The sequence below is a fragment of the Alligator mississippiensis genome, chromosome 5, assembly GCF_030867095.1.
Source record: "Alligator mississippiensis isolate rAllMis1 chromosome 5, rAllMis1, whole genome shotgun sequence".
NCBI classification, from domain to species: Eukaryota; Metazoa; Chordata; order Crocodylia; family Alligatoridae; genus Alligator; species Alligator mississippiensis.
In genome coordinates this window covers 189,195,965-189,437,121 of record NC_081828.1, presented here as the reverse complement: position 1 = coordinate 189,437,121, position 241,157 = coordinate 189,195,965, and the positions used below count along the sequence as shown (strand labels likewise).

Here is a 241,157-nt window from a genome sequence, read left to right as displayed (position 1 = left end):
GCACAGGCCGCGGGAGCAGCCTCTGCTTTGGCCCATCTCGCGTTTCTCTCCAGTTTCCTCCTGCCTTCTAGTGACTTGGTTTCACTTCCCGTTCCCTGGGGCCAAGCGCCATCCGCTCGTTCCCTCCCCTTGTGCAGGTAGGAGGACACTGCGGTGCAGCGAGAACCGCGTCCAGGACGGGCTGGCGGAGTGTTGGAGATGGAGTTGTTCAACGCTGCCAAGTGGCCCTCGTGGACGGGCAGCCCTGGACGCGGTTCTCGCTGCACCGCAACGTCCTTCTACCTGCACATGGGGTGGGAACGAGCAGAGTTAAATATAATATATATAACTCCACCTCAACACTGCCAAGGGGGCCTAAATATTTATACTTGTGGAAATAAATATTTTTGAAAAGCAAAAGGCTGCTGTCCACACATTGCTGCACTTCTCACTGTGCCTGAGACTGCTGATGGGCCAGTGTTGGCCAGGGCCCTGCACTCTCACACCCAGCCCTTACATGCAGGTGTGCGCTTGCTCTCTCACTCATGCGCACACACACACACTCTGACCCACACCTTCACACTCATTGGTTTCACCATTAATTTCCCACACACCAAAAGTGTCAGTGTGCACGCCTGTATTTTTGTGCTGGCTTCAGAAGCATTAAAGGGACATGTAAGTTAGAAGTCGAGCCAGGGTATCTTGAAGCAGGATCCCAATGTTAGGCTTCTTCATGCATTGTTAGATAAATTAATTAATTCAATAAAATGCCATTGGACCATTAGTAACTAAGTAACTGACTGCAGTATAGACTGCTTCAAAAGGTGCAGACCATCAGGCACTTAAAAATAAAAAGTATACTAAAGCCTTTTACTTTTCTGGTAAGAGAAATTCATCAGGCGAGTTTACAACCTTTTTGAATGGATTTGAGTACAGTATTAAAAACCTAAAAGTAAAAATCACAGAACAAAGGCCAGCTTGATTGATGTAACATCCCAGGGGTCTTGCTTGCCCATGACCAGAGGGGCTGGACTTAATGATCTGTAAGGTCCCTTGCAGTCCCTAACAACTATGAAACTTCAGTTTCCTGAGGCACCAGTCATCTTTAGGTAGTTGTCTGTTCACAAATTAGGCCCTCTGGTGGGCAGAATAAATTCCACAAAAAGGAATTCAAGTAGATCAGCCTTTGCCCCACTGAGCCAGTACATTCCATGGGCTCAGCAACCAGCTGAGCGGAGTAAAGCTTTGCTATGGAGAAGCTTACATTTTCAGAGCTAAGCAAATGCAGCCATTGATATTAGATAAATTAAAACGACACTATCAAGAATATCACCATCACTGCACCTCCACGACTCAATGCTGTAAATAGATTTACCTGAATTCATTATTTTTAGCGTCATGCTGTTAAATCTTTACTACATCTTATGCTAACATCTATATTTTTATGCTAACATCTATATTTTTTATTACACATACAGTTAAGAATGATAGGAATTCTGACCATGAGAAACTGTATGTTTACATGGTTATCACAATATGCTTAGGAATATATTATATGGACTCACTACATAAATATTTTGTAGTTAACTCTCTTTTTAAGTGCATCTTGTGATCCAGACCAATGTAAAAATTCTGTTTATATGGAAAATCTAAAGTTACTTTCATTTAACTGATTTGGAGGAAAGGCTACTTGATACTCCCGACATTTATATTCCTAGGCATTTTCTAGAGGCAAATAAAAAGTATAAATTACACCCTAGTCAATGTCTGTGTCTTATGACAGAGCTGTATGCAAAAAATCTCTGGATTCAGAAAAAGGAACTCAAAATTAAGTAACCTGAAAGTAACTAACACTATCATATCCTCAGACAAAGATGAAACAGAAAATAATTGGAAACCCTGCAAGGCATATGTCCAACATTGGTGTGGTTCATTGGGTAGTGGGCATGTGAAAGTATGTCATTAAATAATAATGTAAATGCTAACATTTAACATTATTCAATTCATTAATCAATCAATAAAACCTTGGAATTACTGTGCAGCATATTTATTGTTTATTCTTTTTAAATCTACTGGTAAATTACTTCTTAGTTATGAGAACAATTAGCAGATCTGGGGAGTCATATAAAGGTTATTTAAACATAAGGATTATTTCTCTCTCATCTTCCTCCCTGCTGTCATGACCCAATGATTGTGTGCGCGCTTCGGCACTGCAGAATTATTTCCTGCCACATGGAGCTTTCTTTGCACGGTGCAATTCTCAGCTGCAGAGAGAAAACCCCGGTGCAAAGGAGTTCCCGCCACCCGTATGTAAATTTGTTTCCCATTATTGGCTGTTTCTAAATTATTCCTATGTGGCGGCTAGCAATTGGCTTGCTAGTCCTATAAGAGGTTTGAGCAGTTTCCGCCCAAGTTGTAGAGGACTCCACAACCATCTCGTGGGGACTCTGAGCACGCGGCAGAGTAATAGAAACTTTGTATGTGTCTCAGAGGAGTTCGGCAGCCTGATCAACCGCCAACCTCTTCCTGTCTCGTTCGTTAAATTTTTAAGACGTATCTACTGTTTTGCGCGCTCATCAAGGGTATCCAGAGCTCTGTCACGTTTGTTTTTGTGGAGTCTAGCAAACTCCACTTGTGTTTGTCTGTAACTGCAACTCAAGAAAGTTTTTCCTGCCTGCACTGCGACCACCTACGGTGTAAGTAAAACAATCTTTAATTAACCACTACGAGTCCGTGCCTAATTCTAGTCCATCATGCAAAAGTACCCGCCCTACCATTGCGGGCCGCTGGCCACAGCCCGCCGCGCGCCCCCGAAAGCCTCGGACTGCTCCCGGCCCGCACATGGCGACGAGGATGGGATCCGGGGAAGGCATGATGGAACTAGAATTAGTTAAGAACTGCCCTTGGCGCAGTGGAAAACACCAAGTAGAAAACATCATGGAACTGGAGGTGCATATCGCTTTCCACCAGGCGGGCAGAACGGGTGAAAGGTTTATCAGCGGACATCTTTCACTGAAGGGAGAAGAGGGAGCTTCCGAAGACGGAGCCCCAAGAGAGAGGGAAGTGTATCTTCACCCAGCGGCATTCGGGTGTATAATGAATGATGAGCAGGTCCTGTTTAGGCCCCTTGAGACTGTGTCCCTCACCAGAGTCAACCCGGCAGGTGCAGTAAACCCGACCCTCACCCAGGAGTATGCCCGTTGCTCACGATGTGCTCGGGAGAGTGAAGAACCGGTGCCGATCGACCGGTTCGCCCCCTTTATGGTGGCGTCTAAATTGAGGGGTTGTGAGCGTCTATCCAAGCTCCACAAAGATCTGGAGACGGAGGAACGCGCCGAGGATGAGAGGGTGGCCCCGAGGTACAACAAAGGGAAAATGTTGGTTGCAACTTTCCGTACTGTAACTGATCTAATGCAGCAAAATGCAAGTTTGAAAGCCCAGCTGCGTATGGCCGTTCAAGCGGTCAAAGAGGCGGCTGTAAAAGAAGATCTTGAGACGCCACTCCAAGATGGCGCCGAGCAAGAGGGAGACCGCGTGGAAGAACCGGAAGAGAAGGGTGGAGCTTCGGAGGAACATGCGAGAGTTCGGCCAGCGACTCTGCCCACCGACACAGCGTCGCTTCCGGTGACCACGCCTTCTTGCCAATGGAAGGGAGAATCGAGTGGAGGAGTGCATCCGCCCCTCCTGCCTGAAACAATAACAGCACTGACTCCCGAAGTAACAGCTCGTCCTGTAGCCATGATCAACCCAGTGACTGATGCACAGTGTGCAGTTTGCGCTGCCACCTGTCGCACTCATGTTTGGGCGGAGCTACAAGAGCTTTACGGAAAATCTGGGATGAAATCCGACGAGGCTCTAGCCTCATGGCTAGGACTCATGTCCATGGAGTTTGAGTAATCTTCTTCGTCAGTTGTCACAAATGCGTATCCTGATGGAGCCAAGAATATCCAGCAATCGGGAACATCGATACCCGACCGAGGCTCAAAGCGCAAGACATCGCGAATCCGATCTCCCACCGTTGCCACAGAGAACACCAGAGGAGCAATTCATGTTTGGATTTCTCCTACAGCGTTCTGGACTCAATAAGCGGCAACTTCGGATTTTAGGGGACGCAGGCCAATGGCAACTGGCCTATGAGTTAGGTTTTCATTATTTAGAAGAACTGGATGACGAATCCTCAACGCTTTCATCTTGTTGAGTGTACAAGAGAGGGGTGTCCAGAGTAGAGTTGTGTTCAAACACCTGTATTATATGTTTGGGGAGTGATAGTGAGTTTAATTGACCGCCTTGTCGTGCGGTTCCATGTGAAATTTGTAATATTAGTGAAATAACTGTTTTAAGAGAATTCTTTTCACAGATCCGGAATTCAGAGTACGTGGCGGAGAGAAGCCCCAAGAAGGACAACATCATCGAAGAAGTGAGGGCTTGACGCGCGACTTCGCCATGACGCCCACTGAAGCCCTAATAGTTCAATTCTTTATTATGATTATAATTATGTGTGTATGTATTTGTGCCGGCTATTATTTGATTCGATCCCTGGAGGACGAATTTATTATGTTGTCTGATTTTGTGTTTACCCGTTTAATTCAATAACCCATTGTAAGAGATACTGGCGACCTGAGTGACGAGCATGTGGTATAATTCAGCTGTGCCTTCAGCAAGGGGGGATGTCATGACCCAATGATTGTGTGTGCGCTTCGGCACTGCAGAATTGTTTCCCGCCGCATGGAGCTTTCTTTGCACGGTGCAATTCTCAGCTGCAGAGAGAAAACCCCGGTGCAAAGGAGTTCCCACCACCCATATGTAAATTTGTTTCCCATTATTGGCTGTTTCTAAATTATTCCTACGTGGCGGCTAGCAATTGGCTTGCTAGTCCTATAAGAGGTTTGAGCAGTTTCCGCCCAAGTTGTAGAGGACTCCACAACCATCTCGTGGGGACTCTGAGCACGCGGCAGAGTAATAGAAACTTTGTGTGTGTCTCAGAGGAGTTCAGCAGCCTGATCAACCGCCAACCTCTTCCCGTCTCGTTCGTTAAATTCTTAAGACGTATCTACTGTTTTGCGCGCTCATCAAGGGTATCCAGAGCTCTGTCGTGTTTGTTTTTGTGGAGTCTAGCAAACTCCACTTGTGTTTGTCTGTAACTGCAACTCAAGAAAGTTTTTCCTGCCTGCACTGCGACCACCTACGGTGTAAGTAAAACAATCTTTAATTAACTGCTACGAGTCCGTGCCTAATTCTAGTCCGTCGTGCAAAAGTACCCGCCCTACAATTGCGGGCTCCTGGCCACAGCCCACCGCGCGCCCCCGAAAGCCTCGGACCGCTCCCGGCCCACACACCTGCTGTTACAGACACCCAAGGGCAGATCTTTATCCTGATTTCAAGTGAGCTATTGCAAATTTTCAGAAGTGGAGAATATGCCTTCCCCCTACTCTTTGCTTTTAGTGAACCACAGTATAAAACTTCATCCTGCAAACTTCTTAGCACCTCCTGTAAGTCCTAATGATGTGAAAAAATGTACCACCATGTAGTAGATTGCACACCAAGATTCAAGAGGAGGTGCAGTATCCAAAATGCTGGTGTTTGAGGCTATGTTGCAATCAATGTTTTGTGCACTACTTGAAGCTGGCACTGTCCTGGTTTTATAGAATCACAAAGAAGTAAGGCTCAAAGGGACCTCAAGAGGTCCTCTAGTCCAAACCCCTGCCCATGGGTAACTGCACTGCCTGGGGAGCAGCATGGCCGATCCCCTCATGGTCGATTGCTGTGGCTAGTCGCTACAGCCGTTTCTGGGACTGGCTGCCAGCACTTCTGGGAATGGCTGCAGCGATTGGCCAGCACTTGCAGGGGGGCCACTGGCTCTCCTGCCTGCCCATCACCTAAGTGGCAAGAGCAGCCAGTCAGGGGGTGCACCTGTACTCTCAGGGGGTGCATGTGCACCCTGTGCACCCATTAAGTGTCACCACTGCCCCTGCCTGAAGCAGGATCATCCCTATCTAAACATCCTATACAAATCCATTGTCTAACCTCTTAGTAAAACCACAGTCTACCCTGATGCAACACAATACCCTAACCTGCCACAGGCAAAGCAGAGAACTATGGTAGTCAACACCCTGTTTCTGCAGAAGTTGTCAATATACTGGAGAGATCCCAGGAAGGGGGCCCTGCCCACCCACTACAAATGAAGGCAAAACGCCCCACAGTCCAGACCAATCTGGCCATGGGATAAATTTCCTTCCTGACCCGAAACATGGCAGTCAGTCTGACCCTAAGCAGAGGGGTGAGACCAGGAGAAGGCAATTATTTGGGCCCATGGGCCACATAGGCAGTTTTGGGGAGCAGTCGCAAGCCAGGGCAGCACCTCCCCCACCCAACTGTGCACCAAACCACTCTGTTATGGGCACGGGCAGCAGCTTCAGCCTCCAGCCCACCCTGTTAGCCCAAGAAGGAGCTTGGGCAGATGCCCCAGTCCCCAGGAGGAAGCTGCCACCTGCGTCCACAACTGATGCTGGCACCCACCTGGTGCTGCTTCCAGCACATGGGCCAGGAGCTGGTGTAAGCTGCAGAGCTGTGCTGTAGATGCAGGATGGTTGGCGCGGGGGGGAGAGACAGGAAGGGGTGGCCCTGCCCATGATGAGTGGTAGCGGCCAGCGCTGGTTGCCAGGCAAAAGCAGGACCCAGCAGCAACTGCACTCACCACTTCTGGCTGTGGCTGCGCAGAGCTTGTGCTGGGGCTGGCCTGCGACCCCTCCTCACTGTCACCACTACCACCCTGCAGGCCCAGGCCAGCCTGGAGGTGGCACAGGATGGCAGCAGCAGCAAGGAGCCACAGGGCAGCTCCAGTGCAGGCTCTAGCCAGCCACAGCCAGAAGAGCCCCGGAAGGGGCAAGCATTCCCACTACTGGGTCCTGCTTTTGCCCAGTGCCCAGCAGTGGCCACTACCACTCATCATGGGAAGGGCCACCTCTCTCTGTCTTCCTCCTTCCCATCGGTCCCCCAACTGTCCCACACCTACAACATGGCCCCACAGCTTAGACCAGCTGCTGCCCCATGCATCAGGAATAGCACTGAGCAGGCACTGGCATCAGCTGCAGACGCAGGCAGCTGGTTCCTGCTAAGGATTTGGGCATCCTCCCAGGTCCACAGGTGATGCTGCTGCATCAGTGCATTAGCTGAGGTCCCAGGCAGTCACCCTGATTCATGATGGGAACCTGCAGGCAGTGTCCACAGATGATGCCAGCACGCACCCAGAGCCACTTCCAGCACGTGGGGCGGGAGCTGGTATAAGCTGTGGATGGGGCTAGGATGTGCCCACCCACCCAGCACTATGCAGCAATCAGAACCACCAACTCCCTATGGGTCAGATCCTATGATTTTGCAGCCACCAACCTGTGGGACAGATACAAATCAACTGGCAAGCCAAATCTGGCTCATGAGCCATATTTTGCCCACCCCTGGGTAAGACCCTTTAGTCAGGAACCTCTGGGCTTAAGTCCTGGCAGGAACCTTGGTTCACCCCAGTCAAAACCTCCAGCCTTGGCTGCAGCCAACACCCAATGTCTGAGAAAAGGTTTAAAAAAAACCCTAACATGTATAGCATGAGGGGGAGGTGTGGGGCCATTGAGAATCCCCTCTTAGCTTCATGTGGTAACCAGCAAAGCCCAGAAGCATGGGAAATACCCCTAGCAGAACATAGACAACGCTACATCTAGATCATTGCTGACCAGTGGCTCTCTAATCTCTTCTTGAATCCCTCCAGTGATGAAGAGTCCATAGCTTCCCTAGGCAGTCTATTCCACGGCCTCACTCTAACAGTGAAGTCTTTCCTGATATTTGATCTAAACCTACTTTGCTGTTTTCTTAATTCCCATCTTCATTTAATGTTCTAACAGATGGTGTTAGTGGCATACTACATCCAAGTCCAGCTAGAAGAGTCCCTTCACTTCACTTGTAGGATAGGACACCAAGTTAAATGATGCAAGTAAAAACAGGAACTGAAGCCTATGTGCTTACTTCTCCCTTAAAGGTCTAAAAAAATATCAGAATGTGTTGGAGAAATATGTAAAAATCTCTCTTAAACCTGAATCATAGCATCATGCACATTGTGAGCAAGTTTTATAAGCTATCATATCAAAAGCATGTCATTTTTAGCAAAGCTTACTTTAAAAAAATGAAATTCCACAGAGAGCGAGACTGAATTATTTAAAGCCTGGTAGTCATAATTATGACGAACCAAATCAGCCTCCAGGTCTCAAGTCAGATTTGCATACCGAAAAAGAGTTTCCCTAAGAAATACAGAGCTTTCAATGTGATCAGTTTTCCATACTATTCAGAGCAGAAAGGCTAATGTATCAGATTTGACATCTACTTCTCAATGTTAATTTTTTAAACTGTGAATTGTAAGGTAAATGAGCTACTGCAAGATGCCAGCTATGACAGCCCTGGAGAAAGAGTCCTCCGTGTACACAGTTAATACAGTTAAAAACTGTTAGAGCTTGCCCAGCTTCTCAACTGCCATTCCCTCTTCTGGAGGAAGCACCTTATGAAACAGCAAGCTAACAAATTGCCCTTGTGATGGTGATAGTCCTGTGAGGTTGATCATACCAATTGGATTGAAAGGACCAGTTCAGTTTCCATTTGGGTTCTGGGTGACATAATTATTCTTAATTATTACTATCCTGATCTGGTTTGTCCAAAGATTAGATGCCAGGGTATCTTGGGTTAAAGACATTGTATCCAATTGCAAATCCTGTTTCAACCTTCTGATTCAGATAGTCTTCAGACAGTCATTGTTCTGTTTTTCATTTAGTATTATAGATAATGGATCCAGTAACAAAATGCAAGACTCGAATTCACAGTTTTGAAAAAAAAAAGCTAATTTTGTACATAACAAGCAAACCTCAATGGATATTTAGGAGCATTTGACTTTGTATTGAATCCTATAGTACTTCTAGAAGCAATGCTATAGTTATGGAGGCGTTAGTCTGAAATAATTTCATTGACTTCCACAGATTTACAGTATTCTGGAGTTTTACCAGTGTAGTAGAGTACAATTTGGCCGTAGATGTATATTCCTGGGTTAAATTCATGTCACTGTTGATATTGGTATTTTATATCCCACTGTTGTTAGAGCTTTTAACAATATTTCATGCAGTTTTGCTTTCTGAGAGTAGCAACAGAAAAATGTTACGTCTGTAATTAAATGGTTTGCTTATGTAAATGCATATTTATGACCACAGACATCTTGTAATACTAATATTTCTTTCAATAATGCACTAAAAGGAAGGGGGCAAATGGGATAACCAGAATGGTTCTCCCCCCCCACTCCCATTCCTGGTCTACTGTAGTCAGCTTACTCGCACTGCCATCCATGCCCCCTACCCCTCACCCTTGGCACTCAGTGACCACCCTATACCACTGCATTTCTAAGTGGGCCATCCCAATTTCCAGCGTTACGTACCTCTTCTTACGTGGCTTAGATTACATGATTCCCTGTGGGACCCATTATATCTAGAATGGATTGTCAGTAGATTGGAACTCTTAAGTATCCTATGTGTTCTCCATATGTGTTAATCTATCAGACTATCTTGCAGAACAAACCTTATGCAAAGGAGAAGTGGAGTTAAGACATAGGTAGTTTGATCTCACCACAGACTATCACTCAGAGGTCAGAACTTGTGAATAACAACAATTAATTGGCAAAAGGCTGACTTTGCAAGTCTGTCCGAGTGTGGCCTTTAAACTGCTGCATCAAAGGATATTTTTAACAGTAAACATATTTTTGACAGATCCCTTCTATTAACCCACTGTAATACTTCTAGTGAGTTTTGTGGTATGGAAAGAACTCTTTCCTATGTACAGGAACTTTCAGATAAGAACTATTTACAGCAAGAGGTCACAGTTATACTACTGCCCTCATAAGGATCTCGTAGCTGGCCTGTTTCTGCTTTTCCACCTGGAAATTTTTGCTGGCCTCACTCAGACTGTCTCCTGGGATGTCATGCTTGGACACTCTGGGAGTCCAGGACTTACTCTATGTCACACCCATGCTCTGGACAGGTCTACGTTATATTTCTGTTAGCAAAGCTGTTAATCCCCAATTGACAGATTGAAAGATGTATGATCCACGACTGACAAAGACGTGCTACCAAAAGCTTTTTGTGGAGATGCAGTTATGCTGACAAAACTACACGTTTACTGGTAAATATGTTTATATTAATCTATTTTACTATGTTGGTATAAAGTGCAGCTTTACAGAACACAACATCATCCACTTGGAAGCACCATCAGTATAGCATGGTTGTATTCAGTGAAGCACTCCTCATGTAGTTATTACCACCATGCAGCCCTGTCCCCAGTTTTGGGCGTTTTCCCATAACTGCACAAGCAAACTCTTAACTCTGGCACTTTGATTTGAGTGCTTGACCTTACAACCTTAACGTTCTTTTAAAGTAGACTTTTCTATCTAATATGTATAATTAATTACAGAGAAGTGGCACTTAGAAGCCTGATGTGCCCCATGTTTACCTGAAGCAGAAAGATATAAATTCTTTTCCCTTCATTTTGAAAACCAACAGCTGTTTATTGCAACCCAGCTTGACCAACAGATGTTGCAATACATTTAGCAAAAATCAGATTCCATTCTTTTTTATTTTACAGATATCACATCCTTAAATAGGTGAGTAAGAAGGAATATAGTTAACTTTAACTCTTAAAACTAGAATCGATTAAAAACTTACATTAACTTAAATATTAAGAATTAAAATGTGACTTTTAAATGCCAAAAATAGGTGGAAAATGTCATCCATTTTTTGGGACCTGAAAAACCCCAGCATGTGCTTAAAAATCTGCATGATATTTTTGAGTCCTGAATTTAGCATTTTGGTCACTGATTTAGCTGAAAGAGGTTTAAAACTTTATGTGCCTAAATCTGTTTCTATTGGGTGACTGAGGAGGCTAAAGCATGTAAAGTAATTTTAGATAAGATTATCAACAGTCATAAAAGGTAGCTTAAGATGTGCCTGTTTCCACCAGTATTACAAAAAAAGTTGCTTTAAAAGAACAGTTTGGGGACACACTGTTTTGTTCTCTTTTCTTTTGATTTGTCCTCATAAGCACAGGAAAAAAAAAAAAAAAGGGTTGGATGGCCTCTTTTGGGGAAATTAGAGGAATAAGGGCTTGTTTGCACAAGAGTTTAGCATAAGCTAAAGTATGAAATTAAACTAATACAATTAGTTTAGCATAACCGTACAAGGGGAAACTTTTATTCCAATATAAGAGACTCTGTTTTGCTTGTGTTACTTGGGAAGGAGTAAAGCTAAACTGAAAACAGATGCAACTTTCATCTTGGAAGAACATTGGCACAGACAGCAGTTTATAATAGGATAACACATCAAACTGTTCTGTATAGACAAGGCCTAACAGTTGATTATAGAGGAACTGCAATAATTGCTGTGATAATGCTTTTTTTTGGAGGCTTGTAAATAAATATATTCCTCATCAGTAACACTAAACGTTTATTATGCAAACTTATCTACAAGTATGTGAAAATTCATATGCCAGTGTGACTCTTAGTGTTGCAGAGTCTTGCTGTTCACCCTTGTGTTGCACCATGGAATAGTTTGCCAATGGAAGTATTGGAAGCTCCAGACCATTTTCATAAAGAACTCTTAAAAATAGAATTGATTAAAAAACCCTCAAGTTGAATTGATGTTGTAGCCATGATGGTCCAGTAAATATGCAAGAGGCAAGGATTTTTGTGAGTGATATCTGCCTGTGGTCGGTCCTTCTAACAGGGAGACAGGGGCTCCTGTTACTGAGAGAAGCCACAGAAGGTAGGTCCAAAGACTGGGGGGGCAGAGGATTCTGGGCTAGCTGCAGGGTACTAGGCAGCAGGTGCTAAATGCAAGGCTAGCTGCCTAGCAATAGAACAACAGAGCAGTGCTCTGGCTAGGCAGCAATGGCACTACCACAGTTGGGTCAGAGAAATAGGAGTAAGTGGCTCTGAAGGCTGAATGGCAGGCTGACAACTGTGACCAGTCAGGAGAGCAACTGACCAGAAAGGGAGAAGTCCAGGGCTCCTAAGGCACAGAGGGTAGTACAGGTTTCCCCTCAGTTTATGCTGTATATGCGTTCCTGGAAAAAGGCACATAACTAAAATTTGCATAAAGGGAATCCACTCTACAATGTAACAAGTTCCAAGACCTCAGTTGTACTGACCCCCAGGACCATTTCTACCACGTTTACAAGACAATCTTGGTACTCACCAACAGCAGACCATACACACAAGCACAGGGCACTATCATACTGGGGATGGTAACTACAGAAACACGTGGCGCAGGCAACGACCAAGGAGCACAGATCCACAGAGGAGACTATATTTTGGTGTGCATCACTCCCACAGTGCGCAGCAAAAAGCAGCCGATTGCAGGCTTCCACCACACCAATCGCATAAGAGTGAATTTACCTCGTATATAATGAATTTTTGGCAATAAAAAGGGTCCGCATAAAGCGAGGGAAACCTGTACAGCCCTGAACTCTGCATGTTGAGAAGTTTCTGCCAGCTCATGCTGGTGAGGAGTGGGAGCAGAAAGCTGTGGCAGGTACTCCAGGGGCTGAGAGCCACAGAATAGGGTGATGGCTTGGCAGTGGTATGACGACCTGGGGGGTGGGTTTGAGAATTTGAGTTTAAAGCAGTGGCTTGTATTTTTTGTTTTAGTTTTAACTGGAGGACTATGTGTGGCTATAGGAGTGGAAAGGAGGCCACAGGAGTGCCCGAGGGGCACATCAGGTTGAGCCCTACCAGGGGCAGGGGCATGAGACAGAAGCAGCCAGAGGCTGAGGGGCCCAGAGCTGGAGCCCAGAGAGGAGCCAACACAGGCAGCTAGAGGCCAATGAGAGGCCGAGACTGAAAGCCCAGACCAGAGTCAGTGGGCCTAGGCTACCAGTCCACAGCCAGAGAAACCTGTAGGCTAAGGCCAAGAAGGCTAAAGTCTATCCAGGAAGGAAAAGGTCAGCTGGGTATAGGGAAGGGGTGACCAGCTGGCCAAAGCAAGCTAGGGCTTGCTCTGGGACCCTGGGGCAGTCTCCCTTCTACAATCAAAGTAATCCCATCATGGCGTTGCAGACAAGAGAAAAAGGGAGGGTACTCTGAGGAGCCAGAGTGGGACAAGAGCCACATAGCTACCACGGGGCATCACTGAGGCCTGGTCCTGTCACAGTCCTATAAAAGATCACACAACTCTTTGCTATACATCTATCTATATCACTTACTGTAGGGACTGTGTGCATGAGTGGGGAGGGAGGGAAGTGAGTAAGATGACCTATTGGCCATGCCCACACCGTCCATCCATCATGCCAGGTGTCACAACCCAAGGGTGTGATTTTGTTTGTGTGTGCTTCGGCACTGCTAAATTATTTCCCGCCACGAGGAGCTTTCTTTGCAAGGTGCGTTTCTTAGTTGCAAAGAGAAATGCACGGTGCAAAGGAGTTCCCACCACCCGCATGCAAATTTGTGTCCCACTATTGGCCAGTTCTAAATTATTCCCACGTGGCGGCTAGTGATTGCCTTGCTAGCCGTATAAGAGGCTTGAGCGGTTTCCGCCCAAGTTGGAGGACTCCACAACTATCAGGAGGAGGAGAACTTCACGTCTCGTGAAGATCTCTAAGCGCTGCGGAGCCTATTGGACCCAGCGTGTACCTTGAGAAGGCTATAGGGGTCTGATCAACCTCTGGCCTCTCCCCAGTGCCGAACGATCCCTCGACGAACCCCTTCCCTGCGCGCAAGTTCCATGGAGCCTAGCAAACTTCATGTGAGTGTATCCAGAGCTCTTCTCCGAGTTGTTTTCTTCGGTTGACACGACGGGCTTGCGTGTTTAGAGCCTTCAACCGGATTGGGCTAGAGGTTCACGTGGAAGGAACTCTTGTCCGCTTCTCTTCTTTTCTGTCTGTAACTGCAACTCAAGCAAGTTTTCCTGCCTGCACCGCGACCATCTTCGATGTAAGTAAAATAACCTTTAATCAACCGCTAAGCGTCCGTGCCTAATTCTAGTCCGCCGGCCTGCATTCCCCAACCCGTGTGCCAGGGCTGCTGGCCACAGCCCACCGCACGCCCCTGAGAACCTCGGACCGCTCCCAGCCCGCACACCAGGGAGTGCTGCAGTGAAGCAAAGTTGCTTACTTTGTCCATGCTGCACTTCAAAATAGACCCAATGTAGCAACCCTAGAGTAGGGCTGGACATATGCTGAAAAACTGTTTTGAGCATGGTTATTGGTGTATACCCAGTGCTGCTCCAGGGTAGCTCAACTACAACAGTTTGTAGTGTAGCATGCATGGAGCAGGCATGCCATACTTCACTATGGTGCTCCCTAGCAGGGCTTCAGAAGAAGGTGGTGTAGAGCTGCTCATTAGACTTTTTCCATTGGTCACATCTGAACTGTTAACAGTATTGTGTTAACTTCAACAAGTGTGGCAGAAGAAATAACATTCATGATATCTTGGTTCAGAACTATGCATCTCTGCCTTGTGTGCTAGAGTATAAGTGTTGGATATGGCCCATGGGCCAAATCCAGCTGACAGAGCCCTATCCTTCAGCCTGCAACACTAGTCCTGCATTAGTGTGCCCCATCTGGGCCCCACATGCTGCATGCAACATGTACAAGCCTTAGCTCCATGCAGCATGTGGCAGGCAGAGGTGGTCTGGCATATGCTGCATATAGTACACAGGGCTGGAGTTGGCACATGCACTGCATTCTTCACACAAGAGTGAAGCACATGAGGCTGGAGCCAGCATGTGCGCTGCATTTAGTGCGTATGGCTGGTCCAGAGTGTGCTGAATGTGGCACAAACCAGGCCCTGCACACTAGATCTGGTGTATGGGGCCTGTCTGTGGGCCTACTCAGACCTGCAGACAGGCCCCAAGAGGCCTGATGAGTTTCCCCTGAGCTAGAGAAATATTTATCATAGAAAATTAGGGTTGGAAGGGACCTCAGGACATCATCTAATCCAACCCCCTGCTTAAAGCAGGACCATCCCAGCCAAGGCTTTATCTACTCAGGTCTTAAAACCAGGAATGGAAACTCCATAACCTCTCTGGGTAACCTGTTCCAATGTTCTACTATCCTCTTAGTGAGAGTTTTTCCAAGTATCTAACCTAAACTTCCCTTGCTCCAACTTGAGACCACTGCTCCTTGTTCTGTCATCTGCCACCACTGAGAACAGTCCAGCTCCATCCTCTTTGGAACCCCCCTTCAGGTACTTGAAGCTTGTGATTAAATCCCCTCTGTCTTCTCTACTCCAGACTAAATAAGACCAGTTCCCTTAGCCTCTCCTCAGAAGTCATGTGCCCCAGCTCCCTAACTATTTTCATTGCCCACTGCTAGACTCTCTCCAATTTGTCCACATCTTTTCTGTAATGGGGGGCCCAAAACTTGACACAGTACTCCACATGTGGCTTCACAGTGCTGAATAGAGAGGAATAATCACTTCCCTTGATCTGCTGGCAACACTCCTACCAATGCAGTCCAGCATGCCATTAGCCTTCTTTGCAACAAGGACACATTGTTGTCTCATATTCAACTTACTATCCACTGTAACCCCCAGGTCCTTTTTTGGCTGGGATGATCTAGTTGGGCATGGTCCTGCTTTGATCAGGGGTTAGACTAGATTTTGAGGTCCCTTCCAACCCTCACATACTATGAGGTCCCCAGCCTGTACCGGTGCATAGGATTGTTCCATCGTCAGTGCAGGACTCTGCAGTTCTCTTTATTGAGCCTGGATGCATGGCTGTATCCAGATGAGTGCAGCATTGTGGCATGTGGCACTGCAAGCCAGTCTGTGGTATATACACCATACATTCAAGCGTTTCCCATGCTGCCACCTTGCAGCACAGGGTTTGTTGGGTTTTTTTTGTAACACCTGGAGATTCAGGGGTAAAATAAACAACACTCCACACAGAAAAAAAGCAGATGGTGCACATGGGGACAGCACGCATTGCCCAAAACCAGAGCCATGCTCTGGCTGCTGCTCAGGCTTCAAGCTGCCAGAATGACACAGCTGCAGTTTCCCTGGCCCCCAGGTAAGGCTGCTGGGGACAACACAGTTGCTGGCCCCAGCCTCCCCTACCCTACATGGGGTAACCTGCCATGTGCCAGAGGGCATGTGGTGCAGATACTCCCTGGGGACAATCAGCAAAGGCACAAGGTGTCCCACTGCTAGTTGTCCCTGGGGAACCAAATGTCTGCACTCATCTGGATGCAGCCCATGAGATTTCTTTTGGTCCAGTCCTCCAATTTGTCAAGGTCTCTCTGAATCCTAACCCTACCCTCCAGCATATCTACTCCTCCTCCCTGCCCCAGGTTGGTGTCATCTGAAAATTTGCTGAGGGTGCAGTCGATCCCATTCTCCATTTTATGCAATGCCTAGCAATTTTAAGGGGCTGACTCAGTTTAAAAAAAAAAGTGAGCTAGAGAGTGGCCCATGTAATACCTCCCCTAAGGCTGCAAGGCAGGCTCAGTTAAACACAAAAAAATCCAAGTGAACACACCCTTAACCTGGCCCCAGCAACACAAGTTTCAAGGACCTTGGTTAATCTGCACCACAAAACTACCCAAAATAAACACTCCCAGCATAGGTTAGGTCTCACCTTGTAATTTTCCTTCAAGGAGTCTTCCCTCTCTATGGAAGCCTCTGCCTCTGCCTGTCCTTTCATATCTGGTCATTCGGTCAACTTCCCTCTGTATTGACAATTGCTTGCCAGTTGAGGCCCCTTACATGGCTTGTTGCTGGCTAATTGACTCAGGCTGCCTGTTACAGGTAGTTTGAATAGGGATGATCCTGTCTTGAGTAGGGAGTTGGGTAGGTAACTTCTTAAGGTCCTTTTCAGCCCTACTTTTTCTATGATTCTATGAAGTATGTCTGATAAACTTTAAGTCCTTGTCCTATAAATTGGAGTGATATTATTAACACTCCAAATATTATTAACACTGCAGAATAGTTTTGGAATATAATAATATAATTTAATTATTATTTGTGTTTTACTTTATGATGGAAATATATTTCAGTGCAAAAGAGACATCTTGGTTAATCAGTACAAAATGATATGTTCTTTAAATCTGTGTTTAGAAAATTACGCTGTAGAAAAGTTTTTTTTTCCCCTGTAGGAACCAGGTAGAAGTGAACTTCTATGCAAGTTTACATTTTCTCAAATACAATTAAAAAGACAAAAGTGGAAGCATAATATTATATATATATAATAATATATATATTATATAAAAATAATATTTCTTGGCACAATCCTATTTGCAAACAGAAAAGCAAACATATTAGCCACAGAAAATACTGCTTGTTATGACTAATCCAAAACTTAATGGCTAAAGGCTAGAGTCAGCTTCTACTGAATCTAACACAAGGCTGCTGTCTTTACTTTACACACAGTTCTTCCTATCACAGGAATACTCTCAATCTGCTTTAGCTGACTTTGCAAACAAGCCAGTGGTGTCAGGGCGGATAACTTCCATTCTGGTTAACTAGAAGGTAGTCCTTGTTGTTTTATTATAGAAAGCAATGAATGATTGCTGAGATTGATCATGTCTCCCCTTTTGTTTAGATATTACTTAGTCTCAAATTAAAAGAGACATTATTCCTATTACACAACAACATGTAACATGAAATTAAAAAAAACCCTATACCTTCTGCATAACTAGAATTGTGCCAAATTGCTTCAAATGGCCTGAATGCTTTTTTTTTTTTTAAGTAAGTTCCCAGTTGAGAATATTTCTAGTGTATGACCAAGAGGTTTGTATCCCCATCTTCTTCAGATTTTTCAGGTTGGGCGCTTTTGATAAAGATATCAGTGACATCTTTTCTTCCTTTCTTTTGTTTTTTCTTAAGTTGACATTATTTTCTGATAATGCTAATGTGTACCCACAAATGGGAGAACACTGTGCATATTCCACGTTCTATTCCTGTTGGCTTCTGCTGGAATCCAGGACACTTCTGCCCAGAAAATTGTAAACTTACACCTGCTTCCATTGCAGTAAATGGCAGCTTTACCATTATATTAGCTGCAGGAACAGTCCCAATATCCTTACCATGTCTTTGGCTAATAAAACAATAGTACAGCATGAAATACTACATTGTGACTTTTTTACCATCCCAATATTGTGACAAGAAATATTATTAACACTGCAGAATAGTTTTGGAATATAAACTTCTGCTGGAAAGATACCACACTCCTTTCAGAGTAGCATGATGCTATCATTTAATTATTATTTGTGTTCTACTTTATGATGGAAATATATTTCAGTGCAAAAGAAGCATCTTGGTTAATCAGTACAAAATTATATGTTCTTTAAATCTGTGTTTAGAAAATTATGCTGTAGAAAAGATTTTTTTTCCTGTAGGAACCAGGTAGAAGTGAACTTCTATGCAAGTTTACATTTTCTCAAACACAATTAAAAAGACAAAATTGGAAGTATAATATCTCCCCATTACCTTTATAAAATTTGCATTTCTTTGCAGATTCCTTGATTTATTTTTGTTTAATACAGAAATAAAACCCATTTCTTGTTTAAAGAATCCACATTGATTACATTTTTTAGCTTTTGAAGGACTGATAATTGAAACAATTTTCCTTTCTTCTCCACACAGTTGATATATATTGCTAGGATGAAGATAGGGACTGGATTAGATTTAAGTTATCAATATTCTATGATAAGTTTCCAAATCAATTTTGAAGTGCATATAAGAGCTAGGTTGTAATAGTCTTTTAATTTGCATATTCATGTATCAAACATTCTCGTTCTGTATTGATGCAAAAACAAGACCTTTACAAGTTTTTCATATGAGACCTTACCACCCAGAAAAGTCAGATTACTCAAGTGGGATTGTGGGAGACACAATTTAAAGTCCCTGTTCAGTCCCATTCAGACTCAAATACAAGTATTTATTTATAAAGGTGGAACAGCTGTAAAATTAGATTGACAACATAGCCTAGTCATGTGGGTATTCAGTTGGAATATACTGGTTCAAAACATTGGGTTTGGTTTGGTTTCTGACACCCTACCTGAGGTATTCTAACTACTGAGATATTTGTTCTGAGGTAGGGCTCTTTGTTGTTGGTTTTGACCAGAATTTTAATTTGGGAGCTGTTTTTTTTTTCTAATGAACAAATTGCAGCATTCTTGTTAAAAACTACTGTTTTGGTGAACTGGCATTTTTGAATGAGAAACTATTTTTAAGAACTCCTAACCAACTCTGTAACTAATGGACTCATCAAGTCACTAAAATGTAGCTGGCCAGAAAACCATGACTAAAATATATTAGAAGAGAGCTATCCTCCCATGTTTCAACCCACAGGTTAAGAATTTTTAAAGCTGGCTCCCTGAGCATCCAAGAGACAGAGGTATGCGGGGCCAAAGGACAAGGCTAAGCTGAAGGGTGTGTGGTTCAGCGGGGTGGCTGCCCAACTGACTGAGTGGCAACCATAGATCCTTGTTCCCAGTGGGGCAGAAACTTCCCCATTCTCCATTTTATCCATTGCCTAGTGATTTGAAGGGTCTGTGACTCAGTTTTAAAAAATTGTGCTAGAGAGTAGCCTATGTAATGCCTTCCCTAAGGCTGCAAGGCAGGGCTTGCTTCTTGCAATTAGATGTATTCTTTTCACATTAAAGCTACCCACTCCAAAAAGGCATTAAAAGCCATTAGATAAGAGAGGAACTAATGGTGAGGCCTGGCCAGAATACATTAACATAATAAGGATCCCTGCCAGAAAATAATCTTTATGCTTTATTGTATCCCAAAGTTTTCATTACAGTATTGTTCAACCTCAGCTCTGTCAACGTATCATGTGGGTATGAGACTGACCAACTTGCCATTTAATTATACAAACACTCTTTATGCCTCCTGCCTTAGACCTGAGCAGGAAGGTCATGAGGCTGCTTCTGTCCATATTTGGGTGACTCAGCAGAATACTGACCCTTTTTTTCCCCTCACAACAAACCACCTGTCCCCTTTCTCAAGCACTATCTTCATCTTGTGATTTCGTCCTTCCTTGCAACTGGCATTTTGAAGGGCATTTTGGCAGTGAGTGCAAAACAGAAACCAAGAGGAGTGACCATGAGCTGGGAGAGGAAGGGATTTAAGAGCATCTATGATGTAAGAAAAATTATGGAGCTATTAGAGAAGAGGGGACCTCAGACTCAGCCAGGAAAGATGAAAGGTTGAGGGGAGGGAGGAACAAAGTGGCAAACAAGAGGCAGGGAGTCCCGCAGAACAAAGAAGAGGAGAGAACTGAAATTGAAAGGACAGAACAGGAGGGAGAGAAAGGAGAAGCTTGGTGGTTAGAGCATTTATAGGGAGGAAATGGGATAAAAGAAGATTGGAGCGTAGAGGGAGGGAGAGGGGAGAGAAATGGTGAAGTGGGGCGGAGAAAAGGATTGAGAGTGAAGGCATAAGCCATAGATGAAAATGCATTACGGGAGAAAGATCAAGTCAAAGTACCATAGAACTATTTATTTTTGTGCCTCTTCTATCTTTGTACATTCTCAAGATAGCAATGTTTTGTTTGATTATTTTGTGCTCTCCAATGGCTAATGCTGCCTAGCAGTGACTGGCTTGAGTGTGCTTCCTCTGCCATCACAAAACACTCCTGCTGCCTAGCAACAAACAGTTTGTGTGGAAGCCTTGTCCAGTATACAAGGCACCGGTTTTTAAGTCAGGCAGATCCCAGGAACAGCGGGTTCACAGGAGCATGGTGTGTGAGGGCACCTCTTGGAAAAAGATACTCGTATTCTCAAATCTTGGCACTCACGAAAAAACCCTCCAGCTCTTATAGTTGTGAAGAAAACCTCAAATATATATGTCTTGTAGGGCTCTCTGCATGAGCTGAGAGACGTGGGAATTGCCCCATTCAGTTCAGTGAGGTGTTAACTCAGGGATGATAAAAATAAGCATGATATCAACAAAATATTAATTACATTGGTAATTTCATTCCTTGTACAAGGCTATATTTACACGAGATAAACTGTACCCAACAAACCTAAGACAGAGGTAGGCAACCCCTGGCATGGGTGCAAGAGCTTGGCATGTGAAAGCATTTTACTTGGCACACAAAGTTTGGGGCAGGCAGTGGGGAAAGGGCTGGGGCTCCACTGTCACAACAATTGGGCCCCTTGTGGCTCCCCTACCATCTGCCCTAGCATGTGAACATTTTACAAGTTGAGGTTGTGGGTGCTTTTGGCACTCTGCCCAAAAAACATTGCTGATCCCTGGTTTAAAATGCAAGTATAAATGAAAATAATTCTACTGATATAATTTTCTGGTCAATCTTATTCAGGTATGAAAGTGCCTGAAGTGCCCTTTTTTGGTTGTACTAGTCTCCCCTGAGAAAGGGATAAATAATAATAATAATAAGCCACTCTTGTACCAGCATAAGAGTGTTCACTTTGGATACTGGGATAGAGGTTATATGTGTAATCGGTATGGTTGATAAAACTTTCCAGTACAGGATGATCCTAAGAAAGAAGACCAAGGGTTGTGGATCTACCCAAATTACTGAGTAAATGTTCACTTTGTTGCCATTTGTGAGGCTTCTTCTTAACCCAGGAGGAACCAAGCCCCAAAACAGGGGTGGCCAAACTGCAGCACACATGCCGCAAGTGGCACTGGCAGCCTTTTTGTGGCACATGGCAGACTGAGGAGGGGGTAGGCAGCAGCATGGGAGCAGATCAGTCAAGAAGCAGGAAGGAGAGTAGCAGATGGGACTGGGCAGGGGATTAGAGTAGTACTTAGGGAGGCTGCAAGGCTTAACTTGTGGTAGGTCTGTTAAAAAGGTTGGCCCCACTGCCTCAAAATGTGGCTGTGTTTATGGATGCCTTTAAATCCCAGCCAAAGGGAGCCCATGCATAAGAAGCCAAGTTAGAGTGATGCAGCAGCATATTTAAGCATCTACAAAATCTGCTGTGTGCAGGATGTCATCTCAACTTCTCCCTGGAATAGAACTTATTTTTGTAGGTAGATCTTGAATAGGACCACAGCTATTCTTCTCCTGCAGTCAAGAGAGGTGTGCTGTTTTCAAATCATCTGTTGCCTTGCTGTGCTTGACCAATGCTTGAACAATCATTTAACCTTTGCATGGATAGGGAAAACAAAAGTAAGCCGCTATTAACAGCAAGTATCAGCTAGGTGGCGCTGCTACATATGACCTTTCAAGTTCTGTTTCTTGTTCCAGTAAAGTTTTGATTCTTGTGCAGACACCAGGAGGAGGTTGCCTGTTTGGATTATACAAAGTATTTGGTGTAGAGGCAGTTTGTAGAGAAAGGGAACCATGAAAGCAGCAGGAGAATTTGCTGCCTACTACAGCTCTGATTAGTGTAAGATCCTGAGGCAGAGTTGTCCCCTTAAGAACTTTATCATTTTCAAAACAAGCACCATTCATAATACAGCAATTAATACAAAAACATAAAATGTGATAATTAAATCCTTGTGCTAGTGCATGTACACAAGAAGACATGTTCAGCAAGTTTAATTAATGCTTTAAAATGTGTTTCTTACATCAACCAAAGCTGGAGAACGCCATGTCTGCTCATCACATGTCCCTTAGTTGCATTATTCTGTAGAGGCTTCCTCTCTGGCTCTTGAGTATGCTCATCCAAGTCCACAGGTGTGACATTTCCAATGATAATTGCAAAGAAAAGAAAATCAGTTTCTGGACCTTCCTAGATCACTTGTTATGAACTTTCTGTGTTGGCTGACTCAGACCTTATAGCACCCCCTTTCTGGTGATGAACACAAAGTCAGGTAAGATGCAAATAAGACAGATGCCTATATGCCTGTTTGAGTTGAGCAGCAATCTGTGGATGTGTCCAGATTAGTGCGGCTGTGCGGAATGTGGCACCACAGACCCATCTGCAGTGCCACATGCTGCACATGCAGACGTTCTCCATGTTGCAATCTTGCAGTGCTACAGGGTTTTTTGACCCCAGGAAATCCTGGAGGTCAAAAACCCCTGTGCCGAAGAGAAGTGGGGTAGTGCATGTGGTGGCAGTGCACACCACCCAAAACCAGAGCCTGGCACAGGCCTGGGGCAAGTAGCAGTGGCACAAGGTGGCTGTTTCTTGTCCCCGGGGAACCAAACGTCTGTCCTCTTCTGGACGCAGCCCCTTATTCTAGTTTTGCCACTGCAGCTCCTGGCTGAGATGTGCACACAATTATAAGAAAGCCTGATGTCAGGGGCAATGCGTAGGGGGTGCATATGCACCCCCTGAGTGCTGGTGCACCCTGTCAGGCTGCGCTCCCTGTTTAGCCGACAGGCAGGGGGGCAGGCAGTCAGTGGGATTGGCTGCTGGGGGACTCCCTTCCCCTCCCAGTCACTGACTCAAGAGGCACCAGTCACCCGTGCCTGATGCTATCACACAACTCAGTAAAAGTGGCCTGAACCCATACTCTGCCCCAGAAAAGATACTGAAGAAGTGTCTCTCTTCAGCCTCCTCCTCTTCTGGTGGCCCGAGTGCTCTGGTTCATTCCCACAAGGACCACAGCCCCCACCAGGTTTTCCTCCTGGGTTTCTCACAGCACTTTGAATGGGGGAGCAGTGCTTGCTGGAAGAACCAAAGAGGATGGGATAAGAAAGACAAGGTTCTTTGAGTAGATGCAATATCTTTTATTAGACCAACTGAGTAGTTGGAAAAAAGTTCTTGCCAAGCTTTTGGGTGTTGTCACCCTTTGACTGAGCCCGAAAGCTTGCCAAGAACTTTTTTCCAACTACTCAGTTGGTCAAATAAAAGAGATCACATCTACCCAAATAACCTTGCTTACCTGTGTCCTTAGACCAACATGGCTACAACCAAAAACCCAGCAACAGGGATGAGAAAGAAGCATCCCGAAAACTGCTTGGGCTCGGGCAGCGCTCGCTGGGGAGCCGCCACCCAGGCACTCAGCGCGGTAGCAGCCGAGACGCGGCGCGGGCAGGGGAGTCTCCCATGCAGACCCGGTGGTAAAGACAAACGCAGGAGGCGGCGGAGGCAATCCTCCTCCTACGCATGCGCACAGAGGCGAGCGCCGAGGCCTACATTTCCCAGGCTGCCACACAGCGGGTGGGTGGGGCAGTCTCCCACAATGCCCTCTGGGCGGGTGGCCGAGGCGGCGGCGTTGCCGCTGCTGTCTCTTTAAGGCGGGGGAAGCGATGCGGAGCGGTGGAAAATGGCAGAGCTGCAGATGCTGTTAGAGGAGGAGATCCCGGTGGGCAAGCGCGCGCTGCTCGAGAGCTACCAGAACCTCACGCGCGTTGCCGACTACTGCGAGAACAACTACATCCAGGTGCGGCCGCCGGCGGGGCCGGGCCGGGCCGGGCCGGGGCGGGTGGCAGCCCGAGCCCAAGCCGCGCCGGGCAGGGCAGGAAGTGGGCGCCGCGGCGGCAGGAGCAGGGAGCGGTGCAGCCGGGCAGGGCCCCCGCCGCAGCCCGGGGCTTTTCTCCCCTGAGGTTTTCTGCTGAACTTCATCCCAGTCTCCCGGGCGGAGGGTGGGGGCGGGCGGGCCGCGGCGCCCGGAGGGTGTGTCCGCTTCCCCCGGGCTTGTTTGTTGTGAGTCACGTCGCGCCTCCCGCCCTGGGGCCTGCCTGCGTGTGCGTGTGTGTGTCGGGCGGCACATGCAGCTCAGGAAGGGAAGGGCGCGCCCAGCTGCCAGGCTCTGCTCTCCGCGGGACCCACACCCACACCCCGTCAGTCAGTCAGGCGCACACTGCCCCTGCTCCGCTGCCCCCCCACGCACACCCTGTCACAGTCGCACCCCACCTGCCCACTGTGAGGGACTTCCGCGAGGCAGGAGTGCCCGAGCCCCCCACACCTTGGCAGTGTGTGTGGAGGTGTGTAAGCATGTGCGCTCACAGACATGCTTTGGGGACCGCTGGGGCTGAAAGGACATGCTCGTCCCAGGTGTGCGTGCAGGGGCGTTGTGTGGCAGGGTGGGAGGCAGTGCTTGCTGCTGCTGTGGCGCCCCATCCGGAGGGCAATGGATGCTTGGGCCTGTCACTTCTGTGAGGTGCGGCCTGTTGTTCCCACTGCAGGGTGCTTGGGCCTCAGACTGCTCTGGTGTCCCCTGTTGCTGGGACAGCCCCAGGTTCCACAGCCTGCTACCGGTGGCTTCCTAGTGACCCAGTTCCCTGCGCCTCTGTCTGAGGCTCCTCTGTGGGTGCTGCTTTAAGGACACTTTAATTTAAACTGTTTGCAAAGCTTTCATTTGATCTCTTTGCTTCCGAATCCAGTCTTCCATCCACTGTGCCTCTTGTACATTCCCCAAAGAACTCAGCTGTTCTCCTCCTCCTCCCTCCCTCCCCCCCCCGGGAAAAATGATATAGAGAAAAGGAAGCTGAACTATATGCCATGAGTTGTCTTTCAGATAAGCCTTTCAAATGTAACGTGTCCCCAGTTGGGTGTGCTGTACCAAAGCTCAATACAGTTTTTAATACTTCCAAGTTATTTGGTATCCATCTGCAGCTAGCTGGTTATCCTTCTTTTCATGGAGCACCACACTTGAAAAGGAACCACAATGTTTCTTTAAGGAAATTGCTTCTGAAAATACAAAGTAATCATTTTGACACTTTAGATTGAAACTGCACTAGGAAATCAGAATTTGCATAGGGAAAGGTTGACATCTGTCTGAGTGGGTGGCAACACAGTTTAAACTTTTTGTTTTGTTCTTGGGAGTTACTTGCTCCACCCGAAAAAATCTGCTGATGCAAATGCTTTTAAAAGGTGAGGTTGCATTTGGTTTTACTCATGGGAAATATGACAAACACATGAACATAGTAATTGCAGCTCATGTTTTGACCTGTCTGACTCTTCTTTCTATTTGAGAAAAGTTGCAAAGAATCTGTTTGGCACTGTGTTCATTTAAAATGATCAGAATCATAAACCTTACTAATGTTTTTAAAAGAAATGAATCCCATTAGTCATTTGAAAGTCACATAACCAGCAACCACTTGAGAATCAAAACCTGCTGTGTACTTGACAGCCTGTCTGCAAGTGGCTGTATTTTCCTTTTTTGGAAAGAATCTGACATGCTAAAATGCAGAGTCAGGACTTACGCAGTAGTCTCATGGGGTTTATATCTAGTTTGCATTGTGTGTAGGTTTAATCAAATTTAGAAAAAGTGTATTGATGATGAGAGAGATATTATTTTTGGTAAGGTAAGGCTTGAATAAAGCCATCTGTTCTACTGTTACAGAGGATTGACTGTAGTAGTGGCAGTGTCCTAGATGGCACTGCCACAGGATTAGAGGATACAAGGCCAGTGTAGGGTGATGAGAATGAGTAGGTGGGATCAAAACGTGGTGTTTATACTGAGTATCTTTGATCGGACAAGTCAGTCAGTATTTTTAACATCTAGGTTGGCTATGGCACCCCATTTGTCTTTATCGTGGGAAGAGGCAGTCAAAGCAGAACAAGGCAAGAGAAGCTATAGACGAAGTACAGCATTAAATGTAGGATGTCATCATCTGGGTCCCTACTTAAGTGACTCAAACCAGGCTCTGTGAGGTCTCTGACAGAAATGTGACTACTGGTGCATACGCTCTGTCTTTCAGATCTAAACAGCAATATGCTGTTCTCATTGCAGGTGTTACTCTGTTGCCACCACCTGTGCTTTGTGAAGTTGAAACTAAATGGATTTTGTTTGACATTTTTGATCAAACCACACAAATGTTTGTTGTAAACACATCTGGTTACTGTTTTTTTGTATTTGGTATCTAGCTGTCTTTACCTGGGCAAGACTTAGTTTTATTAAAGATAAGACTTAAAAGCAATAATCTTAAAAGATTGATTTCCCTCCCCTGAGAGAACTTTAGAAGTATCTGTATTCAAAATATATGAAATATATATATATGAATATATATCAGTCTGAAAAGATGAAACTTAAATCATCTTTCTTGTCCTTTCTTTTCTTTGTTCCTACTCTGCCCCCAGCAACTGACTGATCTCTGGATGCCAGTGTTCAAAGGAACTGGGAAGCAGTTTACGGTTACCATGTACTGTGCAACAAACAATACCAAATCAGAATTCCAGGTAGTAGGGTATCTTGTCTGCCAAGCCATTCATGTTCTGAAAGTCTGTCTAATAAAAGGAAAAAGAAAGAAGATGCTAAATGGAGCCAATGAGATTAGAGGGAAGGCTGAGAGTACTGAAAGAAAATTTAAAGTGGTGACTGTTGAGGGAGAGAAGAAAAGGAAATGGAATGTAGAAGTAATAAATAACAAGAGGAAGTTGGCTCAAATGTTGGGGATTTTTTTTCGCATTTTTTTTTCTTTTAAGATTTGACTAATGGGAAACAGTTTTAAAATAACTAAATTACTGGATTTAATTTGTAATCAGATTTTCAGTCTGTCTGAAACTTCTGGCTATGGTTATAAGTTCTAGTGATGATTTTTTTTTTTTTTTGAAAGCAGCTAGAAATAAGGCATCTGATATTTTTGAACAGCCAAGTACCTTTCCTTCAGCACTTCTACAGGCCAGATTTTGAGTCCTCAGCTAGCAATCTGTTTTCATCTCCTTGTAAAAGGAGTTGTATTAATATGTAGGCAACTATGTAGAGGGTGAGTGGGACAAAACATAGTTTTTTCCTTAGTTAATTAAATTAGATCTGAGATTTATAAATGCTAATTAAATGGGCATTTATAAAGTACCATTGTATTTCTCAGGCTAATCTTAGTGCTAGGTGACAACCTAGAAAGCTGGACACTTACTTATGACTAAATGTGTCTTTAAAATGGCATGTTGGGAGGTAGGGTAACCCACCTGCGGTGGGCACTATAGTAGGTGCCATGCAAATATAAGCCATGGTTTCTGTGTATGAACCTTTCCCTCAATCCTTCTTGGCTCCTGGTAAAGTCTGTTGTTGCCCTTGTCGGGATGAAAGAAAACTGGGAGTCATTGCATAAAACTGGCAAGGTTGGTGATGAATTCCCCAGTGTGTTAAATTGCAATATGGGGATTGCGAAGGTGATGAACTTCCTTTGTCATTTCTCTCTTTGTGCTCCCAACATACAGAATCAAAGAATTTGCAGCTCAAGCTGCTGCTTTTAACCTCATCAGCTGACAAATATTAACTTACATGGATTTTTTTAAGAGTTTAGTTTTTAGGATAGACAGTTAATTCTTTTACAGAAGCGAGCATACCTGCAATAACTTGTTTAGTGCGTTTGACAGTGAAGACTATAAGTAACGTAGGAAAATGATGCCTTCAGAGTTATTATGCAAACTCTTTCCTTTGAGTTACTACTGTTGATTGTGAAGATTACAGAGGAAAGCTCATTTCTCTGTCAAAGTGTATAAAATAGTGCTTGTTAACCTCTGTCAATTAAAGTCAAGGGCTGCTTACAGAGGTGGAAAAAAAACAAAATGGTACTTTTACTTTAAGTTTGGTACACCCCTGTGCCAAGCGCAGTGCATGCACAAAAGAGGCATCGCATTAGTTGGACCTGGCTTGCCCAATATCTGTATAGATCAGGGTCTTTAGTGGGGCCTTTTTGGCACTTATAGCTGGTTGAATCGGCTTTTAGATAAAAGCACCAAGAAGCCCCACTGAAGCATCTGATCTACTTGGATGCTGTGGAGCCAGGTCAAACTAACGTGTTGCTTCTTCCGGTGAAGCTGTTGTTTGTTTGGATTTTTGTTCATTTGTTTGTTGTTTCTCCCCCCCCCCCCCCCCCCCCCCCCCCAACTGTCAGTGCCCAAGATGATGCCCTGTGTTTTTGTATCTGCTTAAAGCATCATTTTCTAGTCTTGTTTACTTCAATTTGTTTAACAACTAAATCACACATGACTTTAAATGTTGCATTCAGGTCCTGTAAACTAATAGTTTGGAATACTGTGCGACTCCCATAAATGATGGTCCTGAGATTTTAGTGAATGGATTCTGCAGCTTTTGAAGGTAAATTGCATAAATCATGAACAGGACATTTTGAGGAAGTAAGTGCTGAATTGCTTAATGTTGTTTCCTGCTGTAACTTCTAGCTGTTATGTGGAAACTGTATTTCATATGTAGCTGAATGTGTAGTTTTTCTGAAAGAAAGGCAGAAGCAAGGGTCTTTTAGCTTGACCTTTGGAATTTTACCCTAGTGAAGGGAATTGGAGGCTTCCTTCCTGTTTCGGGGGGGGGGGGGGGGGGGAGGAGGAATATACAGATTGCATGAGGGGGGGAAAAAGACTTTTTAAGCCAGAGTCTGGACTTTTGATAGGATGTGTTTATTAATTGGAGAGGCTTGTTCCATTTTTATCTCGGCGTTGTACAATTGAAAACAAATTACCACGGATGAATTCACTTTTAAATTGACACGTGCATCATAATAATATGTATTTGAGCCTTTTTAGTGTTTTTTTTCCTTTTTAGTTGGCAACTGATTTGGCACCAGATGCCTTTTGCCAGGAAGAATGGTAAAATGTGTCTCAGCTGCTTTCAGTACAGTGGCATTCACTTGAGCTGTTTGTTGGATTCAGGAAATAACCTTCTTAAACAGTCACTTATACTAGATTTTATGTGCTGTGCAAACTTAATTACTTTTGTTGTGTATAATTAATTATTTATATTTAGGCTTCCAAAATGGTTACAGTATTGACTTAAAGTTGGGGAACAGAATAGAAAAATTGTCTGCCCACAGTTTTCTTTTGTAAGTGGACACTGCAAGAACTGCCTTCTAAACGCATTTGATTTTAAAATATGAATGTTTTTGCCTAACAGACTTGATGATTGGTAGTCAGTGAGAGCTGTCAGTTTTGGAAAAACGGCTTATTTTTGTACATAGGTCTAAAATGGGTATCAGCTCCAAGGTCCTAGTTTGTTTGATTATTTTGCATGTACAGGAGGAACCAGTCTTCTAAATAAGGAAAACGCAAAGTGATCATACTCTTATATGCCGAAGGGCTGGTTTTCACAAATTGGAAATATTTATGCGCAAACCTTCTAAAATTATTTGAGGGAGATGGCAAAATTTCCATTACTCTTGCTCCTATTTCCCATTACTACTTCAGTAGAGGATTATGTTTGTATTGCTCTGATGTTACTAGGCAAGGCAGAGTGAATGGGACTAAGCTGTGCTGCAGAGGATGCCCTGGGGAAGAGATGGAACAGACATAGAGAAGAGGTGATATGGAATTATGGGGCCTGATAGTGGCTTTATGGCAGAGAATCAGAGATTTGATTCCTTATTCTCTGGACTGGAAGGAGCTGAGAGCATTTAGGTTAGTATGTTTGGCACTTGGGGTTTTTAGAGGAAGTGATGAATGAAAGAGAGAGTTGCATCTAATTTTCTTTTTACCCCAAAATCTGTAGTACAGGTCCCTGTAGATATGGGCCTGTAGGTTAAACTCTGTTCTTTCACACCTTGGATATGTGAATAAAAAAACAGCCTGAAGTGGTATAGTGAGGATATAGAAATCAACATCCACACCATTTCTCTACAGAGCAGTAGAAATAAAGGATGTGGGGAAACCAGGAAGAGTATGAGTCAGAGTAAGAGGTAAATGGCTTAGAAAGTATAACAGAATGTATGTGTATAGTGCCAGTTATCTAAAAATTTAACTTTCACAAACAACAAATTAAACCTGCCAGTAGCTCTGCTTTGTAAGCTGCATTTTAATTACTTTGCAGATAAGTTAAAAGGGTAACTGAAGAGCAAAAGGTCATATGGGGACTTACTGGCAGATTTGGGAACAGTGCCTAATTGTTCTGACTTGTTCCCTCCTTTCCCCCAGTTGCCACCATTAGTCGTGCCCCCCCCCCCCCCCCCCCCCAAATACTCTGTAAAAGGAATTTTTCAGAAATACAGCAAACAATGAAATGGAGTCCCCAGGAAAATAAATGTGCCTGAGACTTTTCTTTAATGTCTTGAGTAATTATAAAAAAGATTTAATTATCTGCTTCCAGGTGTAAGTTTTAAATGCCAGTTTTCAGCTTTTGAATTCTATAACCCCTGCAACACCATGTCTCAAATGCTGACAGATTCCTGTCAGTGCAGAAGTCCTCAAAATAACTACTGTATTGACTTGAAAATAAGATGATCCTGATTATAAAATGAGCCCCCAATAATTAGATTCTGTATATGTTAAATTTATAAACTTGTTCATAATTTTTCAAGTATAGACTCTAATTAATTATCAGAGACTTGTCTTGAGTTTGTCCCTTTCCCACTGCTACAGCAGGGAAAATATAGTGGCAGGAGGTCAGGTAGGCCCTTTTTTCCCCTCTCCCTCCCTACTATCAGGCCCTGCTTGGGGTCTGTTTTTTCTCTCAGCATCTGGAAGTGAGGGGCAATTTTGATATGTAAGGGAACAAAAACCACTGATTTCAAAATAAACAGATCTGTAGCAGTTTGCATATAGGCAAATTACTGTGGGTACCTACTTAATCCAGAATTGATGCTTTTTTTTTAAATTTATTTTATTTTTTCATATTTTTGCAAACTGTTGTAAGTTTTAGCACAGGTACTCAAAACACTTTTGAGCAGCACTTTTGTACCTACTAGTACATAGTACCAACTTTTTTTATATTTTTGAAATTTTTTTTGTGTTCCATGTCAGATTAGCCAGATCAATTCAGAATCCTTTGAATAGTTCAAGAACTGTGTGACCCTACTACTGGCAAGTATTCTTCATCCCAGACTTTTCAGCCTGGGGCTTCCGATACTTCCAAATCCTTTGGCAGGCATCCTATGTGCAGGCCCAAGCTTGGAGGCTTGGGGTTTAGATGTCCCCTAGTTTCACTTGTCCTCAGGCATATGACTGCAGAAGCAAGCAAGGGAGGAGTCCCCCATTTCCATAAAGTCAACGTGTAGCCAAGATCCTTCCAGTAGAAGCTGGCCAGTAGGAAGCTAACTATGAGGCTCTCATAGGGAATCCTGTCTGCACATGGGTAGTGGTGCATCCTCCACTGCACAGTGCCATTTAAATGCATTTCAGCTTGGGTATCTGACTAGTCAGTGCAGCAACTACACTTGATCTTAGCTCAGAAGAGTCTGAGAAGTGACAATATCAGTCCAAAGCCAAAAGGCTCATGATTTACTGTATGCAGGCAACCTCCACTTAATGCTGTTTTGCTTAGCGGTATTTCACTATAACGCTCATTTTAAATTGATACCTGATTTCAATTAGTGTTCAGCAAGTTTCTTTATAACACTCGCAGTTGCCACCTTGGGTCATTGCAGTCTCCAACTTGGGTCGTCAAATACTTTGTTTCACTTAACACTCATCTTTTTTTCAGGAACCAATTAAGAGCGTTAAGCGGAGGTTGTCTGTAGTTCATTGGGCTGGGCCCCAGCAGAGTTAACAGCATTTTAAGATATGGTGATCCCATAATTCACCTCTGTTCAGTGCGTGTGTGTACTCCAGATATATGGATACTAATACTTCAAGCAGTTGGTTTTCTCAATGAATTAGCATGTACTGTGTTGCCAGGAAAAGCAAAACTTTTAAGTCTAATTCCTTGGTTTTGGAAAGAATGTTTGCTCTGCTTTTCTCAGGCCAATCAATTAATGGAGGTGTTAAGATGAGAGTGCATAGTACCAGGCAGAAGTGGCACTTGCAAATACTGCATTTTATTGCTTAAGTAAATTCTTAGTTTTGTCAACAAGAGCCCTTGGGGAATAATTTCCTATCAACTGTGTGAGTTACAGCTGTAAAGTTGTTGCTACAGTGTAGAAAAGGTGTTTTTGTTTTTTTTGTTGTTTGGGGTTTTTTTCGGGGGGGGGGCGACTTCAAAATAGCTTTGGTATTTTTACCCAATACGTAAAAAAAAAAAATTAGCAAAATATTACTCAAGTTTATACAACTTTTGACTTTTGTCTATCAGAATATTGTAAATGATTTTAGTAGGAGATGTAAGTTATAATTGCTTATAACTACCTGGTAGCTACACTTCCAAAAACAGTTCATTTGTACTCTGTGAATTCTTTATACTTAAAGAAAAGAAAGCTTGGAGTAACATGTTGGGTCTCTGTGACTGTAGATTATATACTTATATGCTTAGTAAGTACAAGTAAAAAGGTAGACTTTTTGTCATAGTTAGCCCCCTGGCAGATATTACACTTGAGGCATGATTAACTTAATCACATTTTAAATAGTATTCAGTTATACATTCAGGCAATAAATGGTTCCACAAAATTTGTGTAATAATTTTGTGTCTGGTTTTTGTTGTGCCTTAAATTGAAGGTGTAGTTGCATGACAGATTAGTTGATAGCTCCCCTAGCTGTGGGACTGTGCTGGAGTCTCCAGTCAGCTCTGGTATGGTCCCAGGGCTAGGACCCACCATCAGCTGATTGTGGGACCCAGTCCTGGGACCACATTGGTTAACTGGGACACCTAGCTTTCAACTTGCCAGTACAGGGGAAGCTCACAATCATGATCCTGGGCTCCCATTATGCAAGTCATAGTGGTGCAGTTGTGATCTGATTCTGAACCCCACCCAAAAAAAAAAAAGGGGAATGTCGTCTTATGTGTGGCATGGCAGGAGGCATGATTGTTGGGATCATTCCATTAAATGTCCAGGGGCCTTTAGAATATTAGCCTGGAACATGAAAGAGAAATGAGGTTTCTCTTGATTGGCATGTTTTCAACAGTAAAGTTTATGCAAGTCAAATGAAGATATCCTGGAGAAGCTGGCCTTGAATGTCAGGTTTTGTTTTTTGTTTTTTTTTTTTTTGTTGTTGGCATAGTAGAGCTGTCTGTTGTAGCAAGTGTAAAGCTTGTCTTCCTGGGAGACTAACCTCATCCAGGCACAAAAGACCATCACAAGCCTTATCACCTTCCAGTCTGAGTGCAGGCCTTGTATTTCTGATTTTACCACCTTTCCTTATGCACTTTATCAAACCAATAAAGACCACTACCAAAGCAAGCTGCTCCACTGCACCTGCTGCTTCCCCTGGGAAGAGAATAAATGTGACTCTATATTGCTTAATGCACCCTTGGAAAATGTTTAGATACTGTAGAGATGAATGTAGTATAGAAACCAGTAGAGAGGAGACAAGATTTCACATGCTTTCCTTTTACAGCTGTCTTGGATACACGTACCAAATGGAAGTCAGAAGTAAGATGCTAAATTTACAAGGGGGATTTAAAAAATCAACACAGTATTCCTATTGGATGGTCTTAATCATGTAAATGGCTTCACAAAGATGCATGCAATGCAAATTGAGCTACACAGAATAAAATAAATATCTTATTAGTATCCCTGAACATGTGAGTTACAGATTGCTACTGAAACAGAGTAGTCGGAAAGCAACCAAATGGCAAAATGTTGCTTTAGGCGATGGGGTGTGGGGTGGCACGGGTGCTAAGGTGCTCAGTTGGTTGCAAGTTCAAAGCCGTAGCAGAAGCACTTGCAGCGTGGCCCTGCTAGATTCTAATGAATCTGCAAATTCTGCTAAATATCTTGTCACGCAAGGACATGAAAATGGACAGGAAAGGCTTTTAGGCAAGTGGAATATTCTTCAATTCAACTAACTCTACAAACCAATTGCCAGATGCATCTTCAGGTTCATCGTCTGCCAGGTCAGCAGATTCACTAAGTTGTACATGGTACCACTGTCTGTTTTCATTGCATTGACAGTTGTAGACCAAAGAGCAAAGCCCTTTTATGCTTGGCACTTTTGTAAGTGCTAGGGTGTGTGGTTGACAGCTGAGAGGTTGCAAGTTCGAGGCCATAACAGAAGTGTTCACGGCATGGTCCTGTTGGATTCCAAGAAATCTGTGAGTTCTGTTAAATACCTTGTCATGACAAGGACATGAGAAGGAAGGAAGGTTGTATCTGCACTAAATCTCATGATTTGAAACTTTATACATTGGATAGATAACACCAAATAGGTGAGGAGTACAAGGTTGCAGGGAGACTTTCAGCAGTTAAATGAAATGCCTTTCTGTGGCTTTCCGAGGCATTGTTCTCCAACCCAATTATTTTGAAGAATGTCATGATCTGTCTTTTTTGTGCTGTACAAAGAGGTATGACTCCACTCACCCTTGGAGACTGCTACAAGTCTGTGGTTCATATTGTTATCTGTCTTGGCTTTTGCTCTGCACTTTGTAGGCCATGTCTATCTTCTTTCTTTCACTTCAAGTGTTGCCAAACATCTCTTTGCACAGCTATGCAGTGTCACCGATATATTAATGTGAAAGTATTCTTATGCACAGCTCCTGCCATCTGGAACAGATTTCCTGTATCTCTTTATCTCTCTGACTCTTGATCTCATTCTGAGTCTCATGTGAAACTCTTCTCCCTTGCCTATTTCTCTTAATTACTCTCTCCCTCTGTTATTTAACTGCAAATCATACTAGGATGCAGTATAAATTGCACAACTATTTTTGCATGGCATCTTTCAGACAAATGGCCTCCATTACTGTGGGTTTGAATAATAGTTCATCATATGGGCCAGCAGTTTCTAAATTGATACGCATACCTTTACTTTTTAGGGAAAATATATGTCAGGTGGGCCAGAATTTTGCATGGGGCAGTGTGACAGGCTGAGATACTAAGGAACAGAGAGCAGATGAAAATGAGAATCATGTACAACGAAATCTCTATTTCTGTATTAGAAAATTTTCCCCAAATACCCCTGTAATGGAGTCCTGCTTCAGGGGTGGCGTAGATATCCCTGGCACCCTCAGTCCTTATCAACTGCACCCTCTCTGGGCAATCTCCTCTTCTCTTTTTCTGCCATGCCTTGATGTATTTATCTTTTAGAAAAAGAGAGGCTTCCCCAGGGCTTTCCAAACCTGGTCTCACTCATGAACTCTGGTTTCTGTGCTCGTTATCTTAAGGGTTAATTACATGGGCCCTGTCCTCCCCAATACCCATGCCTATATGTTGCACCCATGCCTTGCAGATGTCACACACAATAATCAAATCATAACCGCCCCTATGAGCTCCTAGTTCTGTTTGCCTTTATACCAGCCTCTCTCTAGGCTGCATGCACTCTGGCCCCAACTTGGTCTGCAGCTATGGTCCTCCTGGCCTTCAGTCCTTCTCCTGGCCCTGGCCCTGCTCCTTGGCTGGTTCAGACCCTTATACTCTGGCCCACTTCAAGATAAACTTGGGTGTATCCTGGCAAGTACCTTGGTAGGGGTATTTGCTATCTCTCTCTTTATCCAGCAAAAAAAAGGAAAAAAAAAAAGTGCCTTGTGTATCATTTTGTTACTTTTGTCACTTAAGTTGGCTTGGTATCCTTGTTGGAAGTGGCAGAGGGAACAAGCTTGAAGTGGGCAGGTAAGAAGGACCTAGAACAATGTACAGTTGAGGGTGGGGTCTGTCCTTTGGATTTGAGCTCTGAAGTGTTACCTTTTGAAAAAGGTCCTGCCCACTTCTCTTGGTGAATTTTCTAATGCAGAATGCCTTGTAATCCATGCTGGTCACTTCTAGAACTTGACTTATTTGGGACATTACAGCTGTATGTTCTCTTGGGCTGCAAGTCTTAAAGATGGCTTCCCTGTTTTTGGGGGGGGGTTGTTTTTTGTTGTTTTTTTTTAAGGAGTCAAGAGGCTATGAGCTTGAGTCATGGTAAAATGTTAAGGATATAGTTTCAGCTTGGGAGCACAGTATGGCTTTTGATATTTTAAGGAAACCATATTGCTTGATAAAACACAATCACTTTTCTAGATCTTGCTTCATTCTTCATTACTCTTGAATAGTGTGTCCTTAATCTTTTACTTTTTTCCATTGGTATAATCAGTGAAAGCTCCCTAACTGCTTCTATGTGTGTGGGAGTCTGTAACATGTGAACTAGTTTCTTTAGCTGCTTTCAATGCTTAGTGTCACACACTAATTGTTCAACATTCTTGGGTCTTTGCATTGTATTTGTTATTCCTGGTAGGAGGAAGAACAAATGCACAGGTATTTTGAGTTGGGGGGCTGAGCCAAACAAAATAAGAGCTGTCAAGTTTTGTGTAGCTTCATCTATAACATTTCTGCTCTGGAATAAGTTGTTTGTTTTCCTCCTAAGCATGGGACGATGGCATAGGGTTTACAGGAGTTCGACATGGATGAAGAAGAACATGGGAGGATTCAGTGGGGACCAAGACAGCTGCACAATTTACCACCTCGCTGGCAGGAAGTGGGATTATTTTGTTGAGTGGTACAGGGAGAAAGGGATAAGAGGGCCTGGAGCAGCGTGGCAGCATTTGTTGCTGGTGGTGCATAGTAAAAGGGTGAGAAGGAGAGGAGGATTTAGGACAGGGTCCTTGATTTCCTAGTCTTGCCTGGCTCTATTCACCTACCACTTTCAGTACCTCATTGGTATGATGGTATCTGGCTTCTGCTGTCACCTCTTTGCTACCAATTCCTCCATTCTGGCTAGGAGGAAACCAGAGTCAGCTTCAAGTGGATACCATGGCAGTCTTTAGTAATAGGGAGGGTGAATCAAAGGGAATCCCTACTGAAAAGGTGATATTCAAATAGGAACACAGGAATGCATGGATGGAATCATGTATCTGAGTTACATTCATCAGATGTCCTGTAAGACGGGCAACCTTCAAAGCCAGCTTTGGAGGGAGTGGGCAGAGGTGGATTAAGACTTTTTTGGGGCCCTGGGCAAGGAGAGGATTGGGGATCCCAGGACTCTAGCAGAGGGAGGAACCTCTTCCCCTCCTGGTGCCGATGCTGTGAAGGTGTGTGACCCAGTTCTCACTGACGAGTTATGGTAAGCAGTGTAAAGTAAATAATAATAGGACTTATTTGCATATTTCCTGATATGCCAATAAATATGCAAGTAAGTTATCTTCTTTGCTTTATTGTGCTCATTTACTCACTGACCAGTTAGGGTGAGAACTGGGTCAAAATTGAAGAACAATTATTGTATACCTGGCAACAATAAACCAAGGTACAACAGGTCTCCTAGGCATCTGGGGGCCCCTAGTTGTCAGGCCCCTGGGCCTGGGCCTCACTGGGCCATGTATTACCACCTAGGCAGGTGGGTGTGTGTATGCATTGGAAGACTGGGATCATCCGGAAGTAAGGAGTGGAAAGCATTAGATTCACTCATAACTAGAGTCAGGTGTAAATGGGGAATTAATTATATAAAAGTAGAGGAAAAGAAGGTGTATTATTATAAGGCTGAAGAGCACTGAATTTGGCCATGTGTAACAGTGAGAAAATATTTCCTGTGAAGTGGAGGCAGAATTGACGCTGCTGTGTGCAATAGAGAAGTATTTTTCCTCTTCACTTTTTGAAATTGACAAGATGGAAAGATTCTCTTGTGAGAGGTGTTCAGGGGAAGGAGTGGGAGGGAATCCTTAGCTGTCAACTTTGTTTTGCATATTTTTCAATGGTTAGGCCCTGTTTTATAAGACTGTCTCTCTTCCTTTTATATAGTACTTGATTTGCATATTAATACTATTAAATGTTTGTTTAGACTATGCCAAACTATAATTTTGCTTTGATGATAAAACTTCCTGTATAATTTATTTGGCTACTGATACAAACATTTATTTTTTGCTTGCAACAGAAGTTTTAACCAGTTCACTCTTTAGCCCTAGCCTGCATTGCATTTACTCATGTGAGAAACTCTGTGGTAGTTGACCTTTTGTCAGCAGCCTTAAGTGACATGCAGGTTGCTAGGAATGCTTAGAACTCCTCTTCTTCAATGTAGATCGGACCAACAGGCTTTTGGTCAGAAAGACATGCCAGAGTGTATTACTTGCATGCTGATCTGTGTGCATGTCCTTTGACCTTGCTGTATTCTACTGAGGGAATCAAGGACAGCTGCCTAGATTTTCCTGGAATGCACACATGTGATTAGACAGCATAGCAGGGATAGGGCATGGGCAGGGCTGACTTGATGTTTAAAAAGGAAGAAAACAAATTTGCTTAATCTAACATAGTTTTCTCACTTTTTGGAGCTGGGCTACATGAAATGTCAAACTGGTGTCAGTGTAGACAGGGCATTATGCTTTCTTGCCACTACTGGGGATACCTGAAGCTGATTGTCCTTTTGTTGTTGCTAGTATAGGTGGGAGAGCACTGTCCTATAATTGTAAGTCAAGTGCCAATTTAACTTTAACAGGGATTAGAAGACTTGGCAGGGCCTTTTTAATGGCTGTTGTTTGTAGATGGATGCCTAAGGAAACTATATAGTGGTGGTTACTGCTGCTGTAGTGATTTAAGGAATTCTAGCTTTTCCTGCAGTCCAGGCCTTTATAATGAGGCTATCAGACTTTTAAAGTTGTTTTCCTCAGAATCCATTTGTTTGAGAACTTAATTTATGGCTGTTCTGGTTTCTTTGAATATATTGTCTGTCATTGGGTTTGTATGCTTTTTGGGGATATGTTTGTAACTTGAGTGTTTTGTTTTGTTTTTTGTTTTCTTTAATTGAATTATTTTCACATTATGGACTAATGGCTGGCAGGCAAATTGTGAGTATAGAGGGAATGATGGCACACTCTACCTAGGCTGACGTCTTCCCAAACCTTTCTGTGGCCTCTGGAAAACCTGAGTATTACTCCTGGCTAGACTTAGTTAGATGGTGCTCAGTGTTGAGAAGTCTAATCTTTTGCATTTAAGGACTTGGAGTTCTGGTACTAACCATAGGATCAAATACTAACGCTTCCAAATTAATTCTTCAAATTTATTGCCTGAAGTTAAGTACATATTTGCAAGAGCTAGCAAGTAAGGTGGCCAAACCTGCCTTTACTTGTGAGCGTGCTAGCTGCTGTTAGCTAATTGGGTAGAAGGAAAGACCATGGTAGATTTCTTCCATCTAGCTATTTCTACATCTGAAAGCAGTGAGTCCTAATATAATCCAGGCCTTTATTGCCATGAGTACTGCACAGACCTGTGGCTTATATCCAGTTGGAAATTAAAGCTATTAAGTGGATCCATCATGATGTGAACTATTGCCGGATCAGTGCTCCAGGGTTTGCACTAATTGGTTTCTTGCTGGAATAGAACATGTTGGTTTTGTATTTAAACCTGTTAGTGTTTCCCAAACTACTGACTGCACTGGCCCACCTACCTCTTCTCAGTTTAAAGTTTTGAGGGGGTGTAGCAGTCTAGAAAATATTAAGGGTTTTCACTGTTTCATTGACTGAAAAGGTTTGGGAACCAGGGATCTAAATGGTGTCCAGCCCTTCCACTGCGGAGAGACTCTTGCTCACTATGACCACATCCACATGTGTCTGGATGTTTGTTTCCTCAGTGGTAAGAAGCAGTGGCACATCTTGTGCTGCTGCTGCTTGTACCCAGGGAATGCCTGTGCCACGCACCCTCTGGCGTGTGGCACAATTACTCTGGGTGGAGTAGGGGAGGCTGGGGCCAACACCGGGCTGGCCCCAGGACCTCTTACCTGGAGTCCTAGGGGCCTCCTGGGGCAGCAGCAGTGGTGAATCCTGCTTTTCAAAGCCTGGCCAGCAGCTGGAGCATGGCTCTGGCTGGCCAGGCTGTGGTTTGGGGTGGTATGTGCTGCTCCCATGTGCTCTGCTTTGCTTTTTTGCATGGGTTTTTCTGATCCCAGGAGATCCCCGGGTCCCAGGGTCAAAAAAACTCCCCACACTGCTACCTTGCAGCACAGGGAACAGCTGAATGTGTGGTATGTTGCACCGCAGATGTCTACAGCGCCTCATACTGCAGGGCCACACTCATCTAGATATGGTCTAAAGTGTGATCAACAAAGATGAATCAGATGGAGTTTTAAGGCTTAAAAGAAAGGGGGGAATGATCAAGGGACTCTTGGAAGGGCCCTTGATTTTGTTGGAATCTTTGGAATGGACAAACCCCTTTATTTCCATGGGGTGTGGGGAGAAAGTGTTTAGAGTCTGGGGAATGGACAATGTAGCAGGTTAATCCTGGCTGTAGGTGGGTAAAACACTTGAAATGCAGATATACACCACACAGCTTCTTTATTTGATCACATGGAAATTTTGAATTGGTGGTATTTATATAGTTACATAAGACTGCACAGATGTGAGAACAGAAGTTGACCCTTTAATGTTCCACAGAGTTTTTGACACTGGTATTCAGGAATTGCTTGTAAAACTTTATAATCCAGGCAATTTCTTTTATGGTTCTTGTGATTGACAGCTGTTTTTCCTTCATGCAGAAACAGTACTTGCATTGTAGCCATTTCGCTTGTCAACTGTTTCTTGACTTCAGAGAGCCTTTCTAGCTCTTGGCACACTGTCTGTGAAACTCTTCCTGTAGCGTGACAGCTCTCGTTGACTTGCTTTGGACTCCCTTCCCATAAGAATCTTGATGTCCATTACTGGCTCATGGATTGGAACAAGCATCCCAGGACATCTCTTTTTGCATGCAGTTGTTGTCATAAGGGGCCTGGTTTTCAGCCTAACTGCTTTCAACTGACTCCTTTTAAAAAGGCTGACATTCCATCCTCACTACGCTAGTTGTGACTAGTATGGCAGCTCCCCAGGGTGTAAGCTTCAGAACAAAATTAGCTGCAACACCTGAATGCCCCAGAGTAAAGTTAAAGTTGGAATATGATCCTTTGCTCTAAATCTTGTTGTTTCTCATCTTGCCTCTCAAAGTGTGTTTAAATTTAAAGTTTGTTAGGCCCCCAGTCATGTGTAGGGTATAGCCCAGTATACAGGGTGAGGGTTTGGAATTGAAGATGGCATTGAAAGCTTAGTTATGAAAACCTTATGGAAAGTTAGCATTTTCATCTGGAACACTATAGCTATTTTTGATTGGAAGGAGAAATAAAGCTCCAATCTCTGATCTAAAAAAAAAAAATAAGTAACTCAGCTGTGCTGAACATGTATGTTCATAGTAATCTTTGAGAGTGAACTGAAAGAGGCAGATAAATATACCTGTCGCTTCCAGTTGTGAATTTAAGTCCAGAAGGAACCATTTTGAACATCTTATAGCATAAAAGACCTTGGCCAGCGATTATTGGATCCAGCCTATAGCTCCTGTTTGATATATGGCATGTTTTTTTAAGAGCTTTAGTCTTGATTTTTTTTTTTACAGATTTACATAGTGAAGAACCCACCACTTCCCTAGATGTAAACTTTGGAATGGCAGTGACAGAAAGTCTGTTGAGATCAGAACTTGGGCAACCGTTACAAGTTTACCAAAAATGATTCACCATTCCCTATCCATTTGGAGTCGGTCAGGATAGGTTTGCATGTAGGAGTGTCTGTTAATGTATTCGCTAAAACAATACAGGATTGAGTGGCTGAGGTAATTTTAATTTTATGCAGCTGAATGTGGAGGTCCTCAGTCTGAAGTATCATGGTTCCAGTGCTGGACTGGGAGTTGTTAGCTAGCAGTCCTGCTCCTGGAAATGAGCTGAAGTTAAGGTAGGTGGTGGTGCATATGCAATGTAAACAGATTGCTGCTTGAATTTCAGGCCCTGTAAGAAACAGAAACCAAAGAAGCAATATTATATAAACAGCTTGTAGAAGAAACAAGTTGTTTCTAAGTTCTTGGAACATTAGAGACAATAGAGGATTAAAGTATTTTATCTCATTCCTGAAAATATCTTGTGCTCCAGTCCCTTCTGTATTTCTGCTAATCTTGTTGATAAAAGAAGCCTGCAGACATTTCTTGCTTATTGGCTGGTTCCTTCTGCCAGACTGTCAGATTGTGGCATTACTCATTTTCTGATCTATTGATAAAGATTTTGTGACATCAACACTATACTACAGTGGTATCACTGAGGAGATCTATCTGGAGAAGCAGGGCAAATAGCTTTCTGGAAGCTGGCAGTGAAGGCAAAAGGAAATTTTTGAACCTTCTGTATAGTGCCAAAGTTGTGAATGGTGCTTTTATTATAGTGGTCTCTACCTTGGGGCTTATGCTTTCTAAATCACATGAAATTAAAGTTAAAATACAGCAAATATGATGCAGGTGGAGAGAGAAGAGGAATTTATTGCATAGGCAGCTTTGCAATGCAAAAGGGAGGGGCACATAAAAATGGTGCAAAGGTTTGAATGGCAGAACAAATAGTTGTTGCTTTGAGCTGTGAGAGGAGGATTGCTAAGATAATTCTTGCCCAGTTGTACATATACACCATGCAACCCTATACAAACGTATTTGTATCTATATGGAGAAGTTTGCTGCAGAGCCAACATGAACACTATTCTCTGCGTTGGCTTAAAAGTTACCATTAACAGAGCATCTGGCACTTCTTTTTTTAATTTCATATGTTAGTCAGTCAGTCAGTCAGTCACTCTCTCTCCCATTGGATGGATTATTTTGCTTCTCTGACTACAACAGCCTATTTTAAAAATTTAATTGAGGCCTCTACATGTGCAGGTAAAGGTGCAGTTGGATCTAATGTGTGATCTACACAGTTGTGCCTCCTGCTATGCCACATGTGCATGGCAGCAAGTGCAATTGTGGGACCATGCATTGGATCCAATTGTGCCTTATTGCTAGTGAAGGGGGAGCTTGATCCTGAGTACCCTCTGCATCAGCAAGAAGCAGGCTCCCACAACCGGGAGCCCCCTGTGCTGATGATGAGGCTCCCAACCATGAGGGCCATGCAATTCTGGTCTCCCCCTGCATCAGCAAAAAGCAGGCTCTCATGGATGGGAGCCCCCTCCAAAGGGCTATGCATGAGGACTATGTGCAATTGGGACTGAGAGCCTTTGCATCTGACAGGGCTCTTGGTTCTGCCTGCACATGTGGGCTTGGCAGTTTCATGCACCCCCAAACCTTGAGGATCTCAGCTGCCCCAGTCACTCAGGCCCACAGGTTTCACGCTGGGTACAGTGCACCCTTGTGGCTGGGAGATCCTGCTATGTGTGCAAATTAAGCATGTGAACAACCAGCTATAAAGTTGGTACACATTTTCCAGGTCTTACTTTATAACTGCTTGGAGCATGTGTGTGATGATCAGTTACACAATTAACTGGTTAATTGTGCAATTACCTTAATTAGCCTGTGTAATACCTGTGTGGCAGGGCACTGTTGGTGCCTGCCACTTTAAGGACTCAGTCAAGCAGCCAGCAGGTGTTTGATTGCAGTGGCCATTTTGGATCCCTGGCTGCCTATATAAACAGAGCAGTTTGCTGCTGGGTGGCCAAGCAGTAACATCGCATGGCTGCAAGGCTGCTTGGAACATCCTGGAGATAAGGGAGGAGCTGTAGGAGATGGCTTGGAGGCTCCTGGTCCTGGGCATGACCTAAAACTGCGCCCTGCCAGGAGTGGGTGGCCTGGTGGGGCTCTGTGGTGCAGAAACCCTCAGGAAATGCCAGGCCAGTTACCACCCTGGTGAAAGGCAGGTTGGGGCACTTTAATAATCTTAGCTCTCACAACTGTGTGGGTTACCCCATAAAAGGGTCAGGAAGGCAGACCCAAGAGAGAGAGGGCTTTAGACTCATAAGCCTGACTTGGAATTCCTCAACTGATCAGTGCTGGGGCCAGGACCAGAAGGGTCGAAGGGCCGGGGGCCCACCACGACAGATGCTCAGAGCTGAGGGCTTGGGGTTCTGACTGGCCTGGAGGTGGGGCCGGAGCCTGTGTAGCCAAAGGTCCCAGGGGGACCACACCCATAAGGGGGAAACAGATCAGGGAGCTAGGCAGCCCCGAATGAAGGTGGAGTAGGCTGCCTGAATGGAGGGATCTTGGAGAGGTCCTGACTGGAGTATTCTGGGGCCCATGAGTGGGGCTGGTGATGTTAACAACTAGTGTATGCCATCTGTGAGCCTTGGGCTATGGTGTAGGGGAGGAACGGAACCGCAGAGAGTGCTCCTTGGCATCAGGACAAGAAGTGGGCAGCCTCCTGTTTAATTAACAACTTAATTAAATGTCATCAAGGCATGGTGGGCAAGAAGGTGGGCAGTTGGCCCAGAACAGGTGGGCGGGGCACTGGTAGATTGGCCCTGGAGAACGCCCCCTGTTACAACCTATAATCTGTAGAGGTGGCCTTAGTGTGTCGTCCCATCCCCTGCCCCGCCCCAGTAAAGATCAAAATATTTTTAAAACTTGTAAAGAAAAAATAGAATGGCTTCCTGACTGTTGGTAAGAGAAACTCTGCCTGTTCTCTCCCCCTCTTTATTATAAGTCTATTAAAGTTAGTAACAGAACACGATCACATTTCATGTATGTTTCTTTATGTGTAACGTATAACATGATGTCTTTTTACCTCAGTCAAGGTAGTTCAGGTAGAAAGATGTGTGAAACAATAGTGAATATGAAGGAAGACTTGTTTTGCAAGAAGCAGTATATTTGTGTAAAAATTTCTTTTAAAATGGCTTCTTTTGGAAGAAACTCTTACTTTTGTTCTCTTCAAAGACCAGAAATCTTCCATTGTCATTAAGGTCCCCTCCTCTATCAGCCTGAGCCTGGACATCTGGGTGTGCTTTAAGATCTTATTTGGGTAGGTTTTTAGAAGGTGTGCTTAAGTTTAAGGGTACTGTTTGGGGAATTATGTTGTTGCTACTTTTGTTTTAATAATTGTTCTTACTATAAGCTGCTCAGCCTTTTTTTGTGGAAGCCAACCTATAAATGAAATGAAATAAATAAAGAAAAGAAACCAACGAACCTCTCTCCTAATCAAAATAGAATTAAAACCTTGCCATCCAGCAAAGAAGAGAAAAGTATAACTTGTACAGGATGCAGACTGGCAAATGTAGTCTAACTACAAAAGCCCTGCTTTCCCATGTTGACAGCTCAGCACTGGTCAAAACAATAGTAACACACACAGAACTAGCTCTTCACTAGCTGTCTAGCATGTATTGGATTTTTTGGGGGGGTCCATATGAAACTGATCTTGTAAATTCCAAACTGTAGCTGTTAGACTGTCTTAAGTTTCCTTTAATTTTTTCCACCTTTTTGAGGAAAGCATGGCTGACCACTCTTCTCAGATTCTCTCTCTGAGGAAAGGGAGTTGGCTTCTAGCCTGTGAGCTCAAATATGATTGTAATTAGCCCTGAATCTTTCAGTAATTTATAATATGCAGCACTGGGGATCCTGTTCTAGTCTGGTGCCCAGTCAAAATAGACTTTATTATGCAAGTTACTTACCTGAAGGAAAGAGACTTGAGATGCATCAGTTGTTTTTTTTATTAAGTATATTGAAATAACATGTCTAATCCTCAATAAGTTTTCAGGATATTGGAATGCTAGATTTTTATTTCATGCCAGCATCTCTTTTAGGTGTTAGAAGGAAGTTCTGTATAATAGTACTATTGAATGTGTTGCTCTTACTGTCTTTAAAGACCCCCACCCCCTTAGTAACTAGATACTGATTTTTTCCTTAACTAATGTATACAGAGCTTTGTCATAGCTAATGTGCACATGAGAGAAATCTTTCTATATGATGTGTAGGTAGATGTGAAGCATAAAAAATTAGGGTTGGAAGGGACCTTAGGAAATCTAGTCCAAGCACCTGCTCAGAGCAGGACCATCCCCAACTAGATCATCCCAGCCAAAGCTTCATCTATCCAAGTCTTAAACCTCCAAGGATGGAGATTCCACAACCTCTCTGGTTAGCCTGATCTAGTGCTTTACTACCCTCCTAGTGAGAGGTTTTTTTCCTAATAGCTAACTTAAACGTCTGTTGCTGGAACCTGAGACCATTGCTACTTTTTCTGTCACCTGTCACCACTGAGAACAGTCGAGCTCCATTTTAGGTAGTTAAAGGCTGCTATTTAATCCCCCCTCAGTCTTCTCTTCTGCAGACTAAATAAGCCCAGTTCCCTCAGGCTCTCCTTAGAAGTCATGTGCCCCAGCCCCCTCACCACTTTTTTTGCCCTCCGCTGGACTCTCTCCAATTTGTTGGCATCCTTTCTGTAGCGGGGTCCTAAAACTGGACATGGTAGTCCAGATATGGCCTCACAAGTGCTGAATAGAGGAGAATAATTGCTTCCCTTGATCTGCTAGGAATGCTCCAATTAATGCAGCCCCATATGCCACTGGTCATCTTGGCAACAAGGACACTGGCTTGTATTTAACTTTTTGTCCACTGTAAACCCCAAGTCCTTTTTTGCAGATCTGCTGCTTAGCCATTCAGTCCCTATCCTGTACCAGTCATGGGATTTTTCTGTTCAAAGTGCAGGACTTTGCACTTCTCCTTATTAAATCTCATTACATTTATTTCGGTCCTGTCTTCCCATTTGTTGAGGTCTCTCTGAATCCTAGCCCTACCATCCAGCATATACTACTCCCTTCAGCTTAGTGTCATCTGCAGATTTGCTGAGGGTGCATTCCATTCCATCTTCCAGGTCACTGATGAAGATATTGAACAAAGATGGCCCCAGGACCAACCCCTGGGACACTCCACTTGATACTGGTTGCCAACTAGACATTAAGCCATTGATTACTATCCCTTAAGCCTGACAATCCAGCCAGTTTGGGGGTTTTTTTTATCCACTTTTCAGTCCATTCATCTAACCCAGACTTTCTTAGTTTTCTTCAAGAGTGTTGTGGGAGACGGTATCAAAAGCCTTGCTAAAGTCAAGGTATGTAATGTCCACTGCTCTCCCTGCATCCACAGAGCCAGTCATCACATCATAGAGCACAGCCAGGTTGACTTGCATGTGGTGAATCCATGCTGATTGTTCCTAATCATGTTTTCCAAGTGGTTAGAAATGGATTCCTTGAGCACCTGCTCCATGATTTTTCCAAGGACTGAGGTGAACTGACTGGACTTGTCTGTAGTTCCCTGGATCCCCCTTTTTCCCTTTCTTAAATATATGGGCATTATGTTTTCCCTCTTCAAATAATTCAGGGCATCTCCCAGTCGCCACAAGTTTTAGGAGATAATGGCCAGCAGCTCTGCAGTCATATCAGCCAACTCCTTCACCACTCTTGGGTGCATTGCGTCCAGCCCTATGGCCTCCAATGGGCCAGCTGATCTGGATGCGGCTGGTCCTCCAGTCTTGATGACTCTTACCCGTCACATAATCTCTGGTATCAGGCCTTCTTCTCCTTCTCCTAATCGACTATGGATCCGTTGGAATCATAGGCAGCCCCTCCACTGCCTCTTTTCCCCTCTTTTGTGGGTCCCTCTTGCTTTTGGCCAGATGTCTGCCGCTTCATGTGAGCTATCCTTGGTGTACGGCTGTTGTCTGGACCCCTCAATGAAGGGTAGCCAGCCAAATAAGAAATATAAAGAAACATTAAAACAGAAAACAACTGAGGAGTAGGCACTGGCTAATAGGAAACAAAAGGAAAGAACACGAAGGAAGGGGGTAAAAAAAGGCAGGTATGTGAGATAAATTTAAAGATCGGGCTGAACAGTCCTACTAAACTCGCTTTGCCCTAAAGCCTGTGCCTGGCTGCGTCCCTCAATACTGGTCCACTCTGCCCCTGTTGAGAGCTTCCTATGCCTCTCTCTTGGCTAATTCTCCTCCCCTGACCTGGTCGGTACGTGTCTGGTGTGGGTAGTGTCCCTTGCCTTCTGTGTGTCTCCTTGCTCTTCCTGGAGCGGGGTCTCTTTCCACATGCCAGTGCTGCCTGTGACCAGTGCGGGGTTCTTCTGCAGCTGTTGCTGCCTGGGTGTCCCTGCCCAATCAGCAATTCCTTTGCCGTGCCAGTGCGGGCTGCTGCTGGCGTGGAGAGCGTCTGCAGCCTCCACTGCCTCTCCCGCTCTCCTCGGCTCCCAGCTGGTGTCGGCTTTTACCCTGGCCGGCCGGTGATCGTCTGTGATGTCACCCGGCTGTGTGGGTTTTTCTTGTTGGTGTCACTCTTTTGGAGTCCAGAGCCCTAAAGTAGGTAAGTGATCTTTATTTTTGGGGTTTCCCCTCTGGGGGTGTGTGCCCCCATATTTGTGTCCCTGGGACAACTAGGTTGTCTCCCCTATTCAGGGCATGGTGGGCGTTTGACTCTGGATCTGTATGCGGGGCACAGGTGAGCTGCCACTGTGGGCTGGGGCCGGGGTGGTACTGTGCTATTCCTGGTGGGGACTAGGCCAGGCTGCACTCAGGGTAGGTGGTGGCAGTGTTGGGAAGGGGGCTACAGGAGGGAGCTGCAGCCTCGCCCAAATTCCTGGTTAATTGTGCAATTACCTTTAAGACAGCTGCTTAGCCTGTGTAATACCTATGTGGCAGGGCACTGTTGGTGCCTGCCACTTGAAGGACTCGGTCAAGCAGCCATCAGGTACTTGATTGCAGTGGCCATTTTGGATCCCTGGCTTGCCCAAATTAACTGATTCCCCCCTCTCCGCCCCCCCCCCCCCCCCACCTGGTGCTGCCCTGGTTCCAGCCCACCCTTGGCCCCCACCCATGCAGATCTGGAGGCATATGCCCCTCATGCCCTCCTGGGGTGTGTGAAGTGGCAGGAGATGCCCGCACCCCCACAGGCCCTGGACAAGCTGCTTGCAGCTTCGTCCTGAGTTTCGCTCCAGTTGAGTAGCGCCAGCCCCACTCCCTTTGCTACTGGGACTTTTGATCTAGTCCCCACCCCTGCTCCTTCCCTCACAACAGACTTACCAGCCAGACCCAACTGCTCTCCATGCTGCTGGGCTGCGCTCCTGGCCACCTACATAATGTGCTGTAGCTGCATGCATGCACGGGGCATTTATTGGCAACATTATGGTCACATCAGCCAAAAAAAGCTGTTTGCTGACACTGTCAGTGTTCCTTATATTGGCCCCTCTACTTGTTATCCTTTACTTCCCTCACTAGCTTCAACTCCAGTTGTGCTTTGGTGTTCCTGATTTCATCTCTGCGTGCCCAAGCAGTACTCTTATACTCCTCCCTAGTAGTTTTTCCAAATTTCTACTTTTTGTAAGCTTCCTTTTTTTTTTTTGTTAGCTCATTGAAGAGTTCCCTTTTAAGTCAAGCTGATCTGCTGCCATACTTGCTAGCCTTTCAGTGTGTTGGGATGGTTCGATTCCATGTCTTCAGTAAGGTGTTTTTTTGGGGGGGGTTGGGGGGTTGTTTATTTTCTTTTAAATACAACCAGCTGTTCTGGACTGCCTTCAGACTTGCCTCCCAAGAGATCCTGCCCATCAGTTCCCTAAGAGAGTCAAAGTCTCTGCTCTTCTGAAGTCCAGGATCCTGGCTGCTGCTCTCCTTCCTCTTTCCTCAGGATCCTGAACTGAATCATCTCATGATTGCTGCTGCCCAAGTTGCCTTCCACTTCTCCATGCCCCATCAAGTATTCCCTGCATGTGAGCAGCAAGCTGAGAAGAACACAGTCCCCAGTTGGCTTCTCCAATATTTGCACCAGGAAGTTGCCCCTAACACTCTTCAAAAACTTCCTGGATTGCCTGTGCACTGCTGTATTGTCCTTTCAGCAGATGTCAGGGTGATTTGAAGTCCCCTATGAGAACCAGGGCCTGTTATCGGGAAACTTCTGCTATCTGACTGTACTTTGGAAATGTAGTTATGGCATTCTCTTTCTTAAATTCCCTCTAACCTTTTTATTATTGGAATACGCAATCTCTGAGTGTTAAAGTTTTTGAGGCCTCACTGTAGGATTTGGAGAGAAAGGTGTACTTGGCAACATCTTTTTTTTTTTTTTCTCTTTCCCATGCCCATGTAAAAGCAAAGTATTTTTCCCTTGGGGAAAGAATGCCAGACAAGAAATATGTGCTACTGCGGTCACTGAGTTTAGGTAACTTAGTGCTAAAAATGTCTGGCTGGTTGATTAGTGGATTAATTTTGTAATAATATCTCAGGGTTTCAGTTCTTTTCTCTTTTTATGTTCCCCTAAGAAGCATAGAAAAATACAGGCACTGATCTTTTGTAGTTGGAGGATGGGGAGGGGCTTTGGTGAAATACCCAGGAAAAACTTCTAGAGCCAGTATAACACTCCAAACTGAATTGTTTAATTTGTTCAGGTTTGTTAAGTCTTTCTGTTTATAAAGTTCAAGTTGGTAATTAAAGGCTTGTCTGAGCTTGGCATGTAAATATTTATATCCTCTTAGAATGACACAGCAAATAGACCACAATGTTATCAGGCTCTGCCCACTAGGATTTTTTCTCCTAAGATTTCCCACCACTGCTAACACTGATGGTAATAACCGTGGGGATGCTAGGCAAAGACGCTACATGGAGTCAATAGCTAGGTTCCAGGCAAAATCATGACTATAAAATTCTGTATAAAATTTGCCTACTCTGTTTGCTGGGATTTTTTTTTTGTGGGTGCTTGGGGATGCTAATCAAGACAAGGGTTGAGATTGTGTAAAAAAGGATGAAGGTTGCCTAAGCCTGGAGTTTTTTTAAGTTTCCTCATTTGTTTTTCAAAAGTGCTCAGTACTTTTGAGCAGCTCTCTGCTCAGGACTGTAGTAGATAATGTTATGTATTAGGTACATAAAAGTGGATTTAGGCACTTAATTTCAGGGGCCCCTCTTCTTTAAACAAATAATGGCCTTGTCTGAGATGTAGTGCAATTCATACATCAGAATCTCAGCTTGATTTGCTAGGTAAGAACAGAACAGTAAATACTTTCCAGGAGCCATTTGATGCCTCTAACTCCCTTGTCTTCCTGTCGCTTACTCAGAGGGGACAGCAGCAGCGACACCCATTCATAAATTTTAAAATGTTTCCTAGTCAGTCTTTTGGATAATGAATGCCCTTTTCCCTCCCTCAGTTGGAGTGATGGGCGTACCTTAAGGCTGTACAGTACTCTCACCCATCCTGAGAGACTGGTGCTGACTGGTAAGCACTTTATTACTAACATCCTCAGTCAGCTATGCTGTTTAAATCTCTTTGAATAACTTACTGTTAGTCAGTGCCTGGAAGTTTCCTCTAGTGCAGAAAAGCTTTTGCTTGCTGCTGTTGTGATCTGACTTTCCTTTTTCCATTATTATAGATTGAGGTTATGATAAAATAACTTGCTGTCAGTAGCAGGTAAACATGACTTCTACAATGCAGCCTATATGCAGAGTATTTTAAAAAGCTGCATGAAGTATGACTAAAAGGAAGCCTTCTTCCATGGGCTACCTACCCAATTCAGCAGGTAGCTCCTCAATTATTTAAACTGACCTCTGGATTTACAGTTCCTAATATTCAGTTCAAATTAGACTTCTGGCTTGTAGTAGGTAAACATTATCTAGTATGAGTGGGGATAATTAAACCTCTGAGACACCGTTACTGAAACTCAGATGTAGAATGCTTAGACCAAGCTGAACATAAGCTGCAAAGCTCAGAAATTCCAAGGCCTACTGCCAACAATAATCAGAAGAATAAACCTTTTTAAAACTGTAGTCCAGCTTTCCATGTTCATAAAAGCCTCATCATTGAGATGAGGGAGCAGCTTGACAGAAACTTTTAAGCTCATCTTGGAGGCCTTAAAATGCCACATTGGCTAGGGACAGAAGTTGCACATAAACTGGTTTAAGTGATCAGAAACCAGTTTAAACCTCTAACAGAATAAAAGTTCAGTGCACATAAACGAGCTTCAAAATGGCCAGAACTGGTTTAAGATAAATCTGGTTGAATGTAGTATCAGACTTAACTGATTTAGGTCAAACCAGTTTATGAAACTTTTGTCCTTGACCCTTTCCTGGTTCAAGTTAAATCAGAGTCCCCCAGCATCTCATCATGCTTTGCAGACCTGACCTGACCTGTGCTGTGCTGTCTACTCCAGAGAGCAGGGCTGGTCATGGCCCTCTGCTCCCTAGCTGGAGCAGTGAGGGCTGGCTCACTGGCCCCCCAGGCAAACCCTGGTTGGAGTCTGGGGCTATGGTGGGAGGTTAAACTCCCCATCTCCCAAGTACGGAGCTGCCCAGCCCTGCTTGCTTACTGCTGGTTGCAACTGTGGACTACAAATTCCAGAGGCACCTGGAAATGGGAAGAAGAAATGATGAGCAACCCTGCAGAGTCCTGCTGCTGTGACTGGACTGCAAATCTCAGAAAACTTGGAGCAGCAGGAAGAGGAAGCAAACACACAGCCCATGCTAGCTACGTGCTAGAGAGCTGTCCTCTAGCACCCTCTGGTTCTGGCTTGAGCCACTGCAGGCATGTGGCTGCATTTCCTGAATCAAAAGTGAATGTCTTCATTTGTTTATTGGTGCAATCCTTGCAGCTTAAACTAACTTGCAAAGACTGAATCAATTCAGTCTTGGGCTTTTTGACTGTATGTACTTAGCCATTGTGTTAAAAGTGTTGGGTATTGGGGGCTGCTTAGTATGCTAACATCTCCATTTCCTGGATGGGGAGGGAATTTTGCTATTTATGCCCTGTGTGCATGCCAACATGTAGTTGCCAGGTTTCAGTACTGCTGAGATTCTCCAGGCCATTGGAGATGTACATATTTACCATTCATCTGAAATGGGAGAATTTTTCCAATTCCACTAAAAATAGGAATAATCAGAATATCAGTTATAGGTGAGTCTCCTTTTTTAACTTTCAGTGAGAACCTTAGTTCACATGACCAACCTTGTTAGCAGCTAGAACCTCTTTACTGTTCTCTGTGTGTCCCTTTGCCCCTTGCTTGTCTTCTCTCCTGTTAGTCCCCACTGTGTATTTGTTGTTCTATGAGTACGAATAGAGGATTTCTGGCTTGGAGAAAACTGGATTAGTTATCAATACCCAGCTATTGAAGCTGGGATAAGACTTGCTTGTGTGTTCTTCCAGGCCATAAATTCATGCCATGCTGACTCTTGTTTTGCTGAAGGAGGCCTCTTCTGTTCATGTTTTTCTTCTGGTTGTGTTTAGCTTGGGTCTCGTTGTTGGTCGTTCCTTGATTTGAGGGTGATCTGTCAGTGAGCCATGGTCTTGAGGTGACTAGAGTCTAGTCCTTGAGCTGCAGATCTCTCCACAGCTTAGGTTAATCTGAGTTAATTGGCAAAAACTCATGATTCTGCTGGGACCTGCCTTTTGTTTCTTAATATAGAATGGACAGACTCTCATGAAAAAAGGCAAAATTCTGAAGCACTAGCCTGATCACCAATTTTACTGGGAAGTATATTACATTCTAAGTTTCTAAAGAAACTAAATAATAAAGAGCAGTGAATAAAGGATGAAATAAGTCTGGCAGTCGGGCCAATCTGTTTGCTCCTGTTTAAAAGAAAATACAAGTTATAGTACCTGAAGTGCAGTGTTATAAGGGCAAGTTGTCACAGACTGATTAAAATAATATAATTTTCCTTGTAGTTGTTGATGCAAAGCTGAAAAAGAAGCTTTGTAAAAATCCAAAGATGCAAAACCACATATACTTTTCTTTTTTGCAGAAACAGATGTAGCATGTTGTTGAAGCCTTATGTTCATAGCATTTCTGTAGATCAGAACATAAAGAAGGGGTCTGGACCCTGGAGTAGAATGCCAAGCATCTGACAAGTTACTGGATACTGAATCATTAACTTCTCTGCTTAGCTTAATTATTATTGGCCAACTGATGTAGCATTGCCCTAAAGCAGTTGTGCATTTTTTTTTCTTTACGCAACTTTAATTACATTCCAGCAGATGAGGATTGGGGGGGGAAATGGGATAATATATGCTGCAGGACAGAGACAAATTCCCCTCAAAGAGCTCTAACTATCTCTTCCCCTCCCCACCTCCGGCCCGTGTCCTGTTGAACTGCTGATGTGTATCAAATAGATTGAACTCTTCTAGGGGCAGTGCTTCTTGTTCTTGCTGCATGCAATGCCTCCATTTTAATCATTACTTGTTTATGATGGGGAATTTATGTAAGACAAGTCAGAAGCCTCTCAGCTGGTTATTGTGTAAATTGGCAGCATAGTGAATGGGACTGAAAATGGGGAGAGGCGTGAGATTTGGAAGTTGGGGAGGATATATTGAAGGGCTGTTCTGCATTGAAGCACTGAGCAGATGGATTGAAATGCTGTGAAAGGTGGGCTGGCATTTGGAAAGGGACTGGATGTGTTGGAGGGAGTCTGACATTATCTCAAGGTTGTAAGCCAGAAAAGGTAGGTAGATGATGCCCGATACTGAGGGGACAGAGAATATGGAGGAAAGTTGATAAAAAGTACTGTGTAGTCCAGGGGTAGGCAACTCCTAGCACAGGTGCCAGACTGTGGCATGTGAAGGCATTTTGCTTGGCCTGGGTGAACAGGTGCGGAAGGGGCCAGGGTTGCACTGCCACAAAAAGGATTGGGCCCCTCTGCTGTCGGCTTCTGGCACACCAACATCTTAAGTTGAGGTTGGAGGTGTTTTTGGCCCTCTGCCCTAAAATGTTGCTGACTTTTGGAGTAATCATTGACATATAGATATACCTGTTGATATACAGGTGGTTCCTTTTTGTCTGCCACTTGGAAAGATCCAGAGAACAATGAGCAGATTCTATGGTATCTGACCCTAAAGGGTTGGCTGGGTTGGAATTGCTAGATGTCATCATCTTGTTTTATTTTGCCAATTCCTTAGGGTGGAGTGAACCAATCTAATGTAGTAACATTTCAACAATCCTGAAAGTAATTTGGGGAATATTCAGCCTTTTCAAATCTAGATTTGTGCCACATGAAGTGATAGGAAAGTCAGTGCTCATTTGAACACCAACTTCTAAAGTTTCAGGAGAGGTTTATATCCAGACTTTGAATTTCTGTGGAAGCAGAGAACTAAATTGGCATTTTGTTTTAGTTATATGTTTCTTAAGGAGAAATGGGCAAGGGACAGATCAATGGGCAAGGGACAGATCAGTAGTGGTGCAAGAAAAGGAGGTTTTCTGAAAAATCTTAAACTGAAAATTTTTTTTGTTGAAATTAGAAAGTTAAACAAGAAAATTGATCAGTGTCAGACTTTTTTTTATTTCCCTCAACCCCCTGTAGTTTTTGCTAGAGAAGAAGTGGATTATTTATGGTCCCGTGTTAAATCTTTAAGAAGTAATAGTCTGCTTACCAGGAAGAATCCTGATGTGTAGCTGAGTAGTTGTATCTTAATTATACTTGCACCGCTACTGAGTTCAAATTCCAGTTTGGGTACCCTGTAAATATCTTTGGTATGTTTGCCAAATCTGCCTCGGCTAGTTTGAGTTGAAAATGTGTTCCTGTACAATGTTTGGTAGGAGCCCACGGGATAAAATTGTGGTCCTGCTGAAGTCCATGGGAGACTTCCATTTGCATTTGGCTTTTATTTTGAAATACCTTCTTTTACAAGGCGAGTGCGTATGTTTGCACATGATTCTTCATTGAAAGAGAACTTGACAATATGAAAATGTCAGTGTCTAGTATCAAAGCACTCTAAAGGTAATTTTACTATTATCTAGTCCAAATTTTCTCTGAAGAGGATTGATGACCTAATGGTTGTAGAAGAGCAGGGTTCTGTTTCTCTTTGATTCACTGAGTGAACTTGAAGTCGCGCAGCTAGCCAATGTTTCAGTTTTGCCATACATATAATTGGGATAATATCTTCATGTTAAGGGAGTTGTCACTATTTTATTTCAATGTGTTAGATTTTTTTTTTTCAATCGCGTTGAAGTAGAAATTGCTACAAGCGCCAGGTAGTATCAAACCTACCCATTTTTGTAGTTTTATAAGGCTGTTATGTTTTTCAACTTCTTTCTTTTAAAATCTTTTGAAAAGGGAAATGGATGTGCTCTCTTTCTTTTTTTTTCTTCCCCTCTTTAAAAATGTAAATATAGGTTATAGAGTTCTAACTTTGTAATCATGGACATGAATAGTTCCCAGACAAGTTAGGGAAATGTCACTTGGCTGTTTGCCTTAAAGCCAAGATACCAGTGAAGTATGCACTAACCAATACTTCTCTATCTTCATCAAGAAAGACTGTGTACATATAATATTCATGCTGTCATTTGGACAAATTAATAAGTTCCAGGTGTTCAAACAACTGAAAGTAATAAGGGCCAGGCATTTGATTGACTGAAGCTGTCTGCTTGCTGAAATAAAGAGATGCCTTGGGTAATGTCAGATAAGAAGACTGCTATTATCCAGCTGGGCGATGCTGTAGCTTTGTATTGTATTCTTACTTGCTGTGACCCACCGCTTCTTAATTGGGAAAGAGCTCCCTGAGAAGGATCTGACTTGAGAGAGGACTGCTGAGTGAGACACATGGCTGAGTCACTGAGGTATGAGTGAGGCTGATGGGTTTACTGACATGGCCAAGCGGAAACCATTCTTTGTGGTTTTCAGTGACTCTCACTACAGTGGCATTTCCATCACTGCCCATAGTGATGGGAGCAGGGGTATTTCTCAAATTGTTATTTTGTTTTGTCTAGCCCTCCTTAGAGCAGGACAGGACATCTCAGTGATTGATTGATTTATTTAAAGTCTATGCTGCTGCCACTGATGCTTGCAGTAGTGAAAATGTTAAGGTAAAGGCTGGTGACAACAGGCACTTGTTAATTTTGTGGCTCTTAAGGTGTTAGCAGTTATTTTAACACTAGCAAAGGAAGCTACATGTTTGAGTTCATCCTATACCGCTTCAAGTTACCAGAAAACTTCTAGCATCACTGTTTAGGGAGCCAGTAGCATCGCTTGTTTAAAAGCAAATATTTCTTATATCACTCCCAATAACCACTTTGATTACATTCGGATTCTTTTTACTCCTCCCTGCAGAGGTGTTCTACTCTGTGCTTGTCCTCATGAAGAATGTCATGTTCCCAGCCTCTGTTTTGAGTGTCAGCTTCTAATATGATTTAAATATCCCAGCAAAAAAGTGTTGACGTGACCTCAGAATACCACTGACTTTCTGAGCAGTTGTGTAATCAAAGGGTTACAGCACTTGCATTGGGTTTTCTTGCCAACTAACCTGACTTGGACTAAATATTTAAACAAAGCTGTGACAGCAAACTAGTTAAGGATGCAATATTTAAGAATGGGAATTGAGCATGCTAGTGTTGAGTAATGCTAGTCTTGGGAGGAGTACAAACTGAAATTGGAACTTCTTGACCTTCCTATGCTTAATTTAGTCGATTTAATTGTTGTGTGGAATGTAACCTCTCCCTGTTTTATGTTCCTTTAAAAGTAAGTGGAAATTAGGAAGAAAAATATTAAGTGATTTGGAAGAGAGGATTTGGAATAGAAATCCGTTTTCAGCCCTGAGTATAGCTGCTATGGTGATAGGTACTCTAAATCAATAAAATACCCCAAAAAAGACCTTGTATTGGCAAAAGATTGACGTCTGGTGGGCCTTCCTCTGTCACACATTTTACCTTGTCAGAAAATTTCTCCTTTAGTAGTGTCATGGTATTTTACATATTGTTGCTCTGGAGGGAGATGGAGTAACTTTTGTTCAGTTTGGCTTGAAGCTGAAATTGTGCTGTATCTTGCAGGGGAACTATGAGTTTGCACCTCTGTCTCATTTCATCCAACTGACTTGTAAAAGCAGGCATCACTTTGTGTGCCTGTTCATTGTTTGTTCTCTCTCTCTCTCCTCCCCCTCTCCCCCCCCCCCATCAGTTAACAAGAGGCACTTGATTTTTCAGATGCAAGATGGTTGCAGAGGACATGTTCATAGGGGAAAAAAAAAAGTTGGGGGCTGCTTGTAGCAGGGAGAAGCTGCAAAGGTATAGCTAGAGTGGCCAGTAGGATACTTCACACTCCCTTCTTCTGGGGAAGTATCAACAGGGGAAAGATTGTATTATTACTTTATATACAATTTTACAATATTTATATAGTTTGTAGAAGCTTCTGGATGTCTGAGCCCTCTGTGGCTATGTACAGACATTCAAAAACCCTGAATTAATTCAGTTTTTGTAGGTTAGTCTAGCCTACATAAATTGAACCAATTTGCAAGTGAATAGACATTCACTTTTGATTCTGGAAATGCAAGCATGTGCCTGCAGTGGCTCAGGTTAGAAGCCGGGGTGGGGGGAGCACTAGAGCAGCCCTCTCTTCTCTTTGGCAGCAGTCACAAGCCTGGAGGGGGAGCATGGCCAGGCCCCGGCAGGCTGCTAAGTACGATTGGGGAGGGGTTTAAACCCCCAGCCTGGCCTGTGGGGACCCCAGCCAGGGTGTGCCTGGATGGGGAAGGGGAGAAGCAGCCCCTGCCAGATTTGTTCCTGAGGCAGGGACATGGCCAGACACCAGCCTGGGCAGCACCTCAGATGAGAGGGGGCTGGGAGGGGAACTAAACTGCCCTGTCTTCCCTCTGTGCTACCAGGACGGCAATCCCAGTTGGGGTCTGCTTGGCTTTCTGTCTTGCTGGCCTCTTGTGGTGGGGGACATGGCCAGAGTCAGCTGGCATGGCCCTGCCATTTGCCTGCCTTGCCCAGGGCTGAACCTGGGGGTCTGAGCCAGGCTGGCCAACGTGTGCTGCTGAGAGTGGGTGCGGAAGGGCTGGCCTGGGCTGGGCCATGGGGATAAGGCCCTTCTGAGCCACCTGGGGCTTAGGTTGGGGCTGTGGGACCTGTGCTCCTGGATTGCTCCCGGTTCCATGAGTCCAGGTTGGGCTGGGCTGTCATACAGCTGCAGGTGGCTGTGAAGGGCCCTGCCCCTGTAGCCTGGGCCAGGCTCACCCACAGCCAGCCCTGCTCAGCCCTGGGTGAGGCATGTGAATAGCGGGGCAGGGCCCTTCCTAGTAGCTGTGGCTCTGAGTCTGGTCTGGCCCACATGGGCAGTGGCTGGCTAGGCACCAGCATGGAGGCAATGCCACTGTAGCTGTAGGTGGGTGTCTTGGCATCTGGACTGGCTGTGCAGGATGAGTTCATTTGTACCTGCAGCTGCTTGGGCTGGCCCAGAGCCTAGCAGCCACCCACCACAGGGGCTTGTGTGCCCATAGCTGCAGCTGCAACTCCTGCACAGTGATGGACACGGGGCGTGGCGGTGGTGGCAGCCATGGGGATATGAGCTTCCCAGCAGAAGGCTGCCAGGCTCTGGGCCTGCTGGTGTCTCCAAGCTGGCCTGGGTAGCTGCAGGCATGAGGAACTCATCTTGTATGTTCAGTCCAACTGCCATGGTGCCCCTCCACAACCACAGCGGCATTGCCTCTGTGCCGCTACCTGGTCAGCTGCCTCCTGTGCATGCTGGACCAGGCTGTCATGGAGCCACAGCTGGCTGGGAAGGGCCCTGCTCCCATGGCCTGGCCTGGGCTGACCCTGTTATCTGCTTGTCTCATCCAGGCCTGAGTGGGGCTGGCTGCAGGTGCTGCTAATGGTGGTCACAGAAGGGATGTACTGGGCAGGGCCCTTCCCAGCCACCTGCGGCTCCATGACAGCCTGGCCTAGCCTGTGTGTGGGGAGCTGGGAGCAATCCGGGTACATGGCTCCTGCAGCCCTAGCCTGAGCCGCAGCCAGCTGGGAAGGGCCCTGCCCCCGTGGCCCAGCCTGGGCTGGCCCCTCCACACCTGCCTTCAGCAGTGCCTACAGACTGGTCAAGGTCAGTCCCCCAGCCTCAGCCCCAGGCAAGGCAGGCTGGCCACACCCATGCCTCTGATTTGGCTACAGAGCACAGGGGTGGGCCCAGCCATGCTCTATGGAACAGACAGCAAAGCCCATCTCAGAGCTGAAAAGCATGCTGGGATGCTGGCGTACTCTAATTTAATGTAAACCAGGAAGGGGTCTGGGACAGCAGTTCCATAAACCAGTTTGATCCAAATCGGTTAAGTCTGATATTATGTTCAGCCAGGTTTATCTTAAACCAGTTTCAGCCATTTTGAAACAGAAGTTGAGTGCACATAAACCAGTTCTCTTACAGATTTAAACCAATTTGTGTAACTTCTGTCCCTAGCCTAATATGCATGACCTCCTGATGCTGCTCTCCTGCCTCCCTTGCTGTGAGATGAAGAGCCAGCATAGCTGTGAGTTTGGTTTTGTGGAGAGCATGTGCTTTGGGGGACACCCAGCTGTGGGAAAATTATTTTTTTTCCCTTCCTATTGGCTTGGAATTTTATGATCTAAAAAGATAGGGAAAGCTTGATGATGATGATTATTATTATTATTATTATTATTATTATTATTATTATTATTATTTATTCTCTGTGCGCTTCCCCCCCCCCAGGAATTGGAGCCTTTTCTTTGGAAGTAGAGGGTAGGCAGGTCAAAAAGCTTTGCTCAAGAGAATTGGGGTAATTTCTGCGCTGAAAGAATCGCTTCTTGGCATGTGATATATCTATTTAACCAAAAACATGTTTTTTTAGCTATTTTCTCTGTTGTTATAAGTATCTGCTTGATGTACACTGTATTATCCAGCCAGATAAGATACTCTAGTCAGGTCTTTTGGGTGACCAGTTCTAAAAACAGTTTTTTCTGCTGGCTATACCAAAAAAACAAATCCCAAAAAACCTTGTGTCTTTTTTTTCATTTCTTTTTCCAGGCTCCAGATAAAAGGAAAGCACTAGAAGAGACCAAAGCATACACAACCCAATCTCTAGCCAGTGTTGCTTATCAAATCAATGCACTGGCCAACAATGTACTCCAACTGCTGGACATCCAAGCATCCCAGCTACGGAGAATGGAGTCTTCCATCAATCATATATCCCAGGTAACCTTTCATCTTAAATGGAGCTAAAACAAGAAAATAGCTTTGGGGAGCTAGCTGTCTACATTCCTTTCCTCCTCCCCTCCCTCTTGCACTTGATCAGTTCATCATGACAAAGATGTTATCTGTGCCTGAGTCATCAAATCTTTCATTATGGGGAGAAAAGTTACTTGGGTGGCTGTTTTCCTTGTTGGGAGTTGCATAGCTACCATGGATTTTCTTTATTACATTTTCTATGGAATCATTTAATCAGGTGTTAAAAGAACTGCTGTTACCTTATGAAAGGTGGTTTAATTTTTTTTTTTTTTTTTTTTTTTATGAAAGTGAAACTAAGCTCATTCTCTCTAAAATTATATTAACTCTTAAGTATTTAGTCTCTAAAGCAAATAGTTCACTCTCCAAAGCTTCTAACCTTTGGATTTTAAATGAGAAGTAGAAGGTGGATGCTTCTTGTTACAGCAAATCTAAAAGAGAGTACTTCATATGTTTATGGCATAGTCAGCTAATACTTTCTTGTGTTCCCATTAACATTTTGAACTTCTTGCACCTAGCTTTCTCATTTACCTGTTAATTTATTTAATAATGTAAACCAATCTTAACTTTGGATTGTGCCTTTTCTATGGCTTCTTCAGTTTGTTTCTGAAATATCAGCTGCTTCTGTGCCCACCTTATTTTTTACCTGAGGCCGGAGCAGTGGAGCCTGGCGCAGCTGTTTGCATGCAGCCTGCTTGCTGCAGCTGCCCAGAGCCCAGGCTGGCTACAAAACAGCTGTGTTGGGCTCCACAGCTCCGGCATCAGCTCCATGCACACGCAGTCATCACCAGCATGGAGCTGATGCTGGAGCTGTGGAGCCTGGCGCAACTGTTTTGCAGCCTGCCTGCTGCTTGCTGCAGCTGCCCAGAGCCCAGGCTGACTACAAACAGCTGTGCTGGGCTCTGGAGCCTAGTCACCAGCTCCCTGCTAGGAGCAGGGGAGAGACCGGGGTTGTGCTGCATCAGGCTCCTCCCCCACTGCCTGCTTCAAGGCACACACGCTGGTACAGAGCTAATGCTGGGGCTCTGGAGCCCGGCACAGCTATTTGCAGCCTCCTGGCTGTAGCCAGCTCTGGCTCTGTGTAACTACTGCCAGCTGGGAGCCCGAGCTGCTCCAAGCAGGCAGCTGGGATGCTGCAAAGCCCTGCCGGGGGCAGCCTGGGCTCCAGCAGCTACACATCTCTGCTGCTGACAGCCACAGAGCCCAGGCTGGGGGGCAGGGGCTTTGGGTGAGGGGCACAGGGCAGCAGGGCTAGGGGGCAGGGGCAGCAGGGCTGGGTGGTGGGCAAGGGGCACAAGCAGGGCATCCTGCCATGTTACCCCCTGCCCTCATCTTGTTTTTCTGGCATGCCGGCATCCCGGCATCTTCTAAGTTAGGCATTGTGATGTTCTTCAGCATTCCGGCCAAAAAAACATTGCCTACCCCTGCTTTATGCATATAGCTTTCAGCTGCTTCATAGCAGAATGTGCATAAGGGCTGTTCAGTCCGCTGAAAATATTTTCATTACTATTTTGACCCTTCAAGTGGTAGGTCAACATAGTTTACCTTCTTAGTAGGTAGAGGTTATCTGGGAAATGGGAGAAGACTTCCATGTCTGGCTAAGGCCTAGGCATTGTAGTAAAGAACCCCAGCACGGTAGTAGGATTTTGAAGAAGGGGTTGCTTTTTTTTTTTTTTTTTTTAGGGAGGACAGGGTAAAGAACAATGGTAAAAGAAGGCTATAGAAAGAACGTGAGACTTTCAAACTGATGTGGTTCATGGGATGGGTATAGGATTCTCACAAGTTCATTCTTTACTCCATATAGTTTGCCAAGCTCCGGTTAGCCAGTCACTTCATGTAGTATGCTTCTCTGTAATAGCTCAAATACCTGAAAAATTGTTAACCCACATACTACTTTGACTCTCCATCTTTGCCTTAATACTAAGACACAAAGCAGTAAGCAGGAGGCTGATGTCCCATCTACCTCCTGCATTACTGTCTTCCAGGAAGAGATGACCTGAGCAGGCTGTGGGGCCCAGGGCAAATCGGCCTGTGAGGGGCCCTGCCCCTGGACGTGAGGAAGCCAGTGGTGGATTCGGTGGCAAGGTTGGGGGTGCCAAGTGGCTGGATGTGAAGCCAGCGACAGTGCGGACTGGCTGCAGCCACTCCGCCCAACTCCGTGGGGCCCCCCAAAACGCAGGGTTGGGTGCAGTTGCCCCAATTTACCTCCCCATTTCCTAGGGACAGCCCTGCTTCCAGGGACTTGAGCAGCATAGAATAGGATCCTTAGACATCTGAATTCTAAATAGATGGAATAGGATCTGGCCAAAACAGCCAGGCCTGGTTGAAGCAATTCCTTTATTATAATATTTTATAAAGTAATGAGATGAAATTAATTTCAAAATGTCTCTGTTTTTTGTTTTGGGTTTTTTATAACTGCATTATTTCAGGATATATGATGGATTTGAAACCCTTAGGTGCCCAGCCATATCATGTTTGTGGTGTGCCTTACTGGCCAAGCATTGGCTATCAAACCCATTTCACATAGCCTCTGCCTCGTCTCTTTCTACTCAGTCCCTCACCCCCATCACACATGGACATACACACATCACGTTTATCAACCTATAGATCTACTGAGCATGCCAAATACTCTGGTAATTGTGGCTTTAGAATCTTCCTGCTGAACAGCAGCACAGTAGTTGAGCTGCATTTTGCACAGACAGGTAGGTGGGGAGGAGGAATTTCTGTACATGCAAACATACTTGGTAGTTCCCTTGGCTTCCTTTTAAAGCTGTTGAAAAATGCTTACTTAATGCCTAATATGTATTCTTTTGGCATAACGTTGTCAGATTAATGAAAAAGCTATCTGTCATCCAAACAATGAACTAGTAAAAAAAAAAAAAAAAAACTAGTAAAAAAAAAAAAAAAAAAAAAAAGGAAAGGAAAATTGCTATAGGTAAGACTTTTTCATGATAACCAAAAAAAAAAAAAAAAGTAGAAAAATGCTTCTGGACACTTGTACTTTAACTGCCTTCGAAGATGGAACAGACTAGGAACTAAAAATGTACTAGACTTTCAACTCCACATTCTCTGCTTTTTCACCATCATATACTTTAACTACAAGTTTTCACAAGTCTTGGCATGTCATCTAGTACAAAAAAAAAATATGAGAACTGCTCTGGTGAATGTGTTCAGCTGAAAATGCGTACTTTCCTTGGCTCTGTGATATGAATAGTCATGTAAAGCTGAAATATTTGATACTGGCACAAAAGGTGTAACCCCCTGTACTATTTTGCTGTTTTGAGTTGAAGGCACTCTTCTGAAAGCTGTTGAGTCACCTGATACATGAACTGTTTGCTAAAGACTGTGAACAATTGGTGCTTTGTAAAGCTTTTGAAGAGAGTTTAGCAAGGTCACTTGTAGTTTCTGTGGCTATTTGGTTTTTCCTGAAACTAATCCCAATTATAAAGAAATCTCTTTACACTAATTTTAGAAAATTTAAAGCTTAACTGTGCGTGTGCGTGCGCACATGTGCATGTATATACAGGTGTTGGTTACTTTAATCTTTTTTTTTTTTAATTCAGACCTTCAGTTTTGTCGTCACTTTACCTATACTTGTATTAGCTTTAAATATTTTTATCTGGAAACAGCTCAGATATATATTCAAATTTTGAGAATTCACTAAAGTCCTTTGTTCAAAACCAAGATGAGAGCCAGGGTATTATATAGTGCAAACCATATGTACAAGCTTGCACGTACACTCTTTACACATGTGCCTTACTGCACAGCAAGTTAAAGTCTACATTTTATAGTGCAGCCCCTACTTTGCATTAACTTCCCATATCAACAAGCCTTTAGTCATTCTTGGTCAGCATTTTGTTACTTCTTGGACATCAGTTTCTCTGTGGCATTGCTAGTCTGGCAAAAATTAACTTTTGCACCTTGGGGCAGCTATGTGTGGAAGAATACAGTGGTCTCTTGATGCAACTTTCATTTGTAACCAAACCTCAAGAAGAAAATGGCATGGTTCTCTAGCTGTTCTTTTGTGCACAAAATGTGCCCCATCTCCCCTCCAAACCTCCACCTCATGCAAATGACTAAGTTTTCTTCAGATCCCCGGCTCACAGAAGGAGTCATTCTGCAGATCAGTTCACATATTTAGTGAGAGCAATAACTGTCACCTTGTTAGTTCAAGACTTGTGGGTCTGCTCTCCTACTGTTTCCTTGTTGTTGTTGTCCCCATCCCCTTTCATGAAAACAGACTAATTTTAAAAAGCAGCCTACCATTTCAGTATAGTAAAGAGAATTAAGATGAATCTGGCTTTCCTGTGTTAAAGGAGAGATGGGGTGACAGGGGCATCCTTGTTTACTGTGTCAAAACTGAAATGTAGTTTATCAGCACTTGCATTTATATAAGAGCAGCTGCAGTATTGGATGTAGCTAGTAGTTTCTCTTTCTTTGAATATAAATAGTTCTAAAATAGCTCTGTATTTAAATCTATGCCAATTGAAGCATGGAGGAAGAAAGACTCCCTTTCAAAGATAACATGTTGGACAGAGAACCTACATTCACAGTGAATAATTTTTCTCCCCTGACTAAAGCTGATCTCTATTGTGGAGTGAGGGGTAGAACACAATTCTGAATGTGATTCACCTAGTGCATCTTCAATTAAAATTAACACACAAAAATCTTAATTTAAAATTAACGTGTAAACTAAAAATGAAGGTAAGGCCTAGTTTTAAGAGCCCTTCCTGCCCTCATATCTGACTTGGCTTCATGGTTTTGTTTGAATGCCACACGTGTTTTATATAGTTGTAGTCTTGATGAACCACAGGCACAAACTTATGCAACACAGATACAGTCTGTTCTCTTAAGGCTTCTCAGCTGTTGTCCTGAACTGGTCTTCAGAAAACAAGTGCCTGGGGGTTAATTTTTTGTCTTAATATTTTATCAGCCATCTGTGGTTTCAGGTCAGATCCTGGTAAGTTTTATGTATGGGGCTCTGGAGTTCGGAAGTTCACCCCAGACACCTCTATGCACCAGTGGTTTGAGACTAGATTTATTAATCTATAGATTCCAAGTCTTGGTTGTCAGGGCTTGGAAAACAAAATGTCATGTGAACCTTGCTTTTCCCTTCACCAAATTTTAAATGTCCTTTTTCTTTCTTCTTTTAAAAGTTCTCTGCCTATTTAATTAAGGCTTTGTTTATGTAGCACAATATGCAGTGGTGTGCACAGGTACCAAGGTTGGTACTAGAAACATGCTTTCCCTTGGTTAACTGGCTGAAAAGCAAGGTTAATTGGCATTGTACTAATGAGGCTATACTCTTTCCAGTATCTGAGGTAATGTGTTCAGAGCTAGCTTGTGTATCTCTTTACAGGACTATTTTACCATGTAGATACATACTAAAAGTAAATTGAGTTGGTTGGAATGGAGAACAGCTTTGATCTTACAAGGATAAAATAAAGGCCAGAATCACTGGTATACTTTCTGCACCAATTGAGTCATGAAGGGACTGCTCAGTGTCAAGATTCAGAGTAGCTCCACTTCTGCATCAAAAGGGATGACTCCTACATTTCGAGGGCATATGATCAAGTGGACAGTGTGAGTCACAGTGCACTTGTTTCTACATATGTCCTAGTTTGTTTCAGAGAAATGTGGCATGATTCCCTTTTTAGCATGCCTGTAACTTGTCATGTGTTCATACATTGAAATGTTTCCAATGAAGCAAAGACAGTCACACGTTTAAGAGGAGGCTTGTTTTGAGCAAAGCTAGCCACCATAAGGTTCTCTACCAGGACAGCCAAACAGGCCTCTCTGTGGTCATTGCTAATGAGGTTTTTAAATCCTGTAATGATCTCCAGCCCAAGTATGGCCATGCATACCTCCTTAAGCTTTCCAGCTCCAGATTAGCATCCAAATCGTGGACAACTATCTGGGTAGCTTCCAAAGACCAGTTGCTGCACAGTAAGATGATGCTGTTGCACTTATGCTTAGAGCTTTCTACACCCTGCCACTCTTTATTCCCATCTTATTCCAACCGTCCCTGCATTTGATCATAATTATTTGGGTTTATTTTACACATTTTGCAACTCTTTCCTCAGTTCAAATAGTCTTTGAATCCTATCAGTCATACAGTGATCTTGTGAAAGGTTACAGTTTTAGCTATTAAACTCCCTCTTTTTTTTTAAACTTTTACAGTCAAGTAATGCCTTTGAATAAGCTTTGCATGCTTTGTTAAATAATAAATTAAAAAAGCTTTTATAGAATCTGTTTTATTAATTTAAACCCAGAAGCTTACTACCATGAGAATTGCTTGAAAGGCTTTTAGCTGGTGCATTTGTTTAACAGGAGTGGGGATTTTGTAAAGACCTTCAAATCTTTAGCAAAAGCCCCTTATATTGGGGAAAATATACCAGCAAAAATGAAAATGCATCATGAACATGTTAAAGTCCGATATTATACTCTTTGACTGGTTACTCTTTCTTCCCATGTATGTGATTTAAACCAGTGATTCTCAAATGGGACGCTGCACAATCCTTTTTAAGGATGCTGTAGAATCGCACAATATTGGCATGATTGGGTATGCAAACATCTATGCATGATTCACAAGATAAACCCTGAGATTTCAAATAGGATTCCATAGTGTTAAAAATGTTCTGACCTGTTGTGGCCTACCTGAAGTCTTTTTGGAAGGAAAGAATTGCTTTATTTTTTCCATAGTCAGAAAAATTGAGCAAAAGGTAAAAGCTGGAACTGCTCCTGCAGTTCCTGGCTGGCTCCTGTGGTCCCGGCCAGGAACTACGTGGTGCAGGAGCCAGCCCAGCCTACCTCAGCTGGTACCACACGGTTCCTGGCTGCATGGCTGGGAACTACATGGCGCAGCAGGAGCCAGCTGGCTACTGTGGGGGCAGGGCTGGGCTTGCTCTTGCTGTGCCAATGATCCTTCACCCCCTGCCACCTATTCTTATCTGAGTTTGCACTCTCAGACAGAGGGAGGGTTGGGGAGCAAGCCCCATTATCACCAGGCTAGAAGCCTCTGCTAGGCAGAAGCTTCCGGCGGAAGGGAGGGGGGGGCCTTGCTACTACTGCCACTGGGTCTTGCTGCTGGCTTCTCCTGGGTCCTACCACTGCTGGCACCTTGTTATGTTTGACAGGCATCCATGGGCAGATAATAATTAATTTCCCTACTTTTTTTTAGGGGTCCCACAGGCTGGATAAAATGGCCTGGCAGGCTAGATTTGGCCCATGGGCCATATTTTTGCCTGCCCCTGTACTAGCCAATTTGGTACCTTCTGGTGCTGCCGCTGCTGCCCCCCCCCCCCCCCCCCCCCAGACACTCACAACCCCACACAAAACCCATACCCATCCACACACACCTTGTGATATACTTGCATGGTATGGTGTGGATTTTTGTTAACTGGAGGAGCTCCATTTTTCTTGATTAATATAATCTTTAAGATTTTGGGAGGAGAAGAATTGTATGTAATTTAAAGCCTTTTTACACTACTAGATCACCCTAATTACTATTTTTTTATGACTTGTTGTTCAAATGAGCTGACATTGTGTCAATTACTTGTGATCAAACTTGTCATTAGTTAAGAAATATGCAGATATTTTCATTTGCACAGTTAAAGAGGGTTTTTTTTGTTTTTATTTAATCCCCCCTGCTTTCTGGCTATTTTTAGATGAGATGCTTTCCTTTGCATAGTGAAAATTTTTAGAAAAATGTCTGTTACTATTGAAATAACACATGAACTGCTGGCTAATGATTCACACAAGGAATCTCAATTTTTTTTTTTTTAGAAAGTTACTTTTAGCGTCTAACACTGTTTATACTACTGCTGAATTTTGTTTCTTTAACAAGCTGCATAGATAAACTACATATCAAAGTTTATGGCTTTGATTGCATATCTTGTAAAACAAATTGCCCTTTTGAAATAAATTCCACATCTAAAAATATGAAACACGTGACATACAAAGATAACTTGTACTTACTATTTTTTTTAAATCCTCAAACTATTACTGTCCAAAATTAAAACCTTAAATAAAAACGGTGTATGCAAAATTTGGAAATTCTGCAAACTGTCTTCACCCTACTGAGTAGGGCTCTGCGAAGCTTCGGTTGCTGATTCGATTCGGCCCAATTTGGTGGCTGAATCCGAATCGAATCAGGAGACCCTTTAATTTCTCCGAATTGAATCAGAACCCCCCAAATTGAATCTTTCTGAGTCTCTCCAAATCTATGATTTGGACATAGGCACAGCTTTAAATGTGTTTTCTGCATGCGTCAAGGTACCAGGTGGCTTGTCAATGGTGTGGTGAATGGAGCATCCCACAGGAGCATGTGGGGGTCCCCGGTGCACTTGGCAGCAGACCTGGAAGTGGACCAGAAGCACTTCTGGGTCTGTTGGGGAGCGTGGGGGGGGCGGCTGGTGCTTTCTGGGTTTGGGGGGGCACCTGGAGCTCCTCTGCAGCCGATTGCTGAACCAGAAGGGTGTGTGGGGAGGGGCAGCGCATTTGGCAGCAGACCTGGAAGTAGACCGGTGTTGGGGAAAAATTTAAGTCCCCGGGTTTGTTGGGCGGAGGCTCAGACGAACCACAACGTAAGTTTAAAGGCTTTTTAAAGTTTCTATTGTTCTCCTTCACCGGAAGTAATTCTGGTCCACTTCTGGGTTCGCCACTGAGCACACAATTTGGGGGGGCGCACTCCTGAGGGACGCTCCATCTGTCCCACCATTGCAGCATTCACGAGCTGCACCTGGTACCTTGAAGCATGTAGAAAAAACATTTAAAGCTGTGTCTATGGCTGAATTGCTGATTCTCTGAATCGGCATCGAATCTTCAGATTTGGATTCGGCCAAATTGAACTGGGGCAGTGATCCGAATCAATGAATCAAATCGCTGTTCCGAATTCGGGCCAAATCCGAAACGAATACAGCCCGTTTCGCACACCCCTACTACCAAATTGTCACATAGCTTCTGTAATAGTGTGGTAGCTCTCAAGGGTCGTTTTGGCTCTAGAATTCTATTGAGTACCTCTATGAACTATTAAATTAGACTGTGAGCAAGATCTGGGGAAGAGTGAGTCATGGTATAAACTGCCTTTCATCACAATAATGTTTGACTAAAATCCCGAGAAGCTTGGTGATGGACTGTACTAATCAAATCCAGTAATCTCTTGTAGGGGAAGGGCCCAAGCAGGAGGCAGAAAGTAAAGATACAGGAAATATGCTGCTTGAGGGTGGGTGGGTGGAGATTACAGATGAAATGATGTTTTTAAAGGAAGAGCAGGCATCTAGTACATTTTAGGGCCTCAAGAGCGCAGGCTCCTAGTCTTAGTAAAGTCATTTTGAAGCACAGTGCTGATAACTTTGTGTAAAGAGAGGTGGTCCCCTGAAATTGGAGGCAAAGGACTACTTGCAGACCCTGGTTTCCATAGACACTAGAGGGGAGGATTGTGGCTTAGTGGGCAGAATTAGATGATCACTTCTTGCTTGGAGTTTTGCACTACAAACTTTGCTTTGAAGAAGAGGAAACTGTCTTTGACAGAAAAGAGAAGACTAAGTACTGGAAAACCCAAGGCATAGCTTCATCCTGACAGTGTGGAATAACCAGAGGTTTGTAGCAGTGAGAAATATAGCTTCTTCAAATGGTATAATGAACAATGTAGAGTGCCCATTAGTATTTTCAACTTCATGAAATGTGTCAAAACAGCTCTTACTTTTGAACTCTGTGGTGGAAGCCTCTAATAAAGGTCTCAACTCTTTTAGACACACAGCATCTCTGGATAAACTTGAGGCACCTCTCAGAAAATGCCAGCTCCTAGTTTTCATTAATTTCTTGACTACAGAAAAATAGAACAAATCTTTTGTTGCAAAGAACTCAATAGGTCCACAACAGACCATGTGGTTGACAACGTTCTGACTTGTGAATTCCTACTTGGCATCTCTGTGTTTACCTTGTCAATTATAGTTGCACATCTAACTGCTAACACTTGCATGGCACCGTTGGAAGGATCTTAAGACACCACAAGGTGCTGTGGCACCCTGAATGAGAATCACCACTTTAATAACACTTCTGTCATCTTGGTTTTTCTAAGTCGTAGGGGTAGAAAAGTCAGTAAATGGCTTTGAATGTGACCCATTTGGCAGAGCTTTAAAATAGTAATAGATGGGGAGATGTGGATTGGAAAGGTACATGCAAAACCAAAACGATTATGGAAGAATTTTTGTCAAGACGTAAATTAAACTACCAAAATCTCTTTGGTAAATTTCTTAGAGATACAACATAATGCTTTACAGGACTTGTTACATCAGTTGGACATAATTCTGAATTGCACAGTATTCTTGAATAGGATTCGATATAAAAGTCTCTTATGACCAGCACCTAGCATAGTGGACTTCCAATCTGATTTCTTCTCTCTGAAAATTAAAAAATTATATTTTCAAAGTGATAGATGGATTTGGATTTAGATTTGTTGCACAGCCACCAGTAACATAAATTGTATAAAATCTACCCAGGAATGCTAGTACCATCAACTGACCAATATCATTAACTAGAAAATATTTAAAAACTGTAGCAAGACAGGCATAATTATGCGCTTTTAAAGTATTTGTCATCAAGAAGTATTTGTCCTTAGATACCAGCAGTGGCCTGAAATCAGTGTTGATTTGATTTTGTTGGCACTAGCAGAAAGCTAATATTAAACCATCAGTTGATGTATGTGACCCATATGCAATTTGCAATTCAGATTTTGCAGTTCATGAAAGTAGCAGGGCTCTTAACATCAATTCATCCTAAATACTGTGGTTTTCTGTCAGAATTGCAGCAAACTGGAGATCATAAAATGTAACAGCCACATGCTTTAGTCTCTTTTACAGATTCAGGAATCAAAGTAAGAAACAGGAAAAATAGGGACAGGACCATGGCTATGAAAGCTTTATTTAGTTTTTATAGTCTCCATTGCTTCTAGCTTTTCAGGAATAGTTTATTTTATTTTTTTTTTTATTGAGACCCCGACAGTATTTTGCACTTTGTTACAAGTGAATTAACCCTGAGTTTTTAACGATTATATAAAAAGGCAGGTTCTTCTACCATAGAAAATTAGGGTTGGAAGGGACTTTAGGAGGTAATCTAGTCAAACCCCCTGCTCAAAGCAGGACCATCCCTAACTATATCATTCCAGTCAAGGCTTTGTCTACCTGCATACTACAAACTTTTAATGGTAGAGATTATGCAACCTCTCTGGGTAGCCTGTTCCTATGCTCTACTACCCTCCTAGTGAAAGTCTTTTTCCTAATATTTAACCTAAACTTCTTGCAACTTGACCATTGTTCCTTGTTCTGTCATCTGCCAGCAGTGAGAACAGCCTAGCTCATTCCCCTTAGAACTGCACTTCAGGTAGTTGAAGGTTCATAGATGTTAGGGTCGGAAGGGACCTCAGTAGATCATCGAATCTGACAAACAGATCATCGAGTCCGACCAGGAAGGCTGTTATTAAATTCCCACTTATTTAGTCTGGAGAAGATGATACTAAGCCCAGTTTCCCAGGCTCATCTCTGAAGTCGTGTGCCCCAGGCCTCTAACCATTTTTGTTGTCCTCTGCTGGATTCTCTTTTTAATTAGTCCAAATTCATCCACTCTTCTCCCTACATCCACAGAGCCAGTCATTTTATCATAGAAGGAAATCAGGTTGGTCAGACATGACTTACCCTTGGTGAATCCTTGCTGGCTATTCCTAATCACCTTCTTCAAGTGGGTAGAAATGGATTCTATGAGGACCTGCTCCATGATGTTTCAAAGGACTGAGGTGTGAGGCTGACTGGTCTGTAGTTTGCTGGATTCTCCTCCTTCCCTTTTCTTAAAGCTGGGCACTGTATTTGCCCTTTACTACTTGTTCAGGACTTCTACCAATCACCATGAATTTTCAGATCTGATGATGGCCAGAGGTTCTACAGTCACTGACCAGCTCCCTCAGCACCCTTGGGTGCACTGCATCCAGCCCCACAGATGTGTACCCATCCCGCGTTTTTAAAGTCCCTTACCTGTTCCTTTACTGCTTTCACTTGCTCACCTCTGTAACAAACTGTGCTACCAGGTGCAGTAGTCTGGGAGCTGGTCTTGCCTGTGAAGCCTTTTCTGCATCATCTGTCACTAGGTTGTCTCCCCCAGTCATTAAGGGACCTACACTTGTTGCTGGCATTCTTGTAGAAACTCTTTTTGTTACCCTTCACGTCCTTTGCTAGCTGTAACTCCAATTGCACTTTGGCCTTCCTGATTTCATTCCTGCATGCCCAAGCAATAGTTTTATACTCCCTAGTCATTCATCCAAGTTTCCACTTCTTGTAAGCTTCCTTCTTATGTGCTAACTCATCAAAGAGTTCCGTGCTAAGCCAAGCTTGTCTTCTGCCATGTTTGCTGGTCTTCCTGCGCATCAGGATGGTTCATTCCAGCATTCTCAGTAAGGTTTCTTTAAAGTACAACCAGCTCTATTGGACTCCTTTCCCCCTCAAACTGGTCTCCCAGTGAATCCTGGCTCACTCAAGGAACTGAGGGGCAGAGCCTGCTTTTCTGAAGTTCAGGCTCTTTACTCTGCTGCTCTCCTTCCTTCCTTTCCTCTGTATCCTGAACTCTGTGATCTCATGATTGCTGCTTTCCAAGCTGCTGTCCACTTCTACATTCCCCACCAAGTCTTCCCTGTTTTGTGAGCAGCAAGTCAAGAAGAGCACAGGCCCTAGTTGGCCGTTCTGACCCTTACACCAGGAAGTCGTCCCCAGCACTCTCCAAAAAGCTTCCTCGGTTGCTTGTGTACTGCTGTATTGTCCTCTCAGCAGATGTCAGGGCGATTGAAGTCCCCCATGAGAACCAGGGCCTGTTCTTGGGGAAACTTCTGCTAGCTGTTTGAAGAAAACTGCATCCACCTCATCTTACTGATCTGGTGGCCTATAGTGGACACCCACCATGACATCATCCTTGTACTCTCCCCTCGGACCCTAACCCATAGACTTTCAACATGTCTCCAGTTGGCACGTCTCCAATTTCATAATATACCACTGAGCAATCATACAGCTCTTTCACAGAAAGAGCAGTTCCTTCTCCTCTGCTGTTTTTCCTGAACAGTTTTTATACCCATCTGTGACAGTAATCCAGTCACTTGAGTTATCCCACCCAGTCTGTTCCAGTTGCATCATAGTTCCACGAGTGTGTGAGGGTTTCCTGCTCCTTTCCTAGGCTCCTTGTATTTTGTGTACAGACATCTGAGGTAACTAGCTGATTGCCTTACCTCGAAGATTGTGAACGTCTCCTCTGTTGCCCCTTCCTGCTTGTGCTTCCTCTTGGTCACCCACTTCCCCACTGACCTTGGGGCTTTGGTCTCCATCCCCTGATGAACCTAGTCTAAAGTCCCTTCTCACTAAGTTAGTGAGCCTGTCTGCAAAGATGGTCTTCCCTCTCTGTCAGGTGGATCCCATCTCTTCCTAGCAGTCTTTCTTCTTGAAACAACATTCCGTGGTCAAAGAAACCAGCTGGTGACATAATCTGTACAACCATACATTGATATGCAGGATACGTCCACTCCTGCCCGGGCCCATACCCTTAGCTGGAGGAATCAAGGAGAATACCAGCTGAGCCGTTGACCCCTTTACCATTGCACCCATAGCCCTATAGTTACTTTTGATCTGCTCAGGGTTCCCCGATGAGAGGCATCATTGGTGCTCACATAGATGAGCACCATGGGGTAGTAGTCAGAGGGCCAGATGAGTCCTGGTAATCCTTCCATGACAACTTGGATCTGGTCTCCAGGCAAGCAGGTCAGACCAGAAGATGGATGTCTCCATCCCCTGTAGAATGGAGCTGCTAACCACTACCACCTATCGCTGCCTCTTGGTGGCAGTGGTCTCAGTCCTCCCAGCCTTGGTCAGACTTAGCCTGGCCTTTTCCACTGACGGAACTTGCTTCTTCTCCACTGTTGCTAGGGCTTTGTGTTTGTTGTCCAGCCAAACTGCTCCAGCTGGGAATGAAGACTTTTTTTTCCTTGCTGTCGCCAGCTTCCACCTTCCTGGAAGTCCACTTCCTTTTCCTACTTCAGTGCCGTCTCTGGCAATCCTTCCTTCACAGTCCTAGAGGTCTCCTTCAGCACCAAAGCAATGAACTCATCATGGCTGCGGATGCTTCAGAGCCTCACCATATTCTCCTGTAGCTTTCTCACTGGCTTCCTGAGGGGCACCACCAGGAGGTACTGCTCACATCACAGGCACTCCCCCCACCTGGTTGTCACTGGAAGGAAAGTGAAAGCTGCACTCCCCATGCCAATAATGGTGTACTTTGACACTATAGGAGTCTTTTTGTTGGTTTCATGTAAACAAGAACATCCCAAAATTTGAAACTCCATTTTAATTTGACATGAAAAGTATTTGGTTAGTTTGTTTATTACATAACTCATGGCCATGTGTGTATGGGCCTTTCATTTTAAATTGTGGGAAAATGTGGATTTTGGGCGGGTGGGGGTGTGTGTGTGTGTGTGTGTATGTAATGTATAGGCATCAAGTGAACAGTTTTGTTTTTTTTAATTTATTTACAGCTTTAAAATTATTTGGAATCCTACCAGTGCCTCACTCATAATAAAATAAAGTCTAAATACCTATATATTTTGGCATTTGACTTTGTTTTTATTATCATGGAAAATCAGAGCTCCCCCTGCCCTATTTGCTTAACAGGATGCAGGTCCAGCTGTGGCTGTCCCCACTGCTGCTTTGTGGCCTTGAGCAGCCCTGATGTGCCAGTGCCCTACTCATGCTGTTGCCCCTCACTCCCAAGCCACAACCTTCTTCCCCTCCCTCCCCCTGCGCTGCTGGTGCCCTTTACTCCTGACTACAACCCCCTGGCCCTGCCAGTGCCCCTCATTCCCAATTTGCTGCTTTCAGGCCCCCATGTACTGAAGCGGGTGTGTGGGCACAGGCAAAACATGCGGGGCACAGGTTACACTGGGGGGGGGGCATATGCCTCCCAGATTTCTGCATCCATATCGGGGTACTGGGCTGCAGCCTGGCTGGGCCAGCTCTGGGCAGGAGCTGCCTTCACAGTCCAGCAGGTGGGGTCTGGTACAAGAGGGAGCACAGCTGCCATGGCCATGAAGGTGAGGCATGGTAGTGGTGGCATGGGGTTGTTGCTGGCATTACCTTGGCAACCATGGCAGTGCACTGCTCCCTCCTGCACTGGTGATAGAGGCGGCTTCTTCCTGGAGCTGGTCCGGCCAGGCTGCAGCAGTGTGCCCTGCTGTGGGGTGCAGAAATCTGAAGAGACATGTGCCCCCTGCCTCATTGCCTGTGCCGCTGTCCCCCCTTCCACACACCCTGCCACCAGAGAGGACTTCTGTGGGGAGCTCTGGGAATGGCTCTCCACCACGCTGCCTGGCTGCCGCATGCATGTATGCACATGCACGTGCATGTGGCACCCCCTGCATCCCTCTCACTCCAGCCCCAAGCAAGCCTTTGCAGGCTGGCAGAGTTCAAGCCTGCAAGGAGAAACCCATAGTTTCTTGGGTTTTTCTCCATTAAAGAAGAAAATCTGCGTTTTTCTGTTGCAAATGGAAAACCCGGATCCCTGCTCATAACATTTGTTAGGAACTGGGTACTTCTGTGGAAGAAAACAACTGTGGAATATAAAAATGGAAAGTTTTATTTTTGAGAAATGGGTGTTTGTCTCTATATGCAATGCCTTTTAGCAGACCCTTTCTGGCAATTTTTTTTTTTTTTTTTTAGTTTTAAATATTAGAATTATTCCCGTAACTTCATTCTGGTGGAAAAAGTTGGTTCTTTTTAATTAACCTTGTACTGGGTTAATTGATGAAATAACAACTAAACATAGTTACTTGTTACTTGATCAACGTTTATGCTATGGGTAGACTTCTATGGGGAAATAAGCTTGTTCTGATTTAATAGAAGAAAGTTGAGAAACAATTCAAATCAATAGTATGATTTCCACCCCTGCCTCATTTTTCACTTGGAATAAGGGCTTCCTTGAGAAAATGTATGTCACTAGTGACTATTTGATGTGAAGAAATTAATAATTTTAGAATCTTATTGTTTCAGTAGTCTTATCATTTCTAATTTTTAATTTAAATAATTTATAATGTTTATCTAATCAAGGAAAGTGAGTCTTCTACTCTATTCAGCATTTCTTAGGGCTCACCCGCAATACTGTCTAGTCTTGGGCCCTGCACTTCAGAGAGGTGGATGGTTTGGAAAGAGTCAAGTGCAGGGCAAAAACATGAGGCGTTGGAGGCAAGAGATACTGAGATAGCTCTAGTTCTTTCAGCCTATTACCCCAGAGAAGAGAAGACTGAAGGGGGATTTGATAAGTCTTCAAATGCCTCAAAGGTGATTACAGAAAAAACAGAGATGGGCTTTTCTCTGTGGCTGTAGGGGACAGGACTAGGAATGATGGTTTTAAGCTTTAGCAGGGGAAGTTTATGTTGGAGAACAGGTGGAACTTTTGAACTATTGAGAGTCATTGGAACAGGTAACCTAGAGAAAATGTGGAATCTCCATCCTCACAAATTTTTGAAAGAAGGTTGGACAAGCACTTGTCTGTCTGGGATGGTTTAGTCAGGAATGATCTTGCCTTGAGCAGGGGGCTGGACTAGATGACTGTGTTCCTTCCCTTCCTACTTTCCAGTGATCCTAATGTGACATCCTGTAGATGTAAAAATGGAACATGGTACATAATTCTTAAGTAGAGACATAAAATCTGGTTTGTTACCTAACTACTTTAGAATACAATGTTGCATGAGAATGAACTGGGGGGCAGGGTCATAAATTGGTTGCGGATTAATGAGCAGTATTGATAAGCTGAGCACCCAGTTGTCAGAATGCAAGAACCAAGGGGCTGTTTATTGAAACTGAAAGCCCACAAATTTAATACTAGCTATAAGGGTACTTTTTTGCCCCTCTGATATATAATTAGCCTGTAAAATTCAATCTCTGATGGTGTCTCTGAAACTAGCAATTTTGCGGCATACAAAGGGAGGTAAGGGAGAGGTCTTGGAGATGGAGGGAAGGATACTTACATAGTTTACGTATGTGCGTGAGAGACCTTTAGGCCGTACACTGATCTGGGAATACACATGTGCACTAAAGTAATCTGTAAGTGTCAATTATAGGATTTCCCTACCCCTTCCACTCAAACATCTCATTGCCCAAGACCGAATACTGGCTTAGAATAGACCAGTGGCATGATGCAGTATAGTAGACAGTAAAAATTGTGGGCTGGCCACACTGAAGTTGAGGAGAATTCTGAGCATCTCCTGCCCTTGGAAAACAACAGCTACAGCATCATCTTCTACTCCCCCAAAGAAGTTTTTTGGAGTTTTACCGTTTACTTTTTACTTTTGGTTTAAGGAAGTGCTAACAAGATCCTTTAAATAGTTTTTCTGTCTGCTCTGCCAAACATGCCTTTTTAAGGCACTGGTAGTACTACCAACCCACTTGAACTGTAAATAGTCTGCTTGCTTTTCTAATTATTGTATGAAATTTGGGGTGTTAGTGTGTGTACTTTTTCAGTCTAGGAGCATCTGCATGTGTACATTTGTGGAAATAAATATAATTTAAAATTGTGCAGTTGGCTTTAATAATATACCTGGTAGTAAGAGAAACTTGTATGTTTGCCTTTGTTTGGGTAGTATTAGGTTACTCTAACATTTTAATATTGTGGTTGGCTTTACCTGCTAGGATTATGGGCACCACATAGAAATGACTAGGCAGAAGTTCTGTAGATGAAGAAAGCTCTTCGCCCAACTGTCAAAAAAACAAGGATTCTTGCACAGTCCTTTCATAAAAGTGTGAAATTTGACAATACAGTTCAGAAACTGATGATATTTACCTAAAGAGGGATGTTCAGCCTTTGGCCTGGAGACCAGATGTGGCCTGTGGAGCCATAGCATCCAGCCCATGGGGTTTTCCACATGTCAGGCAATTTGATGGCAGGAAACCAGTGTCAAGTAATACTGCCACTTGTCCCCCACTGCCAAATTCCCAAGCCCTGTGTAGCTAGATTGTAACCGGGCCATCCGCCCCATGGCCAGATTCAACCTTGGCTCGCTACCCTGTGTACTAGATCTGGCCCTCCATCATCCATCTGGCTGGGGGGTGGGGGCACCATTGACCTAGATAATTTTACTCTGTCTTTATATTAATGGCATACATCAAGCAACCTAAACAAAACTAAGCTTTTTTTTTTCAATTGCCTCATGATTAAGTTGCCATATGTTGATATGAACTTGACTAGCACGTGTAGAAATCAAACTTTGCTTTCCAAGACAAAATATGGTCCATCTGTGTTAGAACATGATGGCCAAGCCTATGTTTTCATTTTGTTTGAGAAACTCTTTTCTGAAGGTTAGGACTGGGCCCCATACATTTCAGGTATTGCTAGGGTAAGTTTAGAAACATATACTTAATTTGTAACAAATGATTTTAGAAACAGAAATGTGAGTTCAACACTCTGTTTTCATAGCCAAGAATAGGATTTTCATGTGGCTTGTTATTCTTACATCATAGATGCTTCATTTAGCACCTCTTTGGTATCCATGTGCTATAACAAGTGCTGGTGGTGCTTCCTCCCCCTCACCTTTTTCCATATGGCCTACTGTTTGTTTGTGCATCACCAAATAAAGAATGAGATTTCTTTTTAAGTGCAGTCCTGGCTTCTTTCAAGCTTTTTGGAGTGACATTTTGGGATTAGTTGCCCAAGGTTGCATTCCTCCTGCCGGGTCCTTTCCAAACCATCCACCTCCCTGAAGAGATGCATTAGGTTGTGGCTAAAATTAGCCTAAGATTGGAGTTCTGAAGCAACAGAGGTTGTGATAAAGCTGGTGCTCCACAAGAAGTCCCCACATCTGGGTTTCAGTTTTACAGTGATTTTTTTTTTTTTTTTTTTTTTTTTTTTTTTTTTTCCACAATGCCCCCAGATGCCATAAGAGAACCGGCTTTACATGTATAGGGTAGGGTTTAAGGTGTTCTGAAAGGAAAATATCTTTCTGGTGGATATTACTTACTAGAGTCAAGTGAATATTCATAACAAATGTTCTTGCACATAACTTTCTGCACACGGATAGTTTGCCAAAGGAAAATTAAAAGTTCGTAATTTAAAGTATCTGTACAAAGTGATATCATTAACGATTCTTAATGGCTGTTCATTTTTTGTGAAAAGTAGTCACATAGTACAAAATTGTTTTTGCTTCTTGCACGGATGGCATTAGTTAAAGGAAAGAGAAAAATCTAGTGTGAATGTGCTTGAATGCTTTTACAGAAAGCAAAGTTCTCAAATATTTAAATGACTTGAACAAATATCTGGGAAAAACCAATAGAAAATTAACTGTAACAATTTGAATAAAATCTGTAAAGATCACAAACAAATGGCCAAGTACTTTTCCTCCCTTGTAGTATTTGCCCAGCTTTCTTCTTTGTAGTGATTTTAAAAGCAAATTCATACTTAACAAATATACTCTTGTGTATTTTGTGGGTTAAATGCTACCTGTATTTCTGGAGGCAACTTGCAGTTCAAAAGGGAGTTGACTTTTTGTTTACAGAGATGAGGAATTACTGAAAACATAAGTGAAAGAGAGACCACAGAAATCTGCTCAGTTGTCTTTTTGTATCCCATTGCCTAAGTACAGTCAGTCGAACAGCCTGAGGCTGAAATTGATTCAGTCTTTGCAAGTTAGTCTAAGCTGTAAAGATTGAACCAATAAGTACATGAACACACATTCACTTTTGATTCAGGAAATGAAGCCATATACCTGCAGTGGCTCAAGCCAGGGGGCACTAAAGCTCTCTGGCACATAGCCAGCATGGGCTGTGTGTTTTGCTTCCTCTTCATGCTGCCCCAAGGTCTCTGGAATTTGCAGTCGAGTCACAGCAGCAGGACTCTGCAGGGTTGTTCATTACTTCGTTTTCCTGCTTCTAGGTGCCTCTGGGATTTGTAGTCTACAGTTGCAACCAGCAGTAAGCAAGCAGGGCTAAGCAGCTCTGTACTTGGGGAAGGGGAGTTTAATCCCCCCCACCCCTTCCCTGGCCCTAGACCCCAGCCAGGGTTTGCGTGGGAGGGAGAGGGGAGATGTGAGCCAGCCAGTGAGCTAGCCCTCACTGCTCCAGCTAGGGAGAAAAGGTCGCAGGGCCAACCCTGCTCTTGGGAGCAGACGGCACAGCCCAGCCCAGCCCAGGGCTGCAAAGCATGCTGGGGGACTAACTTAACCTGTACCAGGAAGGGATCTGGGACAGAAGTTTCATAAACCGGCTTGATACAAATCAGTTAAGTCTGATACTACATTCAACCAGGTTTATCTTAAAATAGTTTTAGCTATTTTGAAACTGGTTTATGTGCACTGAATTTCTGTTCTGTTACAGGTTTAAACCGGTTTCTGGTTACTTAAACCAGTTTGTGTAACTTCTGTCCCTAGCTATTGAGTCCTGACATGCTCTGTTTCTCTTTTGAAATTCTTCTTTTGTTTTTTTTGTCTCAACATTGCACACATTTGCAGGATGGTCATATGTGAAATGGTGATGCCTGTTAATGTGACAATAGATTGGGCTAACTTAAAATGGGACCATCTAGCTATAAGTCAGAATACCTTCCATGCAAGCCTATTACTTCCTTGACTAGCTTTTTAAGCAATCCATTTTTTCATTTTCCTTTCACCACTCAATTGTCTTTGCCTAAGTGACTAAATAGCTTTCTTGTCTGCCTTCCAGGTATCATGGGTTCTGTCCCAAACAGTTTTCATTGTGGAGATTTTGCAGCAGTGGATCAGTGTGTCTCTGTCTCTCCTTCTTATTTGACTGCTAGTGTAATTTACATTTTTGAAGACAAGCTTATGCAAATGACAGAAGACCATTTTCCTGCAAATCAGCTTTTGGTGCACTTTACTCGCTTCTTTCCTCTCAGCTTCTCTCTCCATTGGCAGCCTGAGGGTGGAAGGGAGCAGCTTCTTAATTCTTGTGCTAATAAACACGTGTATCTAGGAGTGTTTAGTCTTTAGAATTTAATTAGTTTAACTTTGTTTGAAATTTGCTTACTTTTCCTTCCACTCAGTTGATTGGTGAATTCAGCACAAATGGAAGCCAGCTACAGTACATTTTAACTAGTCCACTCAACAGCTGGGTTACAGTGTAGATGGCCTTCTGTCCATCACTATAATTAGAATGTAAGATGCAGGATTTTCAGATATAGCATTTATTTTTACTACATAGTAGAGATACAGTTTGACTTCATCATAATGCTTATGTTTGACTCTTCTGTTTTGTAGATGAATCTGGTAGGTCAGTCCAATCCTGGGTGACTTTTAAATTCTAGATCTTGGGTCAACAAGCATTGGGGAGGCTGGTGAAAAAACACATAATCAGAAGAATCTTCCCCAAACCATACCAAACTGAGGCATGTCCTGCCCTCAGTTAGAAGAAAGGCCAGCTCAATATGGGGTTAAAGTGGTGTATGGTGACAGGGCTGTTGAGCTATGTGGACTTGCTGTAAAAGAGAATCGGAACACTTATGGAAATCATTTACAGAAGGGTTTTGAGGCTGGCAGTAGAACTTGCTTATATTACTAATTGAGTATTTGTTAACTATATACAAAATAGAATCAGGGGTGTAGGTTGTAGCCATGTTGGACTAAGGACATAAGCAGACAAGGTTCTTTGAGTGAATCTGATATCTTTTATTAGACCAACTTAAATAGTTAGAAAAAAAAATTCTTAGCAAGCTTTTGGGTTTAAAAACCCTTAGTTAGGCTGAGGAAGCCTCTGCAGCTGTTGTGTGCTCTTCCTGGATGGAATGAATAGTGAAGAAGCCAGAGGCTGGGCTGGTATGCATGCAAGACAGGGAGTCAGTGAAGATGTAAATTGAGGAGTCAGTGGGTGAGAGACAGGCTGGGTGGGAGTGGGTGTCCTCACCCACTGACCTCCTAATGGCTACCATGGGACCAAGGATTCCTAATAGCTACCATGCACCAGTATTGCAGGCCTCTGAAGCTGAGAGAACTAACTATCAAATTATATTGGCACATGACAGAGTATATAACAGGTTTCTTCAAAAACAGGTACTTATCATTGCAACCTTACTTCCTTGTGCACAATATTCTTTTACAAAAATTGTAATTTTTCTTCCATACCAGAAGTTAAGGTTCTACACTTGGCTAGGAAACACTCCCCTCTCCCTGCTTTTTCTTTTTAAAGTGAAAATGTAATTCAGGGACTGAAGAAAAAAGGGATTTATAACCTTTAAACTTTAAGATCTGATTGTGGCATGCTGTCTGCTGTTTGGTTAGTTTCCATGAGTTCATGTTCATACACACTCTAATAAACCAGTGACCACATAAACCACCACCAAGCATCCTATTAAATTGTATCCTTGTTAGCAGTCATGGTGAAGATGCCAAGAAATGAATAGACAGGGAAATAGCCTTTTCTGACATCCTTCAAGGCAATTCTTATGATGTTAAATCAAGGTCATGTTGTCAGGGCATTGTAGATTTTACATCGCAGTTGCCTGTGCTGTGCCTGGTGTGCGTGGATTGGAGAACTCATGTCCTTGAAAAGTTAATCCAGTATTCGCAACAGATGAATCTGACTTGCATTGTTTTTAAAGGGAAACTTGCACCTTTTAAGGAGACTTACTGAGAAATGTTGTGCATATAACAAATTAGAAGTGACTTAAAATACTTTTTTACACTTCAGAATACTTGATTGAATAATTCAAATAGTTGGAAAATAATTATTAAGTAAGCTTTCGGGTTCAAAAACCCTATGTCAGGCTAAGGAAGTTTCAGCAGTTGGTGTGTGCTCTTCCTGGATCGAATGAGAAGTAAAGAAGCCAGAGGCTGGTCTGGTATGCATACAAGACAGGTAGTCAGTGAAAATGTAGATTGAGGAGTCAATGGGTGAGAGAGAGGCTGAGGGGGGAGAGAGAGAGAGAAGAGGGATGAGAGTAGAGAGAGACCTGGGGAGTCAGATGTCAGGCAGGTTATAACGTGTCATATATCCAATGTCTATGTTTAGTCCATGATTTTTAGTATCCAGGAGGTTGATGAAGTGGAGTTCATAGGCTCATCTCTGGGAAGTGTTTTGTAAGTTTCCTTTGAGGATCAGGACTAAGAGATCGGAGAGAGAGTGGTTTTCTTGTGAGAAATGTGTCCCCACAGGTAATTGGGTATTTCTGTCTTTGATAGATTTCCGGTGTGCGTTCATTCTGGTGCGCAGTTGTTGTTTGGTCTCTCCTACATATTTTCCATCAGGGCATTTGGTGCCACCCGAATACCACATGAAGAACTGCTGCAGTACAGAAGAAAACCCCCCACAAATCGCACACCGCTATTTAAGACATATCACCCCTCCCTCGAACCTGTATGGAAAATCTTCAAACAATTGCAACCCATACTAGAAAGAGACCCTATTCTTAAAAAGATCTTCCCAGAGCCACCCATCCTAGCCTTCAAACAAGCACTGAACCTCGCTAACCTCATCACCAGAAGCAAACTTCCTCAAGCCCAGAACACACCAAAAGGATCCAAACCGTGCCAGGACAAGAAATGCAAAACCTGCCAACACATCTCCACCCCCACACTATTACTACACCCCACAACAGAGCCAATCAGCATTCCTGGATCTTACAGCTGCACCTCGAGAAATGTAATATATCTCATCCAATGCACCAAATGCCCTGATGGAAGATATGTAGGAGAGACCAGACAACAACTGCGCACCAGAATGAACGCTCACCAGAAATCTATTGAAGATAGAAATACCCAATTACCTGTGGGGGCACATTTCTCACAAGAAAACCACTCTCTCTCCAATCTCTTAGTCCTGATCCTCAAAGGAAACTTACACAACACTTCCCAGAGACGAGCCTATGAACTCCACTTCATCAACCTCCTGGATACTAAAAATCATGGACTAAACATAGACATTGGATTTATGACACATTATAACCTGCCTGACATCTGACTCCCCAGGTATCTCTCCACTTTCATCCCCCTTCTCTCTCTTACCCCCCCCCCCCTCCCCCAGCCTGTCTCTCACCCATTGACTCCTCAATCTACATTTTCACTGACTACCTGTCTTGTATGCATACCAGACCAGCCTCTGGCTTCTTTACTTTTCATTCCATTCAGGAAGAGCACGCACCAACTGCTGAAACTTCCTTAGCCTGACAAAGGGTTTTTGAACCCAAAAGCTTGCTTAGTAATTATTTTCCAACTATTTGGGTTGGTCTAATAAAAGATATCGGATTCACCCAAGGAACCTTGTCTGCCTGTGTCCTTAGACCAACACGGCTACAACCTACACACCTTGATTGAATAAGGCATTAGTAGAGCCACTCTGCTGACACCAGGCAGTTTGAACAGAAAACATTGCATTTGTGATGAAAGCGGTAGACAAACTATATGTAGCATTCTGCAACCTTTTCTATGTTGTCAAAAATTTTAAAAATGACTCTGAAAATTGCCTGTTCAGTCTTCTTTCTCTTAAATTTTGAAATAGTACAGGATAAAAAAATGTACTTTAATATAATTGAAATGTCTCACCACTTTTTTTTTTATAGCTCAGTGCAGCCCTTTGGCTCAAGCTTTCTGCAAGTTTTTTGTACAACTTGCGTTGAGTCTGTTTTTGTTTTGTTTTGTATTTTTAATCTGGTTTCCTTTACAGACACCTGTAGTGTACTTTGTGATTGCATATGTTCATTTTCTGTGAAGTTGCTTTTTTTTGGCATACAGAATACTTTTTGAAAGATGCATTTTAGATCTACTGTCACTGAGGTGGTGATATTTCGTTAATGAGTCCAAACTGTTAAATATTTTAATTTTGTTTTACTACCCTTGTTTCTCTTGAATGCATTACAAACTTAGGTTTTCATATTTTATTGAATTGCAAGAGACTAGCAAATGCTATGCTTCCAGTTGAGAAGAGTCTTGTACTCGGTCTCTTAAGTTCTTGAAATGTCTCATGTTTGAGCTCAACCCAGACAGGCTATAAATAACAAAATTTGTTTAAACAAACACAAGTTGGAAGAGAAGTCTTTTTGATACTTTATTAAAACAAAAAAATAATGAGGAATTGTTCTATTCCAAGACAGGTTTTCATTTCTGAGTGAAGCTATGAATGACTGGTTAGCACACAGTACTTCATGTCCCTTAGCCATATTGTATGGCATTTCTAAAAAGGGCATCCATCTGTGTGTCCTCCATTGATCTTGGAGATAGTTGATGCTTTGTTTCATTTCCTGTAACTTTCTCTTCCAATTTTTAACATGTTCTGTGTTACCCAGAGAAGGTGATATGTAAAATGATTGGGCCACCCGGGTTTATTCTGTATGGGTGGAAATGGATGTTGCCTTTTGCATTTGTGCCGCCATAACATTTTTTATGCTAGCACAAAGACAAAGCAAACGGACATTAATACGGCTGTTTGTGACACCACAAACATTCAGACTTTGACTGCAGCAAAGGTTGTATCCATTTGTGTCACTATCTAGTAGTGGACGTCTGTCTCCATGGTAGGAGAACGCTGGCAGCCTGCAGCTCCAGGGCTTGTCTCTGTAAATGGGGAAACCCTGACTTTCCCTGTTTACCAAAACACATCTTGGAGGTCTCAGGGGTTTGTCTCTGTAAGCAGGGAAAGTGGAGCAGGTGTTATCAGGGCTTGAGGGGCCTGATCCTGCTTGAGAATGTCCAGAGTGTGCAGGACTGGATCCTTCAAGCCCTGGGAGAACATGGCACATGGTCCTACAGCATTAGTGGACAGAACAGTAGGTGACAAGTATATCTCATAGTGAAGCAAATCTACTCTGCTAAAATGCATCTTGGCACAGCTGATCCACTTCATTTGGCAACACCTATTTCTAGCCTAAGAATAATCAAAGAAAAATGCATCATCTTAAAGTACAGAAGAAGAAAGAAACACAATGGCTTAATGCATTCATATTGATTTTAATAAACAGAAGTGGGGACATTCAAATGATGGTTCCCACAACAATTGCAACTACATTTTAGCACGTAAGTATTCTGAGCGTGATTTTTGGCTTGAGGTTTCTTTTATTTTTATGGTGTGTGTGTGTGTGTGTATACTAACAAACCACAAATCAGAACTTTGTTAGTGGATACCAATAAACCAGATCCCCGAAGGAAATCTGTTTAAACAAAGCTATTCATCAAAAAGGTTTGCTCAACTTGACTTTGAAGCATTTTCCACCTGTGCCCCCCATGAAAATATAATTTAGTGTTCTCTATCAGATTGTGGCTTTTAGCGGGGGGGTGGGGGGTGGAGAAAAGTGTATATAGTCTACACAGGACAGAACTCCAAGTCACTGGTTAAACAGCCGTTTTCCTTAACTTTCAGTGTAAAGGGTGGTAGTCTATACTTGGAGTCTTAACTGATTTGAGATTGTACAACAGTGAGTGGTACTAGTTGGAGAATTTTCAGTTGGTTGTTGGGATTTGTTGTACAACAGAAGTGGCGTAGACATATAATTACTTTTTTTTTTCAGCTTCTCATTTTGGACCACTATAGATTTTAGAGAATAAGTAGTAAACAGCTGCAAGTAATCTACTCTCCTCTATTCCTGGTTGCACACTCAGGAATTCATATTGGTCTTTTATCTTAAGACCAGGGTTGTCAACCTAGTCTGGCACTGTGGGCCAAATAGGATCCCCCTGCCAAATGCATGTGATGTGTGCTGCAGCTGATCTGGAAGGAAACCCAGTGGGGAGAGGCCTGGCATCCTGGTTGCTTGCCCGCTACAATAATAAGCTGCGGTACTGGGCTGCTTTCTCTGGTGCTGCTGGAGCTCCAGCATCACTTTTTTCTCGCCTGGGTGCTCGACAGCCAACCTGGTGAGAGCCATGGTGCTGGTGAGAGCCCTAGCACTGGGGCTTCTTCCTGCAGCAGCAAAGATCCTGGGCTCAAGCTACAGCTCAGTAGCCACAGGAGCATCACAGCTCTTTCCTGCAGCTGCAGTCAAGTACCTTGGTGAGAGCTGCTGTGCTGCAGCCCTGGCAGCACTGCAGGAAGAAGCCCAGCACAGGGTGCCTGGCTGCTGCCATGGGAATAAACCACTGCCCAGGCTCTTCCTCTGGTGTTGCTGGGGTTTCGGCACCATTAGCTCTTGCCTGGGCACTCGGTTGCCACAGCAGGAACAAGCTGTGGTTCTGCTCAGGCTCCAGCATTGTGGGTCTCACCCAGGCACTTGATTGATTTTTGGAAAGAGAAATCATTGGAGAACATGAAAGCTGCATTTTACCCCCAAAAGTTAATTGACTGCATACAACTCCCCAAAACAACAAAACCCCCAAACCCATCTGTTCTCCTTACACCTGAGGTTTCTAAAGACTTTACAAGCATTTGCGGTAAATTAATACTTCTGAAGAGATGCATAGCCATAATATCAATTTTTTTTTTTTTTTTTTTGGATTGTGAAAATGAGCAGTAAACCGTACATAAGCTAGAAAAACCTCTGACTTAAAATTCTCCTCTGCATCCCACCACAGTAACAACGAAGACAGCTGTTATGCAAACAGATTTTGGATACCTTTATTGCTGCACTGCCTAATGCAGCCCTGAGCCATATTATACCACATAGTACTAAAATGCTTGCATGTACTTCAGCCCTTTTTGTTTATATAGTGCTACCAGTGGATTACTTTGTCAATGAGGAAGCAGCCAAAGTACTTAACGTGATTTGCCCTAAATCACACAGGAAGTCTGGCAGAGCTAGGAATAGAACTCAGAGCTGCTGTTTCCCAGTCCTGTGCTTCAGCCACCCCCACACTCCACAGTTTGACATCCTCACAGACAGTATTCCTTTTGCTTGCAAGAAAGCCAGCTGTTTGTGCAATACTCTTTGACCTCCATATTCCAGATGTTTGACGTTCCATTTCTCCCATACTTAAATGAACTTTAGCAAAGCTCTTCTAGCATTTCATCAATGCAGGAGCCTAGTGGGTAAGAGGAGGAGGGAGGATTCTCATTTGAAGTTCTTGGCATGCTAGCTGCTGTAACAGTTTTCTTTCTGTACTGCAGATCCAGAGATTTATAGGAGTTAAAAGTGGTTTTAGAAGTTATCCAGCAGAGGCAAAATAAGGCGCAATCTGCCCCAACTAGTTAGTGGGGAAATGCTGCCTTAAGAAGCCACTTTCAAAACACAATGCATCTCCCTCCCCTGTGTTCACTGGCCACATGGTGCAATGATTTTTCTTGTAGCTGAGAAGGGTTTGGTGTGGCTGTTTCTGAGATGCGTCAGAACTGTTCAGTTTTAGACTCCAGTTCCTCCGTGCCCTAAGGGCTGCCTGTGAGGTGCTGAAAACCTTCTGCTTCTATTGAAGTTAGTGAAAACAGAGCCCTCATAGCATAAATAGGACTGTAGAGCAGCATTTCTCAACCCATGTGTCACAAGAGTATATGAAAGAGTTGCAAACAAAGTTTAAAAATGGATTCTCCTCTAAAGAAGAAAAATGTGGGAAACTGGCTTTTCCTTTGCAGGCTGACAGTTCGAGCCTGCAAAGGGCTACTTGGGCCTCCACTCGCACACCTACTGCCCCACACACTGGGGGGGGGGAGGGGCCTGGGGCAGCAGGTTGGGATTGAAGGGCACTGGGTCAGGACTGGCCACTGATGTTTACAAACCACTGCTCTAGAGAACAATATGAATAGGGCTGTAGAGGTAGTCAGTAGAGAACAACTCCAGTAGCTCATCTCTTTGCCTAGCACACAAAGTATGTGACTATCGCAGTGCTGCTTTTTCAAGCAGCACAGGGAACGACAGATTGAGCATGGCTTTAAAGTGCTGCTGCTAAGACAACTGGGCTAGCTTCCTTCCTGTGTTATTTAACCCTTCATTTGTCTGTTAACTCAGTGCTTTGTGTGTGTGTGTATGTGAGCACGTCCTTCTGCTTCCTGATCAGTTTGTCCAGCGGGTTTGTAAATATTTTTTTCCTCCAAGGGAACTCTGAAAAGGGGAAATTATGGCATGTGCATGATTCTTGGAACATAAGTGCACTTCCTTGCACTCAATACCCATTTGTATGCAAGTGGGAGAAACCCAGTTTTTAGGGGGATGAGCCTAGATCTTAATCCAAAGAGAGCCCTTACTTGCTTCCAGTGTAGTTTTTTAGAATTGGCATGCCCACGTGCCCTGCCTCTTTCCCTCTCCCCCCCGGGGAAGCAGGGCTTGATTGGAGTCTGCATAGTGCGCACTGGAAAATTATTTTGAGTAAATAAAAGTAAATACCATCAGTGGAATAATAAACTATGAAAAAAGGCAGAGAGACTTTAAATAGTTTGAAGAATTCAAGCAGAAAGTAGCTTTCTTTCTAAAATGATAAAAACATTGTTTTCTAGCAGTTGTCCTGTTCTGTGATCATCATAAATGGTACATTCTTAGAGAGAGAAACTAGCTCAGGTGATAATCCACATAGAAATTAAAAATCCGCTGAGCCTGACTCTTATAGGATAATAGGATCCAGGGTAATTTTGTTATCCTTACTATTGCTCTCTTCTTTCAGCAAACGTGGCTTCTAACATTTAACTTTTAAATGGAGATGTTTACTTTCAAAAACCAACAAGGAGAGTTATCTATATGCCGTTCTTTGTTATGTTCAGATCATCATATCGGTAACACTGGGTACATCTGGTTCTACCTCCAAGCTGGAAGCAGGTTAATTTTTTTTTTTTTTGTTTGTTTGTTTGGTTTTTTTTTTCAGTCGCTGGCTATAGAGGGACACGGCAACACCAAAGTGCCCTCCAGTTTTGTAGGTCTTGAGAGTGGTAGGGGGCTCAACCAGATATCCCTGCTGCAGAGCTTTTTTTTGAGGGCAGGAGCAAATTTTATTTCAGGTTTCTGACCCAAGACTTTGGTTTAGATGGATATAACGGAGAAAGCAGCAATGTTATTACCTATAGTTTTTGAAGCGGAGAAGTTGGCGGTTTGGGGGCCTGATTGCACTGGGACTTCCAAACTGTACGTCTCAAACACTGGAATCCTATTCTGACACCAGTCCTATTCTATCCAGGTTCGACATGAATAACTTGGTGCGGTGATTATTTCTGTCATGGACTCTCAGAGAAGCCCATATATGGCACGTTTTCTACTGCCTGATGCCAAGTATATTTTCACTGCCTTGTTAAACTGATGAAACATAACCTTCATTGTTAATGAGTGGATAGAAGCTGCAGTATCAACCTTCAGCAACATAAACTTCATACAGGTTCTAACTTGATGCTTCTAAAAGCAAATAACCCCTATTCCAACTTCACAGGACAGTAAAACACATTGTAACCCTCTCCGTTCTTCTGCTTACTATTCAACCCCAATTGAACCCCTTCAGGAATAAGTGTTACACATCCTATTTGCTGTAGCGTTCAGGGGTCCACTTGCATTTCTGGCCTGTCGGGATTTTCCTGAACTGGGGAGCTTTCACTGAGGTCACTAGCATCCTTTAGAATTCAGACAGACGGTATTAATTCCACCAGTCAGTAAAGAGAGTAATGCTCCCTTTCCATGTTTCAGACAACTGAGAATATTGTATGTGAAAGGAGACTTTTTTTATTCTGGATCAAGAGCTCACCTTTGAAAGAGAAGAATGACCCTAACTTTGTGTTTTAGAATAAATGTAAGACATTTCAAGATTTGTTCTTTAAGTTATATTGAGGAAAAGTTGCACATTACATGGGGGAACAAAACTATTCTCTGGACGAAAGAGTGAGATTTTGAGACTTCTTCTGTTCTTAAGAACTTAGAAGGTACTTGGATACTTCATTGACAGGGGAGAAGTTGTCAGGTGAAAAAGTTGCCATTACTTTTCTACTACTTGAATTTTTCATTCAGTTTCATGAAAGATGCAGCACCATTTTGATTAGTTCTCTTCTCCCTTCATTCTAACAATTCATGATGGATAGCAATTGTGCGTGCTTATACTTTATCATGTTTGATGTGCCCTGAACCCATAATTCATCTCTTTCTCTGTCTGAAATGTCTGTCCCTTTATTCCTGTTGTATTAAAATTATATTCTCCCTAATCTTGTCTGTCAGAAATTACAAAAACATTTAGTACATCTTTCACAAAATGATGGTTTAAAATAGTAATGTTTAACATTTTCTATGAAGATACATTATACTTCCTACTGGTGGGATAATTCTTAAGACTTGCTGTCTTTTAAACATCCTGTTTTTATAGATCAAATTGGTTCCCATTAATTTAGCCCATAAAGCTTTTATATTATTCTCCCCCCACACCATGGTCTTACTCAAATTCAGCATAACAATCTTTTCATTAAATGTGCCTTTATTGAAAGAGAGCGTGGGATACAAACTGTATGTATTAATTTACTTTAGTCTCATCAAGCTGCTTCCCTTTTTCAATATAAAGATGACTTGATTGTAAATGATTGATTGTAGTCAATTAAAACTGCAAGTCCAGAGAAGAACAACAGAGGGTTGAGGTTTTGGTGGGATTTATGCACAAAGGATTGTAAACAGCTAGGCAGTGGGAGATTTGAGGAAGGAATGAGTAGGGTACTTAAGAGTAAAGGGCATAGTAAAAGCTGATTTAGTTTTTACCTCTAATCCTTTTGATTTCCCCTTTGCACCTCTGCATATTAGAACAATAGGGCAGCATTAGAAAATGTATTATCAATATACTAGGGGTGCACTGATAGATTTTTTTGGGCCAATACTGATAGCCGACTTTTTTAAGGAGGCATATTGTCCGATACCAATCTGATTTCCCATACGCAGCCTGGCAACTTGAAGAGCAGCGTCCGGCTGGTAAGTCTGTTGTAGTATAAGGGGAGGGGGAAGGGAAGGGCATGGAGGTGGGGCAGATTGAGGCCCCCACAGTGAAGGAAGGGTTGGGGCAGACACTGCCTGGGCAGGACAGGACATGGGACAGCTGTGGCTTGTCTGGGGAATGCAGGGGGGGTAGGGGGGGCCTCCTGCTGCTGTGCTCACCCAGGGGGGTGGGGGCATGTGCCTCTGGATTTGTGCAGAGTGGAGCGGGTGCCACTGTGGACTGGGGCCAGGGCTGTGCCAGGCTCTTCCTGGTGGGGGCTGGGCCACGCTGCACTTGGGGCAGGCAGTGGTGGTGCTGGGAGTGGGGTTGGGGAGGTTACAGCAAAGTTTGGGGTGACTGCAGGGGCCTGCAGCCCCTCCCATAGCTCCCCCTCCCAGCACTGCTGCCACCCACCCTGAGCACAGCCTGGCTCAGCCCCCGCCGGCAAGAGCACAGCAGCAGCTGCCCCGCTCCACGCAGAGCCGGAGCACACGCAGCAACCTGTGCCCCCTGGGTGAGCCACAGCTCTATCCCGCACCCTGCCCCACCCTGGCTGGGCAGTGCCTGTCCCAGCCTCATTCCCTTCCTCACTGCAGGGGGCCTTGATCTGCCCCCCCACTCCCCTTCCCTTCCCCTGCCGCTTCCACCACAACAGACTTACCAGCTGAATGCAGCTCTCCAAACCTGCCAGGCTGCGCTCCTGGCCCTTTGCACGCTGTGGCTGCATGCATGGGACAGTTATCAGCCACATTATCGGCCGCATCAGGCAAAAAAAAAGCTGACTTCCAATGCAGTCAACTTTCTTTGTATCAGGGCCAATCGGATATCAGATCAATGTATCAGTGCACTTCTACAGTATACGTAGAATTAATAATAAAATAGTAAAATTCGTATGAATTTCATACCCTTTGAGCAACAAGAACAAATACCGTCTCAGTTCTGAGACTTGAGAAACATCATGATTGCTACTATTTAAGTCTGTTTGGGCATTGACCTGTGGGTAACCCAGCCTCTACTATCAACCTGATTACCCCAAAGGGTCAGGGAGACGATTTCCAAATATGCCCCAACCCTCTGCTTCTCCACATGATGCACTGAATATCTGATTAGGTTAGATTTCAGATGCCATATTTACTCAAACACAAAACAAGGTTCTTTCCTACTCGACTCAACATGGGGGGAAGTCCCTCATCTTACAGTCTCACACAAAGAAACCTTATTAAATGCATTCTGTCACTGAAGTACTGCTAAATGCAGCATGTGCTCAGTAAGGGAAACCAGCTATGAAGTTAAATGCCGCTAACACTGAGTATGACTATAAAGCACATGGCCTATAGTGAGCAAACTTACAGGGGTAGGTTAGTGCACTCTCTCTGAATAAGATGTTTGGTAGTGCACATTGTGCACAGTTCCCCTCAATGCCAACACTTTTTTGGGTCATAGTGAGCTGCTACATTGAATACATTTCTACTTCTTCACTCCCCCAGCTGAGCTGCACCTTTTTTCCCATTTCCAATTACTATAGTTTCTTCACCAGCCTTATATGTCTGGCAATCATCACCAAACGGGGCTTCAGAAGTTTGCCCAGAATCCCCCTGCCCCCTCTAAGCCTGTTGCATATGATTAGGGTGGATCCAGATCAGGTTGCCCTGTGCCTCATCTGCATATACATTTATGGAGCATTCTAGGACTTATCACTAAGATACCTGGCTTCAGTCATTAGTGGGGGGCTAATTAACATATGCAACTTTTGTGTGGGTATCTGGAGTACACACGCATACTAAGCAGTGCTGAGCTGTGGAGTCATCATCCCTTGACATACTGTTGACTCTGCTGGGGTTTATCCCAGGGAACTATATGGCAAACCATGAGCCTTTTGGCTTTGGACTAATATCATATGGTATCTCCGTCAACCATGCCCTGCTGTACCTCTAGGGTTCTTTCTCTTCTATCTCACCTGCCACACCTTGATGTAATAATAGGATTAAAAGGGAGGTAGCCACAGGCTTAAGTATGAACCTCAGTCCAGCTGAATCCCCCCTGGCATTCTCTGGCACTGCTGGTTTCAACTACACTGCTCCTAGGCCTCTCGCTGGGCCTCTCTTGACTGCGCCACAGCAGGCCACTTATAGCCTTATAGGCTAATTAGGTGGCTCCATTCCTCCCCTATACCATGCTCCAAGCCTCGTGGGTGTTGCTGTATTTTTACTCTCTCCTGTGAGGGTTTTGGCCTCTTTGGCCACTGCCCCTTTCCTCTTAGCTAGGTCTTGAAGCCTGGGCCCACTGTATTGGACCTGGCTTTGAGGCACCAGGGCCCCTGGTCCCTGTCTGGCTGTGCCTACCAGGCACTAATGGGACCTATGTATACCACCCCTTACAGCCCCAACCGAAACTGCTGGTGCCAAATTGCAACTCAAACCAGAAGCCCCTTTGGGCTATAACATAAACAGTCCCCTCTTGGCACTGAACATCAACACAAAAGGAGAAGTAGCCCTCTGCTCCCTTAAGAGGGAAAGCTCCCTCATCTCTGCCAGCATAACTTCCTAGCTCTAAGGGTAGATCCCTGTGAGCTCCCAGAGCCTCACTGGGGATCACAGGTAGCACAGCAGTCCCTCCAGCACGCGGGTAACTCCCCTGGCCAGGAGCTCCTACCCCTGTGGCTTCCAGGGCTAGACTGACTTGCTAGTTCAGGCCCAGGGCTTATCTACCTCTGTCAGGAGGCTGCTCTGGGCTGCCTGCAGGTACCTGCTAATTAAGCTTATTGCCTAGTTGCTATGGCACCTTGCAGCTGCTGTCTCCTGCCTGGCCTGCAGTGCTCTCTCTGGGCTGCTTCTCTCTTAAACCGAGAGAGCCCCAGACTCTCTGTTACACATACATAGTTTGTACAGTATATAACTAGATACAAAAGTGCTGCTTAAAAGTTTGTTTATGGAGTATCTGTGTGAAAGCTTGAAGCAGTTTCAAAAAAAGTAAACTGTATTAATTCTGGAAGAACCAAGTCTGTAGACACCTGTAATTGGCCTATATGCAAATTACTACAGGTATGTTAACTTCATGGTCAGTGTTTTCAAACTTGCCTGTCACTTCCATGTTCTCTGGGAGAGCAGTCTGATGGTAAGGAGAGGGAGAGAAGTGGGGGGGAAGAAATTTGGAGGAGCAGAGGGCACAGAGGGGGACATTCAAGGCAAAACTCCAATAATTAGTTTCTATACTTGAAAATTTTTAACAAATTTATAAATTTTCTGTATATAGAATCTAATTATTAGGGGATCATCTTATATTCAGGGTTGTCTTATATTTGAGTAAATATAGGGCTTTTTGTTCCTCTCATGAACATCAGATTACAACTGCTGCTGATTTTGATGGACAATTGACTTGATTTGTTGTGTCATCCTATATTCCAATCAAAAGTCACATTTTTAAAGCAGGTGTCTCTTAGCTTATTACTTGAATGGTAGAAGAACCTTAGTTGCTAAGAATTTCTTACCACACCTTTTAATATAAAAGGAGCTAAATGAATATTCCTCCCCCGCTTTGCCCCTGCCATTATTTAACCTAATTAAAAGAACCTAGATTTAGCTACTACTTTGACTTCGTCTGGCTTGTACAGGTATCTTTTGGGAAATATAGCGCATACTTTATGGAAAAAAGGATGTAAATGTTTAGTAAGTATGAATCGATTCAGGTTTTCTGAAAGGGTATTGGATTTAATATTGGTATTGGATAAGGGTACTGAAAAAGATTGGATGTTGTGTCAGCATTCTGTGTCCCCATTGTCGTGTCGTGTCGTCGTCCCCCCCCCCTCCCCCCCCGAAGCAAGATGGGCTAAAATTGTGGCCTACAAAGGTAATAGTTCTTACCTGAACTGTAGTGCCTTCCTCCTGTCAAATAGCAGTGGTACAGATGGACAAGCTGTATGGGGTATCGGTCCTTATTTATTTGATTGTATGAATCTAGAGCTAAATTTGTACTATTAATTTCCATGAAGCTTTCAGTCCCTTGGCTTTTTAATAAGGAAGTACATGATGTGGAAAGCCACACAAAGGTTTTGAAACTGCTGCATAAAGTGAAGCTGCCAAATAAACATTTTGCTTTATGCTTGCAGAAATGGTTTCTAAAGAGAACAGTGTTAGGCAATGCTTTAATGAAACACTGAGGTAAATGTGCCTGCACGAGTTTGACTCGAGTTTTCTTAGGATATGAACTGACAGTCGCTTGCATCCCCCCCCTCCCCCCCCCCCCCCATTCTGAGCCTTGAATTCCCTAACCCCTCCTATTAGTCTCTTGTTCCCCTCCCTTCTCTCCTGTGTAGAATTCATGTTGTGTCCACAACTCTTGCAGCCAAGGATTGACCAAATGCCCTTTTCAAAGCATCAGCTATACTCATTCTTCTTGAACTCTGCACAAGTTCTTTTTTTCTGCACTCATAATCACTTAGCAGCATCAGGAACTTTTTTCCTCCCCTCTTCGCCCCAGACTGAGAACAGCACGATCTCTGATTCTGCAGGAATACTGATGATAGGCGGCCTGAACCAGAGTGCATTGGCACATTTCAGGAGTTCTAGTCTGTTTTAACATATGGACACCAAACGGGCACTTAATATAAATCTGTGATTATTCAATGTAACTTCATTTTTTTCTGAGCACCCCAACATGAAGGACACCTTAAACACTTGGACCTGACTGATTTAATATACAGGATGGATAGATGTACATTTTAATTGTTTCAGAAGTGGAAGGGGGGCTAGTGCTTGGGACCACACAGTAGATGTTATGCTGCAACTGTTGCATCTGCGTGATCCTGTAATAATACAATGGAGCTTAATCTTTTGTAATTTAGACTCTGGATGAAGCAGGATTAAAGTTGGAGCAGTTTTGCTAGACTTGTATTGCAACAGAATCATACAGACATAAATTGCAGGATACCAGCTTGTGCCAGTATCCTTTGGTAGGGATACAGTTGTTGAGTGTGGTAAATTCAATTGCTTCTGTGTTTAAGTATGCCTCTCTAGTGCACAAGAATTGGAGTTGGTCCCTGCCTTGTAGGTCTGAAGGATGGATGGGGTACATTGGGAATTAAAGTACCTGTTGAAGTTAAATGTAAGCTTCTTTGAGCTCTGTGCAAGTGTTTAGGCAGTTTGAAAATATAAATATTACTTCCCCAAAACATGGTATTATCACTTAATTGCTTCCAGTTATTCTTTTTTTCCCCCACTTTTTGTTTGGGAATCTTACCACTCCTTCAGTTGTTGTACTGTACTGTATATCTCTGCAGCAGTGGTAGAAGGAGTGGCTCAGTACATTTATTTGATTCCAGGATCACAGTTGTACTGGAACAGGCATCCACTTCACTTCTCAGAAGTTAACTGTTAGAAATCAGTGTCACATCAAGTGCATGATAGACTGTAAAAATATTATAGTTCAACACAGCCAGGTATTTAAAGGGTTGGCTACTCATTAGTAGCTGTCCCTGAAACTTCAGGCCTGTCTACACTTTCCAGGATTTCTCAGTATAGCCACGCTGGCGGATCCCTCAAGGTAGATGCTGTTATAATGGCAGAAGAGTTCTTTTGCCTCTAATTTAAAGCTGCTTCCCAAATGGAATAAGCTGCAATACCAAAAAAACTGGTATAACTGTACCTACCTTTTTTGGCAGTTTGGGGGCATAATTTTTACATTCAAATACAATTTACGTTGGCAAAATTTACGTGTAGCCCAAGGATCCTTCAAGCCTTGGTGACTATTTCCTGATACTTGATAGAGATGTGTTAAATCATGCTTGTTCTCCTTCAGTTTTAGTTCTCGAAAGCTTTGTCCTCAGAACAGTCAGTGATGTATCCTCTGGCATCTCTAAACCAGTGGTGATGGATGCCAGGGAGGGCAACGAACAGAAGGTAGATAAATCACTCAATGTTCTCCTTCTGATATGTCCACAACAGGGGCTAGATGGACCATTGGTCTGACCCACTATGGTACTGCATATGCTCTTATGTTCTCATTGTCAGAAAGTGATGTGTTAGCTCTCCAGCTGGAGAATCCTGCAGATGGAGATATGGCACCCATAGCTTTTACCACCAAGTAGCCAGGTGAAGGTGACGGTGGGCTGCTATTGACTGATTTGTTTAATCAAGTCTTAGTAAACATAATAGGTCTCCTCACAGCTGGACAGCTGCTCAGTTTGTACAGTCCTGCTGTGAAAGAAAACCCCCTTTTTTTTCGATGAAGGCAAAACCTGTGAGCAATCAACATCTGCTCTAGCACTGGTATGCTTACAGTATATTTAACCATATAACTGATAGAAAGCAACTGGGAGGTGTAGATCTATACTGTCAGCAGCGAGATTGTATTTGCATTTCGCAAATTGCAGGTCTGTATTTTAGCAGTAGGTTAGCCAGCTTCTCCATGCTTACTTGTACATGCTGTATTACTTCAGTATTCAAAGGATTTCAGCCTCACCCCCACCCACACACACCTTTTCCTCCCCAAGTACCTGGAATAACTTGGTAACATGCTGGAGTCTGTATGTTGCAGCATCTGTTCCTGGAGTTTCTCACCCCCAGCCCAATAATTCCTGGAATTCTTGAGGTAGAAAAGGGACAGAACCAGAAAGTATAGGGCCTTTGGGTAGGAATATGCTTCTGTTCTGTTTAGGAGTTGTTGTTTTTTCCTTGTCTTAATTCAAACAGATGACTATCAGTAGAAAGAGCTATTTAAGTTACAGCCCCATCCCTTAATCCACATATGTATACAACTCCTAACTAGAAAGTGTTGTAACTGAGCACATCTTGCATCCACTTGAATGAAAAGATTTGAATTTCAGCTAGAGCAGCAGTAGTTAAAGAATATATAAACTAAATGCTCTGTATGCAACTCAGTGATATTTTGCCCCAACTTCTGTTTTGATTCTCTGTTCAATGTAGCCAGCTTTCAGGAGCTTTCAGCATCCTGTCCTCATGTTAAACTTGCTAATAAAGAACTACATAATTTAAAATATTTTGTTCTCTGGACTATTAGAACAGTCTCCATGATGGCAGCTTGTCAGTGTGGGTGACTTGACTTAATAGTTCTCAGACTGGGAGAGATGGTCTGGGGGGTGATCCTGCTTTCTATCAAGCAGGCCCAAGAAAGCAAACTCTGAGGAACTATTGTTTTTTTTTGTTGTTTTTGTTTTTTTAAGCTTGTTCTTCTATTATGAACTTATTTTTAAATATTTGACTAGAAGCCACCTGAAAGATGGTGTGACATTCATTTAGATGTCATCAGTGATGCACAATCCTTTTCCTTTACCTCAGCTATTTTTTTGTTTGTTTGTTTTAAGAAAACAAGGTGTAGGGGTGGCAGAGTCTGAATCTTGTGTTTTATAAAACTGTCTGTGAGAGGATGGGTTCAGTGGCTGATATCAGTAGATAACCAGCAGAATGGGTGTGACAATATGATCGCTAACTCAGTGATGCCTTTGACTGACAGTTGGGATTTGTGTCAAATCATGAACATTTTAGTGTGGGTTTTTTTTTTCCCTAAAGCAGCATGGGGGATTTAGCTATGCACTCCAATTAAACTTAATGGAAGAAGTGAGTGGCTTAATCTCTTCCATTGCTTTGAAAATCTCAGTGTAATGTATTTATATTCACTTTCCCCCTCTTTTAAAATAAACAAACATCATGGAAAAATGCAAACCATCTATTATTTAGCTGAAGACTTTGGAAACAGTCTGCTTGATTTTTGCTGTACTTAGGTGCTTTTCTACTTTGTATTTTTGTATGGAATGTACTATATAATGTACAACAACTTTTGTGAAGGGCTTTTATTTATTTCCTTCTTACTCCAAAGAGCCCAAGTTCACCCACTGCAAGTACACGCAGTCCTTGACTTACAATGTTTCGAGTTACAATGTTTTGCACTTACAATGTTTATAAATTGACATCCAGTTTCAACCTTACAACGCTTGATCTGACATGACACCACACCGGCGAACAAGCTCACTGCGTCACCCATGTCCCTGGAGAACATCTGTCCAAACTTGCTTGGACGCTTTCTTTAAAAAAGCAGACAAGACTCCAGAAAAACCTGCAGCCAAGACTCCTGAGAAGACTCCAGCCAAGATGCCTTCAAAAAGTCCAGCAAAGTCACCTCAAAGAAGTTCTTCCAAATCAATATGATTGCTATTTACAATATAAATGCATTAATGTAGCTATATTATTAATCTATAATTGACTGAGTACAAATTCTGGGTTATTTTTGGTGAAATTAGGGTATCGGGCCTTGGTTCAGGAACCATTCCCTATTTATAATGTTGTTTCCCTATGGGAAAAATGGCTCTGAGTTGCAATGTTTCGAATTAAGACACAGTTTTCAGGAGCTAATTATGACATAAGTCCAAGGACTGCCTGTATTTAAAAAAATCTCTCTTCCTGCTTAATGTTGTCAGTGATCAGTTTTTGCAAATTCATGGGTGCTTATCTTTTTAGAGTTTTCATTTGGGTACTAGACATGATGATTAGTCAGTTAAAGATCATATTTGGATATAATTATGATTTCTCTGGGTATTTGTTTTTGCTAGCTAGGTGGAAACATATGCATCACAGTACCTCTTTCAGATTAGGGCAGAAGTCTGCTTCCAGAGATTTAAGCAAATAAGTAATGATAGACAAGGGTTTTCTTGCTTTCTTTCTGGGTTATGACCCTCTCTTCATAATTCACTCGAGGGAAAATTTTGTGGAGAATTCTTTGAAGCAAAGATTATTGTCCTCAGTTAGGAATACAACAGTAGGTCTGTGGACTTTAATCACAATAATTTTTAAAAGGCTGGCTGGTATTGCAATTTTAATTTGTATCAGTTTCTTACCAACACTACTTATTTATGTATGTGTGATTTATTTTTCTAATTTATGTATGTATTTAATGATGTCTGACATAACACGTGAGCCTAATTTTACTTGCCTTTTCTCCACACCCTGGATCTTGCATTTTAAATGTGTGGTCTATGCTATGGAACTAACTGTATTACTCTATTTGAAGATGAGGCCCTTGCCTTACAATTGAGAATAAGGCAGTGGGGGGGAGAGGGGGGAGCGGGCAGGCAGCTGCTGGAACTACCTCCTGCCCCCCCAGCCACCTCTGCATGCCTTCCTCTCTTCCCCCACAGCCTTTCCCATGGGCAACTGGTGCTACCTTAGTCGGGGGGGACACATATCGCCCCCCCCCCCCGTGACTAGTCAGCAACCGGGCCGATCCCATTGTCCACGGGGGGTCCCCCGTGGACGATTGCGAGGTGGCTGATCACTGCGGCCACGGCGCTCCCACTGCCCAGCCGGCCCTTGCCTGGGTCTTGCATTTTGCTGGTTCCCTGTGAGTGGCACTGTGGGATGTGTCCCACTCCCTGGGTGCCCAGCCCGCTGCGAGGGCATGCAAGGCCCGGTGTAAGTTGACCCCATGTTTCCGTTCCAAAAAGTTAGGAATTTCGTAGATCTGGTATATAAGTCGACCTAACTTTTTGGATCAGAAAAATGGGGCCAACCTATACACCATGAAATACGGTAAATATGATAGTTTACTTCCTCCTAAGTGGTACGGTGGACCACAGGATCAGCTCTACAACCTCTCTCTGGCTGTTTCCCCATGAATTGATGTGCTATAATAAAGGTATAACTTTTATTCCCCTGGAAGTTATTTCCAGAGTGTTGCCCCTCCCAACCAAGCTTTCACTGTTGAGTAAAGACTGCTGCAGTGCTTAAGATATTAAATAAATGGTGTTAAGTTTGGGATCCATTTTGTTACTAAAGAAAAAACTTTAAGTAGGTGAGAAGATAGCTAGAACTGTATTTTATTTATTTGATTTATAACACCCTTAACAAATGCTCAGGGTATGTTACAGTAAGAGGATAATAACTTTTAAAACAAAAAAAAATATATGAGAGAACCAAAAACTTTAGAGGAATTGGAGCACAGGCAGTCCTCAGGCTTACGACACAATTGGTTCCTGAAAACTGCATCTTAAGTTGAAATGTTGTAACTCGGAACCAGTTTTCCAGAAACAATGTTATAAATGGGGGATTGGTTCTTGAGCCAAGGCATGATACCCGATTTTCACACAAAATAACCCACAATTTGGTACAGTACTTGATCAATTATATAAAATAAATAAATGTAGCTATATTACTTGTCTATATGTATTTATATTGTAAATAGTAATCACATTTATTTGGAAGGACTTCTTTGAGGTGACTTTGCTGGACTTTTTGAAGCGTTCTTGGCTGGAGTCTTCTCAGGAGTCTTGTCCGCTTTCTTAAAGAAAGTATGCAAGGAAGTTTGGACAGATGTTCTCTTCTTTTGCTTGTAAATTTCTTTGTAGCAGCTGTACATGCTGGATATTTTCCTATTCACTGATGCCCTGTGTTCAATGTCAGGGTCATGTTCCTCAGACAGGGGCTTGGCAGCTTCCAAATGTTGGCCGAGGCATTTCAACGCTTTTGTTGTCAAGACTTTACGAGGAGGAGTCTCTTCAACAGTGGGTACATCTTCTTCGTCTGCCACCTTTTGCTGTTCCAATTCAGTGAGGTCCTCATTTGATTAATTCTTCAGAATGGGATGCCAGCAACTCCTCAGCATTTTCTGGTGCATTGTCTAAGTTGAGTTCTTTGCCCATTTCAACAACATTTTTGGTCACCTCTTCAACAGTGTCTGTAAAGCCTTGGAAGTCGGACACAAACTTAGGACAATTTTCTCCAAACAGCATTCAGATTTGATTGTTTGACTTCATTCCATGCCTCATCAATGTTCTTAACTGCATGGTAAGTGTTGAAGCCCTTCCAGAATTCCTTCAGAGTTGGTCCACCTTCCTTCTCAATTGCCATGAGAGCCTGGGCAAAAGCGCATCTAAGATAGTAGGCTTTGAAGGATGCAATTACTCCCTGGTCCATAGGTTGCTACAATGATGTGGTATTGGGGGGCAGAAACACCACTTTCATAGATTTCATAGACATTAGGGCTGGAAGGGACCTCGGAAGATCTTTGAGTCCAGCCCCCTGCCCAAAGGGCAGGAAGTCAGCTGGGGTCATAGGATCCCAGCAAGATAAGCATCCAGTCTCATCTTGAAGGTGTTCAATGAAGGCGCTTGAACCACCTCCGGTGGCAAGCTGTTCCAGACCTTGGGGGCTCGGACAGTAAAGAAATTCTTCCTTGTGTCCAGCCTGAAACGATCTTGTAGTAGTTTGTGATCATTCGACCTCGTCATCCCTTGGGGCGCTCTGGTGAACAAACGTTCCCCCAGATACTGGTGGTCATAGGATGTCAGGATGCATATCATTAAGTATGGTTGGATGGCCAGGAGCATTGTCGAGGATTAACAATGCTTTAAATGCAAGATTGTTTTTTCTGCAATAATCCCTGACACTTGGTACAAAATTATGATTAAACCAATCCTCAAAAATGTTCTTATTGAACCATGCCTTAGGACTGGATTTCCATATCACTGGGAGAAATGCCTTGGGATGTCCCTTGAAAGCTCTGAGGTTTTCCAAATTGTATATAAGTAAAGTTTTAAGTTTAAAGTCACCTGCGGCATTGGCACCAAGAAAGAGTAAGCCTATCTTTAGCAGTTTTGTACCCTGACATGGATTTCTCCTCTTTGGCAGTGTAGGTTCTTGATGGCATTTTTTTCCAAAAGAGTCCAGTTTCGTCAACATTAAAAACTTGCTGAGCACAATAGCCATTCTCTTCAGTGATTTCAACCAATATCTCAGGAAAAGCACAAGCTGCCGCCTCATTAGCAGTGGCAGCTTCACCTGAGACTTTGTTATGCAAATTGGCTCTGGCTTTAAAACACACAAACCACCCCTTACTTGCAGTAAAAGGCTCAGCATTAGAACTTTCTCCCCCTGTTGTTTCTTTAGATCATCAGAAAGACTCTTAGCCTTTTCCTGAATGATGCCTAAACTCACAGGAGCACAGCATTTATTTTGATCCTCCAGCCAAATGATTAACAGTTTCTCAACTTGACCAATAAGTCCAGCACGCTGATTAGTTATCACAGTTGAATGCAAAGGCGCCGAGTCCTTAACATGCTCCTCAATTCTTGCCTTGTCTTTCAGGATGGTCACTACAGTTGTTTGGGAGATATCCAGAGCTCTACCCATTTCAGTTGGGGTCTCACCTTTTTCAGACCTCCTTAATTATTTTCGTTTTTGTTTCCATAGAAACTGTTCTGTTTCTTAGAAGAAGAAACATCACTTTCACCAGATTTATGCTTTTCTGCCATTATTATGGGCAGTTTGGAAACAGAACAGCGCGTGGGCAGCACAGTGAACTTGTTGTACAGTACTGTACAGTACAGTACTGGGACTTATTCTTTATTCAGTACAGGTACAGTACCACAGTGCTGTAGTGGTAGCAACGTCAGCAGTGACTGAGCACCAGAGAAGCTGCCTAGCAAGTGGCTTCCAGATGAGCAGCCCACTGCTGCTCTGGCCACGTGTCCAGAATGGCATTGGGGTGGAGGTGGGGGGGAGGCACATGCCCTCCGATCTGCCCTGAGCACAGCCCGCTCTGCCCCTCCCTGACCAGATCTGGGGGTCGCATGTCCCTCCCCCACCCCACCCCACCCCACCCCATGCCCTCCTGGACAAGCATCGGGAACAGCTGGACAGGCTGCGGCTTCTCCTGCAGCCGCTCGGCTTAGCCCCGGAACTGCCTGCCTCGCCTCAGTGGGGGCAGCCAGGGGAGCAGGCAGATGAACTGCGGCTTGAGCTGTAGCTACTCCCACGGTTTTCTGGCACAGCCCTGGCACTACCTGTTTCGCCCCAGTGGGGGCAGCTGGAGGAGCAGCCGGACAAGCTGCAGCTTCTCCCGCCACCCATAGCCCCCGCTCTGAGAGCCTGGTGCAGCCCCAGCTGGGCAGTGTTTGCCTCACCCACTGTTCAAGCCCCAGCCCCTCTCCACCCTGCAGGGGGCCTGATCTGCCCCCTCCACGGCCCTTTCCTTCCCCCTCCCCTTCCACCGACAGACCTGTGTCCAGCATTCAGCATCGTAAAGTTGAAACCCATGTCGGAACTTCAAAACCCAGGTGTCAATTTACAAACGTAACTGCGGTTCGTCAGAACTTGAACCATCATAAGTCAAGGACTGCCTGTATCAATATAAAATAGACAATTCCTAAACAATATTTCACCCCAGCTTTATTTGCTAAACACTTACCCCAGTTAGAAGGTCTTAGAATGCTTCCAAAAGATTTCCAGGGTCAGGCTTTGGTGAACCTTAAGAAGGAAGGAGTTCCAGAGCTGAGGGCAACTGCTGAGAATGGTCTCCCATGCGTTTTTACCAATCAGACTTAGTGCATTGATAGTATTTGCAGGAGGTTGCTGTCAGCTGATGTTGGGGATCACAATGGTAGGTCAGGGAGAACTGGTCCCTTAAGGTATTTATGCACACTTTTTTCCCCATAACTTGTTGGAGATCCACTGTTTTTTGGAGCAGACTTGATTAATCTGAGCACTAATTCAGAGTGATTAATCAAGTCTGCTCCACACGTGAGCTGAGGCATGAGTCTGCTGTACGCATGTGCTGTGCTGCATGTCAGTGTGCTTTTGAACTAATACACCTCCAAAGTGTGTTAGTTGAAAAGTGTGCTGCCGCTATTTGCTCAGTGCTGATGTGCATTTTGTCACATACAAGTGTAAGCATTGCAGTGCTGGGTGCTTTTCCAAGTGCCTGGTGCTGCGGCGCTTGCATGTGTAAAAATGCCCATAGGTATTTAGGGCCTTTACAGATCAATACCAGCAGCTTGAATTGTATCTGGAGAGCTATTGGGAATTTGTGCAGATTCTGGAGCACTGGCATTACACGCTCATGGCAGCCCACACCCATCAGAAGACAGGCTGCTGCTTCTGCACTATTTTCTAGGGTAGCCCCCATAGTGCTTTGCAGTAGTTTAGCTTTGAGGTTAGAAAGGCATGGATGATCGTGGCCAGATCTGAATCTAAAAGAAAGGGTTTTGTAGCCACCTTGCCAGGTGGAGTTGATGAAAGACATTCATAGCCACTGCTGCCACCTGAAGATCCAAATGTAGGAGAATCCAGGAGCACTCAAGGGCTGCAAACCTGAGTGACAAATGGAGGCAGAATCCTATCAGTAATAGATGTCCCAGTCCTGCCCATGTCACAACATCACATCTTTCCTGTCTGGATTCAGTTTCAATTGGTTCACCTGCATCCAATCCCTAACTGCAGCCAGAGACTGGGAAATACTGAGACTGCAGAGCCTGAGTCAGATGAGAGAGGTATTGCTGATGGCAGGGAAATTTGAAAGATAATCTCTGTCATATCCTCTGTAACTGGTGGATGTTATAAACATTTTTCCAGAGATGGTACAATCTAACAAATGTACATGGCCAAATCCACATATAACATTTACTTATCCATTTTTTTTAACTTGGATATGCATGTAAGATTGATATAAGAAATTGCTCCTTATCTTTCTAATTCCTCTTTCTCTTGAGGAAAATCATTTTTAGGCTTTTTATTTTGGTTTCACATCTCTAAAGATGAAATAATTGTTACTGCTATTGTCAGTTGTGTGTGTTGAAGAATTGCTATTTGTCAGGTGTGTTTGTTGACGCAAAGTGTTGTTTTATTACTCTTGTCCTTTCTTGGAATAACCAATTTCACTGGGTAGAATTATTTCATTTTAAAATTATGGTCTTGTTTGTTTAACTCTCCCTTATTTCAGAGTAAATTAGTTGGTTTGTTTCAGGCACTATTAATTTTTACTAGTCTGTCTTGTCTAATTCAACAGCTTGAATATTTAGGCAGCTCTCTCAATTTATTTTTTATTTGTTTTGAACTTTAGACTGTGGACATCCATAAAGAGAAAGTGGCTCGCAGGGAGATAGGTATTTTGACAACCAATAAGAATACATCAAGAACTCATAAAATCATAGCGCCGGCGAACATGGAGCGTCCTGTAAGGTATATTCGAAAACCTATAGACTACACAGTGCTGGATGATGTGGGCCATGGTGTAAAGGTAAGCTCCTGTCTAAACTCTCTAAATGAGATGGGAATTTTAATTTGAGGTTTAGAATATTTAGTGCATCTAACAAGCCTGGTGTGAGACAGGTATAACTTGAAATTTTGGTGCCCCAGATAGAAGGCAGATGGGGTGAGCAAGCATTTACGTCTTTCTGCAGGGGCTGCTGCATTGGTGGTGGCAGCAGTTGTGTGGGCTCCCTGGCATGTGCCATTGTGGCACCCTCTCTGAATTAGCACCTGTGGCTAGTGCACTGTTTCTACAGCTCTCGCTTCCCCCAGGTTATGCTGCTGAAGGGAAAAGAGGTGGGTTAGATACAAATATACACAGAGCAGGAACAAGGCAAATTGCACTTAATGTTGAGAAGTTGAATAGTAACTGCTGCAATCTTGTGACTGCCTGAAGCAATCACAACCCAGGAAACAATGGCTCATGAGCCTGGTAATGAATATTTCATAACAACTCAGTCATAATCCTGTTCTCAAAAGTCACTGATGAAATGGCAATATTTAAAAATCTCTCTTGAAGTATTCGTGTGCACCATCCTGCCCTCCCCTTCCTCCTCCTCTTCCCCTTCATGGAGGGGAAATTAAAAATTTGTGTCATGAGATGCAGGGGAATTGGATGCATAGAGCCTTCTTGGAAGGATCATTTCAAAAGCACAAAGGCCATTTAGGTACCCAGCTGTCAGTGAAAATCAGTGGGAGTTGAACATTTTGCTCCTATTTGTGCTTATAGATTCATAGATTCTAGGGTCGGAAGGGACCTCAATAGATCATCGAGTCCGACCCCCTGCATAGGCAGGAAAGAGTGCTGGGTTCAGATGACCCCAGCTAGATGCTTATCTAACCTCCTCTTGAAGACCGCCAGGGTAGGGGAGAGCACTACCTCCCTTGGGAACCCATTCCAGACCTTGGCCACTCGAACTGTGAAGAAGTTCTTCCTAATGTCTAGTCTAAATCTGCTCTCTGCTAGCTTGTGGCCATTATTTCTTGTAACCCCCGGGGGTGCCTTGGTGAATAAAACCTCACCAATTCCCTTCTGTGCTCCCGTGATGAACTTATAGGCAGCCACAAGGTTGCCTCTCAACTTTCTCTTGCGGAGGCTGAAGAGGTCCAGGTGCCCCAGTCTCTCCTCATAGGGCTTGGCCTGTAAGCCCTTAACCATATGAATGGCTCTTCTCTGGACCCTCTTCAGGTTATCCGCATCCCTCTTGAAGTGTGGCACCCAAAACTGCACGCAGTATTCCAACTGTGGTCTGACCAGTGCCCGATAGAGGGGAAGTATCACCTCCTTGGATCTGTTCGTCATGCATCTGCTGATGCACGATAGTGCCATTAGCTTTTCTGATGGCTTCGTCACACTGCCGACTCATGTTCATCTTGGAGTCCACTAGGACTCATAGATCCCTTTTCACTTAGTGGAGTCCACTTAGTTTTTTTGCACTAGGACTCCAAGATCCCTTTCCGCTTCCGTTCTACCAAGCAGGTCATTTCCTAGGCAGTAGGTATACTGGACATTTTTCCTCCCTAGGTGCAGCACTTTGCAATTCAACAAGGAGAAATGCATTCTGTTGTTTTCTGCCCATATGTCCAACCTGTCCAGGTCTGCTTGTAGTTGTTCCCTGCCCTCCGGCGTGTCCACTTCTCCCCACAGTTTTGTGTCATCTGCAGACTTGGACAGAGTACACTTCACTCCCTTGTCCAAGTCGCTGATGAAGATATTGAAGAGTATCGGTCCAAGGACCTTCCAGGTCGAAACCAACCCATCCACCATGACTCTCTGGGTGCGACCCTCTAGCCAATTCGCCACCCACCGGACCATGTAGTCGTCCAAGTCACAGCCTCTTAATGTGTTTACCAGTATGGTGTGGGATACCGTATCGAAGGCCTTCCTGAAACCTAAGTATATGACATCAACCCCTACTCCTGCGTCCAGGTGTTTTGTAACCTGGTCATAAAAAGAGACTAGATTAGTCAGGGATGATCTACCTGCTACGAACCCGTGCTGGTTTCCCCTCAGCATAATTTGTCCTGCTGGGCTCTCGCAAATGTGAGCCTTGATAATTTTTTCGAAGACTTTGCCTAGGATGGAGGTGAGACTGACTGACCTATAGTTGCCTGGGTCCTCCTTCCTCCCCTTCTTGAAAATGGGGACCACATTGGCCCTTTTCCAGTCCTCCGGGACCTGGCCCGTGTGCCACGAGTGTTCAAATATTACTGCCAGTGGCTGTGCAGTGACGTCAGCCAGTGCCTTCAGTACCCTCGGATGGAGCTCATCTGGGTCTGCCAACTTAAAGGCATCCAGTTCCTCCAAGTGACTCTGCACCATCTCAGGGTCTACTCATGGCAGTCTGGTGCCTTGCTGCTGCCTCTCTACAATCCCAGTGAGAGCCTTGTCCTGCCCCTCGCTTAGGAACACAGAGGCAAAGAACTCATTGAGGAGTTCAGCCTTGTCCCCCCTGTCCGTCACCAATTGCTTCTGCCCATTTAGTAGGGGTCCTATTCCACCCTGGGCCTTCCTTTTGCTCCCAATATATCTAAAAAACAATTTTTTGTTATCCTTTACTTGGGATGCCATCCTCAGCTCCATGGTAGCTTTGGCCCGTCTAACTGCCTCCCTACAAGCAAGAGCAGAGGAGGTATACTCGTCTTTGGTGATCTATCCCTGTTTCTACTTTTTATGTGCTCCCCTTTTGGCCTGTAGGCTGCCCTGGATTTCTCTGGTCAGCCAAGGAAGCCTCCTGGCCCCTTTCCCTCTTTTTCCTTGCATCGGGATCGTCTCCCTCTGTGCCCGAAGGATCATTTCCTTAAGGTACAGCCACCCTTCCAGGGCTCCCATCTCTTCAAAACTCCTACTCTGCAGTGTGTCCTTGACTAATCTCCTGAGCTCATTGAATCAGCTTTCCTAAAGTCTAGCACTTTCACCCTACTAGTTACCTTACCCACTTGACATCTTATGGTGAATTCTGTTATTTGGTGATCACTGTCCCCCAGGTGACTACCAATCTGTAGGTCCCCTACCATATCATCCCCTGTTGCCAATACCAGGTCCAGTAAGGCATTCCCCCTAGTGGGACCGTGTACCTCCTTCGTCAGGTGGAGGTCCTGTACACAGGATAGGAACGTGTGAGAACAGTGGGACTTTGCTGTCTGTGTCTCCCAGTAGATGTCTGGGTAGTTTTGGTCCCCCATGACTACCGCCTCCTTAGTTTTTATGGTCTCTAGCTGCCTCAGGAGCCCCAAATCTAGTTCTTCTGAGGATCTTCACCCATGTCTTTGCCAAACCTGCTTTTTTTCTACGGTTAGATGGAAGGCAAGGCAGGGGAGGCACTTTAGAAGACTACTTTAAAGGCATAAGCTTTTGCAGGTGACAACCTACTTTGTTAGATAACTAACACAGCTAACTACCTCTTTTTTAATTAGGTGAGATTAATCAACATGGTAACATGAGATCTGTGCATCTTTCTTTGGCTAGTAATAATAACACTCCTTATTTTTCCTGAGCTGGCCTATGGTCTGTTTAGTTAACTGAAATCTTTCCTTGACTTGCATTTAAAAAGCTTTCATTCAGGATCTTGACCAGCACATTTCTTGGACTGCCAGGTAAATCAGACAAGCAGTTGCATCAGTCTAGTAGTACTGTGCGGTACTGCTCAGCTTCTAGGACCAGATCTGTGCCTGTGTCAGAGGAGTACTCACTGTAACTAAAAATAGAGGGTATTGAGGGGATGCCAAAGTGTCCTTTTTAATTGTTGCCTTGGCACTCTTAGTAATGGCTAGTCCCCAGCATGGGTTAGAAGAATGCTGTCACCTGTATCAGCTGGCAACGGCTTTAAAGCACAGGAATTATAGCAGTGCTATACTACCTAAGGATTTGTTGACATAGAGACCATTTGGGAGCCAAATCCATAGGTGTAGAGCTGCTTTGCACTGGGAGACTGAATCAAAGCAGCAAACATAGTGCCTGGTAGTAGAGCATGAAAGAAATGCTCTGAATGTCCATATAATCAAATCCATTTGACATTATTGAAGGTGAGGGGGTTTTTTGGCTTAATTTTTTTTAATTAGAGGGCTGTCATGTGATAGGAAAAGTAGATTGAGTCCATGGGAAGGGTATGTCAGAATCCAATGCCAACCATCTGGACTCTGCATTTTAAGTGCTACAGTGATAGATGCTTTTAGAAGACCCTAAAATTAAATTAATCGCTCCTAATGTCTGAAGCTGCTGCATTGCTGAGCTGTTCATGTCTTGTATTGTCATAAACAAAGTGTTTTGATTAATAGACCCCAGAATTGTTAAACTTATACAGTTCTGGTTTTTGGCCGTCTCTCTTGGTAACATGCTCCTATTTATTCAGGAAAAATAACCTACAAGTTGATACCGACAATCTTTTTGTTCCCTGACAAATGGCCTACTTTTAATTGTTCTTTGCAATTATAGGAATATTTGCCATCTGCTAGCCAGTTAGCCTATCCTGGTAATTTGATTGATTATATTTAGAAACTATCCCTAAAATAAATCCACAAGTTAGATGTAGTGATTTGTAGTATGTTGCATTAACTATATCATGCCGTTATTTCTGTAGTGCCTGCTTGTCTAAGTGCCATCTTTATCAACCCTGCTATTTGTGACTGTTGAAAGATGATGCCTTTGGCTCTGCATGAGTCAGTTCATTATCCAAATGTTGAATTTGCCAGCCAATCTGTATACCCCTGTCATTAAATAAGGCACTGATACCTTCAGTTCCATTAAATGCAGGTGTCAACCTACTCTTCCCTGCAGCTGGGTATAAGGGAGAGCATCTCCAGGTGACGATCATCAATGCTTGCCCATATATTTTCCTGTCTCTTGTAGCGTGTGGCACTGACTTTATTTCTGTAAAGGAGGTTATGTGTTCTGCCTTCAGTCTTGGATACAAAAAAGCTAGATATCCCTCTTCCAAAAGCTTTCTACCGCTGGGTCTGAGTCTAATGTCAGTTTTCTTTCTGTAATTTAAATTGACAGTCTTGAAACAATTCCTAGTGGGCAGGAGTTGGCACAAATAAATAATGTACAGTATCTGACAGAGTTAGTATTCTTTGTTCTTAAGGCCCAGTTTTGCTGTGAATTGAGAGATAGCAAGGAATGGCTCTGTCTAGATTATGGGTGACTTAGTTGGTGACTGATATGGAGAGAGTTATACTGCAGATTCCTCTCAACTCAGTATGTGGAAAAAGATGACTTGAGGTTTCACTGCTGTTAGCCCTGTACTCTTGACTACAAGTTCTTCCATTTGTTAATGAAAACTGCTTAAGGTTGTATGGGTACTTCCCTGTCCTTGACTGGATGCTGGCACTGCCACAGGCTTACCAGCTGTGTAACCCTGATGTGTCATAGACTCTGCTAATAAAATTGAAATAATACAAGAAATAAGTCACTTGAATAAATATTAACTAAGGCTGCATATGGATGTTCAGGTGACCTGGGAGAATTCTCCTGGGTTTGTTCTTCTGATAGAAAAATGTCTGGAAATGCCTAAACAAACATTTGAATGCTGAGCCCCTGAAGAGCGCAAAATTTGCAGTGCTGATACTGCTCAGCTATGTGCACACATCTTGGTATAATCTGTAGGTTCCCTCTGTCTGCCTGGTGACAGATGGCAGCAGTGTGCAAGATATTCCTCACTGGCTGACTCAGACTGCTTTGTCAGCCTGTCTCTCCATGCAGCACAATATGGGATTGTGAAGGGGTTCATGCTCTGCTGAAGTAATAAAATCCAGTTTGAACATCACACTATTTGGGGCCGGGTGGAAGGGGGCGCAAAGTACCCTGGGGGAGGATTCTGCTGTGGCTTTTCTCAGAAGGTTAAGTTGTACAGACATTTTCTCTCCCAGGAGAAACTGTCCTGAGAGTGACTTAACCCTGGTTGTTCCCAAGTTTTTTTTTGTGTTTGTTTTTTGGAGTGGTCATTTTTGCTCCAGGAGAAAGAATATCTGAATATCTGTGTACTCATGATTTTTCCTGGGAGAGCAATGACTCTCCCAAGAGAAACTGAATTTCTGTAGGTGGCCCAAGTAATGTTTAGATGCCACGTTGTTTATCCTCTAAATGCAAACTTATTACTGTTAGTGTGATTTAACAAAACAGGAAGGTAAAAGATGTGGAAAAAGGAGACCAGCATATAGGGTGAAACACAGCCTGTCTAATTTTGTTTTTAGTGGCTTTATGCAAAAATTACTTTAAAAACCCTAACAATTTTAAGCATACTGCAGTTGGTAGTCTTAGAACTGCTTTTTTTGAAATGTGTAAATAAACTTTGATTCTTATTTCATCTAAAAAAAAAAACCTGTGGATTAAACTTGTTGTAACTCCCCAGAGCAAATGCTTCTTCACATGGAGCCAACAGGCTCTTCACCAAGAGAATGCAAAAATATTATACACAAAAAGTAAGTTGCCTCAATGCAACTGACCACACTTTAGTGTCTTATCCAGATGCGTCTCCCTTATGCTGAGGAAGAGGAGCAAAAGTAGACGCATGTAGGGAGGAAGGACTTTTTTTCTGTGAGTCAGGCAACTTTTTGTGCAGTTGACCAATGCTCCATTGTAGCAACTGGTCTCTTCAGTATGTTTCCTTCCTGCTAGGGAAATCCCTCTGGGAATTAATGCCACTTCTTGTAGCGCAAACTCTTGCCAACTGTTGCTATTTCATCTCTCACTAGTAAATCTAGTGCATTGTCATAGCAAAGTTCAGGCAGTGGCATCCTAGATTCTTGCGGAGCTTTGGTGCTGTGTGGGATGTAGGCATCGCGGTGTGGGACAGACTAGTGCAGATTTGGCCAAGGATGCACCTACTTATTGTATTTGTGGTTTGTAGGCTAGCGCTATTTTCAGGCTCTGTTCCCCAACTCTGTTTCATAATAATGCCCTTTATACTCAGGCCCTGCAGGGATAATGGAAATTCCTTTCCTCAGTGAGGAAAACTGTTTCCCCTCCTCAGCCCCACTGCAGGTTGGTTTTTTTTACTAAAAAAAATGGTCAGATATTTTGGTTTTGTGTTTTGACTTTTAAACAGCTCATCTTGAGATAATGTACGTCTTAGTGATTCTTGTCCTTTGTTGTTTAAATGGCAGCAAGAAATAATGGACATACAAGCAGTTTGATAGGCTGCTGCTGGATGTTAAATAGTTGCTCAGTTGTCACCTTCTTGGAATGGGAGTAGAGAAACACAGCTGAAGTCACTCTGGGGAATCAAAACGCTGTCCCACCATGAAGAGCTTCTTTCATATATAAAGCCCCTGGTTTTAAATAGTTATTAGATACAACCTTGTTAACAGTTATCTTTTCTTCCTCCTTCTTGTGGAGAAAAATATTGTAGCATCTAAGGAAATAAATAGATCAAAATCTGTGAATTAGCTAAAAGATTTGTGTTTAAAAATATGGAAACTGAAATAATTGTGCTTGTTTAATAGAAGAAGTTGGTTTCAGAATTTAAAAAATATTCCTTCTGAAGAATAAAAAGCAGGTAAAATTGAAGCCAGCAGGATATTGTGGTCCATGTTTTTTCAGAATGGAGATTAAGAAATAAATGGGAATGATGCTTATATGCATATAGGTTAAATAGTAATTTAAAATGGATTGAATTTATTTTATTCAACTAGTGGTTCTTGTATACAGAGCCTGAGCATTTTAGGTGGAGAGACTATAGATTTTGGGAGAATTCTAAAATGATCTGTCTGAGACATTTTTGTCCTTGGTTGTGAGAAGATGTGAGTAACTATTAAGACATGGAGACTTGCTAATTGGGCATAGACCCGGGAAAGATGTTGAATGAGGAGGGGGAAAATTTAAATTTGGGATGAGGCCAAAACACCTCAAGTCCCTGAAAAATAAAATGTACCTAGAGTTATGTGACTGTCACTAACAGATGTCATTGTTGCATTTCTCAGATGTATGTTCATCAATGTTAAAGCAAGGGGCTAGGGTGGCATGGGTGCTAAGTCGCATGGTTTACAACCCAGAGGTCACAAGTTTAAGGCCATAGCAGAAGCACTCATGGTGCAGCCTGTTAGATTTCAATGAATCTGTGACTTCTGCTAAATACCTTGTCACAAGGACATGAAAAATAAAGGGAAGCAAAAGGCAAAACAATTAGGAAAAATTTCTGTATGCTTGTTTGCTTTCTTTTTTTTTTTAAGTAAGCTATTGAATTTGGGATCTAGTGCAGCATTAACCATACTTTGTGTAGTAAGTTATTAAAATGATTTAAGCAAATGGTTCAGCAAACAGTAAATAAGTGATCCTGAGACTGGATTTTCATTCCCCTATTCGTTCATGTCAGATACTAGTACTTCAAAGAAGGTCATCTAGTCAATTATGCTTCTGTCCTGACCTCATTCACAGGAGTTATCACCAAACAGCACAGACTGCTAGAGGGTGAAAGACATTTTTTCTAAAGTTTAATTAAAACTTCTGTAATGTCAGCACTAATGAGATGTAATTAAACTCATATTTGGTGCTTTTTCTCTTAAGCACCAGTTACTGGAGAGTTGATTAAAATTATGAAAGCTAACATTCAAAGTGAATTTCTAGTTCTCCCTGGTTGCAGAGCAAATATTGGATGTGTGAACTCTGATTGGTTTTGTTTATTTATCTTTTTTTTTTTTTAAGCAAAATTTAATCTGATATATTTTAAGTTAACTTCATTTTGGCAACCTTGCTCGTAGTCTTTGAATGCTTGGAGTTGGCAATATTGAAATGTTCCAGAAACATAAAAATTAATATACAGTATAACTTCATAAATCTGGAATTCTCAGAAACCCAGCACTTCGGCGGCCAGTCCCAGAGCCACAGCCATATGCGGAGTGGTGGATGCGGCGGCTGGCTGCTGCCACATGCAAGTTTCCCTCTCTGCATCTGGGCAGCGACTGGCTGCCACTACCCCTCTTGCAACTGGCCGCCACTTCTCTCTTCTCCTCTCCTCTCCCTCCCTCCCCCCCCGCTCCACACACTGTACTTGCGTTTCAGAAATCCGGCATTTTCCGGCAGGTGGTCAGTCCCAAGCATGCCGGATTTATGAGGTTATACTGTAATACTTTCCAATAACATAGAACCTTTCAAAGAATCATGGAACAAACTTTCATTTGCATGCTTTACAAATAGTAACAGAACAATATCAAGATACGTTGCACATCATTCAAAACCAAAACTTTTGTTACTGCTATTCTAATAGGAGCTTAGAGTAATAAAGTGAAATAGTTTAAAAAAAAATGGACTTGGCTTTTCTTTCTTGGCTTGGACAACAATGAGTGTCCATATCGGTTGTTAATAGTCTGCATCTGGTTACTCTGTGTTAACAGGCGTCTGTAATTATTAGGCTGCAAATAATACAGGGAGAGGTTGCTAGTCTAAAAATAGCTTTCAGTGAATATTATGGTTACTGCCGATGTTCATTCAGTTCTGTTAAATTTTGTTTTAGAGCCTACATGGAACTGACACTGCCCTTTTGAAGTTGTGCTGTACCCTCTGAGTGAGGGAAGGGTTTGGTTCATTTTCATTGATACCAGAATAGAGTTATTTGCTTAGTTACACCGTTAGTTGCAGAAAGTGTATCCAGAACTTCTGGCTCCCACAAAAAAAATCTAACTTCTGGGTTATTCATATACCCTCCTCTTCTCCTTCCTAAACCCCGCTGCCCAAGGCCAGCTCTTAGGCATTTCTTGTTTCTCTCATATGCCATGGTACCCATATAGCAGCTTATGACTTCCCTTCCAGTTCCCAGTACCTGTTCTTTTGATAATCTAAAAATGATCCATCTACTTAACCTTAAAGTAGAAAGACTCTAAATATGCAGGATCTTCAGGGAAGTTTCAGAAGTCTTTGGGAGAATTCAGTTCTCTGGCCATTGCTGTGATAATAGAAGGGGTTTCCAAAAAGTGTCAAGCCCAAGTCCAGTGGCCTTTGCATAGGCCATGGACCTGATAGATATATTTTTGCTTGAATAGTAAGGAAAACACCCTTTTTAAAGGGAGGCTAAGCAAATAGCAACCAAAACCAGTCATGCCTTTTTGCTTCAGTTGGTGACTATTTTCTCGTTAAGGGTAATCGGATTTAAGGCTGACTAATATGTCTATGTTACAAAAGTACTAAAATCCTGCGTGGTGAAAGAAACTGGTTATCAGTGTAGACTGAGCTGGCTGCAGTTTCCCTTAGAGCAGGAGTAGCAGCATGGGGCTGGTCTGTGGGCCTTCAGGGATGCCTCTGAAGCTGAAAATGCAGCAGTGGGGAAAGGGGTGCTAATGTTAATTGCTGTTTCATGGAGCTGTGGCAGCTGCTGCTCACCTTGTTATGAAACTCCCCACCAGCCAGATCCAGGTATCATCTGGCCTGCATGCCTGTTTGCAGGTGGGAAATTTGGTGGCAAGATGAGTGATGGTTGCAGCTGTGGGAATGATGGGAATTTACATTTGGCACCACTTGTCCCACTGCCAAATATCTGGCCCCATGAGCTAGATTACACTGTTCCATGGGCCATATCTTTAACAGCATTTAAACTTGTCACTTTTGTCTAGTTCAGTATTTAGATTGGATGGTCTTAGCTGCTTTTAGTAGCAGGTGTGGTACAATACACTCTGAATTTGACTTTTTAAATTCAGCTGTTGTTCCTGCTCGCTGTACTTGTGATGCAGTTATTCTACAGGCCGAAGTTTTGTCCCTGTTTTCACCATGATGGTTAAAACTCTTGTTGACTGGAGCAGGGCAGGGCTCCATCCCAAAGCTGTGTTGTACACAATGGGCTTTTGTATCTTTTTGTTCAGTTTTTGTTCAGTTATTTGCACAACTTGGGAGAAGCATACCAAGTATGTAATTCCTGTTTTTTTTCCAGACGTTATGATTTGAGCAGTGGCATTCTGGTTTCCTTCATTGCAACGAACATGCCCCTATACCATTGCTTGAGAATGGGAACTTTTGGAATTAAAGGCATGTTGAAGAATATTGCCAATCAAAGGCCTCAGTCCTCCATCCCCTTGAACACTAGACCACAAAAGCTTGAAAATAAATCTAATCCTGCCTTCATTGGTCTGATTTCCTTTTGCATCATCCTTGGTCTGTGATTATTCTTGCATCCACTATTTAAACAACAGGGTCTCTGAGGACAGGCCAACAGATTTCTGTGAAGGTAAAAGGTCTAGTGAACAGCAAGGTCAGGTTTTGGCAGCTTGGTAGGGGATTTGACAGCACAGCCTTGGTCTGGGAACCTTTCCTCACACGCTGCATACTTGAAGGGACTCTACTTTCTCTCTAAGGAAACGGTTATATGGTTAACTTTACCCTGCCAAGCAGCACTATGCCAAAACAAGCCATGCTGCTCTGTACACATTACAACCAAAGCTAGAAGTTGAGTAGTTGCCTCTGTGTGGTGCTGTGACTTTATGTACATCAATGTTCACTTCTCTCTTGCCCTCACCACTGTTTATCTGACAAATAAATCCTTCAGGATGGTGTTTTAAACTGCAGTTGGAGGATAGTCCAAGAGGAGGTGGGATAGTGTGTTGGAAGGTGTTAATTAGTGCCATCAACCAACTGTTTCATCTGTGCAGAGCAGCTTGACTCTGTGGTTGTATGAAACGGATGGCAAGGGCTTCAGGTATCTGATTTTTCTACCTTTTGGTTTCCTGACTTTTTCTTTTCCTCCCTTTAGACTAATAGGGCTCTGGTTATTTGTGCCTAGAGTGTTCTCTGAAACTTTGGGATTGAAGAGATGTGGCATTCAAATATTAGTGGGTTCCTGATTTAAAAAAAAAAAAAAAATGCTAACAAATTGATTTCATGCCCCCCACCCCCAGCCCAGCCAATAAATAATACTAGATGATGATGCCTTTTCCCACTTAATTAACTAACAGTGGTTAAGCAGCCATATGTTTCATGCCAGTGGGAATTGATTTGTTCTTCTCCTCCCCCTCCCCCCCCAATTACTCCTGTCATCTTTCTGAACCAGGCTTTCCATTCCACTAGACTGTCTCTTGTTTCCCTCGTATTCTTTCTCTCTGCGTTCCCAGCCACGTGACCCTGCATTGTATTAGCAGCAGCAGAGTGAACGGAGTACTGAGGATGCTTAGCGCTTTTCTTGTTCAAGGCGCTGTGACAACAAACTAATTCTCCATACCTCTCCTGTAAGTTGTAGAAGTATTATCATGCTTTTATGGCGAGAAAACAAAGATTAAGGTCACATAGTGAGTCAGGCGGAACTAGGAGTAAAATCCAGGAACTGCTGGACAGTATATGCAAGTATAGTAGACAAGGCCCTATGTTTTTGTAGCCAAAGAGTCAGCACTTTACATCAGCAATTGACAGTGCATCTGTTCTGGAGCTGCAAAGGAGGCAGAGCATAGCGGAGAGTAAAAAGAGACGGGGTGCAGCAAAGACTCAGCGTGGATGACTGATATCATTCATGTCTTTGTTGAGAGAGGAAGACTTTAACTGCTAAAAGAGGTTGGGCAGGAATCCTGAGTCTGACATGCTATATTTTCTCCTAGTCATTAGCTGAAAGGTTATGAACTATGGCTTCCAAGGAGACTAGTCATTTTACTTTCTGATCCATTGAACAGCAAAATTCCTTGCTTTACGCTATTGACCTTAGCAGCTAGCAAAATACAGAGAAGGGGCATGTAATCTACAGGTGAAGAAATCAAACTTGTTGATAAATGGTTTTATGATGTTATGTTAAAAAAAAAAAATAAAAAAAATTGAGCATTAAAAACCAAACTACCAAGTCAGTCCCGGAGCCCCTACTTTTCTTCCTATAGAGCGGATATGTTAGGGCAGGGAGGGGTAGTATAAACCAGTGTTTCTCAACCTGTGGTTCACACCCCAAAAGTGCAAAAAAAACCAAAAAAAAATGGTTCATGGAAAAAAAGGTGTAACATCACAAGAATATGCGAAAGGGTCACAGACTTAAAAAATGGATTCTTCTTTAAAGGATAAAAATGTGAGAGAGTCTTTTCCCTTGCATGCCAGCTGAGTTCAAGCCTGCAAGAGGCTGCTTGGGAGCCCCCCAGATCCCACACCCCGCCTCCCCCACCTGCTTCTCACACCCACCCCCTACCCCAAATGGGGGGCAGGGGACAGTGGGTTGGGAGTGAGGGCCACTGGGTTGGGACTGGCCATTGATGTTTACAAATTGGTCCTGGTACAAAAAGGGTTGAGAACCACTGATATAAACTACTTCAATTTGATGACAAATCCCAGTCCACTCTGGGAGGACCACATCTAGGACATTCATTATTACTATATCTTGACTATTCCTGAAACTACCAGGAAGGGTACATATTTGTGTAGTGACTTTCTTGTCACAATAAGGACCATTAATACTAGGGACAGAAAATGCTAGTCTGCTTCCAGAAATTCAACAGATAACTTCTTGTTGTTATTGGCTTGGCTATCTTTTAGGTTAGACTTCCAAAAACACCAGTTTTTTTAATTATTAAAGAAACCTCAAATTTATCTTCTGTTTCTGGCCCCTTACGCGTAACGTGAGGTCATGTTTTCATGTTTTTCTCTGCAACCGTGAAGACTAAGAACCTCATAAAGATTAGGAATCTCCTGACCCCTGACTGTTTAATAGTATCAATTATTTTGAGCTGGCAAATTGTACTACAGTACTGATTTAGGTTGCATTTCAGTCAGTAACGTTGAGGTGAAAGGCTCTGCTTGTAACACATGAGAACTCCCTTCATCTGTTTCTATCATTCAGTGCAGCAGCTAGAAGTTTTCCAAAATACATGGAGATTAAATGTCAAACTGAATATATTCTGCACTAGGTGATATAGTGTTCAGTGTGCATGTGAACTGGAACTTTTTAGTAAGCATAGTGTTGGAGTTGGATAATTTTAGTCAAACGCATTAAACTGGCTTTACAGTCTCATGATTGGCAGTGGGGAGGAGTGTGACTGGCTGGCCACGAAGAGGTTTGCTTCCATGCATCTTTGTTCATTGCAGCAGCAAATAAGTGTAGAAAAGTTTGATTTTGTTTTTAATTTTGATAAATGTAAAATTTCAATTTGAGGGTGCCAGTTAATTATGGCTTATGTTGTGTGCCTGCTTTTGAGCCTGTATATATATTGTATCTGGAATGCAGTAGCTAATTATCAATAGGGAAATTGAATTTTTGTAATTAATTGTAGTTTTAATCTGTCCTGTCAGTTGTGATGGATTTGCCATTAATTTCTACTTTTTTCCCCCCTTTTTTGCCAACGTTAAGTGGCTAAAAGCCAAGGTAAGAAGAGTTATTTCTCATTTGACCCAGAGTGCCTCACTGTATTTGATAGTAGAGGCTGCAGAACCATTAAAACTGAAAACTAGTGCTCTCCTATACTGCTCTGCTTTTCATAGGTTTTTTAGATTTAAACATGCTGTATTTCATTTCAGATTTGCAGCAATTAGCTGAGGTGTGTTAATATATCAGTGATATATTGACACTTGCATTTATATCTAGTTACATTAATTTCTCTAACATGTGTTAGTGCTTTGCTCTGATTCAGTAGATGCCTTGATCCTATTCACTTACATTTTTTTACAGGAGGTTTCCCAGACAATCTGCATGACTGCTAGTCAAAGAGCTGAGCAAAACTGGATGAGGAATATTGGTCAAAGCCAGACGAGATTGTACAGTCAGCCTTTATTTTTATTTAAAATAATCATACTTGAATTGGCATGAACATGGCTGCAACATTCTTTCAAAGAAAAGAAGGAAACAGAATTTTGCACGTGAATCAATTATTACCTGTCCATTACTTAAGTTTCAGATGTGCCTCTATCTTAAAATAATAGCAGAGACAATGTAAAGCTCACATTTTAATCCTTGTTTTTAATGGTGCTTTTTCTATGTGCAGCTAAAAGAACTTGCTGTTTTACAGCTGTCTGGGAACCCTCATTTCATATTCTTACACAACAAAATAACTGTCAATAGTAGAGCTGTATCGGTAAAAATAAAATAATGTTTCCCCTCATTTCAGCATGGAAGTAACCAGCCTGCAAGAACTGGCACCTTGTCAAGAACAAATCCGCCTACACAAAAACCACCGAGTCCTCCCATGTCAGGCCGTGGAACTCTGGGGTAAGAATGAGGCTGGTAATCCTGCCTGTATATTTGAGGAAGTTTTAAATTGTGCTGATATTAATGTTTCTTAGTTTGGTGAGTGAATGCAGAGTCCAGTAACTCTATCCTGTCAGGCACATCACTTTTTTATAAACAATACAACTGTACTGTTTTGGTTTTTTCAAACACTTTTTTTTTAATGGCTTTTCTTTCAGGAAACATTTTGTCATGGGCTTAACAATAGGTTGAATTTATTATTTTATTTCTGATAGGAGTTAGCCACTAATATTTAGAATACGGAAGGACTCTGAGAAGGCTTTTCTCATTTTTAAAGTTCCAAAGCAGGAGATTTCAGGGTTAAGGTTCTCTGTTGTTAACTTGTATCTTGATAGCATAGAGGTATGAAAATGCATTTTTTGCCTTTGTTCTGTGCTGAAGTATTTAAGCAAAATTGGGTTGCTTGAGGATGTATTCTCATTTGTGCACCCACTTGAATAGAAATTGTAATGCTTTAAATCTTTCACTGATGTAATCTTTCAAGATGGTAAAATCTGGTGATCTTGAGACATCAGCAAATTATTACAGCTTATCCTGACATAGTGTTTCTTGGGTAATATGCCTTTTGGCCTATTGTGTACAGTCTTTTGGGTGATATCTGAAGAGAAGTCTGTGTAACAGAGGTCCTTTTCTGCCACAACTCTGAATCCCCTTTTTTTGCCCCCCCGGACTCTGGGCATAGGGTAGGTGGAAACCTAGTCGTGGTGGGCTGGTGTGCGTGTATCAGTGACGGATGTTTTGGTTGACTGAGTTGATGTGCTGAGTAATGTGTGAAGTAGCAAGGCAGCTATTCAGATGGGGACCTGGAGAGCCGGGTAAGAAAAATAGGCAAGTCACAGCCCTCTAAAACAAAGTTTTGCAGTGGTCTGGGGAGCACTGAATCTTTGTTAGTATTGTGTTTAATGCATTCTTTTTTTAAGGCAAACTAGTGCTATGTGCATGCGCTGCCTCATTCTTTGTGAAAGTTCATTCCCTGCTCTTGGGTAATGTGCTCTGCCTCAGTTGTCTACCTGATCATTAGTGTTTTCCCACCACAGAGAGCTGCTTTTCAGCAGTGAGGGGAATTGTTTGGGATCCTTTTGGGAAACAATACCCTTTTCATTTAATGGAATCTTGGGAAATGTAATACCCCAGGAGAGAGAGCGATAGAGAGAAAAGTCCACACATCGGGGATGGCAGAAATGATAAACAACAAGCTCAATATTGAATAAGATCTGCAGGTGGCAGAAGATTCCTGGATAATCTTCCCTGTGACCAGGGTGGGGGTATAGGGAAGCACCTAGTCTGGCAAAGAGTCTTGACTAGGTGGATTCTACAGGAAGCATCTCGGGGGGAATGCAGCAAGCGTGGTGAGCTGAGTGGATAGGCATTGTCTGAATCTTGAATCTGAATCTAGAGGGGAGAGAGGGCTTTTATTTCCTTGTACTTCCCCAGGGGGTGCTGTCAATAAACACACTGGAGAGAAGAGGAATAATTGAACTCTGGAAATGAACCAAATCCTAGTGTCTGGAGAGTGCTGGCAAAGAACTGTCTGGAGCTTGGAGAGAGCATGTGTTTAACTAGGAGGTTTTCCAGACAATCTAGGATTTAGTCCTTGGAAAGGGAACGTCTTTTGAGTTTTAGCTGCAGAACTGAGTAAACCCCGAGAAATCAGACACGCACAGCAGGAGTAGCTACATCCTCCCTTTGCAAAAATGTGCAGAGAAGAGTTAAGACTTGGACTCCAGTTCTTATTCCCAGTCTCTCTAAGCTAGGACAATAATGATAGGATTTTTAATGTTCTTTACTTTGGTTATTTCTAGTAGAAGCATGTACAAAATGTCCTTGTTTATCATTTTTCTTTTCGGTATCAGTCATATTTCTGGCTTGGTCTAACTGGAACATAGGTTTTTTCATTTTCTCATGATTTAATCATTTTGGCACAACAAAAATAATAGCAGTCACCGTCTTAAAACTTTTTGTGGCTGTGTGTGTGCACAAACAAACTAATCCACAAATACCATAATTCATGCAGATAATTGTGATGTGCCTATTTTTTTTCTTAGAAACGGTTTAGTTAATGTTACTGTCCTGAGAAGTGCTTTTCTATAATATCTATTGAAATCAAACTTGTTTGCTAGGATACCACAAAATGATGCAACTAAACTTTATGGCTATAGGGACAGAGATTACACACAAACTTGTGTGAGTGATTAGAAACTGGTTCAAATCTATAACATACAAGAAATTCAGTGCACATAAACCACTTTCAAAGTGGCCAAAACCAGTTTTTAAGATAAACCTGGATGAATGTAGTATCAGCTTTAACTGATTTAAGTTTAAATCAGTTTATAGAACTTGTCCCAGATCCCCTCCAGATTCAAGTTAACTCATAGTCCCCCAGCATCCCAAGATGCTTTGCACCTCTCCCGCAACCCTTTTCCCACAGGGTGGGCAGGCTAGCAGGGAGGTGTGCTCTAGCATCCCCCAGCTTCTGTCCTGGGCCACTGCAGGCATGTGACTACATTTCTGCATTTCCGGAATCAAAAGCGAATGTCTGTTCATTTGCTTCTCAGTTCAGTTTACGCAGCTTGGACTAACCTGCAGAGATTGAATTGATTCAGTCTTGAGCTTTTTTGACTGTCTGTACTTAGCCATCAGCTGATAACTGAACAAAACACACTTTTTTTGTGATGGCTTTGCTCTTTTTCTTTGTTTGCTTTTCACTTCACCAAATTCATTGTCTTGCTGTGATTGTCTGGTTATTAAGGGGTGGATTTTTATATTTATTTATTTACTTATTTTTACTATGCTGTAGAGCTGTTCATAGAAGTGCATCGATATATCAGTCGCATATTGGATTGGCACCGATAACAGGTAAACTAACATTATCGGCTGTTGGCTTTTTTTGGTCGATAGTGTCACCGATAAATAATGCTGTGTGCAACTACAGCATGCATATGGCCAGGAATGCAGCCTGGTAGTTTGGAGAGCAGCCTCCTGCTGATAAGTCTCTGGGGGAGAAGGGATGTGGAGGAGGGGAAGGGCTGTGGGAGGGGCAGATTGAGGCCCCCATGGTGAGGGAGGGAGGGAGTGGGGCTTGGGCAGGCGCTGCCAGGCCAGGGTGGCGAATGTGACCTCGAGGTCAGGAGTGGGATGGAGCCACAGGCAGCTCATTTGGGGGGAGGTGGGGGTGGCTCACCATCCCTGCTGCTGTGTGAACCCCCAGGGGAGGCATGGGGGGGCACATGCCCCCCTGGATTTGTGCACAGGGCAAAGGCAGGGTGCCCACTGCGGGCTAAGGGTCAGAGGCTGTGCCTATAGTCTGAATTTCTATTTTCAATATTTCAAGTAACACGCTAGCCTCTTCCTGGTGGGGGAGTTGGGCCGGTGCTGCGCTTGGGGCATGCAGGGGTGGGCCAGGCTCAGCTGCATGGAGCTTGCAGTGGCGGCACTGGGAGGGGTGGATATGGGGGGGGGGGCTATAAAGAATTTTGTGGTAGCTATAGCTCCTCAAATCCGTACCCCCCCAGCACCACTCCTGCTTTCAAGGGAAAGGCAGGGCTCCTGAGGGAAAGGCAGCAAAGAGTGCCCTGAGCAGGTCAGTGCTGGGAGAGGCTCGGGGGGGCTATAACTGCCCCAAAATTCCCCATAGCCACCCCTCCCAGCACTGCAGCACACCTTGCACATCTGAGCCCAGCCCCTTCACCGGGAAGAGGCTGGCACAGCCCCTGACCCTGAACATGCAGCAGGCAGCCCACCCTTGTCCTGCACACAGGGGGATATGTGTCCCCCATACTTTCCTCAGGGGTGTGCACAGTGGTGGAGAACTGCCCCCTCCTTCACTCTCCTGCCCTGCACCCTCTGGATGAACCACTCGTGGCTCCATCCTGCTCTTGGCCTTGAGGTCCCATTCTGTGTCCTGGCTGGGCAGCCCCTGCCCCTGCCCACTCCCTTCCTCACTGTGGGGGCTTTGTTCTGCCCCCCTCATGCTCCTTCACTCCCCCACACTCCTTCTCCCCCCACAGACTTTGTCAGGAGGCTGCTCTCCAAACTCCCAGGTTGCATTCCTGTAAATCAGCTATTGGATCAGTAAATCTTTATCAGTGCACCTCTAGTTTTTCAGCAAATATAATGCAAGCTTATGGCAGTGTGGCTTCCTAGATAGAACATTAGACCTTGGAACTTGGGAGACCTGTTATCTACATCTAGTTTGGCTGGCAATCTGACGGATGGCTTTGAGCAAGTCATTTAATCTCTTGGTGCCTCAGTTTGTGTGATGGTGATAACTGTGCTTCCCTCCCACGTAAAGATTTATTATATGAAGAACACTATATAAAAATTAGGTGCTTCTGTTTAAGTGGCGATTTAATAAGATATTGTGCAAATAGTTAAAAATGTTTTGTCATACCTTCTGGGTTCCTTTCTTTGTGTGCAGCCTCATACCTGATTTCTGGTCAAGCATATGGTTACCCTTTTTGTTTGGGGTATTCTTTTGGATAGTTACATTTTGAAGGGAGTTGTATTTGGGGAAGTGTTTTAACAGTCCCTTGGTTATAACCTTGTTGGCAGGCACAATTGTAAGGCTGTGTACATGCTGGAGTTTACACAACTGGTAACCTCTGGAGTATTTTGTGACCATAAATTTGGGTATATTTTAATTAATTTGTGTGTTTTAAAGGTATGTATAACTTAGTCTTGCAGTACTAAATCACTTTCAAGATACTTTTTCTATGGTTTTATTTAACATACTCAATATTAAAATGTTATTTAACTTTTGAAATGAGACTAAAATTAACTTTAATCGTGACTTTGTAAATATGCAACACTAGTATGCTGAGAGCAGAACACCCGTTTTACTTTATGCTTGTAGAGGTGTATTATTTATGGTAATGTGGGTCACTGTACAGTGGTTGTTTATGAAGGTTTAGGAAAACAAATGGCTTGATTACTTTTAATCAGAGGAATTATCCTTTCTACCTCTTGACCCTTTATCTTTTTCTCTTTCCCATCCCCTTTTTCTTTGACCAGACGAAATACTCCTTACAAAACCCTGGAGCCAGTCAAGCCTCCGACTGTTCCTAATGATTACATGACCAGTCCTGCCAGACTTGGAAGTCAGCACAGTCCAGGAAGAACAGCTTCCTTGAACCAGAGACCAAGAACCCACAGGTAGAGTATGTTGCTGCTGATTCCGTACCCATTTTTGGTCTGGTTCATTGGGGTGGTAGAAAAGCTTTGTACCTGGATCCTTCAGAGGTTGGGAGCATACGCCATGTAAGAAAGATATAGTTTTAAAATACCTTGGATTCTTCTTTGTAGAAAATGCTCTCCAGATTTGGTACCTCTGAATGTATTGACTCTAGCATGTGTTTCAGTTTTTCAAATGTATACAGAAGGTGTAGGGTAAATTCACCATTATAGACGAAGTAAATCAGATGTACAGGTTTTCCTTGCTTTATGCTGTACATGCGTTCCTGAAAAATGGTGCATAACTCAAATTCGTGTAAGGGGAGCCCACTTTACAATATAACAAATAGGGATATATTCCAAGACCTTGACTGTACTGACCGCCAGACCCATAGATGTTAGGGTCGGAAGGGACCTCAATAGATCATCAAGTCCGACCCCCTGCATAAGCAGGAAAGAGTGCTGGGTCTAGTTGACCCCAGCTAGATACTCGTCTAACCTCCTCTTGAAGACCCCCAGGGTAGGGGAGAGCACCACCTCCCTTGGGAGCCTGTTCCAGACCTTGGCCACTCGAACTGTGAAGAAGTTCTTCCTAATGTCCATTTCTACCACTTTTACAAGATGATTTTGGTACTCACTAACAGCAGACAGTACACACAAGCACAGGGTGGTGGTGAATGTTACTATAACGGGGCTGGCAACTACAGAAACGTGCATCACACGACAAGCAAGGAGCACAGCTCCACACAGGAGACTCTATTTTGCACATCACTCCCACAATGCACCACACACAGCAGCTGACTGAGGACTTCCATCACACCAATCGCGTACAAGTGAATTTACCTCACATAAAACGAATTTTTGGTATAAAACGGGTCATTGCATAAGAGTAAATTTGCACATACAGAACCCGCATAAAGCGAGGGAAACCTGTATAGCATAAACATATAGGAGCACAAGCTCCCTTAATCGGATGCTGTGAAAGGACCTGCACAGGGCAGTGTATAAAGTGGACATAATGTGGGCACTATCAGTACCCTCCTCGCGCAATGGCAGAGAAGTAATTGGTTGATTTATGTGTTCAGAGAAAGAGGACCATGCCCCATACTATAGAGGAAGGCAAATGGTTTTATTGTCCTTGGAATCGCTAAAGAAAGGATTGGTGTTTTAGTCATTTAAACAATCTGATGTTTTAAAAAGCATAATAGTTCTAGGATTCAGAGAGTCCTTTTGGACCTTGGAAAAACAATTGTTATATGTATGAGACAGCTTGCTGCCAGCTATGAAACGCGTCAAAATAAAATAATTTCTAAATCAGTATGCAGTGAAGACCTTTTAAATCTTAGCCAGCTCCTGTGAAGTCTCCATTCTTGTCTCTCAAGATCTTTTACGTAGATTGCAGCTAGAAATTCAGCTGCAACCATGGTGACAAGATCAAGGTCTTCAGCAGTCAGAACACTAATTTTGAAGGAATTATCTTGGCTCCCAGTTCAGATCACCAATTTTCTTTTTATAGCAGTGTTATTTTCTTAAGATGTATTTGAATGATTTGTACCTGACTCTTCAGCCGCATTGATGTATGGTTGCACAGAAATGGTAAATAAAGTGGATTGAGTGCTGCTATATTTTAATTAGCATGAATCTGTGGAAATGGCTTTTAAGTTACAGGGCATCTTGGTTGTTTAATTCTCTTCCTGCCCTCTGAATCTCAGTAGATTCAAGCCTTGGCTGATGGCATATTTATTGAATTTTGTCCTTGGATTCATATTCAGTTCCCTACTTTCCATTTAGTTGGAATGGCCTTTAAGAGGCTTACATGAAAAATATTGTATGATTTCTTCAAGTTACATTAGGTATAAATACTTGGCCTTTAATTGTGATATTACTTTAGAGCTGTTCTTAAACATGATTGAAAAGTGAATAGCACACAATAACAACACTGAAAATATTGTAGATTGCTGGATCTAAGAAAAAGAGGAGAAGAGGACATTGTTTATACCAGAACTTATGTTTTGCCTTTATTGTTGGTCTTTCTTGTAGTAAAACTGCTAATGACTCTAAACTTGGACTCACATATTCATTTGGTAAAAGGAAGACATTTTAAACCTGTAGCACACATTCCAGGAATTGCAGATAGTTTACGCTTGACCCATTTAACACCCCATTTCTCATCTTTAATTTGGAGCACCTGGCAGTGTTACTGTATTCATATTAAGACTCGGTTGCCTAGATCTTAAATGGGTGCTTACATTATTAGTTAACACAATATTTAATTAAAACATGACTATGGAAAGGTGTAACAGCTTAGCTAATTGCATCTACTACTGCTAGAATTTAATGGCTTCTGATTTGATTATCTGAGTAGGGACTGCAAATACAGAGTCAATTTACAGGGCTTTTATTCTTTTAAACGATGTTTAAAATTGAGCCAGTTTTAATCAGTCACTGTTTAGGTATGTAAGAGGAATGTTTGTACATCTTTGTGGGCAACTATGATGACGCTTGTGTATGTGTTTTTTATTTAAGTGGTAGTAGTGGCGGAAGTGGTAGTCGAGAGAATAGTGGAAGCAGCAGTATTGGCATTCCCATTGCCGTGCCTACACCTTCACCACCAACTATTGGCCCAGGTATGAGATTCTTTTCATATTACTTCATAAGTTACTGTGGCTCATTTGGATGTTTCCAAATGGACCCTTTTGTGTGTTCAATGGCTTTGAAATTGTCCTGAAACAAATAGAATCCTAGTTACAGAGTCTGTCCCATGAAAGTCTGTCATGAGAAATCTGAAGTCTTAATCTCTTGGGGAAAAATATTCCCAAAATAATTGCTCATTTAAAATGGTTAAAACACTTATGTTAGCTCTTTGTTTTATAGAGTGTTAATGCTAACTGATTCTAAAGAATTAAAGGATTTTCCCCTTGTTGAGAGGTACCAGATTAAATCAATTCTTTTATAGTGCTTATGGACAAGTTGTCATTTCTAATTGCCCTGAAAAGAAAAAGCAACTGTATTGTATGCATTTAATTGGTGAGATCTTTTGAAATAGCCTGATAGTTTTATTATTATTGTATATGCTAAAAATTTAATCAAAAGAACAATTATTTTGTTTAACACCTAAAAAAGGATGGGAAGACAATCTAGGAATAAACAAAATACCAATTATAAAATTTAACATCATCCACTAATGTGATTTTTCAAAGCCAAAAATAAATCAAAGTGTAAGAACTGTCATTGCTCAATACCCTATAAATTGCATAGGAACTGGCAGTAGGACCTTAGGCATCAAGAGCACAACTCTACCATTTGATAAAGAAAACAGAATCCCCTGTTAGAAGTGCAGAACCATAGGGGTAAAGGGAGGAGAGGGCCCCTAGGCCAATCATCTGCATAAATGCAGCTTTTGATGTTTCTAAATTACTCCAGATGCACGCTGTTCAGTGAGAGGATTGTCTTAGGGCTGAGAAAGTACAGTACTTGGTTGTTAGTCAATATAGCAAGATAGAGGAAAGTCATGACTGCAGGCTTAGTGAATGTTTATTCTGTAAACATGTTAAGCTGTCTTGGGTGAGGAAGTGATAGTCCAAACTAAAAATAAAGACTAAAAGATGGTGGTGGTCAAACTTCATGTTTTCACTCCCGGGTGGAAATTTGCCATTGGAATCTTTTGTAAACAAAGAAGCAGATCACACGTTCCCTTTTTTACAAAGATTTAAGGCCTACTTCAGGTTCCCAATCCTGCAGTGGGGTCCATGTAATGTGGAGTTCTCCTTTTTGTGGTTTTGCATTAATAAAGTCAAAGGATTCCATAAAGAAGTAAAAGTTTGTAAGTATGCGACTTACCATAGGGCCAGGGCTCAAATTTTGTATCCGGCACTAGAGAGTTTCTGATTTCTTGTTTGTTAAACATGCAGCTCTTTATTCCTAGCCTAACTGGCAATATGAACTATTTTATTAGCACACATTTCTGTTCCTCCTCCTCCTGGAGCCCCGCCAGCACCACCACTGCCACCACCACCTCTCCCGATGGGCAGTATGATAGGTGAGACTTAGTCAGCCCTGAAGTGATTGTGATTATTTAGCATAATCAATAATAAACTCCTCCTAATGGATACATAGAAGCTGTCTGCCTCCTTGTTAATGGGGTGTACATGGTTTTGGTATAAAGATCCACTAATCTCAACTAATTCCTCTGGTGAAAGCCTCTGAAGGTACATGCATATGGAAAAAGTGTAATGCATTAGTTACTTAGAACCCTAATATTCCCAGTGAAGCTGATCTGATCTGCAGCAATATGAATTTGGTCTGTGTGCAGGTCTTCTCCTTGATATTCTGACTTTGAAAAAACAAGACAGTAATAATGTACATTAAAGGAACAATAATTAATATGGGAGGGAGGATATATACTGGGATTTCTCTTGTGGACCAGTATGAATGAAAATAGAAGGAAGAGCAGAAGTGTCTAGTCTACTGGTTTGGATACAATTCAGTAATCCTGTGTGGAGATATGAAACTGGGAGACTTCAGAAATTCTTTTGTCAGATTTGTATCTTCAAGCTGCACCAGCAAGTGCTCCACAGCACAGGGCAGTTGTCAGAAGTCATTTTCTTGCCATGAAACAGACTTTGGAGGCTTTGACTTGCATAATCCTTGAACATTTTCTCTTACCTGAAGTGTTAAATCATCTTCAAATAGTATTTAATTAGTCTATACATTTCTGAATGTACTTCTTGCACATATGTGTGTATGTAATATATGTATGTATGTATATGTGTGTGTATATATGTATGTATATGTATGTTGATTCATATATATGCACACAATGATTTTTCTGCAAAATGTTACTGTGCTTGAAAGCTAAAAGGAACCTGTGCATTGACAAATAAGAGTTAAATTTGAGGTTCATCGGTTTGCATGGAGTGAAATTCTTTAGCCTCTGTGATAAAGAAAAATGAAACAACAAAAAGGAAAGAGACTGAGCAGTTATTCTTTCGTTTCAGATTAATAATGAATTGTACATCAGCTGTGTGATTGGTTAAAAAAAAAAAATTGGTGCTGACACACTTTGTATGTGTATGTTGATTCAAATTTGTTAATGCAGGTTCCCTGTATGAAAGCACAGTTAACAAATGGTAGAAATATTAAATATGAATAATGTCCAAAAATCATAACCTGGTGCTTGTGTGAGCCATGACTAAATATGTTTCTGCAGTGGTGAGTGTTTCCTTCTTTTTGTTCAAGAACATCTTTTTATAGGTTTTTTCTTTTAAAAGATTGCATTCTGAAACAATCTTGCCTCCAAAACTTTTGCTTTCAACAGGATATGGAATCTTTTCATGGTGTTTACCTGTCTTTTTCTTTAATGAAAGGAGTTGGAGCTTTGCTAATTTATATAACCTATCTGTGTAGCGAGCAAGATTTCAGTAGCTTTTTATATCATAGATAAACATTTTATGTGGCTGGTATCATAATATTGTAGAACTGGGTGTTTTCTGTCTCTTGTTGATCACCTGCTACTGGCCTTACCCTGCTGGAGTCGTGGTTTCAGGTATTTGTCACATTCTGGGGCTTTTTTCTGTGTTCTGCATTCTGTCCTATGTAATACGTGGCTTAAGTCTTCTCGTTGGTTCCTTTTGGCTAATGCTTTTTCAGCTGCTCCTGGTTCAGCTCCTGGTTCCCAGTATGGCACAATGACCAGGCAAATTTCGCGACACAACTCTACCACTTCCTCAGCATCTTCTGGTGGATACAGACGGAATCCCTCTGTGACTGTCCCATTTTCTGCTCAACCTCATGTTAATGGCGGGCCTCTTTATTCTCAAAACTCAAGTAAGCTTCTGTGCTTTGCAGTCATGGACTGTTTTGAGCTAAATGACTTGCTTGTGCAGGTGAACAGCCAGAATCAAACATTTGTTTGCATTTATCTCCATTTCCTTAGAAAAGATGCAGAAAGGTGTGCTCTATGTCAGTTTCAATTATATGTTGAACATTTGCCCTTCCCCCACCCTGGGAAATTATCTAGCAACAAATATAATGGGCAAGATTAGGATTGCCCTGTAATTAAAAGTAAACAATTAGAAATATTTTGTGGGGTGTTTATGCACAAAAAAGGGCTCCACAATTGAAAAATGTTTTAATGCAAAAAAAATCCAATGGTTCAATCTCTCCATGGGATTAATGGCAGTATAGAGCTCTTGTCTAAAATGGAACCATTGGTATTTCAAGTAAATACTATGAATTTTTTGATCTGTGGTGGGAAGCAAAAAAGCTATTAACTACTACTGTGTAAGTCTTATGATCTGGTAATTAGATGCTGAGACAATTTAGAAAACAAGCCCTTTTCATAGCATTACCAAGATATGCTTTCTCCTTCATTTCTTTCACAGTAAACCACAATGCTAAGGGGTTTCTCCAACAGTCATGTTCCCATTCATTCACTTGAGGCGGTATACCTCTTAGTCTTACATAGTTAAACTCTTGCAGTTAAGAACTGTTTAGGTACAGAAACAAATGGTTGTGACAGTTCTAAGTAGTTTTAAATACAGTACTGATATCGAACCAATTTTCATGTTAATGTTTAAATCAAGAAAATGAGACTGTCATCAGGATCGGTGGAAAAACCTGCTGATATTGATAACCTGTGTCTGCACAGTGGAGTTACTGAGCTTGCACAATTGGGATTGGGTTGAGGGCAGTGAGACTCAGTTTTTATAAGTCCTCCCAGTCTGGGGTCCCAGCTGATAAGCTCCCTTCCAGAGCCTTATTGTAAACACTTCTCCATCCTCATTTTCCTGCCTTTGTCCACTTTTTCCCTCCTTACAAGAAACTCCTCCCCAAATTCCTTAATTGACCTTGTATTCCTCCTCAGTCCTTCATCCCAAGCCTGCCTCACTCCTCTATACCCTTTACTTGCAAGCAGACTGTGGAGGAGAAAGCAGGCTGAGAGTTGGGCCAGTTCTAGAGAGCAGCATCCTGCCTGCCCGGGAAGGTAACAAAGCCAGCCCTTAGCAGCAGGAGGCTGCAAAGCGAGACCTTCTCTTTGCCAATTTTATAAGCTGTTTGACTGGTGGGAATGCTACTGTTCCTAATCAGCCTTGGGATAGTAGGCACCCAAATAACTTATTGTGGGATAAAGGTAGATGGATCTTTAATGCATATAAACTGCTCTGCAGCAGCTGGTGATTGGTGTGTTCTTAAACCTGCATGCGGTTTAGCCCTCAGTGGAAGAAAGATAAGTTACCATAGGGTAAGAGCATGCCCATGGGTAGTTTCTGCAGAGCACCTGATATGCAGTATATTCCCAAGGTGAATTGTTTATAATCCTATACCCTGAATCGATCCTTCTGTCCCTTTTCAGCCCTCACCTGGAGCAAACAATATTGTAGGCTAAAGTTTTCAGTGGGAACCAATTCCCCAGGATCTTTCCTTTTCTCCATCCCTCTAAATTGTGACCATGTACACACATAGATTAAAAACACCTGTATGCTTTTGTTTTGGATGGATTTTAAACCATGCTAAATGCAGATTCTATTACAGTATCATCACCCTTAAGGGAATTTGAGTTATGTTACTCCTAGTGTACTTTTAAAAATATATATATTTAATCTAAAAATATTTGAAAAGCATTGATGGAGAACTTCCCACTGATCATCTAAAATTATGTCAGTAAGAAATATTTCTCTCTGTACACAAGGCATGTGGAATAGTTAACTACTTTAGAGAGTTAGCCATGGTGGCCTGAAGTTAGGCAGATGGCAGGGCAGGGTGGCGCCCTGTAGAGTAGATTAATGTTAATCTTTGTGTGTCTGTCCTTCACACACGATATCCCATTAGTTTCCTCCATATTTAATCCCCAGAGTAACTCCCTGTTAAGAAAGAACAACTGTTTATTTTCAGATAATGGTAGTTATTTGAGTAAACTGCCCTCTACATCAGAAGTGGCTCAACTGCCTCAGCTGTTACTCAGTTGGCTTGTTAAAACTTCTTGAAAAAAGAATTTCAATGCAATTTGTGTTCAAATGTAGATATTATCCCTTATTTTGGGTTATCTGTAGTGTTTTTCAAAGCACCATTTTTTAAGTTCTTAAAGGCCTTTGAACTTGAAAGTAAATCTATTCCTGAAACTAGTGATTTTTAAGATCCCTACCTTGACAATAAATCTGGCTCATTGTTTCCTTAGCATTATACTGTCATGCTAACCAAGAGCTAGATTTTCTTAGAAATGTTTTCTTCAGTTTTTATGGAAAAAAATCTGTTGGATTTTTTTTCCCCCCTTTCTTACTGATTCTTTTAAAAATTATATGGGGAAAATAGTTGAGGTGTTCTTATTGTATGAACTAAATGCTGCATTTATTTGTCAAATATTAATATTGGTTATGGTGGTTTTCTTTTTAACTATTGTTTACTTGGAAATGAAGAACCTCTTTCAAATTTGCTTCCAAATTTGTTCTGCTGGATTCACACATTATAGGAATCATAGTTAGGTGAAGGAGGATTTTAAACTAACTTCAACTGAAATTAGTTGGTTTGTTTTGGTCCTCAAAGTTATATAGTATTTGGTACACTTGAGGGTTGCCTTTCTGAGTTCAGGACTTAAATATTAATAGGACTGAGTTATGCTTTTCCTCTTTCAATAAAAGCTTGAGGAACTCAGTAAGGAGAGCTTGCATTGCAGCTGCTCCTGCTCTTATGTGCCTGTTCTGTAGAGAGAAGACTTCAGTTTCATGGCTGTCAGTCTTTGAAAAAATCTCACTTTATTAATGAGCATCAGTGGTATATCCACATTTATAAATCCTTTGTTCAATAAAAGGGTACAGTTCAGAGGACATGTGCTTGTCAGTCCCAGTAATTGGCTGGGAGATGTGTGTATGTGTGCGAGCCAGTTGCACCCCATTGGACTGTCAGCCTTTCAAGTTGCTAGGTGGTTCTTTCCTTACAGAAGATTTAACTATTGAAGAGAAACTTATTTTGCTAGAAACCAGTTCATAAGCTATTGCATGCCCAGATCCCTCTTAAAACCAGATAATTCAGTGGGTCCACAGTAACAGTAAATAGTCAGCATGCTCCCCATCTAACAGATAAAATAAGTAGCCATTGGTCATTTCAGTACAATAATGAATTTATAATGGAGTTGTAGGATTGTCTGTTTTATAAATAGCATTGAAACAAAGCACACATACGCTATTCATAAGGCGCTTGGTATTATGTAGCAGCAAGAGGCCAATATTTGATGAAACCTTGTATGTTTCATGCATTTTACTCCTTTTAAACAATAATAAAAAAAAATAATAGGAAAGTTGTGTGGTCTGTAGGTGCCACCACAATATAAATAATACATTTTAAATTAGATAATTTTTTAATAAACATGTCTTCTGAACTGGAACACATTTAGCCAGGCCACTGCCTTTTATTCAGCTAAGCCAGGGATGGGCAAAGTGCGGCCCACCAGGCCATTCTATCCGGCCCGTGGGGCCCTTTAAAAATTTAGAAAATTAATATTTATCTGCCCTGGGCTGCCTGTCATGTGGCCCATGATGGCTTGCTAAAACTCAGTAAGCGGGCCTCTGCCCAAAATAATTGCCCGCCCCTAAGCTAAGCAGATGATTTTCTTTCTTAAATCAATTGCCTGAACATGAATTCAGCTGTAGCTTTGTTGGGAAAAACTTGAAAAAGGTTCGTTCGTGTGTGTGTGTGTGTGTGTGTGTGTGTGTGTTCTTGGTGTTTCAATACTGTTTTGTGGTCCTTGTTTACTGACGGCTGCTTTTATTTGTTTTTCCTTTTTTTCCTTGATCTATTTGACTTCCCCAATATGGTGTGTGTTGCTACCAGTTTCTATTGCTCCACCCCCTCCCCCTATGCCTCAGTTGACTCCACAGATACCTCTCACAGGCTTCGTGGCCAGGGTGCAGGAAAACAGTAAGTTTGGACAATCTGAGCTGACAAAGAGTAGAGCCTATTTTCTTCTAGCATGCATGGCTGGCGAGTCAGACTTTTGTTTCCTCCTCCAGAAGCTAATACCACCTTGCATTCCTAGTGCCAATCTGCTATTGGAGCTGAAGGGCATGCTCCTTCAATTTTTTTGTAACATCTGCATGATTATTACTGACCCCATTTAAGTTTGGAACTGCAAATTTATGATTAGAAAGAAAATGTGAAATATGGCATCTTTTCAGGGCTGGGTAGAGAAATATATTTTAATTGTGGGGAGTTGGGGGAAAATATAGTGTTCAGTCTTCCTGCCTGAGGCTTTATCACTAGAGATAGTTGCTTAGTTTGCATTAGAAAAGTTTATGCAGTATGTTGTCAAAATGCACACCTGTGTACCTGGTAATTCATAATTTGTGCCAGCTTTTTAGAAAGCCACATGGCTAAGTAATAGGAAACATTTAGTTTTATAATTTAACATCAATATAGAGGACCTGGAACGTTTGCCTCAATTCTTTCTTTCTTTCCTTCCTATATTCTCTAGCTAGGTTCATATTAGTGGCATCTTCCAGCATACTTGTGTTGGCCAGGGGTGGACAGAGGTGTGTACCCTGTCTGCCCTAGCTGGGCTGGTAGAAGCTCTGAGAGTAGACATTGTTATACTGGTAAAACTGATTTATTTATTTTTTTTAAACCAGTGCTGCTTTTTTTGTTCCTGCTCAGTAGCATTGGTATACTAACTGGAAAGGCAGCCTTGATGAGGTATTTTATATCCATGCCAGGAATGCTTTGCTTGTATGGAATACTGCATTCCTATACCAGTAAAATGCTCCTAGTGTGGACATAATTGGTTATCTTAAAATATTTACAGAATATAGGCTGTAAAGAAAGACTGATCTTGAGAGGTGTTTAGTGCTGGTCACTTTCCATTGTTTTTGGGACGCTAAGCATAGCTTAAAGCAGTATTTCTCAACCCATGGGTTGCAACCCAAAAGTGAGTTGCAAGAATATATGAAAGGGTTGCAAACAAACTTTAAAAATGAATCAACAAACTTATGGATTCTCCTTTAAAGGAGAAAAACATGGGACACTGTTTTTTCTGACAAGGGACAAGGCCCTTGTCAGAGTTCCAGCCTGTAAGGGACTGCTTTGGCCCCCCGCTGTCCCATACACTGGATGTTGGCAGGGTGGGGGGGGCAGTGGGTTGGGACTGGCCATCAATGTTTACAAATGGGTCCTGATATAAAAAAGGGTGAAAACCACTGGCTTAAAGGACTCTCACAGTAGTGATTCAGTAGGAGTCCAGCCACTTACAGGATGCAGAGAGAGCACCCATAAGAACAATGGAGGAGTTATGGTTTTCAGTAACCTTCAGAGAACCTAACCATTCCACAGGGTCTTGCCCGAAGCTGAAGTGTTTAAGCCTATGTAGGTACACACCTATGTAGAATTAAATAAAGTGGCCCAAGGTTACATCCAAAATCCTGTGCAATGGTGGGATAATGTCCACCAGAGACCAAGGTTACAGAACATTTGTGTGCTAATAACTTCCTGGAAAATTTGAACTTCAAATTTTATTTTTTTTTCAAGCTTAGGCTCCCCCTTAAGCCCTCTCCCCCATTCTAAATACATTAGAAGAGTGGGCATGACGAGAGTTGTTTTGGATTTTTGATGAAGGCATTTGTATTTGAAAACTGGGCTGAGTTTGCAGAGCAGAAAACAAGAGTTGTCCCTAGCATCTCACTAAGGCAGCAGTGCATATATTCCTAGCTAAGCATGCACTCTCCAAAATGTGTTTTGAGAGATTCCCTGAGCTTTGTCCAGTTCATTGTTGCACCCTTACCTCCATCTGCCCCAGTGATCTATACTGCTGCTGTGGGAGTGGGGATCAGGGCATCAAGGAGCAGCATAGGTAGGCTTGCCTTCCATGGAATAAGGGATTCCCTTCCTAACAGATACAGGGATCTCTGGGATTGGAAAGCATTATCCTCTGGCTGCTCTCTGGACTCCTAAGCCCTTCTTTCATTGCCCTCTGAAAGCAATTCCGTAAGACCTATATTTTTTCCTGCGCCCTGTACCTTACTGTGGGTATCTTCGTAGAAGAATATTCAGTCGGTTTAGCTAAATACATCTGCTCTACAGTCGCAACCAGTGCAGTAGAAGTAGATGTGTTGCTACTGCCTATTTATGATCTATTCCTTGTAAAATGCCTGTCTCTATGTAGATAATAGTTGCAATGGCATTTTTACAAAAACTTATTCCCTCCTTCATCTTGCATGCACAATACTTTGGATTTGGAGCTATGTAAATAGTAATACAGAGAACAGGCATTGCCTTGGCCGTTTCTCCTTTAAAAGAAAATAATACATTGCAAAACCTCAAGACACTGCAACTTCAGAATTGTCCAGGCTTAAAATCAGTCCCGAAATATAAAGGCTAAAGTTCCAAGAGCAAGGTTAACTCGGCTGGTGCACATGAAGTATGTTCTGTTGTTTCGTTTTTCCCATTAAATGTGAAGCTGAATTTTATTTATTTTCAGTGTTTCCCATAAAATGTGCTTGATTGGCACTGCAGCCAAAGCAGTGCATCTGTTGGCACTTTCACTTTGTATTTCTAACCCTCCTTTGCTCCTTTTAAATAAGCAACCTTAATTCATTCATAAAATAAGGATTTTTCATTGGCTAAAACTGGCCAAAAATTGACTCAGGATTAAACAATTCAGATCCCAGTCAAATTCAAAATGCTCAATAGAATGGATATTGGGAGGAAAATATGTATTTAAAAAATTGAGTTGGAAATTCATTTGTGAAATGTGTGCCCAAGATAATGTACAAAATGGATCCAGTTCATAAATGGTTTCATTTATTTGTGTGTACATGTGTGTCTATGTGAAATGGATTGAGTCAGTAAACTGACTGCTAGTAAATCCTGTTTTATAGGGCATGCAGTGACAAAAGACAATTGCTGTTACTAGAATGAAGGATTATGGAATTGGTCCAACTCATGAGAGCAGTATAAGTAAATATTCATATGGGGAAAGAACCACTAATAGCTTGGAGGAGGTGGGGAATAATCAGATAATAGTATTTTAATGACCTATGATTAAGTTCTTAATTTCACCCTTAATTCTCCCCCCACATACATTCCCAGAAAGCTTCACATGTCACTGTGCTCTTCTCCCCTAGTTTACTTGTTTTTTACTGTTAGTGGAATTTTAAATGCAAGTCTACAAAACCCTGTTGTTTAACTTGATAGTTTGGAGCTGTCAGCTTGTCTGGTCACCCGTGCTAGGCAACTGGTACAGCTAATTTTTTTTTTTCTGTAGTATGTGTCAAATGATATGGTCCATAGGCTGACTCTGGCCTGCTGGTCATGCTCCCCTGGCTTGTACCTGCCTGCGTGCACAAGTTGCACACCTGCTTGTTGGTAGCTTACCAGGAGAGAGCATGAGCCAAATTCCTCCTTTTTTTCCCTACAGACACAAGTGGATACCATTTCTTAGCCATTCTTCCCATGCCCTTGCTCTGGGCCTGCTGGCCTCAAAGACTGCCATTGGGATGCTGAATGTTTACTTCCTGTGTTCTAAATTGTTTATTGTTAAATAGCTGCCACGTTCCACCACAGAGCCAGCTTGCAGATGGCTCTAGGATTTTTAAACACCCTTTAGCCACCATCTCTGCCACTGAGAGAGACGCCTATTTGTTGCCTAGGGACTGAGAGAGACAGGATACTGGGCTAGATGGACCTGTGGTTTGACCCAGAATAGCACTTTTTATGTTCTTAGGATAAAGGTGTTGGGAACTATAAATGGACCTAGACAAAGCAGGATGTGGGGGAAGACACTCAGAATATACTGTCCTTTAAAAAAAAAAAAAAAAAAAAAAAGTACTGTTAATAGAACACCTTTATCCCAAGGCTTTGATTTGGAGTGGGGAAAGAGAGTACACCGTTTTCAGTTCAGTTTTGATTACCAGCCTGAGCTCTACTCCTTTCTTATTGCAACAAAAACCTACATTTGTTATCATGAGAATATGAGTAACTGAGTAACTGTAGGGTCTTTCACTGTATTGTATGTAAATGGGCGTTTTCTGTTTAAGGGAGTGTATGGATGCCCTTGTGTTGGTGGCTGGTATATGTGGATTTGCTTGGATACAAGTAGCTCATAGTACTGGAAAAGACCTTCAGGGCTCTTGAGTCTAGCCTCTGCAGCTATAGGCAGCTGCCACACAGAATCATAGAAAGTGAGGGTTGGAAGGGACCTCAGGAGTTCATCTAGTCTGACCCCCTGATCAGAGCAGGACCATCCCCAACTATATCATCCCAGCCAAAGCTTTGTCTAGCTGGTTTTTGAAAACCTGCAAAGATGGAGAGTCTACAGCCTCTGGTGGGTAGCCAGTTCCAGTGTCTTACTACCCTCCTAGCGAGAGAATTCTTTCTAATAGCTAACCTAAACTTCCCTGGTGGCTGCAGCTTGAGACCGTTGCTCCTTGTTCTGTCATTTGCCACCACTGATAACAGTTTAGCTCTATCCTCTTTCATACCTCCCTTCAGGTAGCTGAAGGGTGCTGTTAAATCCACTCTCAGTTTTCTCTTCTCCAAAATAAATAGGCCGAGTTTCCTCAGCCTCTCCTCATAAGTCACATCCCCCTGGCCCCCTCCCCATTTATGTTGCCTTCCACTGGACTCTCCAATTTGTCCACATCCTTTCTGTAATGAGGGGCCCAAAATTGAACACTACTCCAGATGCGGCCTCACCAGTGATGAATAGATGGGAATAATCACTTCCCTTGACCTGCTGGTAACACTCCTACCAATGCAGCCCAGTATGCCATTAGCCTTGGCAGCAAGGGCACACTGCTGGCCCATATTCAGCTTATTGTCCACTGTAACCCCCAAATCCTTTTCTGCAGAGCTGCTGCCCAGCCAGTCAGCCCCCAGCCTGTACCAGTGCATGGGATTGTTCCATCCTAAGTGCAGGACTTTTGCACTTGTCTTTGAACCTCATGAGATTTCTTTTGGCCCAATCCTCCATTTTGTCTAGGTCACTGAATCCTAGCCCTACCCTCCAGTGTATCTACTACTCCTTCCAGCTTGATGTCATCTTCAAACTTACTGAGGGTGCACTCTGCCATCTTCCTGGGTTATTGATTAAGACATTGAACAAAACTGGCCCTAGGACTGACCGCTGGGGCACTCCACTTGATATCGGCTGCCAACCAGACATCGAACCATTGATTACTACCTTCGGAACCTGATGCTCCAGCTAATTTTCTATCCACCTGTACTTCCTTAACTTGCTTGTGAGAACGTTGTGCGAGTCCATATCAATCGCATTGCTAAAAGCAAGATATACCACATCCATTGGTTTCCCTATGTCCACAGAGCCAGTCATTTCATCATAGAAGGCACTCAGGTTGGTCAGACATGACTTGCCCCTAGTGAATTCATGCTGACTGTTCTTAATCACCTTCTCCTCCAAGTGCTTAGAAATGGATTTCCTGAGGATCTGTTCCATTATTTTTTCCAGGGACTGAGGTGAGGCTGACTGGTATGTAATTCCCTGGATCCTCCTTTTTTCCCTTTCTTAAATATAGACACTATGTTTGTCCTTCTCTAATCATCCAGGACCTCTCCTGATAGCCATGAGGTTTTAAAGATTATGGCCAGTGGCTCTGCAGTCTCATCAGCCAACTCTCACGGTACGCTTAAGGAGTTGGCTGATGAGATTGCAGAGCCACTGGTCATAATCACAAATGTTTCAAATGTCATGTTTATAGAACTAGGTAGGGCGTTTGGGAAACTGTCCCAGAAACTCAGTCAAGTAGCAAAAAGTCCTTTACTAATTTCTAGCTTAAATTTATTCATAGTCAGTTTATACCCATGAGTTCCTATGCAAACTTTGGGCCTTGGCAAATGTTCCATTTATGATGCAATTAACATGTTAATTGCACTATAAATTGTAACATGCCACACATTCAGCCAATTTACGCTGTGATAAAAAAGGCAAACCAGACATAAAGATATTCCACGTAGAATTGTACTCGGTTGTGTTGTACCATAAATTGAATGTGTGGCATGTGGCAGACCTGGGGTTGCCCCCTGCCCAATACCAACATTGAGTGCTGTATTCCTGGTGTCTGGGACAAAGTTGTCCCCCCTGCCTAATCCTTGGTATTGAGCTGAAGGCAGCCCTGGATCTCCTGCACTCTGGGTTTTTAAATGCTGCATGTGCAGCTCAGCTGGGCCACACATCTGGTGGTTAAAGCTCAGGGTACCAGGACCTGAGATCAGAGAGCCTCTCCCTGATCTTCTTCCCCCATTCCTACTGGGTTGCACTTGTAGGTTTTAGACCCAGGACTGCTCTGTGTCCAATCCTGACATTCAGCTGCATATCGCAGTTGGGTATCGGGTATCTCTGGGGTCCAGGACGAAGTCACTCCCTGCCCCAGAAGTTATGACTGGTGCCTACGGAATTTTATGCCCAATCCCAAATGTTCCATATACTCCCGTGCATGTGTGGCATGGTGGGAGGCACAATTCTGGGCAATAGACATCAAATCCCTCAGATCCTATCATGCATTATTTTATTGTCTGCTAGATGCCCTTGTCCTCCAGCTGAAGTAGCTCTTCCTCCCACCATGGGTTCATCTTTTCTCCATCTTCATTTTGCTAAGCTAAACAAGTCAAGCTCTCCTGTAAACAGTTATCCTTTTCCCTGACCATTCTGTGAGTCCTTCTCTGCAGTTATATATAAGTATATATTTGTTTCCCTTGAACATAGCAACCAGAACTGTACACAGAAGGCTTTACCAATGCCTGGTAAAAAGGCACGAATGTTTCCCTAACTCTGTGGGGAAATACCATACCCGATATGTCCTAGTATCAAATTAGTGACTCAGTCATCTGGTGCTCAGCTAATACACTGGGGTCTGTCTCCTGATTTGCTTCCAACTGATGAACATCCTCCTTGTAACAAATTCTTAGTAGTCCAAATACATGATATTGCACTTAATAATAGGAAAGGTATAAATCTTACTCCAGGACTCCAAGTGATCCTATTCTTCCTGTATAGTATTCCCATCCTTTTCTGTTCACAGCACCTTATTTTGTTACCGGTATATCATTAGCATAGTCCTAGCTTTGTGCCAAGGTCTTCGTTCAAGTTATTTAATAACATCAGCCCCAAGACTCCCCCTCCCTAGAGAATTCTGCTTGTAACCTCCCTTGTGCCCAGTACCTTTCATTTCAGCATAGCCTCACATCTGTCTTACAGTTATTGTACTAACTGCAGTTTAAAACTAATCTCGGATGTTTTCCTAACATCTGGCTAGGCAGAAGAAATGCAGCAGATCTAGTCTAGAAGCTTCCTAAAGACAGGGATCAGGCTAGGGTGGCATTATCTGCCGTTGACCTCTATCCTGGTGGGCAAAATGAAAAATATTAGGGAGCAAATGGAATTGACATAAGGAAAGCTCCAAAGTGTGGGTCTCTTATGGGGTGGGTAGGTGAGGCTCACAGACTAGTACAATATGGAGAAATGTGGTATGATGTTGGGAGGCAAGTTTGCTGACTTGATGGAAAAGCTTGATGGTCAGGAGCTGCTGTATGTTTCTTCTGATTGTTTCCTGTCTCACTGATTCTGAATGTTGCTGAAAACTGATTGGAGGTGCACAATTGTCTTTTTAAACCAGCTTTTTAATATGGTTTTTCCTTTTTTGCTATACGCCAGTTACTTTTAATTGTGTTGACTGGGGAATCTGTTTAGAGATTTGGTAGCTAGCACATTTAAGTCCTAAAATATCTGCTCCCAAGCACAGTGGTTGCCTATATTAGTTCACCAGTTGAATTCTGGGTATGTCTTGTCAGATAAGTTTTTGTGCAGAGCTTTTCCTCTGAACCTGGTTTTTCTTACTTAGTTAAACCATAAATGAGTCTCATGCCTCTCCAGTTCTTGCCTGGTTCAGCAGCTGCTCTAGTAACTCATTCTACACAGATAAGGACAAAAACCCCTCTTTCTGCTGGCAACAGCTTCTGCTTTTGGAGCATGTGCTTTGACTCTAGTAGCATTTACACATAGATTTGACCACTAGTAACATTAGTTGTGTGTTGTAGCTTTAACAAAGCTTCTGTTTCTAATTGGTGCATGGTACTGTAGTGCATGCTGTGTGGCTCTCTATGCAGTGTACCTGGTAAGGTTTGATTGCACTTGCACACAGTTTCTGATGCGACTCTTCATATGTTTCCAGTTGCGGATAGTCCAACTCCTCCTCCTCCACCACCTCCAGATGAGATGCCTATGTTTGATGACTCTCCCCCACCCCCACCTCCACCCCCGGTGGATTATGAAGATGAGGAGGCTGCAGTAGTGCAGTACAGTGATCCATATGCAGATGGGGACCCTGCATGGGCACCTAAAAACTACATAGAGAAAGGTAAGAGATTCATCCCAATTACATACTGCCACAGCGTCCATGTACTGATTGACTTGTAGACTATGAAGAAAGAATACCAAAATCTTCCTGCTCAGTTTCATCTACACTCATTCTTTCCTAACTTTTCAGTCACTGCAACCAGTGCAACCAGCCTAATCCTTGGTGCCATGCTAAAAGATCTTAAAAATATATTTGAGTACCAGAATGAAGTGGATAAATCTTTCACCATTATCTGTACATTGGATTTCATTTGTCTTATTTGTTAAACTGTTATATCAGCTACAGTTATTTCAGCATTGCTGGACACGTGCCCAGAAATAACATCACTAAGTGCCCAGTAAGGGCAAACTTGTAAACTTTTTAACTCAATGAAATGATTTGCCATTTAACTGTTAAAATGGAGTGATAATTTGGGAAATGCCTCCATTTATCTTAAATCCTACTTTCTTGTGGAGCTCGTTAAGCCTCATCCATAAGAATATTCTTCTGAATAACTGACAAGCCAATTTCTTACCTGTACGGTCATGCTGCGCTAGGAAAGCAGTCAGTGTGGGACAGCAGTAAATTCCCTATGACCTATTGCATTAAAATATTTGACTGCAGCTAGAAGATAGCTTCATGTGGCTCCAGAAAGTTTGAGGGGGATAGTCAGAATCTATTTTCTGTATGCAGTGGCAGCTACGTTCTTTTGAAAACAAACAATGTTTTATTTTGGGGTTTTTTTAACACCAGTTCATGGGGATCAGGGTAACTTTATACACTGGTAGCCAGATAGCTATACCACACCCTTCTCCATAGATGTGTACCACAACTTTACTGTTCGAATTAAGGAACGTGAAGCTGATCAATAGAAACAGATTTTAAGTTACTTGCATTATATACCAAAAAGTACCTTAAAAAATCTGAAGTTTACCAAGTCAAGCACTCAAAAATTGGGAAAGCCAGCCTTTAATTACATTATCATATGCTATTTTGTGCTGGCTTGCTACATCATTTAGCATATGGGCTGGACTGTCCACTTGGTGTGTATCAGGGCTGTAGGGTGAAGGATGAGGCTATTGCCTATTGGATCATGCTTCATTTACTGCAAATGTTTGAAAACACACTGCAAATGTGGCAGGGACTGCATGGAAGAGAGATGGCCTTGCAGTAAAGGCTGATGAATGTTTGCCACCTTGGAAATTTGGCAGGTCTCCAATCTGAGTGTTTTGATATGCAGACTTCATATCCCTTCCAAAATACTGCTTAAAGCATAGAACCACATTCATTGGCAGTGTGGAGGTCTGTAGATCCACAGAAGTCCTCTGCTGCTAAAGTTTGTGCTACATAAACATTCAGTGAAGATCCAAGTCTTTCTTTTGTATGGTTCTACTCATTGAAATAACTATAAATGATAACTCAATGAAGAGATGTGTACATTTGGAGCTATACCTGCTGATTTGAAGTGACAAACAGTTGTCTCTATGAGTTACATTAGCTATTTATTTGTCTAAATGATCTTTCCCTTAAATGCTTTTATGAAGTCTCAAACAATCATGCCTGTACAAGCTGGGTGATTGAGTGCTTAACTTGGCACTTTTACTGTTTTTGATGGGTGAGAAAATGTAGCTTGAAATCTAAAGAATCATGTTGATGGCAAAGAGATACTGAGCACTGACAGACATAGAAAAATAAAACAAAACATCACTTTACTGGAAGAGGAAGCACATTAGTTTGACCTGGCACTTCAGCATCTGTAAAGATTGGGTGCTTAAGCAGGGGTTTTTTCGGTGCTTTTATCTAAAGTGTATTCAGTCGGCTGAGAGAGAAGCGCCAAAAAGCCCTGCTCAAGTGTGCACTCTATACAGATGTTGGGTGCACTGGGTCAAACTAATGCAATGCCTCTTCTGAGCACGCGCTGTGCTCAGCGCGGGGTTGTACCAAGTTGAAAATAAAGCACTTGGGGTTCCCCCCGCCCCTTTTGTAAACAGCCACCAGGTATAGAAATATTTGCTATAAACATGGAGATCCTTAAGATGCCATTACAAATGTCATTCTAAAAATCTTCAAAATGCTGTTTTACTGGATACCATTCTGAACTAAACTCTCTCTCTCCACTCCATAGTTGTTGCTATATATGACTATACAAAGGACAAGGATGACGAGCTGTCATTTATGGAGGGTGCAATCATTTATGTGATAAAGAAGAATGATGATGGCTGGTATGAAGGAGTTTGCAATCGTGTGACTGGCCTGTTCCCTGGGAATTACGTTGAATCAATCATGCACTATGCTGATTAAAATCCTTTACTTTTCAAGTTGAGTCTTGTATTCGGTCATACCATGATTATCTGCAAGGGGTAACTAAAGGTAACAGAATAATCTTAATACACTCTAAGGAAAAATGTGCCCATCTCTTCAAGCCATCCTATTTTAATGGTATGATTGAATGTCCATCTCCATAAGCATAAGTCTCTGGAGACAGTTTGTCTGATCTGATGGCAGTTTGTAAAACAAGCAACTGTCTATTACTGGTTATACTTATTTACTTATGCATTGTTAATTTTATGACCAGCCTAAATATTTGGGGGAAGTAGGGCATAATATTTAATGAACCATGATACAGATTGTGCCATTACATTTTTCAGTGCAGCATGGTAACTAACACTAAGTTAGACTAACATATTAAAAATCTGGATGAAAAGTTTAATGTTAGTGCTGGTCATATTACTTTTTGTTTAGACTCTTGCTCATTCTTGAACTATACTATTTGTTTAAAGCATGCATACAGACTTATGTATTGAAATGATACTTTTTAAAAAATCCAAGATGCTTCCAATCTGTTGTAATCTTTACTTGGAGTACTCTCACTAAAAGTTTATTGCAATGAATTGTTTGAGTCTCTAAGGTGTCCATGTGAATCAAAAATGGGTGGTCTTCTGTATGTGTAATTTGTACTCACGTTTTTTTAAACGAGTAAATTTGCATTATGACTTTTCCATTCATAAATATATAAGTGAACCAAAGGTCTCGTCCATTACTTTGTTGGTTTGCTTGGCAAAGTGATCTGAAATGCTAATTTAACAAAAATATGGTTGTGTTATCACTGGCAATACACTGAGATTAAAAGTGTTGTACCCTTAAACTACCATGGCAAAGGGCCAATGAAAGTGAAGTCATCCAGTTACCACAACCTCTTCTAAGATCCTTTGAAAATCTTAGCAGATTTTTTACACCTGTTACATAAGATGAGTACTTTGAAAGGAGTTCTGACTGTCCAATGCACTCTCTTTTAAATAAATAGATTCAGTTCACTGAAACTGACGTTCTTAAAAACAAACTGCATGCTGGACCAAATAGGAGAAAAAATATTTTATGCTGGACCTGGTAACAGGCCAAGTAAGACAGAAAGAGCTAGCAGTCCTTTTTAACCATGGGACACGGGAACAGATATGCACATCCTGTTAGGTTTTTAGTACTGGGAGCTAACAGATGCACTTTGCCTTTCCTTTGAGTTAAGGGAATTCAGGCAAAAGGTCAGATGGGATGTTCATCTCAGTTTGTACAAAGAAGTGTGTTGCTTAGGTTATCTGATGTAGAATATGCTGTAGTACTGGAGAATTATGTAGTAAGGATTGGTTTTGGACTTCAAAGTACTGTTCTAATGAGGTATAAAACATACACATCTGTAATAAAATGATGAAAAGACTGGTGGCTTGGAAATTTGGTTACTGAATTATTCATTTTCTAGTGGAAGACTGAATATTGAAACTCTTTCACCTGCCTCCATTGTAACTATTTCAAATGCTTACTGCCTTTTCTTGTTAACTATTAATCTGATTTTTCTAAAAAAATTAGCAACCAATAACTTACCTGTATTTCCTTTATAAATTGGAAAGTTTCTTTTAGTTTGTATATAACCTATTAAAGTTTATGTACAGTCTTTTATAATAAACCATTCTCCTATATAAAATTTTGGGTACTTTTGCAGTTTGACACTGACAAAGCATTCAAGCCATTATCTATTTTCACAATAAAGCCTAACACACCATATATTATAAACAAGAAAGGGAAAGTTGAAGCACATTCATTTTAATACATTGATTATATTTATTTTTATTGTGGCCTTGTGCATTAACATTAAGTGTAAACAATGCCCCACACAACATCAAAGTCTTCATTAAAACATTATACAGCATGAATAGAATTTAATAAATGGATTGATTGATTTCACAGGTGTATGGCTTCCTTCAATAAAACATCAACTTTTTTTTTTAAAAAAGTGCAACTCCAGTGGGGGCTTTCTTTTTCCTTTTTAAAAAAAAATTATTTTGGTAACCTGCACTGGAAGCAAACCACAATGTTCCAAAAAGAAATGTAGGCACCGTCTGGTACATAGCTGCCGCCAGAACTAGTGGAAGGAGTTTGTCACTTGTCTCTGGTAAGTACCATTTCTGTGAGCTGAATGAGGGCATCTCTTTCAGGGGATGGTCGCAGTTTACTGATCTCTTTCATTGCTTCATGACAGTAGCGTTGAGCGAGGTAGTTTGTCTGCTGCACACCGTCACTCTTAAATAAAATCACATGCAATATCACAGTGGGAAACTAATTAAGGGCATCAAATAGGATTTCTTATTTCTGCTACCAAGTGCTGCTGCTGATACTGTGGATAATTTAAGGAGCCAACACAGCACCTTGCATTGAGGCCTGTAAAGAGTGGGGGAAGGGAAGTAGTGCTTCTGTGCTCCTAGATTGCCTTTCATTATCTGAGGTCCCTCTAGCACAGACTAGGGGCCAAATTCAGTAGTAAAACTATATGTAAAATTGAGGTAGTGTTCAACGTGAATAAAAAGTAGCAATCTAATTTACTTTTATTTAGCAAAATAACAATTACTGTAATTTTAAACTTACAATCAGTCTTTATATGGCAAGATAAATATTTTACCTCTTAGCTTCTAATTTTAGATTTTAACTAACAGTAGTTAACTATAGCCAAAATGTCTTCATTATCTGCTTAATATACTCTTATTAATATAGCTACTCTCCAGTCTGAAGAACTGAATAGTTAATGTACTGGACTCACCAGAATCAATTTCATACAGTTTATTACATAAACACTGTTTATGTAATGCCAGATCTCTTTAATCGTATAACTAGAACCTACTTAAATCAGTTTTGCAATTTTAGTGAAAATGACAAAAAATGTCAATTTCCACGATTGCTGCAAAAAGTGGCGTTAGCAGTGATTTTTTTTTTTTCCAGGAATTCAAACAAAAAACCCAAATGCTTAAAAATAAAATGCTAGCTCCCCCATTGAAGGCAGCAGTTGCTGCTGTGGTGGCCCAGCCTTGCACCCTGCCTTGGAGGGGAAGGCACCAGCTGGCAAAGCAGCACAAACAGGAGAACTGCAATAATGGCAGCTGCCCCCTCGTGCCTTGGCCAAACAGCCTCAAGGGATGGGACTACTGCAAAATGACTGTGAAATTGGCTCTTCAGGCCCATGACCAAGCTGCAAAAATTGCTTTCCCTTGCTGCAAATTGGGTAGGTCATTATCAGGAATCCGGATTTTCCGTTTCCCACAGAAAAACAGAGAAAACCACGGATTCCCTGTCTTATCAGAGAAAACACCGATTTCCTCTTAGCAGAGAAATCCGTGGATTCTCCGCTTTTGCAAAGAGCTCTTGCAGGCTGGCACAGTTCCAAGCTGCAATTGCACAAAGGGCAGGAAGCTCCGAGCCCTGCCCGGAGGGGGAGGAAGAGGGGGAAGGGCACCACAGCACCTCTCTGCCCCCCACCTCAGCCTGCTCCCAGGAGCCGGGATGAGGGCAGGGGTGCCCCTCTGGGCCACACACGCACTGGCTGGCTGGGGTGGGGTTCGCACATGGTGGCCACCACACCCCACGTTGCCTTTCTGCGGCCAGCCACACAGCTTAGTGGGGTGCAGCAGTGGAGGTGTGGTGGCAGCTGCCATGTGCAGGCCAGCTGGCAGGGGGATGGGGGTGGCTTGCATGCAGTGGCCGCTGCCCCACAGTCAACCGCACGTCTTCATGGGTGTGGCTCCACGGCAGCAGCCCGTGGCTGATGACTGTATTTGGGGGGGGGGGGGGGGGGGGGGGGGGGGGATTTGCACGCAGCAGCTGCCACTTGCCTGTGGAGCCGTGTCTGCGGAGCTGTGCAACTGTCTTCAGAGCAGTGCCCACATTTTTTTTGGGGGGGGGGGGGTGTGTGGCAGCTGTCTCCGCAGTCATGGCTCCATAAACAAGAATCAGCATTGGTGGTCACTGCGTGGGAGCCCCAGCCCCCAGTCGGCATGCAACCACCATCCCACACCGCTGCGGAGCCATGCAGCCAGCTGCAGGGCAGCTGCAGCTGCTGCATGTGAGCACCCCCCCTCCTTCCCTTGATGACCAGTTAGCTGCACTGCACATGTGCGACTGCTGTTCCCACACTGCTTGTCCACAAAGCCATGCAGCCAGACATGGGAAGGCAGCATGGAGTGCAGTGGCAGAGTAGTGGCACGGCCACAGTGTGCAAACCCCCATCCATCCGGCTCACATGCGTGCAGCCTGTAGAGGGGCACGCCTGCCCTCACCCTCCAGCCCTGCTCCTGGGAGGGGGCATGCTCCCTGGCCTCCCCAGTACCTTCCCTTTCCCCACCCTGCCCGCTCCTTCCCCCCAACACACACTTGCCTGCTGGGGTGGATGTCAATGTCTATGCCTTTGTATGTGTGGCTGGGGGGCTGTTGTGGGGGAGTGAGGGGCATCAGGCTGGTTGCAGAAGCTGTGGGGTAGGAAGTGAGGGACACCAGCAGTGCTGGGGGGTGGAGGGGCTGTGGGGGGCCTTTAATTTTTATCATGGATTTGAGGGGTTTAAAATCAGAGAACTTGCATTTTTTAAATCTGAGAAAACCAGGATCCCTGGTCATTATCCATAACTAGCCTCTCTTCCTGTGAAGTGTTGTACCAGTGAAGCATTTTTACCTTAGCAGCCAGTGTAAAGTCTAAAGATATATATCACTCTATCCTAAGGGACATAAAGTTACGGATCTTAAACATTACAGCATTTTTTGAATACACAACTGTTATCAAACTAGCTGAGGCAGTGAATTCCAGACCCACTTGGGAAATCACAACTCTTACCTGGAGTACATATTCCCATGCACGTTCAACATCTCCTGGCAAACTGAATCTCCTCATTATCATAGCATTAATTTCTGGAAACTAAGCAAAGAACATAGGTAGTTGGCATCTCTTCCATGTATAGTTTTCTCTTCACTATTTCACTAGTTACAACTACATTAATAAGTTAAAAGGGGTGATAAATATACAGTAACTGTCCCCTGCATCCCCTCTTCAACTGTCTTAAAACAAGCACATCAGAAAGTCGGACTGGGTGGGGGAATCTTTGCCAATCTTCATTTGTCTTACTGAATTTGGGGGTTGTTTTATACTGCAGGCTGCAGTGTAGCACAGGTACCCATGCTAACCAGCCTGGTAAAAATTTAGTCTGTACTAAATGCTGGTGCTGTGGCTAACTTACCCTGTGCTGAGCTCTGGGTTGTAGCTAGACTGCTCCCAATACCCAGGCTAGCTAGTGTGGGTACCCAATTTGTGCTATACTGCAGCATAAACCAAACCTCTTCCCACCAGACCAGTGAAGATACTTTGTTAAAGATATTTAATTATGGGAGAAGTGCCCATTCGTCTAAAGTAGCTGACAAACAAGATGTGAAAGTAAAACCACTTGGACGCAATGGTAATGTTTCATCTCGATTTCTAGAGCTAGCTGGATACAGGAAATTAAAAAAACAAACCAACAAACAAAAAAAACCACTTCTCCCATTTGACGTGGATCAGATGTCTCCATAAACTATCTAGAATTGGTCCAAAATCATTTCTCTCATTGTTCTGTATTTGATTTGCCTGATTGGTAAGCCAAATAAAGTTAGTTATTTGGGCAAATAAATCACTGTCCTCAGGCAGAAAGGTAGTGAGTCCTTTACTTCCTTCAGAAGTCATACTAAAGATCCTCAGCATTAGTGTGCATCTTACAAAAGAGGATTATGAAATTAAATTGCTCTTTTCTATGTGGGGCAGTTAAGATCAAGCCAAATTTTAATTTGTTTTATATACTTACAGGGTTCTGGTTTCATTGTACTGCCTTCAATATTTTGAACCAGGGAAAGCTTGTATTGGGGAATGGTAGCCTTTCAGGGATATGATTCCAAGTTTTTTAGCATATGATATCTTAATTATAACTTTCTTATTATGTTCTCCACTTAGGTTATTTCTGACAATGTAGATTATGCACATGCTTTGGCTTTTTAAAGAACATAGATTATGCAAAGCTATTCTTCGCTATTATGTGCAGATTTAAAGAGTAATATATAAATATTTGGAAGGAGTGCTTACATTTGTTCTAAAGTAGCTTTTATGAGAGAGACTGAAAGATGCTTAAAATGTTTAAAATACAACTACTTAAAAATATGGAGAGTTTAATAAGAAGTAGGAATTATACCAGGTAAACAATCGAACATCCTGTCCATAGATCAAGTGTTAAATAACCAGTAACTGCATGGGAGGGAGTGTGACCTGGACATTATTTGTACAAAACAATCAATATTTCTACAAGACAAGGCAATTCACAGAAAAAAAAAAGTTACTAATAGTTGCAACTGGAAAGTCAGAGGCTACTCCAAAATCATTTACCATTTATAAGGTATGAGGAAAAGGTACCATTCATAATGCTTTTATAATGTTACCATTTATAAAAGCATCTTCAACAGCCAGAAATCATAAGCTGGACCAAATGGTAGGGCAAGAGAAGCAGATGTTTTATTTCCTTTGGGAAAAAGTATTGCATTTAGCAAAAGATAGTTTGAAAGATCGTTAGATTGTTAAGTGTGCACTATTTTCAATATCTGTCTCGAGTTATTTTTCTGTTGAGTGCAAATGGAGACATCTCTTGCTGGAAGCACAAGTAGTGTCTACTAGGGCTGTGCGAAGTTTCGGTTGCCGATTCGATTTGACGGAGACTCAACCGATTTGGTGGCTGAATCTCCAAATTGGGATCAGATCAGGAGACTCTTTAATCTCTCCAAATCAAATCAGAACCCTCAGAATCGATTGAGAGAGATTCAAAAAGATTTGACAATTCAAACATAGACACAGCTTTAAATGTTTTTTCTACATACCTCTAGGTAGCAGTCAGCTCATGAGTGCTGTGATGCTGGAGCTCATGGAGTATCCCACAGAAGCATGGAGGGGCTCCCCAGCGCGCTCAACAGCAGACCTGGAAATGGACCAGAAGTACTTCCCTCCAGCTCAGCGACTCATGCCTCCTGGGTCTGGGGGAGCACCTGGGGTCCCCCCACACCTGATCGCTGAGCTGTGGGGGGGCTGTCCAGTGTGCTTAGTGGTAAACCCAGAAGTGGACCGGAAGTACTTCTGGTCCACTTCTCGGTTCACCAATAAGCACGCAGGGAGCCCTCCTGCGCTCCTGCGGGATGTTCCACCCACCCCACCATCCTGGTGTTCACAAGCTGCACCTGGTACTTCGAGGTATATAGAAAAAACATTTAAAGCTGTGTCTATATCCAAATCACTGATTCTCTGAATCAGCATCGAATCTTCAGATTCGGATTCAGCTGAATTGATTCAGGGACAGTGATCCAAATCAACAAATTGAATCACTGTCCCCGATTCAAATCGAATACGGCCCATTTTGCACACCCCTTGGGTGTCTACCACTAAGTTATATGATATATTGTGCAGATAAATCCATGACATATGCAGGATACTTGATTAAGCATTTTTTAATTTAAAAAATACTGCTCTACTCTTAAAAGGTGCAATAGTAATTATAACACATACCATTCCCTTTTATAATGCATTCTGCAAGGGGTTCTCAATGTGCTTTACAATCACTATTTAAGTCGGGGGCCTCCTGCAAGGGTTGGAAGGCAGGCTCCTCACTTGAATGGTATTTTATGAACGTTTCCAGACATGATTTTCTGCTACATTTTTCAGAATTATTTTTCAGCATTTCTGCATTATAAGGAAATGCCATGATATCAAAGGTACTTTGTTTCAAGTTTCCTAACAACTGGAAAATGCCATTGGAAATAACAGTTTCAACTTCATTAGCAATAGCAAGTGAAAATAAAGTTAATGTCTCAGGTTATCATCACTAAAAGAGCAGAAGACAGGAGTACCTGTTTCTTTTTCAGTTAAATTACTTTCATGACAACAGTTGCAAGCTTACTTGTGTGACTACAGTTTCTCTATTAAAATCAGTCAGTTATTTTTCTCTTTCCATATAAATAGCAGGGAAACTTTTTAAAAAATAGGAAAGTGTGATCAGAAAGCCAGCAACCACCTGGAAAAGTAAGGGACAAATAAAGTATCTAAAACTGCTCGACTCATTATTGACTAGATTTCTAGTTTATGGTGTCCCTCTTAGCCAGAAATGGGATTTAGTTTTTGGTCTCTACCTGTCGGCAAGCAAATAAAACTGGGCCTGTGGCCAATCCAAGCTTGAGATCTGCTGCTGTCGGCTTCCCCATTTGGTCAGCACACGATGTAAAATCCAGCACATCATCTATTAGCTTAATAAAAAGATACATACAGGTTAAATTAAACACACTAAAAAGGCCAAATAGATGTATTTAAATTGTTAAATCTAATTAGAAGAGGATTTAAATAAATGATTGCAGGAATCCAGTTTGGTTTCAAATGCGGTTGTAAGAAGCAGGGGTGTAGGTTTTAGCCGTGTTGGTCTAAGGACATGGGCAGACAAGGTTCCTTGGGTGAATTTGATATCTTTTCTTTTATTAGACCAACCCAAATAGTTGGAGAATAATTATTAAGCAAGCTTTCGGGTTCAAAAACCCTTCGTCGGGCTAAGGAAGTTTCAGCAGTTGGCGCGTGCTCTTCCTGGATGGAATGAAGCATGTAAGAAGCACGCATTTTAGACTCTCCATTAGTTCAGTAGAAGCAAAGGAGGGAGTACATTACCTGAAAAGCTATGCCAACATTTTTTCCATATTGATATGCAATCTCATGAACTTTTGGATCAGGGCAGCCCAGAATAGAAACCTGGAAAGAAGAATTAAAAAAAAAAAAAAAGGTTCTACTTAACATTCACTTTCAATATACCCAATTATATTTGAGATGTAGCAAGCATGTAGGCAGTACATGTCTGGGAAGAGAAAAGCCACATCAGCAACATTCCTGAGTATTTATTCCTGTGTATGCATATACAGCTTCACAAATAATCTAAACTCATTGGAAAATAAGACCCAAAAGAAATGCAGCATTAAAAATATATTAAATTCTTAGCCAGTGATTCTCAGTCTTTCTAGACTTACAGCACCCCTCGAAGTCCCAGTTCATAGCTTTCACTTGTTTCTTGACTACAGAAAAATGCTGGAGCAATTCTTCTGTTGCAAAGCACTCAAGGACCACAACAAATCAGAATATTTTTTTACAATATGGATTCCTATGTGAAATCTTTCAGTTTATCTTGTGAATCGCTTGTAGGTGTTTGTACACCTAAGAGAGTGCTAATACTGTACGGCACCCTTCAAAAGATCTCATAGTATCTCAGGGTACCATGGCATCCTGGCTGAGAATCAGTGCACTAGACCAAAGCAACACTTATGAACAAACAATAAGGAAGCTTGAAGCAGGAGAAGTATCTGAGCTGCAGCTGCAATAAGGGAAGTGGTTCTCTGGTTAAGAGTATAAGGCAACACCCCCCCCCCCCAACATACAAACTCTTAGTAGAATACCATATAGTATTTCTGAAGGGACAGAAAAATGAACTACGTTGCTATAACACCTTTGTCTTCATCAACTCCATATTAATTAAAGAGGAGGTACTTGTTTGGAATGTGACAGTGGGGTGTGCCAAAGTGTAAGATTGAATAAATACTGCTAAAATGTTGTACACTTGCTTAGAGACTGATTGGTGCCACTTGGTACTCTAATTATTTCCAGGTCAACAAAGCACAACTAAGGAGAGGAGAGAAATCCATCCTACCTTCTTACAGGGAGACTAAAACTGCTGTGACTTGAAGCGGAAGAGAGAAAAGTAGAGACAGTTAAGAGACATTCTAACTTGTCTTGCATTTTCACTCTTACAATGGGATCAGAGGAGAACATAAGAATGTATGTGCCACACCGGGCCAGACCAATGGTCCACCTAGCCCAGTATCCTGTCTTCAACAGTGGCACAAGCAGATGCTATAGAGGGAGAGCATTGAACTGGATCTCTCTAGAGCAGAGGCAGCAAACTACAGCCTGGGATGGTTGCCCAGGGCACTGACCTCCTCACCAAGCCCCTGCTGAAAAACCCACAGCTGGCGGTGCTGGAGATGGAGGTGCCCTTGGTGCACCAGAGGATGATCCTGGCCCACATCACTCGTGTTGGACTATGCTAGGACCTGGACTATGCTAGGCAGGGCTGGGTGGATCCCTCTGCACTGGCCCAGCACATGGAGCTACCCAGGCTGCATGCTCCCTGCTGCATACTTCAGGAGGTAAAGGCTGCCCTGCCACCCACTGCCCTCACCTACATTGACCAGGTCCTGCGCCGGGGCAGTCCCTGCCCCCGGTGTCCCCAGAGCTCATTGTGGGGCCTGCCTCGGCAGGCCCCACAGCGCTCCCTGCCCCACCACCTCAGCAGGCAGGGGGACACCAAAATGGTCCACTTCTGAACAGCCCACCACCTCCAGCGCTACACGCTCATGCTCCACAGTCCATTACCCTGTCCTCATGTCCTGCCCTGACAACAAGTGGTGGGACACACTAGCTGAGGGTGGGGGAAAGAGTCCCTGGTGGACTAGCCTGTATTCCACCTTGATCCCATGAGCCACTGGGGACCTCAGTTGATGGCTCCTCCACGGGGCCATCTCCATGGGTGTATCTTGTGCGCTTATGGACACCTTCGACACCTGCCTTTTGCCCGCAGAGGGAGACTCTGGCGCACAGCTACCTCAAGTGCGCCAGATTGCAGCCCCTCTTCTGCCTCCTCCAGAACCTCCTGCTGAGGTTGTCTGCCCTTCTCCCTACACCTTTTCTTTTATGGACTCCCTGTCCATCGCTCCACCAAGTCTCGAGACCTCTGAGTCAACCTCCTCATGGCTTTGGCCAAACTGGCCATCTATAAGACCAGAAAGGAGGCTCTGGCTGGAAGGACCCTGGGTGAGTGTGGGGCTGCTTTCCTGGCACTGCTCCACTCACATATCCAGATGGAGTTTCATTGATTGGCATCCACAGGCTCCCTCGACTCCTTCAGGGGACAGTGAGCACTGGCCACTGTGCTCTGTTTGGTGTCCCCGTCCGATGACCTAGTTATTAATCCATAACCCTAGTCCTGTTTCTGTTTTCTTTTATTATTGTCCCAAGCAATTAGTTGGTATGTCTCCAGTGGCCTCCCTTAGTAAGGGAGGCTTATAGTTTTTCTGTGATGGGCTAAGGCCCATGACATCAAGGCATATCAAATAGGCCTGTCTTTAAGTGGTAGAAGTCAGCGCTACAGAGGGACAGCACTGAACTGGATCTCTCAAGAGCAAAGATAAGCAAAACACAGCCTGTGGGCCAGATCTGGCCTGCCAGGCCATTCTATCCAGCCCGTGAGACCCCTCTAAAACTTAGACAATTATTACCCAACGAGGCATCGGTGACAGAAGCTGCTGGCTGCAGGAGCTGCCAGCTGCAGTACCAAGCAACTCAGGCTCTGGTTATGGCATGACCAACTCCAAACCCAACCTGACCTGCCCTGCCATGTCCCCACCCCCAGGCTAGCAGAGGTTTTCCCTAGCGCCCTGTGGCTGTTCCCCAGTCCTCCCTCCGTTTGAGAGTGGAAATTCAGGTAAGAATGGGCTGGGAGGGGCAGGGCGTGGACCGCTGGCAATGGCTCCACTCTGTGGGGCTTGCGGGACTCTGGCTCCATGCCTCCACATGCCACTCCTGGCTAGAGGTTCCAGGAACACCACATGGAGGCATGGAACCAGCCCAGCCTGATGGTGTGGGACTTCCCATGGCTGCTGACACTAGCGTGCCCCCCTGGCCAGGCTGGCTCCGTGCTACGCCATGTGGGTCCCAGCTATCCAGCTGGAAACACATTCTGCTGGTCCCATGCCACACCAAGTAGGTTCACGTGTCACATGGAATCGTGCCAAAGCCAGGCTAGGCTGGCTCTGTGCTTCAACATGTAGGTCCTGGCCTTGCAGCTAGGAACTGCGTGCTCCCAAGACGGGCTGGCTCCATGTGCCATATGGGTCCTGGCTGCATGTTGCAGCTGGGACAGGACCCACATGGTGCAGCATAGCGCCGGCCTGGTAGAACGTGGTTCCTGGCTGCAAGGCCAGGACCCGCATGGCACAGCACAAAGCCAGCCCCACCTGCCCTGCCCTGGCTGTGGTGCACAGTTCCCAGCTGCAAGGTCAGAACCTACATGGTATGGTACAGAGCTGGGCCAACCTGGCCAGTCCCATCCCAGTAGCACGCGGTTCCCAGCTGCAAGGCTTGGACCTGCACGGTGTGGCATGGGGCTAGCCCGGTCTGGCCCTGGAGAATGCAGTTTCAGCTGCGTGGCTGGGACTAACAGAACTGGAGTCGCGTTGTGCCAGGATGGGCCAGGCTGGCGGCAGGCTGTGCCACTTGGGTCCTGGCCTTGCAGCCAGAAACTGCATGCTGAAGCCAGGACGGGATGAATGGGGCTGGCTCCTCACCTTCCACCATACCCCCAATATACCCAGACCCTCCACACACAACTCCCACCCTCCCACCATAACCCCCCTCACACCCGCTCCCATGCCCACCATATCCACACACATACCAACACCCTCCTGTCCTCTCCACTATACCCCCAAACACACCCACTCCCTCTCACAGCCCCCAACACACTCCCACCCTAAATGCACGTCCCAGACCTGCTTTCCAACCACACAGCCCCCACATACACCCCCCCGTACCTCCCCAATATACAAGAGTAAGAGAGTATTTTGAGCTATTATGCAATTGCCTCTAGATACACTACACAAACACACACAAAATCGGGACAAAAATATTTTGAAAAATAACATTAAAATAAGTTATAGTAGACGTTTGCTTTTTAGTCTATGATTTGTTTTTTTTCCTAGTTTCAAGATGGCAAAGTCCCCTCCCAAAAGAAATAATTGTGGGGCAAGGGGAGGGACTTCTGGCAGCAAAGGTCAGGGACTGGACTTCTGGTTCCAAGATGGTGACCGGGGGAGGGGCACTTGAGGCAGCTCACCAAAAACTTGTTAAGTGGCCCTCCAGCCAAAATAATTGCCCAACCCTGCTCTAGAGTAATCTACCCCCTATTCATTAAACTCCCTGGCAGCCACCATTATTGGTTTAGAGATGCCAGAGGAAACATCTCCAACCATTCTGTTAAATAGTCATTAATAAATCTTATAAGAACATAGGAACAGACTGAAAGCACTCAATATTAAGAACAAAATTGTCCTTCCTAGAAGACATAAAGCCTGTTGCAGGATCATTAATGCACACAGAATTTAGAAGCCTTAACAGGGAAGCACAAAGATGCAAAGAGAAACTGCATACAGTTACTTCCAATAAATTATTGAAGCATGTTACTGAAGAATATCTCCAAATATGGTGCAAATAATGTTTGAAGCAAAGAGTAAAGAACTTCTCACACTATAATTTCTAACAATGTGGCAGTAGTCCCCCTCCCCCAGAAATCTTTCTAGAAATCTAAAAAGACATACGAGAATCTGGGTACCTTTCTGATTGCTACACAATGTCTCATTATCTCACTCTTTAAAAGGGGAGGATATGCAAAAGAACATTTTGCTCCTTCATTTGACTTTAACCAGGCAACATTCTGGAGACAATCGAGGGTTGGGGAAATTGAGTAAACAAGGGATTTAAATGAGAAACAGCACAGAGCATCAAAGAATCACCCAGTCTTTTATCTTCTTTAAAGACTTGTCATTTTAAGATAGCAAACTCTTCAGGGTGAGCGTTAGTCTTTTCCCGTCTCTGTACAATGCTTAGCCAACTGTGGTTGCTTTGGCAATACAAATAAAATAAGATCAGTATGGCATGAAAAACTTATGCCTCCTAACACTTTAATAACAGGTTTTGTCGACTTGTTTTTATTTTGGTAATTTAAATGGTTACTAGTAAAAATTCTTCATAAATTGGTTATAGTCAAGGCTGTAATGTCATTTTAACTTTTCTACTGACCTTTGTGTTGATGATTTATATTGCATTCAGCTCTGGGTGAATATAATCCTGTGTATTATTTTACTATTTATAAAGTACTTCAAGGTTCATTTACTATGTTGTATGTTAATCCTTCTTCCATTGGAAGTAGGTTACCAAAAGGAAATGCCTTTAGGAATTACCTTTATATGAATAAGGGGATTTATCAAACAGTCTGTAATCATGTCTGATGCAGTGATAGCTCTATTACAGGGGTGGGCAAAATGTGGCCTGGGGGCCGGATGCGGCCCACGGAGCCCCTAAGAAATTTAGAGAATTAATATTAATCTGCCCTGGGATGCCTGTCGTGCGGCCCTTGATGGCTTGCCGAAACTCAGTAAGCAGCCCTCTGCCCAAAATAATTGCCTGCCCCTGCTCTATTACCTTGCATTTGTAATTTGACTTTACAATTTATTGATAATACACATACCACAACATGGACCCTTACCCCCTCCCAATCAGGTGTTGTTAGTCTCTGACAGACCAAAAAGGGTTTAACCTTTTTAGGGCCATGTAGAAAAATAACAGTTGTGCGTGTACCCGAGACAATGAAAATGTAAACATTAACTCTAGAGCCAATGACAACATGCAAAGGTTCAATCACGCTTCCTAGGGCAGACCCATCAATCACTACCAGTTCAATCACTACTCAGTTCAATCACACTTCCTAGGGCAGACCCATCTATCCAGAGAGAGCCCTAATGTGGCCATGGGATTGAAGACAAGTGCTGCAATTGTTGTGTACAGATCAACTTGGGGGTTCAGGCCCAAGTTGGTGAAAAACTGAAGCCCCTATGAGATGCAGCAGGAATCTGTGATGTACCTTTCAGGCCATTTTGATAAAGAAATGTAAGAAGAATCCTTCTTTTGAAAAAAGTGTTTTATGCAGAACATACATTTTTACAGATGTTAAGAATTTCAGCGATAGCAGGAAGAACAGGTAGAGTAAGAGAAGCTGCAATCTCTGACTTCACTTTTGACAGCTGGAGATTCCACTCCTGCTTTATTGTTATGAACTCCTGAACAGAAGTGCTCTGCTCTCAGATTCTTTGAAAAATGCCTTTCAGTAACTGAGTCTTCAGTGATCCTCAGGGTGATCTGCCAGTATTTACTGTTGCATAGATTACTTTGGCTATAGCTCTAGCATGTCTCCACCAAGCTGTTAACTGAGAACTAGACTGTGACACCTTTAACACCTTGACTGTGTGTTCTGGTGATAAAAATGTGTCTGCTTATCTCAGCAACATCCTGGATCTAATGCAGTGATGTCTGTTATTTTGGAAATACAGGAGATTGCCAATGTGGTTACAGGAAGAGAATATCCATGCCCTGCTTAGGCACTTTTCCAGAAATGTAACAGCACTTCCTCTAGGGTATCATAAAGTGCAGACTTCTAAGAGCCTGTTACCATTAGTTTCTGCCATTTTTTCAGCCAATATTTTTACCTTATTTTTATATGCTACCAGAAACCATTTGTGTTTTTTCCTTCCACTGACACCAGAGCAGAATTGGCTCAAACCTCATGCTAGCATATATCATACACTGATATTCCCAAACATCCAAAATATCTTTTTAGGCTTGCCCTTGAGAAAGACGCAAAATCATCTTCATCCCTGACTGAAATGTAAATGGATTCACTTTGAAGCCAGAGTTGATGATGCCAACAATCATTCTATACACTACAATAAACCAATCTCCTCTTAAACCTATCAGCTCTCCCTAGGTAACCAAAATTGTCAAAAATCAGGCATACCACAGGAATTTTCTGCTACAAGAATTATCAGTATAATTCTTCCTATCCTTGTAGAAAACAAGGGAGAGAGTTGTATACAAGTCACTGCCCTACTAAAGAGATCTGAAATTTTGCCATCAGAATAATCCCATTTCTCTTCCTGCATACCACTACTGAAAACCAAATTAATACATAAAACAAATACAGACATGTTAACAGTGAAATAAGGTCTCTTCTCTGAAGCCATATCTCAGCTACACTCTGAAGGAATTATTTTAACACTTAAGTTTTTGCATGAGTAGACCGCATGCTGAAGCACTGAATTTTGGAATGAGACAGGAACTCTTGCACTCCAGTGGCTAAAATTACCATATTCACCCAAATCCAAAACAACCTTGAATTTAAGATGGCCCTCTGATAATTAGATTCTATACATGGAAAATTATAGATGTATTATAAGTGTTATAATTTTCCATCTATAGAATCTAATCGTCAGATGGTCGTCTTAAATTTGTGTCCCCTACCACTGAAGCAGGGAAAGCTGTGGGACAGCAGGTAGGGATGTGAAAGGTTAAATGATTAATCGTATATCTTATTAGTGCAGTGATAATGGGCTAGCTTACTGGTTATCCTTTAGCTCCAGAAGGGCACAGTCTGGTAGGCAAGGGGGGAAAGGAACCTGTACAGTGCCTGAAGGCAGCAGGGCAGCAGGGCAGGCAGAAGGGAGGGAGGGAGCAGAGAGGGGACTAGTACCCATAGCCAGCTAGCAGCCTAATTAATGACTCAATTAAGCAGTTAGCTGCTGGTTCACAGGTGCTCCTTCTCTACCAGCACAGGGCTTCCAATGGGCTGTGTTGTCTGGCTGGGGTTGCCTCCCCACAGTTAAAGGGCTCTGGAAGCAACCAATAACAGCAGCTGCTGGGAGCTATATGTTTAACTGATGTAATTAGAGAAGGTTAAACAAATACTTTTGAAAACAATATTTACATCCCTAACAGCAGGTAGCTCGACCCCTGTCCCTTGTCCCACCTGGTGCCTGCTTCCCCTTCCTTCTTCCCCTGCTCCCCATATGTAGCAGCTTCAGTCTGGGGCATGAACACATGGTGACTCCAGTGCTGGCCCTGGCCAGCCATAGCTCCAGCCCTGACCAGATAGCTGTGGTTGTGGCTCTGCATGGGCTGGGGCCAGAGCTGGAGCTGCAGATGCAGCAGTTCCCCTGCTGCTGTGCTGTCTTCCCTGTGTTCCCCCTGTTGGGCACCCCATTGTATAGGGCTGGAGGGAAAACTGGAGCTGAAACAGCCCTGCCCCAGGCTGGCACTCAAATCTAAGATGACTCCCTTCATGTTGACTGGAGGAAAAAAAAAACCCTCATCTTGGATTTGAGTAAGTATAGTACTGTTCAATACCAAAAGCTTCTACTTATGAATTAAAAACTTGATGTGGCTGTATTCACTCAGTCAAAATTCCCATGGAAAGATCTGAACTTTTATGGGAAAAGTCTAAATCATAGCACACTGCTATTCATATTAATTATCCAGCTCCTGGTGTCAGTTTCTACATGAAAATGCATCTGAATCCCTGTTGGCGGGGTGGATTCCTTCTAAAATACAAGATCTCAGTAAAATGCAAGTCATTAAATGGTTGTTTTCATAAAGTTAACAAAATGCTGCAAATATCACTGATACAAGTTATACACATTATAAAACTATTAAATTCAGAATGCAGTTTTGGTTTTAAGCCTGGTTTATATAACCTCAGTTTTATCATCGCATTTACTTTTTCAGCTGCATCCATTACAAGAATGGGAACCAATAGGAAACTTTTCTGGAACTAAGACTTAATGCTAGCCAGCATAATAGTCTAATCCTTTTAAAATTGTTCCTTCATACTGAGGAGTCTCTCATTTAACAAATTATGGGACCAACTGGCATGAATGACTGGCACCTCCCATGACTGGGGAGCACCATGTTGGTGAGCAGCGTGTGGGGACCACCCGCAGCCACCTGTGGTGGTGTCAGTGGCAACAAGCGGGGACTGCCCACAGATGCTGCCGGCCGCATCAGCAGGGAGGAGGGGGTGGGTGCAAGTGGCAACCGCCCGCAGAAGCTGGTGGCAGCCAATCTCGGGGGGGGGGGGGGGGGGGGGGGGGGGGTGCTTGCACGTACCCTCCCTGTGTCCACCCTACACATCACCTATGCCAACTGGCCTATATTGAGATTAAATAGAATTGTTTTAAAACTTTCAGAAATTAGCTTAGGACCTTAAATGTGATTTGAACAAATTCAAGAATGAATCTTGTGGCTGCAGAACAAAGAGGTGGATGAAAACTAGTAATGGAGGCTCCACAGCAGAAGTGGGATAAAAACCTTAATCCAAAATCCAACTGGATTCTGGCACAATACTATTTGGTGGTCTGTTTTGTACTACACCCAAACAAAAGCACAATTAGCACTCTAGCTGTGAAGCTTACTATATAGTATGTTAACTTCAGAAGAGACAGAACGTACATACTGCTTTACAACTGTTCGCTATAAGACTTGCAGTCTTCTTAAATGTCTTCTCGAGGTAGTGAGCAAATCTCTCATTTTCATTTTCTTTGGAGCCCAGCTGAAGGAATTCACCTACATGGGTACACAGAAGGAAGTGTTTATTTTTAGATTCATAGTTTATGCAAGTAAATATAAAGATAAAAATAGAAAAAGACCTTACCACGCACCAAATCTTCAATCACCTGAGTTAAAACAGATACAATATTAGTGTTTCCTATCCGTGCTAAAGCTAAAGAAGCTGCAGACAGGATGAAATCACCAGCTAGAACAGCCTGCAAAAAAAAAAAAAAAAAAAAAAAAAAAGGAAGATTTTCTTGAAGTTGGTTCACATAAATGATAATTAGGATAATCTTATGATTTTTGCAGGGCTAGTCCCATCATAACATTTTCCTTTATTGATGCATATTACTGAAAACTGAGGAAAAAGTCATGCTAGTTAAATTTTATACTGTTCCCTAGATTTTTGCTATAACTAATATAGCAAGCAGTGAGAATGTGACATATGAACATGCATTCCTCTGCTAAGTGAGGAAACATCTCCATGACTATTACACGCTGCCATTCAGTAGACACAGAAGGATTTTGAGTCTCAGTGTCAGTTTTATCCTTGTCCTCTTAAATATTTCCTGAATAATATGCACCATAAAGAGAGACTTTAGGTGTTTTGTAAGTTAGTGATACAAGCAAAGACCTTAAAAATCTTAAATTAAACCAGTTATGTTACAATCTGAAAATGCTCATGATAGCTTAAAAGCTTTTTTAGCTTATTAGTGAAACCAGGAAAACTGATATAGAAAATGCTTTAAAAAGTGTGTTTTCATATTTTTTCAACAAGGCCTAATGGGAGTTGCATTGAGCAAGGATTGCATCTAGTCCACAAAGCCCGTGGACTGCATCTAATTCACAAAGCTGCAAAGCTACTGCCGCTGCCGCAGCTTCTTCATGCACTGACTTGGATCCAGCCTGCAGGGAGCCCTCGCTTCAGATCCAACCTAAGGCATTAGGTAAGTTTGACACCACTGGCATAGAGTGGTTAAAAATCAGAAAGAGGTGTTTGAAAAAGGCACCCTGTACCTTGAAGAGACAGGAGTAGAAACTGTTGGTCTACAAATTATATGACCATCTAAGGCTGCCCAACTTTTTCTGAACATTTTCAGCTTCTACCATGAAGTGTGCTGCACTACCAAGGCTCCAATCTCAAATCTTTAGCAATGTGACCAAAAAATATGAGTCTCTACTTTGTCAGAATCTGAAAATAAGTCTTGCATAAAACAACTCACCTTTCTCTCTCCCCAGATTTGATTAACTGTCATTTTTCCTCGCCGAGAATTTGCTTCATCAATAACATCATCGTGAACTAGACTAGCAGTGTGAATCATCTCTGTAATTATGGCCACAGAGCGTTGGCTTGCTTGTACTTCCCTAAAAACAGAAAAACAAACCAACTCTTGACCATCAGTCAAGCATACCTCAATACACTCATGAAAAGGTTTTTGTTAGAGAGGAGACGGAGACTTATTTCTCAATAAGGATTTTTCATGAATCTACCATGGGTTACTTACTCTACCTTCCGAGCTTTTAAAAGGAGACAAAAGCAAAGTCAGATCATTTCAATTGGACAGCTGCAACTTGTTACTATAATTTGAAGAGATGTAACCAAATCTTACATGGTTCTATTCTGCAACACCAAAGTTAATGGAAGTTACGCCACTGATGTCAATGGGATAGATCATACTCTCTCTCTCACTCTCCCTTCAGTATAGGCATTCAGCATCAGTTTAAAAGCTCCCCCTTCCTTTCCTATAGCCTTCCCTACTGATACATCCTCAAAGCAAGTGTCCCATGGTTTTATTCCTGCACTGCTACTATAGGTAACAATCTAGTGTAATATATACCCACTGTAACAGAATCAGATTCAAAGAGTCCATGACAGTGTTCTTGATGTGACAATATGTCTTCTATGGAAACCTTATAAAGTGGTTTGTTTTGGTTGTTTTATTGTTTCTTCTGGCTAAGCTATTTAACAAGCAACTCTAGTCCCAAAGTCCTAATAATCTGAGTTGACCGCATGGCAGAAAGAAAAAATAAGAAGACCGCAAACACAAACATAGAGCTAAGCGTAGGTCACCTCTGGAATACAACAGTATAAAAGGTAGTGAGGTTCTGTACTGATTAACTCTCAAGGACTTCAGATCCTCTGGGTTAAGTTCAATTTCATTTGCACCTGTGTGTACAGATGACTTTCAAAACAAGGATGGGGTTTAACAGGAGTGGATGATAGAATTTGACTTTAGAACTGGAACTCAGATTACTCTTGCTAACGATCCACAAACCTGAAGTGCAGTCGGCTTACTCCCCCAAACCAATGCCTGGCCATCCGAGCAAATAAAAACAGACAGGGTGAATGTATTGCAACAGATTTGTTCTACAATGAGGTACCATTTTTAGTCTTTTTTATTTTTTATGAACATTACCATACTATTTCCAATTAGCACTAGCAATTTGAGGTACAATTTTTGAAAGCCTTGCATGCAAAGTAAATTGAGTCTGAAGTGTACAAGAGGAAAAAATATAGACCACTTGTCTACATTAACCTTGTTTTCCCAGTCGTATTTCTGTGAATGAAAAAAATTTATAGGTGAGATTAAAAACAAAACAGAGCAAAAGGAACACTATTTATTTGGTGTCCAGTTACAGTGCAACCATTTTCTCCAGTTTGGTCATATAATCCCAGGGCTAGAATGAGCTTGCTTTTGTGTTTCAATATGTTCAACGGGTATTAATAAAGTACAAGATCACATGCTCATGGTTCCAAGAAGGCTGTACTCTGGAGCACAGCAAAGAGTGCCTGCCAGTCTTCCAGAAGGAAAATTTCAAAGGGGGACCTCAGCGGTCAGGTATGCAGACCCTTTACAGTCTCCCTTACCTTCGCTGTGCTCCACCCTTGGGAGGCCTGAATCTCCAAAGCTGGTTGACAACACACTAGTATCTGTAGAGGTAACCAGAGCAGGCTTAGAAATCTGCATTCTAGATTCAGTGAACACAGAACAGACTCCACAGGTTGATTTTTCTATGGTTTTGAGTAAAACTCCAAGAAGACAGAGGTTACCCTGTATCATGTACCACATCAGAATAGGGCTGTAAGCACTTACTGATCAAGACCACACCATGACCCAGTAAAGCATTTTGGAGGATCCAATGCCAATGAGTCAACTTTCAATAGCTCAGTTACTTTGGAAAAAAAAAGACTGGTGCGGGACAAGTTATGAACACAGAAGTGGTTAGCTGGGGATGAAGGATGACAACTGCAAATTACTCTATTCCTCAAAGGTGCCAAGCTGCTCTTCCAGCAGAAGGAAGCTAAAGCTAACCTACTTTCCAGGACCATGAGAAATTAAAAGGGACAAATGTACAAGATGTTGGAATCATTCAGTCAAGCATAAAGGGATTTAAAACTTCCTACACTGTCTACATATATACTAAAATGCAAATATTAACAATGGAAGTGGAAGGTGACTTCTTGCCAGTGTGGTGATAAAACTGCATCCTGACACCTATTTTTATGAAAACTCTGCATTGCTTTCAGTGAGAAGTTGTGCATACAGAACAATAGCAGGATGTGGCCTGCAGAGACTGTGAAAAAAGGAAATGTTTCTTGGAAGAAAAAGAAAAGCTGAAGACTTTGACAGTTGTTTTAAGGTAAATTATATTGCGTTTAAAGGCTTTGTTAGTTCTATACAATTATTTTTAGCATAGAGGAGCATGCACCTTAAAACAACTGTAAAAGTCTCCATCCTCTTTCATGCTGGGAACTCCCCTTGTCATAACTATGTCAGCAGACTGGACTTTCTGCTGGGAAGCAGCAGTACAATGGCATCATGTACTGAGATACCCCACAACTCAGTGGTATGGAGACAGCACAATGACAGACATTCATTCCAAAAGCGAGTTTTGAAAAGTTCCATATTAATGTGCAGTTCTCTGAAAAGTTACTAAAACTGGTATTATACAGTTTGCGTGAAATGCATTTCTGGTTTTCATATCAAATGTGCTAATTTTACACAGGAAAAATGTTTTTTAAACTATTATGTTTGCAAATTCAAATCCTACACGTTAATTACAGTAATAAAGTTCTGCAGGTCAAGTTGTACCCGTCAAATGCCTGCAAAAAACCTGACTGGGACATACTGAACTTTGTTTATGATGCTCAAGGATTAATAGAATCCTGATCATTCAGTGTTAGCAATTTTCTACTATTGTACAAACAGAAAAAAACACTTTTAGTGATGGTCAATAGGTAACTGGATGTTCCTGTTTATTTAGTATGAAGGTGCCATTTTTACACAGTTCTCAGAGTAAAACCACACAAATACAGTATATATTTAGCAAATAGGCGTTTTCAAAACCAGTACTTGAAACTGTGCCAGAGGTAAATGGAAAAGGAAAGCTGGGGAAGCATGGAATAGGGGAGTTGTGAGGGCAGCTGCCTGATGCAGAAGAGCTGAACAAGCAACACACTACGTAGGCATCACTATGGCAATTGGGGGAGATGAAAGAATGCTGATACTGTACACTGCAGTGAGGAACAGAGAGAGTAAGAAGTAGAGGTGCACCGATACTTTGGTCCAATATTGGACTGGTACCAATAAAAAGAAAATTGCCTGCATCAGAAATCGTCTTGAAGTAGCCGATAATTTGGCCAATAAATACCCATGCCTGCATGTAGCCACAGCACAGCACTCAGGCAGTGAAAAGCAAAGCCCAGCTGCATGCAGTTGGTAAGTCAGTTGTGGTGGAAGGGGATGGGAGAGAGAAGGGGTGTGAGAGGGTAGATCAATGGCCCCTGTGAAGGAGGGAGGGGGCAGGGGTAGGGCATGGGATGGAGCCATGGCTAGTTGCAGGGGGGAAGTTCCCACCACTGGGCACACCCTGGGATGGCAGAAGCTGCCCTGGCCCGCCCCCTCTCCCTCCCCCTACGAGCTGCAGCTCTATCCCACGCTGTCCCACCCCAGCTGGGCATTGATCTGCCCCTCCCCCACAACAGACTTACCAGCTGGAGGCAGCTATATCGGAAATCAGATCATTAATTGGCCGATGTGCCTCCTTAAATAGCGGCTATCAGTATTGGCCCCCAAAATCTCTATCGGTGCACCCCTAATAAGAACCCTAGTTTGGCCAGTGGCAAAGGCATCAGCTAGATGCAATAGTACTTTAGGATTTCTCTTGTAATTTTGAAGGGTATGTCTGTTTCTCTGGTGAGTAACTTTCTCAAACGGTCCTCCTACCTGACTATTTCTACAGCTGCCTGCCTTGTCTCCTATTTCAGCCCATCTGAAATATATCTCTACTTAAAAATTATAGCTAGGAATGCTGTAGAGTGCAGAACATGGGCCCAGCCAGGGTGTGTGATGATGCTGAGTATTTCTGTAGGTGTTGTGTGAAGAAACATAGGGGAAATGTGTGAAAACAGGATTCACACAATCCCAAATTAAGACCCCTTACCAGGATTCCAGCACTCAAAGCAATAAAGCCTCAACTATTAAAAATTAAAAAGCTACGGCACAAGGAACCTAACTACTGGGACTTACATTGATGGCAACAGGATCTTTAAGGGGAAAAGGAAAATCACACTAGCACAAAACAATTTACGTGCTCCATCCACTGATTCTGTAATGAGGACGCAAGGAACCCGAACATACCATTTTCCTTTCAGCAGCCACAATAAAGTGAACTTCCTGAAGAAAAACAAAGCAAAGGTAATCCATTGAGAATGGTTTAAGAGTCACTTCATCTAAATGATACAACTACAGAACAGCTTGAAGGACAGGCATTATGTGGGTGGAGCTGTGTCTGTGTGGGGCCCCAGTGACTCCAGTAAGGTTCTGCACAGACACCAGAATCAAGATCATCCTACAGATTAAGGACATAACATTTCGTCTGATGTTCTAGCATCTAAAAGAACATGCAGGCACCCTTTCCCTTCCTACTGTTATTTATACAGCTAAAAGAATCTTATTTTACCAAGAAAAAGGGAAAAACAGGCAGGATCCAGAAGACCATGAAAAAATTGGGACTGGAAGGTAATGATATGCAGCAGCAGTAATAGTCACCAAAGGCAGGGAGAAGATAGAAAAGTTGGAGTCAAGATAGTTGATAAAAATAGACCTGCTCTCAGTATGTGTTGATCTTTAACAGAAGCAGTGGCAGGGTAAAGTATAATTGGGCACCAAAACTAATTTACTTATGTTCTCCCTCCCCTGGCAAATACAAATGCTGTACCCCTAATAATGTTCCAGTTAGTTTCTTTCACTGTATGGAGGTCTGAAGCTCCTACAAAAGAAAAGCAAATTCAGCTATAAATTAAGATAAGACTAATAAATATAAATGTGCTTCAGAAGGTAATGTTTTTCTTCTGCACTTCCCAAAACAGAAAATTCCAAATTTGGAGGGAAAATGAGAATCCTTTAAACTAATGCTGTCAGAGAACAGAACTGGAATGACCAGAAAGCAATATTCTTCTCTTTAGGTGCCACCTGCACAGGATTTTCACACCTGGATAGTTTAAAAACAAACAAAAACAAAACTAAACCAACCTCGACAAATAATTCACCAATAGGAAATGAAAGCACAGCTGTACAAATCAGTGATAAGCCAACACAACAGGATGAATAGAAAGTATGTGTTTATCTGTATTTAGTATATAGTATGCAATGACTAATAAAACTCCCAAAATTTAGTATAGTCTGCAATATGCTGTTAGAAGAATCCTAAAGCTAGAAATTCCATGCAGAACATGGCCAACTGATAGAAGGGGATCTCTCAAAAGTAAAACAAATGTATTCCTTGATTTGGTCTCTCCCACCATGAAAATGTGGGTCAGCATCTGTGGAGTGGAAACAGCGCACTGTGGACAAATTTGCATAATTTACAGAGATCTATTAGAGAGAAATAGGGTTGGAACATGGAAAAAAGAGGAAGAGGAGGCTGGAAATGCATTTGACTGGGATGATTTAGGAATGTGCATCTTGCATGTTTGCAAGGGGTTGGACCTAGATGACTCTTGAGGTGCCTTCCAAACCAACAATTCTCTTTACCCTTCCAAAGCATTGCTATTTTCTTTCCCAGCATATCATTCCAAGGAAATGAAGACCAATGAAAGGAGTTACCCAGTCTATGTCAACACAGGTGAAAAAAGTGAAATATCACAAATGGTTCAGAGAGTAATGAGGTGCAGCCCACACTAAAATCAACAGTGCAAAAAAATGTTAGGGACACCAGTTTGATGATCTGTGCTTATGTTCTGGGAGTATAGAGTCTTGAGCATCACAATCTGGGTTGGCACAGAAAACTCTTGGTACTGTACTGTGAAATAATATACAGGCTGACACGAGTTGTAGGCTGGTACTTTAGGGTTCATTTCAGTCCTGGTTGAGAGGTCATGGTTGAGCATAAACCAATACCCCAAATCACTGCTCTTCTAAGCGTTAGACAAATAGGAACTGGAAGAAAACTTATGGGTCATCAGATCCATTCCTTTGTTATGAGAGGCACCATGTCATACAATCTCTTTCGTACATTCTGTTTTAAAACTACTTTGGATTTTTGCTCCCACTATCCTGACAGCAAGGCTGTTTCAGAATTGCTATACTGGCTAGCGGCCATCTAATTTGAAACAAATTCATCCATGGCCAACGCATGCCTATTTAATCTTTTGCCAACATTGTCCTTCAGCTTAAATAGCTCCTCTCCCTCCCCTGACTCTGGGTGTACTTACAGACAATCATATTCCCTATCAGCCTTCATTCTGGCAGACTAAACAAACCAAGGGGTTTGTTTATTTTGCCAGACTAAACCATCCTCAGGGTGCTGTGGATGGTTGAATAAGAAGAGGAAGACCTAGGACAAGCTGGGCCACCAACATCAAAGACTAAACGGGATTAAAACTGACTGATTATACAAGGATTGCAAAAGACCAGGAAGAATGGAAAAAAAAAAGTTTGTTACATCAAAGATGCCCCAAAGGTTGGTGCGGTCTCGGGACTGACTTGACTTGACCCAACTTGACGAAACAAACCAAGTTCTTCTAGTCTCCTCTCATTCTAGTCGCCTTCCTCTACATTTGTTCCAGTTTCAATTCCAGGTCCCTTCCAGGCCTATGTATCTCTGTGTGCTTAAAGCTTCAAAGGACAATAATCTTTTTTTTTTTTTTTTTTTTAAAGTGTAGATAACTAGAACTCTATGTAGTGTTTCAGGTGAAGCCTCACCAGCCTCTTGTACGATGACCCAAATAATTCCCTCTCTCTCTGGAAGTACATCTTCAGAAGTATCCTAGGATCACATTTAACTTTTCCACAGCTATATCCCATTGGTAATTTAGCCACTGTGGCTGCTGACAGACATGAACCCTTACCCCTGCCCCCAAAAAGCAGACATGAGCCCCCCACTAGTGCGCTCCCCAAAAAACAAAGCAGCATTTTATTTACTGGTAGAGAAAGTCCCTTAATTTGACCCGGCTCCCCTGCATCCGAATAGATCACATGCCAAACCTAAAGTTGATTCAATCAGCTATTAGATAAATGCAACAAAAAGTCCCACTGAAGCATGTAATCTACACAGATGTTGAGTGAGCTGGGTCAAAATAATGCAATGCCTCTTCTGGGCATGTGCTGCACTTGGTGTGGGGGTGTGCACAGCTTAAAGCACTGGGGTTTTTTTTCCATGTCTGTAAGCAACCTCTGTGACCAACTGGTATGCCCAGGCCCATCTACATCTCAATTCTGTCAGCTCATAGTGGAAGTCTTGGTTATCAGTCTTTAATAGTATCACCTTGCAGCTGTACTATTAAAAAGACTCTTACTTCTTTTACTCCAGTCCTCAGATTATCCAGTTTTTTTTCCTGCATGATGTCCCAAACTTCCTCTATATTGATGATGACTTCAACAACTCCACTAGTAACCTCCTGAAACCCTGACTCTTTCCTTTTCAACACAACCCTCCCTTAGGGAGGAGGCTCTTCTCAGCCAGACTGGCTGATCTGCTCCACAGGGCTTTAAACTAAGCCCGTTGGGGGACGGGGGGGACTACCGCCACTGGTGGCCCGCTGAGCAATCCTTGCAAAGCCAGCGGATCACGGCGCTTCAGGGAGCCCACACCTGGTAAAATCTGTGGGCAAGGAAGGAGCCCCCCAGGGGGCACTTGCCTGCCTGTACACTAATGCCAGGAGCTTGGCGAATAAGCAGGAGGAGCTCATCCTCCTGCTCAGTGCAAACAATTACGATGTCATAGGGATAACGGAGACCTGGTGGGACTCCACCCATGACTGGACCATGGGTATAGATGGCTATACCCTGTACAGGAGGGATCATGTAGAGAAAAGGGGCGGGGGTGTAGCTCTCTATGTTAAGGAAAGCTACACGTCCCTGCAAGCCGATATTGGCGACCAGGGTGGACGGCTGGAGACCCTCTGGGTTAAAATCCGTGGGGAACACAGCACAGGGGACACAACGGTGGGAGTCTATTACAGATCTCCCACCCAAAGTCCTGAGCTTGACCAGGAGTTTGCCCAGGAACTGGCTGAGGCAGCTTGCTCCAGGACCATGGTTGTCATGGGCGACTTCAATTACCCGGACATCTCGTGGGAGGATCGCTCAGCAAAATCTGAGTGGTCGCAGAGCTTCCTCTCGTGCGTTGATAACCTCTACCTGACTCAAGAAGTCTATGGGCCAATGAGAGGCAAAGTGCTGCTCGACCTGGTACTGGCTACTGGGGATGACCTAGTCAGCGATCTAATGATCGATGGGAAGCTGGGTGACAGCGACTACGAGCTGATCACCTTCATCATCCGCCGAAAAGCTGGCAAGTCGGTCAGCAACACGCAAGTCCTTGACTTCAGGAAAGCCGACTTTGACAAGCTCAGGAGGCTTGTCAGTGAGGCCCTAAGGGACCGTGACCACAGGGAGAGGGGAGTTCAAGAAGAGTGGTTGCTCCTCTAGGGAGCGATCCTCAATGCACAAACTAAGTCTATTCCATCTTGGAGGAAAGGCAGCAAGAGGGCACAGCAGCCCCCCTGGCTCTCCAGGGACCTAGCAGACCTCCTGAGGCTAAAAAGAAAGGCCTACAAAGGATGGAGGATGGGAGTCACCTCCAAGGAGGATTATTCTGCACTGGTCTGGTCCTGTAGGGAGCAGACCAGGAAAGCCAAGGCTGCAACTGAACTCCAGCTAGCTTTGAGCATCAAGGACAATAAAAAGTCCTTTTTCAGATATGTGGGGAGCCGGAGGAAAAGCAGAGGCAACACTGGACCCCTGCTGAACCAGATGGGGCAATTGACAACTGACGCCCAGGAAAAAGCCAACCTATTAAATAGGTACTTTGCGTCAGTCTTTCAATCAGCCCCACAGGATGCCCATGCCCGCTACAGGGCCGGGAAGTCCGAGTGAGGGTGATCCCCTGCCCTCCATTAATGCTGACTTTCTGAAGGAACATCTTGAGAAGCTGGATACCTTCAAGTCAGCTGGCCCTGACAATCTTCACCCCAGGGTACTCAAGGAGCTGTCGAGCATCATAGCCCAGCCTCTAGCACGGATCTTTGAAAACTCTTGGCGCTCTGGTGTAGTGCCCGAAGACTGGAAGAAGGCCAATGTGGTGCCCATCTTCAAGAAAGGGAGGAAAGTGGATCTGGCTAACTATAGGCCCATCAGCCTGACTTCTATCCCGGGGAAGATCTTAGAAAAGTTTATTAAAGAGGCCATCCTTAATGGACTGTCCGACGTCAACATCTTAAGGGATAGCCAGCACGGGTTTGTTGCGGGTAGGTCTTGCTTGACCAATCTCATTTCCTTCTACGACCAGGTGACCTATCACCTGGACAAGGGAGAAGAGATTGATGTCATATATCTTGACTTCAAAAAAGCCTTCGATCTGGTGTCCCATGATCGCCTCTTGGAGAAACTGGCCAATTGTCGCCTCGGGTCCTCCGCGATCCACTGGCTGGAAAATTGGCTCCGGGGTCGGACCCAGAGGGTAGTAATTGATGGAAGTCACTCATCGTGGTGTCCTGTGACTAGTGGGGTCCCCCAGGGCTCTGTCCTTGGACCCATACTGTTCAACATCTTCATTAATGATGTGGACACTGGAGTCAGAAGCGGACTGGCCAAGTTCGCAGATGACACCAAACTTTGGGGCAAAGCATCCACACCAGAAGACAGGCGGGTGATCCAGGCTGACCTGGACAGGCTCAGCAAGTGGGCGGACGAGAATCTGATGGTGTTCAACGCCGATAAATGCAAGGTTCTCCACCTTGGGGAAAAAAAACCCGCAGCATCCTTATAGGCTCGGCAGTGCTATGTTGGCTAGCACTATGGAAGAAAGAGACTTGGGGGTCATCATTGACCACAAGATGAACATGAGCCTCCAATGCGATGCAGCGGCTAGTAAAGCGACCAAAACACTGGCTTGCATCCATAGATGCTTCTCAAGCAAATCCTGGGACGTCATTCTCCCCCTGTACGCAGCCTTAGTGAGGCCGCAGCTGGAGTACTGTGTCCAGTTTTGGGCTCCACAATTCAAAAAGGATGTGGAGAAGCTTGAGAGAGTCCAGAGAAGAGCCACGCGCATGATCAGAGGTCAGGGAAGCAGACCCTACGATGACAGGCTGAGAGCCCTGGGGCTCTTTAGCCTGGAAAAGCACAGGCTCAGGGGTGATCTGATGGCCACCTACAAGTTTATCAGGGGTGACCACCAGTATCTGGGGGAACGTTTGTTCACCAGAGCGCCCCAAGGGATGACGAGGTCGAATGGTCACAAACTACTTCAAGATCGTTTCAGGCTGGACATAAGGAAGAATTTCTTTACTGTCCGAGCCCCCAAGGTCTGGAACAGCCTGCCACCGGAGGTGGTTCAAGCGCCTTCATTGAACACCTTCAAGATGAAACTGGATGCTTATCTTGCTGGGATCCTATGACCCCAGCTGACTTCCTGCCCTTTGGGCAGGGGGCTGGACTCGATGATCTTCTGAGGTCCCTTCCAGCCCTAATGTCTATGAAATCTCCCCTTTAACCAATATAGGGAGCATAACCATGTGTCACAGACATTTCCAAGAGATCTTTCTTCTATTTGAATACCAGGAGAACAGCCAGACCAAAGAAAGCCAGACAAAAAAAAAAAAAAATGCTAAAACAAGTGAAACACCAGAGAATCCTTGGAGGCAAAAATTCAGAATTCCAAACTAGAAGCAATGGAAGGCAGAAAGGTCTGTTTCAACTCCTCCTCTTACCCCACTAACAGTCAACATCTTCCATGAATGCTGACATGAAGGAACTGCCTGGAATATGTGAGCAAAGTGTTTACTATTAGCATTGGCAATGTGCAATAGCTTGTAGACAACAGGTCTCATAACTCTGCTTTACTATAGATGCTCTCAAGGGTCACACAACTGGAAGACTTCAGGAAATAATACCACCCCCTTGAGCTAAGAATCTAAATACATGGCAGTGAAAATCCTGCACCAGTGACATCTTTGGAGAAAATATATCTCATTGCTCAGAACACCTGAAAAGTATCAATTGCTTCCTAGGTTATCTTCTTTAATTAAAAAAAAATAAATAAAAATGCGTCTCTCCTACAAGGAACAAATTCTTCTCCGATAAAAGTTAACTATAGGGATGCTTATATAATTGCCAAATAATTCTGATGAAGTGTGAACTGGGTCACAGTGGTACAAATAGTAATGAAGTATTTATATAGCAAGATGTGACCAAAATCCTTTCAAATACTGTAACTATGGATCTTACTTACCTTTCCATTGTTAAAACAACAGTACGTCACAATTCTCCCAGAAACATGCATACAAAAATTATTAATTTTCATGAGTAGCTTATTATGTCATGAGGATGAAATGCTGTTAGCAATAGGAAGCAAAACTGAAATTTTGCAGGTGACTTTGCTGTTTTGATAAGGTTACTGGACACATTTCATGGAATTTTAAACTTAAGATTTATTAGATTTTTTCATTCCTATCTATAAATTTCAAGACCAAAGACTCACCTGGAGTTGTTGTAATGAATGTTGCATGCCCTTGCCATTAGCACCACAATCATTGGTCGAAAGGCTTTCCCTCTTCCATCAAAGTAATATTCACACATTTCCCTAAGTTCTGCTGTACATACAAGTAGTTCCTGCAAGCCAAAAGAAAATATCAATATCAAAATTACAAAATTGACCTGTTGATATAAATGAACAGAATATTATGAACATGCAATCAAATCCTGTTTGTGGTCTGTTTTTAGCTTCTTCAATGTATGCTGGAATTGGTTTTAGTGCCCTTTACAGTACATAGTTTAGAGCAACTCTTCATACTGCCTTGAAAAAAAAAAAAAAAAAAAGATTGCTTCATAGTGCCGTGAAACAGAGTTTGCAAGATTATAAAATGTTATAATTCTCCATGTATAAAATCTAATTATTGGAAGATCATCTTAAATTTGTCTCCCCCACCACTGCTATAGGTAAAGCAGCAGTGGAGAGGCAAGCAGTGGCAGGGGAGCAAGTGGTGGGGGAATCAGGCAGTCTGACCCCAGCCTCTTGCCCCCTGCTGCCTGCCCGCTCCCACTGATGCCTTCACTGCACCCATGCAGTGCCTGTGCCCCCTTGCACCTGCACCATGTGCTACCTACTTCCCTTGCCATATACCCTCAGTCACAGCTCAAGCTGTGGCCCAGGGAGAGCACAGAGCACATGGTGGCTCCAGCCCCTGCCCAGCTTATAATATCATCAAGCTTACAATGTTCTCTTCAACTTTATTTTACAGTTAAGAGGGAATCAGATAATAATCAAATAATCAAGATAAATCTTACTTCAAATTTTTAAGCTTTTAGGCGATATTACATAAAAACCTTGTAAGTCAGAATCACTTGATTGTTCTAGAGCATTCAAGATATCTCACCTTTTTAATATCCTCATAGAGATTCTTCAAGTCTTTCCTACCAAGTTTAAAAGGGTCCTGATATTTTTCATCGCTAACCGTTTTGCTACAGCTGCATGCTCGTGATGCTGTTGTATGATGAAGCCTGGTAACAGTATTATTTAAAAGAATAAAAGTATTTATGTGACCTTTTTTTTTTTACTTTACAAAACAGAAATAATCTAAATTGTTTCTTTTCCACCCTCAAAATGTTAAAACAAGCAACTAAAAAGTGAAACACAAAGCAGCCTGTTACTTTCTTTCACTTCCAGCCAATACTGTAGAGTTTAGCATGGTTACATGCCAGTATATATTTAATATGACTCATTATGGGATGCTTGGTAAAATGCAATATTTGAGAAAATGTGGTAAGTAAACTAGACAGGACCTTCTGGAAATATAAAATCATTTTTTTCTCTGATAAAGTATTTTCAGGTGCAATCAAAGCCTCTTGCAACTTAAAGACAACAGAAGTCCTGTACTATCTCCCCCTGCCTCTGAAAAGATATCTATCTTCTGTTATTTAAATACATGCTGTTTTATGCATCTAGCCATTGTGGCTGAACACCTGGATCAAATTTATTTCTCAAAAGAGAGGCATAATGCAAAGAAATAGACTAAGCAATGCAGTGTGGCTGGGCCCTTTCTGGTTGCACCGGGATTCATAAGCAGGGATCTGGGTTTTCTGTGTGCAGTGGAAAGATGCGGATTTTCTACTTTACAGAAGAAAAACCTGGAAAACCACAGGTTTCCCCTTGTAGGCTCGCAGTTTCAGCCTGCAAGGGGCTGTGGGACGCAGGGGGCACCATGTGCATGTATGTGGACACATGCACTTGGCCACCAGACAGCTTGGGGAGAACAGCTCCCTCCATGTAAGTCTATGGCAGAGGGCATGTGCCCCCCCAGATTTCTGAGCCCATGGTAGGGTGCAGCACTGCAGCCTGGCCAGACCATCTCTGGGCAGGAGCCGCCTCTGCAGCTCAGGGGGTCAGATCCAGCATGAGGAGTGATGCACCACCTTGGCGAGGCACCTCTCCTGTCCAGGAGCAGTGGGGGCACAACTCCGCACTTCTGCACCTTACCTTGGCGACCATGGCAGCACAGCACTCCCTCCCATGCAGGGTCCTATCCAGTGGGCCAAGGAGGCAGCTCCTGCCCAGAGCTGGTCCAGCCAGGCTGCAATCCTGCTATGGGTGCAGAAATCTGGTGGAGCACGTGCCCCCCCCACCCCACACACATCCCTTATCCCCACATCCCCCTTCCTCAGACACTGGGGAGCTGGGGTGTGGGGGGAAGGGGCAGTGGGTCAGGAGTGAGAGGCACTAGCAGGGTTGCGGGGGCTGTGGGTTGGGTGTGAAGGGCACCTGCAAGTTCAGGGGAATGTGGGTCTGGCGTAAGGGCACCAGCAAGGCCAGAAGACTATGGATTGGGAGTGAGGGGTGCCGGTAGGGCTGGGGGGCTGTGGTTTGGGAGTGAGGAGCAACAGCATGAGCAGTGCCAGGGCACCAGCATATCATGGTTGCTCAGTGCCACAAGGCAGCAAGGGGGGACAGGACAGGCCACAGCTGCAGCTAGACCCATGTCTTGGTGAGAAAAGGGCACAGGAGGAGCTCCAATTTTCCGTGATAAAAAGAAACAAAATCAAATGCCAAAATATATAGTTATTTAGAATTTATTCTGTTATAATGATCAAAGTACTAGCAGGCTTCTAAACTGCTTTAAAATTGCAAATATGTCAATAAAACGTTGTGTTCAACTGATATGTATAGATATCTTAGACGGAGATATATATGTATAGCGATGTTTCATTTTAATCATGGAAAGATGTGAACTTTGGGTTTTTTAATTATAGAATTTGGGATTTTTTTTAAGTCAGAAGATTCTGGATTTTTAAACAGAGAAACCCAGGATCCTGTTCACGAGGCACAACTACTTTTCTCTGCTGGGCACTGCTTGTTTGGAGGGCTATACCACCTTATTGTGTCCCCATTATTTCAAAGTGAACCTCTGGGCGTTTCTGTACATTGATTTCCATAGTGAGAGCATCTAGGATTAATTCCTTGCAATGGCAACATAAAGTGCTAAATGATTTATGTTAAACTGGTCTATTAGATATTATGTGAAACCATCTCATTTGACAGTTCAAGTTTAAAAGCCACAACTTCAATTATGTAATTCACCCAATAATTGTTTCTTAATCTACTTAAGCAGTTACAGAAGTCTGGATTTTCAACTTACCTCCAAAATATACTACGTAGTTTTGGAAATGATAGAAATGAACTTCTCCCTTGTAAACAGTGCATCTGCATAAAGAAAAGTAAAGTTCATTTTCTTTTAAATCAACACCTTTAAATCGTGAGAAACATTTGATCATAAACAAATGCTTATTTGTTAATAGCGCTCCAGCTCCTCCTCTAAGAGACAAGAGAGTTGTAAAACTCAGCAGTAAAAGGTAGCATTGCATCAGTTCCTTACAAAATATGCTCTCGTACAAGATATATTGTCACTTAAGCACTGACTGGATCAGCATTTATGAATACAGGAGTCACCTACCTCACGACCAAACAGGGAGATATCTTCTAAACTATCGGCCTCTGTAAATTGTACTTTCAAAACCTAGATTGTGCTCTCAGGGAAGGCACAGCCTCTTTTGAGAGCTCTTTATCTGTCAGGTAAATCTGGCCTCTACTCTCAGAGCCAAAGGACATGCCTCCTTCTGGGAACTGCTTTCCCGTGGAACGGTTTTGTTCAGCGTGCCTCCTGCAGCACTTACCATTCACGCCCATTCTTTCCTATCAGTTGCCAAGAATTCAACCTTCTAAACCGCAAAAACATTTCCTCATTCGTGAGGCCTGAGGGATGCGAGGAAGCTTACTTAGTTCACAGCTATATTGTTGCCCCCAAACTATGTTCAAACTTGAACACTGCCAGTCTTGCTCTGTTGCCAACTGCAGCAACAGGAACCAGCAACAGGAAAGGTTTTAACTTATATGCAGAACCTGATCTACAGGGTCATTCAACCAGAAGGACCCACCTCGGTGCTGCAATCTGCACACACTTACTAAGCGAGACAGCTCCACACATAATGCATGGAGGAAAGTAATCACAAACAGGCCTAGCAATCACCTAGAAAGAATACAGGAGATTCCCAAGCCACTTTTACTCTTCAGTTGTCCCCCAGCACATGGGGAAAGAGAGGAGTCTCCGGCCAAGGAATACTTCACTGGCTTCAGGCTCTTTCCCACCTGACTTTTAGACACAAAAGAAAAATGAAAAAAAAAGCCCCATCCCAAATGACCTAGAGAAATGAAAGCAAACAAGAGGTCAGACCCAGACAAGGACTGTGCAAGTACAACTCCCTGGGGTGGTCGACCAGTGCTTTGCTTATCCAGGGATCCCAACTTAAGGGGCAGGGGAAAGACAACTCCAGGACTTGTGCAGATCATGGTGGCAGTAGTTAAAGTTGTGCATGAGATACAGCCATCATTTCAAATGATAACAGGATCCTGTTTACTTGTAAAGGCTACCAAATATCAGGAGAAAAAAAGTTGTGTTTCCTTTGGTCTGTCTCTGTGCCCCAGACTCTCTCTCAGGAACAGGGCGTGAGAATTACAAACGAGCTTTTCCCAAGCACAGCACGCTACCACTGCTATTTAGCGACTTGTACAAGACAACCGAGACACCGGCAGCCTTTTCTCTTCTCACGTTTGGCTAAAACACGCGAGTCAACGCAGCACAGTATTTCTTAGCACGAGCCTGGTTAGCGCTTCAGCCTTGAGAGCGCGGCATGAAATGCAACGGAAGTTTAAAAAGAACCCAACAAACCTATTTTGAACTGAAAAAAGGCTGTTATTTAATTCCCAAACAAGCACCGAGGGTCAGAAAGCAGAAGCTCCCCCGCCCCCGGGCGAGAAGAGCTGTCCCGGGCCTTCAGCCGCCCTAAATTCACGGACCTAAGTTCATTTCCCGCTTTCACGCGATCAGGGCGTCAGCACGGGACGAGTGCCGTAGGGCCCCGCTACACCTACACAGCAGACCGCTACGAAACCAGCGGGAGTCGCGGCCCGTTTCCAAGCGCCGGCTTTCCCGCTGCTCTCGGCTCTCACACCCGGCAGCCCCGCGAGTCGGTCCCGCGCCAGCGTCGCCCCTTCGCTCTACCGCGGCGCGGCCCCGCTCCGCTCCGCTCCGCTCCTCGCGGCACGGGCGGGAGGCCGAGCAGGGGCCTGAAAGTCACTTCACAAACGAGCCGGTCGCCCTCGCCCCGGGCCCGGGAGATGAGAGGCCCGAGCCGGCGGGGAGCCCGGGGTCACTTGCCGGGGCGGCGGCGAAGCCACGTGCAGGGCCGCCGCAGGAGCCAAGCCCGGCCCGCTCATTCCCGCGCCTGCCGCCGCCGGCCGGCACCCACCTGCGCCCCGCGGCACTGCCCCGCGGCCTCCAGCAGGCCCCGCAGGGACATGGCCCCGCCGCGCCGCCACCCGCGCCACAAGGCCATGGTGTCCCCGGCCCGGCCCGGCCCGGCCTGGCCTGGCCCTGCGCCGGCACCGCCTCCCGCCCCGGACGCGGAAACCCGGGCCGCGGCCTCCCTCGGGCGGGGCCTCCGCCACGATGCGCCGCCGCGGCCTCTCCGGGCTGCTCCCCTGCTGGGCGCTGCTGAGCGCGGCCAGCGCCTGCCTGCCCTCCGCGCCGGGCCCCGGCCACTGCGCCAGCGCCGGCGGGTGGGGGCCGGGGAGCTGCCGCGGGCCGCCGCTCTCCTCGGGCAGCCGCCCAGGTACCGGCGCCCCGTGCCGAGGGAGAGCCGGCGTCGCGCTCCGGAGCCTGGCGCCACCCGCTGCCTTGGTCCCCGGCACCCGCCGCGGGCCGGCTCGGGCAGCTCCCCCTGCCCTGCCGCCCGGGCCCCCAACACTCGCCTCTTGGAGCCGCGGGAGACGCCGCTTGCGCTGCCCCAGCCTGCGGCTCCCCCACCGCCTCCGCCGGGACCTTCTGCGGGGTGGGCTGGCCCCGGCCCCGGCCCCACCAAGCTCCTGGCACTAGCCGAGCCGGCCACCTACTTCCCCAAGAAGGATGCTCTGACTGGGGGCCGGGGACTGCAGAGCCGTCTTCCTGCTGCTCGTCCCCTCACGTCTCTGGCCAGAGCTTCACTGGGCAGCAGGCACTGGCTCCTTGGACTCACTCGAGGAAACCTGAGCACTGCTCTGCTGCGTGTGCCCTCGTGGTGCACTCCTTTTAAACCTCTGGCCTTCACCCCCAGCCCCGCTTCTCTGGTTGTCCCCAGTAATTGCACTTAGGGGCCCCCCAGATCTTGCTTTACTTGGTGGCCTTGGCCCACTTTCCCAATGCACATCAAAGAGGCCTGTGTCGGAGAGTGGAGGCTGAAAGAGTGTGAACGGGGCACAACCAGGATTTTTTTTCCACCATTCCTCTCACCTGCAGTCTCGGGTTTGCTTTAGCAGTTTGCCCAGTACAGGGACAAAGCCATCCTGGATTGTGCGATTGGGTGATTGATTTTAAATCCCCTACACTTTGACTCTTACACCTACACAATGACATGTCATCATCATGCAACACATGGCAGAGAGAAGCTTTCAAAAACTAAAATTGCCTGTAGGCATACAAAACCCCCCCAAACTCAGCAGGGTGGTTTTTTGGCAGTCACCCACCAGAGTGGGAACTGAATAGTGATTCTAGCAACCAGCTTCAAGAGTAGGAATAATTTATGAATAACCATGGTACATTTTTTTTGTTGTTGCAAAAATGCATCTGGCAAATTTACCAGAGGTACATTTAGTAAGGGATTTCTAAATGGCTGCTAGTGAAAAACTCTTGAAAATGTTAATGTATCCCCAGGCATTTCTGGGTCTTAAAACATGTTATTGCTGGCCTCTTTGTCCCTAGTCAGGGTGTGAAATAGCCCTGAACGAAGAAGGATAGTTGAGGCTGGAGGAGACAAGTTATGGTGCAGGAAGAGCCAGAGGCTCTTGCCTGTTAACTGCTTCGCACTGTGCAGAGCAACCCTAAAGCTGGTGTGTGGACTCACCTGGCATATGGACTGACTGCTGTCTGATTTTGCGCACCGTGGCATTGGGGCTTGGACTGTGCCTTTGGGCATGGCTCTCACACTACTATAGTCTGACTGTTGAAATGGCCTTTTAATGCAATCAAGTGTAATTTGAGGCAGCCCTGAGTTGTGTGGCCCTAGCTGGATTCCAGATTTATTTTGGCGGGGGTGGGAAAGGTTGGATCAGAAGTAATGTCCTTTATTTCTCTCTCCCTGCCCCGTAGCTACACTGAATGCAGCTGTGGATTCAGCTCCTGCTGTCTAAAATAAGGATACATTTTGTTTTTGGATGTTATTTGATCTTGTTCACTCATTTGAAATTTTTTTTTTTTTTTTGCTTCAGAGGAAATACTCTGTCTATAGTAATGTACCTACAATTATTTCATTTTTTTTAAAGATTTACTGCTTTTTTTTTTTTTTTACAGCAGCTCTGCCAGTTGATCCTGTTCAGGAAAACTATGTTCGTCAAGTGAGAGACTGCATTTTTTCAGTTGCCTACCCTACTCCATTCAAATCCAGAGTACTTCTTGTGGCCATTTCAAAGGTTAGGTTTTAGAATATAGTGCTTTTGTTGTATGAATATGTATTTCTTACAAATTATTAGAAAAATTGAGCATGCAAAATGTCACGTATAAATTCCACCTTAATTTTAGTGGTGTCTTACTCAGCAACACACCGTTATTTGGAAAAAGAAAAAAACCTTGCTTCCAGCAGTTTTGGTAATTTTCAAATAATTTCTGTTTCTCAGGTAGTTCTTGAAGAGATTTTGGACCTTGATGTGTCTGTCACCGAAACAGATGATTTTCTCCAGCTTGTCAGTGGTGGGAAAGTAGGATTTGGATTTGTTCCTCTGGCTCATAGATACGGAGGTCATCAGGTATCAGTAATAGTATTTCTCCTATATAATAACATAGTGGCCTTTACTATCTGAATTATCCCTTGAAAATCTATAAAGAAGTCAGTGCCAGTTAAGAGGTAGATTGTAACTTAATGTTGTACTTTGTATGAGGGTGAGTCAGAATATAATGTCTCTTAATTTTTATCTTCTAAGCAAGCAATGGATATGGGGGGTGTTCTTGTTGACTTCTTGTCTAAGGGACCTACAAAGGTCTATGTCAAGATCCTGAAGAAACTGAAATATCGCATGCAAAGAACCCTAAAGAGACATGTCTGAGATGGTGTTTCTGTATAATAAGGCTCACCCACACACCAGCTTGCTCATTACAGAGACAGTCCCAGTGGACTGTGTTGCTCCATCCTCTGTACAATCCAGCGGATGAAGGATGAACTGCAAGGGCAGCATTTTTGGGATGACAACAGAGTGATGGAGGCTTTGCACCAAGAATAAGGTCTTTACAATATCAGGATATGTGCTCTTGTTTGAAGGTGGAAAAAGGTCATGGATGGAGAAGGAGATTATGTTGAAAAACAGCTGTGTGTTCAGTGGTGATGTACAAATTTTCCATGCAAGTTGCATATTTTTTCAGTAAGGAAAAAAGAATAGGCGGCATTACTTTTTGACTGAATCTCATATAAGGAAAAGTGTACAGATAAAGACAGGGGTGTAGACATTTTAATATTTGTTCGTAGCTTCTTGTTTGCTTATCCAACTTGCTGCAGCTGTTTTGTTTTACCTTTGTGTCATCCACTGTCCACTCAGAATAGGGTTTGGGAGTTGTGCACTCTCAAAGGCTACCTCCAAGTTGTGACCCATGGTGAATATAATCCATTCAGAGGCTTGAAAAGTGTCCAAAGCCCCATTAAAATCAATGGGACTGCTCCTGGAATAACATGGTCTGTAATCGCCAGTGAGAAAATGACACTGGATGTCAGACTCGAATACTGTGGCATTAGGAGCCATATCCGTACTTAAATAGACAGAAGCCAGAGAGAGAGAATTTTTTATTATTAGTATTGCTCAGTTTCTTTTGCTGTGTTTTTTCATCTCCCTCTTCGTTTTTCTTCCTTTTGGAAATATTATGGTATGGTTTGATCCTGCAAATGCTTCCTGCCTGCACTAGGGTTTATAACTGTGAGTAAACACATTGGCTTCAACAAGATTATTCACTTTTATAAATCCTAAACTGAGAATAAGCATTTGCTACCTGAACAATATTATATTGGGTGTGTCTACATGAGATACTACATTGATATAGCGTTGGCAGACAAACCGTGACGCCGCAATTACACCACTGTAGCAACATGCTTTCTTGCTATAGCATGTTGCTACAGTGACGTAGTGGCTAAACAGAACCATGCCACCGGCACTCCCAAAGGGAAGTACTAAATGATGTCGCAGTAACAACAGTGCCATTGGGGCACGTGTAGACGCGCCCATTGTTAAGGGGTTTGTTAAATGTAAACAGTTCCCTGACACATAACATAACTGTAAATGATAACAAGGGGAAAATTACATAATTTTCATTTTTTTTAGTTTGGTAGCTGGGCAGGTCAGCTTGGTGATGGAAGAGCCCACATGATTGGAGTATATACAAACAGGTACAGCATGCTTTATATCAAAATTATCCACAAGCCACATTTCAGCTAAATATCACTTAGAAACTATCCTAGTGGTATCATTAAAAACACTAGTACTGTTTTCACAGGTATGGTGAGAGGTGGGAACTACAGCTAAAAGGCTCAGGAAAGACACCATACTCTAGGTACAGTATACTTAAATCCATACATACAAAAGTTTGATGTTTTTTCTCTTTAAATTTTGAAAACGAGACAAATGTTGCCTATTTGTTCTTTGTAGAGATGGTGATGGAAGAGCTGTACTTCGTTCCTCTGTGCGAGAATTTTTGTGTAGCGAAGCCATGCACTACCTTGGCATTCCAACAAGCAGAGCTGCTAGGTATTCTTCTTTTCTCTTTCACAGCATTCACGTTTAAAGGTACCGTGACGCTGAGTTTTGGGACCAAATTTTGTTGCACTGAACAATGCATCATTGAAGCTTGGCAGCAGGCTTAATGGTTTTTCTGTGGATGCACACTACAATCAGGGGCAAAAATACACCTCTTTCATTTGTTAGACTGGCAAAACTTCCTAATAATTTCTAAGTCTCATTACTAATTGATTACTTTTTTTTGTGATACACAGTTGGTGATGGGTAAATGAGGTGAGGTTTATAGTGGTGTCTTAAAAAGAGCGACTTTAACTTACAGTCTTATCAGTTTAAAAAAATAGGTTAAAATTAGCTGAAGAACCATTTCTGATATTAATTCCTTCTTCCAGTTTTTATGGGCTTATAATCACAGTTTCCTCTCTCTTTTTTAAATAAGTGTTTTTCTCTTCACTGTTGTTATATAAAAATCTGGCACCAAGTGCAAGATGAATTTGCTATCTGATTAGGTCTTATATGCTGTAGCAGCATTGGAGTCCCAGGGGCAGCCATTACATCTCCTGGTGACTCCACGACTGTGCCCGGTCTGCCCCTTCTTGCCCGCCACACCTTGATGGAATACTGATAATATTAAGAGCGAGGCTTCCCACAGGCCTTGGCATGAGCCCCAGTCTAATTGGACCCTCACTGGGTTTCCTTGGCACCCTACCAGTCTCACTACACTATTCCTAGGTCTCAGGCCCCTCACTCTTGAGGCTGCTCTTGCTGACTGTGCCCCACAGAGCACCTAAAGCCTTAGGGGCTAATTGCAAGGCTCCTGTCCTCCCCTACACAACGCCCCAAGCCTTGCGGGTGTTATCCTAATGTTGATCTCTTGTTGGTGTTTGGTCTCCTCAACCACCACCCCGTTCCTCTCAGCTAGGCCTTCTAGCCTAGGCCCACTATATCGGACCTGGCTTGAGGTACTAGGTGTCATTTGGCCCTTTTGGGCACCTGGCCCCTGTCTGCTCTGCTCCTGGCTTCTGTCTGGTTAACTGCAGCATAAACAATAGGTCGTTTTAAGAGGGCAAACCTTTCCTCCCCTCTAACGCTGGTATACCTTCCAGCCCTGGGCTAGCCTTGTGAGCTCCCCAAGCTTCACTGGGGTTCCACAGTAAAATATTGGTGCATTCAGGAGCCCTGCTGCACAGAACTCTTTACCTTGTAGCTGCCCAGGAGAGACTAGCTTGCTAGCCCCGGCCCCCTTGGGCCCTTAGACCCCTGGTCCTGCACACAGCCATTCCTTCAGGCTTTCAGACCCCTGGTCCTGCTTGCAGCTGTTCCTCTGGGCCCTCAGACCCCTGATCCCACTCACACCTGTTCCTCTGGGCCCTTGGACCCCTGGTCCTGCATGCGGCATCTCCTCTGGGTCCTTGGACCCCTGGTCCTGCATGCAGCATCTCCTCTGGGCCTTCGGACCCCTGGTCCTGCTCGCAGCTGCTCCTCTGGGCCCTCGGACCCCTGGTCCCACTTGCAGCTCCTCTTCTGGGCTCACAGCTTCTCTGGCAGACACCTCAAATCCTCTAAGGGTGTAACATAAAACAAAGACTACGTGCCTGTAAATTGGCCTCTGTTCCCAGGCCTGCAGAATTGTTTAAATAAATCTAAGTATCTTCAGGAGCCTGGCTGCTGGTCTGCTGTCAGGGGCTCATGGCTGCTGGGAAGGGATTGCCTGACCAGTTCAGGCTCTGGGTTTATATAGCTGCCACCTGAGTCCTCTTCCTCTTCTGGTCAGGTGAGTTTCTCATTAGCCCACTTGACTACCTGGAAGTGGCCTCTCAGGCAGCTTGCCCCCTTAAAGGAGCAGGTATACCCCAGTGCCCTGCTACATATGCTTATGCTTAACTTGACACATTTGAATAGTCAATTACATATTTATGCATAAAAGTTGTATAAGTCTATTCAGAATTTAGCTAAGCACTTGTGTAAGTCTATTCAGAAAAAAGGTAAAAATGACTATCTACAGGTATTGTCAGAAATGCAGTGCAAGTGCATGGAAAAAACCCAGCTATTTTTGAATCCTTATATTTCATTTACTATAATCTTATATATTAGTTTAAAGATTGATAAGAAAATTATTTTTAACCAGAAATGAAATTTTAATGAGTGGTGTCTTTTTGAGATCACAATTGGTTTTTCAGTTCTTACAGTTTTTTCTTTAAATTTGTTGGAAATAATTCCCAGAATAAAATCTAAGAGCATAGCAGGTGTTTATTATTAGTGCTCTCCCAGGAAAAAAAGCCCCAAGAGATCACATAAACATTTTTATATTAAACCCAACTCTGCTTGAATACAAGCTGGAGGGGAGCTGGTGGGGGGAGTATAGGACTGTTATTTTGTATTCCAAGTGAGTTGAATGGCTGGGGTTCAGCCATTTCACTCTAAAAGAAAGTAAATATTCTGTGGCAAATACTTTGTACTCAGCTGTCACAGGGCAATTTCATGGGGTTTCTATGTTTGCAGAGTGTCTGCAAATCTCTCTAGCATTGATTTTAACACATTTGCTCTGCTGGAGTGCAGTGTTTGCAAATGATGTTTTAGAAGGTCTGCTCACTTACTTCAACAAAAGGTCCCAAAGCGTCGACAATTGTCGAAAATCCACATGTCTGTCTAGAAATCAGCATGAAAGCCTCTGGCAAGGTTATGTCCTTCCTTGCTGTTGTCTTGACAAATTGCTGAGTTCAGAAAACAGTCTCAAACATTACTCATTTAACTGTGTACCAATTCTGCCAAATACATAGTATGCCTTATCCCATTGTACTTGGCAAACTGTTTAGGACTTTCAGTGGTGTTGGTAGAATTAAGTCTCTCATAAAAGACTGCATGAGCTTGAAGCCTTTCAGAATTATTTTGTCAAATTTTCATTTGAAGAAATCCAGCAGATATCCGTATTTGTCCCAATGGGGAGCAGTCATTTCTCACCAGTTCTAGTTTGTTTACAGAGTTCTTGTTGAGTCTTAGCAGAAGTGCGAAAGGGCCATGTAATTATCCAAGAATGCCCTGCAGAGACTTTTACTCCATTAACTTCATATACTCTATTCTCAACAGGAAGCTCCAGTCTATGACTGCAGTGGTACCACATATGGGAAGTAGCTTCTTCTGCCACTGCTGAAATTATAGATTGGAGCTTCCATTGGGTACATTGCACAGAATGTTTCTTCTGTGGTTGGTTTGTTTCTAATAAATATTTAAATTACAGTTTACTTTCCTTATATTCATAGAGCTGGGCATTCCGAAGCAGGAGCGTTAGGAAAGTGAAATCTAGCCCCCTAAGCCAGATTCATCCCACCAACTGTCAGTGCACCAGCCTGAAAACAGGAGATGTAGGCACTTGTATTTGTTTGCTGAGCCAGTTGATTTTGGGTGCTGACAGACATTCAGCTCCCTGCTGTAACCCATGGTGCTTCACAGGAAGAGCTGTGAATTACATCATTCCCCCAGACGCATAAGTCATTCACTGATGGGTCTGGGGGGGGGGGGGGGTTGAGGAACTGAGCTCCAATTCAGAGCAGCTGCGTGCCTGCAGCCACTCTCTCTTAGCGCCACTCCCCCTGCTGCTCCCCATTTCCAGTGCTGTCTTCAGAATGGGAGGGGGAGAAAGGGGAGGGAGTTCTGTCTGGGGTTTGCCCAGCCTGTGCTGGAGGGTGGGGTTGGGTGTATTGGAGCACATTTTTGGACTTAATCGTCTCTATATCAGTGAGATGGGATTTGAATATTTCATTTATTTCTATATTAATATATTTATTATTTGATTTATATCCCTCTCTTCCCTACAATGATCCATTTGTTCTGGTTTCCTTTTCATATTCCTGCACAGACATTTGTTGCATTTCTAGTTGTATCTTGAAAGAAAAGGCAGTTTAATTATTTAGGGAAACCTCAAAATTCAGCTTTTCAGTTTTCTGCCCTTCTACCTATTCAGCAATCTGTCTGATCCCTCTTTATGGTTAGTAGCAACTGTTCAGATTATATCTGAAGCCATCAACTAACAGTCCAAGGTCTGTGTGTAACTAGACGCTACACATCTGTGTTTTAGTAGAAAACAAAATTTCTCCCTTCTTTTTGATAGTGAAATATATTTGGGTTTTTAACAGACCCAACTCTAGTTATTTGTGGATCCTAAATGAGTCATTATTTCAGTCCATTGGCAAGGAAAAATTAAAGAACAGTACCCAAACCAGATAAGCCTCTCTGTGCCTAGTTGCAGGGTTAAGAGCTCTTCTTCTAGGATCATCTGCCAGACTATGATTTCCCAGCCCTCCTCCCAGAAAAAGGGAGAAAATGTTGTACCTCTGGCTGGGTTAAATATCTGCATGGCAAGAATTAGCTACAAAGCAAACCCAGTTTCTTCACCTTGCTAGTCACTGCTGGTACACTCTTTCAGTAGGCAGAGGTGTAATTAATTCTTTCTTTGAATTGTACTGTCTGCTGTGCTCCTGATTACTAAAGAGAATCCCAAGTGTGCCTGGAAGAGTTCTAGTACAACACCGCTGGTTCACATAAATATAGGAACCTTCATCACAATACATTCCTATATTTTAGTTTTTAATTTTTCGTTAATATACCAGAAGTTTGAGCCTAATATTTATATTAAAATAGCACCAATGGATGATCAGGGCCCTTGCTGTTGTGAGTGCTCTACATCAAGAACTAAAAAAAACCCCTAAACAATCCTTGCCCATGAGAATGCACAGCTTCAATTATGACAAGATAGTGCAGATAAAAGGATGGCTTGTGGGAATGGAGAACATGCAAGTATGATGAACGCTTTTTGCTAATAACATGTACCCCCTCTCCACTGGGCTGTCTGCATCATTTGCTGTCCAACAATTACTTATCTTTTCTTTCTTTTTTTAAAATGAAGTAGGATGATAAAATCTGAATGGTTGGGATATAAAAGATTTTTTCATAGTTTAATGGCTTCATTTCTCCTTTCTTACAGCTTGGTTGTAAGTGATGATGATGTGTGGAGAGACCAATTTTACAATGGAAATGTTAAGAAAGAAAGAGGTAATCAATGGTTCTTAAAATAATATAGTGTAACACTGTGGCTCCATTCTTCATTGATTTTTGTGCATTGTATACTTGCAGTCTCCCATATTTTTTATGACAGAATCGTTGAGTGTATAAAGAGTCCTTGTTTAAATGTTACATCTCCTCTGAGGAAATAAGTGCTCAAATGTTTCTTAATTTATCAAAATGAAGGGCTGTGGATAAGACTGCTGTTATAGTGTAGGTGCAGCCAACCTGCAGCATGGGTGCTTCAAGTGGCACAGGCAGCCCCTGTGATCCTGCAGATTAAGCAGGAAGCATAGAGAAAGAAGCAGAAAGCAGAGCAGCAAATCAGGCAAGGAAAGGGGATCAACATAACACTCAAAGAGGGTCTGTGGCTGATGTCGGGGATCAGAGCAGCACCGGCAGCTGCTTTCTGATTCCCACCGGAGCAGTAAAACTTTCACCTTGACAGGCGGGTAATTAATGGATGGGGTGAAATTAACCAGGCACAGACGCGTGTTGGTTACAGGAGATTGTTTACTTATGTCGCCCAGATAGTGACATGCGACGCAGGCTGAGCCTTTGTTCCGTTACAGTTGCTTCGGTTACAGTCAAGCGTACGGGTTCGGGTTACAGTTAAGCGATGACGGATGTGGCGCTGGAGTGAGCTATTGTACCTGCAGGGCTTTACTACGTCAAGATTTACGATGACGGGGAGTCATTAGTGATTGATCAGACCACTAAGTCACTCTGGTGATGGGCTCAGGTTTCTCCTCAGAGATTCCCCTAGAGCTCTCCGCCTTAGGCGGAAGTTGCTAAACTATTTATAGACAGAGGTAACTAACGGAGATATCCAATGATGGGCTGCTAAGTGGAATCTTTAATTTTTTGGCAAAGCAGCAGTTCTTTGTGTTATCAGGTTACAAGGTAGTGGGTCAGGTTTCCTGCCTGTTACGTATGAGGTTACGTGTGAGGGGCTGACGCTTGTTTCTTGACCAATTACATACAGTTTTCCCTCCGGGATTTTGTTCCAGGAGTTTCTGGCAAGGATTTCTTTTAACCCTTAGTTGACTACTGTGTGCGAAATGAGGATGGTCTGAATGGTATCTCTTGCTAGTGACATGGGCACTGATTAATTGGGTTGTGACAGCTGATTTGCCAGAAGTTTGGCCTCCACTGTTGTAGCTCATCTGACCTGAGAGTTTCTTCTCTTTTATAATGTGATTGCAAAAGCCCAACCTGGCAGTACTGGGGAAATCTGCCACCTTTGCAGTTAAATTGGTGCAGTTACATAGATATTAGCAATGCTGAGAGTGCTCATTGCATTGGCTATCCATGATCTTACCCCTGTATTGTGTAGACTTGTAGAATGCAGTGCAGATTTTCACCTTAGAAACTAGCCGAAGTAAACCTGTTCTGAAAGGGGTGGAATGGCTGGTACAAACATTGAAAACCAGCCTACCTTAGCAGTCAATCCATTTCCTATCTCTGTGGGAGTGAGTGAACTGAGTTAATGTAGTACTGGGGATTTTCCCTATTATAGTTTATAAAAAATTAGCCTGATACCATATACAGAGGGACAGTAAAATATTTATTTTTTAACTTCTTGTAGTATATGAAAGCATCAAAAGCTGAGACCATGGTCTTTAAACAAAAGACTTAGTTTACCTAATGGTTGTTATAGTATTTGAGCAGAATCTGTCATCCTGCATGTATCTTAGACTGGAGACTACTGCAAAGTGGCAAAGAATAGTTATAGGAGCAGGAACTCTAAAACCCCTTCAGTGCTTTTGCAGCTATTCCAAGTTGTTTTTTTGCATTCCAGCCATGCTCACAATGCGTCAGGCATCATGCATATGCATGGGCAAAGGAAGGCACAGTCTTGGCCCTCAGGGCTTTGGAGAGCTGTATCTTTGTTGTTTTTAGTTAGGAGCAGCAATTCAATATAACCTGTGTGGCAGTTTCTGTCATTTTTGGTCTCAGTCTTTTGAAGTGATTGTGGGGTCACCTTTACCGTGGATATACCTACTTGAACACGAAGTTCTTAATCTTTTTTAAGTCAGCAGATCTAGATGGAAGATAACTTCAGCCAATTCTTTCAGTACCCTAGGATATTTCAGAACCATTATCTGTCCTTCTTGAGAACTAGTGGAGGTTAGGTGAGCTCCCAGATGATTGTTGAGGGAACTGGCAGGGGTCATCGCGGAACCCTTGGCCTGGCTGTATGAGCATTCGTGGTCATCTGGCCAGGTGCTAAGGATTGGAAACCAGCTAATATGGTCCCAATTTTTAAGAAAGGGAGGAAGGACGACCCAAGTAACTATAGGTTCGTAAGCCTCACCTCAGTGCTTGGGAAGATCTTGGAGAGAATCGTCAAGGAGCACATCTATGGGGGGCCTGCAGGGGAGATCATGTTCGGGGCAATCAGCATGGGTTCATCAAAGGCAGGTCCTGCTTGACCAACCTGATTGACTTTTATGACCAAGTAACTAAATCCTTGGATGATGGTGTTGCCGTGAACATAGTCTTTCTAGATTTAAGAAGGCCTTTGACACTGTCTCTCACCCCATTCTCATCAATAAATTAGGCAACTGTGGCATTGATGCCTACACAGGTGGATGGGTAAAAAATTGGCTGATGGGGCACACCCAGAGAGTAGTGGTGGACAGGTCGTATTCAACCTGGCGAGATGTGAGCAGTGGGGTACCCCAGGGCTTGGTCCTTGGGCCCGCACTGTTTAACATCGTCATCAGCGACTTGGATGAGAGGGTTGAAAGCACGTTGTCCAAGTTTGCTGATGACACTAAGCTGTGGGGCAAGATGGACACACTTGAAGGGAGAGAGAGGCTGCAGCTAGATTTAGACAGACTACAAAAGTGGGCAGATGACAATAGGATGTGGTTCAACGTAGGCAAATGCAGGGTGCTGCACCTGGGGAGAAGGAATCCCCAGCATACATACAGGCTGGGGAGTTCCCCTCTTGAAAGCACAGAGGCGGAAAGGGATCTTGGAGTCATTATTGACTCCAAGATGAACATGAACTGCCAATGCGAGACCGCAGCCAGCAAGGCCAACCATACCTTGTCATGTATCCAAAGGTACATCTCAAGCCGGTCCAGAGAGGTGATACTCCCCCTCTATGCGACATTGGTCAGGCCACAATTGGAGTATTGCGTCCAGTACTGGGCATCACACTTTAAAAAGGAAGTGGCCAGCCTGGAGAGAGTTCAGAGGAGGGCCACCTGTTTGGTGAGAGGGCAGCAGGACAGGCCCTATGAGGAGAGACTGAGGGACCTGAACCTGTTCAGCCTCGGCAAGAGAAGGCTGAGGGGGGACCTGGTGGCTGCCTACAAACTCATTGGGGAGATCATCAGCAAAAAGGAAGAGCCCTATTCTCTCCAGCACCACCTGGGATGACGAGGAACAATGGTAATGAGCTGATGGAGAATAGGTTTAGGTTAGAGATCAGAAGGCAATATTTTACAGTTAGAGTGGCCAGAATCTGGAACCAGCTTCCTAGGGAAGTGGTCCTTTCCCCTACCTTGGACAAATTCAAAAAGAGGTTGGATGATCACCTGTCCTGGGGTCTTATGGAACCCAGCATTCATTCCTGCTTGTGGCAGGGGGTCAGGCTAGATGATCTGATCAGGTCCCTCCTGACCCTAGCTACTACGAAACTATGATTGGAAAAACTGCATGTATAGTGGCCATCAGTTCTGGGAAATGACAGACCAGTCTGCCTGACCTTGATACCTGGAAAGATCATGGAGCAGGTCCTCAAAAAATCTATTGTGAAGCATCTAGAGCAGGGGTGGGCAACTATTTGGGCCACAGGACCCCTTAGGGCAGGGGTGTCCAACCTTTTTGAATGTGGGGCCAGATCATGAACTTTTTATCACCCAGTGGGCCGGCGAGCCATATTCCAAGACCTCGCAGGAAGTGACATCACATCAGGAAGTGATGTCACGTGACCTTTGACACCAATGGAGTTGCAGGAAGTGACAATGAAATGGGTCTGCTCCGCATGGGAATTTACCCCATGCCTCTGTCCGCCCCGGCTCCAAGGCTCCCTCAGCTCCACACAGGAACTTAACCCGTGCCTCCGTCTGCCCCGGCCCGGCCCTGAGGTGCCCCCAGCTCCGCACGGGAACTTACCCCATGCCTCCGTCCTCCCCTGCCTGGCTCTGAGGTGCCCCCAGCTCCGCACGGGAACTTACCCCATGCCTCTGTCCACCCCGGCCCGGCCCTGAGGTGCCCCCAGCTCCACGCGGGAACTTACCCCATGCCTCCGTCCGCCCTGGCCTGGCTCCGAGGCGCCCCCAGCTCTGTACAGGAACTTACCCCATGCCTCCGTCTGCCCTGGCCTGGCTCCGAGGTGCCCCCAGCTCTGTACGGGAACTTACACCATGCCTCTGTCCGCCCCGGCCCGGCTCCAAGGCTCCCTCAGCTCCACACAGGAACTTACCCCATGCCTCCGTCCTCCCCAGCCTGGCTCTGAGGTGCCCCCAGCTCCGCACGGGAACTTACCCCATGCCTCCATCCACCCCAGCCTGTCTCCGAGGCGCCCCCAGCTCCACACGGGAACTTACCCCATGCCTCCGTCCTCCCCGGCCTGGCTCTGAGGCGCCCCCAGCTCCGCACGGGAACTTACCCCATGCCTCCGTCCACCCCGGCCTGGCTCCGAGGCGCCCCCAGCTCCGCACAGGAACTTACCCCGTGCCTCCGTCTGCCCCGGCCTGGCTCCGAGGCGCCCCTAGCTCGGTGCAGGAACTTACCTAATGCTTCCATCCACCATGCATGCAGGCAGGGCAGGGGCCATGCTGCAGCTCCCCCGGCCACGTGCCGGGGGCAAGGAGCAGAGCCTGTCCCCAGCTCGTTCAATCAGGCGCAACTGGGGCAGCCCCGCTCCACGCAGCCCATGGGGTAGCTGCAGCAGGACCCGGCTCACTGATGAGCTGGGCCCCACGGCGGTAAGCAGCTCCCCTCCCCTCGCTGCCGGCTGGGGCCCGCGGGCCGGCCCTGCCTTCCTCACTGCTGCCCCACCGCCACTGCGGCTCCGCACTCCGTCGCCGCAGCTCCACGCTTCTCCTCCGTGGCTCCGTGGCGGCCCCGCCACTGCCTCCATGGCTCTGCGGCTTTGCGCTCCGCGGCGGCCCCACCACCGCCACCACGGCTCTGCATTCCACCACTGCTGCAGCTCTGTGCTCCGCCGCTGTGGCGGCTCCGCACTTTGTGGCGGCTCCGCACTCCACGGCGGCCCCGCTGCCGCTGCAGCTCTGTGTTCCACCGCTGCCGCTCCGCGGGCCAGATAAAATGGCTTGGTGGGCTGCATGGTGGCCCGCGGGCTGTATGTTGGACAAGGCTGCCTTAGGGAGTTCTAGTGAGCTGTTGTGGGCCAGGTCAGCACCTGCTCTGCCCGCAACAGCTCACCAAAGCTTCCCTCAGTGACCCCCACACTTGGCCAGGTGAATGGGATGGGGCCAGGGGTGGGCAGGGACCAGTGTCTGCACATCTCTGTGACAGGTACCGGTTTCATGGGCAGGGGCATGCTGGGAGCAGATTGTGGTTCTGCACCAGATCCCAACCCCATGCTGTCACTGCCTCACTGATCCTGACCCCACCTGCCCATCCTGCTCCTGGACACTGATTCCCGCCCACCTGTGTCCCCATCCTGTCTAGCTAGCCATGCACCCTTCCTCCGGGGGGTCCCAGCTAGTCTCCATGGAGACTCTGCCTACCCACTCAATCTGCTGCTCCTGGCAGTGAGTGCAGGGCAGGTGAGCTGGGGCTGCCCAGGCAACAGGGCTGAGTCTGGCAGCGACAGTGGGAAGGAGCTGCTGTTGTGGGGGCTACTGGGAAGTGAATCCAGCTGGCACACCACCCCAGCCCCACTGTACACCCAGTGCAGTGGGACCAACTGCATACACTGTGGCCCATGGTGCCCCCTGTGCCTTCGGTTGGGCAGAGCCAAGGGCCCTGCCATGGGCCTGACAAAATGCCTTGGCAGCCTAGGTCTAGCTTGCAGGCTGCTTTTTGCCCGCTCCAACCTAAAGGATAACAAGGTGATTAGGAACAGCCAGCATGGATTCACCAAGAGCAACTCTTGCCTGACCAACCTGATTTCCTTCTGTGATAAGGTGACAGGCTCTGAGGAATGGGGGGAGAGCAGCGAACGTGATATACCTTGACTTTAGTAAGGCTGCTTACACTCTCTCCTATGACATTCTCATGATCAAGCTAAGGAAGTACTGTAAGGTGGATACATAACTAGTTGGAACTGCGGACTACTTGTGCTCGACAAGTAGTCCGCAGTGGTTCAACGTGTAATTGGGAGAAGGCATCAAGTGGGGTTCCCCAGAGGTCTGTCCATGCTCTGATATTGTTCAACATCTTCATTAATGATGTGGACAATGGGATTGAGTGCACACTTGGCAAACTTGCAGATAGCTCCCAAATAGGGGGGAATTGCAGACCCACTAGAGGGCAGGATGAGGATCCAAAATGACCAGATTGACTGAAAATGTGGTCCACAACCAATCAGGTGAGATTCAACAAGAAGAAGTGTGAAGTCCTGCACTTGGGATGGAATAATTACAGGCACAAAAACAGAGTGGGAAACTATGGGCTATGTTTGGCTAGGATCAGTGCCATAGCAACGAAGTTTGGTGCTCAGGGAAAAACCCACAGCTGCAGCCTGCCCTCACCCTGCACACAGATCCACGGGGCACACGCGCTGTGCCCCCTCCCCATGCTTGCCCCAGAGTGCACACAGCAGTGGGAACTGCCCTTCCCCTGTCCCCACACCCCCCCAAACGAACTACTTGCAGCTTCATGCTACGCCCCACCCCAGCTGCGCAGCACAGCGCCTATTGGCACCCATTTGCTTTGGTGCCCGCGGCGGTCACCCCGCTCGCCCCCTCCTTGCTACAGCACTGGCTAGCATTATAGAGAAGATGGAGATGAACTTCTCTGTGGTTGTAGGGGCCAGGACTAGGAGCAGTGGCCTCAAGCTGCATCAGAGTAAATTTGTGTTGGAGATTTGGAGAAAATGTCTGACTTTGAGGGTGGTCAAGCACTGTACAGGCTGCCAAGTGAAGTTGTGGACTGGCAATCTCTGGACATTTTCAAGAGCAGTTTGGACAGATGCTTGGCTGGAGTGGTTTAGTCAGGGGTGATCCTGCCTTCAGCAGGGGGCTGGACTATATGCCCTTGTGAGTTCCCTTCCAGCCCTACTTTCCTATGATCCATTAAAATATATGTGGCATTCTTTTGGAGCCTTATATTCAGTATGTTAAAGGGATTTCCTTATTAAATGTATCATACAAAAGACCTGTAGTTTCTCAAATAAGGCTGCCAGAACAAAACAGGATGGGGGAATTTTGATATTGTGATCCCATAGAAGGTATGTCTGGACTTTCTAGCCTGTCACCTGAACTTTTTTTTTGTAAGGGTAAGCACAACAGTGGTAGCATCCATGGCCAGTCATAGAAACTTGGCTTGATTATTGGTGCATAAAATTGTAACCCTCATTGAGACAGATAGATGGAAGAGAGAATTAGCAAAAGGGAGAGGTTGAATGTGCTGATTGCTGGGTGGAAGGAGGGGATCACAGCTGCTTCGATAACTTAACATAGAAACTTTACTTATTTTTTGCTATTAAGTTCCTCCTCGGAGCTGTGTAAAAGACCTGTGAAAAGGGGAAGTTGAATTTTCTGATGGCTTTTTTTCTGAATAAAGATAGATTCTATGGAGAAAGAGCTGTGTCAGTAGAAGGGAGTGTGATGATGATGAGAACAGGAGATTTTGCAGTATCTTCCCCTCGAAAATGTCTGGAAAAGAAAACTGGAACAGAGAGATGCCCAAAACATCCTTCTCCCTCTTCCCCCGTTTTGTAGGGGTTTTTTTCCCTTTTAGTTTTGGTGTCTTAAGTTAGTTGGGAGGGGCCTTCCATATCAATTCTGCAACATCCTTTTGCTTTAATTTCTTGTGACCAATGATGTTTTTCCTGAAAAGAAGGATTTTCTTGACCCTTTGGTCTACCAGTGTTTTTCAACGAGGGTGCTATGGCACCCTGGGGTGCCTTGAGATCCTTTTAAGGGTGCTGTGGGGTGCCACGCAATGTTAGCACTTTTAGATGTACAGACATGATTCACAAGATAAACCCAGAGATCATAGAATCATAGAAATTAAGGGCTGGAAGGGACCTTGAAAGATCATTGAGTCCAACCCCCCTGCTCTTGGGAGGAATACTGCTGAGATAATATGATCCCAGCAAGGTGTCTGTCTAGTCTCCTCTTGAAGACTTCCAAGGTTGGGGACTGTACCACCTCCCTGGGAAGCATATTCCAGATTCTGGTCACCCTTACCGTAAAGAAGGTCTTCTTACATCTAACCTGAAACCATCCTCTGACAGTTTATGGCCATTGCTTCTTATCCTCCCCTGAGGCACCCTAGTGAGCAGTTTTTCTCCCAGGTCCCGATATTCATCCCTTGTATACTTACAGACGGCCACCAGGTTCCCCCTCAGTCTTCTCTTTCCTGGGCTGAACAGTCCCAGATCCCTTAGTCTTTCCTCATAAGGTTTGTCCTCCAGGCCCTTAATCATTCTTGTTGCCCTTCTCTGGGCCCTTTCAAGATTCTCCATGTCTTTTTTGAAGTGCAGTGCCCAGCTGGGGTCTCACCACTGCCAAGCAGAGAGGAAGTATCACTTCCTTAGCCCTGCTTCTGATGCATTGGCTAGATTTCAAATAGGAATCCAGTGTTAAAAACATTCTGACCTGATGTAGTCTTTCTGAATTCTTTGCAACAAACAAATAGCTCTATTGTTTTTCTGTAGTCAAAAAAACAAGTGAAAACTAAGAGCTGGCATTTTCTGAAGGGTGCCTTGAGTTTAATGAGGGGTTCCTTTGATTGAAAAAGTTTGAGAACCACTGATCTGTGTGCTTCTAGGTCAGAATTACAAAATGATTAGATAACTAAACTACTAGTCACTTTTGAAATGATGCCACTTCTTCTTCTGGTTCATTTCTTTTGACCTTTCTGTTTTCCCCCCTCATTGTTTATCACATTTTCTTTCTCTGATGAAAAGTAGGTTCACTGTTAATCACAGAAGCTCCTTCTCTTTATTAAATGGGCTTATAGTCCATCATTTTGAAGCAAATTAAACTTCTTGGGTACATCCAGATGAGTGTGGACATGCGGTACGTGCCACTGCAGACCCATCTGTGGCGCCACACACCACACATATAGGCATTCCCCACATTGTTACTTTGCAGCACGGGGGATTTTTTTGACCCAAAGAGATCCCAGGGTCAAAAATACCCACGCCCAAAAAAAAGCAAGGCAGTGCTCACTGCCTCAAACCGGAGCCTGGGTGGGTGGAACCACACTCTGGCTTGCAGCCAGGCTTCCTGCTGCAGGAGAGCCGTGGCTGCAGCTCCAGGAGGCCCGCAGGACCCTAGGTAAGGCTGCTGGGGCAGCACAGTTGCTGGCCTCAGCCTCCCTTACCCCACCTGGGGTAACCTGCTGCATGCCAGTGTCCCTGGCATGGGCATTCCCCAGGGACAAATAATAGCAGCAGCGCAAGGTGTGCCTCTGCTGCTTGTCCCCAGGGAAACACATGTTCCTGCTCATCTGGATGCACCCCTTGTGTTAAAATGTTGATATGAGAAATTAATGTGTGTGGAGTTGTTTGTGTATGTGTGGGTACTGTCTATATGTTCCCACACACAAAAATGCATATGTAATTATTTGCTGTTGGTTTTTTTTGTCTTAATTTGTTAATAATCTATTCAAATTTAACTTGTGTCTATATTCTAGGTGCAGTAGTCCTGCGTGTTGCCAAATCATGGTTTCGCATAGGTTCATTAGAAATTTTAGCTCATTCTGGGGAACTGGACTTACAAAGGTTGGAACAAAACCTTCACGGTATCTGTGTTCATTTTAATATAAGTCAAATATATATGAATGTGTAATTTAGGAAACTAACTTTTTTGGTGGGATTCAACTGATTTTACTACTTTTTTTTAAAGAAACACTAATTAATAGATTTAAATGTTTATCTCTATGGCCTGGTGCTGTAGGAACAGACACATATGCCTAATGTGTAATTAGTTGCATTAGCTGAGCGGTTGTGTACATTTTTGTAACCTCAGCACTTGTATTTGCAAAATGCTAATGCAACAGGACTTTTTTGATATGTGGGAAGTAATGTAATATAAATATGAAATAAACCAGTAGTGGAGCTGTGTCCTGCAATATATTTCCTAGAAGCATGTAAGATTTAAAATGGAATTATGTTTGTGGCTAACAATTGGAATTGTATGCTTTTTAATATTCCCTGTAGTTTCCTCATCACTAAAATTATGTTGTCCATTTTTACTCAGTTGAAATGCTCTCTTTGAGAGAGCAGTTCTACAGTTTTTATATAAGTAAGATTCTTTGGACATTTATTTGACAGACTGGAGATATGTGAAAATGGTATTTAAGGAATAACAATTATTTACTCTCCCTTCCCCATTATTTGAAGTCTTGTAGTAGATTTTTGATGTAGTGGATGATATGAGTATCCAATCTAACTTCTTGCGGAAGAGCCTGTTCTCTTCCACAAGAAATCTCGTAAACATCTGTATGTCTCTCCTTTTGTTCCAGGAGAAAGGTTGTTCTTCGGACACACATGGAATGTCTGTATATACCCTAAGACTTGGGTTGGACTGTATATATTTTTTCTGGGTGTATGCACAGCCATTATGAATGGTTTTGCAGAAATTCAAGGCCTATGCACTGAGAGCCTGAACGGTACCCATGGTTGGGATACATAGAGACAGTACTTAAAGAACCACAATGACTCTGGCAAGCAGCTCTGAATTTGGCCATAAAAGTTTTCTCTTTGAAAAATTTTGGGATGGAATTTTGTCTAATTTTTTTTTATAAGCCAACAAGTTTAATCACAAAATGTTATTTTCCAGGCCATAAAACTATATGGTGCTCTCTTCTGAGAATTTAACACTTCAGAAAGGTTTTAAATTCTACATGAATGCTTCTAATAATGTTTTATGAACAAAAGTTAGGTTTTCTCTTGTTAACAAAATATATAAGTGCCTGATCCAAAGCCTACTGAAATCAGGAGGAGTCTATTTTTCTGACTGCAGGGGACTTGGGATCAGATCATAAATATGGAAAATAGGAGTGGCTCCACCATTTGCTTGGTATAACAGTTCTAAAAATGTCAATTTTGCATAAAGAACAGTTGATGCTCTTTTTTTTGGCAGATCATTGCTAGACTTCATTATACAAGAACATTTTCCATCAATAAGCATGAATGATTCAAACAGATATCTGGTGAGCATTGGAGAGGCTTTCACTTTTCATGAGCATAGGAACAATAGATTACTACTTGTACTAATAATCACGAAAACAACTTTAAAAAAAAGTTGTGCATTGATTGAAGTCAGCTTGCAGTTTGTATGAACAGGCATTTTTTTCCCAAATTTTTTCTGTTCTATTTTCACAGTTCTCCCTTCAGTGAATTTATCTTTATTGTGGTAATGGCATTGCCCTGTGCCTTCTGCATAGTAAACAAATAGTAGTAATGGACTGAAGGTTCCTGCTTTGCCCAGAATAAACGCAATATATTTTTTCATTACCATTACACTTTTTATAGCTATTGTATCTGTATGTGCTTATCTACCTCTGAGTGCACTTATATAAGATTGCCATGGAGCCAGTTCCTTAGGAGTGCCATGCCAAAGTTCTGAAAGGGATAAAAATATGTTCCTGGAAATCATAGAGAAGTAGGTTTGGAAAGGACCTCCAGAGGTCATCTAGTCCAACCTCCTGCCTGCGGCAGGTTCATCTCTATCCAAACCATCCCAGACGAAATATAAGTTAAACTCTCTGTAGGACTACCATTCCTAGATATTGAAAAGAAATAAAATATAATGCCCTAATTGTTGCTTACATTGAAGCATATATTGTTATCTGCAATTTTATCACAAAGGTTTGAATTAAAAAAAATTATTTGATTTCAGGATTTTTTCTCTAGAGTGGTATCAGAGACTGCAAACTTGATTGCATTGTGGATGTCTGTGGGCTTTGCTCATGGTAAGCTAAGATAATTATTTTTAATTATTAATGTGGAATTAGCAAAATATTATGGTCTCATAACAGTCTTTGTACGCAGTGTGTCAATGTGTAATAGTGATGTAACAGTGGTAGTCCAGAAATTGTGAGAGGCAAGGATTTCTTAGAGTAATATCTTTTATTGCACCAACTATATAGTTGGGATCGAATTAGACAACCTTTCAAATGCAAAGCATTCTTCATCAGGTCTGACCAGAACAAGGCAAACATAGCATAGCAAAGAACCGTTATAGGAGGGCTTGAGAAAAATTGCCAGTGGTGGTAGACACAATTAGCAGAAGAAAACAAGCTGATTACAGGGAGATCAAGGCCTATCAGAAGGGATGAGAGTTATTCTTTCCTTCCATATGTGGAAAGAATTTGGGAGTCAGGAAAATTATAATATGCCATCAAACCAATCTCAGTGTTTGGTTCTTGGTTCTTAGTGTCCAGCTAGCTAATGAATTGTTGTTGTTCTGTGAGAAATATGGTCCTAATGGTGTGTGTATTTGCATCCTTTATAGTTTATATAAGCCAAATATATAAAGGAAAGATTTCATTTTGCCCTGTATGCTGGGATTGGAGCCCTGCACCACTTCCACTTGATCCCTTGGGCCAAGATCAGGCTCTAAATTCCCACATTGCCTCTGCCTTAACCTACTTGCCAAGATTGGGCCCTGCAGTACCCTGTGTGCCCAACTGAGTGTGCAGGGCTGTTTATGTCCTGTGGGGCTGGATAACCTGGTGCCAGGGGTTGGAAATGTAGAGATCAGATTTGTAGAAATGGCTGATCTTTAATAGCAAATATTGAGTTTTATCAATACTATTTATTTAAGCCTGTCTATTTGATGCTCTCCTTTATATGCAGATTAAAGTGGTATGGGTATAAAAGTACCTACTGTGATCTAGATCCGGTGCACTTGCCTTTCAGCAAATTTTCTAATAGAATTCTGAAATATTGTCCGGAGACTAAAAAGCTTCATTGTTTTGATATTTGTTTTTATTGTTGCGTAATTCTAGGTGTGTGCAATACAGATAACTTCAGTTTGTTATCCATAACAATAGATTATGGTCCGTTTGGTTTTATGGAATCCTATGATCCAGGTGAGTGCAGCACATATATCTGAATACATTTTTTTGTTGGAAATAAAATTCCTTATTATTATGTTATCCCTTATTATCTCTTATTATGAATAGTCATCAATGGCTCAATATCTGTTTGGAAGGAGGTATCAAGTGGGGATTTCCAGGGGCCTGATGTTGTTTAACATCTTTGTTAATGATGTGGATGATGGGATTGATTGCACATTTAGCAAACTTGCAGATGCTACCAAGTTGGGTGGAGCTGCAGACCCAGTGTGGGGCAGGGTAAAGATCCAGAAGGACTTGGATAGACTGGAAAAATGGTCCACAACCATTCAGGTGAGATTCAACAAGAACAAGTGCAAAGTCCTGCACTAGGGATGGAATAATTGTGGGCACAAAAACAGACTTGGGGAATGATTGGCTAGGCTGCAGTAGTTCAGAGAAGTGTTGCAGTGGATCTTAGGCTGACTATGAGCTGACAGCATGCTCTTGCAAAAAAGGCTAACAGCATATTGATTACATTAGCAGGAATGTCACTTGCAAATCAAGTGGGGAGTGATTCTGTCACTATTCAGCACTGGTGAGGTCTCATCGGGCTTGGGCCAGGGCTCAGTGCTTGGGCCAGTACTCTTCAATATCTTCATTAATGACCTGGATTCGGGCATCAAATGTGGACTGGCAAATTTTGTGGATGGTACTAAACTCTGGGGGAAGGCGGTCACGCTGGAGGACAGGCTGGGGATACAAGCTGACCTGGACATGTTTGCAAAGTGGGCAGACCAAAACCTGATGGCATTCAATGTAGAGAAATGTAGGGTACTCCACCTTGGGAGAAAAAAACAGCATCACACTTACAGGCTTGGCACTGCTATGCTCACTAGCACTGCGACTGAAAGGGACATGGGGTTCTGGATTGACCACAAGATGAACATGAGCCCCCAGTGCAGAAGGCTCAGGGGGGACTTGGTGGCTGCCTATAAGTATATAAGCAGGGTGCACCAGGATCTGGGAGAACAGTTGTTCACCAGGGCTCCCTAAGGGGTAATTAGGTCCAACAGCCACAAACTTCTAGAGGGCCAATTCAGACTCGATATAAGGAATCCCTGCCCCACCTGGCCCCATCGCCCCCAGCTTTCTGAGCCCCCCCAATCGTTGCCCCGCCCAGCCCCATCACCCCCAGCTCCCTGAGCCCCTCCAATCCCTGCCCCGCCCAGCCCCATCTCCCCCAGCCTCCTGAGCCCCCCCCAATCCCTGCCCCACCCGGCCCCATCTCCCCCAGTCTCCTGAGCCCCCCCAATCCCTGCCCCGCCTGGCCCCATCGCCCCCAACTCTCTGAGCCCCCCCCAATCCCTGCCCCTCCTGGCCCCATCACCCCCAGCTCCCTGAGCCTCTCCAATCCTTGCCCCGCCCAGCCCCATCTCCCCCAGCCTCCTGAGCCCCCCCAATCCCTGCCCTGCCTGGTCCCATCGCCCCCAACTCTCTGAGCCCCCCCCAATCGTTGCCCTGCCCAGCCCCATCACCCCCAACTCCCTGAGCCTCTCCAATCCCTGCCCCGCCCAGCCCCATCTCCCCCAGCCTCCTGAGCCCCCCCAATCCCTGCCCTGCCTGGCCCCATCGCCCCCAACTCTCTGAGCCCCCCCAATCCCTGCCCTGCCTGGCCCCATCACCCCCAGCTCCCTGAGCCCCTCCAATCCCCATCTCCCCCAGCCTCCTGAGCCCCACCAATCCATGCCGCGCCCAGCCCCATCTCCCCCAGCCTCCTGAGCCCTCCCAATCCATGCCCCGCCCAGCCCCATCCCCCCAGCTCCCTGAGTCCCCCCCAATCCCTTCCTGCCTGGCACCACCACTCACCTGCCCCCTGAGCCCCCCCAATCCCTGCCCTGCCCAGCCCTATCCCCCTGAGCCCCCCCAACCCCCCCCAGGCCCTTGATCCCCACTGATCCCTGCCCTCCCACCCCAGCATCCCAGGGAACCCTGCCCCCAAAAATCCTCAGCACTTACCAGCAGTTCCAGCTGCTGTCAGGGTCACTGGAGCCCCCCACCCCTGGCACAGTGTGGGCCAAGGTGACAGCTCCAGCAGCCCCAGCCCTCCTGCTGCCCTGTGCTGCCTGGGAGGGCTCTGCCAGGAAGCCCCAGAGCCCCTGCTTAGTGAATAGAGGCTTTTTTTTTTTTTTTTTAAGTGCCGGAGGCTGAAGTGGGGGGCAGCCATCAGGGGCTGGGGGTACAAGTGGGGGATGGGGCCGGGGAGGGCAGCCATTGTAGGGGCTGTAGGAGCTGGTGGGGGATGGAGCCAGGTAGGGTAGCAATCCAGGGGGCTAGGGGAGCAAGTGGGGGTGGGGCACATGGGCCCTGTCGGGGGCTGTGGCCCCTGTGGGGGGCAGCAAAACATGTATTCATGAATTCATAAAACATATATTTAGAATTAACTTTATTATTATGATAGAGACACTGGTAGTCTTCCAAATTGCTTTAACACTAGATATATCAATAAAACATTGCCCAGCTGATGGCTGTCTCTCTGTCTCTGTCTCTCGCTCTAGTGGTCTTTTGTTTTAATTGTGGAGGAACATGGATTTTGGGGTATTTTACAGAGTGACTTTGGGATTTTTTTATCAGGGATTTTTCAGTTTTCCAATAGGGAACACCAGAATTCCTGCTAGGGAGGCCAGTGGCAGGACCCTGCTTGCTCAGAGCTGACACCTTGGACCCAGCTGGAGGTGGCTGACCTCCTGGCCAATTGGTGCTAGGAGGACATGATTTGACAATTCAAAGCAGGCCACCACACTGGGAACATCTGGGTGATAGCTGTCCAGATGGTTGGGCAGGGGCACATATGGCAGTAGTGCTGCACAAAGGCCAGCCCTGCAACCACAGCCCACTGGCAGCTGGCCCAGAGGGGCAGATGCCTCTACTGACTGTGCAGTCCCCACCTGGATCTGGCAGCTGTCCAGCAGGTCACAGCCAGGCAGCAGCCCCCACTGCCAGACTGCTGCAGTGTGTAGAGGGTGCAGGGAACTCTCAGGGCTGCTTCAGCAGTCCAGCTGGCACAAGGGGTAGTGTCACCAGGTACCAGTTGGCTGGGCCCTAGAAGCTCCTTAGAGTGAGTCGCCCTGAGCTATGTTCCAGGATAGCTTTTTGTACTAATGGGGCCAGGAGAGAACAGCTTTTTATACTGCTGGGGACAGCACAGGTGCTGGCCCCAGGCTCTAGCTTCTCATGGCTGCAGATCCAGAAGGAGCCAGGCAGGGTTATTTTGCCCCAAGTGGCATAATTTGCTCCACAACAAAGTGCATGTCCAAGCACATGCACTGAGGCAAAAAGCCCCGGCTTTAATTTGCATTGGGGCTTGCGCTGGGCTCTATTTGAGCTGCTGCAAGCGCACGTGCTTGCATGTGTACATGTGCCTGTGAGGTCCTTTCCAGCCCAGTTTCTTTTGACTTTGTTGTAGAATTTTTCGTTTGGTCAGAAATTTCTTAACATAATTAGTATATGGCCTGAACATAAAAACTAATTTTAGACCGGAGACTAGTTTTATTGTAAATAACAGAGATTATATTTAAACACTATAAAAACTTGGAAGCGTTTGTGTGTGCGTGTGTAGCTTCTGAACTCACTTATATGAAGAATCTCTCCTAGTGACCTTCTTCAGATTAACAGATGCTACAACAGAAATCAAGAAAGTCAATAAAAATTGAATACAACTAAAAGTATAAGAAGCAAAATCCACAAAAGAATTCATATATGTCATTTTAGCTTTGTAGTCATAACTGTTAATAGTCTAAAAGAAAATATACCTATAACCTGCCAAGATATGGCGCTTTACTGTAAAACTTTCCCTAAAATATGATCCTGTGGCCCCTTCTGCATATTACACAATTAACTGGTAAACTGGCCAAGAAATTTAGACTGGCCACATTGTGCAAAGTAATCATCACATGATAAAATGACTATTCAGTTATAAAAAGAGCCATTCAGCTATAAAGTTAGTGCTTGAAAATGTGTAACAGCTTTATAGCTGGTTTCTATCCAGCTTTAATTTGAACATGTAGCAGGGCCTTATGTTACTATATTCATCTATAACTAATAAATGTGGGTCCAGTGGGTATACAAAGTTACTTTGTGTTTAGACTAGGGTTTGGAAGTCAAATCTGGACCAGAGTTCACTATTCACTTTTTATAACTGACTAGAAGATAATTTATATGTGTTTTGAGATAATATTTCTGTTTTCCTGATTAATAGTACTTTGGCCACTTAAGAAAATTTGTGTGTTTTATTTATTATTTTAAATGGTGTTGGTGTTTGGAAGTTCCAAGTCTAGATATATTTCAGCACCCTGTCATATTTAATTAAACAACATATTTATATTAAACAGCACTGAAAAAACATTGTTCTTAGTGCAAAAGGTTGTCTGTTTAAACCTCTGAGTTTATTTTGTGTCTTGAAGTAGGAAGACAACACTGTGACCACGTGGAATTTGGACATTAAGAACATATTCTTTTTTCTTTGGCAAATACTACATCCTGGGTTATTCTACTGTAAACAAACATTCTTGTGTTTTGAGTTAAATATTTAATGCCTATACGTCTTTTATTAGTTTCCTGTATAAATAGAAAAATTAGCATTGTTTAATAGTTTAACTTTGATTATTTATTCTGGTTACTCTATTGTAGACATATACTGTTTTGTTTGAGACAGATTTTGTTCCAAACACATCTGATGATGAAAGAAGGTATAAAATAGGAAATCAGGCAAATGTTGGATTGTTTAATCTGGACAAGCTATTACAAGCTCTAAAACCTTTATTGGATTCCAGACAAAAGCAGCTGTAAGTAATCCTTGAAATATCTTTATATTTAAAAGAACTAGTGAAATGAGATGCACCCTAATAACCACATGTTTAAGAGAGAAAATATTTTCTTTTTAAGGAGTCTGGTTTCTATAGGAAAAGTGTTTTTATATTTGGCTGATTAGGGTCATTTGGCTTCTTAAAAATGTGTACATTTAATTTATTTGCATTACTACTTCAAAAGATTACCATCCAAACAAGATTGTTTAAAAAAGGTTGGGAAAATCCCCTATATGGTGGTGGGGGAGACTGTTCATAATTGCCAAGTTAAAATTGTATCAGCTAAAGAAATGTTTCATCTTTCAGTGTGAAGGTGGCCTTGATAGCATGAGTTCATGGGAACTAACATTTCTTTTATAGGGCTTTTCAGATTGTGGAGGGATACTCTAGTCACTATTATCTCCGGTAAGCAATTACCATAACTCAGATTTTAAAGAAGCATATACTATATTATGTTTTCAGAATAATTTCCTCATTATTGTTCCTGCTTTCAGTTTTACAGAACTATTCAAAGCAAAACTAGGTTTCCTTGGGGAAGGTGAGGATGATCACTATTTGATTGCATTCCTCCTAAGAGTGAGTTTAATATTATTCATTCTTTTGATAAGTATTTGAATCAATTTTACTACTTTAAAAAGACTGATAGAAATGTACTTATTTCATTAGCTCATGGAAGATACAAAAGCTGATTTTACAATGACATTTCGACAGCTTAGTGAAATTACTCAAGACCAGCTAAAGGAGCTTCATATTCCCAAGGTATTTATTTGTATGATAGGAATATATCATTAGCTTTTTAATTCACTTTAGCTGCAATGGCATTTTAAAATAAAATGGATGAATAATGAAAGATATATACTGAAAACTATGGGGGTCAAATTTTCCATAACAGGCACAATGTGAACATTCAGAAAAATGTATCCACACACCCCTCAATTTGCATGACTGCTGACACACATTGCATGCCACCATTGCTCACATTAGAAGTAAAGATTGATATTAGAAAACCATTTTCTGACTTTCACAGCTGCTTTTAAACAATAGAAATATTAACAGAAATGCACAGTTTTAGTGAAGGAACAGCTAATAATACTATGTCATAATGCATATACAGCATCTTACAGACTTTGCAGAATAAGGCTCTTATTTTCCAAACACATTTAAGAAGCTCTAAGTGATCTACTCAGTAGTTTATATTCCTATGTAGGTGTTCACTAGAAGTATATTTTCAAAAAGGTCGATTATGCTGTGCATGAAAAGTATCCCATGTCCTTAAACACTTCGAGAGCTTCTTTAGAGTTTGAGTAAGAGTTGCACACCTTAGAGCAGGGGTCAGCAACGTACAGACCCTGGGCTGGATGTAGCTTGTAAGATGGTCTGACTTGACCAGGGGTGCCACGGAAGCTCAGGTGGCACACAGCTAGATATCTGCAGCAAGGCATGGGGCGGCTAGAGGTGGAGATTTGCAGCCTGTGGCTTGGAGCCAGATGGCAACCTGGTTCTGGGCAACAAAATGTTGCTGACTCTTGTCTTACAGCATCAGGCCCAAAGTGTACATCAGGGCAAACAAGGGATTATTTATGCAGAAGAGGTTCCTTTACCAAAGGAATTCCTAGGTGTGCATTTAGCTATTTCCCTCATGCAGTTGCCTTCTTGTAATGCACATGAAATGACCTTCCTTTTAAAACACTTTAAGAAAAACACTGTATAAGAACTAATTTTTATTCTTGTATGCAGCAATAAGCTCCTACTTTTGGAAATATGGTAAAAGGAGTATTTGAGCCCTATAAGTTGTAGGCCGCATTTGGGGAAATTAGCATTTCTAGGATTCAGTCCTATGGTTAGAAGTCACTAAAATAGCCCAGATCTTCAGGTGATGTAAATTATACATTAGCATTCCATTCTCTTCTATAGCGATGTACCAGCTTATGTCACCAAAGAATCGGCTTGGATTTCTTTTTCTTTTTAAAAAATACTCGGCCAAACATAAAATTAAATGTTTACAATAGTCAAAGTAGTCATTTGCATGTACACATATATCAGCAAAATTTCTAATAGTTTTGCTCACAGCACTGGCATTCATAGAAATCAATTTAATTGGATTAAATTTAATTGTAATGTAATTAAATTGGTTAAGACTTCTATGGCACTTTGAATAAGTGGGAGGCAGTTAGCCATGTTAGTCTGAAGGCAGGGCAGAGATGTACCTTTATAGACTAACTATCGTATTTACTCAAATCTCAGGTGACCTTGAATTTGAGATGTGCCCCCCCCCATTGGATTCTGTACATGGAAAATTTATAAATTTGTTATAATTTTCCATGTATAGAGTATAATTGGACAGGTGTTTTTAATTTATACCCCGCACTGCTGCAGGGGAGCAGGCAGTGGAGGGCCAGGTGGTATAGAGAAGTCAAGGAGCTTGCCCCCTGCTTATGCCTTCCCCCTGCCTGCCTTATTTATGGTAAATAAGAAAGATATATAGAGCACAAGCTTACTTTGAGTAAGTGACACAGCAGAGCGACAAATATAATCCAGTATTAAATGCATATAGTAGGTTGCTGTAAGAGAAGTGCTGTTTTACACACAGCCTGCTCTTCTAGGAGATAATGATGATGGAGTTTGTAAAATAATTTTCCCTTTAGAATTGCCTGTTTTATTTTAGGCTTTCAGTGTCCATTTCCATGGCAGCAAAGCAGTTAGGAATCTGGTAGATTTCAAAGGGAGAACAAAACAGGGAATTCCTGTTTCACAGCAGCAGTTACAGATTTAAAAATCTAAAATGCTCTGATACCTATAGCTTGCTTAATAACCATTCTCCAACCATTTGGGTTGGTCTAATAAAAGATATCAAATTCACCCAAGGAACCTTGTCTGCCTATGTCCTTAGACCAACACGGCTACAACCTAAACCCCTGATACCTTCAGTATGTTTAATCCCAGCCCTTGCAAACATGATAAACAAATATTAAGGTCCATGAACTGGCAAAAACCCTACCCTAACTCAGGCCTGCCAAATTTAAGTCTTATACCCAGCTTGAGTCCCTATCACTGTCTTGTGTCCACATGATTGCATCAATCTTAATCCCCACCAGAGTCCACAGAGGTTTACCTAACCCTAAACCTGCTGAGTATAACAAGCTGAACTCAACCCAAATCCACAGGTCATTCCTGACTCCAAGCCTAGCCCAGCATGGCCCAGTGCAGGCCATGCTGCTAGCACCAAACCTTATGTTAACCAGGTCTCTCTAGGTCAGGGTTGTCTTTGTGGTGGGAGCTGCACCCATCCTGCAGGGGGTGGTCCCTTGTAATCCCTCCACACCATGTGGACAGTGCCAGTGGCACGTAGTCTCCCTGCTTTCTGGGCAGCACTGGTGGTGTGCAGCCCTCTGGACAGTGCTGGTGAAGCACAGCCTTCCCCTGCCATGTGATAGTGGCTGCAGGGGCCACAGGTTGCATGTTAACCTTTCATGGGACACCTGCTCTTGGTAATCCAGAAGTTTAAATTTAACTTGGATTCACCAGGCCTGAACTCACCAGTTGCTCCAAACACCTAATTCCACCTATTGCTACATGTTGCCACACTGCCTTGTGCCTGACACCTTGCAGCCCTAGCACTCCTGATTGTCCCCCTCAACTGCAGAACCAGACCCAGGCACGTCTAGAACACGGGAATGTCTTTTCTTTGTTCCCTGCCATCCCAGGGCTACTTGCAGCTGAGCCTCTCTTCCATGGCTAAATAGTAAAATAAGAGGTGTAAAACCATCCAGCAGCTGTAAGAGATGAGCAAGGGAAGTACAGAGACTTCATGTAATGCTGTCCCCAGCAAGGGAGAAGTAATTGAACATGGGCTGACAATACGAGGTCATGATCAGTAGGGCTATCCATACCTTGTCGTGCATCCACAGATGCATCTCAAGCAGGGCCAAGGAGGTGATCCTCCCCCTCTTTACGATATTGGTTAGGCCGCAGCTGGAGTACTGTGTTCAGTTCTGGGTGCCGCACTTCAGGAGGGATGTGGACAGCATTGAGAGGGTCCAGAGGAGGGCCACCTGCATGATCCGGGGACAGCAGGGCAGACCCTACGAAGAGAGGCTACGGGACCTTAACCCGTTCAGCCTCCACAAGAGAAGGCTGTGGGGGGACCTGGTGGCCATCTATAAACTCACCAGGGGGGACCAGCAGGGTTTGGGGGAGACTCTGTTCCCCCTAGCGCCCCCCGGGGTAACAAGGAATAACGGCCACAAATTGTTAGAGAGTAGGTTTAGACTAGACATCTGAAGGCACTACTTCACAGTTAGGGCGGCTAGGATCTGGAACCAACTTCCAAGGGAAGTGGTGATGGCTCCTACCCTGGGGGTCTTTAAGAGGAGGCTTGATGTCTACCTGGCTGGGGTCATTTGAGCCCGGTTTTCTCTCCTGTCCAGGGCAAGGGGTTGGACTTGATGATCTACAAGGTCCCTTCCGACCCAACTTCTATGAATCTATGAACTGAATAGGTGGAGGATGTAATATTTTGATAAGGAGTGAACAGTATACATTCCCAACAGGCAGCTCATGTGTGACAAATCAAGAAGGAAAGATTCTGTAGAATCTGTAGATTGCACTGGAAGTGTTCTTCACCTTGTCTAGAAAACCCATAGATTTCTCGGTATTTTTTCATCTACTCACAACAGGATAGCAGACTGTGCATTGTCAGTTATAGTAGGTAGCTAATTCTCTCCTTAGCTCTTAGCTAATCGCAGGGGTAATGTGCTGTGGAGTCTCCTGCAGGTGTGAAGCAGCAGCTGTGGGTTGCAGTAGTGTTCATGGCTATTGTACCTTCCCTTCCATGGGGGGAAAGGCTGGTAAATCAGTGTGACAGGCTGTTCACATCCCCTCATCAAGCCTAAGGCCTCCTGCAATCCTTACGTGGGTAAGGGTTTTGCTTTAGGTATGTGTTTGTGTGTGCATGTGCACCATGCTTGCAGGTGTTGGCAAAACTGTTGAACAAGCTGCATGCATACAGTGTGCCAATACGAAGCTTTTCTAGGAACAAGTATTTTGTTCATGGTAGGAAATAATTTAGCCCAGGGGTTCTAGCCCTCATACTGGTTTGCAATTCCAGATGTCATTTCCTGCAGGTTAGAAGATGCATACTTTTCAAAACAAGAACTTCATATAAAAAGTAAACCAACCTGTTGTTTATCCATGCAAGAATACTTTGCCAGTAGCAAGTTATGTTCTTTTACCCTCCTGGAGACTACTCTCATATTTTCCTCTCTGCACCCACAAAATCTGATACATTAAAAAAAAAAAAGACAAAACCCAGCAGGAACATTGCAACCATCTCAGTATTTTAGTCTCAACTAGACATATTCTATTTCTTCTGCTAAAGCAACTTATCCCCATACCCATGTGTAGAAACACTGGCCTTACATGCTTGCTGGCCATCCTTAGTTAGGTTTCTGGAGCTCCAACTCTTACCTATTCATTTTTTTCTATTTCTTACTTGTTTATTAACTCAAATGACTTTTCCACAGTGAAGTTTTGGCCTCATGTTTCTTGCATTCTGCTTGTAGTGGAACAAACTGCTCTGTCCTGGGACAGAGCAGTTTCTGTTCAGATGTTCAGATGTCCCTTGCAGATGTTCTGGGGCAAAATCCAAAATCTGCTGCCAAAAAAAAATGTAGTAATAGTTTGTCCTGGGATATTGTAAAAGGAGTCTGAACACCTGCCCCAGATGATGGGATAGCAGACCTATGTATCTTACTGTTGGCACTGGATTTATGACCCAGATACCTTGTTCTGGGTGGACCCAAACCCTCAGACCAACCACAACTTCTCTATTTGATAACAGGCAAATTTTATTGTTACACAGTGATAGCAGATAAGAATAATGCAAACAAATCTATATCTACTGGTCCTAGAGCTGTCACAGAGGGAAGGTACAGCTGGCCAGTATGTGAGCTTCACCCTGAGGTTCTTTTGTGAATGTCAGGTGTCAGCAGCCTGGAGGTCGGAGGCCGAGACTTGCCACCCCCTGTGGGGTGGGTGAGACAGGCTGGGCTGGTGGTGTCCCCTCTGTCCATGGTGGCCTTGGGTTTCCCACTCAGGGACCCTTTGCTGCTCTGAAATCCCTCTTTTTGATTTCTTTCTTCTCTTTGATGACTCTTCACTCCTGGGCATTGTTGATTGGTTTCCCTGTGGTCATCATCAGGGATCCAGCTTTTTTCTGATTTAAAAATATTCTCAATTTTCACATAAAAAAAAGGTAACCTGAAATCCACATTTTTCCATGGCTTGAATAAAAACCACTTACATATATATAGATATAGATATCTATCTATCTATCTATCTATCTATCTATCTATCTATCTATCTATCTATCTATCTATCTATCTATCTATCTATATGTGTGTGTGTGTGTGTGTATGTGTGTGTGTGTGTGTGTGTGTGTGTATGTATAAGTAACTCCCAATGCACATTTTTCTGTGAGTTAAATGAAACACCCCTAATGTATGTATGTATGTATGTATGTATATATATATTAGGGGTGTTTCATTTAAATCATGGGAAAATGTGGATTTGGAATTACTTTTTTTAACCAAAAATTGGGGATTTTTTTTTAATCAGAGAAAATCAGGATCCCTGCCATCGTACTGTCCATGTTCTGTCTTGTCAGCATATGCCTTTGTTTCAACAAACCCATCACATGAACACATCTTAATTTGAGTTTTACCGGTCTCCCTCCCCCAAAGCTGGAAATCCCAAGGGCTCTGCAGCTGGTCATCGTGACCTGGCTATTAATACAGCAGAGTCCCTTATCTCTGTTATGGAACAGTGTGATACGTCTTCAGTTTCCCAGCCTGGTATGCCTGCTTGTCCGTTGACCTCAGACATAGTGTTTGCTGGTTCCAGACACAGTTGGCCTTGAAGGAAATTTGTCACAAACAGGCTTTTAGAAACCAATGAGCTCTTGTTGTTCCCCTGGACCATTGTTTTAATGCATGTCTACTTCACTGACAAGCCAATTCCCAAAAGCAAACCTCTAAATACCATTTTCTAGCCATCACTCGCAAGCTACTGTTTTCATCCCATTCCCAACCCCTCTTCACCCCAGGGCATGTGTATGCAAGCATCCCCTCACAGCTGATCCTGCAACAAAAATGATATCTGTTTCTAGCCTCAGTCCTCAACTGCTTTATTTTTCTCTCTCTTACTCACCTTGCCTTTCCTTTTCCTCCCCTTTCCCTACCCTTTGTATTCTCATCACTGCTTTCTATTTAGGAGCTCTGCTTCCCTCAGTCATTTCATAGCATCTAATGAAGTAAGCTGCTGCTTATGAAAGCTTATGCATCTGTTTGGTTAGTCTCTAAGGTGCAAATCTACTCTGCTTTCCTTCTGCCTAGAGACATAAAATAGAGATACACAAAGAAGGGTTAATGTACGGAATGATCTAGCATGTCAGCTAAGGGAACCAACTTTAATAAATGCAGAAATGCATTAGACAAGCTATTTGGAAGAAAAAACATTGTAGATTATATTTTGTTTCCCTTCATTTCCCCATGCCCTAGAATCCTCTATCTGTCAGGTATGCAGTACATCAAACATTAACTGTATTTTTTAATTTAGGAGTATTGGGCTCTGCAGGACCTTGCTAAACACAAGTTCTTTTCCGACTGGGTTACTATGTACCTCTTAAGATTAAGACGGTAAGGTCAATGTATTTTCAAATGAAAAATAACAGCAAAAGTATATTTAACATGGAAGAGAAGCAGAGTAAACTAAATTTGGGTCAGATATTCTATAAGCTTTTCCTGTAAATTGACGCCAGGCATACATTCACATGCTAGTTTTGTATGTATGCTTCCACATATTGCTAGCTGCCATGGTAATTGCTTTGTTGTAAACTTTTTGTCTGAATGTAATATAGTTCTGCTCTGAAACTGCTTTCTAAAAATGACATCAGAGGTTCCATATTCATTATCTTTTAGTGTCTTCATATCAAATGGTCTCAGTTTACAAGTATAGTTCTTTTTTAAACTGCCAAACCTGCAAACACAGTCTGGGGTCTGAGTGTCTAACTGTGCTTCATTGCTTGTAATACAGAGATTCTTCTGGCCGGATGGCCTTAGATCCCTCTGTGCACTCTTTTTGCCTTTAGGAGGGGAAGGAATGGGTCTTGCACAAATATGATTTAATGTGTAACTGGAAGGTAGTGGCACTGGATAGCTGCCATGTGGTTGGAACCAGCCAATAATTCTGGCTGACTCTTTCATAGGTAGGCTTGCTCTGCAAAGCTGGCAGTAATAAAAAGAGTAATATCAGACAGTTTAAAATTAAGGACTGTAGATCTAAATCTCAAGGAGCAAATACACTCAGGAGCGGCTCTGGGGCTCCCTCTGTGCCAGGATATGCAGGGAAAGCAGTGGAAAGAAGGGGCAGACAGTGAGGTAAGTGATTGGGGGGCAGGCTGCCTTCTCCCCATGCTCCTTGCCTCCCTGCTTTCCTTGTCACCTGCCCCCCATCCCTGCTTCCTTGCCACAAGGGTTGGAGGGACAAATTTAAGGTGACTTCCCAATAATTAGATTCTAGACATGGAAAATTATAATGTCTAGAATCTAATTATTGGAAGGCCATCTTAAATTCAGTCATCTTGGATTTGGGTAAATATAGTAATCACTTTTTCAGAGGATATTCACACTTAAGAGGCCAAGCCTGCTGCCATTAAAACAATAGCAAAAATGCTGTTAACTAATGGAAATGCCCACAAATCTGATACTTCCTGCTAACCATTCAGAGAGATTTGTAGTTTGCTATTTGTGCTAGGGAATAAGTATTTTATATTTGTATGTGAGTGCATACAGTTTAGAAAATTAGGTCTACTGGGTGAACCAAAATGCATTTAGATTCCATTTAGTTTGGGAGCCACTTTGCACTCTATGCATTATTTCTAAGAGATCCAGAAGGAGTATATGTACTTCGAGAATCTAAACAGTTGGAGACTGAGTGATGTCTTGGGAAAAGGTTGGGAGAGATGTTGAAGGAAATGTAAACATGTCAGGCATATGTTTGTTTTTCAACTGATGAAATTACTCTTTCTCTATTTACAATAAGATGATCATTGTAATGGAAAGAAGCAACTAAAAATGAAGTACAATAAGAGAAATGAAATGCTCAAAATTAATGTATTTTACTTATTTTTCATGCATAGTAACAAAGGTGATTCAGACAGTAGGAGAAGAAAAAGAATGACAAGTAAGTAAATGAACAGAAGAGATTATAATTTTTCAGGGCATTGGAAAAGGTCAGGTGACAATTTTATTCACAAATATATGCTATCCATGCACTTAGCACTGTTTATTTAACTAATTTTTGTGGTTATGACATGTCACTCATTTGAATGATTCAAGTCCTTCAACAGCTGGAGTATCAAAATTGCCTACTACAAATAGAAGTACATACATTTTCTTTCTTGCGGCTCAGAGGGAGACTGGATCTGATAATATCTTCTAGGCCTCTTGGTTTAGGTTCAGATAAGGTTCAGGTTCAGATTTTTGACTGAGGGGTAGGGACTTGATGACAAGGTAATTGTATTTTGTGGGAGTCTTTTGCCTTTCTAGGCTAAATCCTCAAGAAATCCAGAAGATCTATCACACTTGTAGATGGTGCCTAACCGCACAATTCATGGCTTTTCATAGCTAGTACTTCTTCCTTTTCTGGAGCACTAAAACATATCACATTTCTATGAAAATGAGAAATATAGGCTAGATTTTGATCTCAGTAGTTACAGTATTACAAATCTGGAATAACGCTGTTTGTGTCAGTAGAATTAGGTCAGATATACATCATTATAGTTTTTAGATCAGATTTCAGTTATATGTATTTATTCATACCTCAGAATGATCAGTTGGTTGTAAAGTTGATGGTTCAAAATGAGGCTTTATTCTTTCAGACATTACTGCTTTAATTCCTTTATTCTGAGTTGACATGAATTGGATTAAAATGATTCACACATCATCCCAACTTTTCTTTTGTATAAATTATTACTTTTTTTTCAATTCAGTTCAATTCAATTCAATTTATTAAGGATTCTGGCTGAAAGCCCTGCTCCCAAAAACAACATAACAGACATACAACTATAATATAAATTTAAACAAAAATAACAGAAATGCAAATATAATAATAAAACAGGGCCAACCATTCTAAAAACATTATTCCTACTCCTACTTTAAATTAACTATATCTAAGCCTCTCCATAAGTATGCAGTCTTAAATAATATCACCTTTTTTGCTTTGCCAACTTACTTTAGGTGAAAAATATTCATGAACACACAGTTACTATTTAATGATTTTCATTTTACAAAGGTCAGTTTCATTATATGATTAAAGCCAAATGTGCTCCTCCGTGAACACTTATTTTAAATGGCTCAAGTACAATTCCCACAGTGAAATTCACTCCACTTTGCACACACATTTACACATACTCATGTGCACATATGCATTCTGTAGGGCAAGTAACACAAGATACAGCTGGGGATGAATTTAGCCCAGTATATAAGACAAAAAGGTCGAGTTTGGTTTGATTCTGATAGCTAGATTCAATGCGTCTGCCATCCCCAGTACAGATACCACTGGGCAGTAACATGACATCAGAAGATAACTCAGCAAGTAAATCTGTATTGTAGCTCCAAATGTTACAGAAGAAATTTACAATATCTGAAAGAAATCTTAAATATTAGAGAAAAATAGAATTTTTTGAAATATCTTTCACTTTAATAGTGCAATAGCACTTTTAGTACAACCCTTTTATATAAAGATCTTAAAGCACTTTACATTAATAATCAGCAAACTTGTCTTGTGAAGTAGGTTAATGCTGTTATGTTGGTATCCATTTTATACATGGGAAAACTGGGTCTCATAGTTTAAGTGACTTGTTCAAAATTACCAAATAGATCACGAAGCATAGTGATAGTTGATTGTGATAGTAGTGCTAGTTGATCCCAGGAATCCTAGCTTCTAGCCCCTAATAATCACTAGACCAGTTCTCATCATGCTTTTCTAACTAGAATTTCATTTATAAAATATATAATAGAAGGGTGCATTTCTGTTGTGTATGCATTACTGAAAACTCAAAGTTTGAGTGCCTTCCACATAAAATTGATAGTAGCAAAATTCCTGGTGAACTCTGGAGTTTCTGGCATTTTTCTTTTCGGGGTAAACCTGTACATACGATAGGGTTTGTATTTTCAGTTCCTTATAAGTTTTCATTAATTTAATATTTTGTTTCATTTGGGTGGTTTCTTTTAAGTTGAAGGGAGCATGTCAATGTCATTTTTGTGGTGGAAAGATCTTTTTGAAAAGGAAAGTTTTACAGTTTTCCTTAAAGAAAATCAGACTCAGATATGCCTAGTCTCTCTGGAAGTTTGTCCTGTAGCTGGCTGTCCTCAACTAAGACTGCTTCAGTTCCCATTTCCTATATTTTTCCCCCTGGCATAAGATCTGCCAGAATCCAGAGACAGTGGCTTGGCTCATTCTTCAAATCATTCCCCATTTCTGATGAGCTTCATATAGTTTGTGTTTGGGTTAGCTTGAGAAATTGCTTCTCACCCAGTGTTTGATTTCTTGCAGCCATTGCAATCTTGTAGTAGAAGTGATTGTGTAGTTTGTGTTGAGTGCCATCAGCATACACTTACTGGTATCTACAACAGCAAGCATCAGAATAGAGAGTGCATAGCATCTCTATTTCTTCCCACCCCGCATCAGCCATGAATACCGTGATGCTTGTGTAGGCCGAGGGAACCTGCAGCTGGAGAGCTTTGGGGGAACCTAGGCAGACAAGGTTCCTTGGGTGAATTTGATATCTTTTATTAGACCAACCCAAATGGTTGGAGAATAGTTATTAAGCAAGCTTTTGGGTTCAAAAACCCTTCGTCAGGCTAAGGACGCTGCAGCAGTTGCTGCGTGCTCTTCCTGGATGGAATGAAAAGTAAAGAAGCCAGGGGCTGGGCTGGGCTGGGGAGTCAGTTGCCAGGCAGACTGTAATGTATCAAAAATCCAATGTCTATGTTTAGTCCCTGATCTCTAGTATCCAGCAGGTTGATGAAATGGAGCTCATAGTCTTGTCTCTGGGATGTGTTGTGTAAATTTCCCTTGAGGATCAGGACTGAGAGATTGGAGAGAGAGTGGCCCTCCTGTGAGAAATGTGCCCCCACCGGTAATTGGGTGTTTCTGTCTTTGATGGATTTCCGGTGTTCGTTCATTCTGGTGCGCAGTTGTTGTCTGGTCTCTCCTACATATCTTCCATCAGGGCATTTGGTGCATTGGATGAGGTATACTACATTCCTGGAGGTGCAGCTGTAAGATCCGGGGATGCTGATGGCTCTGTTGTGGGGTGTAGTAATAGTGGGGGTGGTGGAGATGTGGGGGCAGGTTTTGCATCTCTTGTCATGGCACGGTCTGGATCCCATATTAGAAAAAGACCCTATTCTTAAAAAGATCTTCCCAGAGCCACCCATCCTAGCCTTCAGACAAGCACCGAACCTCGCCAACCTCATCACCAGAAGCAAACTTCCTCAGCCCCAGAACACACCAAAAGGATCCAGACCGTGCCAGGACAAGAAATGCAAAACCTGCCCCCACATCTCCACCACCCCCACTATTACTACACCCCACAACAGAGCCATCAGCATCCCAGGATCTTACAGCTGCACCTCCAGGAATGTGATATACCTCATCCAGTGCACCAAATGCCCTGATGGAAGATAAGTAGGAGAGACCAGACAACAACTGCGCACCAGAATGAACGCACACCGGAAATCCATCAAAGACAGAAACACCCAATTACCGGTGGGGGCACATTTCTCACAGGAGGGCCTCTCTCTCTCCAATCTCTCAGTCCTGATCCTCAAGGGAAATTTACACAACACATCCCAGAGACGAGCCTATGAGCTCCCTTTCATCAACCTGCTGGATACTAGAGATCATGGACTAAACACAGACATTGGATTTTTGATACATTACAATCTGCCTGGCAACTGACTCCCCAGCCCAGCCCAGCCCAGCCCCTGGCGTCTTTACTTTTCATTCCATCCGGGAAGAGCACACAGCAACTGCTGCAGCGTCCTTAGCCTGACGAAGGGTTTTTGAGCCCGAAATCTTGCTTAATAACTATTCTCCAACCATTTGGGTTGGTCTAATAAAAGATATCAAATTCACCCAAGGAACCTTGTCTGCCTATATCCTTAGACCAACACGGCTACAACCTAAACCCCTGCAACATGGAAGATATCGAATTCAGCCATCTGAAATGGAAACTGTACAACATGAAAAAGAAAGAAGCCAGACTCAACAGTGACATATATGCACTCGATGTGATCTGGAGGGTAATTGGAATGATGCAGTGGTGGGGGGCACCTGCATAATGGTGCTGCAGTACCCACTGCGGTACAGTTGTGGGGAGCGAGGAAGGCATGTGCCATATGATGGGGGGCCCACACGGTTCAGTGTTGGGGCACTGGGGTGGCATGATGTGTTTGCACAGCCTGCAGCCTCTGACCACTTAGAGGCTCGCCAGCCCTGATTTAAATAAAAAGATGGCACTAGCCATTTATGAATATTAAAGGCATGGCTCAAGCCAGTTGGTGTACCTTCTAATTCAAGCAGGAACAGTCTGCATAGGTATAAGCTATTTCCATTAGTAGTGAGAAAGTTGTTCTTTGCTACCTTTCTTTGGCCACAAGGGACTTTTATTTGAACAACATTAATGATGTTTGAATGATTTTATTAATAACACTTTTAAAATAATTTTCTGTTTGGTAAATTTGGAACAAATCACTTAATTTACTTTATATGTTTTCAGGTTAATTCTTGATCCAAACTCAGGGATGAAATGCGTTCTTTGGATTATCAGTTAGCATTGACTAGTCAGTTATTCTATTACCTGTTTAAAGTCAAAGCCTGAAGTGAGAGATGCAGGGAGAGATTTTTGCCTGGTTACTTTGTGGTCCACATTGAACCATGTTACATTTATAAAGAGTTTGTGTATAAATGACCTTTGAGTGCTGACAGGTTGAGGATAAAATAGCTTGGTGTGACCCTGGGATCTGATCATACTTTGCACCCAAGTCATTATAAACTTCACTTTTAATTTACCACACTGCCTTGAAAGATGTGAATACAACTTTAATTCAATCTCTCCAATTGAATCTTCAGTATGTAGGCACAGTCCTTTGATAGATAGTGATCAGGCACTTATTTCAAAAGCTTTCATTGATTCTTATTCTGTAAAAAAATAGGAGATTACCTTGTGTTTTACTGATAAGTTAAAGACTAGATATATGCCATTACTGTGCACCTGCTGGGGGTTGTGGCCATGTTCATTTTGAATCCCTATTTTCTCACTGATACAGGTTTCCCTCGCTTTATATCGGTTCTGTATGTGCAAATTCGGTCTTATGCACGACCTTTTTTATACCAAATATTCATTATATGTGAAGTAAATTCACTCTTATGAGATCAATGTGGTGGAAGCCCACAATCAGCTGCTTTGTGCGGTTCATTGTGGGTGTGACGCAGACCAACATATAGTCTCCTGTTTGGATCTGTGCTTCTCGGTCATTGTCTGTGACACGTGTTTCTGTAGTTGCCATCCCTATTTTGATAGTGCCCTGTGCTTGTGTGTACTGTCTGCTGTTGGTGAGTACCAAAATTGTCTTGTGAAAGTGGTAGAAATAGGTCTGAGGGGTCAGTACAATTGAGGTCTTGTAACATTGTTACATTGTAAAGTGGGTTCCCTTTATGCAAATTCGAGTTATGCGCTGTTTTTCAGGAATGCATTTACAGCATAAAGCAAGGGAAACCTGTATTTCTACTCCTGTTAGAGTGTAGTTTGTATAATTCTACCCTAAAAAGTAGTTAACTGTGCATTAACGAGCATGCAGCCATATTGAATTTCATTTGTCATAGTAGTGATCATTCATTAAAGTTGCTTAGGTCCTCCTGAATTCCCTCACAGTCTTCTCTAATCTTGACATAACTAAATTATTTCCTGTCATTGGTATATTTTCCTATCTTGCTGTTTATGCCCCTTTCCAAATCACTTCATAATACATTTAAAATAACTCTGATCCTGTTTACACATCTGTGAGTCATATTGAAAATTAACATTGCATTTCTTCTCTTTGGTTCTCTTTCATAGCCACCTTCCAGTCCCTGGTGATTCTTTCCCTTGCACTCTGTGATTGCAGCCTTTTGTTGGGAAACTTGCCAAAGAATTTTTGGCAGTTCAAATAAATTATGTCTATTTCTCTTTTTATCCACAGGTTTTTTGAGGTGGTTTAAAAAACATATAGAATCAAGAGGCACAGGTTTCTTTCTACAAAAGCTATGGTGGTTTGGTCCTCTCATAAGTTATTTGTTCTTTTATAATTTGCTTATTAATTTTCTTTTCTACAAATTTAACCTATATTTAATATGATGAGGAAAGGTGCTGTCTGTTTCCCTCCCATTCTCAAACATGGTAGCTAGTTTTAATAGGAGACTGTACATTTTCCAGTTCATTGAATCCCAAACCTCTCAGGACATGTCTACTCTGTGGCAGCAGGAGGTGTTGGCAAGGACAGGACAGAGCATGCCCCACGCACCTGAATCTTCAAGCATGTTTCAAACCCATAAGTACATCAGTGAAGCCTGTTCCCACACCCACTTCCAGGCATGTCAGAGACCGGGCTCAAAAGTGAATGCATCACGCTGCGCAGTACTCCCCCTACACACTCCAGGAGGCCTGTTAGTTAGTCATGGAAAAAAATGAGGTTGGATATGCACAATTTCCTCTTGACAAATCCATATAGACTATTCCATATCTTTGTGTTATCTTCTAGATGCATATTGATTTGTTTGAAATGCTCCAATATCTTTCTGGGTAGTGAATTTACACGTGAATGATGTGTAATTCCCTGGATCTTTCTTTTTCCCTTTTTTAAAAAACGGGCACTATTTGCCTTTTCCAAGTCTTCTGGGAGCTTACCTCACCTCCACGAATCCTGATAATAGTCAGAGGTTCAGTAATTACTTCAACTGGCTGTTTGAGTGCTGTAGGATAAATCTTATCCAGCAAGGCTGATCTGAAAACACTAAGCTTATCTAAGTAACCTCTCATGTGTTCTTTCCCTGTTCTAGGTTGCATATCTGCCACTGTGTCCTTGATGATAGCTGTGTTAGTTATATGAGTTGAATTTTTCTGTGAAGATTGAAGTAAAAAGGCATTGAACACTTCAAACTTTTCCACATTCTCCCTCCCTATTTAGTAGGAGACCTATACTTTCCTTCTAATGTATTTATCAAATGCTTTCTTTTTTTGCCGTTTATGTTCCTTGCTGGCCATATAACAATTTGTTTGGACCTTCTTTGATTTTGTCCATACATGCTCATACTGTATTCTTATAAGCATTCTTAGTAATACTCTCTATAAAATTTATTTCTGAGATTCAAGTAATTGAAGAACTCATGGTTCAATCCAAAAGGTCTCCTACTACCCTTCAAACTTTCTTTCAGTCAGGATGGCCAGTTTTTAATGTCTCTTTAAGGAAAAAATAACTCTTGACTCTTACTTCCCTTACACTTATCTTGCATGGGATCCTGCCCACCAGTTCCCTGAATTTGTTAAAGCCTGTTTTTATGAGGTCCATCGTTTTTATTCTGCTAGTCTTTTTTACTTTCCTCAGGATCATGAGCTCTATCATTTTGTGATCCACTCTTACCCATGTTACCTTCTACCTTCAGATTCTCTACCAATTCCATAAAAATGCCCTGTAATCGTAGGTTGTTAGTGTTTAAAAGATGGTATCATGATGGTGTGATTTTAATAAATATGCTTTTATGCCATAAGGAAAACTGTACTTAGACATTATCTCAATGCCTCTGATGAAGTTTACCAGTAAAAGCAGCTTTCCCTCTGGCACTGTGCCTTTGGGAGATAGAGATTAATTGTGAATAGTGTCTTTCAAACCACAGTTTGCCTTGTTGAAGAAGAGCTTCACTTCCGTAATACTGCCAGCTGCCTCTAGCTTGGGGAGCTTAGAGTTCAAAAGCGTAGCCCCAGCTTTACCATATGGTTCTAAAGAAACTTGTTTGTGCCATTTCTAAATAATATCAGTCATCAGCCTATTCTATGCTGCTAACATCTGGGTCTCAGGATAAGGAATATAATGGTACCGTGAGTCACTAAATACTGTATTTTCTGACATACCTCATGCACCTTTTTCCCAAAAATCAGCCATCCAAAATTGAGGGCATTTCTTAAGCTGTGAGGCTGCTTTTTTTTTCAGGCTGGAATAGAAACAGGGTGGAAACAACGCTCTTAATGGCTGCCTCTTGTCTCTGACCTCTGCAAGCAGAGGAGATGGAGTCACGTATTAACCCTTGCACAGATGTACATATTGACTGAGCACTGTAGCTTGTGCCTGAAGTAGCAGTTGGGCTGTCTTAGAGCAAGTAACCTGCTGCATGCAGTCTGTAGTATCTTGTGGAGATTTCCGGTGTGGAAACAATACTTTATTATTTACAGGAATTTTATATAAATTATATGATTGTTAAGTAGCTAGATTTTCAAGGAATGCTAGTTATTAGTTAGACTAATGCAGTTTTTTAGAAAGTGAGTTTTATCAGAGAAATCTGTTTGTTAACCCGGGCACCAGTTTTACAAAGAAATCTGTCAAATACAGTGAAGTCCCACAACGGTCTTCCCATGTCGTTCCCCTTCCAAATCAAGGATGTAGTGTCTCATTTGAATTCTGAGGGGTGACTTGCTGTGTACTAGAAATATGTATATATATATATATATATATATATATATATATATATATTTGAGGGGAAAATAGCTGCACCTAGTATCAGAACTTTAAAGGGAGACAAAAAGATTTTAGCAGACATTACATTTTATGCCATGCAGTGCCAGTCAGTGGGGCTCGCCCCCCGCCAGGCAGGAACTGGTGAGTTCAGGGTTTTTTGTTGTTTTTTTCTTAAGGGGCCGGAGCTTGGGCGGGCAGCACAGCCATGGGGGAGAGGGGGTTGGAGACGGGGGGGGGGGGGGTCAGGGGGCTCATAACAGAACCCCCCATGCGGCATGGGGCAGTGGGGATTTCCCCCTGCCAGGCAGCAGCCAGTGAATCAGGGCTTTTTTTTTTTCAAAGAGCCATTGCCGGGGCTGGGAGAGTGGGCGGGGGGTGGGGCCTGTGTGATTTGGAGATTCAACTGATTTGGCAGCGGCTGGATCTGCGAATCAGATTCAGCCAAATCAATTTGGGACAGTGATTCAAATCACCAAATCAAAACACTGTCCCCCAAATCTGAATCCAAAGTGAATACTAGCTGCTTTGCACAGGCTTAATAATCATCTCCAATCTCCATCTGCCACGGACTACAGAGCTCTTCTCATTATCTCCCAGTGATCCATGTGTGGTGGGCTTCTGGACTTCCAACTGTTGCTCTTTACTCTATGCACCAGGCCTAGCTACTCCTACGTCACCCCTGACCAATGCTTATCTAACTTCTTGAAAATGAAGGAAATTCCACCACTTTCCTAGGCAGTCTGTTTCACTGCCTTGCTGTTCTATTAGTGAAGAAGTCTTTTTCCTGATATCCAATCCAGATTTAGTTAGGGAGAAGAGATGAAACAGTTGCAAAGAAGCAGTTTGAAAGTGGACCCATCCTTCTTTCAATCAGTATAATTATTTTGTATGTCCATACCCACAATCTACTTACAGGAATTCTCTTTGATCTCAGGATCCCGGTACAAACTTCTTTTATAGTTTGTTTTTTGCCCTTCTGGAAGATATATACTGAGTTAGTAGTTTAATTTTCAAAGTCTGCCTGAGTGCCTCTCAACCTGTGCGGAACATGTCAGAGAAGAAATGTAGCTCCCAGGGGTGTTGCCAACAGATGCTGTAATAAAAGGTGCCATTATGATGCTTCCCCTTAATTAGTTGTTTGAAAGAAGAGTGATAATTTTTTAGCACACTTTCATCCTGGTTTCATGTAACACACATGGAATAGCACATGTTTCCTATTCTCCTTCTCCTTTATCAGTATGCAACACAAGAACAATAGAGAGAGCAAAGAATGGATCGATGTACTTGCAATAGGAAATATACAATGCCTGGAAATAACAAAAGCAACTATGTAGTTTTGAAATAAATACCACAAAGGTTGAAGATAGAAGGCTTTTCTGGTCAGCATTATGATGTGTTAACTTGAAAACAAAATGACCTGGGTACAGATCTTTACTAACATCATAAACCTCCCCTTTGCCTTTAAACAATACCCTGGCTTATTGCTGTGATCCTTACACTATTGGCAATGGCAAATCATTTGCATTGAGCTTGAGCCCTTCCATTGCAGAAGGCAGGGCAGCTGGCAGAGTGTTCTCTGCAAAGCCTCTGGTACTTGGGAACTTGTTACTGTTCCCTTTTTGATCTTGAAGTACTGCAAATTTAGTGACCTTTGTTACACACTGCAGAAGACAGCTGTTTGATAGTGCTTTTAGGGAGGGGCAAAAGTATGCTACCCATAACAATGAAGGCAAAGAAAGGAGTTCCTGCAGGTGTTTCACTGGCTGAGTTTCTGCCGCCATGGTTATTTCAGAATTGCTGGGAATTCACTGTAATATGTAATCAGCAAAAGTACTAAGATACCTAAAGCCAAGGGTTGGCATTTTATTGCATAATTTTATATGGAAAGAATATAAAACAAATAAACTTCCAAAAATACTGCTCTATAAAGGATTATATTTGAGGGTTCAACTTCTGGGGTGGCACTATGGATCTGGATTGCAGGATACTAATAGCTAATGAAAAGTGAATTAGGGATCAACACTGAAAAATCCTTTGCATCATCATATTCAATTCCACTTGGTTGTGTCCTGGTTGCTAACAAGTTGATCACTAAAAAACCAAAAGTCTTCATTATTTGGTAAGTACTTTTTCTTCTAGCAGTGGGTCTCAAGTACTAGTAGGTGTGTGATACATGCCTTCTTATAGCTCACAAAAACAAATGTAATTGATCTTTTTTCTAATCTAATTCTAATCTAACAATTCTAATCTTTTTATATTGTTTTACTGTTGATTGAGTTGTTCTAAGCCTTCCCAAGGACCTGTCAGTTGAAATGTCAAAGGAATGTGGGTGGCTTTGATAGAGTATGTACTGAACTTTTTTTTAACTGTTTAACAGGATTTTTCTTGGGTTTCAGGTATCAATCCTAGATATGTGCTTAGAAATTGGATGGCAGAGTCAGCCATACGAAAAGCTGAAATGAATGATTTTTCAGGGGTAAAGTAAAGATTTGCATTCCATATTATGTAATTTATGAAACAAGCAGCATGTTCATAATACTATGGCCAGTGCTGTACTCTAAGACTATAAACAGACAATGCAGTTGTTGTGGCACCAGCTGTGCAGCAAGATGTCCTATGATAAAGACTGGTGTGTCCAAATATCACCCATCACAGTGGGTTTAAAGAAGGTGATATTTGGTAAGCTGTATGGTAAACTGACAATCAGTTGATTATCAGTCCTGGCTGGGACAGCCCCATGTCTGGTTGGAGAATGTGGGACAAAAGAGGCTTCTTGGGGGAGATGAAGGGCTTTACCCACTGGGGATTTTAAACCCTGCTGGGAGCTCCTGATCTCCTAGGCCTTGGCAGTATAGCCAGAACTGTTGTGCTTGGGGTTTAAAGTACCCAGCAGGAGAAGCTCTTTAGCTCTGGTTCCCCCCTGTCCCTGCCATGGGCAGTTGATTGTTGGCCCATTTTCGAGGTGCTCGGATTTTTTTAAACTATGTATGCCACCCAGGTGCACCCACGGTTTTCTGACATCCCTGGCACAGGGGAACTCTGGGATATGGGATGTCTCCATGATCCTGTTGTCTCTGTGTGCTGGCGATGACTAAAAAACTGTGCGTGCTACCCAGCTGGGGGTTACATACCTTTTAAAAACTGTGTGCAGTCAGTTGTGCTGTACATACGGTTTTTAGACATTCCTGACACATGGGGACCCTGGGACTGGGGAGAGGCTCTCTGATTCCATGGTCCTGTGTGCCAGGGGTGTAGTATGCGCCGCCATTCTTTGACAGTGCATTTAGCTAATGCACCATAACTGTATAGTGTCCACCTTGATGAAGCAGGACAAACTATTGATAGGTTTTGTTGTGCAAATGTTTTTGGGCACATCTGTGTTTTTTTCCACCATAAAACTTTTCATGTTGTTACTAGGGCGATGCCTATTCACAACCTAAGAATGATACTACTAAGCAGCTGGTAGAGTATTTCCTTGTTCAGTACACCACTTAGCTTGCTTGTCATCATCAGCAGTCCCTTGATTTGAGGATGATTAATTTGAGCGTGGTATAAAATTACAGAGATTTTTTTCTGCCTGAGGCAAACTGTAAAGCAGTCTTGTGTACAGTGACTTATTCCTTTGTTTCCAGGTTCATCTCCTGCAGCAGGTTTTACAACATCCCTTCCAGAGGCAGTCAGTGGCAGAGAAAGCTGGCTACGCACTGCATCCACCAACTTGGGCCAAAGACCTTAAAGTTAGCTGTTCATCCTGATAAAGAACAGTGGAAGCAAAAGACAATGAACTGGGTCAGAGTTTAAGCCTTCAAGCTGGACTGGAGAATCAGGCAGCACCATCCTGTCTTCCCATTATGGTTTACTGCAGGCATGGTTCCTTCAATCTGCTAAGTAACCAGCTTTATAAAAGTCATAAAAACAAGAGAAATGGAGCCCTGTGTGGTTACGCTACTAGACAGATACCAGCATTTACAGCTCTAATCCTCCTGTATATTTATGCATTAATTTGTGTAGAGAAGATACAGTTCTGTCAGGCTATTCTGTTAACCTCTCCACATCCATGCCCCTACAGCTGAGGGCCTGATTAGCTGTGTCTCCCTAATTTTTAATGACTGGTTAATTTAGAATGTGCCTGACCTATTTTTGTTCCCACAATAGCTTGTTCTCACCCAGTATATCTGGAATATAACTATTCTGTTCTGAAAAGGGCATTTGCCAATTTGGAGGAAGAGAAAAATATAACACTTAGCAGGACAGGATTAATATCACAGAAATACTGACCTGACCAACTTCTGCTTGTTTATCTTCAATGCTGCTTGTTTTTGTATCAAGGGAATGAACAGGTGAAGGCTAGAGGGAGACTTTCTTCGCAGACTTTTCAGGCTTAGTTCAACCCTTCCTCAAGTTTTAGCATTTGACCGAAGTACTGCAGTTTATTGTGCAGTGCTGTAGTCCCTCCAGGGATGTCTGCTCAGTTGACATAGAAAAGAATCTTCTTGAAGACATCTCATTATACAAATTTAGATCAAGATGCTTTTCAAATCTTCCATTGAGCCACCTGATACTGTGAAAGTTTAGCAAAAATGTTACAAAAAATGGGGATACAGTTGAAGGCATATGACTTAATACTGCTGCTGTAGACTTCCCATTACTACTGTTTGAGCTTGCCTTTCATTATTAACACCCCAGTTTTATCCAAATTAAGACAACCTGCATGACATTTCATAGGAGTGTCCTTATGACAGAGTAAAATTATTCTGGCTGATCAGATTATTTAGGAGATCCGTTATTTTGAAGATCTGAGTGTGTAGGAAGGAGGTGCTTTCAGTTCCATGGGTAAATCTAGAATTTTGAAAAGTGGGAGTACAGATGGTGAGGTGCATTATCACATATGAAACAGCACACATTTTTCTCCAGTTAAAAATAAACTAGGAGCTTTACTAATATGCTAGGGACCTAGAGCTGTATCGAAACAGAAACAAATACAACTGCATTAGAATGAGTTAAAAACAATCTGTAGGGCTGTGAAATAGGAGCTTCATTACCAGGAGCAGCTAGCAGACAGCAGAATTGCAGAAAAGGTTGGTTGATTGGTGGAACATTAAGACCATAAACACAGAGAGGGTCATTAACACTTGTGGAATGAAGAGTTTAGATGGGATCAGGTAGATTGCAGTGAGCCATGAACTCAGTTGAGTCCCTCAGCAGTGTTTGACTAGAAATGCTGCTGCTACTGTCAGGCAGTTGGTTTTATACTTTGGGTGGAACAGAGCAGGAATCAAAGGGGGGTGCAAGTGCACCAGTGTAATCCCCTGGATCCGCCCCTGCTCACTTCCTAAACCTGTTCCTAACATTGTTTTCGTTTTTCATACACCTAAAATGACTGGTTTAGAAACTCCAAACTTCTGTAACATCTCTTGGTTCTGAAATAGAGACCTTTGAGCAGTATAATGACTGTTCCACACATATGTCCATCTTAGATTTCTCTCTTCATTACCTCTATCCTACTGAGGATTTGATGAAAATGGGACGATTATTCAGGACAATATCCCTAAATGCTACAGGGTTTCAAATGTAAAATTTTTGACATAATGTGAGATGATATAATCACGTAGTAAATCTAAACCAAAAATTTGGCACCTGATGCAACAGGAAATCAGAGTAGGAGGAGAAGGAAGTCATGGAATTGTGATTTAACTATATCAGGGGTGCTCTACCCCCAGCCTTTGGGCCAGATCTGTCTTGCTGCGCCATGTTATCCAGCTTGCAGCCCCTCATGGGTCCAGAAATTTGTTGGTGGGGGAGCAATGGCAGCTAACTGGTGTTCCTGTACTGTCAAATGTTCAGACCCAGGGGGAGCTTTGTAGACTGGATAGCATGGCTGTGCATGCTGGATTGAGCATGTGGGGCTGCACAGGGTAGTGTGGGGCTGCCCAGGGCCAACCGGGGCAGTGTGGGGTTGCATGGGGTTGGTACAGGGTGGCATGAGGCAGTGCAACGCTGATCAGGGTGGCATGGGGCCAAGTGGAGTGATGCAGGGCCCGAGAGAGGTGGTACAAGGCCTGATCCTGGCAGGCAGAGCCCAGTTCAGCCCAATCAGTTCAGCCCAATGGGGCCAAAAGATTAAGCACCATTGAGCTACATGGCCAAAATCAGGAATGTCTCTACTCCAGGGCAAATGTTGCACAATTCTGATCATAGGCCAAAGCCTTCAGGTATGCTTTATTAGAATACCTTTGTCTTCCAGATAAGGTGCAACAGTTGCTGGTGGTAGAAGTTTTGTGGGGGATGAGAGTAATGCTAAGGCATTTAGATGCTTTTGAATGAGATTGGAATTTTAATGGGAAGAGATTGGTGACTCGGTGAGTTGGGGATGCCATTTCACAAAAACATTGCAAGATTTTTTACAGGGGCCAAAGCTGTTATCTTCTTTGTACCAAAGAATTTTCCTGCAGGCGCTCTTGATCAAAATATCTTTGCCCTTCATATGAGGTTTAGCACTGGGAAAAACATAGTTTCCTTCCCAGAAACTCATCCTCTAACTGGCATCAAGGCTGATACCAATAGTCCCCAGGGAGAACTGGTGAGAAGTGTATTAGCACCTTTGGTTGAGAGAATTCAGCTCTCTCTAGTGTGGGTATGCAATGCTTGGCATACTAGGGCTGTTACTGGAGGCATGGTTAGAAATGGCAGTCAAGCGTACTTCTTTCCATCTCCTGTTCAGGACTAGAACATGTTGTTATAGTTCTGTGTTTATCACTATAAGATTAAATTTCTGTAATGTACTGTGCATAGTATGACCCCTATGCAGCCTTGAGAAGCTGAAGCTAGCATAGAATGTGGCAGGTTGCTTGTTAAGGGGAACTTTGCTTCAAGATAAGACAGCATTCCTTATAAAAAGTGCCTTACTGCCACAGTTGGGATTAGCAGAGGTGTTCAAACTAAGCCCTTCAGCATTAAAGGAGAGTGTTACTGAAAGGAGGGTGTATTCTTCATCAGTAGAATTTATTCCCAAAATGTTGAACCTTTGACAAGGACATAGGTTCTTAACTACTTACAGAAACCAAAAAAAATTTATATAGCACAGTGGAATGTGGAAAAGTCAATTTTGCCAACCAAACCAAAGTTGAAAGGAAAAATTCTAGTTCATTTTGATCCAAGCATCTAATCAGTGTGTTGCATATGTAGGCCAGATAATGATGCCCCCATCACATCTCTGCACCATGGAACAATAGTGAAAGTGTGAAATATGATGTATGTCTATAACACTCATATTTGAACACAAACATCACATTTTTCAGTAGCAGTAAAAAGTGACTTTTACTTCATCTTTGGTGTGGTTAAAGGGCAACTCATATATTATATAAAATTATTTTACTGTGACCTGATCCAAAAACCCACTGATGCATGCCAGAAAGCTTTTGAATCAGGTTGTATGCATAATTACACGTGGGAGTTATCACAGGACATAATGGATGCCATTAATGTTCCCTTTTGTAGTAATCAAACAGGAACTTTTTCACCTTGACAAATTGAGGATGAAAGTAGGACTAAAAGCATCAGCCTTTCAGTAAAGTTGGTAGCCAATCCACTCTTGTGTCATCTGGCTTTCCCTGATAAGGACTCTGTCAAGACCTGTTACAGCCAAGTCATGTTGTTCCATGTATTGTCTGTCTGCTTTCATTACTGTTGATCACAAGATGCTGCTTGTGGCGCTCCTGCGTTGAGCCACCCACCTCACTGCACCCAACCACCTTCCAGGCTCTGAGTGCCTCCCTGGGGGTGCCTCACGTCTGGCCGACCCCCTTCCTGGAGCACACCCGCTAGCCTGGGGGTTCCACTGCCACCACCCAGAGCTCTGGGCTGATTCTGGCTCCGCACACCCTGGGAAACACAGGCCTAGTAGCCCTCAAGGGTACTTGACTCACTTCAAGAAGTTGGGATGCTTTCCTCAGTCAGAAGCACAAGTAGTGGTCTCCCTTAGCCAGCCAAACCAAGGGGACCCCAAGGCATAATCTAGACCCACTCCCAATAAGTCTCCCACACTAGGTACAAAGGAAAACTTTATTGGTTACAGAGGGTAGGGTTAGAATAGGGTAGAGCAAAATCAGAGAAATCCCATAGAGCAAACTCCCATGGCTGGGTAGCCTTTGATCACTCATCTGAGTTACTGCAAGCTAAATTTATCTAGCTAGATCTCGGGTAGCTTACTCACAAGTATCATCCAGAGGCAGGTGGAGATTCCCTCTGGAGGCAGGCAGTTCCTTGATCATGAGTTTTGAGAGAGAGAGAGGTTTCAGATGGTTCAGCTCTTCTCTGTCTCTGAGTCTCCCTCATGGCTGCTGCCCCCACCTCCTGGGCAGTCCTTAACTTATATAGCCCTTGTGACCTTATTTACCGGGTCTAATGGAGGCCAGCACTTGTTGGCTGTCAGCCAATTAATTTGAAATACATCACTAGTCGCCAGGCAGACTGGCAGTCTCTAGCCCACCAGGGGGGAAGCCCCTCACCCAGGTATGTGATACCAGTCACGTAGGCAGAGGGAGCAGGTTTCCCCCCTCCCTCAGGAATGTATTCAGCTCAGGTTACCTAAAGAGATAGGGTAAAGGTGTGTATCCTCTGCTGGGCCCACACTAACCAAACTGTCACAGAGCGGAGTTTTTGAGGAGAAACAGAGGTGGCCTTCTGCCACACTGCTGACCTATTTTAAAACCTTGTCAGGGTGGGCTAAGTCCTGCAAAACTGCCTTCATGAACTCTTCTAGTTAGATCCCAGATGATCTCATGGGCAACTTGCACCTTTTCCCTAGCAGTTCTTACTCGTGTATTCAACCCTTATATTGCACATATAGAGTAGAAGATGGTAATATTAAAGACTGCATGGAAGACATGCTGGTATTTCCCTAGCTCTATCAGTTACTCTAAATTGTGGCAATCTTGGACACAACTGAGCGATAACTTGAGATTTGAATGGAAGCCACATTATATTAAGCCATCCAGTGAGTTCACAAGAAGCTATCTATGAGTCTTCATTTCCACTGAGGATATTCTACTCACACTCTGTTTCTCTCACTAAGCACAGGGAATGATGTTTTTCAATTATGTCAATGATTGAAAAGAAACTGCATGCTGCACATTATGTTTTGGATCAAGTTTAACCTGTTAATGGAGTGGAGATGCTGGTATGAAGGGGCAAAGCATTGTGAGGTACTTGGCAGGAATTGCAATCTCATTTTATTAGGAAGGTATCAATCCCTGAGTTTTCAAGGCAGTATTGTATCTTTGTGTTATTGGTCTCACTGGTAGATACATAGAGAACAGTGGGAATAAATGACGTGATTAATTGTTGCCTACCTCTGACAAGATATAATCCCATCATGCTTTATCTGATAAATAAATCTCAGTCATCTAAATCAGAGCTGTCCAACTGGCAGTATGTGGCCTGTGAGGGCTTAATCTGCAGCCCCCTCATTTCCTGCCCACCCATTAACAAAGAGAGAGGGTCAACCATCTCTGGGTTCCCCATTCCTCCACTGGCTTCCACTCCCTGCACTTTCCTCAGGGGGCATTGTGGCATGGCACACCCTGTGGCGTAGGGTGTAGTGCAGAGGGACAGTGTGCAGTCATAAAGCTGAGGGTGAGGTCAAGACTCCTGAGTATATAGTGGAGCAGGGGGTTGCCCACAGCTTGCACTGGTGCAGCCGGCTCAGCGTGCAGCCCCCAGCTCCTTAGAAGTTGGCTAGCCCTGATCTAAATCATTATAGCTTATTCCTGGAGTTTTCCTTTAAGGCTGTCTGCTCATTTTTTGTATCTCAAAGAAAGCTCCCCTTTTACAACATCCATTGTTAGATACTTGTTAGTGTAACTACGAATGTAAAATATCCTTGTGTTGTAACAGAGCAAGCAACAAGATGGGGAAATGAGGCAGAGGTCTGAGTGTTCCTCAGCACAATGAATGCTAGATAAACTGTGCAATGAGTCTGACTTAATTCATCAGCTCAGAAACTCAACAATATTAATGTTTCATCAACACAATGTGTTTATTTGTGATAATAGGTGAGTGGTGTATAAAAAGCTATTTGGTATAAAAATGATCAGATAGCAGATGTTTTCATGGGTTTTTTTGTATACCTAGCTACTCTTCACAAAATGACACTTGGCTCCTTAGCATTTTAG

The 241,157-nt window shown here is 43.4% G+C and overlaps 3 protein-coding genes across 21 annotated transcripts; 2 read left to right on the top strand and 1 right to left on the bottom strand.

The window, feature by feature from the left end:
* The first annotated feature begins 24,089 nt into the window (after nt 1-24,089).
* On the top strand, nt 24,090-150,898 carry ABI1 (abl interactor 1). 14 transcript variants are annotated; one of them, XM_059729099.1, is made up of 14 exons: nt 24,204-24,292; nt 26,935-27,033; nt 28,809-28,897; nt 61,018-61,185; nt 107,852-108,028; nt 122,271-122,285; nt 123,025-123,125; nt 128,175-128,315; nt 130,860-130,960; nt 132,289-132,372; nt 133,983-134,159; nt 138,159-138,245; nt 146,501-146,686; nt 148,791-150,898. In XM_059729099.1, exons 4-14 carry the CDS (start codon nt 61,156-61,158, stop codon nt 148,964-148,966), a joined length of 1,275 nt encoding a protein of 424 aa, XP_059585082.1. In that variant the 5' UTR covers nt 24,204-24,292; nt 26,935-27,033; nt 28,809-28,897; nt 61,018-61,155; the 3' UTR covers nt 148,967-150,898. The 14 variants fall into 14 exon arrangements, with proteins under 14 accessions (XP_019353505.1, XP_019353484.1, XP_019353522.1 ...); XM_019497981.2 differs by lacking the exon at nt 26,935-27,033; XM_019497939.2 differs by lacking the exons at nt 26,935-27,033; nt 28,809-28,897 and having other exon boundaries at nt 24,091-24,292.
* Nucleotides 150,752-186,351, bottom strand: PDSS1 (decaprenyl diphosphate synthase subunit 1). 3 transcript variants are annotated; one of them, XM_059729100.1, is made up of 11 exons: nt 186,216-186,351; nt 183,406-183,470; nt 181,150-181,273; nt 180,255-180,385; nt 168,491-168,632; nt 167,371-167,482; nt 167,173-167,282; nt 157,683-157,763; nt 157,160-157,273; nt 153,807-153,887; nt 150,752-151,234 (listed from the first exon to the last, which is right to left on the bottom strand). In XM_059729100.1, the coding sequence occupies exons 2-11, from the start codon at nt 183,468-183,470 to the stop codon at nt 151,094-151,096; spliced, it is 1,101 nt and encodes a 366-aa protein (XP_059585083.1). In that variant the 5' UTR covers nt 186,216-186,351; the 3' UTR covers nt 150,752-151,093. The 3 variants fall into 3 exon arrangements, with proteins under 3 accessions (XP_059585083.1, XP_014464475.2, XP_059585084.1); XM_014608989.2 differs by lacking the exon at nt 186,216-186,351 and adding an exon at nt 185,573-185,711; XM_059729101.1 differs by lacking the exon at nt 186,216-186,351 and adding an exon at nt 185,196-185,312.
* On the top strand, nt 185,758-235,750 carry LOC102575274 (protein adenylyltransferase SelO). Of its 4 annotated transcripts, none has more exons than XM_059729096.1 (19): nt 185,758-185,935; nt 187,651-187,766; nt 187,971-188,099; nt 189,657-189,721; nt 189,829-189,885; nt 189,981-190,079; nt 195,049-195,116; nt 204,921-205,008; nt 206,372-206,441; nt 207,131-207,203; nt 208,242-208,325; nt 213,004-213,133; nt 213,515-213,559; nt 213,649-213,730; nt 213,821-213,913; nt 220,769-220,848; nt 222,351-222,394; nt 233,382-233,461; nt 234,618-235,750. In XM_059729096.1, the coding sequence occupies exons 1-19, from the start codon at nt 185,773-185,775 to the stop codon at nt 234,738-234,740; spliced, it is 1,689 nt and encodes a 562-aa protein (XP_059585079.1). In that variant the 5' UTR covers nt 185,758-185,772; the 3' UTR covers nt 234,741-235,750. The 4 variants fall into 4 exon arrangements, with proteins under 4 accessions (XP_059585079.1, XP_014464433.2, XP_059585080.1 ...); XM_014608947.3 differs by having other exon boundaries at nt 187,648-187,766; XM_059729097.1 differs by lacking the exons at nt 220,769-220,848; nt 222,351-222,394 and having other exon boundaries at nt 187,648-187,766; nt 234,618-234,707.
* Nucleotides 235,751-241,157: the final 5,407 nt, after the last annotated feature.

What these genes read in the sequence shown, in the direction of transcription:
- LOC102575274 (XM_014608947.3), top strand. Translation starts at nt 185,773, where the DNA reads ATGCGCCGCCGCGGCCTCTCCGGGCTGCTCCCCTGCTGGGCGCTGCTG. An exon ending in ATAGATACGGAGGTCATCAG is followed by an intron (nt 188,100 to 189,656) that starts GTATCAGTAATA and finishes CATTTTTTTTAG; the next exon opens with TTTGGTAGCTGGGCAGGTCA. An exon ending in TCTAGTCACTATTATCTCCG is followed by an intron (nt 213,560 to 213,648) that starts GTAAGCAATTAC and finishes TCCTGCTTTCAG; the next exon opens with TTTTACAGAACTATTCAAAG.
- PDSS1 (XM_014608989.2), bottom strand. Translation starts at nt 185,659, where the DNA reads ATGGCCTTGTGGCGCGGGTGGCGGCGCGGCGGGGCCATGTCCCTGCGG. An exon ending in AAATCTGGGGAGAGAGAAAG is followed by an intron (nt 167,483 to 168,490) that starts GTGAGTTGTTTT and finishes TTTTTTTTGCAG; the next exon opens with GCTGTTCTAGCTGGTGATTT. An exon ending in GATTGAAGATTTGGTGCGTG is followed by an intron (nt 167,283 to 167,370) that starts GTAAGGTCTTTT and finishes GTACCCATGTAG; the next exon opens with GTGAATTCCTTCAGCTGGGC.
- ABI1 (XM_019497939.2), top strand. Translation starts at nt 24,176, where the DNA reads ATGGCAGAGCTGCAGATGCTGTTAGAGGAGGAGATCCCGGTGGGCAAG. An exon ending in TCAGGCCGTGGAACTCTGGG is followed by an intron (nt 123,126 to 128,174) that starts GTAAGAATGAGG and finishes TTCTTTGACCAG; the next exon opens with ACGAAATACTCCTTACAAAA. An exon ending in ACCACCAACTATTGGCCCAG is followed by an intron (nt 130,961 to 132,288) that starts GTATGAGATTCT and finishes CTATTTTATTAG; the next exon opens with CACACATTTCTGTTCCTCCT.